Raw genomic sequence first — 235,228 nt, forward strand, 5'->3', positions numbered from 1 at the left:
GAAGCCCGTCTTCTCCTCCTCCTCCGAGCAGACGAGGTTGACCGTGTGGGTTCTGGGGAAGTGGCTGGCGTGGGGGTTTGCTCGCTGACATGTGGAGCTGGTGTGACTGGGAGCGCCAGGGATGGCTGAAGGGTCTCCCCTGTGGGTGGTGAGGTAAAGTCCTCCTCAGCAACGCCCACGGTTAACGGCGATCCGCCGACCCGCAAAGTCACCTCTATGAAGCTGCAGAGGGACCACTCGTGCGTTGCCGGTGGTAACCGCTCCCTCAGTGAGGCGTTCAGATTGCCCCTGAAGAAGCTCACCAGGATTGGTTCCGGGAAGTCAGAGACACTTGCCAGGGGAAGGAAGTCCTGGATGTGGTCTTCCAAAGGGCGGTCCCCCTGCTTGAGGCTAAGGAGCCGATAATTGGCTGAATAGGCTGCTGGATCCATGTGTGGTCGATTGTTCTGTTACGAATTAGCAGGGACAACGAGGGAGACAAGGTTGAGGATCCAAACGCAGTATATTTATTAATTAAACAAACACAAAGGAAAACCCACGATGGGGAAATAAACATAAACAAGGAACTCGGGAAGTGAACACAGAGCAGGCTTAGACAACTTTCCAAAACAAACAGACATCAAACAACGATCGACAGTGACTGAACGAAAAGGCAGGGTATAAATACAAGAAGGGACCAATGAACAAACAGAACTCAAAATAACATGATAAGGTGATGAACAGAAACCAATGAGAAACTAAGGAGGACAGGTGAGAACAATGAACAATGAACACGATGGCTAACAAGACTATGGAGGTACAGAAGGTTCAAAAGTGAAAACTATGGAGTGACGAAAGTATCAAAATGGAAGACAAAGGGGAAACAGAAAAACAGGACAAGGTCATACGTTACAATTACTTTATCGCATCGCCATGGCAACACCGTTCGATATATCAACAAAATTTAGCATTGTCAATGTCTTGGCATGATGTCACCCACATTTGGTTCCTATAACATGAATCCCCTTAGTTAACAGGTTTAAAATCCTCATTTTGGATTGTTAGAAAAATGCATGGTCTGGAATTTGAAATACTCTTCTGTCACTTGCCAACAGGTGGGCCATTTGAGTGTGGATATAAAACAAATGCTTTGTCAATATTCACAAACTTGGAATCAAATTAAAGCTTAAAAACTCAACATTCATCTTCTCTAGTCTATTTTTCAATTAGAACATTACTGTGAAAAACATATTTTAAAATGTAAAAGATTGCATGTTTAAAACATGTGATATGTGAGCGACTGTACTTATGTTTCGTGTTCTCTGCTTGTGATCCAATGCAATAATTGATGAAAAAACTGCATGCATTACATTGTGAGGGTTCACTGATGAAAATGCAAATTGCGCATCAGATTGGTTAAGTAATGTTATAATGTTCTAGTTGAAGATCTGTTAATATTTTTGCATCTGTGATTATTTGGCAGCTTTAAAAAAAATTAAATATCCACTAACATTATGCCAAATGTTTTATACATGATAAGCATTTATATATGTAAATATGTTTGATGCTATTTAATGTATACATAATATAAATGTGAATCTATCTATATACAGTTATGTTCAAACGTCTTAGGCACATAAGCATTTGTCTTAAGATGGTTATTTATATCTTCAGCTTTAGTGTGTCAATAGGAAATATAAATATTAGACTACCAAATGTTAATTTTGAAAATAGAAAAGATTAGAATAGAAGAACAGGAGCCCTGCAACAGATATCATGGCCCGCACAAATCCCCCCCCCACTGAACATCGTGTCAGTCTGAGAGTACATAAAGAGACAGAATCAACTGAGATATAGCTTCTTCCGACAGCAGTGAGGGATTCACATGTGACAAATATAAGGAATTAGTCAGGCTGATGGAGAAGTTTAATTAGCTAGAGACATGCATCCGAATGCTAGTGGAGGTCAGTGAGAAAGAGAAGCCGGTAGATACTGTTTCGATGCAGGTAGTACAGCACACTTTGGAGCAATTTTGGTGTCTTGTCGACATACTCAGAAAAGCGACACACTCTCCCGTTCCTGTTAGGGTTTCCAATCAATTCTCCCCACTCAGTGATGCAACCACTGAGAATCATGTTGAAAGAGCCCAATAATTGGTGATTCTATTGTAAGGAATGTGGAAATAGAGACTCCAGCAACTATTGTTAAATAAATTTTGTGTGCCAGAGTGTCTGTCCGGTTGAACTGCAATGCCCCTTTTCAATGCTCCTCATCATTTATCTCTGCCTGCATCACCGTTGTCTACTGATGGTAGACTTTACTCTTGAAATGTAATACATAGACTATCATTTAATTCCAAACAAATTCCTTCATCAGCCAACTAACAAAGGACAATGTGAACTTCTGCAGTTAATCCAGGATGGACTTCAAAGACATTAGTCATTAATCTTAAACTTATAATATTTTAAAAATATTGTATTTTTATTTATAAAGCACTGGACCTTAATGCTTACTTAATTTACAAATTTAAAACCATGACTTGTACTGCACAGAAATAACTAATATTGGCATTATATTCGTGTTGTTTAGACAAAGGGGAACTGGCCCCCACAGTGAGCCTGGTTTCTCCCAAGGTTATTTTTCACCATTAACCAACATCCTTGCCACAGTCACCTTCAGCTTGCTCGCAGGGGTTCTAAATACAATTATTATTTATTTAATTTCAAAACATATTTTACAATCATGTTTAATCAAACTACACAATGATCACTGTAAGACATTATAGATATTAAAGTTTCTTTTTTTTTTTCTTAATGCATGATTTCCTGTAAAGCTGCTTTGAAACGATGTGTGTTTTGAAAAGCACTATACAAATAAAAATGTTGACTTCAATTTGGTGACAATCACATGAATCCCCTAGGAGGAGTATTAAAAAGTTCAGGGCCTGCGATTTAAAAACAAATGCACATTCAATCCAAAATGACTGACTCCCTGTTGAGCATAGCTAATGTCTGTAATTTTGAGCTTGCAAAATATCAGCGGTCCACAGAGACACAGACGTGTGGCCGCCAATGCAAGGGAAAGACGGAGGATGCACAGACTGAATCAAGCCTTTGACAAACAGAGGAGTGTCATTCCATCCTTAGAGAATGAGAAAAAACTGTCCAAATACAACACCCTGCAGATGGCACAGATATACATCACAGAGCTGTCCGAGTTGTTGGAGGGTGTTGTGCACTCGGAGTGCAGAGTTTTCAGGGAGGGGTGCGGCCCACCAGGCAGTCAGAGGACTTCAGCTCAGTCTTTGAGGACTAGCGTCAATTACACAAAGGATGCACCTTCCCCTAATTTCGTTCTGGAGAAAAGCGACGTCACGTCATCAAATGCCAGTGATGGCGAATCGTCGCATTTTAGTGACACTGAAGAAGGACAGACTGGAGGACGCTGATGCCTTCAGTGGACTGATTTTGTGGCACTAAGGCCGTAATTAATCATTACGTATTTGTCTGTGTTTTAGTAGACATTGAAAGAACAAAATAGATAGACCCTGATGATGGTTAGTTCTAGACAATGTTTGATTGACAAAATTTATGAAAGCTCTCAAAAAAAGTGTGTGAGTGTGTGTGTGTGGGAGTGTGTTCTGTACAAACCCTTTAGTTGCACTTTATGGTCAGATCCAGATCAACGTGTTCAAAACCTCCATCAGAAATGACAGAAACTTGCTACTGATATCTTACCTCAAATGTTTAATAAAAATAATTTTTTCATACATTTCGATTTGATCATTTTATTTACAGTATACATTTATTGTATAGGGGAGAGCGGGACACAAACTAATGCGGGGCTAGTTGTAACACACGTGGTTTAAACGTTTCCACACACACTGGTAAAAACTTTGAAAGATATCATCAAAAGTACATTTTCATCTCTGTTTTTAGTGTTTACTTAAAATGAGGCAAACTTGGTATAATTTTAATCTCCAATCTGTTACCTAGCATCTAAAAGTCTTTTAATTCTTATCTAGTAGGCTACATGTGACTGGCCAGGTTTAAATCCCAGTTGTGCCAATGGGGCACGTTGAAACACTGGGTTACATTGTGCCACAATTAGACCAAACGATATGCAATAAGTGTAAGTGTGTGTGTGTGTGTGTGTGTGTGTGTGTGTGTGTCACCAATCAATGCATTATTTCGGTCAGTGCTGTGGCTTTGTTGTGTAGTCATTGCCAAGTGTCAAACTTATTGCTATATTATATATGACATTTATTGACATAATATGTTAGTTTATCTTCAATTTATTTCAATTTGATCATATATAGTTGTTAGAGGGGGATTTTAAGCTGTTATAAAGGTCATGTTATAACGTGCCCCGCCTACGAGAATTGCTTCAATATACACATATTAATAGCACAAGGAATTGGATATCCATTACTTATTTCTTACAATACTGACACATATCAAAGCATGTACATTGTTTATCCAACTTTAATGAAACACGCTCCTGTTATGTTGATATCATTACCACTTTGAGTTGTTGTTTTGACAGCCAACAACTGCACAAATTTAATCTGAACACATTTTTCTCCAGCTAACACTTATTTATTTTTTCTAAATTGCTTGTTTGCATAGTTTTTACATTGCTTCTTCAAAAACAGTCCAGCGGCAATCAAAACTATCATGGTGCCACTCAGGTGTTGGTTTTGAACCATTTAATTTGTGTAGTAGCGCCAATGCTTGCAGCACAAAATGGAACAGGACTCCCGTTTATTGTCGGCGTGGCACGGTAGACAGGGTGTAAGATTCCAGTGGTTTAATCCATGTCCTCAGAAGCAATATGATAGGTGTGGGTGAGAATTTATTTTTTCTTCTTTTTTTTGTTCTGGATGTTTAAGTTTATGATAGTCGGTTTATGGTAAACACTAGAAAATGAAAATGTCAATGTCTTATTGGTGTGTAATGATACCGGGATTGAGTACCTGATAACCGCATGCAGCATCAAAGTGTCACTGTCTGGTAGCCTGTGTTCCTATCAGGCCGGATGTGAAGATTTATAGTGAATAAGGACTTAAATTTGGATCCGTTTTCACCCAAGCGATAGTATCGCTTCAGAAGAAATGGATTAAACAACTACATTAAAATGCATAACTTTCTTTCTGCTTTTATGTCCTTTTTGGATACATCATCTTTCAAAAAATCTTTGTTTGTGTCCACTGAAGAAAGAAAGTCAGACGAGTTAGGGGCGGAGGCATAGCAAATTATGAAGACAAAATTCTTTCCTTTGGAATAAATTCATCATTGTGCTGAATAGTCTTTCTCAAAAAGACGAGAAATGTGTATTAAGCAAGCAAAAAGGGTCAGTTTTGATTTCACTTTGACTTTAACTTTAATTAGCAGTGACATTAACCCCAACTGTCGACATAGAAACATTAATCAGTCATCTAATCCTCTAGACTTTCTAAATGATCGATACTTCCTCTGTGTGACCTGAAAGGGAATGGGGGTGGAATCTTGGACAGCTCTTTAAAAGGGTAGCTAGAAAGTGTCTGTTTGAAGTCGACAGGGATTTCCGTGGAAGTGGTAACAGGAGTTTGCTGGTCTGTGTTGGGCTGCTCTTGACCATCATTATCCTCAATCTGTCTATTCTTATGCTTACCTGCGAAATTCACTCTGCTGTATAGTGCCTCAATGTTCAGTTGGTCCTGTTCGGCCGTTGTCGTAGCTGTCCTGTTAATGTAGGGAGTGTCCTCGTTTTTGCTCTCTAAAGGATCTTGTGAGGAATTCCATGCTTTCTCTTTATTCGTGATTTCATGTGCATCCTGTTTAATGTGAATTTGAACGTGTGCTGGTAGTCTAGGAGGCATTGGAACTTTTGGGAGATTTGTTTTTGCTCTAGGTTTTGGTTGTGGTCCAACAGAGGAATACAAAGCATTATCTGGGCTTCTCACGGGGCTTTTGGCACAGGGAGGTTCTGGTAAGGAGATGTTTCTGTGTGGTAACTCTGGAAGGGGTCTTTCCAGATTTAGAGGATGCTTATTAACATAGGGCCGATTTTTTGGTTTGGATTTAGGCAAGGATGGTGGGGGTGTAGGGGCTTGTGAAAGAGGGTTGGATGACGTCATTAGCTCTTGGACATTCAGGTTCATAAGAGCCTCCTCAATGGCCCGGTGCATTGGTTGCCCAGGTTTCTGTTGTAGTACAGGTCTGCACTGATTCATGTTGACTGGAGGATGCTTATTAACCTTAGGTTTGTCCTTAGATCTGTCCATTGGTTTGGGTTTAGGTGAGGGTGGTGGTGGTGGTGGTAGAGAATCTTTTTGAAGAGTGGTGGATGGTGCCGGCAGTTCTTGGACACTGTGTTGAATGAGTGCCTCCCCAATGGTTTTGTAAATTTGCTGTCCTTGTTTGTGTTGTATCATTGGCCGGGGTCTTTCTTGATTCATGTAGATCGGAGGAAGCGTAGGTCTGTCCTGTGTTTTGGTTTTAGGTAAAGAGGGCTGGGATGCAAACTCTGGAAGTACAGTGGCTTGGGCTAGTAGCTCTTGGACACTCTGGTGCATGATGGCCTCTTCAATTGCTTTGTGTATTTGCGATCCCTGTTTTGACATGAAAATGAACTGACCCTCCCCTGTTTGACAGCGACAACCTGCCTCGATCATAATTCCGCCCTGAAAAGATGAATACATTGAGTAAATGTGTGAATCTTAAAAACCTCTCAAGAACATGTACAGGTCATGCGTTTCCCCCCAAAGGAAACTGATATTTATGAAATATTAAATTCTATTTGCATAAAGAAAATTAACCCTTTTTTAGCAGCATAAAGTTTTACTTTGTAATTTATTTTTTGGAAAATTATTTTCATGACAAGTAAGGACATTTTCCCAGTAAATTAGGGAAAATAATGGCAACATATTTTAAATAAATTATATTTCCATAATGATATATCATTTAAATTGTGAAGTTTACATTATAGGCTACGTCACTGTGGTTCTGTTGTGCTACTGCCTTTTTGTTGTATCTACTACATTTGTTTTTAAACCATACTAATGTATGCTGTATGCAGTCATTTATTATAGTTCAAAAGCATGTGCCTTATTTTTATGAAAATAATTTCTCAATGCAAAAAATCATATTGTCCCTAAAATATCATATTACTTATTGCAACATATATTTTAAGATTTTAAAATACATTTCTGACATTAGAGTGAAATGTGACCTTGACATATTTTAAGCACATTTTCCCAATAAATCTGTATTGCCATAAACCAATAAAAAGTTCTCATTCCTGTCATTTAAATTGTAAATTATTTATACATCATTTATTACAGTCCTGATGCATTATGGAAAGAGAGTTGGGGGGAAGGGGTCTTAACTGTCATTAAAATTATATCTCAATGCAAAAAATCTTAATATTCTTAAAATATCATTCACTTACTTTATGCAAGATATAAATTATATAAGTTCTGTATAATATTTTAAAATATATATTTTTATTCTTATTATTTGTATTTTTTTAGGGTGAAATGTGACCTTACTTGTTTATTATGTTTTAAAAAAACACAAGTTGGAAGCTAAACAAGTCAACTGATAAGCAAGTCAATATACTAAATGAATAACTACACAGTACACAGAACTACACAGTAGTTAACAGTTTACAATTCCTCAATATAAATTCCTTAATTTAATTATTGCTTTACACCCCTTGTACACACACACACACACACACACACACACACACACACACACACACACACACATATATATATATAATATTTTTTAGTATTATTATTTATTTATTTATATAGTTCTTCACATTTATTCTACAGGGGAGCACCTTGACTTTGCCAAATCTTCTGAGAAGCCTGTAGGGCCATCGGAAGATGGCCTGTCCTGTCTTGAGGTCCAGTAGGCAAACAGCCTCTTTCTCAGAAGACAGCAGGTATGAGCCAGACATCCTGCACCTCTGAGACGCATCTGTGCTCTGCACTGTCACCTGGAACTGGCCTGAGGTGTGGATTTAACAAGAACATCAAACCAGAGGATCGCTAGACAAATTCTCTATCTATGAGGTTAGACCTCTTGAATTTAAAGCTAAGACAGAACAGAAGATATCTTACAGGGCTAGCTGAGAACAAGGAGGCAGAAGAATTGAATACATCATGAATGTTAGTTTCAAACTTAAAGGGATGGGTCACCCAAAAATGAAAATTATCTCATTATTTATACTCACCCTCATGATATCACAGGTGTGTATGACTTTCTTTCTTCACTAGAACACATTTGAAGAAAAATAGAAAAATATCTTAGCTCAGTAGTATTTCTATTTTGAAGCTCCAAAAATCAAAGACAGTCAGCATAAACTATATCCATAAGACTCCAGCAGTTAAATTAATGTCTTCTGAAGCGACAAGATTTAAGTACTTTTTTAACTATAATCCAATGTTTCACAAGAGGGCGGAGTCCAAGTGGTCACGGATACAGAAGTAATTTCACGTTCTCCACCCAGTTGAGACATCCACAAATGCACCATTGTGAGTAAAGAAACAACAGAACTAAAACCAACCAAGAAACTGTGCAGTGTTCCTCTTTCTCACTTGTGAGCAGCACTTGATTTAGAGTTTAAAAAAGTACTTAAAAAGTACTTAAATATTTATCTTTATCGCACCAAAAGCAAATATGTCACTTTAGATGATATTAATGTAACTGCTGGAGTTGTATCGATGACATTTATGCTGACTGTCGACTGTTTTCGAGCTTCAAAAGAGAAATCACCATTCACTTACATTTTAAGGACCAACTGAGCCAAGATATTTTTCTATTTTTCTTCAAATGTGTTCTGGTGAAGAAAGAAAGTCATACACACCTGAGATATTATGAGAGTGAGTAAATAATGAGAGAATTTTAATTTTGGGGTGAACTATCCCTTTAACGCTATAGTCAAATTAAAAATTAATAGAAAATAAAATGCCTACAAATCAGGCTGTATAAATCCAAATAAAAATTTTTGCACGTTTGTTTTACATTTTCACATCAATAATACTATGGTAAAGCCAAATAAGTCTTATCCCCTAAAAAAATATAAGGGAAAAAAGGTTAGGTTGTATAAGAGTTGACAGGTACAACAGTTGTGGCAACAAATGGTAGCTATTTTGGACAAAACTTATTCTGTAGTGTATTCAAAACAGCTATAAACAAAATGTACTTAAGCCCTATGCTACTAACTCCTAACACACTGTCACACAGCTCTATAATTTCCACAGCAGCACATCGGTTGCTCCAGAGCATAATTTTCAGATAATATGACTGATTTTTTTTAAATACCTTTGAAATTTCCCAAGTAACTTTGTGCCTTTGTGTTATGAGCCAATAGTGTTATCAGTGTTACAAATCTTATCACTGACTACCAAGTCAGAAATTACATTTCATCATTCACTTAAAGGAAAGTTACATACAAACACTACCGGTCAAATGCTTTGAAAAACTAGACTGAAATGTTTTTCATGATCTTAATCTTTTGATCTGAAGGCGTATGCTTAAATGTTTGAAATTAGTTTTGTAGACAAAAATATTAATTTATTTCATTACAAAATAAACATTTTATACAAAAAAAATGTATTTATTTAGAATTTTGTTGGATTTAGTCACAATGTAATTCCCACAATGTAGTTCCATTTATGTTCCATTACGTTACTATTATTCTAAATTGTGAAAATAAAAATAATAATAATAAAGAATGAGTAAGTGTTTCAAAACCTTTGACCAAACACTGTATATATACTCAATAAATAGCTGCAACTTGTAATACACACTTTCAGCTAGTGCAATATAGCGTTTTAGCATTATTTATTTTTCACATATGTCACAAATGTTGTTTTCAAGGTCAGCTTTCCTGCATGTAAGTTCTTTTAACACTGAAACCAACAGCACTATAACCATGACAATCTTCATCCAGACTGATTTAATGGGACAATCAGCGACAGTTGTCAGGTAAAATGGGTCTATGCTTTCCTCATTTTTGAACTGCCCCCAGTTGCTGAAGCTGGAACTAAAGTTGTGTAAACGTGCAACTGTACGTCCAACAGCCCTGCGTCCAAAATCGCTTACTGTCAGAGTATCTACTGCATTTGATGGACATGCTTCTTGGTTGGTAAAACACTATGTTTTTAGGTATGCATGTGAGTACCGTAATTTCCGGACTATTGAGCGCACCTGAATATAAGCCGCACCCACTGATTTTTAAATAAAATATTATTTTGAACATAAATAAGCCGCACCTGTCTATAAGCCGCAGGTGCCTACCGGTACATTGAAACAAGTTAACTTTACTCAGGCTTTAACGAAACACGGCTTGTAACAAAAATAAATAGGCTAATAAATAGGCTTTAACGAAACACGGTGTGGCAGCGGGGATGTAGTCAAGCGCCCGTTCGGGAGAGAAAAGCGGTAAGGGCGCTTACACCTGAGCTAAATTATGTCTAACACCGGTGTCTAATTTCAGTAAGCATGGGGAGAGCGGCATAAAAAGGCAGCAGCCACAGAGCTGAGAGAGTGACTCACGTCAGTCTAGTGTTGGCGCATAGAAGAATTGAGAAACTTTATAAAATTGATTGTAAACATTGCTGTGGCCATTAAAAGCCTTACCTGGAACGTCAAGTGCCCTGCTGAAAACTGTCACACTGGTGCCCGTGTGACAGTTTTCCCAAGAAGGACACATGAAGCAGGGCACTTGAAATTAGACACCGGTGTTAGACATAATTTAAGCGCAGGTGTAAGCGCCCTTACAGCTTTTCTCTCCTGGACAGGCGCTTGACCACGCCCCGCTGCCACACACGGCTTGTAATAAAATATTTGCAGTAAATAGTAGCCTACCAAGAAAGTCATTGGTCACTATCTTCCTCCTCTTGTGCACATGAAACCACTGAAGTCATCTCCTTCGGTGTCGGAGCTGAATAGCCTCAGATTTAGTTGTCTTTTTGCACTGAGTCAATTCCTCACGCTGCTGTTTCCAGCGTCTTATCATCGACTCATTAAGACCAAGCTCCCGTGCAGCAGCCAGATCAATCGTCTTCAACTTGAAAGCAGCATCATATTCATTTCTCCATGTCTTTGCCATGGTGAGGTTGACAAAATTACTACCGTAATCAGAATGATGGGAAGTTTGAGCGCGCTCGATTTAATCTAAACAGTAAACAAAAAAAGTTGTTTTGACCTTAACCCGTTCGGCAATTTCATTGGTCTAATGAAAGCTTCCACGCCAAAAAACTGAGCACGTCACAGAATGTTTTTTTAATTTTTTTTATAAAATTTGAAAGCGGGAAAAATCCATATATTAGCCGCGTCATTGTATAAGCCGCGAGGTTCAAAGCGTGGGAAAAACGTTGCGGCTTATAGTCCGGAAATTACGGTAGTAAGAATAGACTTCAGACTTCATCTGGGAATGTGGACATTTTCCATGACACAAAATAATCAGAATAAGAATCAGAATCAGCTTTATTTCTCATGTACACAAGGAATATGTTTTGTGATAGGAGAAACAAATGCACAAAGAACATTACAGTGAGACACAGAATATTAAACAAGGTAAGTGTATACAGTAAATAGACATACAAATAATAGGACATAGGTATAATAGGTTGTCCACTATTATCTCCACTGTTTTGAGCGTGTTCAGTTCAAGGTTGTTGTGACCGCACCAGACAGCCAAGCTGATCAACCTCCCATCTGTATGTAGCCTCGTCAGCATCATGGATGAGGCCGATGACCATGGTGTCATCTGCAAACTTCAGGAGCTTGACATTGGGGTCTTCTGCAGTGCAGTCATTCATGTACAGGGAGAAGAGAGGGAGAATGCATCCCTGAGGAGCACCAGTGCTAACAGTGAGGGTCCCAGATGTGAGTTTCCCCAGTCTCACTAGCTGCTGACTATCTGTCTGAAAGCCGGTGATCCATCGACACATCGGACAACTGGGTCAGTTTAATTGAGAGAAGATCAGGCATGATTGGTATTGAAGGCTGAACTGAAGTCCACAAATAGGATCCTTGCATAAGTCCCAGGTCTGTCAAGGTGTTGCAGGATATAATGCAGTCCCATACTGTCAGCACCATCCACAGACCTGATTGTAATCAGTAATCAAACTGAAGGGGGTCCAGCAGGGGTCCAGTGATGTCCTTCAGGTAGGCCAAAACCAGTCTCTCAAATTATTTCATGACTACAGATGTGAGAACGACAGGCTTGTAGTCATTAAGTCCTGTGATTTGGGGTTTTTTGGGGACTGGAATGATGGTGGGTCATTTGAAGCAGCAGGGAACTTCACACAGCTCCAGTGATCTATTGAATATCTGTGTGAAGCTGGGGGCCAGTTGGTCAGTGCATACTTTCAGACAGGTAGGTGAAACACTGTCTGGGCCTGAAACTTTCCAAGTCTTTTGTTTCCAAAAGACACGGCACACATCCTCCTCACAGATCAGAAGTGCAGATTGAGTATAAGAATGGGTGAGGGGCTCCAAGAGATGTTGGTGTGCATGTGAATTGAAGATCAGAGCGGGGAGTGGTGTGAGACAGGGATTTTCAAACATGCAATAAAACACATTCAGTTCATCAGCCATTAGTTGATGTCTTGTAGTTGGTGATGCTTTTCAGGCCTTTCCAGACATATGCTGGATCGTGTTCAATGTAGCTTCATTTAGCCACTCTGATTTCCTTAGTAAGTGCGTTCCTGGCCTGGTTGTACAATATCCCCACTTCTGTATGCATTCTCTTTGGCACAAAGCTGTCTGAGTTTTCCTGTAAACCATGGTTTATCGTTATTGAATGATAAAAATGTCCTAGTAAGGATGCACATATCCTCACAGAAACTTATATATGATGTCACAGTATTTTTGAGCTTGTCCAGGTCTGTGGCAGCAGCCTAAAAAACACTCCAGTCAGTGCAGTCAAAGCAGACTTGTAGTTCCAGCTCTGCTTCATTGGTCCAGCTCTTTACAGTATGTACTACAGGCTTAGCTGATTTAAATTTCTGCATGTAGGCCAGGAATCGATGAACCAGACATTGATCAGAGAGTACTAAAGCTGCATGTGGGACGGAGCGATATGTATCCTTTACAGTGGTGTAGCAGTGGTCCAATATATTTCTTTCTCTGGTGGGGCATGTGATGTGTTGTTTGTATTTTGGCAGTTCACAGGTGAGGTTAGCTTTATTAAAATCTCCCAGAATAATAAATGAGACCAGGTATTGCTGCTCCATATCGGTGATGTGTTCAGCCATCTGTTGCAACGCATTCATGCATTATTGTGGCGGGATGTACACACTCACCAGAATAAATGAGCAGCGAGTAGAAAGGCACTTCTAGCACTTCTATGTGCTATTCTAAATTAGGATAGCACATCTTCTTCAAAGCTTTTACATCTGTACACCAACGTTCGTTGATGTAAATTCACTTTCCACTGCCTCTTGTTTACCCAGATGATTCCGCAATACGATCTGCTCTGAACAGCTGGAAGCTCGGCAGATGTAACGTGCTATTTGGTATGGCTTCATTCAGCCAGTTTTCCATGAAACACAGAGCATTTAAGTTAGAAATGTCCTTATTTGTTTAAGTGAGTAGAAGCAGTGCATCTGTTTTGTTGGCGAGGGAGCGGACAATCGCCAGATGCATACTTGGCAGTGGAGTCCTAAAGCCAAGTTGACGAAGCTTCACAAGCGCGCCAGCTCTCTTCCCTCACGTGTCTTTTGGATAGTTTGTAGAGCACCGCTGCGCCTCCAACTAAGATGTCTAATAAAACATCAGAATAATCAAACATGGGCAAAAAATTATCAGGTATGCTCTGCCAAATATCCTGCAGTTCATCCCTGGTGAAACTGATTGGAAAAGAGTGACAAAAAACAAGAGAATGACAGCCATCTGTGGAGCCATCTTGAAACATCAACCATACACAAGCATATCAGTATGATTCAATAACATCAATTTCCTCTGGTTTTGTTAAACAAGCACCATTTAAGCAAGGAACAACTTTATTGGTATATATATCACTTACAATTTGAAAGAACCACCTTCTGCATTTTGAACTTGATGTCTCCTCAGCTCCCAGGGCATTATGGGACAGTAAAGTGTCCAGTCGAACTTCAGAATCTCGCCGGAAATAGTAATCATCAAGATATTTCTCGTTTATTGTTCTATGAATACTGAGGATTCGGACATACTACTCCACTGGCATACTGTTTTTGGCACATTATATAATAGGGAAGTATGTATTTTCGGTGCACAAGCATTCTTTCACTTCTTTGAATAAGTGTAACTTGAAAGGCACAGCACGTCTGGTTCGGAAACATTTGAGTAGAAATTACATTAATATATTGCAAACTCCAACTCTAAACCTAACCATCAGTGTGGTAAAATGTATTCTAAGTGTGAGAAATGAAAAGAAACCACAATAATTTAGTGGAAAAACCTTTAATGGAAAACAGATGGCTTTTATCTTTATGCTGCCTCAGTAGCCTGTCAAAATCCAGTTACTGGAGGTACCTTCCTACGCAAATGCTGTCTGTTGAGTCATTGACTGATAGGACAGGGAGGCAACAAGACAGCTACCTTTGGTTTCGGATGCAGCCGTTGAACTTCTGTGCACAAATTCACAGTGAGATCAGTCTGACTAACATTTTACTGTGTGATCATGGTGCTCCATCACCACGGCCTAAACTCCCAGTGTTGGCTCAGACCTTCAGGAGGTTTAAACATATTGTGCAGTTGTCATGTCTTAAATTTTGATTCAGAATTGCTAGGCTTGAGAATGTAGAGGATTTGAATAATTGATATAAACCTGTACCTGTCTCTTTTCAGCCAATATTACTGTAAGTGTGAGTGTTCTTATCTTATTATTTCAGACCTTTGTAGATGTGAAGGAACCTACATGTGTCTGTTAGACACATCCTCTTACTCAATGCAACATTTTGCAACACCTAGTTTAGCGTCAGATAATCCTAATCATGGTTCTGTGTAATCTAGAAAATGTATTTCAAGTCTCACCTGCACCCCACGTCGAGTACAGATCATTGTCAGCCAGTGGCATGTATTTATCTCTCTGGGCCTTCCTGGCATCTTCAGTTCCATTGGTCTTCTAAAAAATATAAAACAGTTGACAACAATGTACATTAGAAACTCCTTTTTTGTGGTATCAGTTGTCTTTGAAGAGAGACCAAGGACAGTCTTGTGCAATCATAAATAAAAAGAAGTTGTTATCTGCACTTCCTCTGTCAAGGTGGCTGTATTGTTGTGTTAAAAAAAACTGAAGCTTAACCCTTAAAAAGCATGTTCCTATCTAATTATATCTTTAATGTTTGTGAGCGATCATGTAGTCATTGCCAACATCCTTGTTGTTCCTGGTACAAAATTCCTATCAACCCATTAGATTACAGGAAAAGAGAAAAGGTTAGATTTAGGGCTGGGGTTATGGGCTCAAACAACATTCTTAACCAATTATTTCCCTTTGATTTTATGAAGGTAGTTCATGCAAGTTTGCCGACAGTGGATTGAAAGTTCTGCTGCTGCTTACTGATATTTGAACTATTGTCCAGTGGCCAAACCCTAACAAAAATGTAAAGTTCTGACAAACTTGCAGAAAATGTAATGCAAAATTGCCACAAATGTCCCACTCGTTGTTTTGACGTGATTACGTGATTATGGATTGATTTTAACGGCATATAGATCTGATGCTGCATGACATACTACTAGGAGTGCCAATACAAATATCTCGTATTATGCACATCGACAAGTGCACAGAGAACAAATGAATAGCCACTGTTTGTGATTAATTTAATCACGGTAGCCATCCGTTTATTTATTAACGTTGCTTTTACACACCTTTCAAAATAATAGACAGCAGTCATGGAATTAGCCCTCAATAAAAATAAAAAAATAAAAAAAATTTCGGTGCAAAAGATGTTTTATATTAAAAACAAATGCGCAATACTAGGAGAAAAGCATGAGTGTGCTTTTTTTGGAACACTAACTTATAGCCCAATTCTATAAAAAAATTTGTTTAGTTTACTTTTGAAAAAGTGCAAGCAAAATTCCCCGTATTAAATTAAATAAATTGCCAAACGAATAGTGTTAAATTAAAAAAAGAAAATTACCAAACAAACATGTTTTATTTTTAGACCTATATATGCCTTTTCTTTACACAAACCTAAATTAGATCTACACTGTTCTGTAAATGAAAAAGTTGTCTGATTGACATTCCCAGAATGTTCTAGACTTTTTTTTTTTTTTCACCAGAACTGTCAATTCAATAACGAGATTTTGAACATTTTAAAACATTTAAATATTTTAAATCTAACACTCTTTACCTCAGATCGCATTTGCTGAGCTTCTTCTGAAAATGTAAATTGCATTATGACATTAAATTAATTTTAGATGTTCAGCTGGTCATTAAAAGTTGCTGGACAAATATGCAGGACAGTTAAGATGACAATGCTTTAGATTTGATGATTGTTCAAAATAGCATATTGAATATCAGGAATGTATCATATGTAAACTCTGATGTTACACCGGATCATTTTTCTTTAATAGTAAAACAACGGATGGTCCTTATACTAAGACTGAAAGTTTCCACCACTCAAGTCCACAATGATTCGCTTTTGGGTCGGTACCGGTCGGTGGCCTGCGCTAGTCACAACATCAGGACTAATATTACAAGTCCTAACAGAAGGGCAACTGTTCCTTTTGATTGTAATTCCTCGTCTTCTGATTGCATTTATTTGTGTAATTAAAATGACATAAGCTGCTAATTTCAATGAATTGTCTCAACACTCTCCCCGTTTTACCAAAACTTCAGAGGAAAAAAGAAATGGGGACATCTGAGAGGCGAAAGATACACAATTAGCGATAAAAACACATTTGTGAATGAACAGCTTAAGGGCAGATTTATTTTACGATAAACCAAAAATGTATGCGACAGTGTTTTGTTTTTTTAGACATGACGTCATTACGCACACCATTTTTATCGATAAAAGGACAATCGAATGGAAACGGGCAGAAGACGACAGATTTCGCAATTTTTTTTTTACGCATTTTCAGAATAGCGCGAAAAGTGGATGGAAAGTTTCTATACCTGGAATGCCAGCTTGCAGAGCACAGATATCCAGTCTTCCTGGGTGGGCGCAGCAATGGTGAAGGTGCAAGTGGTGGTGTTTAAAAAGAAGGCGGAACATTCTTTGGGACAACTTTCTCCTGGAGCCGGAGTGATGCTTAGACAGTCTGTCAGGCGAATCACCCGTCTATCTGTTTTCCTGAACCCTGCAGGCTTTCCACTGGTGAACCCCTTTAGCCCCCGTCCATCACGTATATCGTACAGCTCCATGCGACCGATTCCAGCAGGGCTAGGCTCAAATAGAGCCAGCCAAGTTTTCCGCCATATTTTCTACAGGAACGAGAAAAGAAGTCAGTTATAATTGAGGCAAAGAAAATGAATTCATTTGTGGCATGACTGAGAAGGCTTTAACATCAAACTGTCTGGTTTTGTACTTGTCCATTTGGACTGGTTAGATATCTGGGAGAACATGCCAGAGGCGGGAGAAGTTCTGAAACATGCTGTCGTTTTCTCTCGCATGCATGATTCAGGGCCGTTAAATGCTACCATGAAGATGGAAGCACCTCAGGTTGACAACCAGCTGCCGTTTTCCCTCTTATATTTATAATGTACAGTTGAGGATTTCTGGCTACTATCATTCTCAAGGGTAGATGTAAATTATTTAGTAGTGCTTTAATGATGCTATAACCGATAAACAAAGATATGATGCGTGCATACACAGTATGGCTCATATGCAATCATTTCCAAACAAAAAGCACATTAGCCTACTCTCTCCCCAGTGCATTGAATCATTCTCAAGTTTCACTTAAAGATGCATTTTTAATATTGTAAAAAAAAGAGAGAGAAAAAAAGCAAAATGCAGATGGCTCATACTTTTATCCAAAGCAACTTAAGTGCAACAGTGCATTTAAGGCATAATTACCACATCACTAGTTGAGCTGATGCAACAAGTATTAGAATGAAAGAAAAAAAAAGAAAACAGCAATAATTAGCTAAATTGAAGTTATAAAATGTACATATTAAACTGGAAATATATAAAATTATCATATGATAAAAAAAAAAACTCACCTTTCCAAATTTGACTCCTTGCAAAAACAGCTGTCCCTCTTTAGTTACTACATCCATTTTGCTATTTTTGCTCTGAGATACAGTTTTGATAGTTCCTCTGTTTTCTACACAATGTGAGAAGAGATAAAGAGAGCATCTATGAGGGTGGGATCCACATCATTTCCTTTAAGTTTGCTAAAATGGTGCCTCTGGTTTGCAACACCCCCTGAGAACTTGTACATTGCTGCTTTTCTTTATTAAAAGCAGCCCAAGCTTGGTCAAAAACAGGATGTCGCAAAAAGATGTATTCAGAGATATAACTGTGAATCTATTAGACTTTCTTGCAGATTGCATTATAAAACAAAGAGGGTGCATGAGTTGAAGTTGACCATTTAATTACAGTAGATGCTTAGCAAATAAGCAATCAAAACATGCATGAGCACGATACAAATATTGCAACACTTCAGAATCAGTACGTTATTACATTAAGGACAGCAGTATGAAGGGAAAACAACCAACTAAAAAATATATACCTTTTTCCTTGCACAAAGCTGCATTTTTTTACTGTATGTTCTAACCACAAAAATATCAGTCCATCCCATGACAATTTCACGGAAAAGCAAATGTACACAGTTCCTAGAATAATCAATTTCTGTACAATATAATCTAAGACATGACACAGAAGCCTCTCTCCAGGAAAGATGTGATAGAAAAATTAGACAGCATTAGAAGTCCATGGAGCTGTTGGCCAAGTAGTCTTTGCAGCCAATGTTGGTGACCTGTTTTGTCTGCATGGCCTCCCATTTGGGACAGTCTGTGATCCTGTGGCCCAAACCACTGCAAAATGTACAGCCTCTCTCTTCTGGCATGGGAAAAGCAAAAAACTGTCCAAATTAGTTTATATTTTCATAAGGCACCAAAGAGTCTCTCAACACAACCATGCATATGTTAAAAAGTGTTGGACAAGTGCTCAATTGGACATGTAATTTGTACCTCCAATATCCAACATATCGTCTCCCGTTTGGAGGACCTGCACTACCGGAGGAACCTTATGTTTGCCTTCAACCAGCAGATCTTTCAGATTCATCAGCACTGACTCATCTATGGAGAAACCAAGGATTTAGACACGCTCAATGGCATAAATGTATGTTCTCATACTGTTTACTCATTGTGTATTGTTGTATTATTTTAGAAAGACAGAAACATAGAAAAGAGAAGAAAAAGAAACAAGGCCAAACGATACAAGAAAATACAAGTGTCAATCAATTAACCAATCAAAATACTCACCACATCCTGTTGATAAACGGTGTGGCTATGCCAGTCTTTCCGGATCTACCTATTCTGCAGACTGTAGAACAACATGAAGATACAAAGTTACTCAATATTAGGGCTGAAACGGTTAGTCGGCGTTATCGACAATGTCAACACTAAAATATTGTCGACAATAAATGTGTTGTAGAATAGTCGTTTGATCTAATTTAACTTAACATGAGATCAGATATGAAACTAATGATGGCCCGCGAGATCAGCACTGCAGCTCGTGCCTGACTGATGAGAGGAAGAATTACACAGCTCACAGTCCAGATGCACTCAAAACTTTCCAAACAGCTTCAGGTGATGTAGATCTCAAAGAATGAGGGAATTATAATGCAAAAATACAAAATAATAAATACATAAGCACTCTCTTGCGTGTCAAGCATCTTTCAAGGAAACACCCCGGTATTACATCTTAAATGCAGTTATATTTACTGCGTTATATCTTCATTAAAAGTTTAAAATTAAAACTGCACCCGGCTGAGGCACACTCTGTCATGGGGACTCTTGTCCCTTGAACACACTCGCTTAATGCAGCTAGATTATAACGTGATGGCTCGCTACTTACTGAATCATAATTGTGGCAGCGGGGGCGTGGTCAAGCGCCCGCCCGGGAGAGAAAAGCGGTAAGGGCGCTCACACCTGAGCTAAATGATAACTAACACCTGTGTCTAATTTCAGTAATGTGAGGAGAGCGGCATAAAAGGGCAGGAGCGACGGAGCATGAGAGCGAACCAAGGAAGACTGTCTCTGTTGTATTGTAAAAAAACTTAAGAATTAAAAAACTTACCCCTTAAGTTGACGTTCGTTTCCGTCCCGTCCTTGAGCTATTTTACAATAATATATTTGTCACTGTGTATGTTATTACACAGAAGCAGCAGATAAGATATTTATACTTGCTTTTAGAGAACAGATCTTAAATACAATTATATTTTGTCTTTACTGCACTTGCAGAAGTATAACCAAGTGAAAAAATACACTTAGAAATATCTTATATGTTGCTTCTCAATTAAATGTATCTTGTTTTAAGGATTTTTAGAAATTTTTAATTGGAAAACAAGACAAAAACACTTGATAACAATATTATTTTTAGCAGTGAATTTCTTCACTGAATTAAACTTTATATATAATACATTTAATAAAAAGTATTTTTCCCCCTTTAATTCAGTGAATGTCATTTAGAGGTATTGTTAAAAGATGATTATGTCCTCTTTATTGTTAGTAAGCATGTTTAATACAACTTTTTAAGCCAGGCACAAGCTGAATAATCGGTAAGAGCTAATGATTAATCGGTGCAATAATCGCCGAATAGTTGAATAATAGTCGTAATTCATTGTTAGATTAAGCGATTATCGAAATAATCATAAGTTGCAGCCCTACTCAATACACATGTAAAAACTTGAACATGAATATGTATGTGCCAATGATCTGAACACCAACCGTAGTTCTCAATCTCCTCTGGCATGTCATAATTGCCTACGTGCTGGATAATCCTTCGAAGCAACATCTGTCACAACCAAGACGTCTTTCTTTCCCTCTTTGAATGCCTCAATGGCTTTCGTTCTCTCTTTCTGGTCTGAAAAGTACACAAGGTTTAGCATTTTCATAACACAACAGAGTTGTCAAAGTAGCAGAAACTGACGACCAGTAGATAATGCCAGTAGCTCTTTGGACTCAGCATGCATAAAGCGGATTGATGACATTTGCTCCACAAGTAGATTGAGATAGTTGATGTAATATCTTTTCCTCCATGTATAGCCACTGCCTCCATAACTTTCACCAGAAGATACTCGTGCATGGCAACAACATCTCCTTTCTTCTCTGCAAATATGAATACCTGAGACAATATTGTGGATAATGTGAGAACTATAGCCAAAAGAAAAGATTGTTTAGGATTTCTTGGATATAGTTGGATCATAGATGATGTCTGTAATTGTTTTGTTCAAATACTTCTTCCAATCCCAGTTAATAGGCACAGACAACTCTAACAAGCCATTTGTAGGCTGATTTCCCCAAAAACTGCGAAAACTGTTTGTTTGAGCATTCCAACCGCCCGACCCAGCAATATTGGCTCAAGCAATGGTGTGGGTTTGGGGTGTTCTTCAGCTTTAAAGAAATGTATAGGCTACATACTAGAGGTGGGGTCTTCTGGAGACACTCTAGGACAGTGTTTCCCAAATTGGGGTACGTGAGGTGACAATGGGGGTACGCGAATTACATTCTGAGATTTACCTTTCTTTCAATTTCATCAGTCTAAAATAACATTCAAACCCAGTTCATGTATTTCTCACTGGCAAACATTATTTTGTGTGCCCTCTAGTGTAGAAACACCAAAATGGCTGTCATAAAAGTCCAAAAAACATGCAATGAAATAACCCGATTTTTTGCGGTTAAAAAATGCATCTACTCATGCATCGTGCATCACACAAGTACCTTTTTTCGTCAGCCCAGTGCTAGGTGACGTAGCTAATTGATAGCAAGTAAAATACTTACCGTTTAACCAGACTCGCACATGTCAGTCATCCACGATTTTAGTTTAGTTTATTCCCGCAGTTTAAAACGTAATTTGTATTTATCGTTAGATGCATACAGAGTTTTTGATTCTGATGGTATAAGTTCATAAGCTTTGATGACAGGTGTCAGACATCCATATTCAAACGCAGTAATTTTCACTTACATTTGCTTGCACACTAGAGACCTGTTTTTACATTGTTGCATGATGTTTTTTCAGCAAATGAGCTCAACCTTGCTAACAGTGTCAAATGTGACATAAAAAAGCCCCTTGAGTTGAACGCACAGATGCTTACCCGCAATGCTCGAAGTTGGCCGGCAATGCAGTACTTGCAATAATGCACAATTCCAGGCACAGAACCGAACGCTATTCTTGCATACCACGACGCGATGAAGGAGGTCAAATCTAGCATATCCATCTCAATTGTTAAACCATTTATTCAGTATACGTATATTATTAATATAGCATGTAGAAATATAACATGTTTAATATAAGGGAGTTGTTTTACAAAGATAATTGTGTTAAACAGACATATTTTCAAATTACATTGTGTGAATTTTATCTATACATTAGAGAGGGGGTCCACGAAAGGATGTTGAATGTTTGAAGGGGTACGCCACTGTAAAAAGTTTAGGAACCACTGATCTAAGAGATAAACAATTTTAGCCTCTTCTTGGACATACTCCACTACTTAAAAACATTAATAAACAAATCATATTTAAATATATATATATATATATATATATATATATATATATATATATATATATATATATATATATATATATATATATATATCTATATCTATATATATATATATCTATATATATCTATATATATATATCTATATATATCTATATATATCTATATATATATATCTATCTATCTATCTATCTATCTATCTATCTATATATATATACACATACATACATACATACATACATACACACACACACACACACACACGTTATAATGTACAGATTTAAATAAATACTTTGGGTTCGATACAAGTTAAGCACAATCAACAGCATTGTAATGTTTTCCTACTCTAATGTTAATTTTAAACATTAGTGCAGACAGGGTTTCTGTCATTTGTATTATAGTTCGGGTTGTCAGTAGTTTTTGTCAAGTCTTTTAACACCACTCGTTGAAAAGCATTCAACACAAGAGACTCAGGGAATTAAGTTCACTCTGTGTATTTACATTTTAAAGTTTCCACAAAACAAGTTTCTACAAAACCAAAAATAAATTAAAGCAAGCAGTTAAATTTCAATAATCACATTTTTAATGTACACAACAAAAATAGTCAGTGTCAGTGAATATGTATCACATGTACACTCCTGAAAAAAGTTTGCATGCTGCGTCTCCACAACAGTCAGCTTCAAGGGATAGGATATATTCCTTTCTTTCCCTGCTGTTATTGGGATCGCAATGAAGGAATACTGCAGACGGAATTAACTTTTTGCCGGGGGTAAAACAAATAAATCGCAACAGGAGGAGTCTTCAGGAGGAGCTCTGTTACCCAGCGTCACACACTCACACTGCCGCGCTGTTTACTCTGGCTCACGTCATCCAGATAAAGGGAAATCGGGTGGTTTACAGACAGCATGTGTGGCATAATGTAGATAAACACACACACACAAAATAATAAAAATAAATATTAATTCAACTCGTCCCTCCACTTCTTTAAAAAAAGTACAAATCAATTTTACGGTGAGGCACTTACAATGGAAGGGAATGAGGGCCAATTTTTAAACATTAAAATACTCAATGTTTTAAAAGTGTAGCCGCAAGACAAACAATATGCGTGTAAAAACGATTTTAGTGTGATCAAATCACTTACAAACCTTTTCTGTATAAAGTTATATCCAATTATACAACATGTTACCATGACGATGTTATGATATACCTTTTGACCTACCCATGTCAAAACACATCTGGTGAACTCATCTAAATGCCTTACACATAAGACAAAGCATCTTTTTCCAAAAAACTTTGATTTTATAAATATTTTTTCATGTTAAAAAATGCTATAAATATATCTCTGTTGATAGTTTAAAAAAAAAAAAAGATTAAACATAAGCTGATGTTCGTAAAGTTAGTGGGTCCACCACTAGAGTTGTGGAACCCAACTAAGTTTGTTAGGAGGAGGGTGATGACAAGGAGGTCAGCAGACCATGCTGCCTGTAGACAAAGGTAGCATAAACCAGAGGAGCCTGCCTTTACTCCTATTTGGAAGCTGATGAATGCATGAATTGTAGTATGTGAATAAGAAAATGTGATGTATTTAAAGTGTAAACTGTTATGTCTGCACACAAGTGCCTCAAGTGTTGTTCGAGTTGTTTCATAGAAACAGTTGTTTCGAGTTGTTTCATGTTAACATTCAAGGTATAAAATAATAATCAAGTAAGTGAATTGTAAAGTATTTGTCTTTGTTTGAATAACTACTCAACCCTACCTTACACATTAATACTGGAAAAAGAACCCCTTTGGTGTAAAAACACATTAAGTCATTTTACGGCGGGATTTTGAATGATGACCACTCACCATAAATAAAGGCTCCCCCTCCCTACAAAAGCCAATTTAACCACTGGTTCTCGCTCTCGGTGGGGCACGTGATGAGTGCGTGGATGGGGCGGATAATAGCGTGGGCCTCCACATGCGCTAAGTCTCCGCTGTAACAGGCTCAACAAGTAACAACACGATAAGATGCACAGGTTGACGGTCTCAGATGCGGAGGCAACTTAGATTCGTCCTCCGCCACACGGATTGATGCACTACGCCACCATGAGGACTTCGAGCACATTGGGAATTCCAAATTGAGGAGAAAATAAAAATATCAAGGAAAACATATATTACAGACATCCCCCTGATCAAATGAGACAGTTCCTCCAGAACCTGTGTGACATGTTACAAGGGCAATAACAGAAGAAGTCCACCACAGAGATGCCGCAGGAAAATAATACACAATTGCCTTTACAGTGAATGTCTGTACTGAAATCTTAGTAGAGGTTGCTTACCATCTGCTGTTTTCTGACCTTAACAGGAACATATGGCACATGGTCGTCATTTTCTGAGCCCTCTGATGCTGACCTCTCCTCTCCTCTGAGAAAGTCATACAGCGTTACATTCCATACACTGGCAGCTGACACATAACTTAAGTTGATATCTCATATCCTAACTTTTATGAGGACATACAAAAAAAAAAAAAAAAACAGTTTCGCCCTTTTTTGTAAAATAATTGAACTTAATACATTTATGAATGTAAACTTTATTAATATAAACCCCAAATTAATTCAATAAGGCTTATATTTAATATATCTAAATCAGAATTAACTGATATTTTATGGCAATATGTCTAAGGGTTAGAATTTTTTTGTTGTTGTTGTTGAAAAGATATCAGATGTTTAAAAATAAGAAATAAATTGGGAATATTTACAGGGGATTCCATTTAGTCTCACAATTAACATAAGGTTACACTGCATGTATAATAATAATAATCAGAAACTATAGTTTCATTTTTATAAAATATATAGATATATTTTTATAAAAATGAAACAGCAGTTCTGGAGCACACTTTCTATCACTTTAGGGTTACTGCAAGATATAACGCTACAAAGCATGGTGAAAAAGAATAGAGAACAATTATTAATTATAAGTTTGGTAATAGCAGAGTCTTTTTCTTAAATAATTACTTCACAGTAGTTCGAGAAAAACAAACACGCATTCACGTTAGCTAAATTCGACACATTCATCGGATTATGTAAACTGCTCATACAGCAGCCCATGTTAGATGCCTAAAGCAAACATTACGTTAGATGTAACAATATAATCACACTTTTAATATAGTGAAAGTGGCATGAATATGTTGTTCGAATATTTACTGTTTCCATACATTTTCCAAAAAAAAAAAATCATTAATGTTCGATGATAACTCAACATTTTGGGACGGTTTTCTACTTCCATGTTGTTCGAAACAACGGGGTACATTTATAAATATAATTTAGAGATAATATTTAGTGCAGCAAAGTTTGATAAATGTTACATTAAACTCTAGCATGCTACACTGCAAGAGCCTCAGCGACTGCCCGGCGACGTACAAGTTACGTAAACTACGTTGGCCCAAAAAGGACTTGAAGACACGTGTTTCAATAGAGAGCTAAAAAGAGTGGCTAACTGGCTATGCGTAACGCAGCGGTACCACTGACATGAGCAGTATGGAAGGATGTCTTTGGAGATACTTGAATGTGCTTAATAAACTGCTTTTGTGAAGAAACAGCTCACTTAATCAATTGACCACCTGTCTGCTAATCCTCAACATGTTTTACACTAAATAAATACTTTTAGAATTATGTGTAGAACTTACTACGATAAAACTGCAGTTTTAAGAGAAAAATTGACAATTTGGCGACAGATAGGTGTCAGGTTACGGCTCTCCCCATTCATTTGCATTTCCCCAAATGGTGACTTACTGTCGTAACACGCACTTTTCTCTGCTTTAACACTAAACTTTATTTTACGTAAAGCCAGTAAACTTACATTTGGGACTTAACGAACAATAAAAGTGTACTTGTTTATTATCTTAATGTTCTTAGTGTCTTGTGGAATTTTATTAGATCTGTTAGATCTGTAAAATATGTATTTCATGCAAGAACTTTATAAAGCCAACACCACACAGAGTTTTTTTTTCTCAAAACTGTCATGTTTTAATCTTTCAGCACGAAAGATTTTCACAGTATCAAAAGTGAATAATAACAATAATTATTATAATAATAAAAAACAAAAAAATAAAACAAAGCCAACATACACTTGGCCATATATGGTATAGTATAAATCTACATTCCAGATGTTTAAAGATAATGTTTCTAGTTTATTATAACCTGGATAAAGTCAAAGACATGGAAAAATATGAAAACAAAAACCTCAAACAGATTTAAAAATGATCATTTTCATCGCAATCCTTCAATGGAAAATGTTATGTTGTTTAACATATACCAGACCCTAATTTCCAACATATTGATAGTTTGGATTTTACACCAGAAGGGGCTCAACGTCAGGGACATGTGCAATAAAATATGCAGAACATAATGCCATGGCTAGGACAAAAAAAAAGATGTACAAATGATGTACCATTGAGGAGAATCATAAAACCCCTTAAATCATCATAAAATGTATGATATTTAGGAAAAAAGAAGGTTAAAAACAAAGACATGTCTGAACTTGTTACGCACCAATGGACTCAAACTACACAAGCAGAACTGCTGCAAGTGTCTGGATGTATCAGAACAGCTCTGATACCATCATGCAGAAAAACAAGAGTGATGTTGCACTTCCAAAACTTACAACAGCATTGTGGACGTGGTCACAGCACAGAACTATATCCAAACCACAACATGGGAGGATCAGCAGGTATACCAACATGAGATTTCAGTCAGGGAATCTTGCCAACACTCAGGTTGGAACAGCATTTTTTATGGAGTGGAAAGACAGGGGACAGTTTAGTAGTAGCCTATTCTTGTCAGTTTTACGCATCATGCAAGGGAAACGCAGCTCATATTCTCCTTTTAGAAAAGTGACAGTCAACGTATACAGATCTTTAAAAATCAGTTCATTTAGTGTTGATTATTTTTCTCTGAAAATGTCCAAAGTAATGAAAACATGTTTCTTTTCACAAGTCATACATTGTAGCATAGGTCAATTAATCTTGTTCATGTTAATGGATTTAAAGTCCATGTGCACAGTTCACCGTTTGTGCATTTAAACTATCACAGCTGCATATTAAGCACAGCACTCAGCCTTACAAATCTGACTGTGAATGTGAAGGGTATAGTATAAAAATGTATCCAGCTGACAGTTGTACAAACTAAAACACATCAGTGAACACAAGTCTTTGCTGACTTTTACCTCCATTGCGAAAATCAGACATGATACAGCAACTTGAGCTTTGGTTTTTTTTGTTTTTTTGCATCTATTCTAAGACTACAGTATATTTTCAGGGTGAGTGGTGTCTAAAAAAATGCATGATTGTGAATTTTAAACCAGAAGTAACTTTTTAACCACATAAAGAGATTATAAAAGTGTTGATATAGGTCAAATTTCTTAAAATGTTTTTCTTGTAAAATCATGGTGTACATACTAAATATATAGATGCATCGGATTGGTACCCAAATGTCTTTTAGTGAGTTATGCAAGAACAAGATGCAGATTTTATGACTGAGATCAAAATGCTGTGCAACCCCACGCTAACAACAGATCAAATAAAAAGACGTTGGATGATCGGTGGTGAAAATCAAGGTCCCGTGGCTTAGAAGCAGAAAGTGTTGGGAGAGTGAACAACCTTTGAGTGTCAAGTACAGTAACCAAAGGCCAAACTGGTTTAAAGTACAGTCTTGCTGGGAGGGGGTCTGTTTACCATCACCTATCTGTTACTGAGCTGCATTTGAGGGCATCTTTTTGAGGCTGAAGTTGGACCAGTTCACGGCCACCTTCTGTCGGGTTTGTTTAGCAGAATCAAGGCAAAACCTAAGCAAATGGAGACATCAAGACAAAGATAAGACACAGAGAGTCAGAAACTAGATATTAACTTTTAGTGATTCTACACCAGGGTTGGACAAAATGGCTACAAAAGTATATCTTGATATTTTTCAGCCTATTACCAACATTTGACACACACACACACAGCGTACGTACAGATTTTGCTCTTATGGAAATAAATTGGTACTTTTATTCGCCAAAGTGGCATTCAACTGATCACAATGTATAATCAGGATATTAATAATTAGAAAAATTACTATTAAAACTTGAAAAAAAAATCTTAAACTATTTAAAAGAGTTTTCATCAAAAAAACCTTAACGTGCAGCAATGACAGCTTTGCAGATCCTTTACATTCTAGCTGTCAGTTTGTCCAGATATGCAGGTGACATTTCACCTCACACTTCCTGCAGCACTTGCCATAGATGTGTCTGTCTTGTCGGGCACTTCTCACACACCTTACAGTCTAGCTGATCCCACAAAAGCTCAATGGTGTTAAGATCCATAACACTCTTTTCCAATTATCTGTTGTCCAATGTCTGTGTTTCTTTGCCCACTCTAACCTTTTCTTTTTTTTTTTTTTTTTGTTTCAAAAGTGGCTTTTTCTTTGCAATTCTTCCCATAATGCCTGCACCCCTGAGTCTTCTCTTTACGGTTTTATGTGAAACTGGTGTTGAGCGGGTAGAATTCAATGAAGCTGTCAGCTGAGGACATGTGAGGCATCTATTTCTCAAACTAGAGACTCTGATGTACTTATCCTCTTGTTTAGTTGTACATCTGGCCTTCCACATCTCTTTCTGTCCTTATTAGAGCCAGTTGTCCTTTGAAGACTGTAGTGTACACCTTTGTATGAAATCTTAAGTTGTTTTGGCAATTTCAAGCATTGTATAGCCTTCATTCCTCAAAATAATGATTGACTGATGAGTTTCTAGAGAAAGCTGTTTCTTTTTTTGCCATTTTTGACCTAATATTGACCTTAAGACATGCCAGTCTATTGCATACTGTAGCAACTCAAAAACAAACATAAAGACAATGTTAAGCTTCATTTAATGAACCAAATAGCTTTCAACTGTGTTTGATATAATAGAAAGTGATTTTCAGCACCAAATTATCAATTTATCATGATTACTCAAGAATAAGGTTTTGGCGTGATGGCTGCTGGAAATGGGGCCTGTCTAGATAAGATAAAAAATTACTTTTTTCAAATAGTGATGGTGCTGTTTTTTTTACATCAGTAATATCCTGACTATACTTTGTGATCAGTTGAATGCCACTTAGGTCTGTCACGATAATTACATTAACAACTTATGGTACGATATATGGACATGACCTCGAAAATTTTAGCTGACCTTGATATTGCCCCATGCATGTTTGTTTACATAAGAATAAATGTCACCAACATTTTAGCCACTCGTGCTGCCTCTGCGAGACACACACGCACGCACGCACACAGCTTCAAAGCCGCATTTCACAGCTCCGGTGTGGGAACATTTTGGCTTTAATCCCAATGAGACAGGAGAGCCCAATAATGTGAACGAGCCAGTGTGTCGACTTTGCTTAAAAACAGTGGCAACGAAAAGTGGCAATATAACTCAGGACTCGACATAAACGCTTGTCCGCGCACGACAAGTGGATGTTTGCAAGGGTGAGTCGACACTGAAACCATAATGATGAAAATAAATACCTGAAATAATTATAATTATATCCTGCTGTTGAAAATAATCAACAGTGCCTGAAATTCTGCGTGGAAGTATTGTCTCTGTATTAATTCCAGAATCTGTGCTAATACAGGAAATCCGCTTTTGCACGTCCTTCTCTCTCCCTCCCTCCCAAATGGTTTCATTTGGTTTTGAACATAGCAAACATTTTTAACACATCCAAATTTTGTATTTAATAACAAAAATGTCAGGTCATACAACCAAAATACATCACACACCCAAGTGTAAAAAGTAGTATCATATTTTCCTTAAACTATTTTAAAATATATCTATATTTTTAAATTGTTGAGGTAAATGCAATTTTTACAAATAATATAAATTTTTATGTCATTAATATTATGATTGTTTTGGTGGGTTGTTCCATCTGACAATCAATATCCTGCTTTTATATGTATATATGTTTTTTCAGGGGTGGAAGATATGTTTCTAGAGAGGACATGTTCAGTGTAAAGGTGTGGGGTTGTTTCATATGTTGATAAATCTTCAATCTTGAATGTTATTTGTCAATGACCCACAAATTGTATTAAATAAACAGGGTACTTTCTTAGGATTCGTTACAATTTTAATGCATTTTGTTAACATCAAAAAGCCATTTTTACTGCTAATTTTAGAAAACAGCAAAATAAATAAATAGTAATTTTTATTTCCGGACAAGTAACTGAATGACCCATATACTTTATAAGTATATTTTAAGTGCTATAACTGTACTTTTACGGCGCTATTTTCCCACCGTGTGTGTTCACTACTTCCCTGTCCTGATTTTATTTTTATCTACCAACATGATTGGCTGTGGAGATTCTCGAGACTCCCATCAAATTTACATTTACATTTACGCATTTGGCAGACGCTTTTATCCAAAGCGACTTACAGTGAAATTATTACAGGGACAATCCCCCTGGAGCAACCTGGAGTTAAGTGCCTTGCTCGAGGACACAATGGTGGTCGTGGGGTTCGAACCAGCGACCTTCTGATTAACCTTGCTGATTAACAGACCTGTTAATTTACGCCACCACCACTCTGCAGTAGATCAGCACCAACTGTGGAGAACTCCTCAAGCACAGTTTTACACAAGAACATCACGGCCGCACCTAAAAGGGTTTTTCGCAGTGAAAAAGGCCAATTGCATGATCGTGTCATGTGAGTTTAACTTGCTCAAGCCATATATCAGCATTAATCCTGCCTCTAATTTGAAGAAACAGAGGTAAATTTCATATTTCTGCTTCTAGATTCTGTGTCTATAACGTAGTCTGTAATTGAACTATCACTGAGATTATTAGGCTGCTGTGAGATATAAAAGTATCTAGACGTTTATCGGAATAGAGAGACGTCCTTGATCAAACTTTTGAGTAGTTTTCTATATTTAGCCTATGCTCTAAATCTAGAACAGGGGTGTTCATTACATCAATCATGATAGCAAGAGCATCACTGGTTGGATGATATAGATGAAATATAAAAGATTTACTTTTTAATTTCCTGACATCTATTGCTGTGCGCTGTTTGATTGACAGGTGGCTAATGTTTGAACGCTAATGCAGGCATGCGCCTAAATGATCAAATACACTTTATTCCGCCAATGCCCGTCTTGCTGAGGATTTAATGTATACAGTCGTTTATGTCTAAAGTGAACTTCATCAGTGGGACAAAAAGCATTTTTGCATCAAAATGTTGGATTTGAAGTGTACATGTATCCGAATTGGCACACGGTCTAGTAAGCTATGTCATATTAAGGCTATTAATCATACAACAATAACAAGGAAACGAGGAAAACACTCGCTACCTTTGGCTGAATAACTTTAGTAGCTTTAAAAGTATTAATGTAATAGAATAAAACAGTGACATTTTTAATAATACTGACCCCTGATGTAGAGTGTTAATTGGTATAATAAGTTACCAGGAAAGTAGAGATGATAAGATAATTTAATTGTGATTAGCCTTTATAAAGATAGAAAAGTATCAACGTTTGTAGAGCAATACTTCAGAGCAGAACATTCCACCAGTCAAACACTTCAGAAAATTGCGCATCATGCATGAGAATGAGAACACAAGATGAATATCTCAGCTCTGTATGGTCCATTCAATGCAAGTGAAAGGATGCCAACATTTTTATGCTCCAAAAAAGCACATAAAAGTATGCTTCTTCTCTCTGCCCAGTAGAAAGTGAATCAACAAAAACACAAGAAGAACAATGTAAAATTTAAAGTGGAGGTTCACTGAGCAGGGAGGAGAATTAATAGTAAAAAAGGAATAAAATATCTGTTTCTCACCACATCTATCATATCGCTTCTGAAGACATGGATTAAACCACTGGAGGCACATGGATTAGACTACTTTTATGCTGATTTATGGAGCTTCAATATTAGCACTGATTCACTTTCAATGTATGAACCAAAAGATTTGAGATATTCTTTGTGTTCTGCAGAAGAAAGTCAAACACATCTAAGATGGCATGAGGTTGAGTAAATGATGAGAATAATTTTTATTTTTGGGTGAATTATTCCTTAAATGTGAGTAATGTAGACCATGTACCAAATATATTTTCCCATGCCTGCTCAACCTCCTCTATTGCCAAGTGATCCTGCTTATTTAGCATTTGTTTGCATACCTAGCATTGTTTTGAACATGTTTTATGCACAACAATAACACTCTGTTGGCATTAAGGGAAATTCAGACCCATTTGTTTCATACATTACGATTGTAACACTTGAAATGGTGATCAGTGTATTAAAAATAACTTTTTAATCTTTTCATTTCTGTTATGTCTCCCTTTTATTTTTTGGAATCAGATTCATGTGTTTATCATAGATAAGTGATGTATTTAAAAATTTGGCATACACACACACACACATATACACATACATATATATATATTAATGCTGCACGATTAATCTCATCGCAATCTCAGCCTGTGCGATAATATGACGGATGCATGTGTGGACGTGAGAGCCCACACAGCTAATAAAAAGATGACCAGTCAGTCTCAGTTTAGGAAGTAGCACGTGTGGTCATGTTATGTGAGTTTCTGGTGTTCAGCATGGAAATCAGGTGAAGATGGACACCGAGCAGACCGACACTGAACTGGTGGCCAGTAGTAGTAGTAGTAGTATGTTTTATTTAATGCCATGTCAGCGATCAAAGCTATTTTCATGGCAAGAATTCAATTACAAAAAACAAATATCATATAAATACAATAAAAACAAAACAAATATAAATAGCAAGTCATATTATACAATATTTTTTTTAAGATTAATATATGATAAGAAATCCAAAACCTTTTCAGGCACAATCTCATTAAATAAGTCCTTTAACGAGGTAACTTCATAAAAGAGCATTCTACTTGTGTTAAGACCAGGACAATCTAGTAAAATATGTTTGACAGATAAGGGAATATTACAAAACATACATAGGGTTGGGTCTTCACCTTTAAGCAAAAGGCATGGGTCAGATTTACGTGACCTATACGGCATCTGGTGTAGACCACTTGATCAAATCTTGTTTTAAAATTGATAAAAAGTCTGTTTGAAATTTCCGGATGAATTACATACAACTTATTGTTCTTGCACATATTCCACTCTTCTTGCCACTTATTTAAAATATATCGGTTAATAATCGGTCTGATATCTGAGGGAGGGATTTGACATTCATTAACTTCCTGATTAAGAGCTTCCTTAGCAGCTGCATCAGCTTGTTCATTTCCTGCAAGACCAACATGTCCTGGAACCCAGCAAAAGATAATGCTGAAAAACTGATTTAGTAGATAATCCACTTTGGTTAAGATGCAGTCCACTAAAGGATGGTCAATTTTTAAAGTGTCCATTGCTTGAAGGCAGGATTTAGAGTCAGTAAAAATTATAAAAAATTTTTGCAGAGAATTTTCAATGTGCTCCAAAGCTAAAAGTAAAGCACGAGCCTCAGCAGAGAAAATTGAGCACTGTTTTGGAATACGAATTCCATAGCGTTGATTTCCAGTCACCATTGCTGCCGTTACACTGTTTTTCATCTTCGAGCCATCTGTGAATATAGGTACATGGGAGGGGAATTGGGTTTCTTATTTCCAAATATTGCTGTCTATATACATTTGGATGGGTCACTCCTTTCTTCTGATGAGTCAAATCCAAATTGATATTAGGCTTCTTTAGTTTCCAGGGAGATATAGAATTGAATTGTATTTGGGTTAGAATGTTCAAATTTGAACTGGTGGCCAGAAAAAATAACACAGAAACACAGATCACAGCTTGGCGATATATCTTTACTTCATCCTTAATTAAAGTTCGCTTCAACCAGTCGCCGAAGAGACACAATCTCTGAGCAGGAGTCGAGACCGGGAGAACAAAAAGGTTCTGCCAGGTGACGCGCACTCTAACACGGAGACGCTCCACTCTCAACCCTGCTGTCTGCAGCTCGCAACGTTTTGCATCATTGATGAGATCATCATGATAAGATCAATCTTATGTGAAAAATAACACTAAAATTACAACAACAACAATAAAATGTATGTCTATAAAGCCCCTATTTGCACTTTTTTGTAAAGACTTCAAATATTATTTAAATACTCTTTGTACATCCAACAACTCCAAAGCATTGAAAACCATTGCACTATGTAATGTATATAATGTCTTGGCATTATTGTAAAATATATCTGTAATATTGTGTACCATGTATACCCCTGGCTTGTTTCTAAAAAAAAATTAAAAAAAAAAATGTCTGATGCAGGTGTACATTGAAGGATCCTTAAACAAGCACTCATAATAAATCTCCAACTGATTGACAAATTCTGCTTTTTGAATGTAATGCATTTTAATTATCTGAATATTTTTTTTATTTTATATATTTTATATATATATAATATTTTTATATTTAAAGATAACTATGTATAATTATAATGAGAGACACAACAGATTGTTTGCTTACAGAACTCAAGGCATTTACAGAGTTTCCACGTTGGATACACACTGTTTAAAATGGCAGAGGACATTGCTGTTTCTATAGTGAATGACTCTTGCGCGGCTACCATGAAATGGGGAGACATTCCCCTGCTTGGATGCTATTTTTCCACTGAGAAAGCTGATCTTCAGAACGCTGACAGCATCTCTGCTTGGGAGTGGCAACAGGTGATCGCTCATGTTCCGTCTCTGTCACACGCACGCACACCCATCAATCCATCCTTGTTTATCCAATAACTTGTTAGAAACAGCACAAGCCATGGTACTATTTCTGAAGTGAACCTTTTGAATTACTGATGAAGGCTTGAACGCATCATTTGTTTTGAACCAGCAACGGTACGTCGCGTAAGAAATTAGTTCCATGCACAAATGCTTTTTTATGACCGTACTCTTGTTTTACCTAATTTTCTTTTTATTTACATGTTCATTGAACTGTTGTATATAAGCAATATCACACTCTCATTTGTGCTACATGGCCCTACATCAGCACTGCTGTAATAGCTTGTGGCCTCGTGCCTGCGGCCATATCACAGCAGTGCTGATGTAGGGCCATATCGCACTCTTGCTCGTGTGATATTACTTATATATATATATATATATATAAATAATAAAATAGTATTTTGTCTTTGACAATGCCTGGGCTTTACCTTTTAAAATATTCAACTTCACGATCGATCTCATCCATTTCTGTAGGGTCGAGGTCTTTGGGAAGAAACACATCATCTATAATGGAAAACCAAAAGAAAACCAAAAAAAGTCAAGATGATGAAACATTTCCCACACATTTTGACCAAAGAATTTCCATTACTTTTCCATGAACCTTTAGAGCAGGGGTCAGCAACCTTTTTTACTTGGAGTGCCATGTTTTATTTTCCTGGTCAATGTCTGTGCCAACGCCTAGTCAAACCTGTCCTTTTATACAAAATGAGTTAACACAGTTAATGTAACAAATTGCTTATTTGATAACTAATCATGACATTTTTTGTAATTTAAAATATTTCTTATATAATGTCATACATTTTTCACAGAGGGGTAATCACTAGCACGCAAGCAACAGCGAGAGAGGAGCAGGATATTTTATTTATATTAAGTTTTTCGCTCCTGCATTCCAATCTACATCTTCATATAATCCTTCCTCGTGCCGGTTTTCATCAGCTGAATGAGAGGCTAAACACTTTTAAAGTGTGACGAGGCTCACGCTAAGCATGCAAGCCATTAACGCATCACAAGCCGATCAAGTATTTTGCCCTTTTCTGTGAATCCCACATGCAAAATCCTAAAACTTTATTTCCAGGTTTAATTTATATTTTGAAGAGACTCTTTTTTTAAAGATTTGTAACCCCAATATGTGGGTTTATGTTTTCTCTTTTAATCGTTTAATGTAGTTTTGAGTGTGACTATGTTTTAAGGAGTGTGTACCTGTGTGCTGGATTGGAAATCTCAAAGATTAATAATGGTGTTTTCCTTATTACATCACGTGTTGTTCTGAAAGCAAAAAGAAACAAATGAAACACGTAATGTTGGCTGTCACCCCGCAGCCTGACCGACACAAAGCGGGTGCGTTTACCTGCGTAATGTGAAGCGCTGCCGGCTTGTGATGTGTGAATGGCTTGCACGCGCTGCACGCAGTCTGTTGGGTATACTGCAGTCTCGTTGCATTTTAACGTTTTCTTTAGCCTCCCATTCAACTCATGAAAACACACCACGTGACCATGAGGAAGGATTACATCAAGATGTAGACTGGAATGCAAGTGCAGAACTTCATAAAAATAAAACGGTCTACTCCTCTCTCTTGCCGTTGCTGCCATGCCAGTGAGTACCTCTCCGCGTGCCAATGCTGGCACGTGTGCCGTAGGTTGCCGAACCCCTGCTTTAGTGAATAGTGAATACAGATTTGTTAGATTAAATTCATGACTTAGAAATTCTGTTCTAAGTCATGAAAATTTCATTCAAATCACTTTTATTTTTTTAATGATTTAATATATTTTCTTTTAGAATATGAAAAGGGAAGACTAAAATAATTGTAAAAAGTAAAATCAAGACATGTTTAAAAAAAAACATTCACCAGAGCATGTCCAGAAAAATTCTCATTTCTGCAATTTGCAGAAAACTTGTTTAAAAAACTTATTTGAACTTTACTTGAAAACATTTAGTAGAGGCTCTTAAAATGTATCATTACTCCACAAATTTGTTAACAATAAACAATTTATCTCATTACTGAAACACACAAACCAAACTTGCATCTTGATTTTTATATATATATATGCTTGCACGCTTTAATCTCATATAAATACACCGATCAGCCACAACATTAAAACCACTTGCCTAATATTGTGTAGGTCCCCTTGTGCTGCCAAAACAGTGGCAACCCGCATCTCAATTGACACTGAAACTTACCAATTGCTTTATTTGACTTCTCCGTCTTGCTTTTGTTCTTGTTTTTACTTTTTCCCTTCAATTGGGGTGCTTGCTGCTGTGCATTGGGAGTGTTGGAGATGGTTTTAGTGTCTACATCTTGCTCCGACCACTTCCCTCTCTGCGAGTTGAACCCTGTACTATGATGACCATTCGAGGCTACGTTGGACGTCTGCTTACACGTTTTACCCTCTTCTGACCGCATGCTCCCTGTTTTCTGCGAGTCTGCTTGCTGCTGAGTCTGGTTGTTCTGTTTGGATCCACCCTTGGTGCTCTTATCAGAATCTGCTGCCCTTGTTTCCTGCACCTTTAGCGTCTCAGTTTTAACAGTTTTCGTACTGGCCGCCTGCTCCTGAGTTAAAAGGTCTTGTTGTCGCTGATTCTGCTGTTGTTTCTTACCTTTCCTCATCTTGGATCCAGCCCCAGTTGATGTTTTGGTTTCATGGGCTTCCTCCTTGGGCTTGGCTGCATTAGTACAGCCAGGCTGGGTGGACTCGGATCCTGTGGCAGAGCATCGTTCTGGGGACCGTACTCGAATGAGCTTGGACAAACTGGGTGTGGAGTGGAGCCTCTGGATGTCTTTAGCAGCAGTGGTGGTGTCCTCCCAACCATTGACTATATCCAGATCTCTCTTGAAGTTCTTAAGTGAGAGCGGTGCCAGATCCAAGTCAATCTGCTGCAGATCAGAAGATCCGTTGAGGTGAGACAGCAGGTGGTTGCCTTCCAGTGTGGCTGCCTTCTTGGGGAAGTCATTTACATCCAGGTTGAGGTCGTACATGCTGAAGGAGGCACGGATAGAGTCCTTGATGGTGTTTTTGATCTCCTCCAGGCGGCTGGTCAGGAAACTGTTAACTCTCTCCAGCTCCAGCTGAGGCCACTCCAACAGTCTGTTCGCCTCCCCATCCGGTATGGAATCTTCTATGGGATCTGGAGGAGATACAGAGCGGGGTTCACTGCTGGTGGCCTCAGTGCTTTCCTGCAGAGCCCTCTCTTTCTCCTGATAGATAATGTGAGAAATCAGTCAGTCACAATTATTTCTTTTAAAGAAAGATGTATGGGTGAATTCTGCATTTGGATAAACACTGTAGTGGGCAAGATGGCTTCAAATTAAACTCTTTCTTGAAAATTAAAAAAAAATACCTGAGCTTCAAAAGATACAATCTAGACACAGGAGCTCTGGTTATAAAATTATGATATGACACAATAAAACTGGTAAATTTTTATTCAAATAAACAAACACATTTTTTGTGACAAAAGGTATAGTGCATCAAAAAGTTTACAGATATAGCTGATGGAAACGCAAATTATCGCAAAACTTTCACAAGTGCTGACATAATATTTTTCCATTTAACTCTAGAACATAAACTCTATGTCGATACATCAAATGTCATGAAAATCTGGTTTGGAAACAGTTTTTGTCGAGAAAATTGGCATCAAAACTAAATTTTGTTCACGTGGCAGAATTTACCCCAATCATTATGGATTGGTCTTAATGGCATTCCTGCACAGATCCGATGCTGCGTCATGACACATCCAGGAGTGCCAACCCAAATATCTTGTATGCGTCATGCACCTGTTATCGACAAGTGAATGGCCACTTTTTGCGATGAATGTAATCACGGTAGCCATCCATTTATTTATTAAAGCTACTTTTCTACACCATTAATAATAGACGGCATTCGTGGAATTAGCCTCAATACAAAAAACATAATTTATGTGCATTTTTTAAATAAAAAATAAATACACAATCCTAGGAGAAAATAATTAGTGTGCTTTTTTGGAACACTCAATTCTATAAAAATATTGTTTTGCTTCCATTTGAAAAAATTCCCTGTATTAAATAAATTACCAAACAAATAAACCATTAAATTAAAAAAATTAAACTACCAAACGAAAAAATTATATTGTTAGGCATATACATGCCTTTTCTTTACACAAACTTAAATTAGATCTACACTGTTCTGTAGATGAAAAAAGTTGTCTGAATGACATTTTCAGAATGTTCTAGAATTTTTTCAAGACTGTCAAGAACTGTCAATTCAAAAACGAGATTTTGAACATTTTAAAACAGTTAAATATTTTAAATCTAACACTCTTTACCTCAGATTGTATTTGCTGAGCTTTGCTGAGCTTAATTTAATTGCATTATGACATTAAATTCATTTTAGATGTTCAGCTGGTCATTAAAAGTTGATGGACAAATATGCAGGACAGTTAAGATGACAATGCTTTAGATTTGATTATTGTTCAAAATAGCATATTGAATATCAGGAATGTATCATATGTAAACTCTGATGTTACACCGGATCATTTTTCTTTAATAGTAAAATGATGGATGGTCCTTATACTAAGACTGAAAGTTTCCACCACTAGCTTAAACAAGTCCACAATGATTCGCTTTTGGGTCGGTACCGGTCGGTGGCCTGCAATAGTCACAACATCAGGACTAATATTACAGTCCTAACAGAAGGGCAACTGTTCCTTTTGATTGTAATTCCTCGTCTTGTGATTGCATTTATTTGTGAAATTAAAATGACAGTAAGCTGCTAATTTCAATGAATTGCCTCAACACTCTCCCCATTTTATCAAAACCAAAACATTAGGGACATGTGGGAGGCGAAAGATACACAATTAGCGAGAAACACACATTTCAGTATGGAAATGGAATAAACCAAAACTTATTTTGTGTTTTTAAAGTGTTTTTTTTTTAAGCATGATGTCACCTCAGACCATCTCAGCAGGTGCTCATTGAAATTAGTTCTTTTATTTCCATGAAGCAGTTCACATGCATTGTGACTGCAACTCTGCAATATATCTCTCACTAGCGACTATTTTGACACTTTTATTTAATTTCTTATAAATACATTTAAATTTAAAAATAAACTTCCGATATGATACAGATCAAAAGGATTTGGTTTGAATCACAATACTGAATTTATGATACTCACAAAACTTTAAACAAAGCCTGAATCATGAAAAGTTAAGTTAGATTTTTTTTTATATACTTTAAGGACATATGCAAAACAGTAAAACTTAACAAAAAGTGCTTTTCATTAAAGTGCAAAATGATACATCAGGGATGGAGTGGGACTAAACATCAGCCCAGCAGAGGGCAACGGTGACAACAGAATAAAAAGATGAATAATTCTGCTCAGCTGAAAGGATCACAATTATATAAGATACATATGTTGTACACAGTCACTGATTACATAGATTAAGAATTTTAAATTAATATTTTAAGTTTTAAAATAGTATAGTCACTGATTACATTTTTCTAAACTATTCTTCTCAATAATAAATTTACTGGTGAAACATTACAATTGGCATTATCAGAACTATCAAATAACAGGACCCTTAGCTTAACTATAGATTATATTCAGCATGACATACAGTTTAATACAGTACAATCATCTGTAAATGCAGTGCATGTTCGCTTGCTCAGTGAAGTTTAATGGAGACTCACTTGTCATAGACAAACAGTTCTGCAAAAATGGAATACACTCCTGATTTGTAATTTATGGCATGTATACATTATAGAACAGAAAATAGCAGTAAAATGTAAGTTATGTGCTGCAGAGAAACATCTCTTTAAGCGCATCAAACAGCACAAGCACTCAACGCAACTGACACAGCAACTGCTCCACATTAAACTGTATGTTTTTATATTTGAAGTGTTTATAAAAAATGTCTCGTGTGCTGGAAAACTTGGGTCGTGTTTCTTCCTCTTCAGCTTGTCTCCACTTTTTAAATGTTTCATCATCCAAACACATTTTTCACTAGGCTGTAAAGGGACATCACTGATGGAACTCACTGCACATATCCAACTAATCAATAAATAATCATTATTTACTATTAGTGATTTTATCGATTACTCGTTGCAGCTCCAATATCTTTATATTAAAGTGATTAAAGAAAATAGAATACAAGAACACTTTCACCTTGAACCTAAAATTTTGTAGCATTTCAATATCTTTAGGTAGAATTATCAGTATAACCGAAACGCAACACACACAAATTTGAAAAAAAAACATTGGAAATTATTAGGGCATTAATTAGGGAACACAAGGGAAATTATAAGGCTTACATCAAATAGGAAAGCTGGTGTTTTCTATTTGTTTAAGCACAGACTAAGTGAAGTAACAAACTATTGCAGCTGTTTTAAGAAATCAGAAATAATGTGGGTTATATTCAACTTTCGAGAGATAATAGTTTATATTCAAATTGTAATTTGTATAGTGTTTATTTCATTCATAATTGTCTTTAAATCTTAATTTGTATTTTCCACCTGTTTTCAAGAATACTTACATGATGGCAAATGCTTGAATTTGGGGAGGTGATTACTGGTTAAATGCAATTTTTTGATCACTTTGTTATTTTAAAAGCTTTTTCGATTCAAGTGGAATTTGAATTTAGAAATATCTTTGGTTTAAGTTTTTTGTGTTTCAATAAATGTAATTTATTTAAGGCAAAATCAGTAAATATTAAATACATATTCATTGACCAAGGCAGGGGGGTTGATGACATAATAGGATATAGTGATATTTTTCTATAAATCTATTGTGAAAATATGTCTTGCATACTGCCCAGTACTATACAGCAGGCCAAAATATGTCAGATCTCTGAGAAAAGTAATCGCATTAGAGGTCGACCGATGGTGGATTTTGCCGATGCCAATCACTAAGGTGGCAGAGAAGGCAGATAACTGATTAAATGACTGTTTTATAAAATGTATTTATAGAATGTAAAAATATTTTCTTAGAATTTCCTTACTGTGAAGGGCACAGACACGGAGGCTACAAGAGTCAAAAATGAATCAAATCCCAGATGCAGTTTATTGTGCAACCAAAATCCCAAAAAAGACCAGAAGAAATTGAAGATTTGGTGCAGAATGCGTGACTTAACTATAAACAAGGGCAAAACACACTGGGGACTCTTATTTTGAAATGACAAACTTGGCTCCGTTACAATGCTCTATATGCAGGTATTTACTAATTTAAGCTTATTGCCTATATATTCACACCAGATGAAGGGTTTTGTAAACTGTATTTCACCATATGAGGTTTAATGAGTAGTAAGGTTTATTATTATACACAAGATTTGATGTTGGATACACGATGTATGTGCTGAAGGGACACTGTTCCATGTAGCTTAGTCACAATTTTCCTTGCATTCCCTCAATTCACTTTAAAATATATGGATGAATATTGAAAATGATGAAAGATTTAGATACAGCAAATCCCCACATGGTGTCAGTGTTTGTTTTTGTCACCTCAAAGAGGCCGCTGGTACAGAATTTTGCCAATAATCAAAATAAATAATAATTAAATGTTCCAAAATAAACCAATTAATCGGTAAAACCTCTAAATCGCATACCTCTGCTCAATAAGCCACACGTTTAAATGTATCATTCATGTTTCTAGCACAAACAGCAGGACAAGTTCCATCCTAAAATAACTGTAAGCATGAGCAATTGTATTAATCAGACTGTATTAATGTTCACAACTCCCTGAGGTCCAAGTCAAGTCTCAAGTCTTTGAGGAGGAGTCTGAGTCTAGCTTGCTATACACTGTAGGATTTGTATGGTCCTTTAAGATAGTTGCTTGTCAGACTGTATGATATGAAGGCATTGATATTGCCATTGCACACTGTGGGACGTTATGTCAGACTGTGCAATATACATCGTAGCCGACTGTAGTCCCAATCAGTGAACGTGACTCACGTTACGGGAGCGTTGCAGAATAGAAGCGAATTGGCAAGGAGGAGCATTTATTTTGCACTTCCTCGCCAGTCAGGACATCAGAATTTCCGTAGCTCCAATACCACTCTATCAGGAGCATAGGCTAACATATAAAAAGAAAGATGAATTATGTCAAACAGGCCTATAAGACAGCTTGATCACAAATACAAAAAAATACAGAAAAGTCTTTTTTTGAGGTGGAGTCTTTTTTGGCAATGGTCCTTTATCTGCATCTGGTTAGTTTAAAAAAAAACCTGTATAAGGCTATTTCAGTTTTGAAATATTAAAATTGACTCCTTTAAGGGATTGCCTTATTTATCAATGTGCATAAGGATTTACTTTGATAATAGATTTTATTTTTATTCAGGAAACAATCAGTAAACTATCCATTTTGTTATTTTTTTATATATATTTTTTGCATTAAAAGAGAACAGATTTTACACAGAAGCCAGCCAGACTGATTGGTTTGAGTATTTCTGTAACTGCTGATCTCCAGGGATTTTCACACACAACAGTCTCTAGGATTTACTCCAACATCCAATGAGTGGCAGTTCTGTGGACGGAAATGCCTCATTGATGAGAGAGGTCAACACAGAATGGCCAGACTGGTTTGAACTGACAAAGTCTACGGTAACTCATATAATCGCTCTGTACAATTGTGGTGAGAAGAATAGCATCTCGGAATGCAATTCTATTACCAGTCATGATAGTGCAGCTCCTATCTACTTGAATATGGAAAGACCGAATTTTCCAAAATGGTTGATCAAGATTACGATCAAAGAACATATTGTAAAATCTGACAAAACTGGTATCAACAATTGGTTTCTTTCTCTTATTTTACGCAAAAAACTCAACATATTGTTGGCTTGTATAGCTAACGCGCATGCGCGTTCTCGAGTTGATTGACAGGTGATGTCTGTATCTAAACGGTGATTGGCTCTTTTACCAGTCAGGAGGGACTTCCTTTCTACATCTGTTGACTTTTGGGTGCTTGAGCTTCTTGGTTTGGCATTCCAATTTCTACCATTCATTTTAATAGAAGCGGCCCGTCTCTGGCCGAATTAAAATGTTTCCATGACTTGCACCGTGCTTTTCAAAGGTCCTCGCAGTGCTGTAATGTGAGATGTGATGTTGGGAGCTCGAGACCTGTCCGCGAGACAAGCACAGCTGCTCTGTGCTCGGGCTGCTTTGTCCATTGATCCAGGCAGCAAATAGCACCGTTTCATTCCACCTCTGATGTGTATACCATTTGATAATCGTATAACAGAAAATGGCAGTGAATAAATGGAGAGAGAGAGAGGGAGAGTGGCCAAATCTGCAGTCGCACCGGCTGGAAAAACAGTTGCAAAATGACTGTTACAAGTCAATTGTTTGCGAGTCTGAGCTGAGTAGCAACTGCGACTTGAGTCCAAAGTCTCAGACTCAAGTTTCCATCTGTGGTATTAGTATTGCTTAAATTTACAAGTACCACTAATCCCTGTAACATCTTTCAAGGAAACTATTTAGTACTTTCATTGTCAGCATCTGCCATCAATCAGTCACCAGGTGACAAAGGTGCAGCCTTAACATTGTTTAAAATTCTTATAAAACAAACACCATCAAGCAAAGCAAAAGAAAGTACCTTTTTCTTCTGTTTGTGACGGGCACGTTTGGCTGCCTTGGCACTGTTGACAGGTTTGGGCTCTGTGCTGTTGATGAAGTCCAGGAGTTCGTCCACGTCTCGATGGTCTATGGCACTCTGTGCTGCTGGGTCCAGATCCTGCCTTTGAGGAATCTCCTCTTTACGCCGGGTGAGTCTGGACCGAAGCTTCTCCCTGATCTCAGCATAGTTCCGGCTGGTGGGGGCAGCCGGAGGCTGGAAAGGCAGAAAAAACAATAGAAGTTATGGCAGATGAAAACTAGTAGGCAACTGATATGTGGGTTAAATAGCTGATGCTGAGATCAAGGGAGCAGGTTGGCCACTCAATGCTAATATATCAATACATATTATCTGTCATTTCATTATTTTACATCCACAAAATTACTGAAATCAAATGTATGGGTGTTTCTTTAACTTCAGGCAGTTTTTAGGTCCGTGGGGTTGATTTTTATTAAAGTGCACAAAACTTTTATTATTTTTGTTATACGTACACAGGTGGCCAAATGTTTGGAATAATGTACAGATTTTTAAAAAAAAAAATTATTTTAGTTTCAGAAGGAAATTGGTACTTTAATTCACCAAAGGGGCATTCAACGGATCACAAAGTATAGTCAGGACATTACTGATGTAAAAAACAGCACCATCATTATTTGATAAAAAGTCATTTTCAATCAAATCCAGACAGACCCATTTCCAGCAGCCATCACTCTAACACCTTATCCTTGAGCAATCATGCTAAATTGCTAATTTGATACTAGAAAATCACTTGCCATTATATTAAACACAACTGAAAGCTATTTGGTTCATTAAATGAAGCTTAACATTGGCAACTCAAAAACAAACACAAAGACAAAGTATGCAATAGACTGGCATGTTTTAAGGTAAATATTTGGTCAAAAATGGCTAAAAAAGAAACCACTTTCTCTAGAAACTCATCAGTCAATCATTGTTTTGAGGAATGAAGGCTGTACAATGCTTGAAATTGCCAAACTGAAACTGAAGATTTAATATAAAGGTGTACACTACAGTCTTCAAAGGCAAACGACAACTGACTGACTCTAACATGAACAGAAAGAGATATGGAAGGCCAGATGTACAACTAATTAAAAGGGTAAGTACATCAGAGTCTCTAATTTGAGAAATAGATGTCTCACATGTCCTCCGCTGACAGCTTTATTGAATTCTACCCGCTCAACACCAGTTTCATGAACAACAGTAAAGAGAAGACTCAGGGGTGCAGGCATTATGGGAAGAATTGCAAAGAAAAATCCACATTTGAAACAGAAAATCAAAAAGAAAAGGTTAGAGTGGGCAAAGCAACACAGACATTAGACAACAGATCATTGGAAAAGAGTGTTATGGATCTGAATCCCATTGAGCTTTTGTTGGATCAGTTAGACTGTAAGGTGTGTGAGAAGTGCCCGACAAGACAGACACATCTATGGCAAGTGCTACAGGAAGTGTGGGGTGAAATGTCACCTGAGTATCTGGACAAACTGACAGCTAGAATGTAAAGGATCTGTAAAGCTGTCATTGCTGCACATGGAGGATTTTTTGATAAGAACTCTATGAAGTAGTTTAAGAAGTTCTGATTTATTTTTCAAGTTTTAATAGTAATTTTCATGTTATTAATGTCCTGACTATACATTGTGATCAGTTGAATGCCACTTTGGAGAATAAAAGTACCAATTTCTTTCCATTATTCCAAACTATTGGCTGCCAGTGTAGGTCACACAAAATACTTTTTTTTCCCAGGCATTCATTATTTATTTTTGATGCTTTTAAAATTCATTTTAGTCTTATCACAGACCCATACTTTCAATAATAATGGAACATTTATACTCATTTACCCTCATGCCATTCTAGATGTGTATGGATTTATTCTGCAGAACACATAACACATAAAACTTTGAAGCTCCAAAAAGCACATGAAGGCAACAAAAGTAATCCATACGACTCCAGTAGTTTAATCCATGTCTTCTGAAGCGATCCAATCGGGAATTTGGGTGAGAACAGACCAAATTATAACACATTTTTAACTATAAATCTTGACATCAGCATCTCCTTGCTGATCATGATTTCAAGCTTGATTACACTTCCTAGCACCATCTAGAATTCTGTGAATGCATCAAGCACTAGAAAGTGTAATCAAACTTGAACCCATGATCAAGCCTCGAGATTGCAGTGACAAGATGAAAGAGGAGATACATTTAGATATGTTCTCACCCAAAACATATTTGATCACTTCAGAAGACGTAGATTAAACCACTGGAGTCATATGGATGACTTTTATGTTGCCTTTATGTATTTTTTGGAGCTTCAAAGTTTTGGTCACCATTCACTTGCATTGTATCAACCTACAGGGCTAAAATATTCTTCTAAAAACCTTAATTTGTGTTCAGCAGAAAAAATTTAATACTCATCTGGGATGGCATGAGGGTGAGTAGATGATGAGAGATTTTTGTATTTTTTGGGTGAACTATCCACATAAAACCAGGGCAATAGAAGGTGGAGTAATGTCTGAATTTATGCAAGCTGCATTAAGAAAACCGTACCGCATTATGGCCGAAAAACTCGCAGTAGCAACAGTCACAGTATTTCCCATCCTTCTGATTGGTGGAGGAGGATGCACAGGAGCTGCGCTCTGAGCTGCTGTCTTCATCCTCACCTTCTTCAAGCTCACAGGGCGGCGCGTGACACAACGACCCATTGGGCAACTTGTGCCCTTTACATGCCTGGTCCCTGCTTATACAGAACAACACAAACAACTTAAAAACATCCAGTGTTATAGGAATTTAAAGCCACCACAACATTTTCAAACACCTTTCAATCAATTAAATTAAACCTGTTAACATAACCTGTAATCAGTCATCACTTTTGTAATTCCATTTGTTTGCCATAGTCATGCCAAAATTACACATGCCACCTTTAAACAAAACTACTGACCAGAGCAGCTCCATACGTTTTTTAATGACGCTAACCTGCACGTCCCAGATGTTAGATGTCCAGCATTGGAGGAGGCTATAGAGCTGCCGTTACTGTGTCCATTGCAAGGGTGACTGCAACCTATGAGCGAGTTGCCGAGTTTACTGTGTTGCGTATTAACAGCAGGAATGTGGGAGTTCTTGCAAGTACTGGGCTTGTGGAGGGCCACAGGACTGTCCGGCCCACTCGAGTGCTTGGCTGAAGGAGCGTGAATGTTCGGTACAAGCGGGGAGAAGGGAGCATTTGAAGCAAGCCCCGAACTAGCGGAGTTGATGTGAACATGCTGACTGGAGTTTTGCTTGGGAGGCAGCAGTGAGGAATACTGGGAGAGACCCGTGGGACTGTTGGGCGGCACTGACAGGTCTGCAGCTTGGTGGTGGTCGCTTGGGTGGAAAGCTTCTCCTGAAGAGAAACATTAGACACATTTAAGGCACTTAGTTTTATGGCTTAAGTCACAAGTTTAAAATCTATGTATCCCACATCCATTACATCATTCAAGAACCACAATTAGAAAAATTTATTGTTAACATTAACATTGATGCCCACAAGTTGTCAGCTTTGTTTTTTTTTCTCCCCTTTTCTCCCCAATTTGGCGGAGGACGAATCTTAGTTGCCTCTGCTTCTGAGACACGTCTTATGTGGCTTGTTGAGTGAATTACCGCGGAGACCTAGCGCGTCATCGCAGAGTGGGCGGTCGTGCGCTAGAACTTAGTTTGTGTGGTGGTGCACTTTTTTGTATCTGTGCGCGTGACTCCGTATCCAAAAATGAACGATTTAGAGGCAACTCTAGCCCAAAAGGTAAGTCTGTACAATGAATCTCTATGATCCATCCATGCGGGACCATAGAGACAGCCACATGGCACAGTATTCCTGGAAAGAAATTGCAGCCGCAGTGGGGAAAGAAGCAATTTGCCGAAAAGTATGGTAAAATCTGAGTGACAAGTTTGTCAAAACCAAGAAAAAGGTCCATGGAAGAACAGTGGCGTGGTGGTGGCATAGTGGCGTAAAGCACTAAACTGTTAAGCAGAAGGTTGTCGGTTCGATCCCCACAGACACCACCATTGTGTCCTTGAGCAAGGCACTTAACCCTCTGGGGTCTGAGGGTGTTTTGGGCCCTGGAGATTTTTTGACATGCCTTGACATTTGTGCTTTTTTCAGTTACTTAAAAACACATTAATGGCTAAAGTCTGATAACGCTGTATTCAGCACAAACTGGGCTACAATAATATGTGAGCAACAAGTGTGTACATGTTTGTAATTTTGAGAAAATAACGTTTATGCATGGTTGTTGAAAAAACAAAATTTTTAAGTAATTTAAATAAGGCCATATAACACATACTAAACATTTGTCCAAAAGCCTTTTGTGAACTGGATCTTGTAGCCTAGAGTTTTTGCTACAAAATTATGTGAAAATCATCCTGATCACTCATTCATACAAAACAATATAGTAATTTATCTTTTTTAAGACACTTGTAGTGTTAGAAAGGTCATATGCGAGGAGGCATGAACTATCATGAATATTGATTGTAATTCACACATGAGGAGACAAAAGACCCCTCCCCTGGGCCTATCAATGAGGAATGTGACAGAAAGAGAATGAATGTGAGGAGACTTAATGATCAAAATCAAGTCTTTCAAACGTGCAGAAAAATGAATGAACTTTGTTTTTAAGGCACCTTCGGGGGCGTGTACATTTGCATTGATCGTCTCAGCACATTACCATATGAATGGCGCGCTCTGCTGGTGGGTGTGATCACATTAGGGATAATTAGTTGAGCAAGGAGAAATTGTACATCACGTTGTTTCATACAGATTACATTGCAGGCTTTTAAGACATTAAGCTTTCTTTAGACATACGTTTCATATTTGTGTGATAAGTATTCATGGAGTTTCAGTTCATTTTTGTGAGGCGTTTCAGATATATGCTAGCGAATCCAGAGACAGCTCACCCTTTTTATTTTCTTTATTTTACATAAGTATTTGTTGTTATTGTGAGTGTACACAAATAAAAGTAGACCCTTTATAGTCTCTAATGATGTCTTACACTTATCTGTATTCCCCAAAATGATGGAGAATTTTAAGTTGTTTCCGCTGTAATGACGATAAAATCCAGCAGGACGCGCCAGCGCGTCCGTCGACCCCAGAGGGTTAACTCCAGGTTGCTCCGGGGGGATTGTCCCTGTAATAAGGGCTCTGTAAGTCACTTTGGATAAAAGCATCTGCCAAATGCATAAATGTAAATGTAACAGGTGACCCAGGCGGATCCAAGAATATTTAGCCAATTTTAAACAAACTTTGATGGCTGTGTCAGTTTGTAAAGCATCGGGAAACAGAATCGAATGTGGAAGTTGAGGTGAGCAAAAAACATTTTGATTTAATAAAATTTCAGTTAGCCAGAATATAGTCTGATCTTCCTGCTGGGTTGCTGTTTGGAACATAGAGTAGATATATGGTACTGATTACTACTGTTGTGTGTATATATATATATATATATATTAGTACATTTCTGACCATTACTTTGTTTGTGACACATGTGCAGTGTTAAAAAAAAGGAGACAAGATGAACCAGAGACAACACTTTTTAGTGGACGAACATTCCATCTTCTTCTTCGTCTTTTAGACAACAACAACACAACAATTCTTCCTCAGCATTCAGCAACTCCACACAAGATGCCATGTTTATGAGTGTTGTTCCGGCAAACTAATACTTCTCAAAGCTACTTCCTTTTGGTTTAGAGGATGAATACTCTGTGAGGCATCAAGTATAAACTCCTCGTCCGTTTGGGGCGGTGCGTGTGCAGTCAGCAGTGGCTTGCGGTGCAGAGCCAGGCAAAAGTATAAACAAGGCTTCATGCTATTATCTGCAGCATCCATGCACAACTCACCACGAGCCCCACCGAGAGCGAAAACCACATTATAGCGACGATGTGGAGGTTAACCCAACGTGACTCTACCCACCCTAGCAACCGGGCCAACTGGTTGCTTAGGAAGCCTGACTGGAGTCACTCAGATATGGCTGAGCTACCCAGGCCCCCAAGTTGTCAGGTTATTAAACATAATCATGTAAGACTCTTTGACAAGATCCATCCAAGTCTGATGCATACTGCAATAGTTTGCGAGGTTCATGGCATCAAATCTTTAAGATATTCAAGAGTTTTGTTTGAGGCACTTAGCAGCAAGTAAATTCAATTTTTGAACTTTCTCAGAGCATGTAGTGATTTTGTTAGTTTTCAAAAAAAAATCACTGGTCCTTTTTGCGAACGATAATAACTTTGCTACAGATATAACATCCCCTTCATCTATTCTACAGCAAAACTGTGATTCTAAAATTAGTACAAGCACATCACCAGCAATCTCTTATCTTCTATCCACAAAAACATCTTTAATATATCCATTAAAAAGAACAGCATCATCTGAAATTAAGACACCGTATGAACAAATCCCTTAACTGACAAACATTTCATGTTACATTTCATGTTGCAACCTGAATTGTCTTCTCACCTGGAGGAGTTGGTCGTCGACACATTGTCTTGAAGTGCTTGGGGTTGGTCTTACATAGATCAGTGGAGGCAGACAGTGTCTCAGGAGATGCCCCACTAGAATTCTGGGATGCAGGATGGCTGTAGGGACAAACTTTGGTCGCGGATGTTTTGGTGGCCTTCCCGGGAGCGTCATGAGAAGATCTCTTCTCGTGGCAAGCTGATCCCAATGTTCCACCTACCAGGACCAGAAACAACAAGGTCAGTCTATTAATCCAATTTGTATGCGTGTTTCAGAAGAGCACAGCTACCTCCAACAGAATACAAGAACACAGAAGAGTAGAATAGGGATAACATGCAGATTCTGATTGGTCAATCGTGTAATTCTGCAGTAAAATACTTTTGCTCAACTGTATAACCAAAAAGTATAAAAAATGTTTTAAAAAAAGGCAGTCACATCCAAGTCAAACGATAATAGGTTGCAGAATCCAAAAAGCAATAGAAAAAAGAGAAACAAACACCAGCAAAGATCCCATGAACAGGATTTATAATATGTAGTGATGTTTTCAAAAGGTTTTGAAAAGTTTTACACAAGCTTTCATCTTGTATAATAATATACTCCTATACATTTAAAGCAATATTTCATGTACATATATGTTTTTGGGTTGATGATGACATGATGGTCATTTTTGTCCAGGTCCATAAAATTATAAAAAAAAATTAAAAAAAAGCAATTCACACAAAACAATTACTTGAGGACACCTCTTCTATGATGAGCATGTTTTCAATTTCTGTGTTCAAAGTCATTTTGATATTGTTTTCTAAAATGTCATATGGTGTAACCGTCCAGAGATGAGAAGTGCAGAATAAACATTTTGCCCAACAAATCAAAGTCACGTGGTGTAACCAATGTCGACAAAACCTTAAAACAGAGTTTTAAAAAGATACAGTATTTTGACATTTTTATGAAAAGTGACATTTTCTTCAGGCCATGGGGTGTAACCCTGAGAAAACCTCTTGATATTCTTGACCCAAAACACATGATTTTGTAAAAAAACATTTAAATAAATTGCATTTTAAAAGTCATGACATTTTTTGTTATTGTAGGAAATGCTATAAATTTTAATCCAAAATGTTTTCAACCAAATTGGGCACAAATATTACATTTCTATGAACTTGACAGGTGCGTTTTAAACTAGATTTTTAAATTTTATCACTTTGGCAAACCTTATTAATGACTAATGTAAAATCCATGTCATAAGTGGGATAATATTCAGTCAGACAGTCATTTTTGCTAAATAAACTCCTTTAGGTGATCCAGGATCAGTGTCAGAAATTAACTTACATTTTCAGGGGCATTTCTGACTTTTACAAATATAATACTAACAGACACCCTATTTTTCATTAAATAACACTTCATTTGAGATTCACATTCAACAACATTCATCCATGAGATAACAAGTACAGATTTCTGGCAATTACAGGTCACTGTATCTAATCCCAGTTACATAACTAAAACAGAATATTAAGAAATCTAGATTTACAAAACAGAAATTCACTATTTTAAATGTATGGGGCATTTGTGTAGCTTTCCGCAGCAGTTTTGTCCCAAGCCCTGGTTCATTTCTGACCCTGATCATGGCGGCTTTTTTTAATGAATTTGTTTTGGAGATAATATTTTGCAAGAGATGTGTAACTAGCACAGCTATGTAGGCCATCAGTTGCCTGGGACAATGGTCAATTATACAGTTTAGCGGTCATTATTAGTTGTCGACTAATATGGCTTTTTCAATGGAATGTGCTGATATGTAGAGAGCAGGTTGACTGATATAAATGTCCATAAACATAATATAATTTAACAACAGCAAAATCAAATGTACACAAAAGTCCTTAAGTAAATAATAATAAAAAAAAAGTTTCAAGTTTGCTTTAACTTGAAAACAGAAAATACTATACATTAATAAATCTTTTGGTAGATTTTGGAACTGACACAATAGAAAGTTAACACTTCTATTAATTGGCAAAGTGAACATGGTTATCACAAGATGGCCAAATATTAGCCTGGCTGATATATTGGACTATTACTAGTCAATATACAAAATTATTTGATAGCAGAAAGCAGAGATTGACCAATCAGATTCACATAATCCACAGAGCGGTGTAAAAAAATAAAATAGGTAGCAGAGGTCCATACCCTGTAAAAGCATAGGCGTGCTGTGGTTGCAGTGAGATCCTCCATTAGAATGAGCGGAATTCCACAGGCCAGACAGTTTGCGTGCGGAGAGGAAGGAACTGGGGTCCCAATCCACTGAACTATGTTCGGGATAACCATTCCCACAGCTCTGAGACTTACACAAGGAGTGGGAAAGCGGTACCTGGATAACACACATCCATCTTTTAGTCAAGTGAACAGGTGTATAAAACAACAACAAAATGTAAGCTATATTGTCAGTGACTAACAGGGAGAACTTTGCGAAAGGGTGAAAAGTATTCTTTTGAAGCTTAGCAGTTTCAAGCTAATGCTTTGAAATCAAAATCAAACCTACCAGTATTTATTTTCTTAAAACATGTTTCTTGTCTTGTGCATGATTCATTAGTGCATGTAAAAGTCTTCATAATGTTAGATCAAACTGTAATAGCGCACAAGAGTCACATTCTGGAAAAATCACAAAAAAAAATGTCCATAATAGAATTGATTATTAACAATGGTATATGCTTCTGTTGAAGACATCAGTCTGCGTTATTTAAGCTTCATTTAAAAATAAATAAATAAATGTTTAATAGTACAATTCCTGGTGAATAACTACACTACCCATAATCCTGAATAGAGATCCACCAGAGAGTTGCAGACCGCCCACTTCTATGATGCACTGTGAATGACATAATAGAGTCTGTCTCCCTACACTCTTAAACTACTTATATATTTGAATCCATTTTAATATTTTGCAATAAACTTAAAATATATTGGTTTTCATTCTCATTATCAACAACTTAAAATCAATAGTTTTTATTTCACTTACATCATTTGCAATGCTTCATGGGATTGTATTTATTTCCCTCAATAAAGACTTCAAAGGAATAGTTGACCCAAAAATGAAAATTTGCTGATAATTTACTCATCCTCAGGCAATCCAAGATGTATCAGTTTCTTTCATCATCAAAATATAATTTAAGATTTTTAGGATTTCATTTCAGGCCTCCTCCTTTAAACAATGCAAGTGGATGTACTCCATTTTTGTATGGTCCAAAATGCATATTTAAAGTGCATCAAAATAATCCACACGACTCCAGTCGACAAATCTGAACCCAAATTCTTCTGAACTCAAACGATTGATAATTTTTTAGAAACAAAACAATACTTATAGTTTTTAACTACAAATGTCCAGTTCCGTACATCTCTGTGATGTGCGCTCATGAGAAGGATGACGTAAGCTTGTTGGTAACATCACGTAGAGGCAGCGGCAGGAAGAATGTCATTGTTTACAAATGAAACTTGCAAAGACCACAGACCAAGCACCGTTCACAAACCAAAAGAGTCCAAAACAATATAAAAATAAAATACTGGTCTGTGGTAGTTTATCTTGTAAACAATGACGTATTCCTGCCGCCTCCTCTACTTGATGCGTGAAATTACCAACGAGCTTGGGTTCAGAAGAACTTTATTTGATACATTTTTATTAATACAATTATTATTTAATTACTTATTTTTAAACACGATAAACAATCATATTTTATCCAATTACACAATGATGATTCATCAACATTATAGACATTCGTTTTATCGTCTGTTAATGCCTGATCTTCTGTAAAGCTGCTTTGAAACGATGGCGCTATACAAATAAAATTGACTTGAATTGACTTGACCATTTATTTATTATTGGGTGAACTATTCCTTTAAGTACAGTCTTGTACTTTTGTCTTTTTGTCCATTTTTTTTTTAAATACAATTTTCTTCAAATCAAAGTTTGATTCAGTAATTCAGCTTGGAGATGTTTTTTGTTTTCATGGCTTAGAACTCTTTAATTAAGAATTTCATAATGAAATTCCTATGGACAAAATCCTTCCGAAACTAGGACAGCTGAAAAAGTGGGTGGGCACTCTTGTACTAACTTACTCTGGCACTTAAATAGGGAAGCACCGATACCACTTTTTCTCTTCTGATCCGATATTGGAAATCTCAGTATCGGTTGATACGATCCCCATCCGATACCAGTGCTGTTTTTTTGCATAATCAGTTTAGAATATCTCTACATTATTGTGTGGAAATAATTGGGTGTGCTCTTTAATATGTAAAGAAACACAAACCTCTAACTACACATTATTTCAATATAAATGTTTAGCTTATTAAGAAACACTATTATTAACTAGTATACTGGATAATGTTATTATCAATAATTGCAAAATTAACAATAATTCCAGTACAAGTCATCAGTAAAGAAGAAGCTAAATGCTAAATGTTTTCAGCTTGTATCTGGACTTTAAAGGATTCAGATCTCCTTTTTGTTAAATTAGTTGTAAGATATCAGCTCACTTTTCATTCACAGTTATTTTTTGGAACCCATTCAACTTAAATATTATTATCATTTGTAAACAAATAATAATATATTATAATAGTAATATATCTCAATCATGCACCTTTAACTTTTAAACCCTCACGCTTTTATTTTGACATTCTAAACTCTCCAGGAAGTCCTATATGTGTCTGTTTGTAGTCAAGTTCACATTAGTTTAATTAGCTTCAAATTCTGGTAAAATGCACCTCCGTTGCCATTCTAAATGCATATTATAAGTGAAACGAACTATTGTTCATCTACATCCGAGATGTTTTTCGTGAGTAGAGCTCAAATATAGAGCACCGTGTGAAGGCTAAAAATAGCCACGAGTGAATCACCAGCCTGTGCGTGAGTTTGTGTCAACAGAGCATACTTTATATTTACTTATTAAACAAAGCCTTTTGTGATTCCCAGAGCTATCGCACATCTTCAAGTGGCTTTAAATAAAATGCACGAGTCATATGAACTACTTTAATTGTGTTTTTATGGTTCTTTTATGTAATTTTTTGAGCTTGACAGTAACGAACGACTAACACACAGTATCGGATTTGGATCGGGCTCATCGGACCGATACCCGATCCGTTTAAAGGGGTCATGACATGGGTTTTTTTTATTGTATTATTATGTTCCCTTAGGTGCAATTATAGTATTAATATATTTTTTTTTAAGAAAAACTTTTAAAATCTAGTGATTTATGACCTTTTCCCACCCTGTTTCTCATCCTCTGATTCAAACAGTCTGTTTTGGGGGCGTTTTCCATTTAAGACTTCAGTGTTAACGCCCACTGTTATGATTGGCTAACGTCAGTGCCTATGTATCAATTATTGACGCTCCCAGCCAGAACAATATGCAAGTAAACTAAGTAAAAACACTGTGATTATTCATAATGAATGAAATTGCGCTTTAAAAAGTAGTTTAAAGTTTAAAATAGATTACTTACAGTTTGCGTCGTCGTTGTTCCCAGAATAGTCGGCACGGACTTATCTTTGAGCAACAGTTTTCTGGCAAAGCCAGCATCATATTGAGATTTGTTCTCAAAACAGTCATCCTTAAAATGTACAGAACAAGCGCTTAAGTTAACACTGCCGTGACTGGGACGTCCGCAAAAAATAAACTGCATCCATTTTTCCCTGGCGTCTGGATCTTTCGGCAGCTTATTCAGAGGTTTTGTTTGACCACAGCCAGGAACAGCACATCTGTGTGGCATCGTAATTTTCCTGTGCACAAGTAGTCTCTGTCAGAGCTCGCTGTCCATCGACTGAACACTTGTGAGGCGACGGCGATACTGAAATGAGCGTAGTTGTCTTGCGCTTAAAGCGTAGTTATCTTGTGCTGGAGGCGGTCATATGCAAACGCTGGTACGTCACTTCTAACCGTCACGTCACTTCTAACCATGAATCCAGAACGAGCTGTATTTTGAGCTTGATTAAATAAATGATTCGTTTAGAATGGGGAGGACGTCTTAAAATATTAAACTTGCAGGACGTTTTAATGATACAAAGACCTCTTATATACCAAAAGATCAAGGCAAATTTGGTTTCTCATGTCATGACCCCTTTAAAAACGGCAGTATCAGAGTCCATACCGATCCTGGTATCGGTGCATCTCTACTCTTAAACACATTTACGTTTAAGATGAGATCACAGAGCTCTTTTATTTTTGAACCCCTCCCCTTCAACCACATGTTGTTTTAACAATTCTCATAATCCAATCTAGTCTCATCCTACATTTTTTCTCATTCAATATCTTTTCACTCAGAATTTATCCCATCACTACAGAAATAAAATGGGATGAAAGAACCATTTTGTGTTAACTTTAAGTGAAGTTGTTGGGCCGAACATTTCAGCATTATCAGACTTTTTGTGTACAAAGGATTGCCCTCAATGACATCCTGAGCTCTCAGTGTCTATATGAGGACAGTTTTAGTCACAAATGTAGGACAGTGTTTTTTTTCCAATAAAAGAACAGAAGCAATCTAAACATCAACAAACATGAATGAACATTGTGCAATCAGCTAGCACACTGTTCCAGTAAAAATAACCAACAAAATGGATAACTTTAAACGCTGCAGCCTTCCACCTCTGCATGTATGTTACAGTGTCTACAAAACGTATTTGGACACTTGGATAAAGTCAAACGTAATGTAATGCAATGACATTCATACATAACAAAATATCAAACCAGGAGGATTTTTTTTTTTCATGATAGATTGCACAAGCACACTTTTCATTCACAAATAGCAAAATATGACAGGATACACTTTCTGGTTTTCAAACATTTGTAGAACATGTTTACAGTTAATGTGCTGAAGTACTGTGGCTACTCTGCTAGGACTACTCTGTGAACTTCAGGAGAACTGACTTTCAAAAATGACCTTGAGACCAGTTGGTTAAATATATTTGCAAAAAAAAAAAATGGATATGAAAGTTCTGTGAAAATGTCATGCATCATTAGCTTGCAGATGCCAAATGCAGTGCAGTGGTTTGATATTTTGTTACTTAACCTTAAGAAATGCATGCATTTTGAAGCGTGCGTGTACAATATGTTTTTGGGTACAATTACTTTCTCTTCACAGAAATAGTTTATGTTTACATTGAAACTAAGTCTTTGTTCACACTGCAGGAAAAATCTGATTGTTCTGCAGGTTATGTGGACAGATCAGATTTTTTTCTGTTCAGACTGCAGTTGCTTTTGCTAGCATGCCCACATTACTTGTCATAATAACGATGCAAACTTGAGAGTTATATGTAAAGTATATGAGTGTTTAGCAATAAAATGTTTTTTTTTATGCCATTGTTTATGTTTTTCATGAGGGCAGTATCCAAAAATTAAACACATTCTTCACAGACAGTGGCATTAAAATGGGAGAGGTGACATTTGCGATGTTGGTTGCTATTAGGGTTTACAATGGTCCCCTTTTAGATGGGATATCCCGTATTTTGGCAGAAATTACGACATTTCATATGGTACATATAATGTCCTACATTTTACTAGACAAAAAAACATCTGGTATTGAAGGCTTTGTGTCCAGTTGAAGCATAAAAGGATTGGAATCCCTGTCCAGTGTTTAGCGTCAATGTATGTTATAACACCTTAGCGCATCTTTTTGGGTGGGTAAAGCCAACATCTGTATTATTCTAACAGAGAGGTTTACACTGCTTTGGCTGCCCTGTGACATATACCTGACAATGTGGTCCATTCAGAAGTGATCATCCCTATGCCCTATTCACCTCAAATACTTTAACTTCCACTGACTGAAAATTGTAATAAAATGGTAATTCACTCATTTTTTTATCAAAGATTCTATTGATGTTACCTTATGGCCAGGCGCTACAAGGACGCATTTCGCTGTTGCGCACCGTCTCAGTGTTTACATCAGCTTGATTATTTTGCTTGTGTGGGATCCCTAGTGGCTTGTCCCCCTGGGCACACAACCATAAAACCCATTGGATGATCTGCCCCTGGTGCTCATGATGAAAACACGATTCGTGACAGAGATAAAAGTGTGAATCGGTCAGGTTCTGGTCTAAGAAGCACCAAAATCTGAAGTCTTTATATGAACATCCCATGAATTTGGAATTTCTTACGGCATCATATGTAACAATTTCCGGCCCACCTGCGTGGTTTGCTCCTGAACCGTTCTCCTCTCCTCCTCTTCCACGCTCTTCCTGCAGCTCTGACAGATCCAAAGCGGCACCTCACCCAACAGCGACTGAGAGAGTGAAGGCACTGCGTCTGCCAGCTTGTGGCCCGGAACCTCCCTCAGCAGCGCCGAGGACAGAGCAGGAACAGCCTCCGCCAGTTTGGACCCGTGACTGAGCCCATTCACCTGGCCCGCCCCCCAGTCTTTAAACTCCCGATGGCAGAGCAAGCAGCAGGTGTGCATGGACTGGGTAACCAGAGGGAATGAGGGGGTGTTACACTGACAATTGAATTGTAATGAGGTTCTAAGAGCAAGAACTCAGAATCTATTGTGAAATGAGAGAATATATAATTTTGTTTGTTTACAACATTTAAGCATAAATCTTCAGAACACAAAGTTTTCAAGATTAACAGAAACAAAAATTCAGTCAAGTGTGTCCAACCATTTGAAGGGTAGTGTATATCATCTCAAACATTGAAACTAACATTTACAGTGATTAAAATATTACTACAGGCATATATATGATAAAAACCCTCAAAACTCAGAAACTCCAGATCTGAATTATATGCCAATAATGCAAATTACGGCACATGGCAATGATGCATCTAAAGTGATTTAATGCACAAGCATATGGAAAGAGGTAGTAGCTCGAATCAGACACTGCTTTAGCTTGATCTCACCAAGAATAGTGTAGCAGCCACAGCAGAACACTACAGCACAACACAGTGTTAGCTTAGTGCTCGTGAAGAGACTTTCACTTTCCAACCTTAACCAGCTCCATCTAAACATTTCGTCATAAAACATACATCTTAAATGTAACGTACAACCCTATTCAGGGACATCAGAATGCTCTGAGGGCGACACATTTATTTATATATATCGCTGCATAGGTACAGAATGAGCAGCTGCTCCGCCCGTGCAGCGCTGGTCTGTAATGCAAGATGAGGCGATTCAAACGCCAAATAAGCGCGAAAACACAAATAATTGCACGTGCAATAGAACCCCAGATCGAGTGAATGTTAAAAACCGTTAAAATCAAGTCGCCAATGGCGCGAATCGGTTCGAAGATGTGAGTGATGTTGGATGGACGTGTTGTTAGCATTAGCTACCTGGCTGGTCCTGCCCGCTACTGCATCTCCTCCACCGCCAGCGCCGCCGCCTGCCGCTGCTGCTCCCGCATCGCCGGGCTTCTTCGACAGGCTCTGCTGCTGCTGTCCCGACACTATATCCTTGACCCCGACGCCCTGCTGCTTGCTTTTCTTCCTCGCCATCGATTTAATCCGAGTTATGCCCTTTGGCGGATGTTTTGGTTGGGTGTATAAACACAGTTTCGGTTCTTGAGGGAAGTCGCGAACGCTCCTGTTCTTTCTCAAGGCAATACAACAGTGAATATGGCGGAGGGCTGGCGCAAGCGCGCACGCACGCACGCACGCACACACACACACACACACACACACACTTCAGCAGGGTTAGGAAAAGCAGAGGACTCCATGTTTACTGAGGGCAACATTTCCAACAGTTGGTCAATCTAGCTGTAAGGTAGAATATCAACATAGTAAACAAGTGGATCATAATTAACTAAAATATACATGAAAACATGAACCAACAGTTAAATTATGATAAACTAAAACGATTTTTTTTTCTTTGTGTTCTTTTGTGTTTTATAGGTGCTTACGGTCAATTTTAATCACATGTATAAATACAGTTGAAGTCTTTAGTTTACATACACTTAGTCTGAAGTTATTTAAACAAATTTCTTTAACCACTCCACAGATTTCATATTAGCAAACTATAGTTTTGTCAAATAGTTTAGGACATCTACTTTGTGCATGACAAGTAATTTTTCCAACAATTGTTTACAGACAGACTGTTTCACTTTTAATTGACTATCACAATTCCAGTGGGTCAAAGTTCACATACACTACGTCAACTGTGCCTTTAAGCAGCTTGAAAAATTATGTCAAGCCTTTAGACAATTCGCTTCTGATAGGAGGTGTACTGAATTGGAGGTGTACCTGTGGGTGTATTTTAAGGCCTTCCTTCAAACTCAGAGCATCTACGCTTGACATCATGGGAAAATCTAAATAAATCAGTCAAGACCTCAGGAAAAATAACTCTCTGGTTCATCCATGGAATCAATTTCCAATTGCCTGAAAGTACCACGTTCATCAGTAAACACCATAGTACGCATGCATAAACACCATGGGACCACACAGCCATCATACCGCTCAGGAAGACGCATTCGGTCTCCTAGAGATGAACGTAGTTTGGTGCAAAAAGTGCAAATCAATCCCATCAATCCGGACGGATGTTTGACCACGCCCCCGTTGACACAGCTCCCAAACATTTGCATGTAAATTTGTGACCCACTGGAAATGTGAATCAATTATTCTCTACTATTATTCTGACATTTCGCATTATTAAAATAGTGATCCTAACTAAACTAAGACAGGGAATGTTTTCTACGATTAAATGAAAGGAATTGTGAAAAACTTTAAGTTTAAATGTATTTGGCTAAGGTTTATGTAAACTTCTGACTGTCTGTGTGTGTGTGTGTGTGTGTGTGTGTGTGTGGCCAGTTCTCACAAAACCTGTCAAGAAAATGTCCTGGTCCTATTTTACCCCAAATTCAAAATAAACTATATTTTGCTTATGGCAAATTAATTCTATTTTTAGGGGCCTTTAACATTTTCTACATTGTAATATAATTTTTATGACAGTTACGCACATATTAGAAACAAACATATTTGATCACCTCTTATACATTAAAATCAGCTGGGAAAAATATAGCTTCATATTGTCTTCCACATCACTCGGATCATATTTCTGTGGTTTCTTTCTGTGAAATTTTGTGATAATAGTTTCAGCTTTTATTAGCTAGATATACTGTATCTTAACAGACAGACATAAAGCACATTTCCTACACAGAGAATTATTAAATCACATTTTAACCACATTGTTAATGCAGTTCTAAAAGGGGCCTTGTTTTCAACTTCCACCATTTGCAACTATTAGTTTAAAGTTCATTTTGAAGGAAAAACATATTTATGATTTTCTTTTTTTATTTTATAGTGAAGAAAGAGAAATTAATTCTGATGAATACAGTGAATATTGAACACATGATGGATCAGATAAAAGTATCATTACAGGTAATAATACAGACAATTTTTCAATAATAAACACTATTATTGCACACAGTGGGGCGGCATGGTGGTGCAGCGGTTAGCACTGTCGCCTCACAGCAAGAAGGTCGTGGGTTCAAACCCTGGTTGCCCCGGCCTTTCTGTGTGGAGTTTGCATGTTCTCCCCGTGTCTGCGTGGGTTCTCTCCGGGTACTCCGGCTTCCTCCCACCATCCAAAAGACATGCAGGCTAGGTTAATTGGTGTCAAAAAAAAAATTGCCATAGGTGTGGATGTGGATGTGGATGTGGATGTGGAGGTGAGTGTGAGTGTATGTCTGTCTATGTGTGGCCCTGTGATGGACTGGCGACCTGTCCAGGGTGTCCCCCGCCTTTCGCCCAATGTTAGCTGGGATAGGCTCCAGCCCCCCACGACCCTGTACACAGGATAAGCGGTTGACGATGGATGGATGGATTGCACACAGTATATTATTGTAGAATTTGGCAGAGATTAGTAATTAAACAATTGAAATATATGAAGCACAAAGTTCAAAATCCAGTTCACAGAAAATTTATTTTTTAAATTGTGTTCGTGTCTAAGTCTTAACATCATCACCAAACTAACGCATCAGTCTCAAAGAGTCAAAGTGTGACTGTAAATATTACATTCACTAACACACAAAAGATATGTCTACATTTCGGAAGGATTTTAATTTGCTATCATTATCTCTAAAAGAGCCTCTTTTTGTTTTTTTAATACTTTCTTGTACTTTTTTTTTTTTTCAGAGACACATTTTAGAAGTTATATAGTAGTAATAAATCTACAATAATAATGTAGCAAAACAAGAAAAATTACTTTCTTAATTTCCTTAAAAACAAAACAAAAAAATAACACTCTAAAAAAAAAATACTATTCTATTGTGATTGTCATTGAGGAAATACAATAATCTTTTAATCATTTTTATGTTGAGTTGAACCTTAAGTTTAAAGTAATCCATAACATATTAAGGAGAGATTCTGATGGCACACTTCAGTCATTTACACTACAATTCAAAACATATTTCTCCACGACCTGCTCCTTTAAGAGGTTTAAAGACACCTTGATGAGTGAGTGAATTATGGGTTCGGAGGCACATCTTTGTCTCTTCCTTGTTAAGTATGTTTCAGTCATGACATGTGATATAAGGCAGCATGGTCAGGAAGACAGGGTTTTGTATGGGTTGCACAAAAGTGTAAGTTGACTTCAGTCAATGTCAATTTTGCTGTACAAGGACATCACATTGTGTTCTCCACATCATACTTTCGAAATGCCACGATTCTAGTCCATATTGAGCACCAAAAATTCCATGGCTAAAAGCTGGAATACTTCTGAAGAAACCGGTCATAGGCGTCATAAATTGCTTGCCTGGAGGTCAAAAAAATTACGCAAAGGTTAATGGATACATGGTCCAAAATATTTAGTTTGTTTGTTGTTGCAGCGCTTGAAAGGCAGCACTGTATTGATATTCCTCAAACATTCTGGTTCAAAGAAAAATTATTAAATTTCTGCAATTAATTCAACCCAAAGGACTAAATGTACACAGTCCATTCAAACTTTACACATAGGTGTGCTATCTATTTATGAAAACATTGTACTTAAGAAATATAAAAATGTACATACATTGATAGAATATTCAGCATTCAAAATGTAACAAACAGCTATGACATCATTATAATGTCTGCACAGAAGACCAATCGCAATTCACTACCTCCTAAGTTCTAGGTATATTTGCATATCGAATTAGGACCCACTTTAGGTGTCTTTAACTACTATTTACATTTGACACAGCATACGTATTATGTACAAAATTATTTTTGCATTGTAATTACATTTAAAAGTACCTGCATTTAATTACATATGCAGTTACACTGTTAAACTTACCCCTAACCCAACCTGAACACTTACTGAACACCTAACCCTAACCCTACCCCTACTCCTAAACCTACCCATACCCTAACCCTACTCCTAAACCTCCCGTGCAGTACCTCAGTAGCAGCAGAGAATTGTGAGTCTTGTGCGAATTTAGCAAAACAACATGTAGTTACACAATAAATACATTGTATTGAATGTATTTTAATGTTACTACGTAGTAGTTAAAAACACCTAATATAAAGTGGGACCACAAATTGTGTGAAAATGTCTTCTATACATTCATATAATATATGTTTACCATTTTATACTGCACAGTAATAGCTTTATCGATCACTTATGAAAATTAACTATGTTTTAACTACATTAACCATAGTTCAACTGGTTTTTGTAGTAAAACCTTTAATACAAAATGTTCATAGTTTAACAAGAGTAACCCTATTTTAATCACAATATTCATAGTAATAATACAAAAAACCTAAATTATAATAAAAATATTTATTTAGCAAAAAATAATAAGATAAATAAATAAGATAGTTACTACAGTTTTACTCTAAAAAAAAAAACCAGGGTTCCCACACTTAAAAAAAAGATTATTGCACACTTATGAAAATTATCCATGGATTCACTATAGTAAAACTGCAGTAACCATGGCTGTAGTTATCATTATGTTTTCCAATTTTCTGCATTTCGTTTGAGAAGGGGACGCCACTCGAAGGGTCGTTCCAAACAAAAGTATGAAAGTAAATGTTTTCACAAAGGGCCTTGTTGCAAGATATTTAGTGTCGGCTACATTCAAACTGTAATGTCAAGAGCTCCCACATCAAGAGCTCTGTACTTCATAGTGAGTAGGGCATAGGGATGATCACTTTTGATAGGAATTTGCCCCATATTTTTTGTGGTGAGAACAACTGTAGTCAAACCATGGTCAATTTTGAGGTTACTATGGAAAAAGTGGTTTCAGTTCAATTATGGTTACTGCAGTACAACTATGGTTCATTCTTGTAAGGTATGTATAAACCTATTGGAAGAGAACCTAAAACAATTGCAAGAAAACTAAACTTTTTTGTGAGGACAAGGATTCCCTCCTTGTCCTCTAAGGGTCTTCGTATATTAAAGTAGCAATACGTTACTGTTGAATTATTGCGTTATAACCACATATTTGTACAAGTTCCAATAAGTACATTTCTGCTCACCGAAACAGTCCTTGCTTGAAGAGGTAAGCGCTGACGTGGCCTCCCTTGAGGTAGCGAACCTCACAGCCAGACCAGATCTCCTGCAAGCTGCGAACTCCAGTTCGAGGAATATATGCATCTTCTTTTGCCTGGACTATTATGATCAGACTGGGATCTACAGGCACTGGAGACAAGAAAGAGATGATCAAAACACAGTACTACTGAAATTCACATCGAGTCGCCTCAAAGATGTTGCATGTTCTCGACTAGAAACAGACAGAAAACAACAGGCTACTATAAATTTCCTGCATCTTCATCAACAAAGTCTCTATTGTCTATTGAATTGAATTCATTGAAATAACTACAGGAAGACATTACTGTGAGGAATCAGTATTCAGACTTACTGGTTTGAAAATAGAGGTGTCAGGACTCTTGACTTGTTTCTCCTGACTTGTTGTTTGCTATTAAGTAGCAAGATATTCTTTGCCCCACACTTATTTGCACAAGGCGTGTTTGTGAATGAGAATATGTAGTATTGCACTCTCTGTTAAAGGGATAGTTAATCCAAAAATGAAAATTCTCTCATGTGTATGACTTGAGCTCAGTTGGTCCTTAAAATGCAAGTAATTGGAGATAATTTAACGACACTAGCTGTTAAATTAATGTCTTTTATCTTGTCTTTTATTTTATGTCTAGTATTTAAGTTCTTTTTAAAACTCTAAATCACGCTTCCGTTCTGCAGTCGTAAGTGCATGAAGTAATCACATTGGCATTCGAAACATGCAAAACTGACACACGTGAGTCACAGCCGGAAAAGAGCAGCACTGTTTACAAGTGAGGAGGAATGTTGTAAAGTAGCTTGGTTGGTTTTGGTTTAGTTCTGTATATATGAGAGACCGCTTGAACACCACTGTTGGATTTTAGTTAAAAAGAACTTAAATATTGATCTTTTTTCACACCAAAAGCAAATATTATCGATTTAGTAGACAGAAGACGCTGGAGTTGTATGGATGACATTTATGCTGACAGTGATTTTTGGAGCTTCAAAAGAAAAATCTCCAATTACTTGCATTTTAAGGACCTACTGAGCTGAGATATTTTTCTATTTTTCTTCAAATGAGTTCTGGTGAAGAAAGTCAGCCATACACCCTGGGATGATATGAGGGAGAGTAAATAATGAGAATTAAAATATTTGGGTGAGCAATGCCTTTAAAGGGAAAGATCATTAAATAAATGAAAAATGTTGTTCCAAAATCACATGCAGCAAAGCAGACATTTTTGAAGAAATCCATTATCAATTGCAATTAGTTTGTGACCAAAGGCTGCCAAGCTCCAAAAAGGACAAAACGTTTGTCTATATAACTTGTACTTTATGTATATTCCAAGTCTTCTGAGGCCGTATAAATAGTTTGTGAGAGGAACACACTGAAATGTATGCCATTATCCACTAATAATCTTGCCCTCCCCATAACCTTGAGTATAACCTGGTTTTGCATCAAGAATTAAAAAAAATGTGCATCTTTTTCAGTTCCTACAGAAGTGCCAATAGTTTTAGCATCAATGATGTTGATACAACATTTTTGAATCTGCATGTAAACGTGGGCTAGACACTAATTTTGGCCAAGATGAAGATTATCAGTGAATGAATATTTAAACTTCATTATTTGGACTTGGAATGTAGTGCACATATCCTCTAGACTACTTTATTGTTGCTTTTATGGTGTTTTTTTTATATTCAAAAACTCATTCATTTCACTTGCAAAGCAAAATCATATTCACACCTGAAAAATTGGCGATGTGTGTGCATTCGTCCATAACTCCCTTCATGAAGCAGAGAGACTCTTGCTGCAGCGACTGTCGCTGGCCTGACCCGCAGGTGATGTTCTTTGCATGTAGCATGTCCAAATGAGGCCCACTACTGCTCACAGCAGACAGCATCTGATCCAGTCCATCTCTCTCTCTCCGCACCAACAGCAGGGCAGAGTCAGAGGAGTGACCTCCGCCCCCTGGCGGAGAACACGAGGCTGACGAGCCTGGCCCCATCTGGTCCCTCTTTGTTGAGTGCAGGTTAAGGAGGTCATGGGTGAGATCCAGGTCTGTGAGTCTGTCAAAGCTGCCTGGGGCGTTTTTCACAAATTCCTGGCCCATCCGGAAAGAATCTGTCTAAAAATCGAGGGCGTCAGCGAGTTGTGAGTTATTAGTCAAAGATGTTACACCTTTGTCATTTATGATAAGTCATGTGATATATTTTGCATGGCACTAAATATAGCCTCTTTTTTATCTTGATTAGTTTGTGGTTTCCTTAACATGATTTAACCAAGTAAATTCATTGAAAGTTGTATAAACGTTGCCTGTAAAATATGGCACACCTACCCCACAATACTCCAGCATATTGGTGATTTCCTCCTCATACACAGTATGTGCAGCATACTGCTTTTCAAGTTCCCTCCAGTTCACAGCTCTACTTAAAACACCCTGAAGAAAAGAGGATATACAATTTTTATTTCTAGATTGTTTGAAGATCTCAATATCACATTGAGACACAAATAATTTTGTCACTTAATCTTTGTACAAGAAAGTAACGCTTGGTGGCTTGTGAATTAAAATGTTTTGATGGTTCTCAGTCCCTTGACACAGGAATGAAAACATTGCAGGTAAAGTTATTGTTGTAAATACAATTTTTATTGACTCACCCTGAACCCCAACAAACACCCCTGTGGCCCCACATAATACTCCCCACTGAAGACTGATGTCTTGCTACCCTCCCCATTTCCACACATCACTCAGAAAAAGAGGGTGCTACACTTGACTTTCAACCCCTTCAAATTACTTGCCTGCCGATCATGAGACTGGTCAGAACCCAATTTTTTATGTGCTAATCCCCCAAATTCATGACCGCCCCATCACCCAAAATACAGAGTCTGGGACAAAGCAAAACTTGAATGTTCAAAACATCACACAAACAATTCTGAACATCCAACCAAAAATCCTAGATCTTAGCACACCCCCAAAAGACATGGTTAGTGTGTCTCCAACTTCTGATTGGCATCGCCAGCAGGTGGGCATGACTTTAAGAACAAGCCAATATAAACTAGAGGGGGTCCAATAAAATGGATGTAAAAACTTAAATTGCATAAGGCGAACCCTTGCATCTCTAGATGCAGACTTGATGTTTTATAGGATCCTAGCCCGCACTCCCTCCTCCGATGTCAAATTTAGATCTTTCTATCATAATCTTTTGAGAGAATTTAAAGTTCTGTCCCCCAGACTCCGGATCTCTCTCAGGTGGAAGCGACCAATGAGCCAAATGTCTGAGACCGAATGCATAATAATAAAACAAAATCTTGGCTAGGCATAACCCACCTTTGTCAAGCGGCCTGTGTACCTTATTGAAATTTAACCTGGGACGCTTTCCAAATGAATGACTTTGCTATGTTATCAAATTGCTTGAAATAAGTGAGGACATGTCAAGGGAGAGATAGTAGCAGTTGCGTTTCCACTGACATGGAAGAAATCCACATAAAGCCACTCCCAACGCTAGGTCAATTTTACAATCCACCTCGCAAGCTTGATGCTCGACTTCCATAGGAAGGCATTGAAAGCGCTTGCTCACATTCGCTCACTACTCGCCAGTGGAAACATACGACAAGAAGGCCAAACTGCTAGTGTATTTATCAACACGCATGTCTAGATGTAGAACACAGGCTAAATATTAAAAATTCATCAAAAGCTTATCGTCGATATCGTGGAGTTTATTTTATCACGCTAAATATTGATATTGTTTTATCGCCCAGCCCTATCTGTGGCATAAGATCTAAAAAATTCAGCAGCAAAACCATCTGGCCTTGGAGCCTTGTCTGCAGGTAAGGCCTTAATTACCTCGTCAATCTCCTCCAAGGTTATCTTAGAATCAAGATGAATTGATGACTGAGCAAAAAAATTAAGGAGTTTCTGTTTCTGATATCTTCATCAGTAGACAAAGACGTGGAACTATAAAGTTAAAGATAGAACTCTTTAAAGGCATTATTAATATCAATGGTAAAACATTTCACCCCAGCAGGTTTCACTGAGGGAATGGTAGAAAAAGACTCTCTCTGCTTTATATATCTAGCCAAAGGTTACACACTTTTGCTTCACTATGATCAAGGACTGAGTCCATCAAAAGATTAAAGTCTCCTCCCAATATTATATCATGAGGGGTGCCAGCTGCTTGAAACATCCCTTCAACATCTATAAAAAAAAAGCGCTGATCATCAGCATTTGGTGCGTAAATATTAGCAAAAATCAGCCTTTGCCCCGAATGTCTGCTAAATCAATAATGACTCTTCCAAATTTACCATTAATCTGTTTGAGAAATTTGAATTGTAGATGTTTATTTATCAATATAATGACTCCCCTGCTCTTACTTGAGCCTCTTTTCTTTTGGAGCATGAAAAGGAGAGTCTGAAATCATTGTAAACAGTATCATCAAGACACATTTTAACATTTCTATCACCCTCCCTCCTCAAAGTTATGCATCACTTCAAAGGAATCTTTCTTTTTTTATAACCCATTTAATAATACAATTATAATTAAGGGATAATGTAACAACGCTTTGCATCAGGATCTTGTTGTGTTTATTTAGCGATAACAACCGGCTGACTGTACATTATCCTGCTTATTACACAGCTACTAACTAAATAAATAAATAAATACATGGACATAAAATATTGAAATTATGTAATTATGTGAAAAGAAAGAAATCGCTGAACAGCTGAAATTCACCTCCGGTTTGCGTCAGAGTTCTGTTGTTTAGTTTGTAATTAATAAATGTCTGACTGCTCATTGTGCATATTATTACAAGACTAATTACCAAATAAATAAATAAATGCACTTGAAACATTGATCTCGGTTTAAATTATTTTTAGCTTACTCATTGATATCACAAAGTGATTCGAGAAGCAGGAAAGATGGCTCAGATATGTGGATGTGTGGTTTTTACAGAGAAATATCAGACCACTAGATGGCGCCATTCACCAATCAGAATAGAGTATTTTAAAGTGTCAAATAATAATAATTAATAATACATCATATTACAATTAAACAGAACATTTTAAGCTGAAATACCGACAAAAAAATATTTTGAGATGATCTAACACTAACAATTATCATTATCATTGGGTACAGAATAAATTAATTAAAAAAAAATTTATGGTTAATTTTGTTTATAATACATTAAATCAGGACAATGCTGCAGTAATGAGAAATTTCCTACAAAATTCTTGAAAATCAAAAAAAAAAAACTTGAAATCTTCATGTGCAAGATGGAGAAATTCAGAATAGAATTTCATAATGATAATTTTTTATAAAATTACCTTAATGCCATGGTTCAAGGTTAGTTTCATTAGAATTACCCAATATGTCTAATGTGTTGCTGCTAAAACTCAAGAGTAGAGGAAAATATTGATATCTTACTGTGGTAAAAACACTTGAGGCAGTAGTCCAGGATAAACAAGGTATCAGCGGAATCGGTTTGGGCCAGTTAGTTACAGCTAATGATGCCATCTAGAAAGTAAACATATAAATAAATCAAGAATGGATTTTACATTTGGACTTACCACAGGTTCTTGTGAACACAATGGACTGGAAACAACATGAACATTAGAGCCAAATGGAACCTACATGTCCTCCCATAGAAATGCCAGTCATGCCCAGAGGCCAGAAACCCTCTCGCTCCAGCCAGTGTAGCAGAGCTGCAGACTCCAGGATAAGGGCTCCACCCATAACAAACAGGTCTGATACATTCTTCAGACTGGAGCGACTACATAAAGCACACGTTATCCACCATGTAAACATGCATTTCTCATACCACAAAGACATGGACATCAACAGTTTCCCCCACAACTGCAGCCAGTTAACACTTAATTGATGCTTAATCTTAAACTACTGAATGTTAGACACACACTCACAGTTGGTCTTTAGGTTTCCTGTACCCGTGTGCTGCTCAGAGTCAAGGAGTTCTCTGATAAGTTTAAAGGAATTCTTGACACCAAGTTCTACATGTCAATCTAGCATGCAAGTTCAGCATTTCTAAGGATATAATAAGGATTTTCCAACAGAAGCGACGCCATCCCTGATTCTTTGACCATCGGTCTAGCCATCAGGGTTCGTCTTCTCCAGAAAAACTGGAAAATATGAATAATAAATTAAACTGATGATGATGATGATGATGATGATGACGACATCATAGAGAAAAAACAAACCAAGTTTTAGCAAACTCACGTGGTCTCCAGTTCCAGCCAAATGAATACAAACTGGTCTGTGTCTCTTCCATTTCTTGGGTACGACAAACTGGAATCTACAGGGAAGGTTGGAACAATACTTTGAATACTAGCCGTTTAGTCACACAATAAGCCATGCTAATCCTTCAGATTAGCATTTGGTGTTTGTGGGTGCTTGTTTTGGTTACCGGGCTTTGATGGACTCTGTTGGCAAGATGCCGGGGACAAAATGCTCCAGAGGTGATATAAAATGTCCGTTGTGAATTTTGCAATCGGAGTGATCCTCTACCTGTTGATAGACATTTTGTATTGAATAAGTGTTTAGAAAACGACAAAATATAACATAAAATGTGTTTACTAAGAGAATGTTTATTCAGAGAAAATTACAGTACTTATATGATAATGATAAAAATACACTCAAGTGAATCTTACTTTATCAATAAATATAGGATAGTCCCTTGGTACCAGATTCTTGCACCTCTCCCTGTTGCCTATGATTTTCCTAAACTCGAATATTCTGTAATATCAATACAGCAATTTATATATATAATTAAATAAGTACATTACATGAAATATATTATGAACATTTCACCCTGATCACTTCACAAATCTGCAAACCAGATACAATTTAGAACAACCAAATCCAACTAAAAGGTTAGAAACATAACACCTGTACAAATGCAAACATTTATTTTAACATCATGTTGTCCATCATTATTTGATTATTATCCATTCATAGTGTTTGTGTTTGGTACAGCGTACCTTTTCAGGTCCTCTGGCTTCCCCCACCCTTGGATGAAGAGTTTGGTGAGGAGAAGCCTTCTATAAAGAACATCAAGCCGACTCACACCCATTGAAAATAAACATTCTTCTGCAAGAGAATGAAATACATCTTTATGTTGACTCGACGAAGCCAACATACTGTTATTCTACAAATTTGGTTTAGAATTGTATTTTGTATTTTTTCAAAATCATTACACAGAGACCAAAATTCAAGCTACATTGACCACATCTGATTGCACAGACCGTCTGACTGTTCTGGAATTCTGGTTCTTTTCCAACTGATAGGATTTAGGGTTTTTGCACAGCAGACAAAATTGGAAAAATCCCATTGACGGAATGTTCATATGGGCAAAAGGAATGCTTATTAATTCAAACTCCAACTGTAAAAAATTATTATGTAACTACCACCCCTGGAGTTGCGAGTTTGAATCCAGGGTGTGCTGAGTGACTCCAGCCAGGTCTCCAAAGAAACCAAATTGGCCCAGTTACATGGGGTAACCTCCTCGTGGTCATGATTAGGGGTTCTCGCTCTCAATGTGGTGCGTGATAAGTTGTGCGTGGATCACGGAGAGTAGCATGAGTCTCCACATGCGAAGTCTCCACGGTGTCATGTACAACGAGCCACCTGATAAGATGCGCGGATTGACGGTCTCAGAAGCGGAGAGGCAACTGAGACTTGTCCTCCGCCACCCGGACTAAGGTGAGTAAGTGCACCACCATGAGGACCTAGTAATTAGTGGGAATTGAGCATTCCAAATTGGGAGAAAAACATAACTACAAATTATTATGTAAACAAACCAACAAAAGGCCTTTGATCTGGTTTAAACTGCTATCTATCTATCTATCTATCTATCTATCTATCTATCTATCTATCTATCTGTCTGTCTGTCTGTCTATCCATCCATCTGTATGTCTATCCATCCATCTGTCTGTCCGTCCATCCATCCGTCTATATGTCTGTTTTTCTATCTCTGTCTGTTTTTCTATCTCTCTATCTATCTTTCTATCCATCTGTTTTTCTATCTATCTGTTTATCCATCTAGCTATATGTCTGTCTGTTTATCTATCTATTTGTCCAGCCATCCGTCTGTCCATATATCCATCAATATGTATGTGTTTCTAGCTATCTGTCCGCCTCTTTTTCTCTCTCTCTATCTGTCCATCTGTCTGTCTGTCTAGCTAGCTAGCTTAACTGTAGTGTCTATATAAGCATGAAACTTCAAACTTTTAAAACTAGTTTAAACTTTCAGACAATCAAAGTTTGTCTTGACAAACGTTACCAATGTACTTGAAGTTAGAACTTGTTACAGGAAATAATAATTAAAACAACTCTTTATTTACCACTCAGTGAGGGTTATAGCTGTTCACAATTCAATATATAAGAACTGACCAACAAAGAGGGCAAAACAAACACACAGGAAACTAGCAGTGCACCTGCTACAAAATGCAAATGACATAGGCTATCTGTGCATCTGTGATTTAGATGGTGCAGTTGACTGGGTTTTTAAGTATTCATTACGTAACATTTATGTTAGTTTTGAGGAAACACTCAGTATCTCAATGCTAAAATTACTCGATGACACTTCATGAGGAATTTGTATATTCCTGTTACTCTGACCTAAAAATTATACTTCTTTCCCATTAATAAAGCAGCATGTAGTCTAAACACTGACTGTTTTGGTCAATCTGACTGGCTGTCAGTGATGGAGTTTCACAAACTGCATGCCTCTCTAAACATATGGAAGACATTTGAACAAAGCGCGAATGAATGAACAAAAAAAAAAAAAGCTGTATACCTCAAACTAAAAGTACGTAGATTTGGGTGTCTTTGAAAATTTGAGATCGACACACATGACAGAGGGCGAATTCCGTCGGTAGGTCCAGCGTCAGTAAGTTCACTGCCGGAAGTGCCGTATGAAACTCTTCTTCTACGCTCATCTTGTGTTGTACACAGATACACCAGCAGGTGGCAGTATTGCTCAGATTATAATTCAGAGTCTACCTGAAAGCTCTTCATTCCACAGTCTAAAAGCCTAAGAGGATTCCAAATTGTATTTCTAGCATAGTGGGAAATTGCCTAACGGGAATTTCCTAATAGGATTCCAACATATCACACACACACACGCATGTTGTGTTTCCATGTTTTATGGGGTCTTTCCATAGACATAATGGTTTTTATACTGTACAAACTTTATATTCTATCCCCTAAACCTAACCCTACCCCTAAACCTAACCCTCACAGAAAACTTTCTGCATTTTTACCCTTTCAAAAAACATAATTTAGTATGATTTATAAGCTGTTTTCCTCATGGGGACCGACAAAATGTCCCCACAAGGTCAAAAATTTCGGGTTTTACTATCCTTGTGGGGACATTTGGTCCCCACAAAGTGATAAATACACGCTCACACACACACACACATACAAGCAAAAGGACTGTGTATAGAATTTTGAATCATCATAAATTAGAAACAGTCCTGAAGGATCTTAAAGGGATACAACAAAGAATTCTCCAAGAATCAAATTACATCCTACAGTACAGCTACATTGAAAATGTTATTAGGCTATTTAATTGCTTTGACTATAATAATTATTAGATCCCTACTGGACAGGCAAAGAACATTTTATGGGGAGCATCAGGAGTTTAAAAGTCATTAAATATGTTTTATTTTGAATTCATTTTGATGGCAAGAGCATGTTTCCTATTATCATGATAGTGCTCTTGGGAACAGTGTGTTCAAAAATATCTAGTATTGTGTGTGTGTGTGTGTGTGTGTGTGTGTGTGTGTGTGTGTGTGTGTGTGTGTGTGTGTGTGTACACTCACCTAAAGGATTATTAGGAACACCATACTAATACTGTGTTTGACCCCCTTTCACCTTCAGAACTGCCTTAATTCTACGTGGCATTGATTCAACAAGGTGCTGAAAGCATTCTTTAGAAATGTTGGCCCATATTGATAGGATAGCATCTTGCAGTTGATGGAGATTTGTGGGATGCACATCCAGGGCACGAAGCTCCGTTCCACCACATCCCAAAGATGCTCTATTGGGTTGAGATCTGGTGACTGTGGGGGCCATTTTAGTACAGTGAACTCATTGTCATGTTCAAGAAACCAATTTGAAATGATTCGAGCTTTGTGACATGGTGCATTATCCTGCTGGAAGTAGCCATCAGAGGATGGGTACATGGTGGCCATAAAGGGATGGACATGGTCAGAAACAATGCTCAGGTAGGCCGTGGCATTTAAACGATGCCCAATTGGCACTAAGGGGCCTAAAGTGTGCCAAGAAAACATCCCCCACACCATTACACCACCACCACCAGCCTGCACAGTGGTAACAAGGCATGATGGATCCATGTTCTCATTCTGTTTACGCCAAATTCAGACTCTACCATCTGAATGTCTCAACAGAAATCGAGACTCATCAGACCAGGCAACATTTTTCCAGTCTTCAACTGTCCAATTTTGGTGAGCTCTTGCAAATTGTAGCCTCTTTTTCCTATTTGTAGTGGAGATGATTGGTACCCAGTGGGGTCTTCTGCTGTTGTAGCCCATCCGCCTCAAGGTTGTGCATGTTGTGGCTTCACAAATGCTTTGCTGCATACCTCGGTTGTAACGAGTGGTTATTTCAGGCAAAGTTGCTCTTCTATCAGCTTGAATCAGTCGGCCCATTCTCCTCTGACCTCTAGCATCAACAAGGCATTTTCAGCCCACAGGACTGCCGCATACTGGATGTTTTTCCTTTTCACACCATTCTTTGTAAACCCTAGAAATGGTTGTGCGTGAAAATCCCAGTAACTGAGCAGATTGTGAAATACTCAGACCGGCCCGTCTGGCACCAACAACCATGCCACGCTCAAAATTGCTTAAATCACCTTTCTTTCCCATTCTGACATTCAGTTTGGAGTTCAGGAGATTGTCTTGACCAGGACCACACCCCTAAATGCATTGAAGCAACTGCCATGTGATTGGTTGATTAGATAATTGCATTAATGAGAAATTGAACAGGTGTTCCTAATAATCCTTTAGGTGAGTGTATATATATATATATATATATAGAGAGAGAGAGAGAGAGAGAGAGAGAGAGACAGAGAGAGAGAGAGAGAGAGAGAGAGAGAGAGATTAGACCCTAAAAACTACCGTGGCATCTGTGTCAGCAGTTGTCTAGGTAAGCTATTCGGCAGTATTCTTAACAAAAGAAAACTTTATTTCCTTGACAAACACTCCATCTTTTGTAAAAATTCAATTGCTTCCTTCCAAAACACCACACCACCGATCATGCATATACCCTTCTCACTTTAATTAACAAACTTATACACCAAACAAAAAATGGTAAAATATTCACTTGTTTTACTGATTTCAAGAAAGCTTTCGATTCTATTTGGCACATAGTAGAAAAATACTGTCAAAACTGGGCTCTAGCAGTAAACATGAAGAAATGAAATGTCATGATTTTTCAAAAATGGCCCAAGTGTCATGAAAATAAATACCAGTTTACTATAAATAATCATATGATTGAACACAGCTTGAGTTATACCTACCTTAGTATAACAATAACAGCATCAGGGAGTTTCAACATGGCAGTGAATGCACTAAAAGAAAAAGCCTGAAGAGCCCTAAATGCAATTAAGAAAATGTTTTATAATCTCCAAATTCTGCGCTGTATGGTAGTGAAGTATGGGGTCCACTCAGTCATCATAGCTATACACGCTGGACAAACACCCAACAGAATCTTTACATGCAGAATTCTGCAGATACATCTTACATGTACACAGAAATACACCAACAAATGCATGTAGAGCAGAATTAGACAGATACCCACTGATAATTAGCATTCAAAAGAGAGCACTTACAGTTTTTATTCACCTTAAATCCAGCCCCCGAGACACCCTTCAATCCAAAGCCCTCCAAATCCAAGATCTGAGCCCAGAAAAGAGTCCCCTACATCAGTTGGGGCTGAGACTAATTGTCCCCCCTCAAACACACTTTGACCAGTCTCACAACTACACTGTTTTCCAAACACCAATCAGAGTAAACCAAATTATATCGCAATGCAAAGAAACCTATTTGGAACATTAGAAAGAAGAAACTAAAAGCCAAAGTAGATTAGAATGTTATCTGGCCCTAAACAGAGAGTATGAGGGCAAAATATCTCTTTACTGTCAGAGATAGGAAACAGAGACAGAGCCTAACCAAGTACAGGCTCAGTGACCACAAATTGGCAATTGAAAAAGGAAGACACAAAAAATCATGTCAACCAAAAGAAAACCGAATATGTGGACAAGTGAGGTCGAGAGAAAAATAAGGAATGTTTACCTAAACAAGTTTAACTCTGAAACTTCAGACTTTAAAGACCTAAATGACCTCTCAAAATTAAAAATACTCCTAGGAGAAGGAGACAGGGCACATCTTGCTGCCCAATATGTATCAACATGCCACAACCTGAGGGACAGTGAAAGATCTGGACACACACACACACACACACACACACACACACACACACACACACACACACACACACACACACACACACACACACATGTTGGTTTACCTTTCATTATGAGGACTTTCCATAGACATAATGATTTTTATACTGTACAAACTATAGATTATATCCCCTAAACCTAAAAAACACAAAAAACTTTCTGCATTTTTACATTTTCAATAAAACATCGTTTAATATGTTTTTTAAGCGATTTTAATTATGGGGAACTAGAAATTTCATCATAAACCACATTTATAGCATAATACCCTTGTATTTACCAGTTTGTAACATAAAAAATTGTCCTTAGTCCTCAGTGTTATTTATATATTACTAATAATTATATTATATACTGTATTTATATACTGTATTATATAATACTCAAAAAGTATTTTGCTTTTATTTTATTTATTCTATATGATGCTTTGGCAACATTGTTTTTGTAACTCTCATGCCAATAAAGCCCATTGAATTTAATTGAATTGAAGAGAGAGAGAGAGAGAGAGTATATATATATATATATATATATATATATATATATATATATATATATATATATATATGCATATATGCACACTTGTATATGAGGGTGTTTGGTTACTAGTATAAATGATCTACTCTTTAATATTCTGCGTGGTTGGACTACTGAATTTAATTTACATTTGTTGAAGAGGCTAGATATGAAGGAAAAAGTAAAATAATAAAATAAGAAGAAGAAGAATAGGCTACTTTCCCCATCAAATTTAGGAGTCCATGTTTATCTTTGGTGTTATTGCATTTATTTGACCATTTAATATCAAACATTGTGTATAGCGTTTTCGCTTAAACAATGCAACAGTTTAGTCAGATGAGTATCAGTGAAAATATAAGCCAAGTCAGTTTAGTTCATTCCGATTACAATTATGTCTTTCGTGTAAAATATATTTATAATTTTAAATGATTTGCTCTCAGGGGCTAGTGTTATTTATAAATATTTGTAAAATGCATACTATAAATATTAACATGTAGCCTATTTGTAAATAAATGTAGTTATTTAACATACATTTTATATTAAACATTTTATAAATGTTTAACATTTATTTAAATATTATATTTACAAACATTTAATATTTATGCTGTCACTGAAACTGAAAATGAGCACTGTGATACATGCACACGGGAAGGTGTAATAACATGCAGGCTCCGCCCATAAGTAATAATAAAATATGCAATCGGTTTGTTGTCGGTGTGCGTCCGGCATTGCATTGTAATCAGTGATATTCTCACTATAAACTTATTTTCTTCCCCCCATATACTATATGCATCGCAATATTTATTTTAGTTGATTTCACACACACACACACACACACACACACACACACACACACACACACACACACACACACACACACACACACACTTGTTGTGTTTCCATGTTTTATGGGGACTTTCCATAGACATAATGGTTTTTATACTGTACAAACTTTATATTCTATCCCCTAAACCTAACCCTACCCCTAAACCTAACCCTCACAGAAAACTTTCTGCATTTTTACATTTTCAAAAAACATAATTTAGTATGATTTATAAGCTGTTTTCCTCATGGGGACTGACAAAATGTCCCCACAAGGTCAAAAATTTTGGGTTTTACTATCCTTATGGGGACATTTGGTCCCCACAAAGTGACATACACACATACACACACGCACACACACACACACACACACACACACACACTGTTGTGTTTCCATGTTTTATGGGGACTTTCCATAGACATAATGGTTTTATACTGTACAAACTTTATATTCTATCCCTAAACCTAACCTAACCCCTAAACCTAACCCTCACAGAAAACTTTCTGCATTTTTACATTTTCAAAAAACATAATTTAGTATGATTTATAAGCTGTTTTCCTCATGGGGACCGACAAAATGTCCCCACAAGGTCAAAAATTTCGGGTTTTACTATCCTTATGGGGACCTTTGGTCCCCACAAAGTGATAAATACACGCTCACACACACACACACACACACACACACACACACACACACACACACACACACACACACACACAGGGTCAGGGTCTAGTCATTTAAAATTAGCCTACTCTTAAATTATTTGGGGTCTTTTTTTTTTCACCCGACATTTGATTTAATTTATTTTCAATTCCGGATTGTTTTGATGGAGCCACATTCCGTTCGACTACAGTTTTGATGTTTAACAACTTTTATTGTCGAAACAAACAGAATTGGTCATGTGGGCTGTGTGCCAAATGGAGGCGCGACATGTTGTCCAGGTCACCGTAAAAATACAAAACAAATAATTAATCCTTTCTAACAGCTCTTATCTTTATTCTTAAAATGCAACTTTCCTTGTTGATATACAGTTCTCTGGAGTCGCGCGGCGTTTCTGAGATCTTGATAATCTCCAAACGGGACATTTAAAAGTTCCTTCTGCTTGTGATTCACTCGAGCTTCTTGCGGTCAAGCGTGCGGTCTTGTAATCATGGCAGGCATCGCCAAATGTCTCATTTACGTGTTTATAGGGTTTCTAATAACTATGAGATCGGGAGTTAAAGCAGAGTCGCTGCACAAGGTTTTCTTGAAGGATATTGTTGCGGTTTACGGAGAAAACGGTTCACTGGACCTCAAAGGAATTAACAGTTTATTGCACACAATTGTGCAAGAAAAGACTCTGGATTTGAACATTCCTGCACATGCTCAGGTAATGTGTTTATTTACTAAAGGTTATTTCCCTAACAGTTTTTATTACAAGCAATTATCACAGTGGTGCATTTATGATTTATTACATACATATATGTATATATATATATATATATATATATATATATATATATATATATATATATATATGTATGTATGTATGTATGTATGTATGTATGTATATATATATATATATATATATATATATATATATATATATATATATATATATATATATATATATATATGTATGTATATATATATATATATATATATATATATATATATATATATATATATATATATATATATATATATAGTAGCCTATATATGTTTTTTCTTCTTCTTGATGTGCCTTACATCAAGATCATAGATCCAAAGTCAAATACTGACATTCATGCTGTGTAAGTGGACTGGTGTTTTGTCACCTTTTGAGACGCACTCATTCATTGTATCTTGACCCTGTATGTTAGCGTGTGTCTGGGGAAGATATCTTGGTCCACTATGGTCTTCAGAACCTCACCCATCTGATAGAGGAACATCTGGTCACTATCTGCCCTGCCCTGCTCAACCAGGCTGTACTGCCACCCTGTTCAACTGAAACTCCAGGACTCACCAACATTGACCCCCATGGTGAGTGTTCAACTGCTTCGATTCTTCATATCTTAACTTGAATTATCTTGAAGTCTACAGTTCTCAAGGACCTTTCTCCTGATTTAAAACAGCATACTTTAGACTTCATACCCTCTCCATATGTAGAACAGCAGTGAATGAAGGGAATTGTATCTCACAGACCATCACGTAAAAACCCACGGAAAAGTCAATTGTATTAGTTTCATCATTAAAGTTAATACTGTAGCATTTAATCCCATAGTTGAGGATGATATTAACGAGGATCAATGCTTTAGGGAAAATGAACATTTAGTGTTGCTTTAACTTTGGTAACTTAGCTAGCACTGACATAAAACTGAATAAAAATCAATGATTCTGAATGTAATTGTAGAAGTTGACATATCGAAATGTTGACATGTTGAAATGTAACATCCATCTAAAAGCCATTTTACCATGTTAAACAGAATTTTGCTGATTTATTTATATTTATACCACGGGTCTTTTAAATGCTTGATTCTTAATGGTGGACAAATGTTCTAAGGTGTGCAATTATTTACCAGTAAACGCACGGCTACTAAGTAGTTCCAGGTCTTGACCACTTAACAGTTCCGTATCACTTTTCCAAAATATTTCAGTTATTTCAAAGAGCTGTACAGCTATCACAACAAAATAACCAATTTAACAAAGACACTACTTAAGTACATCAGATAAGAATGTCAAATAGTGTATATAATATCCTAAGTTTATTTCAATTTCAGTTTGAAAGCACCCTGACCTGACCGCATTAACACTTCGGGGTGTGCATTATCCATCATCAATTAATCCTTAATTATCTTGCATAAAGCTTTTATGAGCTCATAGTAATTGAGAGACTCAATGGAATATTTGTACTTCTAATAATTCATTTTCACACTGCAGGACCATTTAAAATGAAGAAGTGAACGCAAACGTGGTTAAAAATTGTGAACTTTAGACCATATAAAGTGGGCCCTAAAACCTTTATGTTGAATAATACAATAATATATGTATATAAAGATTCTCAAAGTTTTTTACAATATTTGAAGGAGATCCAATCATTTATTATGATTTTAAAGAAATATTCAATACAAATTTAAGCTCATTTAACAGCACTGGTTGCATAATGTTGATTTCCATAAAATAATTAAATTATCTAGACTCGTTCCCTCCTTTATTTAAAAAGAAAAAGAAGAAGAAGAAGAAGAAGAAGCAAATATTATGGTTGTTATAAGGTACTTAAATGGAAGTGAATAGAGCCAGTTCATAAATATAAAATGCACATAGTTTCAAAAGTATATTTACATTATGCATGTTATCTTGATTTTAGTGGGATAAAATCACTAACCGTTTCTGTGTAAAGTTATACCCAATATTACAACTTTGTTGTCATGACAAAGAAACCCTGCAATTCCTGTACTGGATATAACATTACATAGAAGCCATTTTATCACACTTAAATCAAGTTAACATGTAAAATGTTTACACTTCTGGGCTATACTTTTGAAACTATGTGTTATTTTAATGTTTATGAATTGGCCCCATTCATTTGCATTTTACGTGCTTCACTGTAACCATATTTTTATGTTATTTTGGCAGAAACAATGCTTACCATGGACATTTTATTTGGGTATTTCTCAACATTAATGTATGGGTAAGTTATATAACTAAAGATGAGTTTTAAAACAGTGTTAAAGAGGATCAGTGTGAGTAACGGTGTGGCGTTCCTCTTTCTACACAGTGTGGGGATATGGCTTCCTGGCTGTTACTGTTATCAACCTGGCATCATTGCTGGGTCTGGCTCTCATTCCTTTAACTAAAAAAGCCTACTTCCCCAAAGTGCTCACCTATTTCATTGGTCTGGCTATTGGCACGCTCTTCTCTAATGCTGCTCTCCAGCTTATACCCGAGGTGAATGTTTTTTCATATCTGTGTTTATTTAATTTACATTGTTCTACTGTAAGTTTAAATTGGTCGCTTGGAAGCTTACTTTAGGTTGGTTAAAGGCACAGTCCTCTAGACAACCTTGTTTAAGGTCACCTTGGTGGTAAAGCCGGATTGTTGTGACCTCAGTAACCTTCACTAGCTCATTTTAGCTTCTTAGAAGTTTGGGATCAAACCTGCAACATTTTAAGCTACAAGTTTACAACTTAAACGGCTGTGTTATCAGGACCATAATACATATACGACTGTTTACACATTTAGTCATAATGAGTTTAGAGAGGATTTGGGCTGACATTGTTGCATGAAATGTATTTCACATGATTTTTTCATGATACGTGATGTTTGTTTTGCAATAATTGCATGTTGTAATATTTATTTTGGGTTTGCATTTTAACTTTGTACTAATATTGTGCATGTGGACACAGGGCACCCTTGAAACCCTGGGTACCAGTGGGCCTCCCCTGTTCAAAGACACACGAATACATGATTAATTCCTCTTTTAAATGAACAGGCCCTTGGGTTTGACCCAAAAGTAGACAGTTACGTCCTCAAAGCCATTGGGATCTTTGGTGGATTCTACGTGCTTTATTTCACAGAGAAAATTCTGAAGATCATCCTAAAGACAGAATATGAGGTAGGCTCGTCTCAGTATATGACGGTTAAATTGAGTAAACTGACGTTGTAATGTTAAACACGAATTCAGTTTGCTGGTTATCACAGATCTGTACTTTTGCTAGCGGTATTCCTGTTAAAGATGTTTGCATATAATTAAAAACTAAACAGTCATTATATATATATATATATATATATATATATATATATATATATATATATATATATATATATATATAAAATGATAATGTAGTTAAATTGTAATTACTAATAAAAGAGTTAAAAGTGTGGTACATTTACAATTTCTTGGTGTTCAATGTTAGTATATATGTTCATTGTATTCTACTTTTATATTCCACTTTTAGCATGGACATGGACACAGTCACTTCCACCCCACAGAGAATGTTCAGCAGAATGGCGTCAACATTATGGCAGAACCTGATTTCAACTTTGCCAGTAGCGAAAAGGCCAGCATAACATCTGACTCCCCAGTCAAACAGGTACAACTGCTCAGATCTCACAACTACAAATAGCCCCAAAAGAATGGTATAAATGTGTATATATACTATAAATAAAGCAAGCCTTTAAAAGAAGATACTAGTTAGATACTAGATAATAATCAGTGAGTTTGCTATAGTAAAATTTAGACTACATTATTAGTAATGCATGCTAAGGGTTTATTTGATTTGAGCTGCAATTAACGATTATTTTGATAATCGATTAATCGAACGATTATTGCAACGATTAATCATTAGCTCTTAACCGATTATTCAGCTTGTTTGTATTAAACATGCTTACTAACAATAAAGAGGACATAATCATCTTTTAACAATACCTCTAAATGACATTCACTGAATTAAAGGGGGAAAAATACTTTTTATTAAAGTATTAAGTTTAATTCAATGAAGAAATTCACTGCTAAAAAGTGTTTTTGTCTTGTTTTCAATTTAAACATTTCTAAAAATCCTTAAAACAAGATACATTCAATTGAGAAGCAACATATAAGATATTTCTAAGTGTATTTTTTCACTTGGTTATACTTCTGCAAGTGCAGTAAAGACAAAATATAATTGTATTTAAGATCTGTTCTCTAAAAGCAAGTATAAATATCGTTTATGCTGTTCCCGTGACAGAGTGGTCTCTTATCATTTACTCACCCTCATGCCATCCCAGATGTGTATGAATTTCTTTCTTCTGCAGAAAACAAACAAAGATTTTAAGAAGAATATCACAGCTCTGTAGGTCCATACAATGTTGGTGGATGGTGACCAGCACTATAAAGCTCCAAAAAACACAGACAAGCATAGTAAAAGTATTCCATATGAATCCAGTGGTTAAACGAATGTCTTCTTAAGCGATTTAATCACTTTGGGGGAGAATCATATTGATATTTAAATCATTTTCTGCCACAAACTTGCTGCAAATTCGCCACTGATTATTTTCTATTGGTGAAAAGGACTTAAATATTAATCCCAAAGTGATCACATCTCTTTAAAAGGCATTCATTTATCCACTGGAGTCGTATGGATTACTTTTACTATGATTGTCTGTGTTTTTTGGAACTTTATAGTGCTGGTCACCATCCACCAGCATTGTATGGACCTACAGAGCTGAGATATTCTTCTAAAAATCTTAAATTGTGTTCAGCTGAAGAAAATCATCTGAGATGGCATGAGGGTGAGTAAATGATGAGATAATTGTAATTTTTGGGTGAACTATACCTTTAAGAAAACTAAAAAATCTAGTTCTGCAACATTGTACAGAGACATTTACGAAAATGTTAGATTTTGAAAATGGTCAATGGTTAAACCAAAATTTAGGGTCATATGATTACAGGTGGCCTTCAGCGATATCAAAAGCTCTGGGTAAATATAGTTTTTAAAAGTTTTCAATGTCACCCAACTGGTAAATTCCCATTAGACAAACATGATCACCATTCAAGTCTGCAAAACACCTCAAGTCATTAATCCCACTGGGCTTTTAATGAGTGCTGAAGAGCTGCTTTTGAGAACAAAGTGAAGTACATAGTGTACAGGGCAGTGCAGCTTACAGTCCAGCCTGAGGACACATACAGCTGTGTTTACTTTCATTTGTTAGAGCCGCCAGTAGAAACAAGACAGTCTGTTGACCTTTGACCTAAATCACGTGCACCATGTTTTTAGATTGTCATCTTGACACTGAGACAATAACATTTAGACCTCTGTGCTAAAAGTAAATAAATGAAAAGTGGAACCCAGGGTTGAGATTTAATATTTGAAGTAAGGTGGTTTTGGTACATGATTAGGTTGTAATTGACCGTTCACTAAGCTTATATTATGACGGATGGCAACAGTATCTAAGGTAGAATTGATCAGCCACATTTTTAAGACAGGGTTTGGGAAAGGTCAGTTATCTGATTTGGAGTTGTTTTTGGAAAGGTTTCAGGCTCCTCTGTAATGTTTGTTGTTATTTGTGCTGATGGTCATGGTGACACAGCATGACTCTGTGATTTTTCTATTTTGTTATAGGGGTCCTGCAGATGGCTCAGAGGCAGAGAGCTGTCCGGTGTGAAGACGGTGGCATGGATGATCTCGCTGAGTGACGCTCTGCACAACTTTATCGATGGACTGGCCATCGGAGCCTCGTTCACTGTGTCTATTCTCAACGGCTTTAGCACATCTATCGCTATCGTCTGTGAGGAGTTCCCTCACGAGCTGGGTAAGAGAAATACGTAAGCAGTCATATTAGCGCAGTGTTTCTCAAACATTCCTCATTTTCTTTAGAAAAGTCCTCAATTCTGACCAAAAATCATTGCAAGTGATATAGCGCCAAATCAGCAATGATATTACACTATAAAACTACAGACTTCAAGTAATTTACTATAATAGGAAATTCTGAGATGTTATTCTTCTCACCACAATTGTACAGAGCAGTTATCTGAGTTACTGTAGACTTTGTCAGTTCAAACCAGTCTGACCATTCTCTGTTGACCTCTCTCACAAACAACACATTTCCATCCACAGATCTGCTGCTCACTGGATGTTTTTTGATTTGGAACAATTCTGAGTAAATTCTAGAGACTGTTGTTTGTGAAAATCCCAGAAGATCAGCAGTTACAGAAATACTCAAACCAGCATCAATAGTTAGACACATTTTTACAGGCATTAATCATGGATACTGGTATATGTATACATGGCATAAAATTAGTTGTAATAAAAATTTGGGCAAAATCTTCTGGCATTTTACAGTGGACTTTTTCTCTCGGAAGGTTCCGCATTTGACAGCGATGTATAAGAAAGTTATTGAGCGTTTTCGAGCAATGCGAATAGATACAGCAGCTTGCCCATTGTTCTTGAAGGCCTGTTTCATTGCTTGCAGGTGAAGTCTCAATTCTCTGTACAGTAAATCCGCTCCCATGTTTATTATGACCGGGACATGCGTCGCACGTACAGATTAAGCATGCGGTGCTCCACACAATCAGTTTCCTTTCTGTGATAAGATGTGCAGTCGAGTCAAGCGTGCCCATCCTGAAAATTTATATGCCAATTTTAGCCACAGAAATTGGAGAAAAACAAGTTTCGGCCATTGTACAAAAGTGTTTGGGTTTGTTCTTGGCAGGCAGCATGCCCTAATCCCGCCTGTAAGCCTGTAAGTCTGAGTAGACTTCCATGAACAACTCGGAACACCTTTCCCCTATCATGTGAACTTTCAGGTAGGGATGTCCCGATACCATTTTTTGGAGTATATATATAAAATAATAACTGTAAAGAAAACCAAGTGAGATGAACTGTTACATTTACTGATTTCAGCTATGGTAACTCAAATAAGATTTAAATAATTATTTAGCATATTTAAGGGAAGATTATTTTTAATGACACCTCGGTATGTTAACATGTATGGACATGTGAAATCCATAATATTTTATTTCTTTCGCAAATTCCTTATTTAACAGTTTAATTCAGTGTTATCATTAAAGGGTGTCTAAACAAATTATTTCAATACAATTTTTATTAAATGAAAAGAGCAAAAGTCATAGAAAGCATGCACATCCAAACAATATTGTTACGTTCCTGTGTTGTCTGCCCTCTGTTCTTTGTTTCACTATCACGTTTATTTCACGTTTTCTTGTTGTCCGCTCCGTGTTTTCCGTTTCACCCGTCACCGATCCCGTTCCATGTCACGTTTTCCCTGTTGTCCGCCCTGAGTCTCACTGTCCGTGTGTTTGACTACATTTCCCACAATTCCCGGCCTCCCCCACCGCCTGCACTCATCATTGTTTCCACCTGTGTCTCGTTCAGTCGCCACTTTGTCCGTGCATTTAAACCCTGTTTCTTTGTTTAGTCACTGTCGATCGTTGACGTTTCATGTCCATGCCCATGCTACGCTGTGTCATTCGTGTTCATCCGAGGTTACCCTATTCCCTGTCTGTTCCGTCTGAGGTTACCCTGCTGTCTACAGTTTCGTGTTTCTGTTCCCTTGTGTTTGGACTGTTTCATTGTGTTTTCAGTTACCTGTTTTCCCCTCGTGGACTTTTCTTTGTGTTTACCCTTTTTTTATTCTGTGCTAAATAATAAATACCGCATTTGGATCCGCACCTCTGTCTGTCTTGTCCTACTTCTACACCCAGCATTACAGAACGATCGACCCAACAATGGATCCAGCGGTCCAACTGGCCAACTATCGCCTGCTCTGCCTCAAACAAGAGGACCGTCCTCTCGAAGACCACATTGGCGACTTCCTTGTGCTGGCGAATGCCGCTGACTACCCGGACCACATCCTGGTGAGTTTCTTCAGGGGCAACCTGAACGCCTCGCTGAGGGAGCGGTTGCCACCGGCAACGCGCGGGTGGAAGCTCTGCGAATTTGTGGAGGCAACGTTGCGGATCGGCGGCTCACCGTTAACCGTGGGCGTCGCTGAGGAGGATCCTACTTCGCCTCCCTCGGTGGTGACTCTCCAGTCACCCATGGCGCTTCCTGTCACGCCAGTCCCGCCTGTCAACGAGGTCACCCTCACCCTAGTCGCCTTTCACGAGCCAGCACAGCCCACTTCGTCTGCCCGGAGGAGGGAGAGAAGACGGGCTTCCGCCTCCCGGTCCACGCATGTCACGGTGAGCGAGCCAGAGCCCTCGCACATCACCGTGAGCGAGCCTGAGTCCTCGCACATCACCGTGAGCGAGCCTGAGTCCTCGCACATCACCGTGAGCGAGCCTGAGTCCTCGTCAGCCACGGTCAGCGAACCCAAGCCAGCACATTCCACGGTCACCCAGCCAGCGCCTGTAGCCTCGACCGTCCCTGAGCCAGTGCCTGTAGCCTCGACCGTCCCTGAGCCAGCGCGTGACTGTCCAAGAGCCAGCGCCAGTGGCCGTGACCGTCCAAGAGCCAGCGCCAGTAGCCAGGACCGTCCAAGAGCCAGCGCCAGTAGCCGTGACCATCCAAGAGCCAGCGCCAGTGGGCGTGACCGTCCAAGAGCCAGCGCCAGTAGCCAGGACCGTCCAAGAGCCAGCGCCAGTGGTCGTGCCCGTCCTAGAGCCAGCGCCTCTCGAGCCTTCCAGGGCTCCTCCTCCCGAGTCTTCCAGGGCTCCGCCTCCCAAGTCTCTCAAGTCTCTCGAGTCTTCTAGGGCTTCTCCTCCCGAGCTTTCCAGAGCTCCGCCTTCCGAGTTTCCCGAGCTTTCCAGAGCTCCGCCTTCCGAGTTACCCGAGCTTTCCAGAGCTCCGCCTTCCGAGTTACCCGAGCTTTCCAGAGCTCCGCCTTCCGAGCTTTCCAGAGCTCCTCCTTCCGAGCTTTCCAGAGCTCCGCCTTCCGGGCTTTCCAGAGCCCTGCCTTCCGAGCTTCCTGAGCTTTCCAGAGCTCCGCCTCCCGAGCTTTCCAGAGCTCCGCCTCCCGAGCCTTCCAGGGCTCCGCCTCTCCAGTCTCTCGAGCCTCCTAGGGCTCCGCCTCTCAAGCCTCTCGAGCCTTCCAGGGCTCCGCCCCTCAAGCCTCTCGAGCCCTCCAGGGCTCCGCCCCTCAAGTCTCTCGAGCCTTCCAGGGCTCCACCCCTCAAGCCTCTCAAGCCTTCCAGGGCTCCGCCTCTCAAGCTTCCCGAGCTTTCCAGAGCTCCTCCTCTCGAGCTTTCCAGAGCTCCTCTCGAGCTTTCCAGAGCTCCTCCTCTCGAGATTTCCAGAGCTCCTCCTCTCGAGCTTTCCAGAGCTCCTCCTCTCAAGCCTCTCGGGCCACCCAGGGCTCCGCCTCTCAAGTCACTCGAGCCTTCCAGGGCTCCGCCTCTCAAGCCACTCGAGCCTCCCAGGGCTCAGCCTCTCGAGCCTCTCAAGTCTCCCAGGGCTCCGCCCCTCAAGTCACTGGAGCCTTCTAGGGCTCCGCCTCTCGAGCCTTCCAGGGCTCCGCCCCACAAGCCTCTCCAGCCTTCCAGGGCTCCGCCTCTCGGGCCTTCCAGGGCTCCGCCTCTCAAGCCTCTCGAGCCTTCCACGCCCCTTCTCCCCGAGCCTCCTACGGCTCCACCTCCCGAGCCTCCTGCGGCTCTGTTCCCAGAGACTCCAGAGCCTTCTGGGGCTCCGCCTCCGGAGCGTCCTGCGGCTCTTCTCCCCGAGCCTTCTACGGCTCTTCTCCCAGAAACTCCCGGGTCTCCTACGGCTCCGTCTCCCGAGCCTTACACGGCTCCGCCTCCCGAGCCTCCTATGGCTCTGCTCCCAGAGACTCCAGAGCCTTCTAGGGCCACGCCTCTGAAACTTCCTATGGCACCACCTCCCTTGGCTCCACCTCCACAGCCTTCCAGGCCTCCGCCTCCTAGGCCTTCCTCGGCTCCACCTCCAGAGTCTTCCAGGCCTCGCCTCAGGTCACTCGAGCCTTCCAGGCCTCCGCCTTTAAAGCCTCCTACGGCACCACCTTCATCGGTTCTGCCTCCAAAGCCTTCCAGGCCTCCGCCTCCAGAGCCTCCTACGGCGCCACCTCCATCGGTTCCGCCTCCAGAGCCTCCCTCAGCTTCATCTCCAGAGCCCCTTGCAGCTCCCCTAGGGGCCACTCTTCCTCCCAGGCCCCCTGAACCAGCCCTAGCCCTGTGGCCACCCCCTAGGTTACCTAAACCTGTCCCTGTCCCAGAGCCACTCCCCAGGACCCCTGTGCCGGCCCTTGTTCTGCGACCATCTCCCAGACCTCCTAGACCTGCCCCTGTCCTGAGGCCGCCTCCCAGGCCTCCTGGACCTGTCCCTGTCCAATGGCCACCTCCCAGGCCCCCCAGACCTGTTCCTGTCTTGTGGCCGCCTCCTAGGCCTCCTGGACCTGTCCCTGTCCGATGGCCACCTCCCAGACCACCCAAACCTGTCCCTTTGTGCCCCCATGGACTGCCTAATTGCCCCTTGTGCCCCCGTGGCCTGTCTCATTTCCCTTTGTTGCCCCCGTGGACTGCCTAATTGCCCCTTGTGCCCCCGTGGTCTGTCTCCGTGTCCCTTGTGCCTTCTTGGTCTGTCTCTGTGCCCCTTGTGCTCCCTTTTCTCTGTCTGTGTTCCCCCGGGTCTACCCCCTCACTCCCTGGATCTTTTGTTTTTGTTCTTCTGTGTAGGTTTTCTTTTGGCTTTAGGACCATCTGGAATCCGGTCCTTTTAGGAGAGGTTATGTTACGTTCCTGTGTTGTCTGCCCTCTGTTCTTTGTTTCACTATCACGTTTATTTCACGTTTTCTTGTTGTCTGCTCCGTGTTTTCCGTTTCACCCGTCACCGATCCAGTTCCATGTCACGTTTTCCCTGTTGTCCGCCCTGAGTCTCACTGTCCGTGTGTTTGACTACATTTCCCACAATTCCCGGCCTCCCCCACCGCCTGCACTCATCATTGTTTCCACCTGTGTCTCCTTCAGTCGCCACTTTGTCCGTGCATTTAAACCCTGTTTCTTTGTTTAGTCACTGTCGATCGTTGACGTTTCATGTCCGTGCCCATGCTACGCTGTGTCATTCGTGTTCATCCGAGGTTACCCTGTTCCCTGTCTGTTCCGTCTGAGGTTACCCTGCTGTCTACAATTTCGTGTTTCTGTTCCCTCGTGTTTGGACTGTTTCATTGTGTTTTCAGTTACCTGTTTTCCCCTCGTGGACTTTTCTTTGTGTTTACCCTTTTTTTATTCTGTGCTATATAATAAATACCGCATTTGGATCCGCACCTCTGTCTGTCTTGTCCTACTTCTACACCCAGCATTACAAATATAATGAATACAGGTGCATGACCAAAAACATACATCCACGTGTATTTTTATTAAATGAAAATTTAACATATCATTGCATTATTTTATTATACAAAATGTTTTTTTTTTTTTATAGATAATCAAAATACAACTGTAAAATAAAGTGCTGCTCAACAGAGCATCACAGATGTGAGGTATTGCTTAATATAATACAATTATTATTTTATTAGTACAGTAAATAATACATAACTATAGAGTAGTGATAAATTCTGTCATATTTTTGTCTATTAAAATGGAACTGGAAAAAGGGAATGATTTTTACAATTTGCTCAACAATGCCACTTCATGATCTCATGATTCACCGCTGAGAAAACGCAGATCGCTGGTGACTCCGAGTGAATTTACACTGATAAAGGGAATGATTTAATCAACTAACAGCATGTTTACAGGCAGATTATATATTTATTTAATTCACTTGCCTTTGCGGTTTCATGATAACACTAAGATATATCGGGGATTTAATTTGTGCACTGTAAGCTTAAGCAATGCCAATCATATGTCAGATGGCATCAGTTTTTGGTATCTGAGTCTTTTTACGAGTACGACTACATGAGCCCAGTATCGGACCCGATTCGGATACCAGTATTGGGACATCCCTAGTTTCAGGAAGTATAAAAAATGGAAACAGCATTAATTGCATTAAACAAAAAATATAAATCGCAGAAATTAATTTGATAGCCCTAAATTATATATATATATATATATATATATATATATATATATATATATATATATATATATATAGTATTAGATTGAGCTAAAATCTTATATTTATTATGCATTATATTATAGGCTATTTATAAATATTTGAATTATTCTATATACTAAATTATCTTTATTTTTTGGGCCTTTCTCAGAAAATGTTGATTCATGTAATTAATCGCATAACTAAATCTATAAAACGTTTAATTGAAAGACAGCCCCATATACTGTATATAATGTTTATATATAAGTTATAAATACAATTTAATATATTCGTTTATTACAAAATATTCAAACTCCTGTATGTTTGAGATTGCAGGTTTCTATTAGAGTGTGCAAGATTTCTGTGTCCATTGTAACAGCGACTTCTCTGATTGGTGGATTTCTCTTCAGGATTATGGGTAGTGTAGTACTTCACTGGGAATTCAGCTATAAAGCTAGAAATTCAGCTATAAAAAGCTGAAATCACACTTCTTGTGGGTTCCACAAAAACGTAATCAAAATAGTTTGCGATACCCTGAAATAGCGCCGGACAATTTTACCCATAGCAATTTACAGTACACTTATCACATGCACAATCCTCCTGGATCATCTCTTGTGGAGTTCAAACATATAACCTTTCGGTTACCAACCCACATTTTTAACCATTATGTCACATTGCTCCCATTACAACAGCCCTGCGACTGTTGACTTCATACACTGCAAAATCAAGGGAAAGGTTTCCACATGTGGTACATTTGAGGCAACCTGTGCTCTGTTTCCCCCTGTAGGTGACTTCGTCATACTGCTGAATTCAGGGTTGAGTGTTCCACAGGCCATCTTCTTCAATCTGCTGTCTGCTATGTCCTGCTACGTGGGTCTGGTCCTGGGCATCCTGTTGGGCAGCACTTTTGCCCCAAACGTCATCTTTGCTTTTGCTGGTGGCATGTTCCTCTACATTTCCTTGGCCGATATGGTATGACAAACATAATCGTTTTTGCTGTGTTTTGGTTAATGCAATGGCTCTGCGATAACACTATGAAACAAACCTGCAACCCCAGCAGATCTTCGGCCCTCATTAGTCAAGCTATTCCTTTATATACTCTAATACAGAGCAAAATGAAGTAGATTAGATAACTCTCTATGAAACTTCCATGATAACATCAAAAGTGCTTTTTATAAGTGTATACAAAATAGAAAAAGGTTAGAACCAGGATGTAGCAGTGGGTGTGCTTCATTCCAATGACTGCAAAATGACCCCCTTTTTTTATCTCTCTCACCCCCAGTTCCCAGAAATGAACCTGATTGCTAGAGAACATGTGCAGAGCACAAGGACAGATGTCATTTTTTTTGTGATCCAGAACGCTGGACTGCTGACAGGATTTGCCATTATTCTGCTTATAACCATGTTTGCTGGGGACATTAACCTAGGCTGAGCTACATGTCCACCCTGCCCTTAAACAGATGTTCTCAATTGGTTTGGCTTCAGGACCCATATTTTACATTGCAAATTAAGTGGCAACCCAATACAGTAACAGAACACCACAGTTTGATTGTATGGGCAGCCTTTGATGTCAACAACAACAGATATAAGAAGCATTTTCTCATCTCTTTTAAAAGTTGATAAGCCTATATACTGCATTTTGCTATCCGCAACCATATCACAACAGATCTAGAACCCATTTTTGCGTTGCGACCTGGCAGTTGAGAACCACTGCTATTAAAGTATTCCATTCTGTGCCTTTCTTGTGCACTTTCCATTCATTACAATAGTCTCATATAAGCTATTTATTTGAGAAAAAACACAACTTCATATTGCTTAAATAATTTGTACAGAAGAAACTTGGCTAAATCATTAGGTGTATTAAATGATTTTTTTGTTGTTCTGAAAATGCATAAATCTGAGGATTTTTTACGGTTGTAAATAAACTTTACTGACATGGTATTTCGTATAAAATAGGCACAGAGTAATGTATGCATTGTATGTGTGTTACTTTGTAATTAACATTTTAAGTCAATCACAATAAAGACAAACAAGAATTGTATTAAAAAGTCCAAATGTATGTTTTTTCCTCCATTGGACATCCATCTGTTATACAGCTGATTTATACATCTATACATTTAGTTCATATTCATTAAACACATATTTTACACTTAAAAGCATCTTTGAACAGGACAGTGAGTGCAATATTCTTTACAGTCCAAATTAAAAACAACATTCTCTTCAAAAATATACATCTAAATTGTTCTCAGAACATTACTCCTACACTTTAAAGTGGTACAAAAAAATCAGATCACACCAGGAGATAAAATAGCTTTCAAACATACAGTTTGGACCAAATTATTGGGCGAATCTCACAAAACCTATCAAGAACCTGTCTGCATTTCATCCCAAAATTCAAAAGAAAGAAACTAGAATTTTGATTTCACTGAACATATTTATTGCTGTATTTCACTGTTTCAAATATCACAATAAAGAGAATCTAATAAGAATCACTATTGATATTAATGGGAAGTGAAAAATAACTAAAACTGGTCAAATGTCATTATGGTAATGAGAAGTTGGGGAGAAAAGCGTGCTGGTAACACTTTACAATAAGGTGGTGTTTGTTAACATTGATTAACTACTTTAGTTAACATAAAATAATGAGAATATAAACAGCATTTAATAACCTTGGTCATCGTTAATTTGAACATATACAAATCTAAAATATAAAAATGTAAATGTTAAGATTAGTTAATGCATTATTACTTAACATGAACTAGCAAAAAACAATTGTATGTTCATAAATTAACATTAACCAAGACTAATAAATGCTCTAAAAAAATACTGTTCATTGATAGTTCATGATTCCTAATGCATTTACAAATGTTAACAAACACAACATTATTGTAAAGTGTTGCAATACAAGAAATTGTTTTGGGATGAAATGTGACCTGGACAAGTTTTCATGAGATCCCCCATTATGAGGCACATCAGCTCTAAAAGAACTAGAAGAGCACAGTTCTACATGGTAGCCACTGAACCAGCAGAACAAACAGAAGATGGCATGGAGTTACACGCACACATACCGCAGAAGTTCTAAAGCACTTAAATAAGGGCCCTATACGCAGAACTCAGGCTAAACCACACCACAGAACAGCATGTCAACCCGAGGGGTCATCATGGCAACAGGCACAACTGATGCGAAACTCACAATTGTTCACATTGCAACAATCGACATGACAGAGGGCGAATCACTGATATGGTTGGAATGGAGATACCGTCCGTTTTCTGATAGGATCTGTCTTAAACTGCATCACAATGACATTGTGACATAAAGCTTCTTGGTCAAACATTCAAACATCTATAGGTCTCTGGAAGAGGTTGGCAGAACTTGTTTCTTGGAGTGATGCAATAAGATGAGGTAGATGAGTTTAGACATTTGCCCCATGGGTTGCAGATGCTGTGGCCTGCATCCAGCATGTTGCCAGGGAAACAGCCTCCTGATATTGCATTCTGTAGGGGAGTGGAGCGTCCAACTGATCATACATACAAATCTAAGTCTAGCCTAATTTCAATCCATACTGCTGGATCACAGCTGACCAGTCACTGTACAGAAACTACTCAAGATATTATTTACTAGCCTACTACTATTACTACTAATATACTGTATTATATTACAGTACTGTGCTCTCCTCTAGGGAGCTACTGTATATCTTTACAATAAGACGACATTATAGCTTTACACGACTGTCTAATATGTCAGATAAAACAGTAACCGATTCACACAAATCAATGCTTCCATCACAACTTGATGAGTCATGATTGAAGCTACTCTTGGCTTAAAGGATTATGTAAACAATGCCAATCAATAAAAATAAGCATTGATACAACCATTCAGACACACTGGCACCATCAGTATCTCTAAACAATTACAAATACTGCACTGGCTACATGATCTTATGTGGAATGTGGAGGATATTTATGAATTTGTGTCAACAAATATTGGAATCTACAAACATTCATTCATTGTGAATTGCAATAAAATCCACATCTATTCTTTAAATGTTTTCACAGTATTTTTCAGTATTAAATCGATCATAAATCTCGTCCTTTCATGACTATATCCAGAGAATTTTACAAAAAAGCTGTGATGATTTCACATTGTTTGCTCACAACACTTCGACAGTTTTTAGGTTATGTCAGCTATAAAACTGACAAATGTTATTGTTCTCTAATCAACCTACACATTCAAATGTGCTCTTAATGAACAAGAACTCCAGCTCAATACTTATATGTATGTACATATATACTGCATTGTTTTGATATTTGTAAAAAGCTACTAGGAGCTGCCACTCTAAATAAATGTCAAGTGAGACATTAACAATAATTATTATAAAGATCAAATGAGGATTTGTGAGATACAGTATTTACTGCAAACTGAAAAGTCTGAAAATGGTCTTGACTTGGTTTTTATCCACATAACACAGCTCCAGTTTTTGGCATTTGTGATGAGCACAATCAATTGATTAAATACTGTCTGCTCAATCATTTGTTAAATTATAAACCTGCATCCATTACATTTCAGTGATAAGACTACTTTAAGACAAAAGTTAATACAAAATTTAAAATAAAACCCCAACAGAACCATAACCCAACCAAAAAACAAACCCAAAAACAAACCCTAACAAAACAAATGAAACATCCTAACCAAACAAAAACCCTAATAAAATAAATAAAACCCCTAACCAAACAAACAAAACAAACCTAACATAACAAACAAAAATCCTAACCAAAAAACTGAACAAAAACAAAAAATTAAACCGTAAAAAAAAAAAAGAGAAAACACACACACACACACACACACACACACACACACACACACACACACACACACACACACACACACACACACACACACACACACAAAAACCCTGACCAAACCAAACAAGACAAGACAAAAAAATAATTAAAAATAAAAATATACAATTGGCATTGAGAATAAAGGACAAAAAAATGAAATAAATATCTACACCAGCATGGATCTAAGGCAATCACAGGCCACAAACAGGCAGCAGACAGCTGAAGTCCTGAGATAATCCATATTATGCTGTCATCTAACTGGCCTTCTAAACACTAGAGACTCTCAGATGTTTAAGTTGGCAGATATATATACATTAAAACATTCATTGCATTCTATCTTCAACTGTTTCTCTCTAGTTCTTCTGCATTAACTCTGATTCCCACCCAAACTGGAACAAAGAACAGAGGCCTACACAAGAAAACCTGTCAAGGTGACAGCTACGAGCTTTTAACGAAGTGTTTATGCCTTTGAAGGAGGGGGTCCAGGTCGTCACGGTCACCCATCGCTGGGAGCTGGACTGTCGGATCGGCCCTCTTTCAAACTGCCAGATTGCTTCTTCTGCTTGGTTTTGGACTTTTTCAGCATGCACACCTAGCACAGAAAACAAGCCAATTGGAACATACAGAGCTCACAATATCATTAAAGGCTAATAGGTTTAGAATTAGGGTAGGGGATCGTGAATTGTTGTATTTTTTTTTTAATCCAAATGAACTTCATGACTAATAAATCATACTAAGGGGAATGCATGGTTCATGAAAATTAATTAATTAATGAATTAGTTAACATCGACATTGCTTGGAAACCTTCATGTCATACAATCCTCTGCATCATAAATAAAAAAAAATAAAAAAAATAGGATTATTACATTTGCATTCTGGACATTGCACGTTACAATGTCATGTTACAATGTATTTACACTGGGCCATATCTGAGCCAGCAGAGCCAATTATAATGTGTGAGAGGAGCTAAATGCGTTAGCGATTTGTGTTTGTTTGTGTGTGTGTGTGTGTGTGTGTGTGTGTGTGTGTGTATAACCTTTGGTCCAGCAGCTGAGATGATGATCTGTCCTGGTGATTGTATCCAGGGTTCTCCGTCCACCTGCACTGGAATGGGTTTCGTCACAGTGATGCGAATATAGCTTCCCTGGGCGATACGAATCCCAGAGCGCAGCCCACTTTGAACCTGACCCTGACGTGCGTGCACACACATAAAATTAGTTTAACAAAAGAACTACATCATATCAACACCTTGAAATGTGCATAACTAGAAAATATATTTTGCATTTTGATTGGATTTCAGCTCATGTCTGAATATATCTGGAAAATATACTTATAAACTAAGGATAAATATAAATAATATATAAAACAGCAACAAAAGGAATCCCGAATACAGTGGCCTCAAAACATATTCGGGATACTTTTGGACACTAAAAATGTCTAAAACACTAAAAGACCATAAAGACCAAATTGTTTATGGGAATCAGTCCTCACCATGTGTACCACACCAGTAACACCCACAACCTCCAGCATGCCATCATTTATGCTAGGCCGCCTGAAATGAGAGTCGCTGTCTGACCCCCATAGATCAGCACCAGAACCCCAGCTGGATACACACGCGCATACACATTGATAAAATAAAAAAATCAAAGAGATATGAACAATTCAATGAAAGGATGCATACATATTTCTGACATAACATCTTTGGAAACTCATCACTAAAAAAAATCCAAAGACAAAAATCTTTAAATCTATTTATATCTGCATAAAAAGACACATTTAATGCTCACTGGCTGACAAATTCACAAACTCAAAGGTGTGTTTTATAGTGTTTAAAAGTGTTTACCTGGGTATGTTGAGGAATATGAGTCCCTCTATACTGGGCAGCTCAACATCTTGTTTGTCCACCTGCAGTCGGATGTCTTTATGAAGGTTTCGTGTGTGACTCAACTTCTGCAGGCCCACTTTCACATACACACCTTTATTGTGGAGCCTGAGAGAATGACAACAAACAATGGCACTTAATTCACATTTCAAAGCACAGGAAATGCCCAAAATGGCTCTTAAGCTCAGTTTACCTGCTGTTAAACTTGTCTGGCTCCTCTTCACGTGCGTGATGAAAGTCCAAACTCAGTTCAGCATCAATGCCCAGCCCAAAATAATTATTCATCTGCACAATCTATAACAGACATGTAGATACAACCCAAATATATAGTTAAGGAGCCAGTATTGAGCAAGCAAAAATTAATTTGTCTTCTATTATTGAATATCAATGTACTGACTGCATTGTACTTAATTTAGAATTATTTGAGTAGCTAACTGAATAGTTGAGCATTTATGAAGGTACATAAGCGTTTGAAAAACATATTCATTAAATATCTGGCTGACAATGTCATATCTATGCAACATGTATGGTGTAAATTTGCAAAGCCATACAATGAAAGTCTAATGTCTAAAGAATAACACTGGGATAAACATTGAAATACACAGTTTTGAAAGTATATAGTTGCCACAAGACGTTTTAATTAGAGATAGACAGATAATAAACAATTATTATTAACCGATATTCACACTTTTCCACTTAATCGGTTATCTGTTCTTTAATGTGAGGTTCACCGATAAAGTGGATCACAAAAGACTGAGGGACTTGTATTGAAAATGTATATTGCAAATATAAATAGTCAAATGAATTGTGCACAATATTTGTTTTGTAAAGCAGTTCACCAGAGGTTAGTGATAATTGAGTAAGTTGTTAATGTGCCTAAAAGAAGAAATAAAACAAGATTTAGAAATGTGTTATGTATATTGTTTATTGGACACTTAAATATCAGTTATGCATATCAGTTATCGGACACTTAAAAATCAGTTATGCATATCAGTTATCGGACACTTAAAAATCAGTTATGCATATTGGTTATTGGACACGTAAAAATCAGTTATGCACATTGGTTATCATACACTTAAAATGCGGTTATGCATATCGGTTATCGGACACTTAAAAATGAGGTATGCATATCGGTTATCGGGCACGGCAAAATCAGTTATGCATATCAGTTATCAGGCACATGAAAATAGGTAATGCATATCAGTCATCGGACACTTAAAACTCAGTTATGCATATCAGTTATTGGACACATCAAATTTGGTTATAAATATCGGTTATCGGACACGTAAAAAAAAAATCAGTTATGCATATCCGTTATCAGGCATTTGAAAATCGGGTAAGCATATTGGTTATCAGAAACTTAAATATAAACAAAAATAATCAGTGTCGTATTGGTCAATGTTCAGTTGATCTCTAATGGCTATGCATGTTTAGATGAGACTAATGTGACAAATCTGGTTAGTAACCTTTTTTGTACAGTTATATTGAATTATCCAACTCCTGTCAAGACCATGTAAAGCTGGCTTTTATACTCTCTAGGATGCCTTGCCCTATAGACTGTCATCATAAGTGCATTATTTTAATCATGATTTTTGGACGGACAAGTCACATTTTTTTTCTGTGGTAATAGACAGCATGTCACAGATGTTATTAATAGAGCTTAACTTTTTCTGAACTCACAACAACCCTTTTATTGTTTGAAGCATTAGGGACTGATGAAGAAGTACCTTGGGTGGTTCTAGGAAGCCGTTCTCCTTGCCATCCTCTGTCATATCCTGTGCGTCAAGAAGAATCGTCCAGCGGTCCATTTTCACTTCCTCTGCCTCTTCCACAGAAACCAGGATGTTGTAGGGATCCTCACCGCTGTAACCAGCCCCCCAGCGCAACATCCGGGCCAGATCGTTCCCTGATGACACACACAGATACAAAACATAATTGAAATAGCAGGATACAATCTCAACACACTGAACTCACTCTATATATCTTAAAAAAGCACCAACAAAGAGAAATCTAGAATTAAATTAGAAACTCCAAAACAAACCAAAATACTATTGGTAGTATAGTATAATGATCTCCAAAATGTCAAGTTGTACTTTAATCAGGTTGGATTACATGGCAATAGTGAAATAAACAGCAGCAGTAAATGAAACAGATTTTTGTTTACTCAACACTCACCGGTGCCCAGAGGTATGATGCTGATTGCTGGCTCTGGACAAGTGATTTTGTGCCGAATGGACTCCAAAATGCCCAACACCCACCCCACAGTCCCATCTCCTCCACACACCATGATACGGAAATGAGGGACATCCCTGAACGTGTGCAGCCTGCAAAGTACAACCACAGATAAGAGACAGAAAACCTACAACTGTCAATCCAATCGTCATATCTGCAGTATCAATTTGAAACATGTTTCTTCAGAAATTTAAGAAATAAATAGTAGAAAATCATGATATGACAAGCCAAATAGTACTTAATTTATATTGGAACCCCACCAATTATCCCACTTTCACACAAAATAAATTGATCATGGCTGACTACGAATAACACATTTCTACAAAGGCATAATGCATCCACTCCACTAGGTGTCAGTGTAACACCTTGACAGTAACACCCTGACTACCATTTACCATTTCGACCAACTACCATTTCGACCAACTACCATTTCGACCAACGACACAAAAAGTACAGAGTGCACATTTTACTAACATTAATTGGATGATGCAATAATAAATATAGTGGTTTGTGAGGAAGAGTGATCTGACCCAGGAAGTGGTCCTCCACTGCTCAGATCAAACACTTGGTGAGGGTTTAAAAGTTTCCGGAAACTGTACAAGATCTCTCTGCCCCTTAGCCCGCCACTTTTAGGGTTGACAAAGACCAGCAAGGGGCAACTTCCTTTGGGCAGCTTGCTTTGCTTTGAGGAGAGATTAAAAAACAAAACAAAAAAAACATTGGTTACACTGGTAGAGGAAAATGTAATTTGAAATGGATTGTAGTTTCTCTGTGAGCCACTAGAGAGCAGTGGCATCTAAAGCTCAGACCGGTATTGTACAGGAAGCTCTGATCAACAGGCCTCTGTTGTTTGTTAACTACATGTGTAGTAAGCAGCACGTGACCTACTAATCACATACCAAAAACTAAGAATTTTTAAAATTGTTAATATTTCAGTTAATTTTAGTAACAACAATTTTTATTAATTGTTTATTTAGAAATATTTAAGCATATTTTAGACTTGAGGACCCGATTATATTGTATACATGTGGACTTCTGAGACTGCCAGTCCATGAAAAACATGCAAATACCGTGTACCGCAAATGGAAATGACAGTTATTACACTAAAGTGGCACACACATGCACAGTGTTTGTTACACTGGATAGTCCTTAGGCTAATTGCACATATTAAAATCCACATATTAAAACACCCTATCCTGCCTATACCAAAACACACTTCAGATACATTGTGTTTCATTATCATTTAGCAGTATGTACTGAATCTCTGATATGATGTACCATGATCTCGGGTATAACGAGTGAGTAGAGCGGTTTGCTGCTGATGCTGATGTCTTTGGCCAGCATGTAAATCCTCTCAGCTTCTGAAAAACAGCTTGTCTGCAGAACCACAGCACCTGAAACACAACACACCAGCTCAATTATACACACACACCCTCACTAACACCTGCTCATACCTGGGACCCAATTATTTTTACCTCCCAGCACAATTATTTTTAAACCCTACATCCTACAATATGATGGCATAAGGATAAGGATATATATATATACGGTATATTAAAGTCTCAATACAAGGCTCTTCAGTACTGGTGTTAACTAATAGGAGTTTTATGATGGCTAATATTGATGTCAATATCACCAGAGATAACAGAAGGGTGGCCGATGACTGATATAACATTCACAAAATTGCTGAAAAACGTTTATTTAAGACAATGGGCTCTATTTTCGTTGCTGTGCTAAGCACAGCACAACGCTCATTGACTGTGAGCTAAGTCTTATCCAATTTTCCTTAGAGCGCTTATTCAAAGCACAGCTATTTATATCTGTGCAAGTGGCCGTGGGTACTTGCGCTATCTGTGGGTGTAATTTGCAATTTGCTATTTTCCTGAGAAATAGGTAATTGTGCTAAGATGTTTCAGAAGTATGTCTGTTTTCAGCAGAAAGAATAAATTCAGTTCCACTTCCTGCAGATTCCACCAGCAGGAGGCAATAAAGTTCATGTCCAAACTCTGATCATACAGCGGAACATAAAATAATGCCCCTGACAATCACTGTTGTAGCCGTTTTATGAAACAACATTTGGAGATTTCTAGAGTTTACGATTTATGTTTCAATTATTATTATTATTTTCCCCCTTTTTCACCCAATATGGAATGCCCAATTCCCAATGCTCTTTTAAGTCCTCGTGGTCACGTAGTGATTTGCCTCAATCCGAGGGCGGAGGACGAATCCCAGCTGCCTACACATCTGAGATTGCATCTTATCACGTGGCTTGTTGAGTTCATTGCCACGGAGACATAGCGCGTGTGTTTAGGCTTCACGCCATCCACCGGTGCATCCACGCTCAACTCACCATGTGCCCCACTGAGAATGAACCACATTATAGTGACCATGAGGAGGTTGAATCTACCCTCCCTAGCTGACCTGGCTGGAGTCACTCAGCACACCCTGGGATTCAAACTCTTTACCACTGAGCTACCCAGCCCCCCAATTATTATTATTATTATTGTGTTTATATTTACAATTGTATTTATAATCTTAATTGAATTAGTAATTTTCAGCAGTTTTTGTAGAGTGATTAAGTCACTGCAAAAGGGGCTGGTGAAAGTAGTTGGAGAGGGTTTCGACCGATAGAAGTGAAGTAAAAAAACATCCCTTGATCCACAGCCTGAATGCACAAAATAACTTAAGTCCATATTTCTATTTTTATTCATTGCATATAGTCCATTTGCACTACCAACTTCATATGAATGTGCTGTCTTTGTTTATATCGCTGGTGTTTTACAGGGAATGGACTATATAATAGGACACAGATGCTGAAATAACCGGAGAAGAACCTCCAAATTAAATTGCACTTGACCCAGCCCCTTAGTGTGTGCGCAATTTCATGAAACCTAATTTTGCACCTACACTTAGAGCAACCTTGCACTAAAATACCAAAACTTCATAGCCATGCCCATAGACTTTGCATGTATGACTTATAGCATAGCACTGCACTAAAACAGGGTCCATATTTTTCTTCATCAGAATACAGTGCTACTTTTGAATAGCCATCGACAGAGAAAGATTTCTGCTAACAGAATGGTTTAATTACAGCATCTACTAGCAGGAGCTTAGTGGCCCATGACAACCATAGCCCCTTGACATACACTAACTGCTGGGTGACAGCTCAATCAGGACACAAACCGACTCACAGCATTGTCACAACATAATAAAAACATTCAGTGCATCAAGGCGAATGAGGCAGTGGGGATGTCGTGAATGATTAAGAACAACTGCGAGTTCCTTCTTAACACTGTTTGTGTGTGTGGAACAACGACATTCATTTACAGAGCTCTGAGAGGAGGCCAGACTTCTGCAGCCAGACTGTGATCCATACACACAGCCAGCAGTTTGTTCTGCTGCAAGCACCAATGACCTTTAGTGTTATCAAATCAAGTCCTGCAGTTCAGAAGCAGAATTCTGTTCTCAGAAGACAAAGACTGTCATTCTGAATCAGCTCTATTGGAAAGGATACAGAAATGTTTTGCTAAAAAGCATTTCCTGTAATGAGGAAACAAGGTGGTTCCTCCACAGCACCCCAGGAATTATGGTTGTGGTTGCCATGGAGATCTTACCTTGTTCGGCATACACGTGAGTGATGGTAATCAGGTGACCTGGAGAGTGAAGATAAGGAGAGAAGAGACAGATAGAGAGAAAGATGTGATTAGTGTTAACCTTCTAATCACAAGAAATCAACAGTATTCACCATGCATCCCCTCTAAATTATCAATGGCTTAATTTAATGCAAAAACAACAACAACAAAAAACACCCTTATTCTCATTGCGTTAAAGCGAAAAATAACTGTATGATTTAGAACTGTTGAAATAAATGTTAAAGCATGCAATTAATTCAATATGCATTAATTCAATTCAATTAACACAGGAAAAAATATAGTTTTTACATTTGATTCAATATTTTCAATTGACTGACAACCCTTAAAATTCATTTAAATTTGAAAGTGCATTTGTAAAGTACAATTGTAAGTATGTATCATGGTAGTATGTGTTAGTAGTATGTACTAAAGCAGTAGTAGAAGTAAACACACATCTTAAAATCTAGAGGTGCATGTCATGGCATATACATAAACAGCCCTGCCCCCAACACATGCCATTGGTCGAGTCAATGTTGTCTCTCTTGAAACGGGTCGCTCAAAACAAACACATTTCTGAAATATTAACCTATGAATGGCTTACTTATAGTTTTCTCTGCATATTAAGCTGGATAGGAGAAAGTGTTTTAACACAGAATAAGTTACATACTTCAGATTTAATATAATCAATTAATGTTAATAATAATAAAAAGATTATTTCATTCCAGTCACATGAATAGTCTTTTTTTCCTTCATGTTACAGTCATGAGGTTTTGTGCTTGAAAAATGTGCTTGATTGTAATGAAAATAATATCACAATCCCAAAAAAGTCCTAAAAAAGGGTACATTTTCATTATGCAAACCATAATTTCTTATTTATGTTTTTCTTAGCAAGATTCACCCACATAATCCTTAGCTTTCAGACACCTACACACATACACACACATAGATGTGCAGACTCACTCTTAATGGCCAGGTGCTCTGACAGCAGGTGTGTGTATTCGTCTTTGCTGAGTTGTGTCGGAAAGCCTCCCAGCATCAGATTCACTTGTGCAACTTGATTCCTGCTTTCCTCGATGTAAAACCGCGTCTGATTCATCTGCCGCAATGATGTCTAAAAAGTCACACACGCCGAATCACGAGCAAGTTTAAACCAAGAAGCATACACAAGCAATCACACTGCATTAGTGAGTCGAAAACACGTGCAGGTCATGTGTCAAAAAACCCAGACATACTATTGACAGGTTTCGTGAGATTCATCCATGTAGAATGACAATCAAGTGTACAGTTGAACAAGGCTGCATTGAAACACACCCCACACTAGTATTAGTGCATAACTGATTAGTATGCTACTGTAGAATTATCAGGGCACATCACCGTGAGTCTTTCCAAATACCAAGCAATATCAGCATGAGTCCACATACCTTCCTGATCTCCTGCAGTTTGTCCAGCAGAAGCTCCTGACCAGTCAGGACTTGCCGTTGAACTGAAGATGGATGAGAAACATGAGACAGATATGGAGGTTACGAAAATAATAAGAATTGACACACCCCTGCATGCTTACTTTCAGAAACCCCATGTCGAAAGTGGCTGCATATATATACCTTTAATGTTAACTTGAATATCAGATTTAAAGATATCTACATCATACTGGGCTAGATTACCTCACCTGCAATTTTTACTGACTGTCCCGGAGTTGCACCATAACACGCATTTAAATGGCAGACGGCATGAAATAATAATAATAATCCAGGAAAAAATCATGTCAGGGTTTTAAAACCCTTCAATCAAGCTCTGAGCATCATCATCTGAAGATCGGGAGATCATCTTACCTTGTTTGCTGCTCATGAAAACCTCAACAAGGCTGAAGTCAGCAGGGTTTTCATTCTAAAGAGATTTGAAGAAACTACAGTATGAGGATTAACGGCATACAAAATGTGCAGAAAATGATAGTTAATTTGATTATTGCCTTTTCTGAAGAAAATATAATATGGAAGTAAATTGACAACAGATGTCTTCGAAAAACAAAAAGGCACACTGAACTGCGCTAATTGAAAAATAAATGCATTGCATCAACAGCTTGCATTTTTCAATAGAAAACATTTAGCACAAAATGTGTCATTACAAATTCAATAATAAATATTCACCTTCCAAAATTAAGTTCTAAAAACATCTTCCAATATACTGTATTTCACTTTGCAAATTTGCCACTTCAGTGTTTAAAATTTGGCTGGAAATTAAAACTTGTACATCCTGGCATTGCAGGAAAAGCAGTAGAGTGCTGATGCACAATCTTCACTCTCTAATACAAGGCTTCACCTCTAGGTGGTGAAAATAAACCAAGAGCAACAGGGAGAGGTAATCCCCAAATAAACCTTTATCACAATCGGTGTGTCATCTCATTTGGCTCTCATTACTAGGTTATCGAAGTTCCACCTGCACTGTTGTCAATGGACAGTAGTCCGTTGATTTTTTAAATCAATTAAATGTTAAGGTGGGTTTTCACTACATTGGATCAGTTGTGGGAATGCCAGAGTGACAGAAGTGTCACAAAATGTTAACATCAATATGATATAACACTGAGCATGTCTTGTCTATTACCACCTTCTGCTACTAATACCAACTACACTCAGATGCACAGGTAGATATCTAAACCGGCCAGGCATACTGTCTGCCGCACCTCCACAGGTGCCTATAGTTGTCCAGCTATGGGGTCATCAGACGGGAGCAACCTATCATGGATGTTTCGGCCCATCAATCCCGGAAAATTTCCTGGTGGTGGGGTGGCGGTGGTCAGGGACTTCTTCCCGCCACCACCCGCAGCTGGATCCCAGATCCTTTCAATTGCCTATCATTCTTGCTTTCCCATCAAGAAATTCCTCCTTTCTCCTTGAGACATACCATACAACCAGGGTTCAATACACCTCCCCCCTCACCCCCCATGAGCAGACCTACCCAATGTCCAAGGCCTCTTCTCTATTTGAAAAAACCCAAGCTATCACTCTCTGCCTACCATCCGTCCAGTGCCTATCCTTAAACAAATCCTCCAACATATTAAGTAGGAGAGCGACAAGACTGCATCAGCCACCCCTCCAGTGGTTTTGCTCCCCCACACAATCCCTCTCCAGTATCCCCGGATAAGGACAAGAGGGTCAGCGGAAATAAGTACAGCTTGAATATCAAAGAATGAGGGAGATCATTGTTTAAAACTTTATTGCAATACACTATGTAGCACTTAAATGTATATAGTTTACACAGTGACACTGAACTAGACATGGATTAAAGAGAAAGTGTTTAATGGCGTTTATGTCTTAAAAGGTTACATCAGTTGTTTACAATTTAGATTAAATGGCAACAAATCATATATATGAAATGTGTAGATGTACAATATACCGAAAAGAGAAGACCAAAAAATAGAATGAGAGAGAAAGTCTGACCTGAAGGCCAGTGAAAAAGAGGAAGAGCACAAGTTATAACCCTCTTTTATTCCTTCCTTGACCATGTGACCAGAACCAGGCCAATCAGAAGACCACAATGTGCCTTTGCAGAACCCCAATAAACAAACACCGTACCCAATGACTGCAATTATTGGGGAAGCATTCAATGGCAACCAAATATATAATAAGAGAAATGGCTGTCTGAATTTGTTGGTCCTCGTCTGATTTGAATGCAATGTAAATAAATTCATTTGTTTAAATAATAATAATTAAAAAAGATGAAAAAATCATGGGGTCTACAACTGCATTATGCTTAAAATACAGAAGGAAGACTAATCTTACATGCTATAACAATGAAAAAAATAACATTTAAAAAAAAAAAAGTCATTTCAGACAGATGTATAAATTAACCACTAGCCTGAAAATCTCCTAATTTTTCCTCATAAACCAGGAACACTGTGCTCTGACAATTGCTTCACTCAGATACTGTTGTACATTAAACGGAAAACACACATAGTAAAGTGACATTGTGTTGAAGGCTAGTAGAAGAGAGAGAAGATTGTGCATCGGCACTCTACTGCTTTTTCTGCTATGCCAGGATGTACAAGGTTGAATTTCCAACTAAGTTGTAACCACTCAAATTTTAGAGGAGAATTTGCCAAGCGAAATATATAAATAAATATATAAAGATAATGTTTTATGATTAAATATTGTGCGAAATGTTTTCAGTTGAAATATTCACAGCTTATATATACAACCATATGAAATGATATCCCCAAAATGCAAGCACTGTTAATGCAATGTGTTTATTTTTCAATTAGTGCAATTCAGTGTGCTTTTTTATTTCAAAGACATTTGTAGTTCATTTACTCCCATTATGTGAGTGATGCTTGCCTTTGCAAAACCAGACCCATTAAAAGGTGATGAAATGTCTCACTAAGACATTGTAACGCTCAATATGTCTAACTCTACTGTAAGTACAAGCAATGGCAATACTGATGCATGCCCACATCAAGCACAACTAAGAACACTCAATAATGTTTCTGAGAGGTGAATTCTAAATGACCTGTTTTCCAAGTTGTGAGAGTGTTTCCTTTATGACTAAATCTACTGTGCTGCTTTTCCCAGCAGTAACGGAGATGTAGGTAAATCCAGTCCTGACAAAACACACAGACACACAGACACACACACATATTAAATCTAAAAACATTCCTCTTTCAAAGTGAACTTTACAGTGTTTTGTGATTACTGGCAGAAAGCAGATTTTTTTATTGAAATTAAGACCTATTCAATAATGAATCATTCAGGACAATTTGATTCGGTGAAAAGTGACTCAAAAGAACAATTCTCCACTAATTGGACATCACTACGGTTTGTGAGCAAGATCTACTTTACAAAAGAATTTTTTTAACGATATTTTGTATTTAAAAAATAATAATAATAATTTTACAGCAAAGATTTCCATTACTTTTCCATGACTTTTCAGATTAATGTCCATGACATGTCCATTTGAGGTTTTTACAAGACTGTAGGTACCCTGCTCAATACACCATTAGCTGAAAATGTAAAGCATCAAAACATTTTCCATCTCATGATTCACAAGTGGTGTGGCATCTTGTAACTCACACGCTGGTCTGCCACTGAAACTTTAGAGCATGATTTACTGTGGTCAAATATTATATAAGAACATGACCGCTTGATTGTGGCACTAACTGCAGCATGTGTAATACTGACTCAATCCCTCCCCGGCTCATTTGAAAAAATCATTCATAAAACAAAGACTAAACAAAATACTTAATTAGTCCCAGATTGAAATTGACAAAACAAAATGCATCAACTAATGGAAAATTCAAGCACATTAGTGAACTTAAAAGTTTTCCATCTGAGCGGCTGCTCCCGGCAACACGAGTACATCAGCATTTACAGTGTATTCATTTTGTGAAAACTTAAATATTTTTACACAATTTTGTTTCTTAAGTACATTTTTTCTTGTTTTAAGGATGATTAAAAAAAGAATTACTGGAAAATTAGACAAAATAAAAAAAATCCCGGTGTGTGATCCATTTCGTGGTGGCATGGCAACAACATTTTAGGTAACCATGGATGCTGTCACTTTATCTCTGTGGCAACCGGACACACAACAGCAAGATTATCCTTGGTCAAGCCAAGTGTGCTTAGCAGGCTTTCATATACACTTGCCATAGCATTATGATTATTGTCTATCTTTTACAATATTTGGAAATTATATATGATTTGTTTGGAGAAGTGAGGATGGATGTCCCACTACACCCTTTGACAAGTAAACTGTGAGACTGCCCTCCTGTTCTGACATGAGAACAATGCATCTTGTTAAAATGTACAGAAGAGCTTTCTGTGTTTAATAATGATCTTTTCCCTTTCTGTTCTGCTTTTCTATACATAGCTTTGTGTTCTTAAGGCCATTCTTTGCATAATTATTTAAAGAAGCGTTCCGGGTTAAATATATATTAACCACAGGCCTCAATAAATCACAGAACTCATACTAATTCATACTTAACTAACTACAATTTGTTAAAATAACACAAGCTATCCTCCTTGGTGCTAAATGCTTCTGTGACTATAGTGCATTTATGTGTGGTCTAAACTAGGAATGTTCAGTAAAAACTATGAATTGTCTTTTTGCATGTTTTAGAAAACAATTATGAATCATTACAAAATAATCAAATGGGATCGAATCGTGACCAAATTTCAGATTTCATGATGCATCGTAATTGTTAGGTAAATAATTGTAATCGAATCGTTGTCAGAGCAAATCGTTACAAGTCTACTCACTAAAGATTGTGCTGCCACTCACTTTGACATCAGTAAAATGTGTTGGGAACTTTCAGGCCATTTAGGTCAATAACTCTTGCTAGATTTTGGACCAGGCCTGTCAAAGGCCATTATCAAGCCCAGGAAAGATTATGTATCCAAGAGTCATGCACATTCTCTGCCCTGTATAAAAGCTCATTCTACCAGAAGTACCCATTGGTCTGACTAAGAGCATGTAATCAATGTTTCACTACCCTGTTGGCTAGTGTCATTGTGCAAAAGACCTTAGCTAGGTGATTGCTCTGCTCCACTCCTTCCCGTTACCAGGAAGATGTGCTATATTCCAAGGATAAATCAAGTTAAGCGCAATTGACAGAATTTGTCAATGTTGATTACCACAAAAATGTATTTCGACACGTCCCTCCTTTTCTTAAAAAAAAAAGCTTATAATTTGATAAAACCACTTATATAAACTCTTCTGTAAAAGGTGGTCTATTATTTGAGCTATGAGGTTGTTTAAACTGTCATTTTTACAGTCATTTAAGGGTTTGTTGACATTACATTGTCATGGCAACAAAGATGTGAAATTGGCTATAACTTTACACAGAAAAGGTTAGTAAGTGTTGTTATCACACTAAAAATCATGTTAGCATGCATATTGTTTCTGTCTTGTGGCTATAATTTTGAAACAGTGAGTATTTTAAAGTTCATAAATTGGCCCCATTCCCTTCCATTGTAAGTGCCTCACCGTAACCCAGATTGTTTGCTTTTTTTTTTAAGAAAAGGAGGGACGAGTCAACATTATGTTTTGTGGCTATCAATATTATGCCACAAATGCTGTCGATTGAGCTTAGCTTGTATTGTATACATGGAACATTTCTTTAAGACATTGCTGCAATACATAGCATGGCCAGTGTCACTTTCTTGACATGAAGCCCTTGTTTTTTTTTCCCACTGTCCTTCCTATTTCTCTACAGCAATGCTTTTGACTATGTAAAAGCTTATAGGCATTGCACAGCAATGCTATGACATTATGGCATATGGCTCCCATAGTGTCAGCTTCTGACACAGCGTCAAAGTTGCCTTTTTGAAAGCAAACATCTCGATTATTCATGTTAATTTGGTTCCCTGAAAGGAGGGAGCAAGACACAGTGTAGCTGTGCTGCAGCAACTAATTTTTCGCTGTTAAGGGACTGAGAGATGTGCTCTGCTTCTTTCAGTAGCAACATTGCAGATGGTGTGACATTTGGCACCAGCATTTATGCTTAAATGACATCAGCATGGGTGGAGAGCCAAGTTTTACCAGCCAATCACATTGGCGTGATGGTATAGGGCTTTGAATTCAACGCCCTCTGGAAGGTATTCCCATAGTGTCAGCTTTTGACGCAGTGTCTCTGTCCCTCGTTCCAGGGAACCAAGGTTGCATCAGTATCAGAGATGTTTTCTTTCCTGTGTTGATGTTTTTCCTAGCTGTGTTAATTGTTCAGTTTTTATTCTAGTTAAACTTTTTGTCATTAGATGTTCTTTAAATTTAGAGAATGTTTTTGTCATTTCATATTAATTTTGGTCATTTACACTCTGAAATGGCATATAATTTTTAGGTTACAAAAATATAATGACAAAAACTTTATAAACTGTAATAGACCAAACTTTAGCCAAATATTCAAACATTTTGAAAAATGTAGAAGATATTATTATTTAAACACGTACCAAACATATCAAAGATTTATCAACATAAATAACATGAGAAAACTGTCCTGAGGCCTGGAGCTCCAGCAATAACTGAATATATTGATTACTGAATTAAAAGCCATTTTAAGGGTTGAAGCAGAGGCAGAACCCAAAAGCAGAGTAAAAAACTAATGGATTTATTAATACAGAAAAACCAAAAACCAAAAACCAACACAAACTACCCTGTAGGGGACAAACATAAACTCCAGCGCTGAAAGCCAACTGAAGCTGGGCTGGGACTGACGTACAGGAAGCAGGACCGAATGGATAGGGGACCGACAAGGGAAGGGAACCAGAGACAAGACTGTCATAAACATGAAACAAGCACAAGACGAACTGGCACTGGACAGCATGCACGAGTAGACTAAAATAGGGAAGGAAATCAAACAGGTCAATGGGCAGGGCAAGTGTAACAAATGAACTAATAATGGACAAACAAGGAGGTGGTGTATGTCGCAAGACTGAGAGACACGCGGCAACACAGAAACAAAGCCATGTGGTCTCACAAGACACAAACACCCGAATGGCATGAGTGCACATCGCCAAGACAATAAGGCAATACAGTATACGCTCATGCCAACCGACAGACAAGACAAGAGAATGTATAGCATTGCAAAACAAAGCAATGCCATGCATTCCCACTAGACAAAGCCTGAGCATACATCACGAGGTAAACGCCACATGATGAATGAAACAGGCGACAAAACAAGACTTTGGCCACACACAAACCGACAACTCAGACTGAAGTGACTGAACCTCAGCACAGCGTAAAGACCTGGGGGCACAATGCAATGCGAAGCGCACCCGTGGTCGCGAGAGACAGACATAAAAGATTGACGTGGCAAGATGACATAAGCGCAACGCAAGTCACGCCAATAACAGACAGAACATGGAGCACGAGTGTCCGAATCCCGACAACAACCAAAACCGATCCAGACAGGGAAGTCAGGATCCGGTCACCATGCTCCGAACATGAAACATGAGACCAACCGAGGAGCGCACGGCAGGGAAATAACAACTGAAGCCATGCGCTTACACAGCGACAGAAAACAAAACACAAGACAGACATAGAACGATGATGTCACGGTCCTGTCACACAAAAACCCAGACTGACAGAGTGACAGCACTGTGACAACTGTGTTGTGAACAGTGTTGGGTGTAACGCATAACGCAGTAACGTAACGCATTACTTAAAAAAATTAAGTAATCTGATTAGTTACAGACATGAATTGTTACTTGGATTACACATTTATTGCTAAAATTTTTTTAATAATAATTAAGTAGAACGCATTTTAAAAAGTATGTTAGTACTTTTATGTGTGTGTTGCTGTGTCAGCTAATGAGCATGTGCTCTAACAAACCAACATGACATAGAGGACACATATGGAGGCAATGGCAGATGAGTAAGTGACGTTACTATGGACGCAGAGGAGTGTAGTTGTTTATTCAAACTGAAAACAAAAGGGAAGCGTTTCAAGTTTTCATGCGCTCACAATCAATCTCAGCGAGCTCTGTGTCAGCGTGGTCTCAACCCTGGCTGGAAAAGAGAGACACACAAGGCTGGGCCGGTGACAAATCCTCCTAAAATCTATGCGCTCTACCCCATCCTCGTGTGCCTCCTTCGTGTGTCCCTCTGCAGCTGTAGCGGGAGGACAGGGGATCGGCTTCGGGCTGACAGAGGTATATATTACTCACAACGTGGAAACATTTGCAGAACAGCATCTTGAAAAAGACGTCGCTAGGAAAACGGCTCTTTTATGTTCTTTATGTACTGTACACAATTAAAACAGCACATTCACAACAAATGTTACTCATTCTGATTACCACATAACTGTTCAAGTTCACCTGAAGTTTACATGAAGTTCAACAAACTATAATAACTGGGTTATTTGCATCAATTCTTTCTAGATTTTTGAAATGCATTGTAAACATCCTGTAGTATAATCATTTCTCGTCATATTTTGGTCAACAGTGTGCTTTAATTAAAATAGTTTGATTAGCATCATTAAGAGTCTTTTTCATTTCATCTCCATAATTGCTGATGAAATTAAAATCCTGTTCATCAACTAATGATTTTGTCAGTAATTTCTTTGATGATATTTTCATAAATTTTGCTTACATTATGAGTTGATTGCCAGTGGCAGGGTCATTCTTCGGTTTATCCAGAAGAGGAAGACAGTGAATATTAAATGCATCTTTCGGCTAACAATAAATTTGGCCAAATTTTAGGAGTAAACTAGCTAATAGATTTGGATTTAAAGGCACAAACTCATGGGGCCTTGAAAGAAGGCGTTTTCTCAAACTGTCTTCATGTGCACTTGCTTGTGGATCGACATATTCAAGATAGTTGGACAACATGAGTCTAAAACACTATAAGCAGAAATAAAACTCACTTGAGCCAGCCAAGGTAGATCTTCAACACCTCTGTTTCTTTGGGTTTTGACTGGAGCACCCAGGAATCATAAAAACTGTCCTTAAAAACTGGCTTGTTGTCCGGAGTGCCATTGCGGTTGATGATGTCATCTGTATCCAGTCCCTGCTGGCCGTAACGCTGAAGCTCATAACCTTGCGGCTCATCTGGGATGTAAAACGTTCTAAGTGCTGCTTCCTGTCAGGACAGGATGTACAAATTAGCATAACAGTTTGAGTGGCAAATTCATTAAGCAATTGCATTACTTTCACACATGGTATTTTACCTTTTTTTTTTTTTACTAACCACCTGTAATCCATTTTAACTAGCAACTCATTATGATGATAATTAAATAATTGAAGAAGAGCATTATAAATAGACATCTATTCAATGTTTGTGTGGCGTTACCCAATTTGCATAATATATTTAGTGAATCATCTGCTAAAACACTGCAGATAAGAATGTGCAAATAAAAAAGCTATCAGCGTATTGCAAGAACTTTTAACATTTATTCCTTGAAACTTAATAGTATCTACAGTTATGTTACCATTACTTATGTTTTAGTTACTGGTATGCATTCCAATAGTGGCAATATCTTTTTCAACCTTATTAGTACTTAGACAATGTTGTCTAATAAAAAAAATACTTGTATCTAATGAAAAGTTACTAGTAAAATAAAAAAGGACACTAATCACTATTGGAAAACACACAAGTAAGAAATGTTTTTTTTTAAGTAACATTTATTTGTTATTAACGAATAGTGTATTTTTGCTTAGGAATAAGTACTAGTATCTAATGAATATGTACAAATAAGGTTGGCAAATTTGCTAGTTACTATTGGAGCACGTACTAGTAACTAAAAAATAAGTACTCCTAAAATAAATGTAGATTCTAGTCTGTTTTAAGGAATAAATGTTAAAAGCGCTTGCCATAATCAGTGAGCACAATTCATTCTGGGTGAAATCTCCACCAGAGTATAATTCATGGTAAGTATAAGGCTGCTGTAAACACTTTTGAGGCATATCATTAAAAAAAAAAAACATTCAGGTGAATCTTGAGCAAGAAAAAAAAAATTTCTGACCACCACTTCCTCATTCTTGATTATTCGAGGGATTGAAACCAAACGGAACTGATTCCGCTTCGCTGCATCTTCACCATCAAAAACTTTCAGTGTCTGTTTCCCTGTAGACCAAGAAAAGTGAGATTACTTTGGAAACAACAGTGATTACCAATAGTCAAGACGTAATTTTTGGTCAGGTTTGTACCTGTGTCAGGTGGTGCCGTGGACTGACTGTCCTTTGACGTTACTGGACTCTGAGCATCAACATCATCCAGATTATCTGTGGGGAAAAAACACACATCTCTATGAGAACTCACAGTCATGTGATCATGTTATTTGATATGCAGGAGTGAATAACAAAATCCTAACAATGAATTAAAGGGCTAAAGTGAACAATTTCCCACACATCTCAATTGTCAGGCTTTCATAATTTGATAACGGTCAGTAGAAATTACAATAGAACATTACAATAATTTTGTTCATTTACATTAAAGGAATGTTTCAGGTGCATAACAAGCTTAATACATCTGACATGTTGTTGAATACCACAGAAAATTATATTGACTTGATGTAAAATGCAAAAACTGTGGATACACTACTTTACTTACAATGGAGTTCTATGGGATGGTTAAAATACAAAGTTTTGAAAGTATAGCCACAAGACCTAAACATTACACGTGTTAACTTAATACTAGTGTGATAAAATCATTTATTATCCTTGCCTGTGCAAAGTTCTATTCAATATTTTAACTCCTGTCATGTAAAATGCATGTATTTTCAAAGCATCAGTTTAAAGGCCAGTGCACAGGGATTACCCATCTCTCCATGCTGGGAATTCTCTGAGATTCTGTAACAGTGCATCTTGCTGAAGTTTCGTGGACAGATCCGAACACAGCTGGGGTGAAGAATCATTTTCTGCAGGCGACCCATGCCGCACTCTGGTAAAATTATTATGCAACATGATGCATGTGCCTGCAAACAGTTAAACAAATCGTCAAGGCAAGAGCTCAAAAGCGGCAACATAGCGTTATGGCAACAGCAATCTGTCTAGCAGCCAATAATGACAAAGCATCCTCAAGTGCACTTGGGTGTTGTCATGATACCAAAATTTCAGTAGTCGGTACCGATACTAGTGAAATTTCATGGTTCTCCATTCTAATTTCAATAGCACAGAAAAAACATGCTAATATGGTAATGTGCTATTGCACATACTCTTTTAGCCTATTTAAAGATACATTTCTATTCAAATAATACATTAAAAGAAATGCATTTTTTCTTCAACTGTTTGTCAATTAAGTATGCCTATTATTATGACTATTTTTGTTTTACCAGAATTCTATGTTTTACTGTTTAATTTTAATTTCATCATCAATGTGGTGTCTACTCAAATTAATTCTAAGTAGAACAGAACAATAGAAAAACATAGAACAATTCCTTTTCAACATACCATTGCACTTTTAACACACTTTTATTCAGTACAAAAGCACTCTTGCAATTTTTTGGCAAACCCAGAAGTCTAATTCGCCATGGGTTCCCTCTGGATTTTCTTATGGGGTTTTATAATGGGGTTTTCAACTTATGAGTAAAATAAGGTCTGTGGTACACATTACTTCACAATACATGGAGGTTTTGTTCTACAGCATATATTACACACTTTCATACCTCAAACGTGAATTTTGAAGCCACGGTATGTTTTAAAAATAAATAAATATGCAATTCAAAGTTCACCATTGTTTTTCCATGTTTAACAGTGGAATTTGTGGGCCTGGGTAGCTCAGCAAGTAAAGATGCTGACTTCCACCCCTGGAGTGGCAAGTTCGAATCCAGGGCATGCTGAGTGACTCCAGTCGGGCTTCCTAAACAACTAATTGGCCCGGTTGCTAGGGTGGGTAGTCAAATTGGGGTAACCTCCTTGTGGTCGCTACAGTGTGGTTCTCGTACTCGGTGGGGCGTGTGGTGAGTTGTGCGTGGATGCCACAGAGAATATTGTGAAGCCTCCACACGTGCTAGGTCTTCGCGGTAACGCGCTCAACAAGCCACGTGATAAGATTGACAGTCTCAAACATGGATGCAACTGAGACAGTCACTCTGCAACTGTGGAATTTGTAATGTTAAGGCCATAACCAGAGGTTAGACCATTGATGGCTCCTTATTACCATGGTTAGGTCCATTAGATAGTCTTTCTAAAAAAGAAACTATAGCAAAACAAAAAACGAATAGCCCAAACACATTTCGAATCATTAACTACAACTTTCACAGTTGTAATAAAAATACAGTCCAACAGATTCACCCAAGTAGATATAAAATGAATCAGCAACATTTCTGTTAAAACGTTATACATTTTAGTAAGTGTGATAATGTGAGGATTGAAAAGTCTTATAATTTATGTTGCTACATGTTTCCTCCATTTCCTATTCAGTGCTGTTTATAATGCCAATGCTGTCTAGCCATTTGACATCCTTCATAGTGCTGTCATGTAGAACAATCTGTGTAAAATTTCAAATGGGTTGCACAAGTTTTGTGATCTGCACCACAACATCGAGGGAAGCCTTATTGAGTCCAGCCTGGTTGAATCCTATCTCTGGGATAGCGCAGAGAGATTCACTCACGCAAGGGGTCTGTGATGGGTCGTGCGAAATCCTGGCTCTTAGCGCGCCCTGCAAAAGACGCGCCAGCATTTCAGACAAGAAGAACATTTAGTGCTTATAAAGAACTGAACGCAAGATGTACGTAACTTAATTTGTTTTGGCAGGCAAGTCCCTGAAAACGTCAAAACGTCAAAAAGAGTTACCCACCACTTCTGATTTCTACCTGCAGTTGGCGGGTGGTCGGGTGTTAATGTCAATCCCAGCTTGAGTCTTTGTTCTCAAAAATCCTTTAAAATCTTAAGTTTGTACTTATAAAGTTTTACAGTAGGCTGGAAAAGGTATGTACCCTGCAGAGAAGGACAGTCCTCAAAAAACCTTTAACTCAGGGACTAAGGCTTACATAATGTAGAAAACCTTGAGCTAAGGGCTTTGCACAGGGCGCTGGAATGGACAGAGAGAACTCAGGATCTGCTGCTGGAGTGTAAAGTGCTGCTCTGTGTCACCCAGAGCTAAATAAAACTTTATGCAGGAAAAGTGGAAAGTGAGAGGCCGAGAACTATATGGTAACCTCACTTACACTGTGTGAATATAATGAGTCCATCCACCTTCATAAAAACTAGGAAAACCAGGTATATGCATTCTTCTCAGGCACAATTCATTTATAGCATGTTTTCAATGACAGGTGATGAGGCAGTGTATGAGATGTATGAGACAATGGGGTACTCAACAGTTTATTCAACATTGACCGAATACAATAGCTGTGTCCATAACCACCCCCTATCCACTAAATAGTGCACCATTTCAGGTATCGGCCATTTTCTAGTGGTGTCCGAAATCATTCCCTACATCTCGTAGACTCGTACCCTACATTTGTTCACTCATTCTTACCCACAATGCAATCTGATTTCAAGGGTACATATGATGTACACTCTTCGACCCCTATTTCCCATAATCCAACGCAGAGGCGGCGGCAGTGCAAAAACAAAATGGCAAATAGTGGACGCAACACTGGAGGTGGCAACATTTACAAATGTAAGTAACTATTTTATTAATAAGAGTCTTACAGAGAGTAATAATAATTTTTACGGTCGAGATTTCACGCAGCAAATGATTTATTATTTATCACATGTAACTACTGTATACACCTTAGAAAATAATGTACAGAAGATTTTCTATTGTTTTAGGAACGGATGAAGACGTAACACGTCTCATAACGAGCAGGATAGTCAATGGGCATCTCTTCTCTGAGTACAGGAACGCAGCCCAGCTTGGATGGGAGAGTTTGTAGATTAATTTTCCTCAGAAATATGTAGTTCAGTTTCATTTGATATGTCTAATTCGTAATATTTTAATAATTCAATTATATGCACTACAAAACTGTACTGAAAGAGATGGGTTTGCTTGGTGTGGTAACTAACCCCTGCCAAAGCTGCCCAAAAGTGGGAAAATTGAAGAAAACCTACAAGGTAAATTCATCTTAATAATATATACAGTTCATTTGCAGCATCTGCAAGATGTTTTTTTTTAATGATGCATAAAAGTAGCTTTTTTAGGACTGCATTAATGTAGCTGTTTGACATTACAGATATGTACATACATTTTACAAATCCAGATCATATCTAAATTTAAAAATGATCCTTTTAAAAAGTTTACAAGCCCTTGGTTCTTAATATCATGTGTCCTTCTTCGGGGTCAATGACTGTAGCCTTTTGTGATGTTTGTGCATGAGCAACTCTCGTTGGATCTCTCAACCACAGTGGCTGATCCAGCTTTGCCACTCAGGACAATTGAGGGACTCATAATCAACTATTACAAAAGGCTACAAATGATAATTCATGCTTAAAGAGGCAAAAGTTAATAAAGAGTTTTTAAAGTATTTCATTATTAATTTCTAATGGGGTGTATTTGAATATCTGTTGTACAGTACAAGATAAAATACAAAACACATTTTTGAATTGGCTCATTTTAAAGAAAAACTCTTAAAGATTCTACAAGGGGTGTGTAAACTTTGAGCACAGCTATACAGTATTTTTATTCAGTGCTGTTCAAAAGTCTTAGGCACATTATGTGCTTCAAAAAAACATTTGTCTAAAGACAAGTTATTTTATTCTGCTTAGTGTTTTAATTGGAAATTAGACTATTAGACTATTAGTAGTATACTCACTATCCATCTATGCATTGCTGTACAGAAATAGTTCACCCAAAAATTACTATCTTCAGTAATTCTCTCATCATTTCCTCACCCTTATGTCATCTCAAACTCCTATGACTTTCTTCCACAGAATTCAAACAAAGATATTTTAATGGAAATATGATGTCTGTTTGTTCACTCAATGCAGGTGAATGGTGACCAAAGCTCCAAAAAGGACAAAAAGGCAGCATTAAGGTAATATATATGACTTTAATGGATAAACCTATGTCTTCTTCAGCGATCCAATCAGTTTTGTGGGAGAACAGACCAAACTGTAACTCCTTTTTTGCTATCCATCTCGACATCAGCAGTCTCCTGTTTTCACGCCAATCATGATTTCAAGCTCAATTACACTTCATAGTGCTTAAAACATGCCAGAATGCTAGATGGTGCCAGGAAGTATAATCAAACTTGAAATCTTGGAGACCTGAGCTTTGAATCTAGGGCTAGGAGACTGCTTATGTCAAGATTTATAGTGAAAAAGGTGAAAATGAAAAAAGTGATGAATACAGCTGACAAGAGACAAATTGAAAAAAATTTAAGGACAACAAAAAGCTGGATGCACTGTAAATACAAGACACAAACACACGCACTTACCGTAATACCGCACCATTCGCACCTTAAGCCAGCCAGGATGTCCGAGGAGCTGCATGCGCGACGGCAGATCTCACAGCGGGTACCTGAGGACATGTTGCCCTCCCGCCAGTGGTGCTGGTATGTATCCTATCAGAGCAGGAGATGTAGTGTTATGACAAACTGTATATAATACAGATCCAAAAACACACAACTACTAAGGGAATGCTTGATGTGATTTTTCCAAATTGGACATCCTTGTTGGTCCTGGAACAATATACTGAGCAAACAATCAGAATTTAGGGTTCACAAATTAGTACATTCTCATAATTTCCCTTTGATTTTAAAGGCAACTTAGGCTTAGAGTTTGTCTTGAGGAATGTATGGAGCCAGAATTCTGACAAAACTATTTGAATTCGAATTGTGTAAATTTGAATTATAGAATTTTGAATTTGAATTATAAGTGTGATTTGTTCAAATGTAAGTTTAGATAGGTTTGAATTTGAAATTTTTAAACTCCAATCCTGGACAATTCATATTTAACAAAGTTTAATTGTTTTTTTTTATGGCACAATTTTATAAATATGTATTTTCAAACAGCAAATTTTTGGTTCTGCATTCTTACGCTGTAAATATTCCGTTTTAAAAAATACAGCTTCAAGTTTTCAAGATGAAGAAGAAATTCAGAACACCAAATTCAATATCTAAAATTCAAACCACAGAAATTCAGATCTAAAGAAAGTGACTCAGAGTTCAAGCTTCCATTCCACAGGGAAGAGTAGAGGGTCTCGGAAAAGTCGAATGGAGCATTTTGTCCAATTACTGGCGAGGTGCAATAATTCTCTGGCGCCAGCGTGATTCAAAGGTCGCCATTCTGACCATGAAGTGGTTCTTAAACTTTTATGATTTATATTTTTATGGTTGGCAGTTTGCACATTTCCACATGTGGCTCTTTGTTAAAAATCAGGTGGCTCGCTGGGTCTCTCACCAACACATGAACGTTTAAAACTTTATAGAGATACTTTTCCAACAGAAAGTGTGGGTGCGATTGCAAAGCTTGAAGTCCATGACATTGTTTTGATTTCCTTTCTCCCGAATTTTAAAGCCTACTTCTAGTTAACAAGGTTTGAAATGAACACCCGCCAAATGCGGATTTTTCATGCCGAGTATTTTTCTGATGTACCAGCTTCCACTACCTGTGGAAGGTGACCTGTAAGACTTATTGGAGTGTTATATTACAATAAATTAAGACACAAAAATGTGCGTTTGATGAAACGTGATTTATATTTTGACGACCAGACGAAAGCCGCCGATGCGCGTCTGATTTGATGTGTGCGCGCAGTGAGCTCTGAGTGCAATGAAAGCGCTTCTCCAACACACGAACATTCATAGAGTTCTGGGACTCATTTCCCAATAACTATTGATCTTAGCTGTTAAGAGCATTTTCTTCAAGCGATTTTTATTTTTATGTGCAACCAGAGTGTGATATAGCATCCGCAAAACGCGACGAGACTCAATACAGTTCGCGAGCTCCTCTCCAAATGCATTTCATGCACGATTCATTTTGCTCATCTACCTGCAAAAGGTGTCTCGGAGTGACATATGACAAGAAATGCTGTCTTTTACATATCTTCCTAATTACAATAAATATTTACTATAGCAATAATAATGCAATTACATGCAACATCACAAAACACACAATATGTACTTGTAGTTAATTGATATTACTTAGTAATACTAATGTAATTACAATGTAACAAAGGACACTACTATAAAATGTGGCCAAAAGATTTCTAACAGGCTATGAAAGACTATATGACATGGCTTTCCTTGAAATGACAGTTATGCCTTTATTCTCTGGTCTGTAAGCTTTCAAATCCAGGTTTATACCTATAGAAACAGGATGGTGCAGATTCAGGTACTCACAATGTCTTGCCCGCCATCTTGGTGGCAGAAACGACAGTCACTAACGCTGAATGGGGCACAATCACTGTGAACATGCAGCTCACACACTGAAAGACACATAATAGCTAAGGTTACTATAAGAATATGTAGTGTCTTAGTGATGTAACCACTAATCTAGCATCACCTGAAGTAAACCAGTCAGTATAACACCTCATATTTCAATAGAACAGTAGAAATGTGATAAAGCAGTAATAATCAGCTCTGTGAGGCATTGCAGGTCTGATCAGAGGTAAAAGCCATTTCAATTCATGCTAGTGTAACACGATTTTAAGTGGGTGTGAGAATTAAAGACTGTTTTTTTTCTGAGCCTTATGTGTCTCTTTTGAAAGAGAGAAAGAGGGAGAGAGAGAGAAAGAGAGAGTTGGAGTCTGATGTTTTTCATTCAGCTCTGTTCTTAGAATTCAGCACGCTGCAAAATGCCATCCTGCCATTTCCATGGCAACAACTGCTTTCCGAACAGGGAAGACCTGTGCAAATAAATGAGCAATAATGGCATATACAAAGAGAGGAAATACAAGATAAATCGAGAGAATGGAAAAGGTTTGGTGACAAACAATGAGGCACTACTGAATTAAAGGAGGGCAGAAGATGTTAAAAACTAAATCAATAGTATGTGTCAGGATTTAAAGTGGCGATATCTTACATTTACATTTAGTCATTTAGCAGAAGCTTTTATTCAAAGCGACTAACAAATGAGGAACATTAACAATTTGTCATACAAAGTCAAATCTTACACTTTTGTTGCACAATTGTTTTGTATTACATGACATGACCCTTAGAATTAAACAGTACAAATTGTGCTACTATCCCTTTAAGACTTCTATATCATTGACTAATGTCTTCCCATTTGAAATGAATTGATTCTAAATCTCAAACACTCCAGCTAAGCTGTTTTATTTCATGATTTTGTTGTTTCCACCAGGTTGTTTGGTACACATTTGTGCCAAAGCGGGTTAGTACATGTCATGTGAGCGGTGCCTTTAAATTAGGTGATTTTAATCATTACTAGGGCAAAAAACAAACATTATTTTTGGTTAAATAAACCTCACAACCTCAGCCGCTCGGATGTACTACTGTTCATTAATGCCAGTCTGAACCACAAACCTCCTCTATCTATCTTCCTTTCACAAACACACACCTTCACAGCGCAGAGCCGAGCTGCCTTCTAGATGCTTCCGACACACACAGCAGAATCTCTTCTTCTGACCGGCTGGACCAAAGCAGTGTGCTACAGGAACCTAGACACAAATATGGAGAATAGTGATTAATCACAAACCTTGACTGATGTAACACCCCAAAGCATTCTAACACTGTAGGCAACAGTTATTATAAAAGTTGTTTTAATGGGACTGATTTAACAGATACAGTAAATTTAGTAGGACTCCATCCATCCATCCATTCCTCCCTCACTCTATACCGTGTATATAAATCAGATTTACTTTGGAACACTTGAAACTGATGCTGATAGTCACCAAAATACTCTGACATGGCTTTTTTTTTTTTTTTTTTTCAGATACAAAAAGCACACTGAGTGCTCTGTACCTCAACGTGATTAGCAAGATTTGACATCACTTCCCATCTGAGTGATGTGAATGGTGGGAAAGCAACATGAGATACCCGCACTTCCTTCCTGTCTGGGGGAGGGGAGGAGTGTATTTGGGGGCAGAAATGCTTTAAATAGCCTCCGTCACTTCCCTTTGACCTCCTATCCCAGCACAGTAAAGAAGATACAGGCTGACCATCTACATCCTGCCCACTGTGCCCAGGGTATCAGGATAGTTCCCACAAAAATGTTCTCATCATTTACTCACCCTCATGCCATCCCAAATGTGTATGACTTTCTTTCTTCTGCAGAACACAAATTAAGATTTTTAAAAGAATATATCAGCTCTGCAAGTCCATACAATGCAAGTGAAACTTGATCAGAACTTTGAAGCTCCGAAAAGGACACAAAGGCAGCATACAATTAATCCTTAAGACTCCAGTGGTTAAATCCATGTCTAGAGAAGTGATATGAGAGGTGATCCTAGAGTCTAAAGGATCATTTTATGCTGCCTTTGTGTCCTTTTCAGAGCTTCAAAGTTCTGGTCACCATTGACTTGCATTGTATGGACCAACAGAGCGCTTCTAAAAATATTTGTTTGTGTTCAGTAAAAGAAAGAAATTCATACACATCTGGGATGGAATGTGGGTGAGTACATTTTGAGCGAGTTTTCATTTTTGGGTGAACAACATTCCAAGCAAATGCATACAGACATCAGATTGCATCGCATACCACAAATAGATGCTCGAACACCTTTGAAAGCTTGATATATAAAAAGGACGAAGGTTTAATTCCTTTTCTATGTTCTCAGGATACAGAGTTAATTGGTCTAAATCTGAAGCCATGTCTCTGACAGCGTACTGCCCAGCAATGGCTTTTCGTATCTGGGCATCTTATTCCCAGCAAATTTATGAGTTAATTTTTACCCCTTAATAAAAAACTTCCACCTGAGAGAGCCTCTCCCTGGTTTTGAATTGAACAGGAAGTTCTTGCCCCTATTGCGCCATTGCAAAGCCTTTCTAATCAAACCCACCGGAGAAGTTAAGATACACCCTGTTACCTTGCATTTGCACGCGGTATGGACAAAAGTGTGCAGAATGTTTAATTCGGACATGTATCTAAATGTTGCCTCAAGCATATGACTGAACCCAAAATTACCTATTAATAAGTTCCCTTTCTGCTGGTCTGAATGGATTGTGAGGGAGGTTTATACGCTCGGTGACCTATATGAGATTGGAGTGTTGAGATCTTTTGAAAATATGGTTCAACATTTTAGGATTCACAGATCTCAGTTCTTTAGGTATTTACAGCTGCGCCACCTGCTCTGTTCTATTTTTTGAAGTTGAATAAACCCCCCTCTAAGGCGGCATTTTGCATCGATTCTATTGGACCCCCTCTTTATTGTATAGGCTTGGTCTTAAAGACACCCACCTGCTAGCGATTCCAACCAGAAGAAGGGGACACAACTCATGTGTTTTGGGGATGTGTTAAGATCCAAATATTTAGTTAGAGGGTTCAGAGCTTCATGTGTGACATAGTGGCCACTCAATTTTTGCAGTGCGTAACATTCAGTGTGACCAGTGTAGTCTGATTCATAAATGACTCTTATGAGTCTCAAAGTATTCAGAATACTGAATGAATGATTTTTTTTTTTTAATCAGCCGGTCACAAACGTACCGAACCACAAGTCATTAATTTCGCCATGTCCGACTTGAAATGAACCAAGAATTCAGATTGGGTACTGGATGGTGGTTAATATGACAATGTATAGTAAAAGATCCAGTTTTGCTAGGGTATTGGGGTATTGATACAGATTTCCTGACTCGATTCTGATTCACAAGCTCTCAATTCATTAGATTCAATTCGATTCTGATTCCAATTTCAATTGATTCAATATTAATTCAAATGGGTATGTTACAGTTACAATGTCCTTTTTTGCATATGAACATATGAAATAAATTATTTCCCAGCTAAATATATTAATTATACAGGGGACCTTCTAACTAATTACATTAAGAAATATTATTTTTACTAATTATATTAATATAATAATTATATTATTTTATTCGTTTTTCATCATTTGTCACATTTTAGCTTTTTAAAAATAAACAAATCCATGTCTTCAATCAATAAGGTTTTATATTTCATTCATAATTTTTTGTTACATTGTTTAATTGCATTATATTGTACTATTTGCAAGTATTTATATAGTTTTTTGAACAGGAGCTAAAACAGTTACTGTCTCTTTAAGAGTGTCTATAGATGAGCACATATTAATGAGAGAGGACTCTAATGGCTTTATCTAATCTTTGTTATGCATGATTAGAATTAAATGTTTATTTTTTCTTGTTTTTGATCAACAACTGACTCTAAAGAACAGAAAGGGTATTCAAAGAGACATCATTCAATGGCAACTGAACACATTGCTACTACACTGCTCAATCACTGGTTAGTGAAATATTAACATTTACCAATCAGTCGCCAAATTTATACAAATAAGTCGACCAGCATGGAATTTGGTTGCAAATGCAATGGATTTCCTTTCATTGTAGTAGGGGGTTGCACATAGAGTAATAGATCGATCTTGGGATTTAAGAATCGATATCGAGGTCATTCAAACGAAGATCACAATGTATCAGAAAATCAATATTTTATCCACCCCTATTCAATTCGTTAGAATTCCCATCCCTATACAGAAGCATTTTACCGCTGAAGCAATGCAAGTGCACACCTTAAATATGTTCAATGGGATAGCACACTAGATGTTGTTTACCAACCATTCACGTCTGCATTTGGTACTTGCGTTAAGTTCAGTTATAACTAATATATAGGGTTGCATTACCCTTTTGTCTCATAAGTTTGCACGCACCTTTAAGAATGTATTCAAATATGAGAAATACAAGTACTGCCCTTCAGAATATGCATTACAGACATGTACATACAGTATGTATCCCACTCATGCACAAATCACAAAAGATACAAACGGTCTTTGATCATCGAAGAAACAACACCCATATTAAGAACCAAGAGGAAGTAAAGTTTTGAACAGGATCATTTGTGTTACTTCAGTTTTTATTTTGTCAGATGGAATATCTCTAAATAAGTGTTAATTACATTCAGAGTGTAGTGTAACAAAATACAACACTGAAACCTGATCATTCCTTTTTTTTGTTTTAAGTGGGAGAGTACACTTTAGCCTTATATTTAAATGCATTTAACCTGTTTAACCTCACATATGCATTCTTCCACACTCAATAAAAGGCTGAATAGCCTGAGAGTGGTTCTCCTTTCCTTCCACACAATAGCAGATCTTTAATGGGATCCATGAAATATTTAATGATATAATTTATTGAAAAATAGGCCTTCCCCATCTATTTCCTTTCCAGAGTTATTGACAAGGTATAAGCGTTATCCAGTATCTGGGGCTTGTGCTTAACCCAGACTTTCCCAACTGCACCCACATCTGTACAGAAAAGGCAAGTTCTGCCAGTGTTTCCAATTACTTCCAACATAATTACAAGTAAGCAAGTATGGAGTGGTGGTGGTGTAGTGGTCTAAGCACAGAACTGGTAATCTGGTAATCAGAAGGACACTGGTTCGAACCCCACAGCCACCACCATTGTGTCCTTGAGCAAGGCACTTAACTCCAGGTTGCTCCGGGGGGATTGTCCCTGTAATAAGGGCTCTGTAAGTCGCTTTGGATAAAATGCATAAATGTAAATGTAAGCGACCGTATTCTCAGCAGGAATGGATCAGTGTGATGTGACCCTGGCCTTAGCCTTCAACATCCAGAGCAAAATGCTCCGATGTATCCCGTAAAGAAATACAGTGACAAATCCCAGCCAGGCTGTCATGGTGCATGTGCAAATCTGCAACGACTGATTTCATGGGAACACCTTGTGAATCATAGATCAGATTGACATGTGACATGAGAGAAATCGGCCTTTTGCATACATGTTTCTATAGTTCTTTCACACTGATGAGCGGCACAGTGACTCCTCTAGATAAATATTTCCAGGTTCCTGAGAGCTTGATGTGCAGGTTGGTAACTGATTTTCTCTCTACAAAAACTTTGGAGTGTTGGTGAATTAGCTGTTGGAGGTTTATGTTCTTACCAAAGTCTATAATACCTGGTGAAAGGTAAGCAAATATTGGTCTATAAAAAGTGTTAATGGGTAGAATACACACAGAAGAATGATGATATGCATATTTTACTTTGGGCAGATGTGTGAATGCTTTAGGCTGCAGACGGCACATGAGTGAAGCAGCATTTCAAACAACTGAGTTTTCTTTTTTGTTCTTTAATTTAGCAGGAAGTGAGCATGGGCCTTAAGCATTCCCATTCATCTCAATGGCAGTTGCTGGGGTGGCGCATGACCAATGATAATTTTAGACAGGCAATTTCTAATAATTTCAGAAATGCAGTTCACTATATTGCTGCTTGATTTCAGACCTTTCCATCAAAGTGCCCTTAAAGACCCCATGAAAATGCTTTCTGACCCCCATGAATTGTCCTGTGTTGACAAATTTCCTTATGAAACAGGAAGTTTGGGTGAGACATACTAAATGACTCGTCCCTTTTTAAAATATCCAATAGGCCATGATTTGCTAATTGGTTGCTGTGACAATCAAAAGGCGGAAGCAAGAATGCAAGTGATTCCTTTTAATGAGCGGTGAGAACAACACAAAATAGTTCAGAAACACGGGGGGGGCTGGTGAAGAGTGAAGGAGTTAATCCTGTGCAGGTGAATATCCAGACGAGACGAACACGAAGACACCGAACAGGAACACGAACCAGAATAGCAATTGGACAGGCATACGAAGGACAACACTGAGGGCACCAAACCAACGATCTGACAAAGAGAGGAAATAGTGATGAGTATATATGCATGAGAGTGAATAGGCAGCAGCTGGTGCGGGGAATGAGATCAGCTGGCACGCTGATCAATGGAACGAGCGGTAACGCCCACTGACACACGCTCACAACACAGAACAACAATAAACGGGACATGAAGGAAACAGCGAATTCATGAATCGTGACAGTTGCAGGGGGAGAAAAAAATCTGTTGGTTTGTTTTACAGGAAGAGAATGACAGTAAATTTGTAAGTGTATATATCTGCTAAAAGTCAATTTTGTCATCTTTAAGAAGTACACTAGCATACAGAAGCCTAACCCAAGTCGTAATAATAGTACGAGATGGCGATATTGTAAGTTAGCTTGTACAAAAAACGTATGACTTTCATTCATGTACAGAAAAATAAATGAACAAATAGACAAAGTGTAACCCTTTATCCAAACCCTAAACCTAACCAAGATTTTAATCAAGGCTTTTTAACAAGTGTTCAAATGAATTTTCCTAGGTTTAACCCCAAACCAGATCCATGGTTTAAAAAAGAAAAAAAAAAGGTAACCCCTTACCCAAACCAAGCCATGGTTTTAATAGGAAAATAACTTAATGTACCAAGGAAGAAAGAAAACTTTGTGTTTGAAACGATACAAGGGACATGTATATTGACATATCAATTAATTGTATTGCATTATTATAGATTAAGAAACCAAATGTATTCCCAGACATTTCCTTTCTTAAAATAAAGGATAGGAGGCCTGCTCAAATTTCATACCTGTATTGTATCGATATAAATTGTTTGTTAATTGGTTAGTCTTAAAATCATACCTTTTCATATGAGTCAAGTCATACAATATCTCATTCAAATTATTACAAGTTGTCATGAGACTTTGTTGGATGGCCCCAACATTAAAAGTCATGGATAACAAGCCACACAACTCCAATTTTGTTTTCATGGGATCTTTAAGCATTCTTAAAGAAAGCTGATAATCTTGTCTTCATGTTACACAAGAGGGCTGTAAAAAGACAAGGGACAGCTCAGTTTCAGTGCTGCTAGGCAGAGTTGTCAGCATGAGCGAAAAAAAAAATCTAACTGACATTTAAGGACAGAAATTCTCATGACAGCCTCATCTCATCACAGCACAGTGTACGATGGAGATTAGGTGCTTTACACAAGATTTGGATATATGACTTGGGAAAAGAAATAAAAATAGCTTTACATTTGCTCAGGCAAATTATGGTATTTAGGCGCTTGTAAGGGTGCCAGAAATGGAACTCACTGATGTCTGCGAGTTCACAGACATGGAACAGCTGTACATAAACCTGGACCGCATTCATTTCTGTAACACTGAGAAATGACGCAAGAGAAAATATGGCCAATGCTCAAAAAATATCTAAACTTTAGGGACAAGTATGTATGGGGAGGTTGCATACACTAAATAATAGGGAGCATGAGTGTGATCATTGTACCATGGTGCAAGGCTTATTTCTGTAATTTTCTTTTATCGAAGGGGGGTGAAGAGATTCAAGTGTGCTAGAGAAGACTGTATTTATATTTTTTGTAATTTTAAAAAAGTTTTCTAGGCTTTTTGGCTTACTGAGTATGAGACAATTCTGGAAGATAATTAGTAAAGCTATCTTTAGTGGTTGAAAGAATAGTTCTACCTGAACGATAGTGTGGTGTAGATTGAGTAACATTAGCTGATCACAACAGATAAGAGACCAGGTAATGATCAACTCCAAATGACAGAATTAAATCTAGCGTATCGTGGCGATGAGTTGACCCTGTCACATTTTGTCTGACTCCAAGAGAGTTGAGAATATTGATAAATGCTAATCCCAATGTGTCATTTTCATTATCTATGTGAATGTTGATGTCACCAACAATTAAAGCTCTATATAATTAACTACTTAAATTCACCAAAGAAACCAGAATGAGGAATCAGCCCAAAACTACACGGGAGGATCTTGTCAATGATCTCAAGGCAACTGGGACCATAGTCACCAAGAAAACAATTGGTAACACTCTACGCCGTGAAGGACTGAAATCCTGCAGTGCCCGCAAGGTCCCCCTGCTCAAGAAAGCACATGTACAGGCCCGTCTGAAGCTGAAGCCAATGAACATCTGAATGATTCAGAGGAGAAATGGGTGAAAGTGTTGTGGTCAGATGAGGCCAAAATCAAGCTCTCTGGCATCAACTCAACTCGCCGTGTTTGGAGGAGGAATGCTGCCTATGACCCCAAGAACACCATCCCCACCGTCAAACATGGAGGTGGAAACATTATGCTTTGGGGGTGTTTTTCTGCTAAGGGGACAGGACAACTTCACCGCATCAAAGGGACGATGGACGGGGCCATGTACCGTCAATTCATGGGTGAGAAACTCCTTCCCGCAGCCAGGGCATTGAAAATGGGTCGTGGATGGGTATTCCAGCATGGCAATGACCCAAAACACACAGCCAAGGCAACTAAGGAGTGGCTTAAGAAGAAGCACATTAAGGTCCTGGAGTGGCCTAGCCAGTCTCCAGACCTTAATCCCATAGAAAATCTGTGGAGGGAGCTGAAGGTTCGAGTTGCCAAACTTCAGCCTCGAAACCTTAATGACTTGGAGAAGATCTGCAAAGAGGAGTGGGACAAAATCCCTCCTGAGATGTGTGCAAACCTGGTGGCCAACTACAAGTAATGTCTGACCTCTGTGATTACTTATTTCCCTTATTAAAATACAATTCAATTTATAAAGTTTTTGACATGCGTTTTTCCGGATCTTTGTTGTTGTTATTCTGTCTCTCACTGTTCAAATTAACATACCATTAAAATTATAGACAGATAATTTGTTTGTCAATGGGCAAACGTACAATATCAGCAGGGAATCAAATACTTTTTCCCCTCACTGTATCCTGTCCTCTGAGTAACACCAAAAACTTAACTGTAAATTGTAGCAACACCTCCTCCTCGACACTTCAGATGAGGCTCATGTTTATAACAATAACCTGGGGGAGTAGATTCATTTAAACTAATATATTAATTTAGTTTAAGCCAGGTTTCAGTTAAACAGAGCACATCCTAATTATGATCTGTAATAATCTAATTTATAATTAGTGCTTTGGTAGAAAGAAATCGTCTAGGTTACGTATGTAACCTCCGTTCCCTGATGGAGGGAACGAGACGTTGTGTCCTCAATCCCGTGGGAAGAAGGAGCGACACAGGGGGCCGCTGGAGTGGCTTGCTCACGGTTGTAAGCAAGCCGCGACCGCAACGTTGTCATGGTCATGTTCTCGCAGTGAGAACATGAACCATCCACAAACGCAGCCTCGGTGTGATCGCTACCCAGACACACGAGACAGCGCCTGTGGCCGTCGGAAGCGGAGAGCACTCTACCGCATCCAAAAACAACACAGGGGCGGAAGGGCATCTTTATAAAGACGCGTCCTTAAAAGGACGTTCAACGCCGCTGTGTTTTGCTCTTTTAGAGGAAATTACTCTTAAATAAAATCACTCTTTTAGGGAAAAAACTCATGAGAGTTTTTAAATCTGCACTGTCGATGCGCCCAGGGGCAGGAATGCACAGCTGTGCAAACAGGAGAAAGCCGCTGTTGTGCGCTGTAGAATCCAACAGCATGCAGCAGAGGGATAACAGGAACTCGGTGTGTACACGCAGCAGTTGCAGACACGACCATCGGCTCGAAGAAATTTTCTGAATGAACTCCCGTATTTGCGCGCTTAAATACCCATATGTCCGGGGCGGACATGCAAATACTGGTTGCCAACTCTCATTGGCCTTTTTTCATAGTCCAGAGGTGAATATCGGCGCTCAAGAGAGACCCCTAGTGTCGCTTCTCTGACACAACATGGAGAGAGCGACAGAAGGGGAACTAATGTTTAGTAGACCTACCTTTATATGATATTTATATTAATCTTTCATTTTTCGTAATTTTTCAAAAAAGAAAAACATTTTCTAAATAATTTAGTAAGAGTTTTGTGTTTGGTAGTTTGGGGAACAGACACATTCTCTACGTGATTTCTACGTGATACAGTTTCTATGTGTTGTAGTTTATGTGACCTATGTAATGTCTCAAGGCAGCTAACAGACATTCGGATTAACCAGTTTGTCTGCTTCCTGACCTCGGCCACAGTTAGTCAAATACCATCAATATTAATACTGTCAAGTTACTAGAGAGAAGAGCCGCACCTTCCCTGGAGGGATGGAGTCCATCTCTCTTTAGCAGGTCAGATCTACCACAAAAACACTTCCACTTGTCTATAAATCACATGCTATTCTCCAGACACCACTCAGCCATCCAGCCGTACAGTGAAACTAATAATAAACCTCCTCACCATGACAAGCAGGGAGGGGGCCAGAGCATATTAGTGTCTGACATTGTTTTTGCAAGTTCACACACCTCTTTAACATTAACTCTATTGATCTCCGACTGGCGAAGCTGGACATCATTAGTGCCGACATGAATAACAATTTTAGAAAATTTCGTTTAGCATTAGCCAGCACTTGTAAATTTGATCTAATGTCAGATGCCCGAACCCCCGAATGGCATTTAACAATGTTGGCTTGAGTCTCGATTTCCACGTTCCTTAAAATAGAATCACAAATTATTAGGGCTCTTTCAACATGATTCTCAGTGGGTTCATCACTAAGTGGGGAGAATTGATTGGAAACCCTAACAGGCCTGACTAATTCCTTACATTTATCACATGTGAATCCCTCCCTGCTGATGGAAGAAGCTATAGTAAACATGTGGCATGTAATGCAGGAAGCAATAACATGAGTGGATGCCATGACTTACCGCAATTGTTGGTGGTTGTTATGGTTGTTCATAAGCGGCGAGGGTTTGAGATCGATGTGGTTCCTAATCAGCAGATGTTTGAGATTGATACAATAATATGTGTAAAACACAGTGGAGAAAAACAAATGCACGCAGTCGAGACGCGAGATGTAGTAAAGCGGAAAAAAGTACGAAAAAACTAGAGAAATGGGTGCACGCAGTATAATACACACAGATGAAACAGTAGAAAAGAGGAAAACAAAGCACATGATAAAATGACATAGGATAAAACAATGAATGTACAAGAATAAGCAATGCTAAGGAGGCTAGCAAGCTTCAAACACTCATGCAGTATCTTACACACACATCTCTCTCATACATCCGACGGCATGTGTCCTTGAGCTACGGCCCAATACTCCCTGCTACTGTCAAATATGTCCTGTCCAAAGATAGGGCACTTCCTAACTGACTCCACCACAGAGAGAGATTTAATACAGTCAACTGCAGAGCATCCTATCAGACGGGACCTCGTTTCCTACCATTAGCCACCATATCTCTGATGCTAAAGTTGACTGGTTCCTGTCAATTGTTTCTCTTGAGGTACTCGAATCAGAGTGCTTTTGGCACAAATGGTTGCTTGGTTTTGCCATTGGGAAACAGTCTGTCAATAGTTTTGGAAGAGAGTTATTACTTATTATTTGGATGGTTTTCCTTTCTTGAAAATTAATGTTCAGGATTCATCAAATATAAATTCTTTTTAATCACCTTTAAAGTGCATTTCTGCACTACTAGATGCACCAAACAAAACTGCAATATGACTGTCTGAACAGTGGACATGGCAAAATTGGCTTAATCATTAATGAAGACATGGATTAAACCATTGGCATCGTATTGATTACTTTTATGCTGCCTTTGTGCGTTTTGGGGTTTCAAAGTTCTGATCACCATTCACTTGCAATGTGAGGACCAACAGAGTGGAGATATTCGTCTAAAATGTAATGATGAGGTTTAAGTATTTCTGTAACTGCTGATCTCCTGGGATTTTCACAAACAACAGTCTCTAGAGTTTACTCAGAATGGTGCCAAAAACAAAAAAACATCTATTGAGCAGCAGTTCTGTGGACGGAAATGCCTTGTTGATGATGAGAGAGGTCAGAAGTGAATGGCCAGACTGGTTCAAGACAGAAAGGCTACGGTAAGTCAGATAACAAGTCAAACCTTGTGGCGGATGGGCTACAACAGCAGAAGACCACGTTGGGCACTTTATTAGGATTCATAGTGTTCCTAATAAAGTGCTTGGTGAGTGATATTATTTCCCATTGTATATTCTGTTTTAAATCAATATATGTAACATCCATAATGGAAGTAAAATGCATTGCAAAAAACATTTATTGTTGTAATTACAAATTTCTACAATATATTTCATTCACAATAAATTAACTTCTACAGGAGGTGATATGTGAACATGTCTTTTCTGAATTCTAGTCTTTCTGTATAATAACAGTGTCGTGGCTGTAACAGTCATGTTTGTGTTTCCTCAGATGTGGTTCACAGAGGTTGTTCAGTAAAGGTTAATGAAGCAGTTGGCTCTGAAACTGACTCCCTCCTACAAGCAACCACCCACCCACCCACACACACACACACACACAACACACACACACACACACACACACACACACACACGAGCCAAGAATTCAGCCTTTGTAAAAATCACACAATCATTTCCTTTCCAAACTACACACATCACCCTTTAAGAAAATGAAACCACCAAACAAAGTGAATTAACACATTTTAATGAAAAACACTGAGTTGCTAGTCTCTGAATGCATTGTATAAAGGTAAATGTCTTGTAGAGTCTATGCTCTTTCATTCACACCGGTGGTTTCTGATTATATTAAATGATTATCTTTTGGTCTAAATTAAGTTTTGCTGTGGCACGGTGCTCAGTGCACCTTCCGGTAACATTCTGCGGCTTTTGTGATGTTAGTACGCTGTCAGTGACACCTATGCGCCATATGACCAAAGTAATCACCTCTGATGAAGCGACACATGTGATCAACACAACGAGGAAATTCAGTTTTTAAAGGAGCACTCAGTAACTTTTTGTTTGTGTCATCTTGGATTTACAGTGACACCTAGTGGTGTGGATGCAGCATCAAACAAAATCAATAGTTTTCAGTTACAGATGCCATTGTAGATATTTTACTATTCACAATCAGCCATTATTCATTTAATCCAAGAGTGAACGTGCCCAATAACAAGATGGTTACTGAGATTAAGCGAATAGTATTCAGCAGGTCATGTGATTCTAAAATGGCAGCCCCCATGAGGATGCCCCTGCCCCATGTAGAATAAAACAGCTTTTATAAGGTTTCTGATATGACTACAGCCTTCATCTCATGTGAGTGCTCATGATTGTATACATACGTTTAAAAATTACAATTTATTTCTTTAAGAGGATTTTTTTTTTTTTAATGTGGAACAAATGACTGAGTGCACCTTTAAGTTTAAGTCATTTATATAGCACATTTAAAAACAGCATCAAGGTAGACCAGAGTGCTGTACAATACAAGATTATAAAAAACACACAACAATTCAAGGCCAGGACATTACTAACAATTAAAAGCCAGTGAAAAGAGATGATCTTTAAGAGAAAATGTAAAAACATATAATGAAGGTGACAATCTGATTCTATTTCTCTATCTGCAAACTATTCCATAAAACAGGACCCACAACCGAAAAGGCTCTCCATCCTCTATGCTTTAGCCTCGAGCATGGGACATCGAGGATATATTGATCACCGGATCTCAGACTTCTGGGTAGGTTGTAAGGATGTAGTAAGTCTGACAAGTAACTGGAAGCTTGGTTGAATAATGATTTTCTGATGATGAATAAAGATCATTTTAAAATCAATTCTAGCTTGAACCGGCAGCCAGTTAAGTGATTTTAAAATGAGGAGACATGATCATACTTCCGACCTCCTTTGAGATTTATTTTGCTGCTGCATTTTTAACTAATTGGAGATGAGCAATAAGAGATTTGGAAATTCCATAATAAAGAGAATTACAGTAGTCCAGACAAGAAGTGATGAAAGTATGAACTGCTATGCTATCTCTAACGTTTTCTCAGACAAAAAGGGTTTAACTTTAGAGAGTAGACATAGCTGAAAGAATCTAGAACCTATGACAGCACTAATATGTTTGTCAAATTTCAGCTGGCTATCAAACTGGACACCCAGGTTCCGTACTTGAGGAGAGAGGAAAGCATTAAGATTTCCGCAATCAGCATTACTGAATTTTAAATTGTCTTTAGGACCAAAGATAATCACTTCTGTCTTTTGCTAACCAACTTTTTATTTCCTCCAGGCAAGCTAGAAAAGATTGTATTGCAATGTGATCATTTAGTTTAAATGGTAAGTAGATTTGAGTGTCATCAGCAAAGTCCTCTAGTGAAGGCTTCTTGATCAAAGGAGTGACAGCTGCAATTTTGAGGCAGTCGGGGATGGACCCTGTAAACAGACATTTATTCAAAAAGGACACCAGACCAGGACCTACTGAGTCTACTACTTGTTTGAAGTACCGAGGATGAATAATATCATTGGGGCAAAAGGAGGGTTTAAGACTGGCAGTTATTTCTATAACTGTGTGTAGTGTGATAGGTTCAAAGGCATCCCATGAGGGTAGTGACTGCATTGAAATTGACAGATCATCAACGCAAGGCATTAACTGCGTTGTTAATCTTAAATTAGTAATTTTGTCACCGAAAAATCTCAAGAAACTTTCACATAGTACATCAGAAAGATTAGGTATAACATTAACAGTGGGGTTCAAAACAGATGTTATAACAGAAAACAAAACCTTGAAATCAGTGAGCATTTTGCATGTTTTTTTCTCAAGCTGTTAACCAGCAAGACTTGTGAAGTTTTAAAGGCTACATCCTGTTTCAAAAACACTACAGTAGGTTTTTTTAAGTGTCAGCAACTGTTCAAAGTCTTCTGTCTATTAATATGCCTAAGAAATATGCCACAACTAGGTCTGGGTAAAAAATATAGATTTAGCTATTAAATCATTTGAGCAATCCTGATATAGATTTTTAAATCCCTGGATCGATCTTTTACTTATTCTTTCAAGTTTACTTCTGTTTTGATTGTGTTGATTTTTATATCTGTTTATTTCACCGATCACAACAAAACTTGTGTGTAGGCCTTTCTCTATCCACACATTTGTCCTACTGTATGAACAACCATTCAGTAATCGCACAGCATTTAAATTGCAGTACACTGATCGTGCTGTAGTTTAAAAAAAAAAATCAACTCATGAGAGTCATTCATTCAGGAATCAGACACCAATGGTCGTGCTCAAATCAAGTGACATTATTATGTCAATGACAAAATATAAAGGAAGTTTTCTCTCCCAACTTTTAAAAAGTTTATTTGGGCTCCCACTGAAAAAGACTTTAAGATTTAATGTCCTGAATCACTGGAGCACACTTCCAGTGTTGTGATGCCTCAATAATGCTGTGTTATTGAGGTGTCAGACTAAATGTGTAGAACACGGTGTGTCATAAATGAGCGAATCTCACGAAAACATGTCCAGGTAAAATTTAAACTACAAAATCAAAAGATAAGAAGAAATAACAAAATTCACACTATTGTTATGACCATTAGTATATTGTTTGCCTTGTGGCAGTATGTTTATGACAATTAGCAATCACAGAAATGCAGAAATTACTATTTCGTCTGCAGAATTACACAATTTGAAGATAAATGTGATCGAACCTTAAACATTTACATTTACATTTATGCATTTGGCAGATGCTTTTATCCAAAGCAACTTACAGTGCACTTATTACAGGGACAATCGCCCCGGAGCAACCTGGAGTTAAGTGCCTTGCTCAAGGACACAATGGTGGTGGCTGTGGGGATCAAACCAGCGACCTTCTGATTACAGTTATGTGCTTTAGACCACTACGCCGCCACCACCACACCACAGAGATAGTTAAAGAGATAGTTTACCCAAAAATGACAATTCTCTTATCATTTACTCATCCTCATGCCATCCCAGATGTGCATGACTTTCTTTCTTCTGCAGAAAGATTTTAAAAGAATATTTCAGCTCTGCTGGTCCTCACAGTACAAATGAATGGTGACCAAAATTTTGAAGCTCCAACAGCACATAAAAGCAGCATAAAAGTAGTCCATACAACTCCAGTGGTTTAATCCATGTCTTCAGAAGTGATATGATAGGTGTGGGTGTGAAAGAGATAAATATTTAAGTCCTTTATTACAACAGATCACCACTTTCACATTCTTCTTCTTTTGTTTTTGGCAATTCACATTCTTCATGCATGTCGCCACCTACTGGGCAGGGAGGAGAATTTATAGTAAAAATATAGGCGTATATATGAATCCGTTTCTTACCCATACTTCATATTGCTTCTGAAGATTTAGATTTAACCACAGGAGGCTTAAGGATTAAGTTTAGGCTGCCTTTTTGGCCACCATTCACTTGCATTGTTTGGACCAACAGAGCCGAGATATCCTTCTAAATATCTTCATTTGTGTTCTGCTGAACTCATGAATGATGTCACTTACCCGAACTTGAGTAGGAGCCATACAGGAACACACTGTTCTGACATGCTTCAAACACTTCTCATGAGACATGAAGTTACACACTGCAGACAGAGAGAGAGAGAGAGAGAGAGAGAGAGAGAGTTTTGATGGTTAAAAAGTCAAGGACATCACATGCCACTGACCCACAGGCTTCGGAATCTTTATGGTGCCAAGAGCTTCGAGAGCAGCAGTTTTACCAAAAGAAAACTTGTCATTCCTTTTCAGTGAATTCATAGCCCAATGTACTGTTCCATGTTGTTATATCATAATAATAATAATAATAAGAAGAAGAATCATTCTTTTGCATTAACTTTCCAAACACATGTCAACACATGTTGAACACGAGTAAAATGTTGAAACAGAATTAAAGCTACAGTGTGAAAGTTCTGCCCCAGCATAGTTTTTACATTATCTGTAGAAAATGTTAGTGGCAATTACCCATTCCAAATTCACAGCCACAGTGCTAGGGTGCTGTGGGTGAATGTCAGGGCATTACTATGCAAATCCTGAGGTGTTCGGAGTTGCTAGGTAGTTGCTAAAAAGAGCCCACCCCCAAGCCTCTAATTATACAGTATGTCTCGGGTCCATCCGTCAAAGCCCAAAATAAAAATCTAACCTAAATCCAAACACTTTGAAAAGTAATAGCACACCCCTCCTTAACAAGCTGCATGATTTGAGGCATCATTTATGTACGTGGCACATGCAGAAGAAAGAGTTACACGCTACAGTTTAATAGCTTTAGGTATTCAAATAGTCCCTTTAGCCCATGATCAATAGAAATACTGTAGTGATAATGATGCATCCCTTCATAAACAATAGAGCGCAACAGTACCTGCGCACTTTTCAGCTGTCATGGTTCCGGAAGTATTTTTCCCAATAATAGTTCCATAGGGATTTCATAAAATCCTTCATAAAAGAGCCAAGCTATTTATCAACCACCTCCAAGGTAAATCATAACACTACAAACTATGATTTAAAGCAGAGAAGTAGGGCTGCACAATTCACCAAAATGAAATTGAAATCGTGATAAGACCTTGTGTGATTATTAAACCGCAAAGGGCAGCGATTTAATTACATAAATAGTCTGCTTGCGCTGCCCACTTCAAAGGTTCTATGCACTGCTCTGTCCTGTCTGTATCATGTTAGTGCATTATTACCATGTTTTCAGACCCGTTCTGTGGTTCTCAGAGTAACAGATAAGCTCTGAATTCAGTTCTGTTTGCTTACATGCGCTGAGCACATTATATTTGTAAATTATAAACATGACATTGAAGAACTCTTTGGTTTACTTGAGCACAAAGCAAAGCCAGGAGCATGTTAAAAATGTATTGCAGTAATGCATTACTATTTTATAATAATTATACCATTGTAAAATTACAATAATTTATTATTCAATTTGACTGTTACAGAAATAATAATGATGAATAGTGGTATGAGACCCTTTCACAAAGTGGGCAAAAATATGTATACAGTGGACAGGTACAATGTGAATATGAAGAACACAGTGTGGGTTTTTTCTCTACGTTTCTTTGATTTATTTATTTATTTATTTGTTCGTGGCTGATGTAAAAAAAGTCAAAGTTTATTTCTTTTTAGAGGACTCAGGTGTGAACATTCAAAACTTTGCAAACCTTTTTATTAGCAGTAGAACATGAGTAAAACATTTCCACATTTTTGTCAAAAGAAATAAATTATTTGTTTGTTTTGTTTATAATAATCGCAGTTTAAAATAGCAATCTTTCAAAAATAATTGCAATATGACTTATTATCCAAATCGTGCAGCTCCACAGAAAAGTAGGCTTTTTGAAAATCATACAAAAAGACAAAGGTAAAAGACTGTCCTTAAAGTTGCACTTAGTAACTTTTGATTGAGTCATCTTGGACTTATAGTGACACCTAGTGTTGTGGATGAAGCATCATGCAAAATGAACAGTTTTCAATTACAGATGCCATTGTCACATCTTATCATGTGGCTCATTGTGCCTGACACCGTGGAGACTCCCAGCACGTGGAGGCTCATGCTACTCTCTGCGATCCACACACAACTTACCACATGCCCCACTGAGAGCGAGAACCCTTAATCACGATCATGAGGAGGTTACCTCATGTGACTCTACCCTCCCTAGCAACCGGGCCAATTTGTTTGTTTGCCACCCCCCGCAAGTCTTGTGACCCATAAAGCCAGACACGGCAACATTTTTTAACCAATGGTGTGAGTTTGGGGTGGGACTATCTGTTTGTACAACCAATGGAAGACAGGAGGACTTTTGGAATCTGTTTGAAAACAGTGATTATTTGTAATTAATTCCATTTGGTGACAATAGTGGTGCAGAAAATACAGACTTCAGTGTTAGGGGAAGTCAACACACAAATAGCTTATTCATAGTTTTTAGACTGACATAGAAGTACATAATTTAACACTGAAAACAAATACACACATCACATTGCCTGAGGGTGTCTTAACTTCAGGCACATTTTCCTAAACATTAACATATCAAAGCAGCAGCAGGATTACAATTTGCCCCAATAGTCTGTCTCTGTGGATAGAGAAGAAATCAAGCAACTAGTCATCACACTCTGCCTACCACTGGTTCACTGTGTGCCCAAGTAATGCTCTTTTCAGAGCACACTTTGGCACGCGGTACAGACAGAACATGTGCATTTGTTGGTTTTGCTTGACAGGAAGTGATCTCGCTGGCCAGGCTGAGCTCCTCTCACTATCATAACCACAAAGACCAAGAGCATTGAAAACATTCTAAAGAAAATAGACATGTTCTCGCACACTGTGAAGCCCACCAATCACGTGTAATCAGAAAATTCAGAAACTACAGTGCCACACTGTAACACAAACTATTCAGACACACTGAATTTATTTCTCATGATCTTAAAAAGTATTTTGCTTTACAGGCTTATTATTATGCGTGCCGTTTATATGACATATTAACTGAAGGAATAAAGTATTTGGAATATTTGTACTTTTACAAAATGTATTTATTGCACCGCAAGAGCAAGACCATTTAAAATTAAATAGTTAATAGGCAAAAAGGTGATTAAAAGCAGAAGCTTAAAGGGATAGTTCGCCCAAAAATGAAAATTCTCTCATTATTTACTCACCCTCATGATATCCCAGGTGTGTATGACTTTCTTTCATCACCAGAGCACATTTGAAGAAAAAGAGAAAAATATCTCAGCACAGTAGGTCCTTAAAATGCAAGTAAATGGAGATTTCTCTTTTGAAGATCAAAAATCACAGACAGTCAGCATAAACGTCATCCATATGACACCAGCTGTAAAATGAATGTCTTCTAAAGTGATGCGATTGCTTTTGCTGCAAAAAAGATAAATATTTAAGTACTTTATTTTAAGTCTAAAATCTCCACTCTCTCATGAAGCTTTCTGGAAGAGATGAATTTTTGTTAAAAAGTACTTAAATATAAGAGCTGTTGGAAAAAAATAGTTTCAGCGATGCATCACGTTTCATTCTCAAATGATTCTCAAAAGAATCAGAATCGATTTATAGTTCAGTTTATATCACAGCAGAGCAGTGGGTGCACAACAAAGACAGATGTGGAAACAAAGACGTGAGTTAAGTGCATACAGTAAAGTCAAGTGCACAAACACGACTGATTGCAGACCAACTGTATCAAACATGACCATTTGTGCCCGAATGAAACTACGATCCCAAAATTCTTTCACAAACCCTCGCACATAGCAACGGGAGAGTTTATTCGTGATAAGAATCCAACAAACAACATGAAAGACCAGCTCACACCCATAGTTGCACTGATTTGCACACAATGGGGAAAACACCGAAGAAAATAATGACGAGGCAGCTGTTCGGGAGATGTTGGTGCTGTTTTCATAAAATTTTCGTTTTCTTCTACTCACAGAACAAACAGATACAACAGTGCATACGGGACGCTTGATACATTTCTAAAGCAACAACTGTACTATTTAAAGTGCTTTACTATCACCTGTGCAGGTGAGGAGAGGAGCAGCTGACAGCTGCACTCTCATAGAAGCAGATATATCTCTCATCCTGGACCAGCAACTTCCATTTGAGCTTAAAAATGAAAATGAATAGCATGGCATAGATTTATTTTAAATAATAATTAAATACTATGAAATGATTTACAATGCAAAATTAATAATGTAATCAGTTGAATTAATAGTATTCAGTGTGTTTTGATGGAGAACCAATATTATTTTTCTTGAGCATTTAAAAGAGATTTTTTTATAAGGTTCTAAAAAAGAAACTGAAAACCTGAGATAATCTTTTAAACTATAGAACCATTTATTTAATCTTGTGGATGTTCATGTTTTGTTCACAGCTCATACTGAATGTAAAAGATCAGTTTATGTAAAGTTATAATGACTCGTTCTGATTTTTAAAACTGTTAAATAAAAAGCTGGAAAAGGAAAAAACAGAGTAAAAAGTGAAGAAACTGAGTTAATTTGGAAGAAACTGAAAAAATAAAGATATTGAAAGACAAGATGCATCGTGATGCATCATGAATCATTTTATAATCGAATCGTTACCCTCTGAATCATAATTGAATAGTAAGGCCAGTGAAGATTCACACCTCTATTAAATATGATCTTTTTTCGCACCAAAAGTGATCGTATTGCTTTGGATGACGTTTATGCTGACTGTCTGTGATTTTTGGAGCTTCAAAAGAGAAATCTCCATTTACTTGCATTTTAAGGACCAACTGAGCTGAGATATTTTTCTTCAAATGTATTCTGCTGATGAAAGAAAGTCATACACACCTGGGATACCATGAGGGTGAGTAAATAATGAGAGAATTTTAATTTTGGGGTGGATTATACCTTTAAGAAAAAAAGGGATACCGGTTACAGAACGTAAATTATACAATTTCTTTGTGTTAAAATGAACGCCTTAGATTTTTTTAATGAATATAATAAACCTAAAATGAATAGGTCCCTGTTTACTTATTACTAGAATGATTTAAATGAAACATTTTAATAACCTGTAAATCATTATTCATTTAAAATTCTTAATTCATATTATATTTAATAATCACTCAATTCAATTTGTTATGAAATTGAAATGCGTAAATCTTAAAAACAGGGTTAAATATATTTTGGAATGCATGTTTCTATACATTTTAAACAAAAATCTTGATCTTGATAAAAAAAAAAAAAACTAATCTTAAATGCTTGAAATTTGTTTAAATATACAAAATGAGCATTTAAAGAGATGTTAGCAATAGTAAGAGTAGTAGTTACTATGCAATTCAGCAAATTACAAACTGCTTTGTTTCTTTAAAAAACTTTATTTTTTGTAAGATCATTTGAGTGAGCTGACTGTTTAGGCATTTTTGTAGACTTAAAGTCAATATGAAACAGTCCGATCCATTTTACTGTCATTATGTGACGTATTAAAGGAAAAATGTTGGGCGACACCTGATTTGATCTATTCAGAATGATTGGATTGTAAAAAGTGGGACTAAAACACCACTTAACCAATGCACTAAGCACACTATATATGCTTGAAGAAGACCATACATGTCCGTTTATGTTCTGCTCTCAGTCTGTCTGGCTACAGCATCCAGCCTGCCTCCCCGCTCCATTGGACTAAGTGTTGCCATGCCGACCTGAAAGAGTCAATCACGACTTCACTGCAGTGCATTACGCAACACAAACGTCTCATTTCTGCCTTACTCTGCCTGGTAACATACACGTTGTCAATCAACATCTGATTTCCTGCCCTGCCAATCTCTTATGACAACACAAATCCAATCTGCTTGCCTTTAAAGTATTGCTGCTCGCTGCCAGAAACATTCATACAGAAACTGTGGTCAAAGCCTGGCATAACACTGTGGATTAATCTGCCTAAGAAAAAGCAACAGGCTTTAAATGGGCAAGAGCAGCTACTCTAGTTTACATTCACTATATGAGCATGGGAATCTAATGCCTATGTATATATATATATATATATATATATATATATATATAGACCTCAGATGGTAGCGGATTTGGTTCCATTAACGATTACATAGACTCTATGTACCGTTAGTCAGCTGGACATAAATGTTTTTAACCCACAGATCAGCATCATTGTGAGTACTACTCATAAATGTGTTTATTTGTGCTTTGGCTGGTCTAAGTGAGCTTTGACACTACAACTTTTGAAGCAGACTTGTATTCGTTTGACAACAAGTTCGGTTTTTTAATTGGTGTGAAAGCTGTTTTCCAAACACCACCAGTCAACAAATGAATCTCCTTGAAAAGGTGATATGGGTTATTGTTCACAATCGGTATGAAAGCAATCTGTCTTAAATCACTGAATCTCTTTTGATCATTATAGCAATATGTGGAAACTCTAAATTAACTCCAACCATCTCACTTAGCCACAACAAGGCAAGAGCAACTCCTGAAGAGCACGGGAAGATTAACTGCTCTGAAGTGCTGTAATGCGAGCGCCAAACTAAATTTAGTTCCAAAGGATTTTGATAGTGAATGCAAAGTGCACCGGTTTCACTATAATTTAATGCATGCGTAAAGCCAAATGTTCTTGGTCATTATGGATTCCTACAAGCTTCAGATAAGATGCCCGCTAACTCGATTTCGATGGAGATAACACAGAACTCAAAGGTCTTCCTTCATGCCAAATAAGGGCTAGTGCCTCGGAGAGCCCTTACATAACGTGTGAAAGTGAAGAATTTAGGACTATTGTATATTCTTATATATACTCTTATATATAATAACTATTCAGGTTGGCCGGGGTCAAAAGACAACTGTGTCAATGTAAAACCCACCAAGATAAAGTTGACCCAAAAGAGCGAGTATTTAAGTATTTGTTATACATAACGTTTACGTTTTTGGAAATATGATGAACAATATTGAACCCTGTGCGATATTTTTTGTTTTTAAACTCTAAAAGGAAATCATATATCCCTATTTTATTATATGATACTAGGGCTGGGCGACAAAACGATATCAATATTTATTAATAAAAAAAACTCCACGATATCGACGATAAGCTTTTAAGTAATTTACGATATTTAGCCTGTGTTCTACATCTAGACATGCGTGTTGCTGAAAACACTAGCAGTTTGGCTTTCTACTCGTATGTTTCCACTGGCACTTGCTGAACGAATGTGAGCGAGCGCTTTCAATTCCTTCCTATGGAAGCCGAGCATCAAGCTTGCGAGGTTGATTGTAAAATTGACAGCAGCGCGGGGCAAGTGGTTCCTAGCGTTGGGAGTGGCTTTGTGCGGATTTCTTCTGCGTCATTGGAAACGCAGACCCACACTGTATGCAGTTGCTATTGCCGCTATGGAGGTCACCGCATTCCGGACCCCAGTTTGATTCCATCTTGACTCCAAGACGACGGTTACGCCCTCTTGTGACAAAACAACAGTGCCGGTTACATCATATCTGATCTTTCTGCGCTGTATTCTTGAATTGTTTCTCTAGCACTGAAACACGCTTCACTGATGCCCTGTCCCGGGCCGCACCTGCATCCTCTTTTCCCCACATGCGAGTAAACATGAGTTGCGTGTTTCCAGAGCGCCTTTAGACCATAAAGTTTTTTCTTTCTAAATTTAGTTTTATTAATCAGCATGTTCCAAGCCTTTAATAATAAACAAATAGATTTCTGTTCTAATTTTGTGAAATTATTCAGATGTCATCAGCTCTGACAAGGATGAAAGACACAATAATTACTAGTTTGTAGCCTAGTCTCTCTGAAGCCTAGTTTTTCTGAAAATAGAAAAATGGTCCATTCAGACTTTTACATTTACCTGAACCCCCCCCATACAGTATCATTCCTCAATCACAAGGGCTTATATGCCCCCATACATGGATATCTGTTTATAAAGAAATATACAAATTATTTTAATGTAAAAAAATAATATATATATATATATATATATATATATATATTATATACTGTCATTATGATTCAAAATGAACAGATCATCTTATAACATTCATATCCAACTGCACTCAATTGATAAACTCTATAAAATATTGTAATATTTTCCATAGAAGATCCCTCAGGTGTCTGGGCCCCCAATGCAGTTTTGTAAAGACTATTTAGACTGTTTAGGATTTTGTTTTCTCTTCATTTTTGAAAATTAAAAAAATGTGCAAATGTGATTGAATATTGTGATAAATATCAATATCGAATGATATGAAAAAGAATTTCGTGATAATGTTTTTTGCCATTTTGCCCAGCCCTAGTACATTTATGAATTTACAAAGATTTTATTGGACTCCCTCTGGATAATATATGCTTGGTCTTAAAGACACACCCACCTGCTGGCGATGCCAATCAGAATTTGGAGACGCAACCCATATTTTTTGGGGATGTGTTAAGATCCAAGATTTTTGGTTAAAGGTTCAGAATTATTTGTGACATTCTGGGCACTCAAATTTGACTTTGCCCCAGACTTTGTATTTTGGGCGATGGGGAAGTTATAAATTCGGGGGACAAATATAAAAAAAATTGGGTCCTGACTGGCGTGATGATTGGCAGACAAATTATTTTAAGGTGTTGGAAGTCAGACAGAGTGCAACCATTTCCGGACTGGTGTGCGGAGATGGGGAGGGTGGCGACTTTTGAGAAGATGATAGATGGAAGGCTAGGGCTAGAGGACTTGTTTTTCAGGAAGTGGGGTAGGTATTTGGCAGTTTTGGGGGACTCTAGGAGAAGGGATGAAGAGAGAAACGTTTAGTTTAATAATGCATGTTTATTATATATTTATTTTTTATTAATTTCTTTATTTTTTATTGTGTGTGTGTGAGTGTATTATTTTATTTGACCACAGGGGTGTTCTTTGGGGTAGGGTTGGTGTTTGGGGAGGGATATTAATGAGGGTTAAAAGTTAACTGTTGATTCGGTGTGTATATGTTGTGTTTTACTCTGTTGTGTCATTTTCTTTGAATCAATAAAACATTTTCATTACAAAAAAAAGAATGCATGTTAAGCATGGTCAACCTGCATTCACTTGCAAAGAGTATGTTTCGGCCTTATCAGATCACACTGTCAGAGTAATCCAGGTGTGTCATGGACTGAAATGAAGGTGTCAATATTATGGATTACTAACTGTTGGAAGACAAGAGTGCTGGATGGAAGTTTGTCATATAATCGATACATTAACAATGTGTACATCTGAGTTTACAATGGCCTTGTTTCTCTTGCACATTCCAATATGTTGATCCATAGCATCAATGATTCAATATCGATCACATCAGTTGTACCAGGCTTGTTAGCCTACATTGTAATGCAGCCTTCCATAAAAACGGCCCAAGTTGTGCTATGAAAAGCATTTCATGGATAGAAGCAACAATCAAGTAAACCATCACCTAGGTTTAATCCTAGGTTGATTTGGGGGGATTGCCGCAGCATTAACTGTTCTGAATGACGCTTTGTTAACATTTAACCAACTGCAGCAATGAAAACATGAGAACAGTTAGAGATCTTTTCTCTCTGTCACTGCGCTCCATCAATTAGAAGGATCTAATCAAAGTCTCCTCCTACACTTGACCAGCCAGTTAAGGATTCCTGTCCGACAGGAGGAGTGTACAGGATCGATCAGTATCAATCTGTCTTTTCGAGTTAGTAGACAAGCTATTCAATCATTCCAAAATGCATTAAGATCAACTATAGAAACAAATACTAGGGCTCAATTAAAATGCTAATAAGGGAAAAGGAGAGAGCTCATTTTGGACATGTGAAATGGTACAGTTATGGTATTGGATGGTAATACAATGGTACTTTAATATATACAAGCATATATTATATCTGAATTTAAATCCTAGAAAAACATCTTTGGTTTTTTTTTCTTTGTACTTTTTGTGCAATATATATACACCATGGTATATTAATTTGGTAGTCATTCACTACCATGGTATTGCCATCATTGTATTTTTTTTTTACATATTTAAACAAACTTTGTGTTCAAATTGCTTAACTGTAAGCAATACGATGACCAGTTGAAACTATAAAGCATCCTCCTACCTTCACAAACAAACCCGACAATCCCCCATATAAAGTCGCTGCAGTGATGGCAGAAGGTCGGTTTGGTCAGGGTCACTTTCCGAAAGCAGTGTCCGGGAGCGTTGATCGAGTACCGCGCCTTTGAACCAGGCGACTGCTGCACTCTTTTCCCCCCGGCTCCGGGGCTCGAGCTCGGGCTGTCGTGTTTCACCCTACCGCTGTCTGCCATTTCTCTTTCTATTTAAATCCAGCGTAAAATACAAACATTCGTTGTTGTGAGAGTCACATATGTGATTCAGCAGTTCCAGTTATGTTAAACCGAGCTGAGACATTGTTGAATAAAGTGAATGTTTTTCTTCTTTCACGCTACAATAGGAAACCCGACGTGTGGCTACACTATATCAATGTATCGATACAGTGTAACATAAATAAATAAATCAAACGGGTGCTGATGATTGTTTATGCTGGTTTTCACTTTCTCAGCAGATGTGATTTTTCTCCAGCACAAGCGACCATAACTTCCGCCTGTAGTACAGCTCCAGTCTGAAAGAGTGAGAGCAGGACGCACACACGAGCTCCAGCAGGATCCACAGGCTGTTTTTAGAATGCGGAATTCCGTTTTGGCGTCGACGCTCGCTCGCTCGCTCGCGCGCGGCTCATTTAGATATTCTTCAGAGGCGACAGTTCCACTCACAGCTCACGCCATCCGATCAATCTAATCTCATATAGGCCTTTAAACACATTTATTTACATATATGCACAAAGATGAGGTAAATTCATCATGGAAAGGATTTCTTCTGTTCTTAAATTAGGCAAAGTTACTACACGCTAACCTTATCCTTAAAGGGATATTTCACCCAAACAAATTAACATTCTGTCATCATTTACTCACCCTCATGTCATAACAGATGAGTATGACTTTCTTTCTTCTACTGAACAAAAACGAAGATATTAAGAAGAATATCTGAGCTATGTTTGGCCATTCCATGCAAGTGAATGTGACCAAAACTTTGAAGCTCCAAAAGGAACATAAAGGCAGCATAAAAGTAATCCACACGACTCCAGTGGTTATCATAGCCTCATAAGCGGTACGATAGGAGTGGGTGAGAAACATATCAATAGTTAAGTCCTTTTATTCAATAAATTCTCCACCCTGCCCAGTATAGGGCAATATGCATGGAGAAGGCAAATCACCAAAAACAAAGAAGAGGTATGTGAAAGTGAAGATTTATAGTAAAAAATTGATTAAATATGTATCTGTTTCTCACCCACACCTATCATATCATTTTTGAAGACATGGATTAAAACTCTAGAGTATTATGGCTTTTATTCAGCCTTTATATGCTTTTTGGAGCTTCAAAGTTTTGGTCACCATTCACTTGCATTGCGAGGACCTACGGAGCTGAAATATTCTTTTAAAAATCTTAATTTGTGTCCTGCAGAAGAAAGAAAGTCATACACATCTGGGATGGCATGAGGGTGCGTAAATGATCAAGAGAATTTCATTTTTGGGTGAACTATTATTTTAACGGACACCGAAAGACGTAAAAGACATATTTAATTAAGATATAATTTAGCCCATATATTGTTATTTTAGTAATGTAACCTTTGGAAGTATGTTTGTCATTTTAGAATGTATTATATTTACTATAAAGATATCAAAATCCAGACTCACAGACACTGCACCAATGTTTAGCTTGCTGTTTAAATGGGGTCATAACACAGACTTGTATTGTTTAAACAGCTAATCAAATAGGACTAACCCTAACACTACATGTTTTCATACATGTTTTCTTAGCTATCCAAGTGGGGACATACCATAGACACTTTTTGCTTATATATAAAGCTAATTATTACAACTATCAATTTAGCTTGACCCACACCCTAATCTGAATCCCATTTACTTTTGGGTACAAATTTGTTCCCAAACAAAATCTATAAGTATACACTGACAGTCAGGCTCTATGCATTCAGATGCAACCATGTTCCTAAGCTCTTTTGATCAAATGCTTCCTGTGCTCATAAAACTGGCCATGTGTCATCAGATTGCTAAACACATCGATGACACACCTTGAGCATACCTGTACATAATACCAACACATTACGCAGATTGACTGTATGTGTGCAAACTGAATATATCAGTCGTGTTAGTTAAAAACACGGGATCCATGCCAAAACTATTATGGGTGGGCCCCTCATCCTCTGAGCCCACTGAGTAGGCAAGGCCCAGGATGCTGTTCTTGGTTCATCCTAGGGAGAAAAATTTAGAAACTGATGAAAAAATAATACATAAATATTTTGCCTAATAACCTTGCAGCTGTATAAAAAGCCGTTGTCGAATATGAAGATAAGAGGTTCATAAAAATGTGTCAATCAAGGATAAATTAAAGTATAAATAAAATAAATTGAAAGATTGGGCGCCATCTGCTGGTGACAGTCAAAAAAATTGGAAATCGATAAATGGATAAAAACTAGTAGCGTATGCTCAGTATATAGGAAGTTATGTCTCGTCAAATATTTTTCCACACTCTAACTTGTTCATTTAAATTCATTAACAATGTCCAACTTGTACATGCATCAAAGGTAGACTTTAGTGTAGACCGAGTACAGTTGTAACACTTTAGGCTTTACTGCACAAATATTCTTTCCACATGAGATGCCTTTATCTGTCTACCAAAAAAATACATGTAAAAACCAGCATACATTGTTCTTATGTTCCACAATGACTGTGTAAAGACAAGGAGAGCATTTGTTACAACTGTAGCTAATCTAAAGTATATCATCTATCTTTGTATAGGTAATAATAATACATTTGATCTATAATGCACTTTTCTCTACAATACAGTTGAAGTAAAAACAAGACATCAGAGCATTATATATGCACACACTGGTGGCCAAAAGTTTGGAATAATGTACATATTTTGCTCTTATGGAAAGAAATGTTTACTTTTATTCACCAAAGTGGCATTCAACTGATCACAATGTATAATCAGGACATTAATAACGTGAAAAATAACTATAACAATTTGATTTTTTTTTTTTCAAAATGCTTCTTAAACTACTTCAAAGATTTCGCATCAAAAATCCTCCACGTGGAGCAATAAAACTTTGCAGATCCTTTAGATTCTAGCTGTCAGTTTCTCCAGATACTCAGGTGACATTTCACCCCACACTTCCTGTAGCACTTGCCATAGATGTGTCTGTCTTGTCGGGCACTTCTCACACACCTTACAGTCTAGCTGATCCCACAAAAGCTCAATGGTGTTAAGATCCATAACACTTTTTTCCAATTATCTGTTGTCCAATGTCTGTGTTGCTTTGCCCACTCTAACCTTTTCTTTTTGATTTTCTGTTTCAAAAGTGGCTTTTTCTTTGCAATTCTTCCCATAAGTCCTGCACCCCTGAGTCTTGTCTTTACTGTTGTACATGAAACTGGTGTTGAGCGGGTAGAATTCAATGAAGCTGTCAGCTGAGGACATGTGAGGTGTCTATTTCTCAAACTAGAGACTCTGATGTACTTATCCTCTTGTTTAGTTGTACATCTGGTCTTCCACATCTCTTTCTGTCCTTGTTAGAGTCAGTCAGTTGTCGTTTGCCTTTGAAGACTGTAGTGTACACCTTTATATGAAATCTTCAGTGTTTGCCAAATTCAAGCATTGTATAGCCTTCATTCCTCAAAACAATGATTGACTGATGAGTTTCTAGAGAAAGTTGTTTCTATTTTGCAATTTTTTACAATGTTAGACAATGTTAAGCTTCATTTAACAAACCAAAAAGCTTTCAGCTGTGTTTGATATAATTGCTAGTGATTTTCTAGTACCAAATTAGCAATTTAGCATGATTGCTCAAGGATAAGGTGTTAGAGTGATGCCTGCTGGAAATGGGGCCTGTCAAGATTTGATCAAAAATGACTTTTTTTTTTTAAAAGTGATGGTGCTGTTTTTCACATCAGTAATGTCCTGACCATTGAATGCCAGTTTGGTGAATTAAACTATCAATTTCCTTCTTGAAACGTGGCCTAGCGAGACAGGGTGTGGGGCGTGGCCTGGCAAGACAGGATGTGGGAAAAGGGCAAAGCCAATGGAAAGTAGGGCCCTGAGAGGCTCAAGGGGTGGAACCAATGGGGATGAGGACCAAGGCGGAGCTGCAGGGATAGAGGTCCCCGGTAGAGCAGAGGCGGGCCTGGACCGTGGATCGGAGGCGAGCCTGGACCGTGGAGCAGAGACGGGTCCTAGATGTTTGCTTGTGACATGGTATGGAGTATTCTGGGGCTTGGCTGAGACATTGCATGGATCAGACTGAAGCTTGGCTGTGACATGGCCTGGAACTCGGGCTTGGAGGCCATGACATGGGGCAAAGTTGTGGAAGGCGAAGCCGAGGGAGGCTTGAAACTAAGAGCCCTAGATGACTGAGAAAAGAGCTCAGTGGTCGTGTACATGAGCTGAGTCTCAGGAGCGACATTTGGGGTTTTGAACATGAGCAGAGTCTTGGGAGCGACCTCTGTGTTTGTGGGCATAGACAGAGACTCGGGAATGACCTCTGTGGTCGGGTGCAAGGACTGAGACTCGGGAATGACCTCTGTGGTCGGGGGCAAGGACTGAGACTCGGGATTACTTCTGTGGTCTTGGGCGTAGACAGAGACTCGGGAATGACCTCTGTGGTCGGGAGCAAGGACTGAGACTCGGGATTACTTCTGTGGTCTTGGGCGTAGACAGAGACTCGGGAATGACCTCTGTGGTCGGGGGCAAGGACTGAGACTCGGGATTACTTCTGTGGTCTTGGGCATAGACAGAGAATCGGGAATGACCTCTGTGGTCGTGGGCATGGACTGGGACTCAGAAACTACCTCTGGGGTTGTGTACAAGGACAGAGAATTGGATACGATGTCTGTGGTCATGCACATGGGCGGAGACTTGGAAACGACCTTCATGGTCGTGTACATGGGCAGAGACTTGGAGATGACCTCTGTGGTCATGTCAATGGTTAGAGAATTGTAAACACAAAACTTTCTCCTCCTCCAAGAGGCTGAATTTTACAGTTCAGGCTCTGGGACGGATGAGGCTGGCAACGCAGGCTCTGGGACGGACGAGGCTAGCAGCTTGTTTGCCTCTTGTCTGTACTGTGTCCTGATCGAAATCTAGATTGAAAAGGTTACGGTAAACTATTTAGGGACAAATAATCCTGTAGTTGAGCAGCGGCAACCCGTTCAAGTACCTTTGCCAGAAAGAGTAGATTGGCTATAGGCCTGTAGTCTGACAAGTCTGCAGCATCTCGCCCATGCAGGTTTTGGGGGGACTGGTATGATGGCTGCTGTCTTAAGGGCTAAAGGGTCTATCCCAGAATTCAAAGATTTATTCACAATTGTAGTGATATGTGGGCTAATAAATGTGAGACACTCCTTAAGGATGGTTGTTGGCAGAGTGTCAAGAAAGCATATTTTAAAATAACGTCAATACTAACAGAAGTAAAATTAGAAAAGACAGGGAATTAATAAGATCTCAACAGATAGAAAAGAAGAAACAGAGGCAATGGAATTATATATATTCTGAACTTTTTCAGTAAATTATGAAAATTGTTACACATCTCAACAGAAGAACAGATAGTTGTGTTTTTAGGTTTGAGAAGTTTGTTAATAGTTTTAACCATCATTCTAGGATTAACAGCACCATATTTGAATAGTGTGATTCCCTAGCAATTTTGAGGGCATGGTGATACTCTGTCTGATGTTGTTCTAAAATAAGCTTATGAACAATGAGACCAGATTTTTTTGTGCTGCTGTTCAAATTTCTTTCCCTTGACTTTCAGTGCACTCAACTCCAACCAATACCAAGAAGATGATTTACTGAACGAAACAACTTGTTCTCTCATGGGTGCAAACCACATAAAAAACTATGATAGAGATCAACAGAGCTGAACACCTGAAGCTCAGCGATGGAGTCGAAGAGCAGATTAATTTGCTTGATATTCCTAAAGGTAATAACACACTCCTTAGAAGATCTTAAAGAAGAGACCAGTAGAATCACATGTGAATAACTTATGGTCACTGTTGAAAGGTTGGTCTATATAAGCAACCACAGAAAATACCAAATCCAATGTATGGCCAGATTTGTGGGTGGGAAAATCAACATGCTGAGTTGGGTTAAAACAATCTAGATCAATCAATCAATCAATCAATCAATCAATCAATCAATCAATCAATCATTCAATCAAACAATCAATCAATCGATAATAACATCTTAAGACAAATGTTTTTGTGAAACATTTTTGTGCCTAAGACCTTTGCATAGTACACATTCTCACCACAGTGTCATTTCAAGCACATCTCAAATGATGAAGTGTTTAACATAGTTCTGTGGTGGAAATGATGTGATATAAATGATATTTTTAACTCTTATTATATAAATATATAAGGGTTGGGGTGTAACAGAATACATGTAATGGGATTATGTATTTAAAATACAAAATATAAGTAACTGTATTCCACGACAGTTACAATTTAAATAATTGGTAATTAGAATACAGTTACATTCAAAATGTATTTTGATTACTGAAGAGTTTATTTGTATTTTATTGTCATTTGTATAATTTAATATTTAGTCCTTTCAGATGGAAAACATTTATAGATATAAATGATGTGATCCAGCAGTGAAACACTTTCTTATGATGTGTTACATTCATACGAGCAGGCAGAGAAGTAAGTTTGAAGCAAGCTTTGAGCAGAAGAAATAGAAATAAACCTTGTGTTAATTGTATATATATATATATTGTGTAAATAATATATAATGGCTGAACCCTTGTCTTGCTAATTTCATAACTTTTTATGTATTCAAAATACACACAATTAAATAATATATTCAAACTTTTTGCATAACTTGGCAAAATTACAGCTTGATGCCCTATAAAAAATATTTTGCTCACAAGTGATATTTACCTTCATTTTTCTGCTTTCTTCAAACATCACTTCTCTCATATTTCCTCTCTAGCATTCACTTCACTGACACTTTTATTGACTTGGTCAAAGGAGCACTCAGTACATTTTCGTTTGTGTCATCCTGGGCATAGAGTGATCCCTACCCGCGTGAATGCAGCATCATTCAAAATGTATACTTTTTAGATACCTATGCCATTGTTGAAATTCACTACTCATGAATGACTCATAATTCATTTAATACATGAGTGAAATTGTGCAATAACAGGGTATTTACTGAGTTTAAGAGAGTAGTGTTCAGCTGTGTGATACTAAAATGACAGCCCCCATGAGGGGACCCTCTCCATGTAGAATAAAACAGCGTTTATAATGTTATTGGGGGGTAGATATTCAATATGTACATCATTACAGATATAACACAAGTTATACATGACATCAAAACAGTTACAAACAATTAATAATTTTATTATAAAAGTATTACAATAACAACAGTAACAAAGCACACACATTTTTCCCTCTGTACAACACTGTTTCACAGGGTACAGACATAAATAGATTACAGTGCCTGACAAACCTTTGGTTTGGAGTTATGTTGCTCTTGTTAGCATTCACTATACTATAAAAATATCACAATGGCGGAAAGCATTTTCGTGTCACACAAGTCCCTCCATCAGTCCAAAGATCAGGTCTAGAAAATGTCACAAAGCAAACAGAGAGTTGATCTTGGTTAAGGTCTGCATTTATATTGTTGCGTAACGTTGAACAAACAGTTCAGAACTGATCCCAGATATTATAAGAGCAATATTCTGTCCTAAACAACCTGAGATCAAAGGGTCAGTTCATCCCAAAATCATTTTCTGTCATCACTGACTCACTGTCATTCCAAATGACTTTGTGTCATCCGTTGAACCCAAAAAAAGACATTTATCTTTTAATAATCTTCATCATTCTGTAAATGATGACAGAATTTTCATTTTGGGGTATCTGGTTATTACGATCGCCATTCACACACCCCGTACAGATCTTAAAAGTCTGTATGAATCAAACACAGACACAGTCCAGATCATAATCTAGTCAAACACACTCTTTTGAAAAACATTAGTTCACACTCTTATTCGCTTAGAACCAGCTGATTTAACTGCCCAGGACTAACCCTCCTGTTTTTAGAAATTAATGAATTATGTGGAGATGAACGAGAGGATATTCTCTCAAAGCTTATGACGTTTCGTGTTTGTTTTATCAGAACCTGTGAGCAGAAATTCAAGGTAGCACCACTAAAAATAATTTGAAAAAAAAAATCCAATCCTAAACAATGCTGTGCATCACAGCTGAAAAAAGGCAAGAAACAGCAGTTGAACAAGCTTCATGTTTTGTGTGTGTGTGTGTGCTTCTGAGGGTCTTTTATGAAGGGAAGGATCTGATTGGTCCAGAGAGTCATGGTAATCCAATAGACGATTCTTTTCTCTTAGGATGATACTATAATTATCCTCCACACATGGCTAAGGTGTGCATCTTGCATGATCCAGCACCAAGAGAAAAGCCCTCTTAAGCTGGACTACATCAGGACTTTTGCATAAGAGGTTAGCCAAATAGAAAAGTGTGAGGAGTGTGCCGTTCCTGAATCCGACTGTTTGAAAAAAGAAAGAAAACTACTTGAGAACACCCTGCATGCACTGAAATTGTTTTCTTATTTGTGAAACTGTTATTTCATGCAATAATGTTTAGCAAATAAGGCCCAAGAGAGTAAATATTGCGTTTCCTGAAGGAGCATCAAATGCACATTTGCACAGATATTAGCAACCTGGATATTCTCAGTCAAATCCTCACTCAGCTTAACCACAAATGAAAACACAGCTATTTAGTAATATAAAAAAAATAGCCAAGCCAATATAGCTCTTATACAAGTTAAAAATAAAATGTACAAATAAGTGCTTTTTGGTACTTATTCATATTAAAAGCTGTATATATATATATATATATATATATATATATATATATATATATATATATATATCCCCATGGCCAGAAAGTTTGAGAACTCCTCAGTTAACATCCTCAGATTTCCCTCATTTACATTTCGGGTGTGCCTGAGGAGTGTCTGCATTGGGCTGTTTAACGTCCACCAATCAAAGCGTTTGGAGGTGTGGCATCAGGCTGAGTGGCAATGCTGCTGTAGTGAGGAAGAAGAAGCTGGTCTTTAGAGTCAGGCCTCAGTTTGAGTCGTTGCGTTCGTAGATGCAGAGTCAGCGAGACAGGCTGGGGTTCTAGAAAGAGGTCTCCACCCCGCTGTCGCATATCCCACTCTCCTCCTGATGGGGGCCAAGCGTCAAACTCTGAATGGTCTTACAAAGCCCTGGACCTGAGAAATGGTTTGTGTGGAGGACAAGAAAGAAAAAGGGAGATTAGTAATCTAAATTAGAAATCTGTTTTAGACAGGGTAAAATGTGTAAAACGTAAAAAAATTTTTTTGCAGGGTCCTTATTCATGCTGATTGCACGTGGGCCTGTGAGTGGGTCATCCTTAGGAAACAGCATTAAGAAGTCTGGTTCATTTTAGCAAATTCATCCGTTCACAGCATGTTGCAGTCCAGCACAAATGCATCTGGCCTGTGATCACGCAGCAGCAGTTAGCGCTGTTGATAATGATGTGCGCTATACGGTTTAGAGTGGTATGCGAATGAACGCACCTTCTCTGCGCTCACGCCGCTTGACCAGAGCTGATAGTTGTTCTGGGTAGCGCTGTTTTGTTTCGCTTTTGGAGAGAGTAAAATGAGCTCCAGGGAAGGCTCATTAATATTCATGGCGAAAGAGCTAACTGATTGGTCAGTGAGACGTTCCATTTACCTTCCATCATACATTTTAGGTGTGGGCCAGTGGTGGGCCGGTTTTGGCCCGTGGGCCTTGAGTTTGACACCCGTGCATTATATTAAAAGGGTTGAGAAGAAAGTGAAGGGACAAAGACAAAAATCTGTATTTTGTCAGAAAACGCAAAGCATTTGAGAAAACTACAGTACAGTAAAAAAATATTTTAATTTAAATAAAAGCCAAATTAAGGTAGAATTTTCCTTTTTAAATGATAAAAGTAATGACAATATAAATAGGCTGTTCTTCTTAAAAAAATCAAATAAAAATGTTTAATAACAAATCACACTAAACATAGTAGGAAACATTCACCTCAAAATTTTAATTCTCTCATCACTTACTCATCCTCATGCCATCCCAGATGTGTTTGATTTTTAAATGAAGATTTTTAGGAGAATTTCTCAGCTCTGTAGGTCCATACAATACAAGTGAATGGTGACCAGAGCTTAGACGCTCCAAACAGTACATAAATGCAACATAAAAGTAATCCATACAACTCCACAGTTTTAATCCATATCTTCTCAAGCGATCCAATCAGTTTGAGTGAGAACAGACCAAAATATAACTCCTTTGCATTCCAGTCTCTAGGCACGATCATGATTTCAAGCTCGATTAAACATCCTAGTGCTTGACGCATGCGCAGAGCGCTAGATGGCACTATAGAAAATGTCATTGTGGAAAATGAGTTATATTTTAGACTGTTTTTACCCAAAATCCATTAGATAGCTTCAGAAGACAAGACAATTAAATAACTGGAGTTTTATGAATAACTTTTGTGTTGCCTTTATGGTTTTTTGGGGCTTCAAATTTCTGGCCACCATTCATTTGCATTTTATGGACCTGCAGATCTGAGATATTCTCCTAAAAATCTTCAATTGTGTTCTGCAGAAAAAAGAAAGTTCTACAAATCTGGGATATCATGAGGGTGAGTAAATAATGAGAGATTTTAAATTTGATGGGTGAACTATCCCTTTAAATATCTGTTCATATCAAATAATGTGAAATAAGCTCTTGAGTAAAAACTGTCCTCTTAATCATAGTAGTAAGTTATTGGGACACATATTGGGCAAAAATGGCACATTTCTAAAGAATTACCCTAAAACTATGATAATAGCCTTTTAAAGTTTTTCACTAAACCAAAAAATAAACACTTTTATTTCATTGTAAAATTACTGATGTGACTGCATGTCAATTATGCATATCCTAACAACATCACATTGGTAACTATGGTAAAATCACAGCCTCTTGTGGCTTATTGATTTATTGTAATGAAACAAGAATTGTGAGCTAATTTTAACAATAGTTATCAGTCTCACAAAACAACACAGACGCACAGGCGAAGGAAACCGAGAGACTCTTTTCCCCTGCTGGCTCACACATGCTTATTCATCCCCAACTCTTCGAATCAGACAGCAAGGTGTAAATACTCATTTTCAGAGAAACAGATCCAGTATTTGAGACAAAGAAATCTGGCTTTCAGTTCTCTTTTCCTGGGAATCCCCTACTATAGTACCTGCTTCCCCCTGAAAGATCACCATTACTGAGAGACGTGTGACAGATCACTGAGAGACCAAGGGGAACTCCCTTACAGTGTAGTGGTAGTTAACTTCACATGAGGTAATGTCACAACCAAGAACATGATACTATTAAGGCTACTGTGAGGCAGGGGACAGAGGCTGACAGTGATTTCTTCTGTGGGTTATAACATACCATCCTGTGGGCACTGTATAAACAGAACAAAAGAAACTCCACAACAGAGGAGTGTAATAAAATAATCTCACTAGTAGTCTGCTATAAACTGCCACGTAGTAGTGATGATGTGCTCTTGGGAAACATCTGAAATGCACACTCACAACCAAGTAAAAGAATGAAACAAGGTTTTCAGAAGATATATTTTTGAGGGTTATATTCTCCTATAAAGCACCAAATTAAATATCTGTTATCCACTTGAGCATAATAAAATGTTTTGTCTTTAGCATTGGATAGCAAATGAAAAATATGGCAATTAGCCACTCAAATCAATGCAATACTGAGGTTTTTACAATGGGTAAGGGGTGTTTCTTAGACACAACGCAAAGTACAGTGCCTAAAACCTCCTCAACTGTTATAAAATCACTGTAACACACAACTCAAGTGGCTTACTGCCTTCATCAAATGGTGGCAATAGATAATGATAAAGGACACCAATGTTCAACGTTAAAAAAACAAACATTTATAAAAAAAAAATTTCTCTCCCATTTTCTCCCCTATTTGTAATGCCCTAAGTCCTTGTGGTGGCGTAGTGAATCAATCCAGGTAGCGGAGGATGAATCTCAGTTGCCTCCGCGTCTGAGTCCGTCAATCCGTGCATCTTATCACGTGGCTTGTTGAGCACGTTACCATGGAGACGCGTAGCACGTGTGGAGGCTTCGCGCAATTCTCCGCGGCATCCACGCACAACTCACCACGCGCCCTACTGAGAGCGAACCACGAGGAGGTTACCCCCTGTGACTCTACCCACCCTAGAAACCGGGCAAATTTGGTTGCTTTGGAGACCAGACTGGAGTCACTCAGCACGCCCTGGATTCGAACTTGTGACTCCAGGGGTGGTAGTCAGCGTCAATACTCACTGAGATACACAGGCCCCCCAAACATTTATTATTAATAATATTTGGAATAAACAATGCTTCCGCTTAGTAATAGTTCATTTGCCTAACTGTATATGGTTGCCAAGCAAGCCACAATTTTCCACATTAACATCCACTTTTTCCTGAACGTGAAAGTGTTCCACAATTCTTAACGAACACCTGTTTACGTTTTCCGGTCTCTGGTGTTATCACTCGCATCAGTGTAAGTTCTTAGTGGATAATGTGATGTTTAGTGTTTTAAATTTAAATTACAAGCCAACAACTGATGTAAAACAACAAAAATGACACTTAAAATTATTGTTGTTCTCTGATAGTAATGGCCATATTGGCGTTTTTAGGATGTTGTTTAAAGCTAAACAGTTTGAAACTTTGAAATTCAAGTTAAACAGTTTGAAACGGGTCTCGAGACCCTAGCATTTGGAGTTGCGCTCCGTCCGGCTGTGTTTGAACGCAAGAACACGTTCTCATCTTGTGCTGTCTTCTGTCGGAAAGTGTGGTTTGTTGCCTGTACAGCTGGAGTTGTGCTTAATGCCCACTGCTGAAAACATGAAAGTGCTACTTCCAGCTTGAATTGGTCCAATGGTAGAAACGTTTCTATTATATGGTCTGATGGCATGATAAATTGCATTTTTGAACACATATTTAATTAATCACACTGAATTAACATGTTAAATCGACAGCCCTGTTTGGAAATATCCATTTTTAAATATAATTTTACTTATAACACTCTTATTCAAATCAGCATACAGTAAACTTACTAAAGGGAAAGTCCCCAGTCCTCTTAATGGTTCATGGACCTCCCAGATCTTAACCACTAGGCCACATCACCCTCCAGAAATGAACATGTCAGCATACCAAATAACATGAATCACTTTGAATTACCTGCGAGTTGAGGTGTGGTGTGGATGGCTTCTGCCTCTTTACACACAGCCTGCAGTAAACTGACAGCACTGCTGTTCCCAACACGCTTCAGTCCCTCGACCAGATCACACACAGTTCCTCCAGAAACCTGCAGAAAATACAGATCAACAACATCTGAAACCAGAGCAACTACACAATGTACTGTAAGTGTGCTTTATGAAAAGGTGTGCAGCTTGCTGCTACAGCTAAAATGAGAAGACAGAAATAGATGATATTCTAATAAAAATGTGCATATATGTTCAGTTTCAAGTAGAGGTCCACCGATAGGGGATTTTTCCAATGCTGATAACTAAGGTGGTGGAAAATGCTGACAACCGATTAACTGGCTGATAGTTTTTAAAATCGGTTTGTTAAAAAATGAATATTGTCAATAATGAAAGATTTCAATACAGAAAATCCCTATGATTGTTAACCACAAAAAAAAAAAGAAAACCTATCAGAAACAATCGGCATAGATTTTTGCAAATAACCGATCGTTCCAAAAAGCAACTATCGGCACAGAATAATCGGTAAAACCGATATATCGGTCTGCATAACTAATGATTAAATGATTAATAATACCATTTTTTTTTTTTTCTTTTTTATTAAAATAAATTCCATACTGGCAATAATCAGGAAACACTGGCAGCATAATGTACACATTGCAGCTACAATTGCTGGACAATTATAAGTCTCTGGATGCTAATGCTAGTTTGGTCAAAAGTAACATAGGTTATTGCCATGTGTGCGTGGCTTATAAAATCATCTATTTGGTATTTCTGTTTAAAATATGGTTAAAAACTATGAACTGTAGATAATTAACACTATAATAAGGATAAAAAATGAGAATGATTGCTGTTGTGATTGCAGACTAATAACAGCTAAATAAGCAGATTTATCATTTCATACAACTCTACAGTGTCCATGCAATCCAAGTCAAAAGTGAGTTGTAATGTAAAAAGGATGGGAGTTTGTTTACCTCGTAGCTGTCCAGCAGCTTTCCAGCAGGGCAGGAGCTGAGTTTGAAAGCACTGGTCAAAATGCCAAGCCCCAGAGCATGAGCCAGACGCTCCCAGCCTCCCGTCTGCTCCTCCAGAGACTGACAGAGATCCTGCTTCATCTCGGAGCTCAAGCTCTGCATGTCACCTGCCATCACAAACCAAATCCACATATACTGTAGTGTCAGCATATGTCAGTATGTATTCAACACACATCAAACCCTTTTTTGTATAAAATGTTTTAACAAAGTGAACTCAGTGCAGTCAGTTCATACCTTGTGGAGGAACTACAACAGTGGTGGGTTGATACTCTTGTCCATTAAGAATATCATAAACCTGACAGCACAGAACAGAGATCATGTGTTACATTCAGAACCAAACTTTGAATACCCTGAACACTGGACATTTTTGATGTCTCCCTTATCTGACGCAACCAACTGACCCTTCACTAAGCTCCTCGCCCCTTGGCTACTGTTGCTCGCTATGACAAGCCTTGCAGGACTTCCCATAGGAATGAATGGGAGATTGCAAAAAAAAATGGGAGATTGGAGTTTTTGGCAAAATATTTTCATTAACTGAATGGATATTATTCTTGTGTGGGCTGGAATGAAGAGTGACATTTCAAAGCATTTTATCTGATGTTTATTTTTGTAAAATAAATTACACCGAAATGTGATTTAAACACCTGGAATTTTAATCGAGACAAATGATTATCACAGTCAACTGAAAAGAGAAAAGTGTAATTTTGTAGTGATTATAACATAAGTGTATGTGAACAGTAGAGGTAACCGGTATATCGGTTTTACTGATTAATCGGTGCCGATATATGGTTTTTGGAACTATCGATTATCAGAAAAAAATCTTTCTGATAGTAGCAAAGTTTTTGGTTATTGAGATTTAATTTTTTTTATCATTTTATGAACTGATTTTAAAAGCTATAAACCAATGAATTGGTTATCAACATTTTCCACCACCTTAGTTATCGGTATTTGAAAAATTCACTATCGGCCGAACTCTAGTGAACAGAACATCCCATAATGTGTCTCTAACATACTCAATATGATGTTGTGAACTTTCTTCACTATTGCCTGTAAATGACCTGAATCAATATATAAATTAATTATGATTCAAACATTAGCTGTTGACCTCAAAACAAATGTAGGGATCCTTGCTAATGTTGAACATGTTCCTTTTCTAATGAGGACTGACACATGATTTATTCCATAGCATGTTCTTCTCAATATTTATTTAAAGAAAAACATAAAAAATGTAATACTGTGTGTATCCTCTCTCTACATTGTGTCACTATTATACTGTAAGTAAACAGCAGGTTTTTTATTAGTATTTTTTGTTGTTTTTACATATTTCTGGAATTTTTTGGTAAAATTCCACTTAAAACTACACAAACACACACACGAATTCCATACACACAATAAAAAAGCAAAACTTGTCTAATGAAAATGGAGGATGGCAACATTTGGTCAGTAAGCGTTAATTCAGGTCATGAAGTCTCTATTAACGATCTAATGTGGTGAATCAGCTGTGTTAGATTAGAGAGACGTGTAATGTGTTACGTTAGGGTACTCCAGGACCAAGATTGAGAAACAGTGGCTGTGTCTCATTTGGAAGGATGCGTGCTAGGGAGGACGTGTCCTTTGAAGGCTTAAGTATACCGAGTTTCCTTCTTTAAACAAGCCTCGTTTAAATGAGATGACAAAGGCGTAGGACAAACAGAAACGGAACATAACATGGTTGCTATGACAGCACGCCAGTCTTTAACAAGTGCAAGGGAACAAAGTCCCTTTGGAAAGTAACTTATGAGGTAAATTTTAGGAGAATTATAATGATGTAGAGAGAAAAGAAAATAGATTTTACAGGTGTACTTTTAGTGTAATACATTATTTTAAATATATATTAATATAAGAGCACATATTATATACTCTGCACCCATCTACTGAGGTACTTCAACTTGGGAATTAACATTCCTTGCGTTTGAACATCATATTTACGGGCAAATTGGCATCATTTAGTTTTTTAGACATTTCCATTGAAGCAAAGAATTGTGGGTTGAGAGCGCCCATGAAGAATACACCTCAGGCATCCTCCGAATTCCCGTGAAAGAATGTCGCATTTGAAGGATGCATTCAAAGTGTCCTACTCGCTTTTATGAAACGAGACAGCCTCGATGACGTATGCGGCCGACAAATGTGACCTCCGGAGGACGCAACCTTTCAAACGAGGCACAGCCAGTATTATATATATAAAATAACAGTTCTCCAAATATGTGGTCCTATGAGAATAATAAAAAGGAAAATTACAGATCAGCACTGGAAAATAAAACATAAATACAGGCTGATGAAATGCTGGGGATACATGACTGCAATATTATATGTTAGTTCTGGGAAACACATTAACCCCCCCGCAGAACTAAAATTGATTTGGAATAAAAAATTATCTTAAGTTAAATATCCCCAATGAGTTCTGATCTATCTCAACTCCCTCAGAACTACAGTGTGATGGATATCAAACCCACCTCTGGGGAAGTTGCCATGTTCATTGGGGTCATCCCAGGGATATAGCCTTCATCCTCCTCCTCATCCTCACATGTAGCACACCACTCATCGTCTTTGAAGAACAGTGGCTCAAAGTTCTCTTTGTGAGGATCTGCTCCTAAAAGCAGAGAAAAGTACGAGATGTTCAAAGCTCTGGCATCATTTGTTTACAGATGCAACTTCAAATTCAAACACATCAAGAGAAACGCATCGCTTGAATATAATCACAGACGTATCAATTATAATTTGAAAATGGTGAAACGTCTTCAATAAATGGACAACGTGGTCCAGTTCCTTTTGACTAAATTCTACCAGACACAATCACAGAACATTGATGACAACAGGAGACGAGACACTTTATTTGAAGAAGACAGATAATTCTTATTATAGACAAACTTGTCATGTTAGTCATAAATATTTTAATGGCAGGTGATGTGTATCTGCAACATGCAACTGTAATTCACATACACACCTGCAGCGATGAGGAGTGCGCTAAGTTTGGTTGAGCCCCGTCCTGCAGCAATGTGCAGAGATGTGGAACCGTTATATGTGATACTGTCTACATTTGCGTTACCCTGCATAGACAAAAGGTCACACACACACCATTGTTTGCTGTTGTAAATATCTAAAACTGTACATCTCTGACACATATAGTAGGAATCAATTCACTGTAGTAATTGAGGATTTGAATGGTACCTCGAGTAGAAGGCATCCAGCTAGGGAAAGGTTGTCCAGCTCTGTGGCCAGGTGAAGTGCAGTGCGGCCACATGTGAGCTCCTGAAGTTCCACATCTGCCCCGCTCTCCAGCAGTGCCCTTACACAACTCAAACTGTTCGCCTGCACAGCCATGTGGAGTGGACAGAGCCCTAAACATACACAACATATAAACACACGCACACATCTGAGCATATATGACAGAGACCAAAACTGTTTATCTAATTCATGCGTTATAGTGCAGTGTACCTGCTGTGTTGTGGACACTAGTTAACCGCGTCACTGATTTGTGCTTTAGCAGCAACCGTAGCACGCTGCTTTCTTTCTGCTGAGCCGCAAGGTGAAGTACTGTGTTTCCATGGCGATCTGTGAGCGTGATGTCCGCTTCGGCCTCCAACAAGGCATACACTGCCTCTTTCTGCTGCGTTACCACCGCTAGGTGCAACGGAGTCTGTGACGGATAAATCACAAGATGTCGTCAGACACTAAACATATATTGACTAGAGTTTGTTGGTGTGCCCAATTAGATCTGTGCTTGCAACCAAAATGTTGCAGGTTTGAACCTCACAATGTTTTTTGTGAGCTATCATCATTGTGCCCTTGAACATTCAATGCAGGTTGTTCCATTAGCACAGTCCATATCACTTAATTTGCAGAAAACAAATAGCACTGGTTGTGTGCCAATAAATATTGATTTTTTTTAATTCTATTGGAGTGGTTCTCAACTGGTTCTGCTTTACATTAGAGATCGAGTGGTGATGAATGAAAACAGCCATAAAAATTGTTTATCATACAAAAAAATAAACAAAATGTCCAGAAAATCACATTGAAATTAGTAATATTACCATAAACTGCATAGGCCTAATAATATGCATGTGAATCCATATTTGGTGTTCATGGGTTTCAATAAATCAAAAAAAAATGTTTTCTTAATTAATATTTTTGTCTTGTTTTCCAGTATAAATGTCTAAATATAGACATAGTATAGTAATATGTCATATTGCTTCAGATGACATGGGTTAAACCACTGGAATCATATGGATTACTATTATGCTGCCTTTATGTGCTTTTTGGTGCTTAAATCTCTGGCCACCATTCTCTTACATTGTATGGACCTACAGAGCTGAAATATTCATCTAAAAATCTTTGTGTTCTGCAGAAGAAAGAATGTCAAACACATCTGGGATGGCATGAGGGTGAGTAAATGATGAGAGAATTTTAATTTGTGGGTGAACTATCCCGTTTAAGTTAGATTTTTCTGTAAACATGAAAATATATTATGCCATTTTGCCTGTCAAGTAAATGTATCTTGTTATCAGAATATTTAAGACAAAAAGGAATTAAGAAAATTATTATACGAGCATGTCATGCAACCTGTCCATGTTGACATCTGTCTAATTTGATTGGCTTCAACTAGTGACAGATGAATTTGTGCAAAAATATCATTGAGTTTGATTGGATGAAAAGGCTTTGATGTCAACAACAAAAAATGTAGGATGCACTTTCTCCAGTCTTTTTAAATTTGCTAAGTATATTTTACTTCGTTATCCTCATACTCAATATGCACAGTTACATGGTTAGTTGCATTTAACTACTGCATTCAGCACTGTTTTTCCCCAACGTTTCCCCGATGTGTGTTTGTGGTATACCTGGTAGAGATCATTCCTCATGTTCAGAACATCCTCTCCGGGAAGAGCAGCAACGACTTGGGCTAAAGTTCGTACTGCATCTGTCTGACTGTGGATCACTCCCAGATGCAAACCCCTAAAATCAGACACAAACCCTTTAAGATGAGACTTAGAAACAAACTCAATTCTTAAAGTGTCGATCTTTGGGGAAATATAATTTTCCTGTTGACAGATTTTTTTCTTCATATAAAAGTGGGAAGTTCATGAAAATAGAGCTTCTACTACAGAAATGTGAGGTGGCTTTTTCTGACTTACGTGTCTCCGTTCTCATCCTGAGTGGTCATGAGGGGGCGCTGTGGAGCTAGAAGTGTTCTAGCATCACCACTTACTGCGTATTGATAGAGAGCTTGAGCATGTTTTTCAGCTAGCGCAGCCAGATGGGGTTCAAAAACACACCCTGAAAAATTTAGGGAGGAATATCTACAATAAGCTTCTTTATAGCATGCCTGGGTTTGAGTCTGGTTTGTCAAGAGTTAAAACATTTTACAACATTTCACATGCTTAAAGCTTTAGTAAGACATTTTCAAGAATGTTTACACAGCTTTTTCCTATACAATAAAAGCCGCAATGACAAGGGGCTTTCAAGCTCCAAAATGGACATAAAAGCACCTAACATTTTCTAAAGCAGTCCATATGTCTTCTGAAGCCTGCAATGTAAGTCTTTATTCACTGATAATCTTCCACTCCGCTCTCAAATCTCATTTGCATATTTACATATTTAAACTTGACGCATGCACTGCGTTTACACCTGGTATTTAGATGTTTCTAGGGTGATCTGATCAGATGTAGTTATGTGAGGCATAGTATGAGTCCAAGTATGCTTACTTGTGGCATCTGAATACACATCTTCCGTAGATTCTGTGTCTTCACTCGCTACCCTCCCATCAACAGTTTCTGGCGGGGCACAGATTCGCACCACACTACCTGCTGCTGGATCATCGTCTGTATCACTGTCTTCATCACTATCTTCATCACTGTCTTCCACAGGGTCTTGAGGTGCTATAAATGGAAAGAGTCCCACACTCACTGGCGCAGCCAACCATCATCTTCTCTCAAATTACATTGAAAGTTCGAATTTTGGAACTGGAAGCTTTTTCAGAGTTTTGTTTTGTTTTAAATAAAACTTGTAATCGAGTGTACAGTCAAAGCCACGGAGTTAAGGGCAGGTTGATTGACAGTTTGGAACTTACCATGCTTGATGGTGGTCCCACCTCCTCCCATTCCCGCAGAGAAGTTGTATCCAGACCCGTAATTGTTATAGGTTTGATAGCCCTGGAAGTAATGTCCTAGAAGACAAAACCACAAAATAGTTTGACCTAAAAATGCATCCACAACAAAACACGTTTTAGCCATGAGCTTTTATGTTTCAAAGCTTCATTGAGTCATAACCGTGCATGGTGGGAGTATAGGCTTTCAATCAAAGAATTGGTTTATTAAGTGGAATGCCATGTTTATGTACCTCCTCCTCCACTGGAACCACCCCCTGTTGTGGACCCGCCTCCTCCTCCTCTGAACATGCCTCCAGTTCCACCTCCCGCTCCACTGTAGTCCGGAAAGTTGGGCAAGGTCTTCTGTCTCTTTCTCTGGACTTCTTCTTTATCTAAACACAATTTTTTGAAAAGAGATTCAGTGGAACAGCCTATTTCCTAATTCTGTCATAAGGCAAAATCTGTTGTCTAAAAGAAAAATTTTAGAATCTTTGCGGAAGAAAAATCCTAAAAACAGACGTTGAGATGTTGCGTAGCCTGCCATGAGTTTTATCCAAATTATGGGGTGGTTTTGTAAAATGTTAAGTGATAGTTCACCTAAAAATGAAAATTCTCTCGTTATTTACTCACCCTTATGCCATCCCAGATGTGTGACTTTCTTTCTTCTGCTGCACACAATCATTTTAAGAAGAATATCTCAGCTCTGTAGGTCCATACAATGCAAATGAATAGTGACTAGAACTTTGAAGCTCCAAAAAAGCACATAAAGTCAGCATAAAAGTAATCCATACGACTCCAGTGGTTTAATCCATGTCTTCAGAAGTAATATAAGTGTTGGTGAGAAACAGGTCATTTTATTTTTTATAATTATAAATGTCCACTTTCACTTTAAAATTCTTCTTTTGTTTTTGGTGATTTTCATTTTTCGTTCATATCACCACCTACTGGGCAGGGAGGAGAATGTATAGTAAAAAAGGACCTAAATATTGATTTGTTTCTCACCCACACCTATCAGATCACTTCTGAAGTTATGAATTTAACCACTGTAGTCATATGGATTACTCTTTTGCCGCTTTTATGTGATTTTGGAACTTTAAAGTTTTGATCACATTCACTTGCATTTAAATGCACTCTTTTAAATATCTTTCTTTGTATTCTGCAGAAGACAGAAAATCATACACATCTGGGATGGCATGAGGTTGAGTAAATTATGAGAATTCTAATTTTTGGCTGAACCATTCCTTTAACAAGCTACAATCGTAAAGTACAGCAAAAATCATACACTGGCTTTGGGGAGCTGGGAAAGGATTGTACCTATTATCTGTGGATGGTAGGTGAATGGCTTAGGTTCACTCGTTTCGTTGTCCGATTTCCGCTTCAGCTGCACAAATACAGAGATGGGCTTCTGAAGGTTCTGGTCCCGATATTTGGGCGTCTTGAAAACGATGGCAAACTAAGGGATGGAATTGAGAGGTGTAAAACACATATATTTTATTAATCATAATAATAACACCATAAAATCACTGTTATATAAAGTCAACATGAAACTGCATTCTGAAAGTCAAGTTCACCCTCAAATGCATCTTGACATTTCCCAATGGTAACTGCCATTAAATTAAGAGTTTAGAAAGGTCACATTATGTAAAACTGTAGCCTAAATTGTTATAAATGGTCATAACTATATACTAAACAAAAATACTACACAAAGCAGTACTATTTTTGGTAACATACAACGTGACACAACATTTCTTTTTATTAATTATTAAAACATCATTAGTTACAACTATTCTCTTTTTCTTTTGGCATGACCCTGTAGATTCAGTAGTAAGAGTATTTTAATACAGTGTTGTGTCTGCATCAGTGGAAAACTGCAGACATTCTAGAACAGTTACAGTTAATGGAACTGAATGTTATGAAGATAATTCAGATAAAAAATTTGCCGGACCCAAAATGAGTGACAAAGTGGGGTTAGAGTACAGCAGTGTGTCGAGACATGAAGCTGTTTTTGCTGACCTGTCTGTGAACGTCTGTGGGGGAAAAATCCCCATACGCTTCCCAGGTCAAACCTGAATCATCGTCTTCATAAAAACGCACCTGGATGTCATCTGTCACAATAACAAAAATGAAAGGAAAATTAGAAAATGACATTACAGAGAGCCAACAGGGAAAGAGGAAACTTCTGTTGCCAAACATACAGTACATACTGTGAAATTTGAATATCATGGTAATCAGTATGCAGCACACGTTACTCCCATAAAAGCAACATTTTACCATAAAAGCAACATTTTATCATACAGCAGAACTAACTTATTTTAGCAAAGCACCTAACATGCACAACAATGACACATGGTCAGAAAGCAATTTTTTTTTTAAAGATTAATTTACTATGACCACTACTGACCGAAATAATGACGCCAGTAGAGTAAATATAATGATATTGCTCTGATATGGATTGTCATCTTTATTGAAAACACTCAACAGCTCGTGTATAGTTTTTGTGAATGCTTCAGTGGAGAAATAGGCATTTGGGTAGAACATATATTTCAGGTTCAACCTGACTTATTCTAGAGTTTTTAAATGTTTCATTGAGAGAAGAGAAGGGAAGAGAGGAGATAAGAGAACAAAAGAGACAAGACAAGAAGAGAAGAAACGAGAACAGAAAAAATCAGAGAAGAGGCGAGATGAGAAGAGCATAAACTGTAAAAAAAAGATGGACGACACCCCTTCGCGTTTTCCATTGGCGAGAACTGAATCCGCCAGTGTCCCTATATGGCCCCTCCCTCACTCTCGCTGAATCAATCGCAAGCACACGCCCCTGCACTTTTGACAGTGTGAAATAATGAATTATAGCAATTTAGATATTAAATTTAAAGCTCCAATCTCCTCAGTCCTCCGAAGGTCCCGAAAAGTCAGTTGGTGCTTCAGTGACTACTTCGCTCAGAGAACCTGTCAATCACAGCTGTCAATCATGATGTCACTGCACCATTTTTATAGCATCAAATAACGAATTAAAACAAACTTATTTTAAAACAAACACTTGAAATTACATCAACGTGATTGAAACTACAGTAAATGACAGAAACTATCTTTGGAAAAAAGATATGTGAAGTGTAATTGAATTGTTTAGTTGGTCTCACGTCCCGTTGAATAACATGGGGAGGCGGGGTTTATGACCTATGCTAGGACCAGTCACCGGGAGGCGATCGAGACGTTTTGGCTTGTGCGGCACACTTGGGGAAGAGTCAAGACAAGAAAAGGCAAGAAAAAAACAGACGAGAAGAGACGATAAAAGAAGACATGAGGCAACATTTTTTTAAATGTGAAGGGACAAGATGAGAAGTGGAGAGATGAGAAGAGGTGAGATGAGACAAGAAGAAAAGAAATGTGAAGAGGTGAGAACAGATGAGATGAGGAGGCGAGACGAGATTAGATGAGGAGCAGAAATGAGAAGAAGTAAGAGGAGACAACACAAGAGAAGAGATTAGGAGAACAGGCAAGAAAAGCAAAAAAGAAACAAGATCAGACAAGAAGAGATGATAAGAGGGGTGGTGAGATGAAAAGAGCCAAGAAGATATGAAAAAACAAGGGAAGAGGTGAGGTGAGAAAAGAAAGAAGAGATAAGAAAAGAAGAAACAGAGGTGAAATGAGAAGAGACAAGATTTGACGAGATGAGAAAGAAGAGAAGAGGTGACAACAGCACCGAAAAAGCAAGAAAAGGGAACAGGCGCAATGAGATGAAAGGGGACAAGAAGAAATGGGAAGTCTAGAGAATATGGGAGATGAGATGAGACAAGAAAGGAAGAGATGAGAAGAACCGTGAAGAAGCGAGAGGAGAAAACAAGAGAAGAGGTGAGGCAGAAATCCAGAGAAAAAGCACGATGAAAAGAAAAGAAATGAGAAGAGACAAGTCTAAAGAAGAGAAGCGGCAGGAGGAGATCAGACAAGAAGAGGCAAGACGAGACGTGAAGAGATGAGAAAAGAGGGGAAGAGCTGAGATAAAAACAGACAAGAAGAAATGAGAAGAGACAAGAAAAAAAGAGATTAGAAAAACATGAAGAGTCAAGAAGAGATTACAAGAGAAGAGGCGAAGCGAGACAAGAAGAAACCAGGCGGGAAATGCAGAGAAAAGCAAAATGAGACAAGAAGATAAGAAATGAGAAGAGATGAGGTGAGATGATATGAAAAGAGATAAGAAGAAATGTGAAGACAAGAATGAGGATGTGGAGAAATATATAAAAAAATAGAATGCAGAGTAGGTTTGATAACTGATGTACAGCATACTTTCTCTTGCTCTCTCCTTCCCCCTAATTTGCATATGAGATGGGGAATTCCCTACAACTGGAAATCTGCAGTAAAAACTTCCTTTATGAGAGGAACGGCACATCCAGAATTTAACACAGAAAATGGCTTATCATTTGCAGGTTAAAGGCTAAAATTTGAAACATGACAAGTATCAGACTGTAAAAAAAGATGGACGACGCCCCTTCGCTCTTTTCCATTGGCGAGAACTGAAGCCGTCATTGTCCCGATATGGCGCAGACATCTTGGGACTTGAGTCTGCGCAGTTGCGATTTCGGGACCAGACCTGCGCAGTAGTGAGCAGGAAGTAAAGCCGCGAAATCAAGGCCCCGCCCTCACTCTCGCTGAATCAATCGCAAAAAATTATTGAAATAATTAATTAGAGAAATTTAGATATTAAATTTAAAGCTCCAATCTCCTCAGTCCTCCGAAGATCCCGAAAAAAAGTCAGTTGGTGCTTCAGTGACTACTTCGCTCAGAGAACCTGTTAATCACAGCTGTCAATCATGATGTCACAGCACCGTTTTTATAGCATCAAATAACTAAATAAAAACAAACTTATTTTAAAACAAACACTTGAAATTACATCAACGTGATAGAAACTACTGTAAATGACAGAAACTATCTTTGGAAAAAAGATATGTGAAGTGTAATTGAATTGTTTAGTTGGTCTCACGTCCCGTTGAATAACATGGGGAGGCGGGGTTTATGACCTATACTAGGACCAGTCATCGGAGGGCGATCGAGACGTTTTGGCTTCACTTTTGAGGGCTTGTGCAGCACACTTGGTATCAGACCATCAAGGTGAGAATTCTCAGAGATAAAGTCAAGTAGTTGGGACAATATGAATCCTACATTTCATACTAACATCCCTGCTTTTATATAGACCATATCAAGGATTGTTTGTCAGTTTAAGAAAGTGACATCTTTGTTCCTTGAACATTTCCGGCTAGTTGTCAAACTCATTCAAATCAACAGTGGTGCAACAGAGGTGCTTCATTCACAATGATTTAAACATGATTAACGCTACTAACTTTTAAAATGTGGATCATGGTCTCCGAAAAATAAATCCTTACCTTGTCCGCAGGTCACACAGCTTTATTTAATGGATTCATTGATTATAAATAGAAGTGATCCAATATTCCAGATCTTTCCGCTGAAGAAATAATTGTGAGCATCTAAACTACCATCGACCACCAACTACAATATCATTGCCTCTCTCGAGTAGATGCTCAATAGCAAAAACACGTCTGGAAAAGTCACTTCAGGTAGACGTTTGGTGTTCTTTGAGAAAATACTGTATATTAACTCGGAGCCGTATTTAAAGGATATGCTACCAGAAATGCTTCAGCGTCAGTAGTATTCTTGTTATTGAAGAATTCATCCTATAATGTCAGTCAAAGTTTCTTGGGCCAAAAACATGATGTAGATATGATTTAGTTTTACTTGATAATTTTCCACCATTGCTTTGACCATTTGTCAAATGAATAAAAATGCTGTTTTGCTATCTTTAAGAATCTGTTGTGATTGTCAAACCTCATCACATGTTAAATAAAGTGCATTCAGAAAGTATTCAGACCCATTCTACACTCAATCTACACTCCATACCCTATAATGACAAAGAAAAAACAGATTTTTTTTCTTTGCAAATTTATGAAAAAGATAAAACTGAAATATCACATTGACATAAGTATTCAGACCCTTTGGTATGACGGAATTTAGCTCAGGCGCATCACACTACTCCGGATCATCTTTGAGATGTTTCTACACTTTGATTGGAGTCCACTTGTGGCAAATTCAATTGATTGGACATGATTTGGAAAGGCACACACCTGTCTACATAAGGTCTTACAGCTGAACATGCATATCAGAGCAAAAATCAAGCCATGATGTCAAAGAAACTGCCTGCAGAGCTCAGAGATAGGATTGTGTCGAGGCACAGATCTGGGGAAGGCTACAAAATGTATTTGGCTGCATTGAAGGTTCCCAAGAGCACAGTGGACTCCATAATTCTTCAAATAGAAGAAGGTTGGAACAACCATGACTCTTCCTAGAGCTGGCTGCCTGGCCAAACTGAGCAATCGGGGGAGAAAGGACTTGGTAAGAGAGGTGACCAAGAACCCGATCGTCACTCTGGTTGAGCTCCAGAGATCATGTGTGGAGATGGGAGAAACTTGCAGAAGTACAACCATTACTGCAACACTCCACTACACTCTACAGTCTCCAACTTCAAGAAAAAACGCGACAAACGCGATTTGGAGTTGAAGTTGCATTATCACAGCAGAAGGGTTGCTATCATGTCACAATAAGTAAGCAAGAATTTTGCGATACTTTTATTTGTTCTGTTTGTGTGTCTTATATTTGAGAGGGTTGTCACTCAATGCAGAGAAATAAGTAATAAAAAAAGATACCAACGCACTAGAGGCTATTGAAGGACTGGCTTTGGTAAGCTCGGACGTTATCGGTTCTGCTGTCAGTACTGGAGAAATTAAGAAAATACATTTATTATTGCTATAAAGAGAAAGTTATTTTATCTCGCCAGCAATTTCTATGTATACTAATTCTATGAAACCATTTGTCTGTGATGCAATTTAGCTATTCACTGTCAGAGAGAGAGAGAGAGAGAGAGAGATCTGTCGCGGTGCTACAGCGAGCACAACACGAGCCCAACACGAGCCCAGCTTAATGAGTGACAGAACGAAACATTCAAACGTAGCCTGGTTTAGATCTGTGATTATTAGTCTGATTTTATTTTAGATTTCACCTTCCAAAGATTATAAAAAGAATATTTATACATAAGCCGCATTCTGTCTAGCACAACTTCCTTCCCTTCACAGCGGTGCACTGACATTTCTCCCTAAAACTCAAACTTAACGTCAGAATCAGCACGATCGGTGATTGTTGTAAAATGCAGTCTAGCTACTGTTGCTAAATTGCGGGACGCGTTTAATAATAAAAAGAGCGCAAGAGATACCGTTCCCAAGGCGGCACGCACTCCGAAACACACCGCAAAGAGACAAGCAAAGTATAGGCTATTTTGGGTTTCATGTGCGCGTCTAAACGATCAAATATACACAAAAATATGTCAAAACGACCGGCTTGGAGATTCACAGTTTATGTCTTAAATGGACGTAGTTATGGAAATAGTTGGGAGAAAATATGCTGCATCAGGAGCCTTTTAGACTCGGTCTTAAAGGGGAAGCTGTCTAATGAACATGCTGACGATTGAGCCATTACTGCGAATCAAACAACAAAAAGCAAAGAGAAAATCACTTACAGCTCTTGAATGAATAACTTCTGCATTAATAAGCATTAATCTATCTATGATAAACTATGCAGTGTTATTTTACAATTGATTACTTTATTAGATTTCTTTTTAGACCACACCTGAACAGTAATGTTAGTAGACCTTCCTGAAATTAAATCACTGTGCCTATATAACATTTATCTTTGTGTAATATATAACAAAAAGAACCGTTAAGAATACCGTTAAAGTACCGGATCGATAAGCAGTATCGGTAAGATAGTAATACCACTAAAACCTTAACGATACCCATCCCTAGTTATGCCTGTGCTTCTCTTGGATGCTCTGAATATTGGATGACGTGTCTGGATTGCTCCTTAATTAAAGCTGCATTTGGGTCTCAACCTTCGTGTCTCGGAGCAGTTCGTAACACCTGCTTTGTTTATTTAATATATTTGTTATACATTATTTATACAATATGTTTTTACATTATACATTTTTAATTTAAGTGTACAAGTGCAGATTGGTCAAGTGTTCAATAAATGTATTTGTTGAGAAATTTTGTCTATCTTAAGTCATTAATTGTGTTACATTTTATCTTTCAAATAAAAGGTTAAAAACAAGCACATATCGGCCAAAATAAATCGGCAGCATTAATCGGCCATCGGCCGACCCGGATTTCAAAAGATCGGCATCAAACTCGTGACTCCAGGGGAGGTAGTGTAAGTCTAAGACAACATGAACAAGAACTACTTAGTGCACCTTTAATGGTCTGAATAATTACAGTATGCCAATTTGATTTCAGTTTTTTTTTTTATTTTTAATACATTTGCAAAGTTATAAAAAAATCAGTTTTTTGCTTTGACATTATAGGGTATGGAGTGTAGATTGATGTGAACCTGAGGCTGCAGGTCTGAATGTATTTTATCATAAGGCTCAGTTCTGAATGCACTGAAAATAAAAGCACCCCCACCAAATCGCTGAAAAGGTGCAGACATATAAATGTAGGCGGTTATATGGTAATTTGCTCATAGTTGTGATGTCATAACCACAACACTGTCTGTACAAGCCATAGTTGTTGCATAGTTTCAATAAATGGTCTCAGGTGGACAGGGGAGGGAGCTTTGCATTGGGAATGTTAGCTTATGTCTACACATTACACTCTACAGTCTCCTTTATCAGCCATACAGGGCATCTTAATTCTGGTCAAACAACTGGTTCATTGCATTCTAACCTTTCTGGACTTTGTCACACAGCAGGTAGACCTCCTCTCCTCCTGTCACACAGCCGGCAGTCCGATCCATCCGCACTATCTTCAGATTGGAGGCGTTCGGGGCCTCTGAGAAGCCACAAGAAAAAATGGAGAAAAGAAACAAATCATGTATTTATTTATTGTGGGTTGTTTTGTTTTTCTTGTCTTGGAAACTATAGTGGTCTTTTTTTTAGGAGCATAAGCCCTGATGGCGCTGAAGAGAGAGGCAGAAACCGAGAGAGATTATGAGAAAAGGGAGGGGAAATTAAAAGTGTAGGCCTAATTTCAGTGTGAGAGAGGAAGCAATACTCGCCTGTTCTCTCTTAGAGTGTGAGAGTACAAACGAGAGACAGAAAAAGTAAGACAATGAAATCGAGAGTGAGACTCAAAAAGACAACACTCATTTATAACCCTAAACTCCATCACAAGACAAGCACAAAAGATAACTGATGTGACCCTGCTGTAAATAAAACAATATTATGGATTTATTTATAATATAACAACTTGCCAATAGGAACTAGGGATGATGGGTTAAAGCAGACAATTACATGAGTATGACAGAGAGTTTTTCATCTGTGCTATAGCTGGAAAATGTACACATGTGTCACATGGACATCTTTTGTTATCGCACAGCAATTCACTGTTTTTCAGCATCTAACACCATGAGTGCCACATTTTAAGACTGTGTAGCCTTTGAAAGAATACTCTTTTTTAACTGTGAGCCCTTACGGACATGTTTGACACATGCACACTAGGACTGCTTTGTGAAACATTTTAATACAGCCAACATCAGGCGTACATACTGCCCACATGTCTAGAAAAATATGGTCTGCATACCAACAGTCCACACGTCCTGTGTCGATGATGAAATTTGCATGATGTGCACTGTGTGCAAGATGTATTGAGAAAAGAATAGATGAGAAGAAACCAGAAGAGACAAGATGAGACGTGTAGAGATGAGAAAAGAGGGGAAAAGGCTAGATAAGAGAAGAGATGAGAAAAGAAGACAAGAAGTGAGTTGAGACAAGACGAGATGAAACTACAAAACTTTTGTAAAATAAAGAAAATAAAAAGGGTGAGCTGTCTCTGGGTTCGCAAGCATATTTCAGAAACATGTCACAAATATGAACTGAAACTCCATGAATACTTATCACACAAACATGAAACATATGTCTAAAGAAAGCTTAAAATGGCTACTTTTAAATAAAACAATTCACATTTAAAACTAATATTCTCCTGCAATGTAATCGGTATGAAACAAAGCGATGTACAGTTTCTCCTGTCTCAACTAATGATCCCTAATGTGATCACACCCACCAGCAGAGCGCGCCATTCATATGGTAATGTGCTGAGACGATCAATGCAAATGGTGAACGCCCCCGACTGTGCCTTAAAAACAACAAGTTCATTAATTTTTCTGCGCGTTTGAAAGAAAACACGATACACAAGTGAGAGAACTCCTGGATAGTGACGAAGAGTTACAATTTTCCTCAGAAGAAGAGCGGGACTCTTCAAACATGAACGTTTGTATTTTGAAGAGAGACTTGATCCAGCCAAGGATACAATTTCGGACGAGCAAGTCAATTAGTTTTCATTAGTTGACATGCTATTTTATATAAACATGTTCATATTTTACTAGTGGGACTGTTTCCAGACTTGCCAGCCAGTATTGAAATTTGAAATATGCTCTAATAAGCAAGTTTTAGTTGCATTTAAATGCTGTTTCGGCTAAAGCAGGTATTTAAATTGTAAGCTGTATAATATAAATATGATATGTAATATGATATAAAATTATATGTATGTTTAGATTATATTTTAACTAGTGTTTATGCTGCCTCATTATCATCAACAAAGCTTGTGCTTGCAAATATGTGTTCAGGTTAAATGAGTAAAATACACTTTAAATATGCCCATATTAGAAAATCACCATCTTATAATGATTTCTGAAGGATCATGTGACACTGAAGACTGCAGTAATGATGCTGAAAATTCAGCTTTGATCACAAATTGCATTTTACAATATATTCAAATAGAAAACTGTTCTTTTAAATTTTAAAAATAGTTCAAAATATCACTGTTTTTACTGTATTTTGGATCAAATAAATGCAGCCTTGGCGAGCAGAAGAGACTCCTTAATTTTAGACCTACACTACCATTTAAAATAAAAGTCTTTATGTAAAGAAAATGTATAGTCAGATTACTTCTTTTAATTTAAAACTTGATTTGGATCATTAAGTCTCCTCACATTCATTCTCTTTCTGTCACATTCCTCATTGATAGGCCCAGGGGAGGGGTCTTTTGTCTCCTCAGGTGTGAATTATAATCAATATTCATGATAGTTCACACCTCCTCGCATATGACCTTTCTAACACTAAAAGTGACTTAAAAAAGATAAATGACTATATTGTTTTGTATGAAGGAGTGATCAAGATGATTCACATCATTTTGTAGCAAAACCTCTAGGCTACAAGATCCAGTTCTCAAAAGGCTTGTGGACAAATGTTTAGTATGTGTTATATGGCCTTATTTCAATGACTCAAATGTTTTTTTTTCACAAACCATGCATAAACGTTATTTTCTCAAATAAACAAACATGTAAACACATGTTGCTCACATATTATTGTAGCCCAGATTGTGCTGAATACAGTGTTATCAGACTTTAGACATTAATGTGTTTTTAAGCAACTGAAAAAGCACAAATGTCAAGGCATGTCAAAACTTCTCCAGGGCCCAAAACACCCTCAGACACCAGACGGTTAAATGAAACGAGAAGAGATGAGAAGAAACAAGAAGAGCCGAGACGAGACAACAAGAGGTAGATGAGACCAGACAAAAAGAAATGAGAACAGGTGAGATGAGATAAGAAGCAAAAAGAGACAAGATGAGAAATAAGAGACAAGGAAAGAGGGAAAGAGGCTAGATGAGATTAAAAGAGATGAGTAGAGACATGTAGAGAAGAGGTGAGGCGAGATGAGACGAGACAAAACAAGATGAGAAGAGAAGAAACGAAAAGAGGCAAGACGAGATGAGACAAGAAGAGAAGGCACATGAAGATGATTCAAATGTGCTGCACCATGCTGACAATGAAATTTGTATCGTAGCGGCACGCAATTATTGTGTTTCCATTATCAGTCAATGCTGTCACTTCTGAGTAGTTGAAAATGCCCATCTCTAGTAGGGATGACAATGCATTGCATAGTTATTTTCTCTCAATGATTCAGCATTATAAATATTATGACTGATTGTTGCTCTGTTGATCCAACAGATTTGTATTTAATTCTAATGCATTCTTGATGAAAAAGAGAAATATGACACAGAGGAGGACTCTGATAAATGGCAGAATCATCAGAAATGATGATCTTCCACTGTTTAGCATCTCTAAAGTGCCAGAATCTTCAATAATTAAAATCTTAGGCAAGCTTAAGAACTCAAAGGCTAAAGATGCTTTTGCTTGTGACTGTGTATTTTTGAAGAAGTATAAAAGTATCCTTTGTACTCCAATTGTTCATCTGGTAAATCTATCTATTAAACAAAGTTTTTTTCCCATTGCCTGGAAATCAGCTGTAATAACCCCCATTTTTAAGGCTGGAGATGCAACTAATATAATTAACTATAGACCTATTAGTATCCTTCCTGTGGTCTCTAAAGTAATGGAAAGGATTGTCTGTGACCAGTTGCTAGCCTATTTAAATCAAGGCCATTTTCCACAGCACCCTATGCAGTTTGGATTCAGGAAACATCATGCCACAGAAACAGCTACTTGTTATTTTGTTGAGCAAATAAAATCCAGCCTTGACAATGGAGGGGTTGTTGGGGCTGTTTTCCTTGATTTTAAAAAGGCGTTTGATAGTGTAAATCATAATGTACTGTTATCCAAACTGTCAAAGTTTAATTTCTCTCACAATGCTCTGACATGGATGGAGTCTTATTTAGATTCAAGAAAGCAGTGCACTAGGATTAATGATAGATGTTCCTCCTTTGTTAACTGCACTATTGGAGTCCCTCAGGGATCTATTTTAGGACCAATTTTATTTCGTTTATATATTAATGATTTGCCATTGACTTGCCCGAAGTTCACATCCAAATGTACGCAGATGATACAGTTATCTATACCCATGCAAAATCTAGGGAACAAGCGGCAGTAAAACTTACTGCAGCTCTAACTAAAGTATCAGACTGGTTAACTCTCAACTGTCTTAGTCTTAACGTAAGCAAAACAGTGGGTATGTATTTCTCTATCAAGAAGAATGTTATACGACATCAGCCTGATATCTGTATTATGGGAGAGACAATACATATTGTTGATCATTTTAAGTATTTAGGATTAATTATTGACTCTAACTTAAGTTTTAAAAACACATAAAAAAATATCCAATTGTGTCAGAGCTAATTTGGCTAATTTTAGACATATAAGACATCAGTTACCAGTAGCTGCAGCTAAATTGTTTTTACATACGATGATCTTTTCACATTTGTCTTATTGTTCTACAAGCTGGTCACAGGCAGGTGGGATTACGATACAACCCTTATGTACCCTTTACAAACAAGCGGTGAAAGTGTTGGATAAAAAACGAGAAACTCCCACCATTGTATCATTATAAAAAAATACAACTTATTAACCTTTGACAGTTTTTTAAGCTTTGCTGACATGTGCCTGATGTATAAATTGATACATGATCTTGCACCACCCCCACTCAAGCAATGTGTGTCATTTTGCAGAGATAATGTAAGGGTCACCAGGGCTTCTGTGAGAGGTGACTGTTACACTCAATTTAGGAAAACTACATTTGGACAATCAGCTTTTACATTTGCAGTGGTTGAAATGTGGAACTTAATCCCGCATTATATTAGAGACTGTGCAAGCCTTAGCAGTTTTAAAATGTCCGTAAAGACTTGGCTGAAGACGAATCAGATATGTGATCATTGACTTTTTTTATATATTGTATATTTGTATTCTGGTTTTTATGTAAGTACTGTGTGTTTATGTTGTCTTTTTACTTTTCCTTGCCCAGGGACCACAGATGTAAATTAGCCGTATAGCTAACTCTGGTACAGGGCTTGAACTGTGCATGGTCCCTGACAAATAAACTAATAAATAAATAAAATAAATAAATAAATAATTAAGAAGGCTTTAATTTGGCATAGTTGGAACCAAGAAAATGGACACTTACTGCTGTCGAAGATGGGCTGTGATATAACTGGGTCTAGTCTACGAGAGAACCCTCCGTCGCTATCAGGCAGGAAGGCCGTAAACATGAGCCGCACCACACTCAGATCCATCTCCTTGGCCTGATGAGAGGCCGCACTGATGATCAGGTTCCTCTCATGATCTGAAATACATTCCGATCAATGTGGTCAGGATTTATCGATATTGGTTATTGCTGGTTGATAATAGTTTTGCACCCCAGGCATTCCTTTAAAAGAATCAAGAATTAGTAGGCCTTTATGTGAACCAAAGCTTTAGAGCAATCAGTTCTTCAAGGGATCATTGATCCCATTTTACAAGGACAGTCCCTCTAGAGTAACCTAAAGTGTCTTGACCAAGGTCACAACTGTGATGGTTCATCAATCACCTATTGCAGAGAGCTTTAACAACCAAACTTCACGAACTCCACTTGCAATATGAAAAAATGTGTTTCCTACCTGTGAGTTCTCTGGGCATGCGGACCTCTCCTTGGAGAGCATTTATGTCAGGATGGATGAAGACACCGTAGTTGTATCCCATCCTACAGGCCTCGATCATTCTTTCCTCCAGAACTTTACTCACATTCTTCTTTGTAACGTGCAAAATGCCCAGGTTAGGAAAACTGTAAATCATTTGAAAGAGAACATTGATTATAACCGTAAGCATAATTATTATAGTTACCAACAGTTTTATTGATATGAATTAGTAAAATACATGTTGGGGAATAAATTCTGACCTGATGCTTGAATCTTTGGGCTGCAAGTCAGTGATGCAGATTCCTTTATCGCACTGTTTGCCCACCAGGCTGTGAGCGTGGAGATGGGGCTCCTGAGTGTTGGTCACCAGCTGAACTACCATTCGTGCTGAACCCTGGTAGTTACAGATCTGTTGACCCGCAAACAAACAGTACATAAAAAAAAAGGATGATACATCACAATTTATAAAAAAAATTCAACCAGTGCTAAAATCTGATTGGACTAGCCACATTCAAAGCTGTTGTCAATAGGCACAACTGAGACCGCACACTTACCGAATTCTATATTAATGCATAGAGAACCATGAAAAGCCTTGAATGAGCTAATGAACCATGCATGGTACTTGGTAGAAGAATCGCTAATTGTAATCTAGAGGGATTGGAAATGAAAAATGTTCCCTTTTAGATACTTCTGAGCAGAAACAGTATTTTTTTCATTCCAGCTGTGGCATCTGCCATCTCCTGTCTATATGGTAACCGGTCAGGACAAAATAAAAGAATGGGCAATAACGTTCCTTTTAAAAGGAGAGTACACTGTGCTGGAGGTGAGTGATATTCCAGTTGAAACAATCACATTCCAATCATTTTCAAATCCCCAAAGAGAAAATGAGGATGAGCTTGCCTCCTCTGCATGGAAATAAGATAAGCGGGTCCTCTGTCCCACACTCCTTTTAGTCACTGTTTCTAATGGTGTCAAGTTTTCTTAGAAGTGCTTGTTCTGTCGCTGGCAAAGATTGAAAGAGAAGCACTTGGATTAAGCAAATTACAATAGAAATTAAGGCTGGGCCGAGTATGTTTTAAGGGAGTTAACTGCATTTACCTTTTGTCCTCTGTACAAGTATAAAACAACACTTGCTATTTTAATATCTGCTAACATTATATACTATTTTTGATGAAAACCAAAGATTTACCAACATAAATTGTGTAAAGATTATGATGAATTATAAACAAAAAGGCTCATGACAAATGTTTGAGTCAACACACCCTAACATTCTGGGTTTGCCATGCTGTTCTTTAGAATGGCAAATGTGGTAAAATGTTTGCATAACATCAATGACTTTTCATGATTCATCGGTTAAATCATGATTTCCGTTAGAATTTAAGCAATATAAGGAGCATGTACAGGTCTTGTATATGGTCACTAATTCAAAAGTGTAACAAATTAATTTATAAAAGTAAAAATAGTCAAATTTCCACCAATATCTCCAGACAAAGATGGGGGGTGGGGTGGCAGGCTTACTGACACAGGGGCACAGGCCTCAACAGGACCACCCTTAGAACCACCCCTGGCTTTCATTCCTGTTTTCAGTTTCTTTTTTCTTTAAACTACTTCTAATCCCTGATTTTAATAACAATTATTAAACAATAATAATTTATTATAAAATAATTATAATTCATATAATTCATATTATGTTTATATTATACAGTAATTACTTCTAATAATGATATTGCTATAATAGATAATTATAATAATGATTTCTTAATGTTTTATATTATTATTATTATATTATTAATAATAAGATACAATATATGAACAAATAATAACACTAACATTATAATTAATTATGACATTACAAATACAAATTACTTATTTAAAATAATTATATTGCTATAATGAACAGTTAAGAATTATTTTATTTATTTATAGAATTATTTTTATATTATTATTTATACTTATTCATTCAAAAAATCATAATATTAAAATATTAATAAATAATAACTATTTTAATCATTACAAATAATAGTCAAATTATAGACACAATTTTTTATCTTTGTGTTGTAGCAGCTCAGCAAAAACTGGGATGCTTTTAAGAACAAATCTTAAAGGCAATAAAGGTAAGTAATGTCACAGGTATGGTAATCTCATTTCGGTGGGGGACTTCCCTGCATTCACGGGGAAAGTGGGTGTACCATTCGTGATCTTTTCTACAATATAATTTGGCCATTCTTATCAACAATATCTAAAAAGCTCAATAAAGAAATGAAACGGCAAACTCATAAAAACAACAAAAATGTGCTCATCCCTTCCGTGGTTACCTGAAGTAAAAGTAAATACCAAACACTGATAAGAAAATATCAAATTAGATGAACCAATGTTTCAATGGCACCTTTTGACTCATATATCGGGGTGTGTGGTTTGACTGTAGTTTTTTTCTATGGGCCAAGTTCAAATGTTGCTCAGAATACACTTTCTCTGGGACAAAATGACTCATGTACATAGAAAAGGCAACCCCCAGAAAAAAATACCCAGCCAATATCAAAGAATACTAACAAAGGCCCTCTAGAAAGATAAAAGCGTTTGACAATATCATGAATCCATACATTGACCAATTATTCCCTACATCACCCTCTCAGATCTGGCTGTGGGTCAAACACTAATGCTCACAACAGCTGAGTAAACAGTTGATGTACACTGTGAGCAACTGCACAGCTAATTTCCCCTTGGTGTGAGCAATGGTATACAAATCGTTGAACCGGAAATCCCTACATTAACCTACTTGATGAACATATTAAAGGGCTCATTTCAGAAACCAAATTTTCCCTGACCTTTTGAGAGTTCACATTTAGATGTCAAAAATTCCTCCCCAGTCCAAAAAGACCATATTTTTTGTCATTTTGAAATGCTCAGGTTTCTGAAATTAACATATGACTGACCACATTTACATGCCAACAATGCCTATTCAACACCTATTCAACTTGCCACACCCAGTCACAGTGAGGTAATTCAATAAAACTTGGAATAAACATCTGAGCAATACATTGACATCACAGCAAAACCCACTGTCACTCAAATGTGTATGTGGAAAGCAAACACACGCCTTGTATGTATGCGAGTATGTTTGTGTGTTTGCTGTGTGTCAGTCAGAGTGTGTTGGAGTGAGAGGGGGCGAGCTGCCACACACCTCGTTTCACATCTCTAACACCGCGTCACACTTAATGAGCCTTCCCACTAATTACCCAAGTGACACATTGAGGAAATTCCCAAACGAACTTTTGTCATCAAGGAGAACTGCCCTCTCTTTCATTTTTGCTTGCTTCTGGTTTCTCTCTTTCTTACTTCCCCAACTTTCAGCCAATGAGTGTCCAAAATAACTGACCTGAAGTTGTAAGAGACAGCAGCCACTATTTTTAGCCGAGTGATCCAGCAGATATTGCATAAGCTTGATTTATCTGATGAAAGAGCCCACAACATCACACAGGTCTCTCTAATACTACACCTCTATGTCATACTAGATTTGCATTTCCTGAAGGAAATAACTTTAAAAAAATGGTCTCTTGCCAAATGAGAGTAAAATTGGGCTTTGGCAAGAAAAATAAAAATTTTGTTTTTCTGGTCATTTGGCCATTTGTCAAGTAACTTTAGGAAATGTAACATGATGTACAGTTTAAATAGTAACGATTGTCCAACCCATTTTTTGTTTAATATCTGATTTATAAAGAGGTGAGATCTCTCAGTGACTGATGCAACTCACATTGCGCATCCTCTAATAACTTTTATCTCAGTGAAAAATGTCCCATAAGATATTAATCTAGAATGTCTAAATATTTATTTCCTTTAGGACTCCATGTAGCAATACATTTGAAACAAACTCATTGATAGTTTTTGTTGGCATTAAAGAGCTGTTTCCTCCCCAATATGGAATGCCCAATTCCCAATGCACTCCAAGTCCTCGTGGTGGTATAGTGACTCGCCTCAATCAGGGTGGCGGAGGACAAATCCCAGTTGCCTCCGCGGCTAAATCCTTCAATCCACGCATCTATCACGTGGCTTGTTGAGCGCATTACCGCGGAGACCTAGCGCATGTGGAGGCTTCACGCTACTCTCTGCAGCATCTACGCACAACTCACCACGTGCCCCACCGAGAGTGAGAATCCCATTATAGCGACCACGAGGAGGTTACCCCAACGTGAATCTACCCACCCTAGCAACCAGGCCAATTGGTTGCTTAGGAGAGCTGACTGGAAAAGAGCTATTTGAACCAAAAATGATAATTATCTCTTCATTTAGAAAGCTCAATGAAGATCTTTGGTCAATAAGAACCACATCTTTGCTTTGATTCTAATCTTAAGCTATCATGTAGCTTCTATAGACATGGATAAAACCAATCAAGTCAAATTGATTACTTTTATGTTGCATTTATGTCCTTTCAGGAGCTTGAAAATTTAAAACTCCATTGACTTACATTGTATGGACAAAAATACATCATACATCCTTCAAGTTAATGATGAGATAATTATTATTTCTGGGTAAGAACTATTCCTTTAAGCCTAATAAAAAGCCAACTATTCCATTAAACTAGTTCCTTTGAACTATTCCTTTATGCATCAATGTTTTTTCATGAGGGGTAGAATTTCACATAGAGACAGGCTATATGACCTGCCCATTATAGCATAATATCAGCTTTTTAATTGGCCCCACTGAGTCAGTCTGGGATTACATAAAGAGACAGAATCAATTGAGACAGCCGAAATAGATAGAAGAACTGTGGTAAATTCTCCAAGAAGCTTGGAACATCTTATCTGCCAACAACCAAGAAAAAATGTATCCAGATGTACCTAAGAGAATTGGTGCTGTTTTAAAGGCACAGGTGGTCACACAGAATATTGATTTCGTTTTTTATGTTCACTAGACTTTGTATGACGTTAATTAATAAATGAAAACTATTAATGTCATTACTTTTGAAGACATTCTCACTATGCAACATTTTTCACAAGTGCCTAAAACCTTTGCACAGTACTGTAAATACATGAAATATGTGAAATAAAAGATGCTTTAACACAGTCATGACACTCAGTACATGTCATGATTTCCATTGACTGTACGTGAGCTTTTTGCACATAACACGGCATCGTCTTTGCATAAACAGATGCACGACAAATCACTTTAATCAATTCAGTGTGAAATGAATGCGAGAAAGAACACCATTCACAATTGACACTTCATTAAGCTCCGACCCCCTTGGTTACGGTTGCTTGCTCTGACAAGTTCTGCAGAACTCCACAATGTAATAAATGGGAGATTGCAGTGGACGACACATTTTTTGGCAAAATATTCTCATAAACAGAATGGATAATATTTTTACGTGGGCTGGTATGAAGAGTGACATTGTAATGCATATTTATCTGATGTTTTTCAGAAAATAAATGGTTAAATTACACAGTAATTTAAACTGTGGAGACTGTGAATCAGAATCAAGGCAAACAATTATTACAGTCACTTGAAAAGAGAAAAACTTCATTTAACTGTTTATTTACTATCGCTTTTACGATGACTTGAATCAATACATTAATTAACGTTCAGTTATTAGCTTTAATTTATCTTGGAGCAAATGTAGGTGTCGTTGCAAATGTTAAATGTTCATTTGGGAACGAGGGCTGACACAGTTTAATCCATAACATTAATTTCTCCAGATTTATTTAAAGATTATATATTAAAAAAAGAAAGAGTAACACTGCAGGTATCCTCCCTGGGTAACTCGTGTCACTATTACAAATGAACCAACAACAATGTGCAGTGCTTCCCACTGGAGTTTGTGAGACTATGGGGGGGGGGGGGTCCTTCTTTTGAAACCCAGCCAACCTGTATAGCTATTATATTACATTATATTGTATTATATGAATTATATTATGCAATAGTAAAATATTTCTGCCTTAAATTTTTCACTTTCTCACATTATTTTAAGGCTCTCTGATTAACTCACAAGCCCTTATTTCTCATGAAGGAAGACTTCGAGATTCTGTTTCTTGGATGTTATCATCTCCACAGAAATAGAGCAGGGCATCTCTGTCTCACTGCCTGAATAAACCCACAATGACCACGTGCAGATATCTGCGAGTGTGTGTGAGCGCGTGAGTTTACAGCAGCGGGGGAGGAGCTGACTGAACTGAATGGCGCACGAGAGAGAGTGCAAAACACAACCTTATATTTTATGTTATTATGAGACTGTGAAGTGCAAAAATATTTTAGATGAGAAGTGTAAAAATGTTTTCGGTTCATTACGAGACCGTAGCGGGGCAAATTAGACTGTGGCGGGCACCATAGTCTAGTCAATTAATGGGAAACACTGACATGTTTTAAATTGAGATTATTTTGGATTATTGGATTATTTGGATAAAATCCCACTTAAAAGTACTCAAACACACATTACTCCCATAGGTTGTCATTGGAAAATAACAAATGCGGGTCAGAGTAATGACGGCAGGGCAACAGTTGCTAAAACAGGATTGGTCAGAAGCGCTTTTAAGGCGGGGCTTAGTGAAGGGTCAATTCTGAATGCATTTACTACAGTGACGTCATCGCTGTCAGTCAGATTTTGAAAGGTGGACATTCTAACAATGTAAATCAATGGGAGACTTTCAAGATTAAATCTTCAAGGAGAAGAGTGAAATTTTTTCACTGTTAAAATATTTTCTCCTCTCTGAGCCAGAAATAGTATAAATATTTGCTCAACCAATGGCATAGGTTTGGGGTACAAAATCTATTTGTCCGACCAATAGTATTCACAAGGAATGTTGGGGAAACCTGTATGAGAATAGTCATTATTTGCAATTCCGTTTGATGCCGCTAGGGACAAATAAATTACATTCTTCACCTTTAAATTTCTTAAAAATGATAATAAATTTCGTAAAAAAAATTATTAGAAATATTTAAAATATAAAGTTTAATCAAAAGTATTTTTTTTTTTGTAATGACTGAAGATAGCAAACAGATTTTTTTGATTAGCACAACAACAACAAAAATAGCACACATCAAAGTTTACCCATGTCTTGATCTAAACCTCATATACCAACCAATGCAAACCGTAAGTAAATGGGTCATTTATCTCAGGGTATCAGCAGAGCTCTGTCATGTTGAACCTACCTTGACTTGTGGGTAAGACTTCCTGTTCTTTTCACTGGAGGCCCCTGGGAGTCCTCCGTGGGAGGGGCCTTCACATCCATAGCGGAACCTGAAGCCCCTCTGGAGATGACAATTATAATGAGTTTGTTATTCTCACTGCCTGTTGCTTAAGTAACCAGTTTTCTAACAACACATTAGACCACGAGTGACTTACTGAGACTAAACCAGGCCAAAACACTAGCAAAAGCTACAGAGAGTCTAAGTGATGTAAGTTGTCAGACAAATTTATGAGGAAAAATCTTATATCCGTTACCTGTTTTGGTTCTTCGATAATTCGCACAAAAGGTCCGTCAACTGCAAAAGGAGAGATAAGAAAAAAAAAAACATTTACTCAATATGAAATCCAAATGGTCGCTTGTGAACTATATATCAGTGAATCAACAGCTTTCATTTTCAGCAGTTTCATCCCACCATGTCTCCTAGAATCCATTACTATACCTACATTTTGGCAAAATGATTTTCACGTGCATCGTCACTTTCCTGGTGAAATTAACACTAGAGGGCTACAATGCATTACATAGGTATAGGTCTATTTACCTGAAGAGCACGAACGCCAACATGTGAGCCAAAAGTGAAGTGGTTGATTCAGCAATTGCATTTGTCAGTTCACATTTGCTTTTGGTGACACTATCAGTTAGGTTTAGGAAAGTGAGGTAGGTTTTGTTGATTTAAAACTTGATACAGCATTAAACATAAAAACATCATGAGCTTGGGAGAAAATAAAACTCGCTTTTAGCGCCACACAGTGGGCATTTGTCCTCTGGACTGCCACGTTTCGTGTAAGGAACCACACAATATCATTTTGCAAACATGTCGCTATAGTCGACGGGGAGTTGTACTTCAGGATTGACTGCAAACTCTGGTATGGACCGGTCACTTTTCACCATCTAATAAATTCCTGATGGATAAAATGGAGTTCCGTCCAACAATTTGTTTGTAGTTGAATATCCTGTTTCACTCAGAAATAAATTATGTTATGAAAGTAAAACGGGTTGTCAATGTTGTTTCATGTTGACTTTAAACAGTCATGTTCAAATGATAACCTGATTTGAAGCTGTCCTTGTTGGTAATTATTGCTAGATCGATGATTCATATAGATGGTATGCTGATAATATTTTGTGTAGTTTTCCATTGCTCTAGTAATTTGTTGAGACATTGAAACAGAAATATGATCAAACATGATGTTAATTCAGCTAGAAGCGGGAAACTCAAAGGGACTGGAATTCAAATTTAAATCACAGGGACATTTTTGGATGTCAAATGTATTAGAATGTTCATTTAGCAACTGGTTTTTTCTGCAGATAATTCAAGGCTATAGTTCTAACTGTACCACGTGTTTCCACAGAAGCGTATGCCTCTTCCTCTTCCTGTGCTGTACAGGGACTGAGACCACATCCTTCACGAAGTGGAGCTAAATCAATCTGCTGCCAAACCTGCAGAATTTCACCTCCTCTAGCCCAGGTTCACTGAATCCACCAACACCAACTCAATCACATTAGGAAATAGTCCAGATCTACAGTACGTGCGTATATTATGTGAAGCAGGTTGTCTTCAACATGAGCCACCTCTTATAGCTTTGATGAGGCGGTGTCTCAAGTCAAAAACAGATCTGTGCACCTGCGGTTTTGATATCTGAACTAAAAATGTTCATTCATTTTTCTAGTGTCAGATTGAATGCAAATGTTCAAACCAAAGTAGTTAGCCTGATGAAGCTCAAAAGACTTTCAGGGTATTGGAACCTTGAAGCTAAAAGAGCATTCACATTGACAGTGTTTTAATAGCTGTAGGTCGCCAAGTCGTAGGACTAGCCGTTTTTACTTGACTGTTATTCAAGTTAAAAAAAGCTACAAGGCATCTCACTTTTAAGAGGGTGCATCGATTCAATGCAAACCAAGCAACACTGTGTTATAGCTAATCTTTATTGCAAAGAACATATCTGGCTGTAAACAAAAGTGCGTAAAATGATAAATTAAAAGATTTAGTCAATTCATATTATCAAATCTTATGTAAAAACATTAAAATGAGAAAAGAAACACTTCAATTGGCACCTATACCGGTGCCATGGTACTACCACAGACTCCAGCTTCATAATACCATTGACACCACAGTGTTTTTCATTAAACACAGTTGTACTCTATGTTCGTACCTAATGCTTATGCAGCTAAACACTGAGGGAGCAAGACATAGTCAAGAAAAAACGCCAAACACCTCCACTAAAGGGGCCGTTCACTCCAAAACTGTCTGTCTTTTTCTATGTAGCTTGCCGTGTCTTGCTGTTTTTTCAGCGTCTAGAGCAGGAGCACTACATTTTTTAATAGGCTGCCTCAATATAAAAGGACATTCAAACTTTAAAACCTGTCTCATGACACCAGCATTTTGTCTTATTAGTTGCACTGCATCTATTTTAGCTCAAAAATGTGATCTGAATGGCCTATTTGTCAATGTCAGTGCTTGGCAAACATCCATGTGCATTTATATCTTAAATTATACAAATATTTGCATTTGAATACTCGTATTCATATTAGATTTTTTATTTGCCCGCCTTACTGCACATTTGCGTGAAGCAACTCAAATCACCAACTCAAATTGAAAGCTAATGACTTCGGGTTGCTTTGTCTCTCCAAATAGCTATTAGTGTGAACAGCATACGATCTGGGTGAAAACAACCTGAAAGGTATGGAATTTTTCAGTGAAAATCAATACGGCTGTTGCATGTTCATGAGCATTATGAGAGAAGCTTGTTCATAGTGGCACAATCACAGAACTTGCACGATTTATAGTGCTTAAATCTAGGATTTAAATTGTATGCCTACCTTGCATACTTTTATGCCAATTTAGGGTGTTATTAAGCTTCAGGGCTCTATTTTCGTGAGTGCACAAAGCGCAGCGCTACACCCTACGACCATGCGCAACGTCTTATCCACTTTTCGTGAGAGTGCTAATTCTAAGGGTAATTTTTGTGCTAGCTCAAAATGCAAATGGCTATGGGTGGGAATGTTTGCGCTATTGTGGGTGTATGCGCGCAAACTCTGGGGTGTATTGTATGTAAATGAAGTGGCACTAAGCGCAATTTGCTATTTTCCTGAGAGACAGGTCGTTGCGCTAAGACGTTTCAATATCACCTCTGAACTCAAAGATCAAATTCAGTTCCTGAATTTGCAATTTGGAGATTCCACCAGCAGGTGGTAATAAAGTTTATGTCCAAATTCTGATAGTATACAGAACATAAAATAATGTCCCTGACTATCGCAATTTTTCAGGGGTAATCACTTGAGATTTGTATTAAACTTTCTAGAGGTCATAGTTTATTTTTTCAATTATTTTTATTGTTATCTTTATATGTGGTATGATTATTATTGTGGTAATTTTCCACCTGTTGTTGAGATTGATTTTCAAGTCATTGCAAAAGGAGTAAAATGTTTGGATTTGATATGATTTTTGTACCACTTCGTTATTTTGATTATAAATTTGTTTCGCTTAAAGTGTCATTTGAATGTAGAAATATTTTTGGTTTATTCTTTTCATGTTTAAATGCATGAATAATTCTTTTTTTTTTTATCAAAATAGACTGGTAGAAGTGAAAGCTGATTCAATCACTGTAATTACTAGCCATGATTGCATGTCAGTAGATGAAAATGATTAATTATACTTACATTTCCTATCATTTAACTGACCGTACATTGAAATTCAGAAGTTAATCAAATTTTCCATAATTATAAAAAGAGCGTGTCACTATGGACATACCAAAACTTCATGGCCATGCATACTGACTTTGCACTTCTGACTTATTGCATAGCGCTGCACTTAATGCTAGCACTCTTAAAATAGTGCCCTTAAAGTGAGTCCCTTTCAACTGCTATTGTATTGTAAAAGACGGACCGGAATATATATTTTTTCCCCCCTCTTCTGTTGCACTAAGACAGACAGTCATATGGGTTTGGAGTAAATTATGTCAGAATTTTCATTTTTAGGTTGTACTATTCCTACATCAATAACCCCTAACAACTGAAACCAAAAGTGTACCTTAAATGAAAGTCTTCAAAGCTCAACAAATCCTAAGCGAAGCCTTCTCATAGTCTTTCATTAAAACTGGTCATTTATAATAAACCAGAACTGTAAGGATTTGTTCTGAGCTCATCATGCATGCTCAGGTAGATCAAGCGAGCATGCTGAAAGCCGCACCAAAACTGCACTTATCTCACACAGGGTTTTTCATGCAACCACACAGTGGTAAGGAGCGGTTCATGGTTTTCAACTGTATCTCTGTAATCCAATGAGGAAGTGAAAATTGGGGAAAAATAGATATGCTCTTGTAGTTCAAACCCATTCAATACACGTATGAGTGCGTATGACATCACGAAACCATGGTTTGTCGAGAAAGTATGAGGTCTTAGAACAATGTTTGTCACTGCTGTAGAACATCACTGAGCTACATGCATGCTGCATTGGAGTGTCTGCAGGGTGCAGTGTTTCTTGAGAAAGGAATAGGACATGAAGAAGAGGAAGCAAAGGCTAATCTTTCCTCATCCGTTCAGTAAAGTCGTTATCGAGACACTGATTGTCCGAAAAAAGTTTTGGGGTCTCTTACCTGCCCTCAGTGTGTTATTGTTGTGTTGGATGGTCTGAAACTGGTCCATAGGCATCCATAGGTGGTCTTCTCTGAATGTTTCCAATGTGTCCATGTACTTAAGAGAAAATATACAAATCTAAATCAGTGAAACATGTATGGTACTTCATAAATAACTTTACAAATTTCACAAAGCATAAATTGCGCTTGCTGATAGAGTTGTTTATTGGCAAGTACTGTCTGCATTGTTTTAACACTCGATTCATGAAAGGTATTCAGAAAATTAGGTAATAGCTCAAAAGCGCCCACAAATGAAATTGCACACAATTTTCATTGTTTAATGAACTATACCTTTAAAGGAACAATTCACCCAAAAATGTTAATTCCCTCATTATTTACTCACCCTCATGTCATTCCAGATGTGTATGACTTAAATTTTTTGTTGAACACGAAAGATTTTTAGAAGAATATCTCAGCTCTTTTGGTCCATACAATGCAAGTGAATGGTGACCAAAACTTTGAAGCTCCAAAAAGCACATAAAGGATGCATAAAAGTAATCCATATGATTCCAGTGGTTTAATCAGTGTCTTTAGAAGTGAGGTGATACTCATGGGTAAGAAACAGTATCAATATTTAAGAGCATTTATACTATAAATTCTCCTCCCTGCCTAGTAGGTGTCGATATGCATGAAGAATGTGAATCGCCAAAAACAGAAGGCTAATGTGAAAGCTAAAGTGAAGATTTATAATAAAACAAGACTTAAATATTGATCTATTTCTCACCCACACCTATCATATCACTTCTGAAGATTTAGATTAAACCACTGGATTCATATGGATGACTTGTATGCTGCTTTTATGTGCTTTTAGGAGCTTCAAAGTTTTGGTCACATTCACTTGCATTGTATAAACCAACAGAGCTGAAATATTCTTCCAATCTTCATTTAAGTTCAGCAGAAGAAAGAAAGTCATGCACATCTGGGATGGCATGAGGGTGAGTAAATGAGGAGCATTTTTAATTTTTAGGTGAACTACAGTGTATTGCTTCATCAGAGCATTTAGTGGCTGTCAAAACTGGATTATGGGTGGTTTGTCAATACAATGCAGATTTAAATACAGAAAGCTATGAAAGTTTTTGGGGCCATATTGAGAGTGTCGAAGTTGCACCCACAGAAGGCAGGAAAATAGAAAACCTACTTAGCTTTCTAAGAGGTGCTTCCTGTCTGATGCTGTGGTATTTACACAAATTAATATGTCCTGTTTCAAATTTAATCATTTACTATCAGGCTTGTATGCCATCAAAGGTGTATATGCTTTTGAAACAACACAAAAAGTGTGGTATGCAGAGTTCTGAAGTCTATTTTTATCCTGTGAAGAGAACTACAACTACAAGAGCTTCATGCTATGATATCTAATACCTAATAATGATGATTCACATTTTAATTTCAATAAATGAGCATTTCAAAGAGTTTCCAGATAAAATGCAGCAAAACAATTCCTCACCCCTCCATGAGCCGGGAGGTATGGATCTTCTCCAGCCATGATTCCTGAAGAGAAATTAAAACATTATCCACTTTACAACTTCAAGAAATGTTTTAGTTCTGAGAATAGCTCTAGCGTCATTTGTTTGCAGATTTGTTTCCACTTTGAACCAAAATGTTATTATCAAAATCAATTAAATTCATCCATTCACAGGTCTAAACACTTTGAGACCACTTAACATATTGAATATACTTGATATTAGACTAATGGAAATCCCAAACATTAAGCGAAAGTTCACCCAAAATGATAATTCTCTCAATTTTACTCCCTTATGTCACCTCAAACTCGTATGGGTTTCTTTCTTCTGCGGAACAAAAACGAAGATATTTTAAAGGAGATATCGATGTCAATTTGTCTGTACAATGCAACTGAATGGTGACCAAATTTTCAAACTCCAAAAAAGACGTAAAGGCTGCTTAAATGTAATCCATATGTCTTCAGTGGTTTAATCATTGTCTCCTGAAGTGATCCAATCGATTTTGTGTGTGAACAGACAAAAATAGAACTACTTTTTCACTGTACATCATCAGAATTACGATATCAAGCTTGATTACACTTCCTAGTGTGCCATCTAGCGCTCTGCCTGTCAAGCACTAGTAAGTGTAATCAAGCTTGAAAACACGATCGATCATAGAGACTGCAATGCAAGATGTACAGTGAAAAAGTTATATTTTGGTCTGAACTCACCCAAAATCGTTTGTATCACTTCTGAAGATATGGACTGAACAAGTGGAGACCAAATGGATTACCTTTATGCTGCCATTATGTACTTTTTGGGGCTTAAAAGTTGGTCACATTCACTTGCATTTAATGCACAAATAGACATTTCTTCATTTAAATAGCCTTGTTTGAGTTCCGTGGAAGATACACATTCATACGAGTTTGAGAAGACATAAAGGGGGAGTAAATGATGAGATCATTTTTGGGTGAACTATCCCTTTAAATACTGGATATCGTGGTCTCAAAACAGAATATTTACACTATCATGTTTACATATTCTTTATGAACTAATTTGTGGCTATTGATGCATACGTCTTAAGTTAACTAGTTACACAGTTATTACACATCTCAGCCACTATCACTGTAACAAACGGCTTTTGTCTCAAAACCAAGTGAGTTGCCTTACTCGACGAGCAGCATAGGCACGTTTGTAATGTTCGAATCGAGCTGCGCTGAATCGTAATTTTGATTCGAATACTGGACTCTCGGAACGCGCGAAGAATGCCCACAAATGCTGTAGATTTGAGACACAGCCATCTTATATTTATTACATTTCTTATAACTATCTTCTGTTGGCCCTTGAGCCACTTACAACAAAAACAAAGCATGTTCATAGCATAATGAGATTGTATTACTCACCCAAACAAGCTTATCAAATAGCTGAAATGAGCATTCGGCCTCTGAGGCAGAAGTAGGAAGTTCAGCAGGACTTGATACGAAGTATCACAACAACCTTTAGATGGCAATATGAGCAACTCAAGCATGGCTCGATCTCCAAGGGTTTGCTTACCTTTCCTGATAAATATCCGATGTTCAGGACAGTTTGGGTCTGGGTTTCAGAGGCAAGTTTGTTGTAACTTATTTTGCCATGTTACGTTTAAGTCAACTACTGTAAGCTGATAGACAGTTCAATGCAGGTTTCTCATTCACGATGGTGGTTGCGTTTGCTGGACATGGATATGCAGACGGTCCACTGCGATTAGACAGGCCGGTGGATCAATCGATTATAATGAATGGTTGTGAATTAACTCAATAAATAAAGCCGAGATCAACAACTTCGTTTGAATAGACAGTTTGACTTCCTTACTGGAAATTCCCAGTGACGTCACTCGTGTTCATCGTGTCTTGCGCTGTAAAAGTGTCGTCTTGCGCCCACTGGTGGACGCCGCTGGAAGAACATGTAACGAAATACTGTTGAACCAATCATGAAGGAAGAACCGTGAATCCAGATTTCAATGGATGTATTTATTATACATTTGGAGAACTGGTCACAAACGAGAACATTGCATTCATTTTACAAGCTGTATGATTTTAATATATATATATATATATATATATATATATATATATATATATATATATATATATATATATATATTCAATTAATGTCAAAGCAATGAATGCCTTATCAATTCAGTTTGAACTTTGTCATACAACTGAAATACACTCAAATTATATATAAAATGTGCATATACACAGGCGGCCAAAAGTTTGGAACCATTTAAGCCAAAGTGGCTTTGGCTTAAATTTTTTTTTTCATTTTTTTAATTAAATCTAGACAGGCCCCATTTCCAGCAGCCATCACTCCAACACCTTATCCTTGATTAATCATCTGGCAGTAGAAAATCACTTTATATCAAACACCACTGAAAGCTATTTGGTTCATTAAATGAAGATAAACATTGCCTTTGTGTTTGTTTTTGAGTTGACACAGTTTGCAATAGACTGGCATGTCTTAAGGTCAATATTAGGTCAAAAATGAAGAAAAAAAAAAGAAACAGCTTTCTCTAGAAACTCATCAGCCAATCGTTGTTTTGAGGAATGAAGGCTGTACAATGCTTGAAATGGCCAAAAAACAGAAGATTTCATATAAAAGGTGTAACTATAGTCTTCAAAGACCAAAAAAAATCAAAAAGAAAAGGTTAGAGTGGGCAAAGAAACACAGATATTGGACAACAGATAATTGGAAAAGAGTGTTATGGATCTTAACACCATTGAGCTTTTGTTGGATCAGTTAGACTGTAAGGTGTGTGAGAAGTGCCCGACAAGACAGACACATCTATGGCAAGTGCTACAGGAAGTGTGAGGTGAAATGTCACCTGAGTATCTGGACAAACTGACAGCTAGAATGTAAAGGATCTGCAAAGCTGTCATTGCTGCACGTGGAGGATTTCTTTGATGATACATTTTGTAGTTTAAGTAGTTCTGAACATTTTCTTCAAATTGTAATAGTAATTTTTCACATTATTAATGTCCTGACTATACATTGTGATCAGTTGAATGCCACTTTGGTGAATAAAAGTACCAATTTCTTTCCATAAGAGCAAAATCTGTACATTATTCCAAATTTTGGCTGCCAGTGTGTGTAATATATATATATACACACACACACATCATTGTGCAAATGTCTCAGGCACATAAGATAAGATGTTAAACAAAAGCATTTATCTTAAGATGATTATTTATATCTTCAGCTTTAGTGTGTCAATACGAAATATAAATGTTAGACTCCCAAACATTTATTTTGCAAATAGAAAATATTAGAATAGAAGAACAGGGAGCCCTGCAACAGATGTCATGGTCCCCACAAAGCCCCCCACTGAACATCGAGTAAGTCTGGGATTACATAAAGAGACAGAATCAATTGAAACAGCCGAAATAGATAGAAGAACTGTGGTAAATTCTCCAAGAAGCTTGGAACATCTTATCTGCCAACAACCAAGAAAAACTGTGTCCAGGTGTATCTAGGATAATTGGGGCTGTTTTAAAAGTAATGGTGTTCACAATGAATATTGATTTTGTTTTTTATGTTCACTAGACTTTGTATGACGTTAATTAATAAATGAAAACTATATTATGACATTCTCACTATGCAACATTTTTCACAAGTGCCTAAAACCTTTGCACAATACTGTACATATATATATATATATATATATATATATATATATATATATATATATATATACTTACATACATACATACACACACTTATTTATATGGGGAAAACCCACTTAACTCTAATGTCTCAATGCAAAAAAATCATAAATAGCCCTGAAAAAGGAATCGTTTTTGTTGTTCTTTATCAGTTTAAAGTGAAAATATGGATATGAACATGTTTTCATGATATTCACTCATAGTTTACTACAGAAGTCTTAACTTGAATTTTTTTTTAGAACATTGAAATTTCAGGATCAAATAAATCCCTCTTAACCGTTTGTTGAAAATAGGCACCTTTCTACAACTGTCCACATATTTATCAATGAAGAAGTCATTACACCTCTGGCTATGGGAGGCATTTTGAAAAGGCGAGGGTGATACAAAGCTGCTATGCCCCTCACTGACAGGGTCCCTCCTTCAAAGAACTAATAATAGTCCAGCAGTTGTTGAGAGTTCTCAGCTGGGTGCAAGAGGTGATGCATGTTACATGGGTCAAACAACTACAGAATCAAATGTTATGCATTCACCTTGTGTTACTATACCAGATATTGATCACGCAACTGCTGACTGCTGGTAGGGATGTACGATTATGTAATTACGGGGGAAAATGTTATGAAAATCATTTTGAAGATTTACTTGTCAAGATGTAAATCTTGCAGAAAGACACCAAATGATAGTTTATCAACTTTATTGAGCAAACAAAATCAACAGCTAGTAGAGCTATTAGTTGATCGGTCATCCACCAAGAGCTTTCAATCATATTCAGTGCAATGAGAGAACAGTGTTTAGGAGGATAGATGAACTAATAGCTCCCTGTTCTAAAAACATCAAAAGGAGGAGAGAAAAGGAGTAACAAAATAAGTTGTCAGACTCTAAAAGTGGACGTGTATTTGCTTAACATCGTCTGCAGATATTCATTTTTGGCAGACTACAGACCAATTACTTTTATTGTTCCATTAACATGCAAAATATATATTTTCGTAACTGCTGATACAATGACGTGACTGATTTGGTAAGAAACAGTCAGTTATAAGCAAGAATATATTTCACAGACAATAGATCTCATTGCTAGTGTAAAAGCATATAAAAAACACGAAGGCCAACCCAGCAACAGATCGTCTTTTTGAGGTATGTTGGCACCCACAGAGCCGTTGGATTTATTTTCTTACATAGCACCTCTAGCCAGTGGCGTGAGTTACAAGCGGCCGATGGTTTCACCTTAGTAATTCTTTTTCTTATAACAATAAAAAAATGTCTGGGCTCGTAGTTAAAACATGCTTCTTTAACACAAGCTTTTTTCTGTACAAAATGTTGGTGATATTTGCAACTTTTGTGGTCTTTTTTTACAGCATGTGAATGAATATTGGAAGGGGGCATAATAACCAAGCAGAACCGAATTGGTCTAAATACATACTGGACTGTAAATTCAGTTAGGAGACAAAAAAAATTAAAAATTATATTTTTCCAGCTATACTGCAGATTGGTCTGATTTTCCACTGGTATCACATGGCGTACTTTTGAGTCCATTCCCGAGCTATTCTGTTGTACCTGTATGAAAAAGAAAGAGAGAAATGAACTGTCACTGGTGCAAATGCTATTGCAGAGGCATCGTCACACACGCTGGGTAAGCGGACTGTCTGCCAACTCTACTCAAGCCAACACAAACACACAGAGTGCAGAAACAGCTCAAGGTTAAACACAATGGCATCCTCTCTAACACTCACTGCAGTTTAAACATTACCTCTGCTGTTTACTTAGGAATAAAAGCTGTCTGAACCGTTTACCTCTTTCAAAACATTCAAATTTAGATCTGATTGATGTATGCAAGATTTGAAAAACTTGAAATGACACTAACGATGTTGAAAACACAACTGGGTCACAGCTGGATGGTATTTGTGAGAATTGTGTCTGATTTCAAAATAGGAAATACTACACTGTATTTGTCCAGCCAGGTCCCCTAAGCAACCAAATTGGTTCAGTTGCTAGGGAGGGTACAGTCACATGGGGTAACAACCTCGTGGTTGCCATAATGTGGTTCTCGCTCTCTGTGCGTGGATGCTGCGGAGGAACGCCCCACAAAAAAAACATAAAAGTAAAAAAAACGATGTACCTAACGTCAGACTTTCATGAGGGCATGAACTAAATTCCACAAGGCATTGCGAATTAGAGGTCGACCGATATTGTTTTTTCAGGCCGATGCCGATCTTTTGAAATCCGGGTCGGCCGATTAATGCTGCCGATTTATTTTGGCCGATATTTGGCCGATATGTGCTTGTTTTTAACCTCTTATTTGAACCTTTTATTTGAAAGATAAAATGTAACACAAAAAATTACTTAAGATAGACAACATTTCTCAACAAATACATTTATTGAACACTTGACCAATCTGCAATTGTACACTTAAATTAAAAATGTATAATGTAAAAACATATTGTATAAATAATGTATAACAAATATATTAAATAAACAAAGCAGGTGTTACAAACTGCTCCGAAACACGAAGGTTCAGATCCAAATGCAGCTTTAATTAAGGAGCAATCCAGACACGTAATCCAATATTCAGAGCATCCAAGAGAAGCACAGGCATAACTAGGGATGAGTATCGTTAAGGTTTTAATGGTATTACTATCTTACCGATACTGCTTATCGATCCGGTACTTTAACAGTATTCTTAACGGTTCTTTTTGTTATATATTACACAAAGATAAATGTTATATAGGCACAGTGATTTAATTTCAGGAAGGTCTACTAACATTACTGTTCAGGTGTGGTCTAAAAAGAAATCTAATAAAGTAATCAATTGTAAAATAACACTGCATAGTTTATCATAGATAGATTAATGCTTATTAATGCAGAAGTTAGTGATTTTCTCTTTGGTTTTTGTTTTTTGATTCGCAGTAATGGCTCAATCGTCAGCATGTTTATTAGACAGCTTCCCCTTTAAGACCGAGTCTAATAGGCTCCTGATGCACCATATTTTCTCTCAACTATTTCCATAACTACGTCCATTTAAGACATAAACTGTGTTTAAGTGAATCTCCAAGCCGGTCGTTTTGACATATTTTTGTGTATATTTGATCGTTTAGACGCGCACATGAAACAAAAGTAGCCTATACTTTGCTTGTCTCTTTGCGGTGTGTTTCGGAGCGCGTGCCGCCTTGGGAACGGTATCTCTTGCGCTCTTTTTATTATTAAACGCGTCCCGCAATTTAGCAACAGTAGCTAGACTGCATTTTACAACAATCACCGATCGTGCTGATTCTGACGTTAAGTTTGAGTTTTAGGGAGAAATGTCAGTGAACCGCTGTGAAGGGAAGGAAGTTGTGCTAGACAGAATGCGGCTTATGTATAAATATAATTTTTATAATCTTTGGAAGGCGAAATCTAAAATAAAATCAGACTAATAATCACAGATCTAAACCAGGCTATGTTTGAATGTTTAGTTCTGTCACTCATTTAGCAGGGCTGTGTTGTGCTCGCTGTGGCACCGCGTGAGCAATCTCTCTCTCTCTCTCTCTCTCTCTCTCTCTCTCACTCTCTCTGACTGCGAATAGCTAAATTGCATCACAGACAAATGGTTTCATAGAATTAGTATACATAGAAATGGCTGGCGAGATAAAATAACTTTCTCTTTATAGCAATAATAAATGTATTTTCTTAATTTCTCCAGTACTGACAGCAGAACCGATAACGTCTGAGCTTACCAAAGCCAGTCCTTCAATAGCCTATAGTGCGTTGGTATCTTTTTATTACTTATTTCTCTGCATTGAGTGACAACCCTCTCAAATATAAGACACACAAACAGATCAAATAAAAGTCTCGCAAAATTCTTGCTTACTTATTGTGACATGATAGCAACCCTTCTGCTGTGATAATGCAACTTCAACTACGCTATCAATATCCAAAGTAGCCGAACGTCATGTCACTATCGCTTTGTCCGTTTTTTATTGAAGTTGGCAGTAACATATCAAAAGTTTTTAATTAAATATAAAGAAGTTATACAAATTTAATCCTTACTGTTTTCTCCAAGGAACTTAGCTCCTTCCTTAGGCACTGGATGAGGTCTGCTCACTCTGCTGGAAAATGACTCTAGGGGCAGCGTGTGTCGAACACGTGTTCCACAACAACACTAGGCTGCCCACAGATGCGCCTGCCTAATAATCGGCTTGATATGCGTGGATATTGGCCGATGGCGATTATGTAAAAAATGCAAAAAATCGGCCGATTAATCGGTCGACCTCTATTGCGAATGACGTATCTGAATTAAAAACATAGGGAAAAAAAACGATTGTATAAAATAAATCAATATCTGTTAAGTTTATTGCAAAATATTCAGATAAATACAAATATATAAATAGTTTGAGGGTGCAGGGGGACTTGATTGCGTAATTCTCTGTATGTCCAAGGACGGTTGTTGCAAAGCTCTTTTGGTGCACTTTATTTGCTGTGGTTCTCTGATTGGTGGATCTCTCTTCAGGTAGTGTATTTGTACACCAGGAATTACACTTAAAATTGTATTATACATTTTTCATTAAAGTTGAAATTACGCTGACTGATATATTCAACCGAAGCATATATGATCGATTAAGAACCTCTGAGCTCAACCTCTGAGTTAAAAATCAATTCCCCAGTTGAAAAAATAAATGGGAATTTTACTTCCGGAACCAAACTGTTGCACTCGATTATCTTTTGAAAAAAATGCTTAATGCACACAAATATACGTACTTTTCATTGTCTGTTTTATAGATACGTGCTATCTCTGGCACTAATGGATCATCTGGGTTTGGGTCACATAAGAGTGAGCAGATGGACAATAGAACTGCATCATAAAGAAGAGAAAGGACAGTTGGTTGGCACATGGTATAAACAACAAGACTTTATATAGTAGAAAACACAAAAAGGGTTTTTAAAATCTAAGAAATACACAAGAGAAAAAGTTGTTCTATTAATGTAGGTCAATAGTTCGTTCTATTTTTCTTTTCTTTGCAACACATTTTTGGCCAGCTCACCTTTAGAGATAGTTAAAGCAGGAGACCACTGTGACCTTAGAATATCCAAACAGATGCTGCCATTACTGTTAATATTTGGGTGATAAATTCTTGTGGTGAATGCAACCTGCAAGAGAGGGCAAAACAGCCGATCAGACCACACACAAGCAAAATGCCATTAATCTGTGACAGTCCCTCCTGAAGAATAAACCTGTAGGTTGCTTTTAAATTGTGAATGATTCTTGCCTTAGGTGGTTTGAAAGGGTAGTCTGTAGGAAAATGAATGGTCAAGAAAAACACACCGCCTTGATATGGACTGTCATTCTGTAAGAAAAAAGACCAAACCACAGAGATCAGATAATGCTGTTATAATAACTGGTAAACAATAAGTCTGTGTGGAAATGAAGCACATATATCCACTTACAGGTCCCATAATTGTCGCTTGCCAATGAAACACTGCAAAAAAAAAAAGAGCAAGAAATGTCTCATTGTGGTGAACTAAGTGATGTGTTTTATCATGTACCATAAAGAAAAGGTTAGTGAAAATGAAGAGTGAAGTAACTCACAGTCATCTCCAACTGGCCCTGCTGAGCACTGTGCTGGGGGGTCTCTGCCCAGATCAGTCAGCTCCTAAACAAACAGAGAGAGATGTATCAGTACCTGCCATTTTCAATTTCAGAACAGTGCTTTCCTATTAGCCATGTTATCTTTCATCCATTACAATTTCTAGGGATGCACCAATGTATCGTATCGGCCGATATTCGCCTTGTTGGCTGACATTGGCCTATCGGGATATACGATGTCATTCACCGATGGAAGTGGCCGATGTTTATCTGTTTATATATCTTGGTTATTTGCGGTCGACTTGGACAACATTTGCTTACCCAGCTGCAGTTTTGGAGAAGATCCAACAGGTGGTACTATAATACCACCTACAGCCACTGGCTAGACATGACTCTGGCATGACGTAAGAGGGCAACGGATGCCATGCGCACATGTCGATTGCTTTCAAATAAGAAAATGTTGGTCTGTGGTTTAGTGAAAAATTCTGCTGTATAGCAGGTGTAAAGGCTAAAAAGGCTCTTGAAAAAGTTTTTTTTTCACAGAAAGAATCTTTGTTATTTGAAAGAAGATTATATTAATATATTATAAAAATTTGTATAATTGAATTTGTGCTCATTCAAAGATGGTGTGATGCAGGGCTGAAAGACTAAAAAACACCTCAATTATTTTTTAGAATGAAGATTTCTTTGTTTCACTGGCACAAAAGGGGTATTAAATAACACCAAAAAAGAAAAAGAAAATTGGTATCGTCCAGCTTGTTATTTTAAACATCGGTATCGGCCCAGAATTTCATTCCATTCCACTGCCCTTTCAAAACCACACAAACTATTTGTACATGCTGTGATGTATTTTTTTTATATTTACATTTATGCATTTGGCAGATGCTTTTATACAAAGCAACTTACGGTGCACTTATTACAGGGACAATACCCCCGGAGCAACCTGGAGTTAAGTGCCTTGCTCAAGGACACAATGGTGGTGGCTGTGGGGATCGAACCAGTGACCTTCTGCTTACCAGTTAAGTGCTTAAGCCCACTATGTCACCACCACCACTCACCACTTTTTTTTATTGTACATACATTTTATTGTATTAATAAACTACATGCATGAAGTGCTTAAGAAAAGGATGATTCTGGTTGAAGCAGTTTATGATAGTGGTACAAAAGTTGTTTGGAACTTCCTTGAAATTCCCATAAATAACTACCATGCAAAAACTTGCTACTGTGCTTAAAAGGCTGCAAATGCTTAGCCATCAAGGTGAGTACCTAATGATGAAGTGGGACAGCTGGCTCAATGCGATTTGTGCAGATTTGGTTCTAGCCTTTTAATTGTAATTATACAACAAGGGTCTTGTGCCATCAGGATGGGTGAAATACATCACCTGTTTTACAGTGGCTCTACAGAATTGTAGTTTGTCTTTGCATATATAACAACATTATTCATTATAGCAGGTGTCGTCAAACAAAACGTGAAATGTAAAGCACACATTTTGCAGTGAATAATAAATACAACTTCAAACATTAAAATAAATTAAAATAAAATCAATATAGCATACAAACAGGTCCCTCAAGTCTATCAGGAATTTTTACAATAAGACACCATTATTTAGTTAAATAATAATAATAATGTAAAATGTGTATTAGTGCCTCACCAGAGGTAGCACAGTTTAAAGAAGAAAAAAAGGAGCATGTTTCAGTTTCTTCGTTTTACATAAGGAGGAATATTCCTAATAGATGAATACTAAATGGAACATTGAAACAAAGTCTAAACCAGATAATTTTCTTAAATCGCTGATGTGAATATAAATGTGGTAAACTTTAAGAGACGGATAGACCCGTGTGTAACTGACTTCATACATCCACTAAAATGAACTTTGTTCCAGTTGGTTATAGTAATAGCAAAAATGGCAACAGTGCAGTTAGTTCTGAGAAGATCTCTAATTTGTTTACAGATGCCACATGGTTTAATATTATTGGGTATAGTGCAAGACTTTTGTGCTGGATGAGTGATCTGCTTTTTCAAACTACATAATCTGTTATAATGTTAAGAAAAACAATCCTAATCAATATTCAGGCTTAAATGGCTAAAAACAAATATTTATTTGATCATGATTTGATGATGAGGCCTTTCTGTCACAACTAGACAGCTCTTTCGTACCGTAGGCCCAAACTATGGATTCTGAAAAACAATGAGATCAGACCCTAATGTGTCATCATGATTAGAGAGGAAAAGTGGACAGATTATCCTTAATTTCAGTCCTGAACATTTCGCACTTGTTCTTACTGATGAAAAAAAGAGAGCGAGAGAGAAAAAGGACAGCTTTCACAACTTGAGAAAAATCACAGGCAGAAAATGACAAGACTGCCTCCTTCATATAATGTAACTTTAAAAAGTAAAAAAGCATCAGAGCAATTTGAGCAAAATATTTTTGGTGTCCTCACAGTCACCTGAAAGTCACACCAGAATGTTCAGCAAACAATCGAAGGGCCACGTAAAACTGTCATTCCAAAGTGTGCTGCGATTTGCATCTTGTTAGGATACTGTAGGTGTACAGACACCGAATACTCTTGTTCAAAATGTTTTCAGCTAATTAGTGGTCAACCAATATGGGGTTTTCAATGGCCAATGCCAATATAGAGAACAAGGTATGACTCCAATATATACATAATAGCCTATAGTTTAAAGACCACACATTAGATGAAACTACATTGCTGAAACACATTTTTCTCAATACTGAATCAAAATTCATGACTGAATGTGAAAATATTAAACAGAAAATATTTATCATCCATTCCTGAGGATTCTGGTAGATTGTAAACTGGCAATTCAGAGCACTAACACTTCTGCTAATAAGCCAAGCTGGCACGGTTTTATTCAATAACTCTTTGTCTAGCATTTATATGGCCTCAGTTGTTTACAGACAAGTTGGTTTCACTGAAGTGCACTTCTGAGTTGGTTTAAGCAGGTGTACGAGGAACTGGTTTGCAACACCTGACCTCTTATATCAGCACTAGAACAAAGGCTGACCTGCTATCTCACCTGACTATTCAGCCAAAGCATTTGTGTGTCACATGCACTGGTTCAGGTAATAACAAAAAAACAATGGCATAATAAACCCATCCAATAATTTCTGCCACACCCTGACATAACGATAACAAGGAAATAACTTCCATTCTAGATCTTTGTCTTTCTCTATCCTGGAAAATACAGTGGAACACTGTAACTAGGCCCATCTAAACCACTTCTCAGAAAATAGCGCATGTTTCTGAGAATTCACCGATGTGGAGTGCAGGCAACCTTCTGGCAGTGCATGCTTGTGCATGTGAGCATGAGCACCGACAGGAAGACGAGGTCAGAGGTTTCATTGATGATGAGGGTGTCTATGGTTGAAACATCAAAACAAACACGAAGACAGTTTAGCTGACAACTTTTATGACATATTGATCCTCTTTGAACCTTCAACAGTTTGACAAGCACATATATTATGAGATTTACAAAAACCGCAGACCTGAGAAGTGATTATGGGTAAAAATGTAAAACCATAGCGTTAGGAGCTAGTGTTTGAAGAATATAACTAATAAGAAGTTTTGATCCATGGGAACAAGTATCAGTTTTGTTCCATGGAAATCTGAAGTCTCTTAGCCCTCACACTATCACAAGCCCTTTCGACTTATATTTAGGGGTGTATGTCACCAGTTTCATCACCATACGATCTGCGATTCTCTTAGCAAGCGATCCAATGTTTGTCGATACCTCAAAGTCTGCCATGATACGATTTTGATTTGATCCGATTCAGGGGCCTGCGATCAATATTATGTGCCGTTTTACACAATTAATTACATTTATTATGTCAAAAATGCTACCAAAATATAATTTGAATATGTTATTGAGCTCTCTGAAATGTGCAAATCCAGTGACAACATTGGGATATCCACAACAAAATAAGTTACTTCAGTTAATACAGAAAAATAGTCATACAAATCACATCCGAGTGATCATCAATCATTTGACGACAGCTCATTGCTTTCTGGATTGAGGTAAACAATACAGTGACAATGTGTCATCCCTAAAACAGTCAAACCACTTCTTTCAATCCAAAATACTTACATACACACGACCGGAGAGTATGTGCTATCGTTGTTTATTCTTGGCTGCATCTTCCACAGTTGTATTAAAAAAATCTACTGCAATTTACTGTGATATATGTTAGTAAGTGTGTTGATGCAAGTATGTGAGAAGTCTTATAATTGATGTTGGTGCAGCAGGGGAGGTGGTTTCTCTTTCCCTCGTCAGCACTGTTTAGAACAGTGTTTCTCAACTGGTGGGTCGCAGGTCTATTCAGACTGGGTCGGGGACAGCTGGGAAAGAACACGTTATGGTTCTGCCATTTAAATTGTTTTGCCGACCACCTAAGTGAAATTTAGGACTGCTGAGGCAAATTTAATGATAACCTCGCATTCACCGCTTTAAACATGCAAAAGGATTCTCATCTGCAATATAATATTTTCAAGGTGTGATACGCGAGTGTAACAGAACAACTTGTGCCAATGATCTGCTATGATCTACTGTATCTCTGGCACACGCGCTTGAATTCTAGTGAGAATTTTTCTAGTTTAAATTTCTATGGAGGAAGTCAAACATCTCAAACAGGCAGCCCCAACATTATAATGCCATCATGGTCTTATGCCTCTCTGTGCTTATATGTCATTACACTTGAAATACAAGAGCAAATACATAAAGGGCTTAAAGGTCTGGACCTCCAAGACTTTCTGACAAATCAGGAATAAAGTTTTCCTCCTGTGTAGTATATGTTCTGTTAGAATTGTGTTTGATACTAGGAAATAAACTGGATGACACATAATGGGGTCATAGAATTAAATATGCTCATCAACTTTGAAAAAAGGGAGAAGAGAATGTCTTTGTTGTTGACATGAACAACAAAAATAATGTCACTTGATACATGCATTTATACTTGAAAATGTGACCCTGGATACATTAAATACAGGTTGTTTTTTTTATTATGGTGGGTGCCAATTGATGTCCAATGTCAAATCTGGGTGGCCCACCACAGTCTAATTTGACCCACCACAGTTTCATAATGAACAGAAAATATTTTTACATCTCTCACTCTGTCAATCAGCCCCCCACTGTACGCGCGCATGCTCACACACGCACTGGAACCAATTATCAAATGTTAACGTTATTACCAGCAGCTCTGACAACGCAACTATTTTCAGCATCTGAGAGCAAGTTCATTACAGATAACTACTTTTGCTTAATTTCTTTGAGGCTCACAGGGCTCAACATTAACGCTTGTCAGGAGACAAGTGGATTTTTGAAGGGGCAAGTGAAAGAATTTTACTTGATATGTAAAACATATTTTAGCGATAATTGCCTTAAATATTGCGATATTCGATTACATTGTCAACCCACCTTCCGAGTGTTGGTGAATTTCTTTGCTTTATTGAATTTGCTTTAAAAATGTAATTCATATATTGAAATAAAAAACTTTTGAAAAATGTAAATGGCACTTTAAACTAAAAAAAAGCATTAAAATAACAAAGTGATCAAAAAATATTATTGAACCACCTCCCCAAATCCAAACATTTACTGTCTCCAACGGCCATCACGCAAGGATCCGTCAATGTCACCAGATGAAAATTAACTAGGCCTAATAGCCTACAGATTAAGAACTAAAGACAATTATACATGTAAAGACAATAAGCCTAATAAATTCCCTTGGTGTTGCCAAACTAATGCTGCCAAATGTGTGTTTTTATTGAATTTGTGTTTTGGTAATACAGTTAATGCTGCCAAGAGAAAAGAAAATATAACTAAACTTTAGGTTCAAGGTGAACATGTCTTGTATTGCTTTGATTTATTCACCTTCATCTTTGTTTCTTTAATAAAAAGATATACGTTACTGAACGTGCAGAGTTGCGTTCACAATTCATGTTAACTGCATGGAAACAAAAGTGAACAAACGTCACAGCACCTCCAGAGATTATCAGAGATCATTTGCAGCATTCTCATAGATGACAGTATTCTTGCAAACAGTTTTCAGATGAATAAAACAGAAAAAACGAAAAAGCGAAAACTCTTTACATGCGCTTGTTCCATGAGACCTGTTCCAGCTCGTGCTGCACGCCTCTGAACAAATAGCGAATCAGACACAATATGTGCGGATAAAGCTGCATTTCCATCCCATGCATTCAAAAGAACAAAATCGTCACTTCCATGGAACTTGTAGCGACAATGTGACTCTTTTATCAACATCAAAATAAACACAATTTAGGATGCATAGACAAAACACTAACTAATTTCATGATTGGAAATGACAATCTCAGAGTTCTGGGAGCACTATGTGTGTGTGTGCACGTTCCTCCATCATGTCTTTGCGGTGTGGATCTATAAGATGATTGGTCTGCTGGTTCATTCAGTTATGAATGAATTATTCAGTCACATAATTTTTTTTCTTGTTTATCTTGTATTCCTGTTATATTCAATAGGAGTTCATTCCGTAAATGTGTTTCCATCATAGTTTGTGCCATTGTTCTTATTGAAAAAAAACTTTATCCACATCAAGCGAGCGTATACATTTTCCATCTTATTCACATCTTTGAGTTTACATCCAGCAGATTTTATGCAATATCCTAAAATGTGCATAAAACAAAAGCACTGATGGAAGGAAACGCAGCTATTGATAGCTTTTCTTTTGTCTGTTCTTAAAAATATAAAAAAACGTCTGTTGCGGGTAGATGAGCAAAATTAACCTCGCATGAAATACATTTGGACGAGGAACTTGAAAACTGGATTCAGCCTCGTTGCATTTGATGGGTGCTAGTATCACACCCTGGTCACGGTTTAATATATTTACTTATATTAACTTATATAGCCTATAGGGTTGCCCGATCAGCTTTTTTGCCCCACGATACCAATATTTAAATATTAAATATCTGCCAATACCGAGTCCCGATCAAATACTTGTATTTGCCTAGATAATAGAGCTGCGGACAGTTTTTTTGTTTATTTACAAAAATAACTACGTAAACAAAGTAACTAAAAGATGTCTTCAGCTTAATGCAGCTAGCATTTTTATAAAACTCACATATAAAATCTTAGAATGGTGTAATAGCTTATTTTAACTTCAATATCCAGGTACAAAAATAAATCACAAATCCACTGAGTTCTGTATGGATGAATACAAATCTTACATACACTTACAAATGGTGTAAACAGCTTTACTTGAATAGTCACAACATAAAATATATTCTATAAAAACTTTACAATTCCACTAAAGTGGCAAAACAGTTACACTTGAACAGGCCCAAGTTCAACAATAATGAAACAGTTATTAATAGTTCTGTTGTCAATATCAGAATGCCATTGTGACATACTGACAACCAGTGAACACCATGAAAGCATCTCACACCGCAGATTACTAATTATTAAGCAGATGCATGAAGACACTGTGTCGTTATTGAAGGTTAAACAGTTATATTTATTATTAGTGGTATTGTGACCTGCATTAATCTGATTTAAATTGGGATGAGTGACTGATGAGATATTAAGAGCACCTGAAGAGTGCACGTCTTTGATTGACACAGAGAGCACTCATGTTAAAGAAAGTAAAGCTAAAAGCGCTCGTCATGTATCATGTATTTGCAATTCCTAGTTTGTAGCCTAGTCTCTCACTTTAATGAAAATAGAAAAATGGTCCATTCAGACTTTTACATTTTCAAAAGTTTCTCTCTGGAGATACCCCTGAACCCCCATACAGTATCATTCCTCAGTCACAAGGGCTTATATGCCCCCATACATGGATATCTGTATATAAAGAAATATAAAAATTATTTTAAAATGTAAAAAAATAAAGTTCATCTGTACAAACAATAGTACGCAAGTATAAACACCATGGGACAAAGCATCCATCATACTGCTCAGGAAGAAGACACATTCTGTCCCCTAGAGATGAACATAGTTTGGTGCAAAAAGTACAAATCAATCCCAGAAAAACAGCAAAAGACCTTGTGAAGATGCTTGAGGAAACAGGTAGACAAGTATCTATATCCACAGTAAAAATGAGTCCTATATCGACAGAACCTGAAAGGCTGCTCAGCAAGAAATCAACAGCCATAAAAAAGCCAGACTACAGTTTGCAAGTGGCAAAATCTAAAACGTGAAGAATGCGGGTGGAAGCATCATGTTGTGGGGGTGCTTTAATGCAGGAGGGACTGGTGCACTTTAGGGATGCACTGATCCGATACCTAGATCGGTCTCGGCTCCGATACTGAAGCTTTTAGACGGATCGGTATCAGTCCGAAATGATGCTGAATGTGGGTTCAGGGGTGTCCCAAGAGAAAATTTATAAAACGTTTTTTTATTTTTTTATTTAAAAACATTTGTATATATTCATTAAAGTGAGAGACTAGTCTACCAACTAGTAATTTTAGTCTTTCCTTATCCATTCCCAATTAATTTTCACAAAATTAGAACAGAAATCGATTTGTTTATTCGATTTATTTATTATTAAAGGCTTGTAATGTGCTGATTAATAAAGATACATTTAGAAGGGAAAAACGTTATGGTCTAAAAGGTGCTTTGAAACCACGTTAACTCATGCGGCGCTTCATGTCTACACACATGCAGGGAAAAGAGGTAACACGTACGGAGCGGGACAGGGCAGAATTGATGCATGTTTGTTAGAGAACAACGTTCAAGATTGCAGCACAGAAAGATCAGAGCTGTTGTCCACATCACTGTTGTTCTGTCACGCTCTTCACTAGAGACGATGAGAGGGAGCAACCGTTGTCATGAATTCTTGCAGTGCGGATGGAATCAATTCGTGTCCGACGTAACCTAATTGTTAGCAAGGCAGCTAGCATTAGCAAGTTCATCCAGTCTGACCCTACGTTACCACTGGCGCGTTGTGAGCGAAGCTGAGTGTGTTTTCAATTCATTAATATGAAAGCAGAGCGAACATGCTCACAAGGTGGATCGTAGGATTGGCAGCGGTGCGGAGCAAGCTCTCTCCTAGCGCTGTGAGCGCCTTTGAGCGGATTTCGTCCACCCCAGTGGAAACGAAGCCTGAGAAAGCCGAACTGCTTGCGTTTTAGCGACACGCAGTAAATATCAAAAATTCCTCAAAACCTTATCTTGGATTTTCTTTATCGTGATATCGATATCATTTTATCGCCCAGCCCTATTGCCAGCTGAGTGGAAGCTAATGTGTAAACATGTATTCACCAAACTGATTTGTTCAGGATTCACAGTTTGGTACCCCATTCAACCAAACAATTCCAGTTGTAGCATTTATAAAATGTAATATTTTAAAGTTTTTCCATGTTTAAAAGTTTTCCCTGAACTTGTATAGCAGTTTTTCTCTTGTCTCGGCAGGTGGAAATGCTTCTCATTTTGCATCCTGCCCCTAATTGACTGGGAGTATTATTATAGTCAGCATTTGACTGATACTAAACAGTACTGATGTTTATTTAGCTATTTCATTTATTTGTATTTATTCTTTATTTTAAATCCACATCACATTTCAATCCACACAGAAAAGGTCTGTTTTCATTCCAGCTCAAAAATGATCTATATTGGCCACCATATCGATAATTGTGAATTTTCCCCCTCTAAAATCAGTATCGGTCTCAAAAATCCCATATTGGTTGGGCTCGATTAAATATATTACTGTATTATTTAAAATTAAAGGTCAATAATAATATTAATAACAATTTATTATTATTATTATCATCATTAGTATTAATTTACAATTTATAACAATATTTGTTGAATGGGTTCCAAAAAATAACTGTGTGAATGAAAAGTGGACTTATGTCTTACAACTAAATTGAACAAAAAAAGAGATCTGAATCCTTTAAAGTCCAGATCCAAGTTGAAACATAAAAAAAATAAAAAAATTTAAAAAGGAAAAAAGAAAACATTTCTCTTCTACTGAAGACTTGAAGAGTGGAATTATTGTTAATTTTGCTGCTACATTATCCAGTACTAGTTAATAATAAAGTGTTTCTTAATAAGCTAAACATTTATATTGAAATAATGTGTAGTTAGAGGTTTGTGTTTCTTTACATATTGAAGAGTACACCAAATCATTTCCACACAATAATGTAGACATATTCTAAACTAAGCAAAAAACACAACACTGTTATCGGATTGGGATCGGTTGATACTGAGATTTCCGATTGGCACATCCCTAGTGCACGTCACAAAATAGATGGCATCATGAGGAAGGAAAATTATGCGGATATATTGAAGCAACATCTCAAGACATCAGTCAGGAAGTTAAAGCTTGATCATAAATGAGTCTTCCAAATGGACAATGACCCCCAAGCACACCTCCAAAGTTGTGGCAAAATGGCTTAAGGACAACAAAGTCAATGTATCGGAGTGGCCATCACAAAGCCCTGACCTCAATCCGACAGAAAATTGGTGGGCAGAACTGAAAAAGTGTGTGCGAGCAAGGATGACTACAAACCTGACTCAAGAAGCTTGTTTAAGGCTATCCAAAACATTTAACACAAGCCAAACAATTTTAAGGCAATGCTACCAAATACTAATACATTGTATGTAGACTTCTGACCCACTGGGAATGTGATGAAAGAAATACCATTTTTTGTTATTATTTTTTTAAATAAATCGTTCACTCTACAATTATCCTGACATTTCAAATTCTTAAATTAAAAAGTAGTGATCCTAACTGACCCAAGACAGGGAATGTTTTCTACGATTAAATGTCAGGACTGAGTTTAAATGTATTTCACTAAGTTGTATGTAAACTTCTGACTTAAACTGTATACACATCTGCTATATAAAGTGAACCTGCTGCTTTAAGTGTGTTCCAGGAAACACGCTCCCGCTTCACTCAGAGACACGCATCAACGGCTTTTCTGCCGTCTGTTCTTCAAAATATAATGAAGTGTGTTTCTTCAAGCGTGTGTCTTTGTGTCTGTAGTTCAGCCTACTGATGTCCGTCATTTTAATCCTATTCTTTGTTCATCTGTTCAGGTCCCAGCCAAAGAAATAAAAATGTAGGCTATGTGAGAGCCCCTTATGATGCACATTGCATACATTAATGTTACATGCATTTTTGCATCACTTTCATTAATCTCTATAAAGCTGAGAATTAATACATTTGAAACCCCATCTCACTTTTTATTTCTGTAAATTCTGTAATAGTTCATTCATTTCGGCGCCTCGACAAGGTTACAAACAACTTCCATGTTTGTCAGTATGTTCATGTTATTTTCATTTACATCCTTGCACTGATGAAGCTGCTGGCTCTTCTTTCTATCATTGTGATAATGACGCACTGTTTCTGGTCATTTTGACTTTATTCTCAAAATATTAACACTTTAATCTCATAATGCTATGACATCATTTTCGAAATTTGGGCTTTATTCTCAAAATATTATGACTTTATTCTCAAAATTAATTATTTTTTATTTTTATGTGGCACTAAAACGCTGTTGTACCTTTTTACTCAGACAAGTGAATGAGCAATTTACTTGTCAGGAGGACAAGCACATGAAAATGCTTAATGATGAGCCCTGGCTCAAATGTATGCTCTAGCCCATTTTTTGTTTTGACCATTTGTGAACTGTGTTAAACGTATGCTTTATGGGTGTGACTTTTTTGCCATATCATCACCATTCATATCTGTACAACCAATGTGTTTAAGATTACTACTAGAGCACAAAATTGTTTACAAGAGCACAAAGTTCTTCATAGATCTAGCCTCTTAATTTTGCTCTCAAAGTGCACCAGATTGATGTATTTAACTTATGAGTACAATATTTTCTTATAAGGGAGCATGCCCACAGACCCCATAGAGGGTCCTAGGTCCACCCACCACACTGTATTAAGTACTTAACTTAAAACATACATTGATCTTAACGTGTTGTATCGATGACATCGCATAATTGGTTAATTAATCGATGCATCGATCCAGAACGATGGATAGGTACAAGCCTACTTGTACTCATTTGCATGATATGGATTATAGATATCTATAATGCAAGTTTCATTAGTAAAAATGTATGAAACCAGCAATGGAATTACTACTAGTGAAAATGCTCACTTATGTGTAATGAGGTTTACAGTAACCTATGTATAACTCGAATCATGTACATGATTAAATGTCAAAAGTGCACGCAAGTAAAATTAGGGATGCACTGATCATTTTAGATGGATTGGGTATTGGTCCGACGAACATGATCCAAATCTGATACGTTTATTAGTAATGGTCGTTACTGTCAAGCTCCTATAGCAAGGCATTTCTGTGCACGGAACTGCCACTCATTGGATGTTTTTTGTTTTTGAAACCATTCTGAGTAAACACTAGAGACTGTTGTGTGTAAAAATCCCAGGAGATCAGCAGTTACAGAAATACTCAAACCAGCCCATCTGGCACCAACAATAATGCCACGGTCCAAATCACTTAAATCAAAATGTTCCCCATTCTGATGGTTGATGTAAACATTAACTGAAGCTCCTGACCCGTATATGCATGATTTTATGCACTGCTGCCACACGATTGGCTGATTAGATATTCACATGCATGATTGTTGATGCCAGACGGGCTGGGTTGAGCATTTCTGTAACTTCTGATCTCCTGGGATTTTCACGCACAAAAGTCTAGAACATTTATTTACTCTGAATGGTGCCAAAAAAAAAACATCCCTGTGGATGCAAATGCCTTGTTGAGGTCAACAGAGAATGGCCAGACTGGTTTCAACTGACAAAATCTACGGTAACTCAGATATCTGCTCTGTACAATTGTCGTGAGAAGAATAGTTTCTCAGAATGCAATTCTGAGATGCAGGTTGGCGCCGTTTTGCCGGTGTTCTAACAATCTGTGCAATCTGCTCAGGATGTGCTACTAGAAGTAAAAACAGTGATTTGTAAAGTTAAAACATGGGTAGCAAATGTCGAAAGGCACAGGAGAACCTGTCGGTTTGTACTACAACAGCATGAAATGTGTTTAAAACCTAGGTAGCACATCTTGTCCGGCAGATAATACCTATCAGAATGTGCTATCAGCATAAATATCAGTTATGCAATATGGTGTGAGGGTGTACTAAGCCCTAACCCTACCCCAAACCCAACCCTAAAACTATGTGAATATAGCATTGGTAGCACATCCTGATAGGTAGCATATATTTTCAGGACAGCGGCAAGAGGGGGATCTACACAAAATTAGGCAGGTGGTTTTAATATTGTGGTATATTGCTCTTGAACTATAAAATTCTCAAAGTTAAAAATAATAACAATTAATAATTATTATTTGTGTGTCCTCATTCTGGATGTTTCAACCGAGTGGAGAACATGAGATTACATCTGTATCCATGGCAATGCGAATTTGTCACAAGAGACCGCTTGGACTACACCCTCTCCTGAAGCATTGGATTATATTTCAAAATTATGTAAATATGGACCTTTTTTCACACCAAAAGTGATCGTATCACTTTAAAAGACATTAATGTAAATGCTGGAGTCATAACGATGACGTTTATGCTGACTGTCTGTGATTTTTAGAGCTTCAAAAGAAAAATCTCCATTTACTTGCATTTTAAGGACCTACTGAGCTAAGATATTTTTCTATTTTTCTTCAAATGTGTTTTGGTGAAGAAAGAAAGTTATACACACCAATGAGTGTGAGTAAATAATAAGATAATTTACATTTTTGGGTGAACATTCCCAATATATATCACTGGAATGACTGGAATGTTAATTGTGCTGTTACATTATCAGAAGATTAGTTAAAGTTTTCTTAATAGGCTACAAATTTACAGTATATTGAAATAATTTGTAGTAAGATGATTGTATTTTTTACAGATAAAAAAAAAAAGTACACTCAATCAGTTCTAAACTGTGAAGTATTGATATTGTAAACTGATTAAGAAAAACAAAAAATTGGATCGGTATCGGCTGATACTGAGAGTTCAGGTATTGGAATCGGATCAGGAGAGAAAAAATTGTCTCTTTGCATCCCTAGCTAAAATGGCATTATTGAGCTGCATGAGGGTGAAGTTATAAACAAGAGATAAAACTATATGGATTAGTGTCAGCTTAATAACAACACAAATTAAAACAAATAATCACTTAGATCTATCTCTAATACTATTAATAAGGAAATAAATCAGTATAAATAAGGAACTAAACATACAAAGCAAATGAGAACAACAATCTCAGGTTGGCACTAATAAGTCACCACTGTCATACACATAATTGCATTTGTAGAATGTTTCAGCTCAATTTTATATAGCTGAATAATGCCAGATCAACAAAAAATGTAATAAGTAACCAAGTTATGAGTGGTTCGGGAATTGAGAGTGATAATTAAATTCTCCGTCATCCTTAATCAGAGCATCGTGGCCGATGTTGGTGGAGAAGGCCTTTGCGAGACTTAATGTATGTCACCAATTCAGCCAACCAATATAGGCCAGTGTGAACATCAGCAATAACAGTGGCAGCTATTTTTACGCCTGCTTACTTCAAATTAGTGTGTAGGGAATAAAGCAGCTCTACTATCACTTGAGAGATACATGGCTGGAATTTTAAACCAGAGGTCTGTGTGCTCACTAGGGCAGGGTGGTATATCGCCTTTTTAAGGTATATGCATATCAATATATTTTCAAATGAGATATAGGATGAGACAATACCATTTCTATCGATATAGTTTGAGGTTGCGTTACATAACCCATTTCTTCCAGAAAGCTGTGCTGTGTTAGCATCCTCTCTCCGTGCAACCCCGCTCCCACTGCGCCTTTTGGTCCATATCACCCAAGCCCTAGTGCCCACCTGGCATGTGCTGTTCTGAAAAGCTCAGCTCAACTTACAGTTGCTGCCATACTTCACATTTCCCTATTAAAAAACCCATGAACCCTCAATACTGATTAAAAATGACGTACCAAGCCACAGAAAATTGGTACAAACTAAGAATAAGCCTAGGCAGTGTCAGTCTAAGTCAAAAAAGCAATCAAACTCTGCAAAAACCATCCTGACGTCAAGTTCAACAACTATTGTGCAACATTGCTTCACACTGGTACAAGCCAGATATTTCAAACTAGAGTATCAAGTAATCGTAGTAGCTTTCCAGGAAGAACTTCAATGACGCAAGTGCTTGTGTTTACAAAAAATGGAGAGACAGACAAGGAAATAAGAAAATGTAAAACTAGGGATACTGCCATCCATAAGAGATAAAGCTAACCTTAACTGTCCACAGGATTTAAACCAGTTTGTGTAAGCAGTCTGGTCTGTAGCCGTGGAGATGATTCATAAATATTATTCATCTGAATCAACACAGTGACATACAGTATGAGAAGTCTCACTCACATAAGGCTCTGCTTTAACATCCGAACGCCTGACTCACAGAAGAATCAGTCACATAAAATCCTTCACATTCACCTTTTCATTTTTGAACCAGTATTTCCTCCTTTCTGAACCCGCAACTAATATGAGGATATTATATTGGAAATGTGTAATGATTTGAACTTGAACTACTAATTATGTGTTTTTCCAATGTGGTGAAAATAATATTATCTATCTATCTATCTATCGATTATGTTTAATATTATGAATATAATAGATAGATAGATAAAAAAAAAAAAAAAAAAAACAATGAGAAACATCAAAACAAGAAATAGAAACTAATGTTAAAATAATAAGTAATAAAAAAAGATCCCAAACATCCTTAACCAAGCCTGGTATGCACATAGCATTTGCTAACATGTTAACCCAGCTAGCTTTCTTTTATGTCAAGCGAAAAGGATTTGGGTCCTCAATTTAAAAGCTTCAACGTAAAATGAAATATTTTACCTTGTGAATTCGTTTTAGTGCCATTCTGTGTGTGTAAAGGACTCTTGAGGCTGAGGAAAATTTGATTTATCCGGCTAGCTGCGGTTAGCTGTGTGCTCGCTAGCCAGACACTACAGATCCAACAGAAACCCGACGATACCGAACCCGAGACGAACTAAGCCGTTACAGTGGACAAACGGCTTCCTGGTGCCCGACCGATTATACTGTATATCCTGACGTGAGTGAAAGTTGTTGAGTATGAACGAGCAGGCCTGCGTTTCAACACTTCACACTTGTAAATGTCTCTCTCTCTCTCTCTCTCTCTCTCTCTCTCTCTCTCTCTCTCTCTCTCACACACACACACACACACACACTATCTCTCACTATCTCTCTCTCTCTCTCACACTATCTCTCTCTCTCAATTTTCAATTTAAAAGTACTTGATTAGCATGATCGTTTTTATATACAATATTGCCAAAGCATTAATACACAAAACAGATAATGACAAGACAAATAATAATAATAAAAAACAGTTACAAATAATAATAAAAACAGAATTAAAATAAGGTGCCAGGTAATTAATAAAATAAAAACTACAATGACAATATACATTATACAATATTAAATAAAATAAGCATTTAACAAGACATTATGAACATAAAAAAAAAAAAAACTGTGACTGAAGTACATTAAGGCAGTGATTGGTTTGTGAGGGTGTACTTTTCAAAAATGAATTTGGCTGCAACTGATGCATGATTGTCCTCCCCGAGTAACACCTGCTTTTGATCAGTTTCTGCTGAACTGGACAACTGTGGTTTGAGGTTTGAGAGTTTGTCAAAGTATTTCTTGACCTCACCAGTGTCACAGTGAGCACAGACTAGTTCTGCCTTCTGACTGTGATCACTGAGCCTTTATTTGTTGAGGATCTGTCTCTGTTTTGGATCTCTTACAGTGTAGAGATATTCTGCCAGATTATACTTCCTGTTTCTGATTAAACTTTTTTGTAATGTTTTGGTTTATTCTGATTTGGTTTTGTTCAGCAGTGCTGGTCTGAAACTGGTGTTTGTTAAATGGTAGTGGGTTTGTGAGTTTCAGAGCCAGCTGACAAATGGGACTGGTTTTAGGCTACAACTCTTGGGTTTTAAGGGCTTCATGTTGGAACTTGAATTTAGGTGTGTCCAAAATTTGAGGGATTGTTTTTCAATATGCATAATTAGGGGGTATCTGCCTAGTTCAGCCTGTTATGCATTAGTAGGTGTTCTTCTCTGAACTCTTAGAATGTTTCTACAGAATTCTGCATGCAGGGATTCAATGGGGTGTTTGTCCCATCTAGAGCAATTTGCCAGACAGAGTGGACCCCAAACCTCACATCCATACAGAGGCATTATAATACTATCAAAGATTTTACACCAAACTGTTACAGGAATTTCTATGTGGGTAAATTTGCCATGAATAGCATAGAATGCTATTTTTATTTTATGATGATGAGAATGATTTTTAGACCGAGGTAGTCATAGTAGGGTGTGTTCTATTGCATTGTTTTCCAGAGTGAATAAGTATCTGGTTTCCTGTAATCTGGAAGATAATAATTTTAGTTTTTTTCAAATTGACTGTCAGGGCCCAGTTCTGACAGTAGATCTCCAGCAGGTCCAGGTGCTGCTGTAGTCCTTGTGCAGTAGCTGACAGCAGCACCAGATCATCTGAACAGAGAAGACATTTAACTTCAGAATGATTTAGAGTAAGACCGGGTGTTGCAGATTGTTCCAGTAGCACTGCTAGCTCATTAATGTAAAAGTTGAACAGAGTTGGACTCAAACTGCAGCCCTGTCTCACTCCTCACCCTTGAGTGAAGAATTCTGTTCTTCTATTGCCAATTTTAACCGCGCACCTGTTGTCTGAATACATAGATTTGATATTGTTGTACATTTTACCCCCAATTTCTGAGCCTGAGATTGTAGAATTTTATAATAATGACCATCATGCCAAATTGAATCAAATGCTTTTTTTTTAATCAATAAAACATGCATACATTTTGCCTTTACTTTTTTGATGAACGTGCTGGTTGACTATCGTGTGTAGCATGTGAATGTGGTCGGTGGTGCGGTGGTTTGGTAGGAATCCAATCTGAATCTTACTCAAGACATTGTGCTTGGTAAGAAAGGCCTGTAGCCGGGAATTCAGGATACAATAGAAATTCTTCCCCTATACTGTTCACACAAATGCCTCAGTAGTTATTGGGGTCGAATTTGTCTCCGCTCTTATATTATGAGTGTATAAAGCCCATACTCCAGGTATCAGGAAAATAGCCAGTTTGCAGAACCAGATTGAACAGTTTTAACAAAGCATCGAGAAAAAGACAATTGAGTGATAAGGTAGACTGTGGTCTGACAGTGAATGCACTTATGTTGGAGGGGTCCATGTCTGTAATGGCATAGTCGACTACACCAGCCCCAAGAGCTGAGCAGTATGTGAATCGTCCTAAAGAGTCTCTCTCTCTCTCTCTCTCTCTCTCTCTCTCTCTCTCTCTCTGGATACGTCAAATTGAACTGTAAACACAAAATGACTGTAAGTGCAAACAAAACAATCATGTAAATATCAAAATGAAACTGACAACGCTTCACAGATATAAACTCACTTCTGTCTTAAAGAGTGCAAAACTGGGGTTTTCTTTAGCCCATTTGTGTAGCTATATTATAATTCCCGTAGATAATAAGTTAATTCATAAGATATATTTCATAGATCAATAATGAAATAAATATCTTTACTAGAGTAAAGGTAGTTCTCATGTCTGTTCTGTTTAACAAATGCTTTGACAACATAGGGCATTCATGGGTTATTTCTTTCTGTCTTTCTTCGTCTGTCTTTTAAGGCTCTTTCTCAAAAACTTCATTCATTTTCAGGTTGTAAAAAGGAACCAAAAATGATCTGAATACATAAAAGACAAACATATATTTGCTGATATAGGCTACATATAATATTCAAGAACTGCCTTGGGAACAAAAATGTTTCCGATTACTCATCTTACACTTTTGTGTTTTGATGGTGACAAGAGGACCTCATTGCAAAATGCCCTATAAGCGGGTAATAATGGTATCAGTTTTCTCAAAAATGACAGACAACTCTGTCTGGCTCACCCTGATAACTTTACTAGCCTCCATAATCAGCTGCTCTAATCTTTTACAAACACTCACTTACACTAAATGAATGAATGTGTCTGAAATGGGATTTAACTCATTTCATATTTCATCTCCTTGAAAGCATTTGTTGTTGATATAAGCAATCAACATTTTTCATAATGTCTACTGCACAAAACATTTTTGTTTTATGACCTGGCTAAACTATTTGTTTCATCTTTGTACTGTTAGATCTCTTTTTCCACTATAACTTATATGTGATACATGATTAGACACAAATTTTAAGCACATCTGTCCTGGCTGATCTGATTACAGTGAAGGTCCCTGGTAAGATTTTACTTTTGAGAGAAAGTATCATTTCAGCTACAAGCCCAAAGCACATTTAATGCAAAAAATGTTCTTATTTGTTATCATTAGTTATGTTAATTCACATGGAAGCTGGATTTCAGGCGGCATTTTTAAAGAAGACAAGAGAGAAATTGTTTTAGTATTTTTGTGGTTACCTCTGGATAATTAGAAAAAATATATATTTAATAAAATAAAATAAAATAAATCATATTTGTATAAAGAACAAAGCAGATAATTAACCAAATCAATCCATTTATTTTACATATGTTTGAATGCCTACAGTATATTTTTCTTATTAACCTGAAAAAACTTGTGTTGTCAATTGTAGTGTTCTTCAGAGTCACTCAGGGACTATGTTGAGACCTGCTCCACAAGATCTAACGTCCTGAAGAGTTTAAATCCATCTCTAATCAAACACACCCCAACCAGCGAATCAACGGTCTTTGGATTTACTTCAAAATCAAAACAGGTGTGTTTGGGTTAGAATTAAACTCTGCAAGGAGGTAGGTTTACAGTTGGACACCCCTGCTAATGACATACCCCTCAAATACAGAACAAAATAAATAAATAAACTCTATGAATATCAGACATATTTCACATTGAATTATTAATATTTTTTTTATTTGATGTATTAGTCTTCTCAACAACTTTGTAGGCCTACTATTTTATTTTCTTCCAAAAAAGTGTTTGCAAATGCAATATTCGCAAAAACAAATACAAAAATACAAATACTATCATACATGACCATCACCCTTGTGATTATACTGCAAGTCGTGATGTAAAACATCAGTGTTCATAACTCGGAATCAACTCCTAATAATTAATTAAACCTAATGTCTTTTGTTCAAGCATTATTACCATGTAATAAAAAACTACATTTCCCATATTAAAAAAATTATAATAATAATAATATCTTTGCTGTGGTGACAAGTTTTGTGTATTTTGTATAGGTGCAGTTGAGTCTTGTGTTAAGAGTTCATTTTGAACTGAAGTCTGAAATGTAGTAATACTGAAGGAGCATGACATTATTTGGCTCCTTTGAATCATTTGAATCACTATTTGAATCTCCTTTCTGCTATAGTGGCGGTTCTTACGTTGACTCTTAGGAGTTGTTCTATGTTTTAAATGAATAGGACATCATGAAAGCATTATTTAATTTTTTCTTCTCGCTTTGTCAATATTCCTGTCTGTTTTCTGACTATTATATTAAAGACACTTCCCCGTCTCCCATAATGCCTTGTATTGTCATCCAGCATTCTTTGAAATACACATGATTATTATGTCAATCTTGTGTCTGTGCAACTTTTGGTTTCGTTTCTGCTGGCACTTTCCAAGGTGCAGTAGATCATTGTCTTTGATTCTTCTCCCAGAGGACAAATTACGACCCATAACATACACAGGCACCCACTAGCTTGAGACAAACTTAATATGTCTGTCCAGGGTTATCTCTTAATCGCTGTGACCATCCTTGGTAAGTATTCAACTGTAAGACTTTGTTATTAATAGTTTATAACAGATTGTGTTTGGTCATCGGTTTCTTAACATAATGTAGACATATTTGTCAAATTTATAAAGGTGTTATATCTCTAAACAGGTTGGTTTGTTGAAGCAGATACTCTCTTGCCCGTAAATGAGGTCAAAGGTGAATAACATTTATGTAGAACTTTAATGTTGAAGTCATTTCATTTAGCCAGTGTTGGTACATGTTATTTGATCTAAAATGTAGATGTCTATGTTTACATTTATTCATGTAGCAGACACTTTTATCCACACTTTCACTGCATTTATAGACGTTTCAAAAAATCAGACAAACACACAAATACACACCAAAACGTATTTTAATTCAAATTAGAGTGAAATTCTTGAGGTTTAAAACACAGCATTGGTCTCAGTGGCTTCACTGAAAATTCTGACCTGTGATAATATTTGGTTACAAACTTGATGGTTATCAATTACTGGGTGTTACAGGGTGTTTTGAGGATGCAATGGTCATGGCAAGCACACGCAGATGTTTCACCAAAGGTAATAAAGATGACTTTTTAAAGCCTTTAAGTGATACCATCAAAGATATTGTTTTAGTTTCAGTTTACACTGTACTTGAATCAAAACTAGCAAACTACACTTTTCAATGTTTCAAAGAATGCAGGTATAAATCATTGAGGGATTCTGTGGTACCCTGCACAAAGTTGGGATACGATCTTATTTATGAAGACTCATGTAAGTTTAACTGTCATGTTCATGTTCTCTGTGGAAAACAAAAGGAGATGTTTAGCAGAATTTGAGCTCAGTCACCTTTCACTTTCATTTTATGAAAAAAATAAATTACAAATGTAAAGAAAGCGAATGGAGACTGTCTTTCTGACTAGCATCTTATTTGGTGTTCCATGGAAGAAAGAAAGTCCCATGGGTTTTGTTCAACATATTTGGGTGCACTATCTTTTTTCTTTAAAGATCTTTTTTTTTTTTTGCAGCTTACAACCATGAAGGTGACACTGATGTCTATCGTAAGTTCAAAGTTTTGACATTTTAATGAATCACTTTTTGCACTTGAAGGTATTCTGTGACGTCTCTCTGTCTCTTTCTGTATATTCAGAGAAAGCTCACTGTGCCATTGAAAAGTGTGCAGATGGAATCATGAAATTGCAACGTTCTGATGATTATGATGACGACGATGATGATGATGATATCTTATTTGGTGTACTTTCAGGTAAAGAACTTTGACAAAGTTAAACAATTCATAATATATATATTTTTTGTGCAGTCCTTTCTCTAATTTATCAAATCTCAAATGATACAGTTGTTTAGTTTTGATGGCCGTTCTATATTGCAAACTTCTTTTGTTTTCTCTATCTGCAGGAATTGCTGGGGGAATCCAGTCTTGCCTGTATGCAATGAAAGATTGCATGAAAAAACAGAAGGTAGAATTGTAGGTGCAAACAAAAATTTGGAAAATTTACCTTCTGGAAAAATCTCTCTCAAAGTACACCTGTTTTGGGAATAGAAGAATGGGAATAATTATATATATATATATATTTTATGTAAGTAAAAAAAAAACCACACAATTAAGCTTTTTATCCCTCTTTGTGATTTACAGTTATAATTCATGCAGGGTTAATAAAGGGTAATTTAAATTCATAATTGTTACACTAGATGGCGCTCTCAACCTTGAAATAATAATGTGTAGAATAATGTTTCAATCCTGATCATGTATGAAGTGAACAGCTATACTTATTTCATTCACTGCTGAGTTGTGAGTGACTTTTGTACTGTACTATTTTGTACTATTTTAAAAGTTGAAACTTTACAATTATACATATTCCTTTTTGCTCAATTTATCATTACTGATGTCTGTTCATTAGTGTATAATAAAGAAAATTAGCACTCAGTCTATTTCTCAGCAGACTGTGCACATGTTTATTATATATCTGCATATTTACAAAAATAGTGTGTTTTTATGACCTTTTTATGACCGATTGAGTATTTCTTTAACTTGTTTATGGATTGTTGGCAAACTTACTTGGTTAAAATCATCCAAGTCTCATAAGTTCATGGCAATACATTTTAAGCATATGAAATGTGTAGATCAATTAAGCAATCCTCCTCTTTAAAGCGATTTGAATCTCAATAAGTCTTGTGACCCCAAACTAAATTCTACTGGTTTAACTTCTGCTGGTTTTAATTTCCCAAAGGCTGACTGGTAGATCGCTGATTTTCTTTCTTCATAAAACGTGTGAAATATAGATGATAAAATAAACTCTTTGAGGTGAAATGACAACTCTAAATGATCTGCTTGGTGGGCAATTTATTTGGTTAAATACAAAAGCATTCAGTGCATTATCCAGGTCTGGCTCTTACCAGTTATATTAGAGTGGGCTGGGAGATATCATAGGCGGGCATATGGTGGGGAAATACATTTTAATCTGTTCTCACCCAACTCGATCACTTCAGAAGACATGGATTAAACCACTGGAGTTTTCTGGATTAGTTTTATGCTGCCTTTATGTGCTTTTTGGAGATTCAAAGTTTTGGTCACCATTCGCTTGCATTGTATGGAGCAACAGAGTAGAGATATTCTTCTAACAATCTTCATTTGTGTTCAGTGGAAGAAAGAAAGTCATACACCTCTGGGATGGTATGAGGATGAGTAAATGGTGAGAGAATTTTCATTTTTGGGTGAACTATCCCTTTAATTTGGTAGTTTAACCAATTGTCTTTGTGTTGTTGTATGCTGTATATTATCAGCAAGGAAAACATGTCAAATGTATGCTTTAAAACTTTGTAAATGATCATGGCAAATATATTATATCAAAATACTTTCATATTAATAGTAGAGCAAAAAGTCCAAGAGCAGAATTAGTCTCAGTAGTTTCACTTTCTGATGTTTGATAACATTTGTGTACATCTTTAACCAGACTGCACTTTTGTTAGCTAAATGTGTTTTGAGGATGTAATGGTGGAAGCATTATTTCAACCTTGCCTAAGCAAATGTCTGGACTGGAAGGACTGCTAGACCAAATGTACCATTTTTATGTTTTATAGAATGGTGACGTTATGACTTTATGATTAGTGATTTAGTGATATCATCCATATTTTTACAAAAACACAGAAAAAAATCTATTTATTTTTGAATATGTCTAAGAATGATAATACTTGAAAAAGAGGCTTGTTATATGTTCTTGCATATAGTTTACTTCAGTTAAGATAATCGGACAACTTGCAGGTCATACTTTGAACATTAGATGGTGCTCTCTGCCTTGACAAATAATGGTGATGCTTTTCAAATATGTCTATTTTACAATCGTAGCATCTGAAACGATACAAAAACACATACGCATATATATATATATATATATATATATATATATATATATATATATATGCGTATGTGTTTTGTATATATATATATATATGTAGGCCTATTTCTGTTGTGATCAGCTTCAGTGCTATTTTAAAGCAGTAGTCGAATCTATGCTCACTCTTTTCAGATATCCAGTCATTCATATTCAAGATCTCAACTCAATCTTCATTTAAAATCAATCAATCTTTTAATATTAAACGTGATGTAAAATATTGCAGGAAATCATATTTTTAAAAGTGTTCAAGAAAAAGAAAGAAATAACTAGAAAAGAGAGCTGTTGCAGGACACCATCATGTCAGTTAGATGTTTGGATATCTGCGTTCATACTCCTGATTATTTGACAACAGTGTGATGGATTTACTTATTATAATGTTGCTTTGTTTTTTTGTTTATAACTCGATGGCCACTAGGTGGAAACAACAGCATTAATCTGACAGAAAGCAGCACGGATTCGCATGATATTTAAAAACTGCAATTAATCAGTATTGGAGCTTCTACAACATCAGACAACGCATCAAACTGCCTATAAGATAAGGCCTACCACAAATATAAAGATATAAGTGTGTTTTTGTTTGCCTCTTTTTTCATTATGATAAATGTCCTTTTTTTTTAAATATTCCCTCATTAATACTGATGAAATGCCTTTGCAGTTATCCCCCCAACACACATATGTTCAGTAAAACATTATTAGGAGAGTATTAATGAATTAAATAAACAGTTCTGTATAAACTAAGTTCAAGGGTTTTTCAAATTATACCAGAATGTCTTTGATGTGTTATTTAAGTAGGTGAATTTATATGACTCGAAATGCAAAATACACTCGTTCATTCATCCCACCTGCTGTTGGTTGACCATTTTCACTACATCTTTCTGGGGAACGAGTTACTCAAGTGTACGGGACTGAAAGTGCCTCAGCGACATGTTGAAAAAGTTTACGTGTTCACAGCTTTCCATGATCGTCTGATCGAGGACTGTCAGACAATCTCAAGAAACTGAAATACAGCGTTAGATATTTTTGGATTGTTCTAAACATCTAGGGCTTTTGAAATAATCTTAAGAAATATTTCCCAGAACACCTCCAGAGAATTTGGGACTTGGGAAAAGTCCCTAATAGCTTGACACGAACAGTATGTGGCATGGGGATTTTTTTTTTAGGCCTACATGAAATATTTGTATACTTTACTAAATAGAATAGAATAGAACACAATAGAATACAATCTTAATGGATGTCATTGGTTTGTGTCTAACATAGCATGATATTGAAAATGATTTGTACTGGATGTTGATTTTCAACATAGAATAGAATAGAATAGAATAGAATAGGATCTTTAAATATGTCAATGGATTGTGTCTAACTTTGCATGAGGTTATATGTGATGCTGATCTTCAGATTAGAATAGAATAGAATAGAATGTTTTATCAGTGGAGAGTGCTCATGCTGCATTAGTGTCAGTGAAGGGCAGACCACGCTTGTGCCGTTTTGTGGATGTCTTTCATGAAAACCTGAGGCTTTTACCGCTTCGAGGGTTTTGCATGCCAGTGGGCAAAGTTTTCTTCTCTCCCAAGAGAGTTTTATAATAATAATAATAATAATAATAATAATAATAATAATAATAATACTGTGAGCAGAGACAGTTTCGAAGAAGAGTGGGAGATTTGTGGGCATGCTTTTGAAAAAAATTAAAACAAATGACAGTATCAGGCATAATAATAATAATAATAATAATAATAATAATCATCATAATCATAATAATAATGATGATAATTAGACGAATGGCAATCTTTAGAAGATAAAATAAGAAAATAATAGGCTAAAAACTATGAGTGCCTCCGCATCTCCAAGGAAAAAATGACTTTATTGCAAACACAGATGACGGCATTATTGTTAGACTGTTCGCTTTATCAGTTCAACTAATTGTCATGTTTCTGTTTAGATAAAACACAAGTTTGCTTTATTTTATTAATATTTATTTTTTTTCGAAATCCCATGGGAGCGTTTTCGGGCTGTGAACTGTGAATAGAATAAATATCTTTAATAAATATTTAATCAGCCTTGATTTGGTGGAATTCAGAATAAAACCAAAATCGCCAGTAACGAGACACATCTCCGAATTTATTCAGGTAAAATATTCATTATGATCAAGATTTATTTTAATGAATTAGATTTAAATTGTACAGTCTTATAATAATAATATATTCTATTATATGTAATAATTGCAATTATTTATAATAATAATAATCATTATTATTTATATTATTATAGGCCTTATAATAATGAACGAATTAATTAATTATGTTTAATGAGAAAACGTTCAACCATGCAAAAAAATTATTTTGAATAATTTTATGGATTGAGTTTGAGTCTGATAAAGCAGTCAACATTTGTCTTTGACTTCTTCACAGTATAAACTGTTCACGATTAAGATCAGGATCGTCATCATTAACATGTAATACTAAATGCTTTGTAAACTCATTCATGATAATTGG

At 37.4% G+C, this 235,228-nt stretch overlaps 8 protein-coding genes across 12 annotated transcripts; 2 read left to right on the forward strand and 6 right to left on the reverse strand.

Moving 5' to 3' along the window:
- Positions 1–2,986: 2,986 nt before the first annotated feature.
- Positions 2,987–3,427, forward strand: LOC127663474 (transcription factor ATOH1-like). Its single transcript, XM_052155076.1, has one exon. It carries the CDS (start codon positions 2,987–2,989, stop codon positions 3,425–3,427), a length of 441 nt encoding a protein of 146 aa, XP_052011036.1.
- Positions 3,428–3,722: 295 nt separating this feature from the next.
- On the reverse strand, positions 3,723–18,214 carry LOC127663294 (docking protein 2-like). Its single transcript, XM_052154808.1, has 5 exons — positions 18,130–18,214; positions 17,083–17,391; positions 15,000–15,090; positions 7,810–7,979; positions 3,723–6,643 (listed from the first exon to the last, which is right to left on the reverse strand). Exons 1-5 carry the CDS (start codon positions 18,184–18,186, stop codon positions 5,417–5,419), a joined length of 1,854 nt encoding a protein of 617 aa, XP_052010768.1. The 5' UTR covers positions 18,187–18,214; the 3' UTR covers positions 3,723–5,416.
- An 8,429-nt stretch (positions 18,215–26,643) lies between these two features.
- On the reverse strand, positions 26,644–60,954 carry LOC127663292 (protein FAM193B-like). Of its 3 annotated transcripts, none has more exons than XM_052154805.1 (10): positions 60,685–60,954; positions 59,549–59,821; positions 53,574–53,754; positions 51,402–51,617; positions 47,897–48,302; positions 47,471–47,657; positions 44,898–45,131; positions 37,522–38,536; positions 35,772–35,847; positions 26,644–28,456 (listed from the first exon to the last, which is right to left on the reverse strand). In XM_052154805.1, the coding sequence occupies exons 1-10, from the start codon at positions 60,844–60,846 to the stop codon at positions 28,360–28,362; spliced, it is 2,847 nt and encodes a 948-aa protein (XP_052010765.1). In that variant the 5' UTR covers positions 60,847–60,954; the 3' UTR covers positions 26,644–28,359. The 3 variants fall into 3 exon arrangements, with proteins under 3 accessions (XP_052010765.1, XP_052010764.1, XP_052010766.1); XM_052154804.1 differs by having other exon boundaries at positions 47,471–47,660; XM_052154806.1 differs by lacking the exon at positions 59,549–59,821 and having other exon boundaries at positions 47,471–47,660.
- Positions 60,955–62,639: 1,685 nt separating this feature from the next.
- LOC127663295 (protein ABHD18-like) lies at positions 62,640–74,720 on the reverse strand. The gene is made up of 13 exons (XM_052154810.1): positions 74,618–74,720; positions 72,801–72,909; positions 72,471–72,555; positions 72,227–72,327; positions 72,040–72,115; positions 71,857–71,942; positions 71,727–71,753; positions 71,440–71,578; positions 71,233–71,322; positions 68,152–68,253; positions 67,560–67,941; positions 65,800–65,962; positions 62,640–64,099 (listed from the first exon to the last, which is right to left on the reverse strand). The coding sequence occupies exons 2-13, from the start codon at positions 72,890–72,892 to the stop codon at positions 64,045–64,047; spliced, it is 1,398 nt and encodes a 465-aa protein (XP_052010770.1). The 5' UTR covers positions 72,893–72,909; positions 74,618–74,720; the 3' UTR covers positions 62,640–64,044.
- Positions 74,721–80,379: 5,659 nt separating this feature from the next.
- Positions 80,380–97,986, forward strand: LOC127617125 (metal cation symporter ZIP8-like). The gene is made up of 8 exons (XM_052089029.1): positions 80,380–81,006; positions 81,479–81,638; positions 83,374–83,543; positions 84,088–84,210; positions 84,554–84,688; positions 86,696–86,885; positions 93,861–94,045; positions 94,356–97,986. The coding sequence occupies exons 1-8, from the start codon at positions 80,788–80,790 to the stop codon at positions 94,503–94,505; spliced, it is 1,332 nt and encodes a 443-aa protein (XP_051944989.1). The 5' UTR covers positions 80,380–80,787; the 3' UTR covers positions 94,506–97,986.
- Positions 97,987–98,121: 135 nt separating this feature from the next.
- Positions 98,122–151,724, reverse strand: LOC127617124 (diacylglycerol kinase theta-like). Of its 2 annotated transcripts, XM_052089026.1 has the most exons (23): positions 151,174–151,724; positions 141,165–141,244; positions 125,542–125,641; positions 124,365–124,450; positions 122,463–122,588; positions 117,902–118,058; positions 117,292–117,366; positions 117,108–117,208; positions 116,010–116,224; positions 110,162–110,252; positions 107,491–107,545; positions 107,083–107,144; positions 106,622–106,772; positions 105,644–105,682; positions 103,308–103,423; positions 102,560–102,711; positions 101,973–102,121; positions 101,525–101,703; positions 99,991–100,091; positions 99,759–99,905; positions 99,407–99,518; positions 98,952–99,104; positions 98,122–98,507 (listed from the first exon to the last, which is right to left on the reverse strand). In XM_052089026.1, exons 1-23 carry the CDS (start codon positions 151,379–151,381, stop codon positions 98,412–98,414), a joined length of 2,751 nt encoding a protein of 916 aa, XP_051944986.1. In that variant the 5' UTR covers positions 151,382–151,724; the 3' UTR covers positions 98,122–98,411. The 2 variants fall into 2 exon arrangements, with proteins under 2 accessions (XP_051944986.1, XP_051944988.1); XM_052089028.1 differs by lacking the exons at positions 141,165–141,244; positions 151,174–151,724 and having other exon boundaries at positions 125,508–125,581.
- Positions 151,725–158,437: 6,713 nt separating this feature from the next.
- On the reverse strand, positions 158,438–201,184 carry LOC127663299 (nuclear factor NF-kappa-B p105 subunit-like). Of its 2 annotated transcripts, none has more exons than XM_052154817.1 (24): positions 200,884–201,184; positions 199,335–199,378; positions 197,852–197,948; positions 193,517–193,557; positions 193,225–193,323; positions 186,345–186,493; positions 186,067–186,230; positions 185,595–185,753; positions 180,406–180,510; positions 173,642–173,733; positions 172,943–173,081; positions 171,880–172,020; positions 171,611–171,706; positions 171,246–171,419; positions 170,676–170,817; positions 170,382–170,496; positions 168,982–169,183; positions 168,715–168,884; positions 168,491–168,593; positions 168,000–168,136; positions 165,742–165,802; positions 165,448–165,614; positions 164,451–164,577; positions 158,438–160,439 (listed from the first exon to the last, which is right to left on the reverse strand). In XM_052154817.1, the coding sequence occupies exons 2-24, from the start codon at positions 199,371–199,373 to the stop codon at positions 160,345–160,347; spliced, it is 2,814 nt and encodes a 937-aa protein (XP_052010777.1). In that variant the 5' UTR covers positions 199,374–199,378; positions 200,884–201,184; the 3' UTR covers positions 158,438–160,344. The 2 variants fall into 2 exon arrangements, with proteins under 2 accessions (XP_052010777.1, XP_052010778.1); XM_052154818.1 differs by lacking the exon at positions 200,884–201,184 and adding an exon at positions 200,733–200,815.
- A 2,520-nt stretch (positions 201,185–203,704) lies between these two features.
- On the reverse strand, positions 203,705–224,747 carry LOC127663301 (ubiquitin-conjugating enzyme E2 D2-like). Its single transcript, XM_052154819.1, has 7 exons — positions 224,423–224,747; positions 208,588–208,651; positions 208,446–208,477; positions 208,268–208,345; positions 208,043–208,148; positions 207,759–207,852; positions 203,705–204,581 (listed from the first exon to the last, which is right to left on the reverse strand). Exons 1-7 carry the CDS (start codon positions 224,444–224,446, stop codon positions 204,536–204,538), a joined length of 444 nt encoding a protein of 147 aa, XP_052010779.1. The 5' UTR covers positions 224,447–224,747; the 3' UTR covers positions 203,705–204,535.
- Positions 224,748–235,228: the final 10,481 nt, after the last annotated feature.

Source organism: Xyrauchen texanus, chromosome 23, assembly GCF_025860055.1.
Source record: "Xyrauchen texanus isolate HMW12.3.18 chromosome 23, RBS_HiC_50CHRs, whole genome shotgun sequence".
NCBI lineage: Eukaryota > Metazoa > Chordata > Actinopteri > Cypriniformes > Catostomidae > Xyrauchen > Xyrauchen texanus.

What these genes read in the sequence shown, in the direction of transcription:
- LOC127663292 (XM_052154804.1), bottom strand. Translation starts at nt 60,846, where the DNA reads ATGGCGAGGAAGAAAAGCAAGCAGCAGGGCGTCGGGGTCAAGGATATA. An exon ending in CACGCCTATGCTTTTACAGG is followed by an intron (nt 51,618 to 53,573) that starts GTATGGACCTCT and finishes TGGTCCTGGTAG; the next exon opens with GTGGAACATTGGGATCAGCT. An exon ending in GTCACAAACAGAAGAAAAAG is followed by an intron (nt 38,537 to 44,897) that starts GTACTTTCTTTT and finishes ATTATCTATCAG; the next exon opens with GAGAAAGAGAGGGCTCTGCA.
- LOC127617125 (XM_052089029.1), top strand. Translation starts at nt 80,788, where the DNA reads ATGGCAGGCATCGCCAAATGTCTCATTTACGTGTTTATAGGGTTTCTA. An exon ending in TCCTAAAGACAGAATATGAG is followed by an intron (nt 84,211 to 84,553) that starts GTAGGCTCGTCT and finishes TTCCACTTTTAG; the next exon opens with CATGGACATGGACACAGTCA. An exon ending in CTGACTCCCCAGTCAAACAG is followed by an intron (nt 84,689 to 86,695) that starts GTACAACTGCTC and finishes ATTTTGTTATAG; the next exon opens with GGGTCCTGCAGATGGCTCAG.
- LOC127663294 (XM_052154808.1), bottom strand. Translation starts at nt 18,186, where the DNA reads ATGGATGTAGTAACTAAAGAGGGACAGCTGTTTTTGCAAGGAGTCAAA. An exon ending in AAGGAGTCAAATTTGGAAAG is followed by an intron (nt 17,392 to 18,129) that starts GTGAGTTTTTTT and finishes TCGTTCCTGTAG; the next exon opens with AAAATATGGCGGAAAACTTG. An exon ending in GTACTCGACGTGGGGTGCAG is followed by an intron (nt 7,980 to 14,999) that starts GTGAGACTTGAA and finishes TCCACACCTCAG; the next exon opens with GCCAGTTCCAGGTGACAGTG.
- LOC127663301 (XM_052154819.1), bottom strand. Translation starts at nt 224,446, where the DNA reads ATGGCACTAAAACGAATTCACAAG. An exon ending in CACTAAAACGAATTCACAAG is followed by an intron (nt 208,652 to 224,422) that starts GTAAAATATTTC and finishes CTGTTTGTTTAG; the next exon opens with GAGCTGACTGATCTGGGCAG. An exon ending in ACCCTTTCAAACCACCTAAG is followed by an intron (nt 208,149 to 208,267) that starts GCAAGAATCATT and finishes CCTCTCTTGCAG; the next exon opens with GTTGCATTCACCACAAGAAT.
- LOC127663295 (XM_052154810.1), bottom strand. Translation starts at nt 72,892, where the DNA reads ATGGGTGTGAGTCGGCTTGATGTTCTTTATAGAAGGCTTCTCCTCACC. An exon ending in TGGCTGGAACTGGAGACCAC is followed by an intron (nt 71,943 to 72,039) that starts GTGAGTTTGCTA and finishes CATATTTTCCAG; the next exon opens with TTTTTCTGGAGAAGACGAAC. An exon ending in ACACATCGCCAATTTTTCAG is followed by an intron (nt 65,963 to 67,559) that starts GTGTGAATATGA and finishes TCTTGTCTCCAG; the next exon opens with TGCCTGTAGATCCCAGTCTG.
- LOC127617124 (XM_052089026.1), bottom strand. Translation starts at nt 151,381, where the DNA reads ATGGCAGACAGCGGTAGGGTGAAACACGACAGCCCGAGCTCGAGCCCC. An exon ending in TCGTTATACCCGAGATCATG is followed by an intron (nt 102,712 to 103,307) that starts GTACATCATATC and finishes CTCTCCTCAAAG; the next exon opens with CAAAGCAAGCTGCCCAAAGG. An exon ending in TTACTGGTGTGGTACACATG is followed by an intron (nt 99,105 to 99,406) that starts GTGAGGACTGAT and finishes CACGCACGTCAG; the next exon opens with GGTCAGGTTCAAAGTGGGCT.
- LOC127663299 (XM_052154817.1), bottom strand. Translation starts at nt 199,373, where the DNA reads ATGGCTGGAGAAGATCCATACCTCCCGGCTCATGGAGGG. An exon ending in ACAGCCCATCTTCGACAGCA is followed by an intron (nt 180,511 to 185,594) that starts GTAAGTGTCCAT and finishes GTGGCTTCTCAG; the next exon opens with AGGCCCCGAACGCCTCCAAT. An exon ending in TAGTGTCCACAACACAGCAG is followed by an intron (nt 168,885 to 168,981) that starts GTACACTGCACT and finishes GTGTATGTTTAG; the next exon opens with GGCTCTGTCCACTCCACATG.
- LOC127663474 (XM_052155076.1), top strand. Translation starts at nt 2,987, where the DNA reads ATGTCTGTAATTTTGAGCTTGCAAAATATCAGCGGTCCACAGAGACAC.